At 39.1% G+C, this 238,286-nt stretch overlaps 1 protein-coding gene, 1 long non-coding RNA gene and 17 other non-coding genes across 22 annotated transcripts; 12 read left to right on the top strand and 7 right to left on the bottom strand.

Annotated features, from left to right (window-relative positions):
- Positions 1-50,001: 50,001 nt before the first annotated feature.
- Positions 50,002-50,073, top strand: trnad-guc (transfer RNA aspartic acid (anticodon GUC)). Its single transcript has one exon. It is a non-coding gene; the product is annotated as a tRNA-Asp (tRNA).
- Positions 50,074-50,177: 104 nt separating this feature from the next.
- On the top strand, positions 50,178-50,249 carry trnaw-cca (transfer RNA tryptophan (anticodon CCA)). Its single transcript has one exon. It is a non-coding gene; the product is annotated as a tRNA-Trp (tRNA).
- A 280-nt stretch (positions 50,250-50,529) lies between these two features.
- On the bottom strand, positions 50,530-50,603 carry trnak-uuu (transfer RNA lysine (anticodon UUU)). Its single transcript has one exon. It is a non-coding gene; the product is annotated as a tRNA-Asn (tRNA).
- Positions 50,604-51,221: 618 nt separating this feature from the next.
- On the bottom strand, positions 51,222-64,687 carry LOC127530154 (uncharacterized). The gene is made up of 3 exons (XR_007936667.1): positions 64,609-64,687; positions 63,261-63,351; positions 51,222-51,390 (listed from the first exon to the last, which is right to left on the bottom strand). It is a non-coding gene; the product is annotated as an uncharacterized LOC127530154 (long non-coding RNA).
- On the top strand, positions 51,304-51,375 carry trnad-guc (transfer RNA aspartic acid (anticodon GUC)). Its single transcript has one exon. It is a non-coding gene; the product is annotated as a tRNA-Asp (tRNA).
- trnaw-cca (transfer RNA tryptophan (anticodon CCA)) lies at positions 51,467-51,538 on the top strand. Its single transcript has one exon. It is a non-coding gene; the product is annotated as a tRNA-Trp (tRNA).
- Positions 52,738-52,809, top strand: trnaw-cca (transfer RNA tryptophan (anticodon CCA)). Its single transcript has one exon. It is a non-coding gene; the product is annotated as a tRNA-Trp (tRNA).
- On the bottom strand, positions 53,129-53,202 carry trnak-uuu (transfer RNA lysine (anticodon UUU)). Its single transcript has one exon. It is a non-coding gene; the product is annotated as a tRNA-Asn (tRNA).
- trnad-guc (transfer RNA aspartic acid (anticodon GUC)) lies at positions 53,852-53,923 on the top strand. Its single transcript has one exon. It is a non-coding gene; the product is annotated as a tRNA-Asp (tRNA).
- On the top strand, positions 54,027-54,098 carry trnaw-cca (transfer RNA tryptophan (anticodon CCA)). Its single transcript has one exon. It is a non-coding gene; the product is annotated as a tRNA-Trp (tRNA).
- On the bottom strand, positions 54,427-54,500 carry trnan-guu (transfer RNA asparagine (anticodon GUU)). The gene has a single exon. It is a non-coding gene; the product is annotated as a tRNA-Asn (tRNA).
- On the top strand, positions 62,074-62,145 carry trnaw-cca (transfer RNA tryptophan (anticodon CCA)). The gene has a single exon. It is a non-coding gene; the product is annotated as a tRNA-Trp (tRNA).
- trnan-guu (transfer RNA asparagine (anticodon GUU)) lies at positions 62,463-62,536 on the bottom strand. Its single transcript has one exon. It is a non-coding gene; the product is annotated as a tRNA-Asn (tRNA).
- On the top strand, positions 63,349-63,420 carry trnaw-cca (transfer RNA tryptophan (anticodon CCA)). Its single transcript has one exon. It is a non-coding gene; the product is annotated as a tRNA-Trp (tRNA).
- trnan-guu (transfer RNA asparagine (anticodon GUU)) lies at positions 63,747-63,820 on the bottom strand. Its single transcript has one exon. It is a non-coding gene; the product is annotated as a tRNA-Asn (tRNA).
- Positions 64,443-64,514, top strand: trnad-guc (transfer RNA aspartic acid (anticodon GUC)). The gene has a single exon. It is a non-coding gene; the product is annotated as a tRNA-Asp (tRNA).
- On the top strand, positions 64,606-64,677 carry trnaw-cca (transfer RNA tryptophan (anticodon CCA)). The gene has a single exon. It is a non-coding gene; the product is annotated as a tRNA-Trp (tRNA).
- Positions 64,688-64,990: 303 nt separating the features above from the next.
- Positions 64,991-65,064, bottom strand: trnan-guu (transfer RNA asparagine (anticodon GUU)). The gene has a single exon. It is a non-coding gene; the product is annotated as a tRNA-Asn (tRNA).
- A 21,818-nt stretch (positions 65,065-86,882) lies between these two features.
- On the top strand, positions 86,883-236,586 carry LOC114664469 (myosin-10). Of its 4 annotated transcripts, XM_051936285.1 has the most exons (42): positions 97,744-97,879; positions 115,921-116,271; positions 121,805-121,961; positions 167,930-167,957; positions 170,711-170,813; positions 172,956-173,048; positions 173,489-173,552; positions 180,027-180,125; positions 180,823-180,966; positions 181,928-182,023; positions 183,897-184,015; positions 184,425-184,577; positions 185,819-185,992; positions 186,081-186,254; positions 189,069-189,183; positions 190,240-190,302; positions 200,290-200,483; positions 205,217-205,338; positions 207,208-207,277; positions 207,927-208,087; positions 208,730-208,838; positions 209,201-209,332; positions 209,751-209,957; positions 210,541-210,678; positions 213,368-213,491; positions 213,720-213,891; positions 214,283-214,495; positions 216,606-216,750; positions 217,052-217,258; positions 217,930-218,034; positions 218,877-219,029; positions 223,009-223,257; positions 223,395-223,607; positions 223,721-223,933; positions 224,938-225,099; positions 225,235-225,363; positions 226,328-226,416; positions 226,622-226,745; positions 231,193-231,401; positions 233,645-233,753; positions 234,016-234,188; positions 235,194-236,586. In XM_051936285.1, exons 2-42 carry the CDS (start codon positions 115,927-115,929, stop codon positions 235,330-235,332), a joined length of 5,988 nt encoding a protein of 1,995 aa, XP_051792245.1. In that variant the 5' UTR covers positions 97,744-97,879; positions 115,921-115,926; the 3' UTR covers positions 235,333-236,586. The 4 variants fall into 4 exon arrangements, with proteins under 4 accessions (XP_028674410.1, XP_051792245.1, XP_028674409.1 ...); XM_028818577.2 differs by lacking the exons at positions 97,744-97,879; positions 190,240-190,302 and adding an exon at positions 86,883-86,931; XM_028818576.2 differs by lacking the exon at positions 190,240-190,302.
- The last annotated feature ends 1,700 nt before the right edge of the window (positions 236,587-238,286 follow it).

Here is a 238,286-nt window from a genome sequence, read left to right as displayed (position 1 = left end):
GTACTAAATTAGCATTGTTTAGATGTCACAACCTCCCTGAGTATTTTTGCTGACCGCAGTGTACTCATATTCTGATGTCTCATTCCAGCAGGATAACATGCCATGTCACAAAGCTCAAATCATCTCAAAGAGGTTTATTGGACATAACAATGAGTTCACTGGACTCAAATGGCCTCCACAGTCAGCAGATCTCAATCCAATAGAGCACCTTTGGGATGTGGTGGAATAGAAGATCCATCATGGATGTGCAGCTGATAAATCTTCAGCAATCTCATATGATGCTATCATGTCAGTTATGGCAGACTGGCAGGGCCCCTAACCAGCCAGAATGCCCCGACCATGGAAGGACCAGGGGATAGAGTATTTCCAAGACCATTTCACCCCTGGACCGGCAGAGGGCAGCCCCTTGGTTTCCAACAGGGTCACGGATCATGAGCATGGAAGCTCAGCCCCGTGGCCACCGATGGGGGCACCTGGATGCTTGCAGGGCCCTATTTGGAAGTACTGCCGGAAGAAGCTCGATGGGCACCTGGACTCTTTCCTGGTGGCCTATAAAAGGAGCCAGTCACCACCACTCAATGGCCTGAGTTGGGAGGAAGTGGACGAAGCTCTTGAGAAGAAGTTGAGGCAGAAGGACTGGCTGCAAAAGGAACTGTGTTGTGCTCTGTGAGCCTTGTGTGCTGTGAAGGCAACTGTAAATAAAAGCGTGTGTTGTGTGGCAAACTTATGCCTGCCTGTCTGTGTCTGGTTAGGGCGGCTGCACGTGCCCCTGGTGGTCCACAAAATCCCCGAGGCCCTTGCTGAATCTATGCCATGAAGAATTACATTAGTTCTGAAAGCAAAAGGGGGTCCATCCCAGTACTAGCAAGGTATACCTAAAAAAGTGGCCAGTGTAAATAGATGTTTGTGTTACACGTAATAACATTTTTTATTTTTGAATAAAATTCACCATTTTTGACTCAGTTTTCTGGAGGTAAACATAATGCTAAGGATATCTAACTGTGTGTGACTACCTGCTTTAAGACTGAAAACTAGAAATGTGTCAGTAGTACTGTATGTCTCAATTACCAAAAACATTTAGTTCTTCTTGTGCTATGAAGTAAATAACATCCAGTCCCTCTTTTTCATCCCTAACCAGGTCTCCCGAAGATTTAAGGTATGAACACAGGCTGCTGTTCAACCAGATAACCCTGGTTCAAATTATCTATAGGTAATAAATTAATTAAAACTAAACTGGCACTTTATTTATAGGTTGAGGTTACTGGATTGCACACAGCATACTCTTTCCTGATTGGCTGTGTGATTGTGCCTTGCAAAAAATATGGCCAATCGGCTTGTGTGCTTTTCTTCTTACACCCAGTGCTGCTGGGATAATCATTGGCTCTCTGTGACCCAAAATGTAGGATGAAAATGTACACTTTATGCCATTAATGTCTGTTCAGTTCTTGTCACTTGATTGCATGCGCTCCTTCACTAGCTATCAATAGATGGCAGGACCACACATACATGTCATACCCATGGCAGGCTTTGTGAAATGATGCTGTACTTTAGTAAAACAACGGTGGTAAAGTGGTAGTGCTGCTTCCTCACAAAGCACAAACTGTGCTCCATCTCTTAGGTTCCCTCCAGTGCAGAATTTTCACGTTTTCCCTGTGTCCATGTAACCGAATGCAATCCACCTTTCTCTGTGTTGTGTAAATGATCATCACATAGGCATGTAGGGTTAAAACACAAGCTTTTATTTTCCTCTTCAAGAAACGTTTTTCAAAACAAAAGGAAAAAATGGACAGGGCGTCACATAAACGTCTTCTCCCCTATGCCCTACAGCATCCACCGCGCTTCTGTCCTTTTTATTTATACAAACACATTGCATATAAAACTATTTACAAAAAAAAAAATTACTCAAATTATCCAAAGAGAACTATTTACAATACACATAGCTTTATACAAACAAAAATCCTAATTTTATAATTACATATTCTTAACAAAAAAAAAAGAAAAATATATAGAGCATACCTTTTCAAAACAAAAGGAAAAAAATGGACAGGGCTTCACATAAACATCCTCTCCCCTATGCCTATTAAATAATAAATTAAATCAATTACAAATTCATCCATCCATCAACCCGTTGAATCTGAACACAGGGTCCTGCTGGAGCCAATCCCAGCCAATACAGGGCACAAGGCAGGGAACCAATCCCGGGCAGGGTGCCAACCCACCGCAGGACACACACAAATACACCCACACACCAAGCACACACACACAGAATCTCTTTTAAGTTTCATGCGTCATCAAAGATCAACCTTTGAGAAGAAAAATTTTTCTATCTATGGGAGGGCAACAGCAAATAAAGAGAAAGTTAAAGCAGGACAAATACATTGGAAAGAAGAGGGTGGAGCTATAAATGAAGGAATGACCAAGGAAACTTAGAGTGCAAATTATATACAAGAATAGTCAGATGGATTGGGAGAGCATGGGGGGTCATGAGGTCGCTGGAAAGGGGTGTGTGGCGCTCATGATATCTCTGTAAAAGGATGACGGTCCAAGTCTTTAGAGTCCTGGTGCTTCCTGTCTTGCTGTATGGTTGTGAGACATGGACACTATCCAGTGATCTGAGATGAAGACTGGACTCCTGTGTCTCTTTGGAGAATCCTTGGGTACCGCTGGTTTGACTTTGTGTTGCTCACGGAGTCCCAAATGAGTCACATTACCTGCATTGTGAAGGAGTGTCAGTTATGGCACTACGGCCATGTGGCACGATTCCACGAGGGTGATCAGCCCCACAGGATCCTCATTGTTGAGGACCGAAGCAGCTGGACCAAGTCAAAGAGACACCCATGTAACACGTAGCTGCGGCAAAGATATTGTCATTTCCGGAGGGTGGGACTGGACTGTATGTCTGCCTGGAGTGTTTCCAACCAGGATGCCGAGCTGTTTCGTGGTGTGGTGTGTATGGCACCACGCTGTACCAGTGCATGCTCCCTAACCTGACTTAACCTAACCTGTTTTACATTCTGGGACAGTTGTTTTTCTTTTTTTTTTTTGCTTATTGTGCCCCATTTTGAAAGACTCCCAGTTGCTACTAGGGTACCATGGGTAAGCCAACTGTTTCAGCATTTATGCATGGAAGTTTTAATTTATGTTTTGTGGTTGTGCAAGATATGACAAACAATTTCAAGAAATGTTGGTGTGCCCGCCAGGTCACCCCATTTAATTGATAACATCATTTTTAAACAGAAAAGGCAAACGATGGCCCAAATAATAAGCATAACTCAAACATGACCTTACCTGAGATGGGCTGACAAACTCTTCAGGACTGTTTTTTGTCTTTTATAAGTAATCATGGAGAATATTTACAAGGAAAATAAACACTGGGATATTTTGGATTAGACTAATGATCGTGTCTATGGGATGTCGGGTTAATCAACACCACTAGAGATAACCTCTGTGAGCAAAGCAAAATCATGCAATCTGTGCATAGGCCAGGGGTGTCCAACTCCGGGGCCAGGAGGGTCTGCAGGTTATCATTCTCACCCTTTTCCTAATCAGTGACCAGTTTTCACTGCTAATTAACTCCTTTTCCCTTCATTTTAATAGCCCTGTTGTTAAGGATTCAGTCCTCTGAATTGATTCGTTTCTTCATTAAATGGCAGCCAAACAGAAATGAGACGTGAAACGAGTCAACAGATGACCAGCTGAATTGGAACGTGAAACTCGAGCTAATTCCACTCCAACCAGTTTCTTAAAGAGAAGCCGATTCTTGCTGTTATTTAAACCCGTTACTGAATATCAGGACTTGTTGTTGCTCTCATTCTGTCACAGCAAACTGTTGATTTTCTGTTTTTTCTAAGACCATCGTCAAGATGTTTTGGTGACCTGAGAAAACCAACATGACTAAGACCTCCATCTTTCTAAATTGTGAGGGAGCATTGCCCATGTGGCGCGATTCCCCGAGGGTCATCAGGCTCACAGGATCCTTATTGTTGAGGACCCGTGCGGCTAGACCAGGCCAAGGGGACACCCACATAACACCTGGCTGTGGCAGATGGATGGTCATTTCCAGAGGGTGGGACTGGACCACGTGTCTGCCTGGTGGGCTGCCAACCAGGATCCCAAGATGTTTTGTCGTGAGGTGGGTGCAGCAACATGCTGTGGCAGTGCATGCTCCCCAACCTGACCTAACCTGTTGCGAGACATGGACGCTATCCAGTGACCTGAGACAAAGACTGGACTCCATCATGTGTGTCTCTTCAGAGAATCCTTGGGTACTGCTGGTTTGATTTTGTGTTGCTCACGGAGTCCCGAATGAGGCACATTACCTGCATTGTGAGGGAGCGTCAGTCACTGCACTACGACCAGGGTGATCCAACTCACAGGATCCTCATTGTTGGACACCCGAGTGGCTGGACCAGGCCAAGGGGTTGCCCACGTAACACCTGGCTGCGGCAGATAGAAGGTCATTTCCGGAGCGTGGGACTGGACTGCGTGTTTGCCTTGGGGGTTGCCAACCAGGATCCTGAGCTGTTTTGTCGTGTGCTGCGCTGTACCAGTGCATGCTCCCTAACTTGACTTGACTTGATAGTCTGACCAGTAATGATGAGCGAAACCATCAGCTTTCTAGTGTTACTCCATAACCATGATGGGTGTGGACAGAACCTGACTTATGTGGCTCTCTGGTGAGCTACTTGTGTGGTCAATGACTTTAAATGATTTAGTGTTTGTGTTTCTGTCTAAAGAAATCACGGAACTTCCATATCACTCTTGTTTTGTTCAGCTGGCATGCCCCCCTTGTTTTTCTCTTCTTTAATTTATTTTTTTATAATTCAAAAGATATCTTTTTAAAGTGTACTGAAAGAAAAGTGAGGCCAAAATGCATTTGCTATCAGCAAACCACCTACAGCTCATGAACTATGGAGAAATTTAAAATTCATTCACAGACTGAATGATATGAGATTGATGCAATTTCTGTACACCCTTGACACTCAAATTGAAGAGCCAGGCTTTGCATACTCAGTGTTGACTTGAAATGAAGTGCCTGTCTGGCTTAGGGGTGTCCTGCAGGATTGATATTCCATACATTCTACACTCTTATTTCTTTGCATTATAGTAGAAAATTAAATTAGTTACTTGTTAGTTACCAGGCAGCAGGGACCGGCAGTGCTTAGCGCCATTCTCTTACAACAGCATAGACCTCTACTCGTAACTCATCATCTCACTGCCTATGCCAGGAGTGTCCAGCTCCATTCCTGGTGGGCCGCAGTGGCTGCAGGGTTTCATTCTAACCATCTTCTTAATTGGTGAGCCGATTTTGCTGCTGATTAACTTGTTTGGTCACAGTTTTAATTGAATCAGACCCCTTAGCTGTTTCTTTTTCCTTAACGAGCAGCCCAACAATAATGAGACACAAAACAAGCCGCCACATAACCAGCTAACCTGAAATAAAGAAAGGTGAAGGTCTCAGCCATGTTGGTCTCCTCAGGTCACCAAAACATCTTGACGATGGTCTTAGAAAAAACAGAAAATCAACAGTTTGCTGTGACAGAATGAGAGCAACAACAAGTCCTGATATTCAGTAACGGGTTTAAATAACAGCAAGAATTGGCTTCTCATTAAGAAACTGGTTGGAGTGGAATTAGCTTGAGTTTCACGTTCCAATTCAGCTGGTCATCTGTTGACTTGTTTCACGTCTCATTTCTGTTTGGCTGCCATTTAATGAAGAAACGAATCAATTCAGAGGACTGAATCCTTAACAACAGGGTTATTAAAATGAAGGGAAAAGGTGTTAATTAGCAGTGAAAACTGGTCACTGATTAGGAAAAGGGTGAGAATGATAACCTGCAGACCCTCCTGGCCCCGAGTTGGACACCCCTGGCCTATGCGCAGATTGCATGATCTTGCTTTGCTCACAGAGGTTATCTCTAGTGGTGTTGATTAACCCGACATCCCATAGACATGATCATTAGTCTAATCCAAAATATCCCAGTGTTTATGTTCCTTGTAAATATTCTCCATGAATACTTATAAAAGACAAAAAACAGTCCTGAAGAGTTTGTCAGCCCATCTCAGGTCAGGTCATGTTTGAGTTATGCTTTTTATTTGCGCCATCGTTTGCCTTTTCTGTTTAAAAATTATGTTATCAATTAAATGGGTTGACCTGGCGGGCACACCAACATTTCTTGAAATCGTTTGTTATATCTCGCACAACCACAAAATTTATATTAAAACTTCCATGCATAAATGCTGAAACAGTTGGCTTACCCATGGTACCCTAGTAGCAACTGGGAGTCTTTCAAAATGGGGTGAAACAAGTAAAAAAAAAAAAAAAAAAAAAAAAAAGGAAACAATTGTCCCAGAATGTAAAACAGGTTAGGTCAGGTCAGGTTAGGGAGCTTGCACTGGTACAGCATGGTGCCATACACACCACACCACGAAACAGCTCGGCATCCTGGTTGGAAACACTCCAGGCAGACATATGGTCCAGTCCCACCCTCCGGAAATGACAATATCTCTGCCGCACCTACGTATTACATGGGTGTCTCTTTGACTTGGTCCAGCCGCTTGGGTCCTCAACAATGAGGATTCTGTGAGCCTGATCACCCTCGTGGAATCGTGCCACATGGCCGTAGTGCTGTAACTGACACTCCTTCACAATGCAGGTAATGTGACTCATTTGGGACTCCGTGAGCAACACAAAGTCAAACCAGTGGTACCCAAGGATTCTCCAAAGAGACACAGGAGTCCAGTCTTCATCTCAGATCGTCCATGTCTCACAACCATACAGCAAGAGAGGAAGCACCAGGACTCTAAAGACTTGGAGCTTCATCCTTTTGCATAGATATCGGGAGTGTCACACACCCCTTTCCAGCGACCTCATGACACCCAACCCCCCCACACTCTCCCAATCCGTTTACTGAATTCATAGGAAGACTCACCAGAGACATGAATGTCACTGCCGAGGTAAGTGAACCTCTCAACGAGATCGACACTCTCTCCGCAGACAGACACACTACTGATGGCTGTGCCCAAGTCATTAAAGGCCTTTGGGGCCACTCACTCGCATATCCCACACACACTCACTTCAAGTTCAAGTTCAAAGTTTATTGTCATGTGCACAGTAAGGAAACACGTTTCCCTGTACAATTAAATTCTTTCTTTGATGTCCACACCAAATGACAAAACCAACGTATAAAGATAAACATAAATAATAAGTAGCAGATAGATAATAAGTAACAGAGGTAGCATAAAGAATAACAACAGAATAGAAGTATAAAGTGTGTGCAGGTAGGTGTGTGATGGTCAAGTCAAATACAGTTGTGTGAGGTCGATACAATGAGGTGAACAATGGTTATAAACTGCAGTCAGTTATTTAGGAGTCTAATGGCTTTGGGAAAGAAAGAGTTCTTTAGCCTGGAAGAGGTAGAAGTGTGAACAGTTCGTGTTGGGGGTGGGTGGGGTCCCTGAGGATCGAGGCAGTTCTCCTGTGCACTCTACAGAGAGGGCTGTGGGGTCCTGGTGATCTTCTCAGCAGTCTTTACCACTCTCTGCAGGCATTTGTGGTCCATAGCAGTAGTGTTGCCGTACCACACGGTGATGCAGCTGGTCAAGATGCTCTCAACAATGCAGCTGTAAAAGTTGCCGAGGATCTTAGTCGACATGCCAAACTTCCTCAGCCTCCTCAGAAAGTACAGCCGCTGTTGAGCCCTCTTGACCAGCTGTGTGGTGTTAAGTGTCCAAGTGAGGTCCTCACTGATGTAGACTCCCAGGTATTTAATGCTGCTCACCCTCTCCACTTCAAGCCCTCGGATGAACAGTGGCCAGTGAGGTCTCCTCTCCTTCCTCATGTCCACTATCATCTCCTTCATCTTGTCTGTGTTGAGGGTGAGGTTATTGTCCTCACACCATGACGCAAGACTGTCCACCTCCCTCCTGTAGGCCGCTTCATCCCCACCAGTGATGCGTCCAATCACTGCGGTGTCATCTGTGAACTTTAGGATGATACTATCTTTGTGGGAGGCGACACAGTCCTGGGTGAACAGGGTGTAGAAAAATCTGAGCTCGTTAATCTACCTTTGGATGCACATACATGGAGTTTAGGAGGTAATCTAAGAAAACAAATCAAAAGAAAATCAGACCGACAAGGGGATAGCTGTGAACCCAACTGTCCAGAGCTATGAGACAGCAGCTCTCGCCTGAGCGTGAAAATATCACACAGGATGTAAACATAATGGAAACAAACGAAACCATTGTCAGCCCCGACGCCATAAGCCCTCCCCCACGGATTGCAGAAGTGACAAGACATTGCCAGTGGTCTCATCACTAGTGCATCCTAGCAACAGAGAGAGTTGGGAGCTGTCTGTTAAATTTTGCCATGAACTCCTTAATTGCATGACGCATTCTGTCTTATTCTGCCTGCCCAAGCGAGACCAAACACACCAAGTCTGATCCCGAGGAATAAAAAGCTCAGGGGGACAAGGGGAGGTGGTGTGTTAAGAAAAAAAAAGAAAAAAACAAAAGCACTGGCTTTGGGTGGCTTACTCTCAGTCTGAGAGGCCCACAACAGCTTATATTAGACATCCCAGATTTGCTTTATAATGCACTGCAAATTTCTATTCCGCAAATATGAAGCGGTAGGGATGAGCCATTAGTTATTCTCTTTAAATATGTAAAACATGTGGAATAATGGCTATGGATAATGACCAAAGCACCAAAATGAATAAGGTGCACAATGCATGGGAACAATTTTCAAATATGGAAGAGTATCTGTTCATTTTGAAGATGGTAGATAAGGAAGTGCAAAAAGCCTCTTTTGACAGTTGTTATTTGGTAAATTTAAACTATTAATAAAGGTAAATGGTTAGAATACAACTATGCGGCTACATGTCCTTTGGAATTTTGGAGGAAAACCTACAAACAAGAATGGAAAAACTGGGCAACAACTGAATTCTGAATCTTTTAGATAGCAGTGCTTACTACGACACTACCATACGACCCATAATTATTATTATTAGTATTAAACTAAGCATTAACAACAATATTTATTTATATTGCCTCGCAGTTAGGAGACCTGAGGACTTGGGTTCGCTTCCCTGGTCCTCCCTGCATGGAGTTTGCATGTTCTCCCCGTGTCTGCGTGGGTTTCCTCTGGGTGCTCCGGTTTCCTCCCTCAGTCCAAAGACATGCAGGTTAGGTGCATTGGCGATTCTAAATATTGTCCCTAGTGTGTGCTTGGTGTGCGGATGTGTGTGTGTGTGCCCTGTGGTGGGCTGGCGTCCTGCCCAGGGTTTGTTTCCTGCCTTGCGCCCTGTGTTGGCTGGGATTGGCTCCAGCAGACCCCCGTGACCCTGTAGTTAGGATATAGCGGGTTGGATAATGGATGGATGGATTTATTTATATAGCACATTTTTATACAAGTGATGTAACTCAAAGTGCATAACAGGATGAAGAAAAAGAAAAAAAAGAGAAAATATAAAAATAAAATTAGGTAATACCTAGTGTTTTGTCTTGGTAGAGTAATATATATTGCTCTACTTTCCTCTATTGTATTATTAATATGTATCCTTAGAATGCCTAATCTCACAGACTTACCACTGTTTATAAGGTACTATTGTATATAACTTATCCCCACCTTCCCTTCTATATCTATAACCTCAGGCAATTAGATGTAGTAAAAAGACAAGCAGAAGTTAAGTTACACATAAAATAATGTATTACTGATAATATTCATAAATAATAACAAAATGCAAAGTACATTTGAATATTGGCAACCATACAACCTGATTAAATGGTGATATGTAGTTCAGGCGGCGCACAGACTTGTAGTTACTTAAATGTCTCTAGTTAAGGCATCATTGGTGCTCAGCTTTCAGCCACATGTCTGTTCAAAATGGCTGCTAAACTGTGCTCTTCATTGTGTTGTCTTCATCATCACAGGTTAGCAAGAGAGAGACACTTCATCATATGTTGGTTGGTAAGAGAGAGAGTGTGAGGTTAATCAAGTAAATATATAGATTTTCTGTACAACCCCTACAGCCAATAGGGCGTCGTAGTACTTAAAGGCCTCTGAGACAAGCCAATTCCAAACAGCCATACCTCAGACCAATGGGGGAAATAGAACATCTTAATACCTGCCACAACCAAGACCATATGTGTTTATGGCTTTCTTGCGAGGGGTTGAAAGACTGTAGCAGAGAAACACTTGCCAGACTGGTTTAAAGCACACACCCCAAATCCTGTCATAAAATTCAAAGAAACTCAGTGGTAAAAGGGGGGATAAATACTAAATTACCTTGCTTTGCCTAAATTACAAATAAAGACATACAAAATATTTATCAAGTTATGTGCAAAATCTCACATCACAACACCTAGGCATTCTACCTAACATAAATTATATTAATTAGTCCTCATGGTATTCGGGTTTCACATGGAAGAACTTGATGATGATGGTCATGTGGACTTCTGGCCTTCAATCCATCAATGTAGAGACATCACAGTGATTTGATCAGGTGGTGGTGGCGCAGATCACCAACACAGAAAAATGGAAAAAGAACAGCAGAGAAAGTAGAGGTGAGTACGGATGATAAAAACGATAACTCAGTGCATATACAGAATATCAGGGTTACAGTAAAATGGAGCTATGAGAAAGCCATGTTAAAGAAACGGGTGTTCAGTAGTTTTTTTAAAGTTCTCCACAGTATTAGCCTGGCGAATTCCTATTGGTCAGCTATTCCCGATTTTAGGTGCATAACAGCAGAAGGCCGCCTCACCACTTCTTTTAAGTTTAGCTCTTGGCATTATAAGCTGACCCTCATTTGAAGATCTAAGGTTATGATTTGGAGTGTAAGGTGAGAGGCCTTCTGAAATATAGAATGGAGCGAGATGATTGAAGGCTTTGTAAACCATAAGCAGGATTTTAAAGTCAATTCTAAATGGCACAGTGACATCAAGACTGGTGTGATGTGCTCAGATTTTCTAAGCATTAGTTCCTGTATGGCTCATTTGGAGTCATTTCTTATTTCTTTATGATTCTATTGCCAAAGTCACATCATTTGTAAATGAACATTGTGAATTGTGTTTAACAAGTAATGGCCTGGTGCCATGTCCAGTATTGCTTCCTGCCTTGCTCCAGCCCCCTGAAAGGCCAGTAATGGATTCTGTGGGTTTGAGGTTGCATGTACTGTATATAATATACCTGGGAGGGTTGACTCCCTTTTCAGTGTGATTTATTCCATCTGCTTCTGCCTCATTTTTTTGATGTCTTCATTTACAGGGCCATGAGTTTGGGCGAGGCAGCTATTTTGATGTAAAAGGGTCTAATAGGAATCCTATCCTCACTGAAGGATCTTCCATGTAGGCCTGAGTAACCCAGACCTGTGACTATTGTCCTATTAAATCAGACTTACCAGGATTACCAGCAGTCTGCATCTTCACTTGTGGCCACCATCAGGATGAACTTGGGTTGAGTTTATCTATCGTTAGCATACTTCCTCCCATCTCTTATCTCTAGACCCTAGACTGTTTATTAGAAAGAGTTCAACTTTAATCAAATTTATTCTTTGATCCACTCAATATAAGTATAAATCCCGGGGAATGTCTACTAATGCACCATTCAGAGTTTTCTTACCAGACGTATCATGGTGTGGTTTGGTAACCTGATTGGCAAGCTTTTTCAAGAGATGGCAGTAATCCACCAAAAATCATTGGGGGCTGATCTTCCAGAGATCTACACCATCTCTTCCATCCACTGCTTGAGGACCGCTGATGCTAGCCATCCAACACATTGTCTGTTTTCACTCCTGCCCTCTGGCAAACAATACCAGAATATTACCACACTCAAGGCATAAGGTCGCTAAACTTTTGGTAATCTGAATTTACCTGCCCCATTTTGTTCCAGTTTGCTACATCATGTCTATTTCTCCTGCATGTTACTTTTGTATTGCCATATTCACTTTATTTGATATATAAATGTCTACATGTGGAAATGTGTGTGTCTGTCTGTCCGGCCCAGAAGTGTGAGGATACAGCATGAAGCTCAAAGAGCCAGCAAGGTGGCCCCAAGTTAATGAATCAGAAGAAGAAAGAAGTGAGAGGCTACAGCATGAAGCTGAAAGAAAGCAACTCCATCGCCAAAGTGAAACTGTTGACAAAAGATAAACTCGTTTAGCTGCTGATAGACAAGGGGGGCGAGCACATCTGTAAAACGAAACCTCCGACTGTGCATTTCAATTTTCTTTCTGACGATTTCAATGGTTTCTAGGAGCCAGGCTTTTTACAACAAGGGCTTACACAGTAACCACGGAGCACACTGCCTTTTTTTTTTCTATGTATTGTGCCTACATGTCCACACGGTAATACCCGAACTATTCTGAAACGCCGTTTGCACTGTTTTGTGTTTTTTGTATCTCACACCCTCATACATCTTTATCGTAAGAGCATCCCTTATCTACGATGGAGCGTTCGATCAGAAGAAAATATGAAGCTGGTTTTAAATTAAAAGTCATTGAAGTAGCGAAGGAAATTGGTAACTGCACTGCTGCAACAAAATTCGATGCGTCTGAGAAACTGATATGAGATTTGAGGAGGCAAAAAAAAATGTGTCACATTTTTGAACGGGCGCATAAGTCTGATTTTATGATCGATTTTTCAGGTTTCAAGACCCGATTTATATGTGAATATATACGGTAATTCGATTTTTAAAACTTTTTAGATTCCTGTTGCTTTTGATGTTTTATTTCTAGTACAAATTTTGATCCTACATAATAATAATTCATAATAATTAGACATATATAAATGAAAGCAGTCCACTCTATTCACACTGAAGCACAGCCACTAGATGGCGCATGCATGCACTTTTAAATTTTTTCGGCACTTGCATGTACCTCACTTCTCACTATGAAAGACCTCTGTGTATGTGTGCATGGAGCAGTCTGCTTTGCTCACACTCAACCACTGCCACTAGATGGCGCTTGCATGCATGCACCTCACTCCGAATGACGTGTGTGCAGCAAACGTCACTGCACCGCACAGCAACGACGTTGTTCTAATGACACAGATGACGAGACACAACCTCGAAACGAAGCAAGCATTGTCACTTCAAGTGGAACACCTCAGCAATGGTGATCATGGCTGGACGTTTTCACTAAAACCATTGTCTATCTGGAGGTATTTTCATGAGACAAAGATGAATGGGATTAATTTGCCAGGGAATTGGCTTAGATATGACATTGCCAGTTTGTTCTTATGAAAGCCAGTGGGGCAGCAAGCACAGGTGGGTCCACGTCCTCCACCCTGGGTCATTCTTAAGAGTTAGCTGATGCCTCTCCAAGTTCACCAATACAGTAAAACTGCTAGGGAGTCTTCGGATTGTTTTTGACCCAATGACCACATGCTGCTGTTAATAATATAATTGAGATTCACGGTGGCACAGTAGATCGCTTTGGTTGGACACATACAATACATAATTGACATCCATCAATCTAGTATCCAACCTGCTATATCCTAACTACAGGGTTCACGGGGGTCTGCTGGAGCCAATCCCAGCCAACACAGGGTGCAAGGCAGGAAACAAACCCTGGGCAGGGCACCAGCCCACTGCAGGGCTCACACACCCAGCACACACTATTGGCAATTTAGAATCGCTAATGCACCTAACCTGCATGTCTTTGGACTGTGGGAGAAAACCGGAGCACCCGGAGGAGAACCACGCAGACACCAAGAGAACATGTGTCTCCTAACTACGAGACAGCAGCGCTACCACCGCACCATCGTGCCACCTGTAATTGACACAAATATTAGAAAAATGAATTCAATTTTTTATCTAATTTATTTCTGAGATACAATTAATAAATGCATATTTTCCTAATAATTTTTAATAACTAATGAGCTTAACAGTACATTGCTTAGTGCTGCTGCCTAAAAGCTTCAGACACCTAGGTTGCTTTTCCTCATCTTATCACTGTCAGTGTGGAGTCTGCATGTTCTCTTTGAGTCTGATGTGGCTTCACGCCAGTTTTCCACCCACATTCCAAAAACAAGACATGGCAAATGTGTGTGCCATCCAGTCCAGTTGCCATATAATTAGGCTACCAGTATGCACAAAATGGTGGACGGTTTATGTAATACTGTAATGTTCTAACGTTCTAATGGGTTTACCCTGGGTGTAAATCTCAGTCTAGTCACTTTACCTGTAAAATTTACATGGTGCTCGAAGACTAAAGACTAGCCGACACGTGTGGTTCCTGCATGAAAGGCAGACATTTCAGGAGAAACGCGGCTGAGTCACTCCATCTCTGCTGCTTGCTCAAAGGTGCCACACTATCAGTGCCTGGCTTCTCATTTGGAAAAAAAAAAAAAGCGCTTAATAGGATTTCCTTCGACTTCAAAAGCTGCCTTTTCAAAGCTAAATTAATGCCAATGTCATCTGTGAGAGCTGCAGGAGTTATTTCTGAGTCTTTTTAAAAAAGAAATAACTCATTAGCTTTAATTATGTCTGAACCAGTTTGGAATGCTGCATCCATAACAAGAAGGATTACAAGCATGAAGAATCATATTATTAATGAAACGTGGTGGTACAGAAATGAAAAAGTCAGGGTGGGGAGCCGAGGGGCTCTTGTGAAAACGAATACATGTGGGAACAGAAACACAGAAGCCATCATTCAGTGTGTCTACTGATTCAGTTTTGGTGAGTGAAGCGGGTGCAAGGCAGGAAGCAGCCATAAACTGAGATACAACATATGACAGAGCACACTCCGGATCACTCACATTGAGCCAGATAAGGCACACTGGCATTTTTTTGGGGGGGAATGTTGGGGGAAGTGGTGGGAAATTCACGCAAGCCATGTGACCTGTTTAGGATTTGAACTGAGGGGTATGGAGTTGCGAGGCACCACTGCACCACTCCTATACAAGGCAGCCATTCAAAGTTATACAGAAAAAATAATATAGTAGTCACCCTCTATCTGAGACCTAGCGCAGATTAGGTAGCGAACCCTATAAATCAGGGGTGGCCAACTCTGATCCTGGTGGGCTGCAGTGGCTGCTAGTTTTTATTCCAACCCAGTTGCCTAATTAGAAGCCGATCCTCACCGATGACAGATCTTATTCATTGTCATGGCTTGTTAGAGTTTTAACTCTATCATGTCAGTTCATTGTTAAATCATAGATTTTTTTTCCTTTCTAATGATCCATGTATCATCCAAGTAATGTGAAGCCTAAAACAGAGGAGTCATTTTCAGTTCTTCACTTTCTCTTGTTTCCTTCTGAGTACAGTCGACCCTTGATATACGACCGGCCTGACATGCGAACAACTTGCTTTACGGCCAAAATTTTTGTTTTGATTTACGACCAACATCTTGCGTTACGACCCAAATGCGGTCACGTGTATCCGCTTGTGCGATTGTAAACAAACAGCCAAGAGCGTTTGTAAGCGTCAGTCGGGGCCCAGATACATGTGTTTGTGCACGTAATTTCGGTCAGTGCAGTGATTTATATAATTAATTTCGATAATTGCTAAAGAAGGAAGCGAAGGTAACGAAGGTAAAGAAAGCAATCACAACCGAAACGAAGAAGGAAATTGTGTGGAAATATGAGAGTGGCGTTCGTGTGACCGATCTCGCTAATATATACAGCATGTCGAAATCCACCATCTCGACAATTTTACAAAGAAAAGATTTATATAAGGAAACTACTTCCAAACAATGACCACCTTCCATTTCATTCTCCTCCTCCTTCCTTCCTGCAAGCCAAGGATGTCAACTTAAATGGTGAGTACAGTATGAAATTGTTGTTTCTGGTAGGCTGGGCACTTTTTATAACTTTTTGGTTAGTACATTAGAAAAAGTATTGGTGTTTTTGGTAAATTATGCACATTATACAATTCTTTTCTATTACAAAAAGTTAAGTAAGTGTTGCTGTGGGCGGTTCGGAACACATTAAGGGCATTTCCATTATTTCTTATGGGAAAAATAGTCTTGACTTACAACCAACTTGAGTTACAACCAGCCCTCGCGAACGAATTGAGTTCGTAAGTCAAAGGTCCACTGTACTTAATTAAACCAAATAGTGAATGATGAAAATACATGGGTGGAAATGGAGACAAGCTAGATGAGTCCTTCGTCATCTGCGTCTTATTGCTAACAATTAATACAGCTGTATAAGACTAAAATAAGCAATTAAGGGTTTACGTTGCATCCAGGAGTCTTGTGAACCTGACACCACAGAGGAATGAGCCTAGCAAATGAGGACACACATGCAGCAACAAGGGGTAGGTGCATAAAGGTGCCAAAGTGCCTTCATTAAAATCCAGCAAAACAGCATTCAAAACCAAGTGCAGTGCTCAATCCATAATAAATCAATAATCCATAAAAACAAGTGATGGTGGAGGTTTAAAAGAGTTCCAATAAATACACTTCATTAAAAATGTCCAGAGACAGTCCATAAATACTGCCCTTTTAAGCCTGGCGCCACCTCCCCTTATTTTGTTTGCATCTCGCAGAAGGAGGAGATGCCCACCGATGGGTGCAGTCAACCTTCATATCCTGGCTCAGGTCCCCATTGCCCAGCCTTTGTCAATCCTGGGGTGACACACTGAGCCGCATACGTCCCCCGCCGCCTAATCCTTCAGTGTCTATGGAAGACTCTGCATGTTGGGCCGCTCAGTAGGAGCGCCCTTTCTTCAACTTCAGGCTCCCGCATCCCTGAAGCCCACTCCAGACCACCTGCCTCTCGCTCCCAGCAGCATGGATGCTCTCACGCTCACTCTCTGCGTCTGTCTCTCTCTTCTCCATTTAACCTCCATCTCTCCTTCTACTGTCTCTTACTGTCAAGACTATTTTACCTCCTTTTTTCCTTTCTTCTGTTTTTCTCCCCCTTTTTCGTGCCGGTCATACCTTATATGCCTCTGTCTCTCTGTCCCGGTAGCTCAACCAGGCCGGGACCCACAGAGACTAGAAGGATGAGAGAAGGCAGCTACTGTGGGACACTGTCTCCCCCAAAATGCTAGATAGCAGCTTCCCTGGACTGTAGCGATGCCCCGGATTCCCACAGGGCATCATGGGACATGGAGTTTGCTATCACAGCCCTGCTGGGTACCGTGGGTGCCGCCAGAGGATGCTGAGGGAAGTATTAAAAGTCACGAGTACGGAAGCCTCAAAGTACTTCCGGGCTGATCAAAAACTTGAATTCTCCATCTGACCCAGAAGTGCTGGCAGGTCACATGGACAGAAGAGCAGAAGCATTTCCGGGTCAGACACTATATAAAGGGCTGCTGTGAACCCAGCAAGGGAGCCTGAGTCGGGAGGAGGTGGACAATGCCTGCTGGGAAGTGCAGAGAAGGAGGAGAAAAGAGAGAGAAGATTTGAGTTTTGTTCTTTGTGTGGTATTTACCTGTTTATAGTGGCTGTGGTGCTAGGAGGGCACTGTCAGAAGGAGAAAAGTTAATTAAATTACTTCTTGGTGCTTTTACCTTGTGTCCCGTGTGTCTGCCTTTTGGGTTAAAGGGGCAACAGTGACCTCTAGCATCCACACTCTCCTTTGCTTATTCCTCAGCCATATTCTCATGAAGCAATTGAGTTGGAACAAAAGCCCGAAGCCACTGCGGCCATCCAAGGCTGAAGTGAAATGAAATGTTCAGTAGTCAGTTCTGTGGATCGAAAAAGTTTCTAGGTGTAGGAGAACACAAAATCCAATATCAGCCTGAACGTCAAAATGTAAAGAAGGCAAGCACAAAGTATGAGAGACTCAAAGGACACCATAATGGAGATAAGGCTAAACCCAAGAAGGCTCTATAAACACATGTCCCCCTTTCCCTAGATGATCATTGAAAAACACTCAGGTTGAAATGGAAAGTATAATCAAAGGAACAAGTTTCTGGGGAAAAAATGCTTTATGAAAAATGTAGCTGTTGGTGAGGCATAAGACCATCTAGGTCTTAGGTAAAGACAGGTTCAAGACTCCAACCATGCTTAGAGACCCTCTTACTGGACATCTGGAGAGCTTATTCAATGAGCAGTACTTCTCATCCTGGCCATGTACTGTTTGGCCAAAGAAGAAACCTGATGTCCTGTTATGTGAAATTAGAGTGTTAAATGTATTAATTAATCAATACAATCATAAAAAACATTACCAAATTGCACTGACATTACCTACACAGAAACAAAAGAAAATTAAAATATCACAAAAGTAACTTGCAGAGATTAATTGGAAAAAAAAAAGATGTTTCAGGCTTTACCCGCTTCTTAAATGCAGTCCTGTTGTGAAAGCAGCAGTCAAAGGTTAAATGGAGATGAAAAATAAAATTGCTTCTTTGAGCTGAAACTTCACACTTCTTGACTCTGAACTGAATACCTCTTGGGAAAATAAAACACTTCCTAATTACTGAATTCCCCAGTCTGCGTAGCTGCAGATATACTCCACAAGACATGAGCCGCATATATTAGGCGATACAGTTCAGAGCAACAGATTTCTGAAACGAGAATGTGACATGATATCTGTGAGAAAGTCAGGGACCCTATGAGGCGTTATTAAAACATCAGGCATACAACATGTGTGTGTTGGATTAGCTGGTGACTCCAAATTGGCCTGGTGGGTACGAGTGTGGAGATCTCTGTGACTGTGCACTGTGCTGGGCTGGTGGACTGTCCAGGGTTGTAGACAACTTGTCCGCAGAACTGCAAGGATTGGCATCAGTTCATTATGACCCTGACCTGGATAAGCTTGTTAAATGAATTGAAAAAAATAATGCATAATGATGAATTATGTAGTGCCTTGCATAATCTATCTATCTATCTATCTATCTATCTATCTATCTATCTATCTATCTATCTATCTATCTATCTATCTATCTATCTATCTATTATATAGTGCCTTTAATATCTATCTATCTATCTATCTATCTATCTATCTATCTATCTATCTATCTATCTATCTATCTATTATATAGTGCCTTTAATATCTATCTATCTATCTATCTATCTATCTATCTATCTATCTATCTATCTATCTATCTATCTATCTATGTATTATATAGTGCCTTTCATATCTATCTATCTATCTATCTATCTATCTATCTATCTATCTATTATATAGTGCCTTTCATATATCTATCTATCTATCTATCTATCTATCTATCTATCTATCTATCTATCTATCTATCTATCTATCTATCTATGTATTATATAGTGCCTTTCATATCTATCTATCTATCTATCTATCTATCTATCTATCTATCTATCTATCTATCTATCTATCTATCTATCTATGTATTATATAGTGCCTTTCATATCTATCTATCTATCTATCTATCTATCTATCTATCTATCTATCTATCTATCTATCTATCTGTCTTTCTTTGCTATTCCGGTTACATTTTTTTGCTATTCCCTTTCAATTATGATTTTGATTCATGTTCTGTTTTTTTCTGGATCTGACCTTGACTCATTTCCCGGTCTTGTGTATTCACTCTTTTTGCGCTGCTCAAAACCACCAACAGTACAGTTACCTTCTTTGATTTGCAATTTTGGTTTAACGTCCCAGACTTGTTTATTAGAACATTGTCTTCCCGGTATTGACCTTTTGCCCCTTAATAAAACCATGATCCATCTCCATTGTTATTTAAATACTGCTGCTGCCCAGTGGAGTCAGTGCACTGAGTCACTGCATCAAACTCCTGAAGAAGGGCCTTTAGAGTAGCAGAGATGATGGCAGAGTAAATGCAGTGAACAGGTTTATCAGAGTATTAAGCAAACATGTATGGTACAGTAAGTGTCAGTAAGTGTAAGTATTATAATAATAATAATAATAATCCTTAAACTGGAATAGAATAGGAGACACAAACCTAAGCAAATAAAAATAAACAATCAACACAACAACATCTCCAGGCTTTTCACTGCTAGGATTCTAGCAGCTGCATTCTGCACTAGTTGCAAACAATTTATTTCTTTTTTGGGTAGTCCTGAGAGGAGTGCGTTACAGTAATCTAGCCGACTGAAAACAAACGCGTGAACTAATTTCTCAGCATCTTTCAATGATATAAGAGGTCTAACTTTTGCTATGTTTCTTAAGTGAAAAATGCTGTCCTAGTGATCTGATTAATATGCAATTTAAAATTCAGATTACAGTCAACAGTTACCCCTAAGGTTTTTACCTCCGTCTTGACTTTTAGTCTTAATGCATCCAGTTTATTTCTAATAGCCTCATTGTATCCATTATTGCCAATCACTAAGATTTCAGTTTTCTCTTAATTTAGCTTGAGAAAGTTACTATTCATCCATTCTGAAATACAAGTCAGACATTGTGTTAGTCAATCAAGAGAAGCATTGTCCGGTTGAGTTCTCCTCCCTGTAATTCTATATTGGAGTAAGAGGTACAAAAAAAATGAGTGGAAGAATATTTTTAATTATATATACCATACATGGGGCTGCCTTGCAGTTAGGAGACCCGGGTTCACGTCCCGGGTCCTCCCTGCGTGGAGTTTGCATGTTCTCCCCGTGTCTGCGTGGGTTTCTTCTGGGTACTCCGGTTTTCTCCCACAGTCCAAAGACATGCAGGTTAGGTGCATTGGTGATTCTAAATTGGCCCTAGTGTGTGTGTGTGGGTGTGTGTGTGTGTGTGTGCCCTGCGGTGGGCTGGCGCCCTGCCCGGGGATTATTTCCTGCCTTGCACACTGTGTTGGCTGGGATTGGCTCCAGCAGACCCCCGTGACCCTGTAGTTAGTATATAGCGAGTTGGATAATGGATGGATGGATGGATATACCATGCATATGCAGTTCATGTTTTATTATAGCCCAATGTATATTTCTAGGTGTAATTTGATCAGGTATAATAAAAGAGTGTTAATGACCCTTCAGGGACTGGTGGCATCTCAACAGGCCGGCCAAACATCTTTGAATGTGTCAAAAGATACCAAACTCTCACAATATGTTTCTTTTTTTTTCAAACAAAATATCATATTGTTTCTATTGCTTGAAATTGTTTTAATTGGATTGCTGACAAAAATGAGATGACAAAGCAAGTCTTCTTTTGTTCCAAATGGGTCAAAAGTTCACCCAAATTAAGCAATGCCTTCAAGAAGACACTGCACCCAGCTCCGGCATTTGCTTGGATGTTTGTCTAGATGTTCTTACTCTCTTTCCAACTTGTCTGGCTGCATTTTATTGATATTGTTAAATAATGTGTTACTAAAGCAGTGTTCTGGTATTTGTCACTAAAACAATCCAGCTTTAAACCATTGTAGCTATATTGACATTATTCTGATGTCACTTAGCTTAATCCACCTCAGCCTGCTTCACTCACATTGACTTTATTTAAACGATGCTCAGTTGGTACTAAGGAGCCCAAAGCATGTCAAGAAAATATCCCCCATGCCATTATATCACCACCACCATCATCCTGAACCGTTGATACAAGGCAGGATGAATCCATGATTTCATGTTGTTGATGCCAAATTCTGACCATACCATCGATCAAAAGAAATCGAGACTCATCAGACCAGGCAACATTTTTCCAGCCTTCTCTATTGTCCAGTTGTGGTGAGCCTGTGCAAATTGTAGCTTCAGTTTCCTGTTCTCAGCTAACCCGGTATGGTCTCCTGCTGCTGTAGCCCACCTGCTTTAAGGTTTGACATGTTTTGTCTGTTCAGAGATGCTCTTCTGAATACGTCGGTTGTAACGAGTGCTTATTTGAGTCACTGTTGCCTTTCTGTCAGCTAGAACCACTCTGGCCATTCTCCTCTAGAATCAACAAGGCAATTTTCATCCAGAGAACTACCACTCACTGGATACTTTCCCTTTTTTGGACCATTCCCTGTAAACCTCAGATATGGTTGTATGTGAAATTCGCAGCAGATCGGCAGTTTCTGAAATACTCAGACCAGCCCGTCTGGAGTCAACAACCATGCCAAGTTTAAAGACACTTCAGTCACCTTTCCTCCCCATTCTGATGCTCAGTTTGAACTTCAGCAGGTCGTCTTGATAATGTCAACAGTCAAAATGCATTGAGTTGCTGCCAAGGGATTGGCCAATTAGATATTTGTGTTAACAAGCAGTTAAACAGGTGTACCTAATAAAGCGGCCAGTGAGTGTGCATTCCACACATTCTTATATACCCAAGCCACCCATTCCAAGTCCCCGAGATTGTAAATCGTTACACCCTCTAAATGACTTACAGCCCTCACCAAGAAAAAACGTTCTTAAAAAGGTTGGCTTATCATCTAAATCCTTATCATATCCCTAAACCAGTTTCACACCCTTAACCTTTACATGTGCTCTTAATCTTCACACAATTAAAGTTCTATTCAACCTTAAGCATTTGTCTACACCCATAAGCTCTTCAAGCTCCCTAAGTCATCAAACATATCTAACTCCCATTTGCAGAGCTAGACTCATCCATATTTTACCAAATTTGCTTATTTGATTTAAGTGCCATGGGACAAAGGCAATCACATAAGAGTGCAGGATTGAAGGCAGGAGGCAGCCCTGGATGAGGAGGCAGTACGTGGCAGAGCACTCTCATGTGGACACCCACCTTCAACGATATTGGGTGCAAGGCAATATCATTGAGCGAGCATACACCCGGGGGTCAGTTTTCAAGTAGATATGCATGCTGTCAGGTAAATTAGATCATTCTGACAAATTTAATAAGAGTGATGTGATGCCCCATTCAAGCAACCTATGGCATCATCCCTTGTCAGCATCTAGTAGTTCGTCGACCAAGGATGAACCAGTAGCAAGTGCATAAAAGTTCTTCTTCTTCTTCTTCTTCTTCTTCTTCTTCTTCTTCTTCTTCTTCTTCTTCTTCTTCTTCTTCTTCTTCTTCTTCTTCTTCTTCTTCCCCCCACATCTATTTGGTGTCAATTTGCCTGATCAGCCATCTCCAAACTGCTCGGTCTTGCACCTCTTCGCCAGTCAAGTCCTTTTCCTTCAGATCTTCCATCCACATATTTTGTCTCTTCTCATCACAGGGCCATACCACTTCAACCTACTTTCCTACATTTTTTTAGATTTCTCTCTCACTTTTATGGTACCTTTGATTGTCTCATTTCTTATTTCTGTCCTTTTCTGTAACTCCACACATTCATCTCAACATTCTCAGCTGTTCATTATATTAGAATGCTGTTCATTAACTTCATCTTAGCTTTCAACACCATTGTCCCACAGCAACTGATAGGCAGGCTATACCTGCTTGACTTCAGCACCTCTCTGTGTAACTGGGTCCTGGACATTGTAACTGGAAGACCTGGAAGAATCTGGATCGGAAACAGCATCTCCCACACTATCATAGGCGTCCCCCAGGGTTGTGTGCTCAGCCCACTCCTGTTCAGTCTGCTCAGCCACAACTTTACTGCAAAGTGCAACTCAAACAGCATTATCAAGTTGACCGATGACACCACAGTGGTGGACCTTATCAAGAACGATGATGAAACAGCATACGGGATGGAGATGGAGCAGCTTGCATATTGGTGCAAGGTCAACAACCTGTCACTAAATGTGGGCAAAACAAAAGAGATGATTGTTGACTTCAGAAAGTCCAGAACCCCATACCCTCACATTGAGGGCTCCGCTGTGCACACAGTCAGAAGTACCAAATTCCCTTCTTGACCAGCTGTATCACTGTGTGGTGTGGGAATTGTAATGTGTCCCACCACAAGTCCATCCAGGTATTTGTGAGTACTGTGGAGAAAATTATTGGGTCCTGTCTGCCTTCCATCCAGAACATTTTCCAAAAACGTTGTATTCACAAGGCCTCCAACATTGTGGATTTCCCATCTCTGCCACAATACTGTTTGCTCTTGTTTTGTCTTGGTAGAGTAAAATATTACTCTACTTTCCCCTTTTGTATTATTAATATGTAGTCTTTGTCAGAATGCCTCAAATCTCATAGACTTACCACTGATTATAAGGTATTGTACCATATAACTTCTCCCCACATTTCCTTCAATATCTATAACTTCAGGTAATTAGGTGTAGTAAAAGACAAGCAGAAGTTAAGTTACAATTTAAACAATGTATTATTGATAATATTCATAAATAATAACAATATGCAAAGTACTTTTGAATATTGGCAACCATACAACCTGATAAATGGTGATGTGTAGTTTCAGGTGGGACACAGACTTGTTAGTTACTTAAAATGTCTCTAGTTAAGGCATCATTTTGTGGTCAGCTTTCTTCAGGACAGGCCGCATGCCTGTCTCAATTTGGCTGCTGAGCTGTGCTCTTCATTGTGTCGTCCTTTACAGTTCATGGTGTGAGATGGTCTTTCATCATTTGGTATGAGAGAGAGCTGGGTAAAGCAAGCAAATTTATAGGTTTTCTATCCAACCCCTAGAGCCAATAGGGCATCATGGTACTTAAAGGCGTCTGATACAAGCCAGTTCCAAACAGCCATTCTTCAGACCAATGGGGGAACTAAAAACATCTTCACACCTGTCACCCCCCAAAACCATTTGTTGAGCTAAAGTTTGCCAGTTAGGCAGCCTGGCTTTCCTCTGGAGGTTGATTGAGAATCCTGTAGAGAAACACTAACCAAACTTGATTGAGGCACTTTCCCCAACCCTATTGTAAAATTACAAAAAGACTCCGTCCTAAAGGGGGGGGAGGGGTTCTTAAACCATCAAACCATTGCTGTTATTATCTATAATGTAACATTAATATTATATTGCTTTGTCTAAGTTACAAATAAAGACATACAAAATATTTATCAAGTTGTATGCAAAATTTCACATCACAACAGCTCTCCTGCTGTCTGGCAGAAGGATTCACAGTATCTGGGCAAGCTCTTCGAGACTACACAATAGGCTGCAGACAACTGAACAGCCTTCTTCCTCCAAACTCAAACTAGAATTAAATCATTACATGGCCTCTATTACTGCTGTTGTCATCCCATAAAACTACATATCGTCTGTGACTGTTTAAACATCATGCGATACACAAGCTGCATAGTTGCTCTCAGGAACTGCTGCCACTGACCTTTCTTCTTCTGTTTCTTTATGTCCAACATACTTGAATGTTTACAGATCTTCTTTCTATATATATTGTATATTTGCACTGTTACATTATTTTTCATTGAAAAAATTTCTTCTTTTCTTCTTCTTTCGGCTGCTCCCGTTAGGGGTTGCCACAGCAGATCATCGTCTTCCATATCTTCCTGTCCTCATCATTTTGCTCTGTCACACCCATCACCTGCATATCTTCTCTCACCACATCCATAAACCTTCTCGTAGGCCTTCCTCTTTTCCTCTTACCTGGCAGCTCCATCCTTAGTACCCTCCTCCCAATATACCCAGCATCTCTCCTCTGCACATGTCCACACCAATGCAATCTCGCCTCTCTGACTTTGTCTCTCAACCATCCAACTTGAGCTGACCCTCTAATGTCCTCATTTCTAATCCTGTCCATCCTCGTCACACCCAGTGCAAAACGTAGCATCTTTAACTCTGCCACCTCCAGCTCTGTCTCCTACTTATAATTTAACTAGCAAAATACCCGCGCTTCGCAGCGGAGAAGTAGTGTGTTAAAGAGGTTATGAAAAAGAAAAGGAAACATTTTAAAAATAACGTAACATGATTGTCAATGTAATTGTGTTGTCATTGTTATGAGTGTTGCTGTCATAAATATATATACACACACACACACACACACACACACACACATAAACATATATATACATATATACATATATATACATATCTACATATACACATATCTACATATACATACGTATATACATATAAACATATATATATATACATATACACATCCACATATATATACATTTATATATATACACATATCAACATATATATACACATACATATACACATATACATACACACACACATATACATATATACATATACACATACATACATACACATACATATATATATACACACATACATACATACATACACACATATATATATATATATAAATATACAGGGTACACACACAGATCTACATATATATTTACATATCTACATATATATATACATATCTACATATATATACACATATATATACATATCTACATATATATATATATATATATATATATATATATATATATATATATATATATATATATATATATATATATATATATATATATATATATATATATATATATATAGACATACATACATACATACATACATACATACAAACATTCACATATATATATATATATATATATATATATATATATACCAGCTGAAATACCCAGCGTTGCCTGGGAGGAAAATAAAGTGTTTTTTTTAATTGTTTGAGAAAAATAGAATTAGAAAAAACACAAGTTTAAAAATAATAATAAATATGAGTCGGTTGTTGAAACCCAAAAAAGCAATCATAATATCAGACCCCAACTTATATGCCCGTTCAAAAATGCAACACTTAAATTTTTTGCCTCCTCTAATCTTGCATCAATTTCTCAGATGCATTGGATTGTGTGGCAGCAGCGCAGTTACCAATTTCCTTTGCCACTTCAAAGACATTTAATTTAAAATCAGCTTCATATTTTCTTCTGATCAAACGCTCCATTGTAGATAAGGGATGGTCTTACGATAAAAGTGTATGAGGGTGTGAGATACAAAAAACAGAAAACAGTGCAAATGTTGCTTCGGAATAGTTTGGGTATTAGCGTGTGGTCACGTAGGCATAATAGAGAAAGAGAGAGAGAGGTTCGGAGTACGCGCTGATACAGCGCATTGCCTCACCTACAAAAAAAGGCAGTGTGTTCTGTGGTTACTCTCTCAGGTGGGCATTAGTATATCATAATCTGTTAGATCAATAGCGAGAGTTTTCCGCTTTCGACTTGGACAACAGACAGTATAAAATACCATAAATTATACAGTAAAATCCAGTCCTGACGGTATATACGGTAATAAAAACAAAAACACAACTTTAAAAATAAAAATAAATTAACAAACAATGAAGACTAACTAATGTGTTTGTCTTGCGGTCTTGTATGTATGAAACAGGACAATAGATGTTGGCACTGTATCTGATCGTGTTCAGTTCTTACGGGAAAGCGTTCCCCAGGTGGGGAGAAAAGCACATGCCCGTGATATCTGTGGCAATCAGCAGCTACCCTCTAAAACACACGTAGCTCTGATCTCTCTCTCAATAACGTTAAACGTTACTCCTTAACAATCTGTAGATGATAATGTCTGTTGAACACACAGGTATCGCTAGCTCAGTGGAGGCAAGGTGCACTGCAACACGTGGCGAGACGTGGAGTAACTGTAACAGAGGCTGGCGAGTGAATGAGGAAGGCCCCGCCCCCATGCTCTGAGCCCACAGCCACTCTGTTGAACTATGCCGCAAGTGAACTATGGTACTTAGTGTGAATATTTGAGACTTACTTTTCTGTTCAGGTACCCATTTCATTTATGTAATCCGCGGATTCTCCGCTATTTTTTGTTCGTTTATTACGATTATAGTTATTTATTGATTCCCTTCTTTAGCTGACTGCCTGCTCATATAAGGTGCTCCGCTTTTTTTTTTTTTGAACAGGTTTGATTCATCCAAGTGATCACTCGGGCTCCGTTCATTCACTTCACGTGAGCCACTCTCTCGCTTCTTATTCTTTCGCTGCCTCCTCAATTGTGTAATGAATGTTTTCTTCAGCGCTCTTTCACGCTCTTCCTTGTTTTCTATGTACTGCCTTCACAGTCAGTTCACGTGATTACGTGGGAGGCGTGATGACGCGACACGCAACTCCGTCTCCTACAGCCATCTTTCTGCCTTCCATTACAGTATATGGACAAAAAAGAGGTTCCAGTTATGACCATTACGCTTGGAATTTCGAAATGAAACCTGCCTAACTTTTGTAAGTAAGCTGTAAGGAATGAGCCTGCCAAATTTCAGCCTTCTACCTACACGGGAAGTTGGAGAATTAGTGATGAGTGAGTGAGTGAGTGAGTGAGTGAGTGAGTGAGTGAGTGAGTGAGTGAGTGAGTGAGTGAGTGAGTGAGTGAGTGAGTGAGTGAGTGAGTGAGTCAGTCAGTCAGTCAGTCAGTCAGTCAGTCAGTCAGTCAGTCAGTCAGTCAGTCAGTGAGGGCTTTGCCTTTTATTAGTATAGATTGCTTAATTGCACATATTTACTGATTTAGTTTTACATATAACCCCCTTGCACATAGCCCTCCCTAAAGTATCTATTGTCATCCAAGGTAAGTGATACAATTCTTGGACAAGAGAGGGCGCTGGTGCTAATCATGTCCACTTCCATTCACCCCACAGTGCCAAGAAGATGTCCAGTGCGGGCGGGTGACTCCACCCCTTCCGGGCTACAGCCTATAAATCATGCTTTGAAACCTGGCCAAATAATCCGAGATTTACATCTTTGGGAAAAAGAAAACCTAGCTAGACACGGAAGTGCATACTCCACACTGACATGGCAGTGCCAGGAATTGAACCTGTATCTCTGGAACTATAGGGCAGCAGGGTCTAGCTACAATACTGACTTCCACCTCATGTCTCAAAGTAAGACTGAGAACAAGGAAGAAAGCACAGATTAAGGAGCTAGAAAGCGACTGCAAGACAAAGCGTGAGGGCAGCACATGCCGCCTACACACTTCCAACCATTTCTCCCTGCAGTGTCCCTCAACACAGATTAGCACAATGGTCTTTTAATTCAGACCACTAAGCAGTTTAATCGTCAGCTCGCAGTGTAAAGCTTCTTTATGTGAGCCATAAAATAAAATAAGACAAGACTGTCTCGACAAGGCCACTCATTCACCCGACGCAAGCAGACAGCCAGGAGTCTGTTTCTGCTCTTTTTATTTGAGTTTCCAGGATCTGGGATTTTATACAGGTTAAGGGAGATGAGCCCCAGAGCTATTGAATGAACAGTCTGAAACCTGGAGGCTTGAGTGGAAACTTCCTTTTGACAAACTGATCAGCTACATTTAGTTACGTTAAGTAAATGGTAACCAGGAACAGGGGTGCCAATATACATGTCAGGGTAACCGGGATAGAACTGAAATAATGGACCCACCTCAGGCTCAGCCTCATAATGCATTAGTGGCTTAGCAACATGTTTACTAACACAGCATTATCAATGTGTATTTTATTACATTATTAACCAAAAGCAAAACATTATCAACACTGTGAATGCTAGGCGGCACTGTTGCTCCTTTAAACCCAACAGACAGACATTCAGGACACCAGGTAAAAGCACCAAGAAGATTTTTAATTTCTGTCTTCTTCTCCAGCAGTGCTCCCCTGAGCACCATGGCCACAATAAACAGGCAAGTAATCAATCACAATAATAATCACAATATTCTCTAGCTATTTGTTTCTCCTTCACCTCTTCCTGACTCTGGCTCGCCTGCTGGGTCTTCAGCAGTCCTTTAAATAGACCTAAACCCGGAAGTGCTTCTGTTCTTCCTTCCATGTGACCCGCCAGCACTTCCTGGTCAGACGGAGAATTGAAGTCTTTAATCATCCCGGAAGTACTTCGGGACTTCCGTCCTCGTGACTCACTAGTGATCCCGGGCTATGAGGGAAGCACGACTCCCCAGGTCCTCCTGCAGTGTCTCCTGGAGGCACCAACGGTACCCAGCAGGGCTGTGCAGCCGAACTCCAAATCCCATAGTGCCCTGCGGGAATCCGGAGCACCACTATGCTGCAGGGAAGTCCCCATGTAGCTTCTTGAGGGAGGCAGTGTCTAAACGTTGTTGCCTTCTCCTATCCTTTCCTTCTCGGGGCGTCCTGTCTGGGTTGAGCTGCCAACTGTCCTTTATTATGTAACATCCATCCATCCATCCATCCATTTTCCAACCCGCTGAATCCGAACACAGGGTCATGGGGGTCTGCTGGAGCCAATCCCAGCCAACACAGGGCACAAGGCAGGAACCAATCCCGGGCAGGGTGCCAACAAACTGCAGGACACACACAAACACACCCACACACCAAGCACACACTAGGGCCAATTTAGAATCGCCAATCCACCTAACCTTTGTCTTTGGACTGTGGGAGGAAACCGGAGCACCCTGAAGAAACCCACGCAGACACGGGGAGAACATGCAAACTCCATGCAGGGAGGACCCAGGAAGCGAACCCGGGTCTCCTAACTGCGAGGCAGCAGCGCTACCCACTGCGCCACTGCACCACCATGCAGCCCTATTATGTAACATTTCAACCCAAATGTAAAACCTATCCAGTATGTCATTTTTTGTATTTCATGCCAAATTCAAAAATATTATTTGCTTGAGCTTTGTAACACTGTAAACCAAATCAGGTACAAAATCTAGTAAAAAAACAGATCCTACCTACTACACTAATTTTTATAGGATCCACCTCTGAGCTTTTGTATCTGTCATTAAGTCATTAATGGCATCCGGCAAACTCATTGACATGCCAGCTCCCATTGGATGGACAAGATCTCTAGGCTGTTCCACCTTCCCTGTAACATCGTCATGTACAAGTATCGTGAACCCATCATAGCTTTGACTCTATGCTTGCCGCAACTTGTCCACTCATTTCAAACATTTTAAAAGTTAGGTGTCTTTATTTGGAACTGTTCCTTAAATGGTTACGGCAACTCCAAGTAAGTACTCAGTAAAACTGCTGTGTCTGGAGTGTGCCTTACCACAAGGGGATGATCGTAAACACCTGGCTTTTGCATTAAAGAACAAACAAAGAACCTTTATAAATGGAAGATCCATCCATCCATCCATTATCCAATCCGCTATATCCTAACTACAGGGTCACGGGGGTCTGCTGGAGCCAATCCCAGCCAACACAGGGCACAAGGCAGAAAACAAACCCCGGGCAGGGCGCAAGGCACACACACACTCACACCCACACACCAAGCACACTAGGGACAATTTAGGATCGCCAGTGCACCTAACCTGCATGTCTTTGGACTGTGGGAGGAAACCGGAGTACCCGGAGGAAACCCACGCAGACACGAGGAGAACATGCAGACTCCACGCAGGGAGGACCTGGGAAGCAAACCCAGGTCTCCTAACTGCGAGGGAGCAGCGCTATCACTGCGCCACCATGCCGCAAAATGGAAGATGTATTTATCAAAATCGAAAAAATATAATACAAATTCTCAAAAGACCAAAAAGGGGTTCCCTAAAGGGTAGTCCCAAGCAAACAAACAGAATTCAAAAGTGCACATGAAAGACCAGTAAATTAACAAGATCCAATACTCAATTGGTGGGTCTCACTGTTGAATGGAAATAAATCATCAGAAGGAGGAGCCAACAGGTGACCCTGCAGTAATATCCATATTACTAAGCGAGAATGGTAAACCGGAAGGCACGGACCCAGGTACACGGCGATGGACGCAGGAGACACAGTGCGCAGGCGCCTACAGACGCGCGTCTCATCCACCGTGAACGAAGGAGTCACGGCTCAAAAACGAAAGAGCTCAACTAACGCCACACAGAAAAGAGGATTCTGCACTGCACCCCAGAGTCAAACGGAAGACACTATGGGGTCCGCAAAGGTCCACAAAGATAGTACGAAAGGCGCCGGCACCTACAACACGCTTCTGAACTAAACGTCCACACTACACAGCATGGTCCGGGTAATAAGAATAAACGAACTCTCCGTATTAAACGTACGGCATCCTCACATGTCCAAACCATATAGCATATGTGAATCACATTACAGTGATGCATTATTAACAGTACAACCACAGAAAATGCTCCGTATTAACAGGAAGTGCAATTATCCATATTACTAACGGTAGACAACGGATAACTAATGGAGTCACGGTCACAGCTCCAAAACGATCCAGCTCAACTAACAGAGCTACAAAAATGATTAATGAACATTCATTAGGATTAATGAATATCATTTGTTGTCATTGTCATTCACTTAACTTCCCTGACGAAACAATTGGCACTACAACTAATGAGTTTACACGTTGTTGTCAAAAGGGTCAGTTTAGACTGTCTCCTTTAGATGACTTTCCTGAATATCTACAGAAGCTTCTAACTAACAATGTACCTGAAAGTAAAGACTTTATGGACTGCATTGGATCCTACAATAGTTCATTTGCTTTTGCATCTACCGGGGTAAATATCAGGCCACCAGCTGGCAATGGCCCATACTGCTTTCGCATATGTGGACAAATATTACATCAGATTGGAATAGTGCACCCTGAACCATATCACGAACGCAACTATGCACAAATCTACGTGTTAGATCCAGATGTCGCAATCTTTCAACGAATGACCCTTCCTGAAAACAAGCAATGCACAGAGCTGATAATGAGAAACGTCGCTGAAGTCATAAACAGTCACCCATTAGCTAAGTCTACAAAAGTACTTACAGGATCACATTCTAACAATACTGTTTTGATTCCTACAGTTGACCTTCGAAGTTCTGATCTGGAATTACCTTTTACACTTAAACGACGCCAATTTCCCATTAAACCTGCATTTGCCATGACAATCAACAAATCCCAAGGACAAACCATGGACAGAGTTGGCATATACCTCTCTGAGCCTGTACTTGGACATGGACAACTTTATGTAGCCTTCTCAAGAGTTTGGCGTTCATCTGACATTAAAGTTAAAGTTGTAGATACTCCATACCAAGGAAAACTCATTCAAGGACAACACACCATCTTTATTACAAATGTTGTGTATAAAGAAATATTCCAATAAATCTTTCTAATGTGCCATGCTATGGGCTCTTTACTTCCTTTGTTCGTCATCTACACCTTTACACTCCAATATATCTCATACATACATCAATGTATTTCGGGTTACCCAACACCAGGGGTTGGCGAGCAAAGCGAGCAGGGGGCGAAGCCCCCTAGTTTTAATATAAATGATCAGGGAAAGTTGAACAGAAAGCCGAGATCGGAACCAAAAGTCAATCCTATCTTTCCAACACACTGAAAAGAAAAGCAAAAGATCAAAAACTGGGAAGTCAAAACCAAAGGCTTAGAAAGATTCCGAATGCGAGGTTTATCTGCAAAACATGAATGCTCAAACCCTGCCGACCTCTGTGAACACGCCCCCAGCATCATAGCAACGAGATCCTCAAAATGGCACTGCCTGAACGAAACAAAATTGAAGACCCGCCTCCCCTCCTCATTCATTGGTCAAGAATCCTCTCTTCAATTGAAAAAGCACAGTATTATGGAAATGTGCCCCTCCTGTTTATGTTGTATGCTGAGTTTTTGGAAAGTATTAATAGTATAAAAACATTTAGGATGTTCTGAGCATACAAATGCATAATGGACAGGTGGATTATGCAGCAGAAGTTGCGTGAGAATTTTTTGTCCATTGTTTCATGGGCATTCTTCACATTGTTTGCCATTGTCCAGCGTTGGCCACTATTGAGTCCTATTCTATCAGAACCTTTGTTAAGTGTTTGTTTCAAAAACATGTGATTCAAATTTTATTTTCAGACACCACTACAAACTTCTTGGGGTAAGTAACAAATAAAAAATAACATTTTTGCGTGGAGTATTCCTTTACGTATACCCCTAAAGGCATGTTCAAATTCCCTTGTATTTTAAGAAACAAAGCCCCCCTAAACATTTGCTGTTTTATTTTCCCCACTCTATTCCTCCATGACGACCCTTCTTGCCTTTGTCGGAAATGAGTCAACTGTAAGCAGTCTGCACCCACCTGAGATTTATTGCTGAACTTTTAGGACATTTGCTTTTAATAAAATAGTTCAACATAAAGAGAAGCAAATGTTTATCAAGAATCACTAAGGGATTTGTCAGCTATATTAGTGAAAGCAGAGCCGTGGTAAATTAATTTGTGCTCCGGCTAGGTGCTCTTTTTTGGTAGCACACTCAATATAAGTTGCCTGAGACAGATTATCAATTAGCAAAAGGCTTGCTTCCAAAATGTTAGCCGCATGAATAGTTCCTCTATGGTGGGCCACCAGAGACCATTATTTCTGAGCTTTTATTTTCTCTTCCTCAAGTATCTCAAATGATCATATTATACTTGCATGGCTGTGCTCATCCATCAACATTCCTGATGATGTCTGACAGTGGGGAGACAGACAGAGAAAGCTATAACTGAAAACGTGGCCACAATAAACTGAAGCCACTAACCTACCAAGATGGTGAGGCCCAAGTATGGCCAGAAAACTGGAAGTTCTACAAGTTTACATAACAGTTCTCATCTTATATTGAGCCAGCAGCTGCAATTTATTTACAAATGCTGTCCTAGTTCTCAATTCCAAATGAGGTCTTGTCTCCAAAATCTAGCGTCAGCCACCTTTAAGGTCTAGAAACAAATAAAAACAAAAATTCAGCCTTACCCCAATTCAAGAAGCAGGCTTTTCTGCCTGCACAGGTCCAACAAAAATGGGATACGAAAGGGAACTACTAACAGCCCTTAAGTGAAACACCAAACTCCTTTTCTTTATTCTCTAAAGAAATTAGAACATTAGAACAATCTCGACGAGAACAGGCCCAACAAAGCTCACCAGTCCTATCCACCTAATCTCTATATTATAAAAAAAAATTATCTTGAAGGCTTGGAAGGAGACGATACGTGATTTTCTCAGAGACACTTTAATGTCCCGCGAGACAAGGCAGTGAGACAAAAGGACAGCTGCTGCACAGGCTTTTAAATGATCGACGCGCACCGCGACAAGCAGAACACGCAGCTCGGCAGCAGCAGCAGCAGCAAGCCAGCAGTTGATCGGTCCAAATCTCCTTAGCGTACGTCCATCCCCCCCTTCACATTGCGAGTGGTAGAGACGCGAAGTGGCTGCCGCGCAGTGCGGCCTGGGGGGAGGGGTGGGCGAACGAAGTGAGCAGGGGGCACAGCCCCCTAGTTCTTCTAAAAAAATATCAAGTTGAGTTTTGAAAGTCGCTAAATTCCTCCTGTCTACCACGCTATGTGGTAGCTTATCCCAAGTGTCTGTGGTTCTCTGTGTGAAGAAAAACTTGCTAATGTTTGTGCGAAATTTACCCTTAATAAGTTTCCAACTGTGTCCCCGTGTTCTTTATGAACTCATTTTAAAGTCACCGTCTCGATCCACTGGACTCATTCCCTTCATCATTTTAAACACTTCACTCAGGTCTCCTCTTAACCTTCTCTTGCTTAAATTAAACTCTCACCTCACAAATTCAGACCTAACACCACAAGGCCGTATAATCAAATCCTAGCATTCAGTTAAGATGCAGTACACGTGAATAACAAAGCTTTAAAATTCGATAAAACAGTAAGGGAGAGAAACTTCAAACTACAGCAGCAAAACAATTGAAGATGCCATGGCTTCAGTGGCATAGCTAGGGGTGGGCGGAGTGGGCAGTCCACCCAGGGTGGCACATTTTTGGGGGCGGCATTGTTGGCCACAAGGCTCAGTACAATTCATGTGTAAGTACCAGGGTTCGGAAAAACATCACTCATCAATGAAAAAAGTCAAATTCTCTGATTTTTATCCACAAACGCTTCAAAAATAATTTTCAGACTGTCCTTCTGTGATGGCGTCAGACACAGCAGTTGAAATTTATGAGGCAATAACAAAAATAAACTTAAACATTACACCAATTCAGGGAAGATAAACAACTAGTTTACGATTTATAATTTCATTTCGTTATCAATTCCGAAAGAGTTCTTGCACCTATCTATCACTTGTACACTACACTGGTTCTGGTTTTCGGAGAGTAATTATATTAAACTAATAATTACAACACGGCTTGTCAGTGCGTTTATTCTATATTCTTGTCTAGTTGATGCTTATAATTAATTATAGGTGAAAAATTGTTGCTGTTTCTCTATATATGAATAAATCTATGCAAAATGTATCTTAATTTTTATCTATACGTCATTTTAATGTTCTTTTTAAATAGGTTAACATATTCAGATATGTTGGTGGGCGGCAAAGTGAAGCACCGCCCCGTCCCAAGCGGCACGAACTCTAGCTATGCCACTGCCTGGCATCCCGACTGGGAAAGACAGTAAACCATTACCCGGCCATAATGGAAGAAGCTGCAACCCAGGAACGTAACTTGTTATTGGAGGACCCCGGAAGATGTAAATAATGATTGTGTAGGCAAAAGGGCTAGCAGTGTAAAATGGAAGTCCAGACCACGAAGGGTCATCTTTTGACTTTGGGCTTTTGACACTTCTTTACTGCTGAGTTGGTAGAGCTGAGTGAAGAGCGTTTAAGTTTGTTAATGTCAGTATGGATAGCTGACTTCCAATTTCTATTCATTTTTCTGTAGGAGTAATCACCGTTTCTGGATGTTCATTTTTCACTATTGTCTTTGGGCATCATTTTTCACTTTTTTGTTTTTCGTTATTTTTCTGTCCGCCCTTCATAAACAAGAACTGTCTGTGGAAGAAGAAAAAGCAGGCTTTTTGCTTATTTTTGTTGAATTTGTTTCTCATCACTTTTTTTGCTTTGGAATCACTGAGATTATAGTATATAACACCTGCACTGACTTTTCTTGTTTCTGTTAATGTTTTTTACTTTGAAACGTGTATATAATTGCAAGGCATTATGGTAAGTAGTTATTGGCACATCTGGAATAAACCAACAGTCCCCATTGTCTGTTCTCCCATCCCCGAGTCATCTGGCTATGGTTCCAGGTGCCAACTGCTTGGGGCATCACACGGTTTTGTGAAAGTTTAAGCGAATTGAAAATTGGCTCACTTATCACCATCTAGGAATCTTCCTTAAGGCCCTCATTGCCAATGCTTTGGCTATTCTGATCTTGAAAGAGCATTGTTCACACCAGAAGACTAGAAATTCCTGTGGCTGCCTTCCATTGCAGCCTCGGTGCTGCCTTAATATAATAACTTGCTGAACTGGTTGTCTGTGATGATTCCATCACCTAAACTATTTACATCTGCTCTTGGGTGTTGTCCAAGCAAAGCAAACACGGCGTATCACTCCAGTGTGCATTTTGGCCGTCCTGTAAAGAACAAAAAAATTCTTTGCAAAAAACAGTGAGCCTAACAGACAGGTGACTTAGTGGTTAAGGTGGCACAAGCTTGGTCTGCGTAACTGGTTCTCTGGTGCCACTCTACAAACGTCACTTCACATGAGAATTACGAAGGACAACAGACAACAACATAAAGGAAGCGCTGTTGTGAGAAAACAACATGAAGCAGGCCACCCAGCACGATTTTGGGCAGAGATACTGGGAATTTTAACAGGGAGAAGAACGACGACTTGCATCATTTTTCATTGAACAGGACTTTCTGTCTTCTCTGTGATTTATTGCTGTTGTTGTACTGAATATTGACTGTAAAGTATTGAAGTCCGCCGCAAAAGAAACAGTTCTGAAAATAAATTGATCTAAGCTGATGAAAAAGCAACTGCCATGCTGGCACCCTAAGAGTTCTATCACGAATGGCACTACCTAGGATCAGCGAACAAAATGAAATGCACTTAAACTGTGCCTTAGCTGATAGATAGATAGATAGATAGATAGATAGATAGATAGATAGATAGATAGATAGATAGATAGATAGATAGATAGATAGATAGATAGATAGATAGATAGATAGATAGATAGATAGATAGATAGATAGATAGATAGATAGATAGATAGATAGATAGATAGATAGATAGATTATGCAAGGCCCTACATAATTCATCATTATGCATTATTTTTTCAATTCATTTAACCAGCTCATCCAGGTCATGTTCACAATGAACTGATGCCAATCCCAGCAGCACTGCGGACAAGTCGGCTATAACCCTGGACAGGCCAACAGCCCAGTACAGTGCACAGACAGTCACAGAGATGCCCACACTCACACACACCACGCCAGTTTGGAGTCACAAGCTAACCCAACACACACATGTTGTACGCCTTTATTATGGAAGGACCAGGAGAAAGCAATATCTTCCCCAGAACACATTCTCTGGATTGCATCGGGGCCACAGGCTTGAAGCTTGGATGCTCAGCCCTGTTGGGGCCTGTGGCCGCCTCCAGGGGGCACCAGGACGGTACCGGAAGCCTGGAATGCAGCACTTCTGCCACTTCTACTGCCAGAAGTTAATTAGAGAGCACCTGGAGAACTTCCTGGTGTGGTATAAAAGAGGCCACCTCACTCCATTTGAGGAGCCACATTTGGGTGGAAGGTGAACAAAGCTTGCGAGGAGAGGAGGAGTGGAGGAGTGGAGGTTGCAATGGAGAGAGAAAGACAAAGAGAAAAGATAAAGAGGGTGAAGGACTGAGCAGTGATTGCTGGGGATTGTGTACTGTGTGCTGTAAAAAAAGGAAAAGGAAGAAAATAAAAGTGTGTTTTTTTTTGGACTTGTGTGGTCTATCTGTCTTTGCTCGGGTTCGGGGTGCGGTATGGCCCTGGTTTATTCCACAATAGATAGTTAGATGTTTGGGACAAGGACACATTTTTCCTTCATTTATCTCTCTGCTGCACGGTTTAAAATTGCAGTAAAGAGACCAGGATTTGCATCCCACATCTTCCCTTCATTGAGTCTGCCTGGGTGGGTTTAATCCCACTGTCCAAAGACTTGTAACCTTCTCAGGAAGTACAGATGCTTTTGGGGGTTTTCTTAACCAACTGGGTAGTATTGTGATATCATTTAAATACCAAGGAACTTAAAAGTGTTATCTCTCCCTACTTCTGCTTCACCAATGTGCAGTACTCCATTCTGTTTTCCCCCCTCATATGTAGGTCTCCTCAGTCTTACTGAAAGGTACTGAGGTTGACCTGACACCATGCCACCATATCCACTACCTCCCTCCTGCAGGCAGACCCATTCCCTTCCCGTAATAAGACTGTAATCTCATGAGGGACTTTGATGATTTGCCCCTGAAGCTAGGCAGGAACTGGACTGCATATCCTTAGGGTGTCACATTGCTGATTCGCCATCTGACAATTACAGCTTAAGTGCTGTAATTGAATATAAATGGATGCTCTCATTCTGTACTTGTAGAGCTTAAGGGTTGCTGCCTACTGTTGATAGGATTTCCTGCACAAAAATCTTGTTTTACTTTTTAAAACAAAACATGGAGGCATCTCATCCTCAAATAGAGATGGTTTATAACGAGCAAGCTGAACATTTCCATTCTGGACATAATTCCGTTATTTACAATCACCTTGTTTGTCAGCACACACTTTTCTGTCATTGTTGTTCTTGTATTCTTTATCATGGAGTATGTGTAGCGTGTCAAAGAGGCATAGGTGCTCAATGGCTCTATAGTCAGGCTTACCTTATTTTGTTCTTTGTCACGTAAATACCTCCTGTGTTTGGCTTGACCCTCAGGAGATGTCTCCACTGGAGTTCCTTTTTGCACCATCATGGTGTGTAGTATTGTATTTTGCAATGAAAACAATCAGTTCAGTGTGAGAACAGGACCACAGGTGGATTTGTGCAGTCATTTGTCTGTCTTTGCCGTGTTTGCATTTTGTTTCCAGTTCTTGTGAGTGGCCTCTTCAATGTACTTCGCACCCAGCAGATGGCACTGTTGTTGTTCTTCTTCCCTTGAGCGGTGTCAGCAGTGTGCTTCACTCTCAGCACATGGTGCTGCTGTACTACTTCTTCCTGTGAGCAGCCTCAGCAATTTGCTTTAAACTTAGCAGATGGCGCTGCCGTTCTTCTTTCAGTGAGCAGCCTCACCAATGTGCTTTGCACTCAGCAGATGGCGCTGCTGTTCTTCTTTCAGTGACCAACCTCATGAATGTACTTTACAGTCAGCAGATGTCGCTGCTGATCCCCTTCTTTCTGTAACTGTCATCATCAGTGTACTTCACTCTCAGCATATGGCACTGCTGTTCTTCTTCTTCCTGTGAGCGGCCTTATCAATGTGCTTCACACTCAGCAGATGCCAGTGGTATTTTGTTATTTTTTTTTTTTTGTGAGCAGCCTCATCAATGTGTTTTACACTCAACAGATGGCGCTGCTATTCTTCTTCTTTCTATATGCAGCCTCATCAATGTGCCTCACACTCAGCAGATGCCAATGGTATTCATGTTATTTATTTATTTTTTTTTTTGTGAGCGGCCTCAGCAATGTGCTTTACGCTCAACAGATGGCGCTGCTTTTCTTCTTCTTTCTGTAAGCAGCCTCATCAATGTGCTTCACATTCAGCAGATGCCGCTGCTGCTTTCCTTCTTTCTGTAAATGGCCTCAGCAATGTGATTCACACTCAGCAGATGGCCTTGCTATTCTTTTCCTTTCTTCTTTGCCACCCTCTCGAGCAGACATGAGCTCTTTACAGGCTGCCGCTATTCACTTCATCATATCACGTCGTAAACTTTTGTGTAAGACTAAGATCAAGGTTCTGGCCCCAGTGGCTTGCGAGTAATTATGTGACAGACAGACACAAAACCTTTGAATGTTTTAGATATAGATTTACATAGTGTGCTTTGAAAAACCATGGCACAAGTGATTTCAGTATTGGGAAGAAGCATCTTAGGTTGATCTCTCAGTCAGTTATCTGATTGCAGCTTCTTGTAACCACCTGTAGGAGGAAGGAGCAGAACTTTTGTGGAAAGAGCAGAGTTTTTCTTGAAGTGACTTAAAATGTAACTTGAAGACTTTTATCAAGGACCCTTCATTGCTTTTCTATGATAAAACAGCCTTTTGTGTTATAAGCAAAATGTACATGGTTTACTGTATATTTGTTTTTGTATTCAGATAGATATTGCCAGAATCTTTATATAATAATAATAATCATAATAATAATAATAATAATAATAATAATAATACATTTTATTTATATAGCACCTTTCCCATGCTCAAGGCACTTCACAGAGTTTAAGAAAGAACGGCAGGATATATAGTATATAGCATTGTACTAAACCAGATAAATAAATAAAGAAGAGTAAGATATATGAAATGTTAAGGGTTGTGTCTGTCTGACATGAACCACTGGGGCTAGAACCTTGATCCAAACCTTATGATGCAATATAATCAGTGCTGATGAAGCAAAAAATTTGGGTAGCGGCAAACTCTAAGAAGTTATTGGGGTTTGTGTTCTCCTTAAGACAAACTGCTCTAGAGGGTGAAATAGCAGAAAGAAAAAGAACAGCAGAGACATCTGCTGGACATGAGGCACAATGCTGTGGCCTTTATAACAAGAAGGAGAACAGCAGCTCCATCTGCTGATCAAGTAGGGGGAACTGAATGTTTGAACGACAAAGAGAGACAAATGCCTTCACAAACTGACCTGTGCTCCTGTCCTCTAACCAAAGTGATTCTTATGATCTCCAGATACAGTACTACATACTGTGATGGCATGACAGGAGGTACTTCAGTGACGAAAAACAATGAGAGGTAAGCCTGAATACAAAGCCATTGAGCAGCTGGCTAATACTATGACTCCTTGACATGCACAACACAATAGAGAATGGAATGACAGAGAAATGTATGCCGACACTCAAAGGTCAGGTCAGGTCAGGTTGGGGAGCATGCACTGGTACAGCACATTGTCTCACCCACCACACAATGAAACAGCATAGGATCCCTGTTGGCAACCCCCCAGGCAGACATGCGGTACAGTCCCACCCTCCGAAAATGACCCTGTCTCTGCCGCAGACTGGTCCAGCTACTCGGGACCTCAACAATGAGGATCACCCTGGCTATACTGCCGTAACTGACACTCCCTCACAATGCAGGGATGTGCCTCATTGAGCAACACAAAGTCAAACCAGCGGTACCCAAGGATTCTCCGAAGAGACACAGTACCGAAGGAGTCCAATCTTCGTCTCAGGGCACTGGATAGCGTCCATGTCTGCCAACCATATAGCAAGACAGTAAGCACCAGGACTCTAAAGACTTGGACCTTCGTCCATTTAGCAGAGATATTGGGAGCACCACACACCTCTTTCCAGTGACCTTATGACCCCACCATGCTCTCCCAATCCGTCTACTGACTTCATAAGAAGAGTCACCAGAGACATGAATATTACTGCCGAGGTAAGTAAACCTCTCGACGCGGTCAACACTCTCTCTGCAGACAGACACACTGCTGATGGCCATGCCCAAGAGGTTATTAAAGGCACGGATGTTGGTTTTTATCAGGACACTCAGACTCCGCGCTCAGTCTCTCGAAAGCCCCAATCAGAGCCTACATTGACTGGCAAAGTCAAGATCAGTGAATCTTTCTTCTCCAACAGATTCCCCAGAGCCACTAGACCCCACAAGCCTGCCCAACACCCAGCCCAAGCAAGCATTGAACAAGGGGATTGTTAAATACTTACAACTTCGGCCCATATGAAAACAATGATTTTACATCCTTACGTCAATGTTTGATTTAGGTGCGCTATTTCCGAAAGTTGGATTTACAATATGCTCATTGTTGAGTGTTATTTTTTTCATGGAAATGTTCCACTTGTTCTTATAAATGAAACAGAGAACAAGGATAAAGTTTTGGGCACCCTCAGGCAAACCAATAAACAACAATGAATGTGTTGTGAGAGAAACAACTTTACAGACATGCGTCTATCATTAGACTGGAGAAAGATGGCAGTGGTGCTGGGTATGAAGTCTTTGAGGATGAAGAGGCAGGTCCAGGAACCCCAGAGTCGGAAATGATGTCACGTGCCGGCGGTGACATTTGGTTTCTGTATCAGTAGAGAGAAAGATAGGAGAAGCATTACAAGATAGCACCCACCCTTGGCCCGGGGTGAAATTACAAGTTGACATGTCCTCCTAGGGATGCGTGTGTGACATTGTATATCAGGGGTCCTCAATCACAGTCCTGGCGGGCCGCGGTGGCTACAGGTTTTCATTCCAGCCAGTTTCCTAATTAGAACCCAGAACTTGCTAATAATGAAACTTGGTATTTAACTCTGTACCTCGTTACGGCTTGCATTCTGTAAATCAGAGGTCCTCAATTATAGGCCTGGTGGTTCGCAGTGGCTGCAGGTTTTCACTTCAAGCAATTTCTTAATAAGAACCCATTTATTTACTACTAAAGCAATACAACTTTTGGGCTTAATTTTAGTTATCTTGCCTGTTACAATTCAGAAGCCTTGATTGCCTATTTTTGATTTTAGCAGCTGCATTTAACTTTTACTTATTGCCTGTTTTCTTAACCAGACACTCGTTAATAATGAAACGGTGATAATCAATAAGCCAGCAGCTCTCCAGCTAACATGCTTCCTTTTAAACCTGTGCATCTGCACCATGAAGTATCTGAGTTAAAAAATGTTTAGAAATAAATGAGAGGGGAATTGGAAGGACCATGAATTTTAAATCGCATATTAATCAGATCACTAGGACAGCATTTTTTCACCTAAGAAACATAGCAAAAGTTAGACCTCTTATATCATCGAAAGATGCAGAGTAATTAGTTCATGCGTTTGTTTTCAGTCGGCTAGATTACTGTAACGCACTCCTCTCAGGACTACCCAAAAAAGACATCAATCGTTTGCAATTAGTGCAGAATGCAGATGCTAGAATCCTTACCAGGAAAAGAAAATCCGAACACATTTCTCCAGTTTTGATGTCACTACACTGGTTACCTGTGTCATTCAGAATTGACTTTAAAATTCTGCTTATGGTTTATAAAGCCTTAAATAATCTCGCCCCGGCTTATATATCGGAATGTCTGACACCTTATATTCCAAATCGTAACCTCAGATCCTCAACTGAGTGTCTCCTTAGAATTCCAAGAGCAAAACTTAAAAGAAGTGGTGAGGCAGGCGGCCTTCTGCTGTTATGCACCTAAAATCTGGAATAGCCTGCCAGTAGGAATTCGCCAGGCTAATACAGTGGAGCACATTAAAAAACTACTGAAAACACATTACTTTAACATGGCCTTCTCATAACTTCACTGTAATTTAATCCTGATACTCTGTATATCCAATTCATTATAATAACTATTCATTCAAAATCTGTACTAACCCCTACTCTCTCTTCTGTTTCCTTTTCCGGTGTCCTGTTGGTGGTGGCGTGCGCCACCACCATCTACCCAAAGCACCATGATGTTCCAACAATGATGGATGGATTAAAAGCCAGAAGTCTGTACGACCATCAGCATCAAGTGACTCCGTGAAAAACCCGAACTACAAAGAGGACTGTTTCATTTATGTTAGGTAGAATGCCAAGAGGGGACTGGGTGGTCTCGTGGCCTGGAACCTCTGCAGATTTTATTTTTTTCTCCACCCTGGCCATCTGACCTTACTCCTTTCTATGTTAACTAATGTTGTCTTATTTTACTTTCTTATTTTGTCTGTTATTTTTCTTTTCTTCATTATGTAAAGCACTTTGAGCTACTTTTTGTATGAAAATGTGCTATATAAATAAATGTTGTTGTTGTTGTTAAGTTTAAATCTGTTCTGCTTAATAAAACACATTGACAATGTTCTCAGAGAAGGATAATTATAATTTGTTATTTTGTAATCATAATTATAGTTATAGATAGATAGATAGATAGATAGATAGATAGATAGATAGATAGATAGATAGATAGATAGATAGATAGATAGATAGATAGATAGATAGATAGATAGATACTCACCCTCACTTATTCTGTTTCTCTTCTCGGTACTCAAATGTGGCACTTGGTGCCACTGCCCACCTGCCAAGTTGTTGCCTGCCTAAGGTAAAGTCATCCCTGATGGAGGATCACAGGAATTGTCAGATAGAGAGGTCTTTTCATCGGATTGGCTGGCCCAGTGCTGACTCAGTTGTGGAATGGCCAATAGGGGGAGGCAGCTTGATGGCTGAGGTCTCCAAGTCTCTGAACAAATCTAAATCCTATGATGTGATATCATCTACTGCTGAAATTCTGCTCTGTACTTGTAAGATTTCTATTGCACTTGTAACAAGAAGAGACTCAAGACATTGCAAAGGTTTTGGGGCAGCCACCTGTATAATCTGTATCCTGGCTGCAAAAAGTAAAAGTGCAAGCAAGTAGTAGTTACAAGCCAGAGTCCAAAACAGAACTACCCACCAGGGGAAGGGAGTGAGGTTTTATAGGAGGTCTGGGAGAAGTGATGTCATTCTCGGGGCTGGAAGTCGAGGCAGTGGCTCCTGGTGGGATTTCCCGGGAAAGGTCTGCAGGGAACTTAGAAAGAGCGTTAGTGCACCCCGACACCCCCTGGGCGGATGTGTTACCATTATTCTCCAAGCCCTTCAGCTGCATTCACACGTGTGTGACAACTATTATATTGTATTGATGATTACTTGTGTTCTGTTCTATGTATTGTATTGTATTTGCCCCCTTTTTTTGACACCCACTGCATGCCCAACTTACCTGGAAAGGGGTCTCTCTTTGAACTGCCTTTCCCAAGGTTTCTTCCATTTTTTTATTACCTACAAGGGATTTTTGGGAGTTTTTCCTTGTCTTCTTAGAGAGTCAAGGCTGGGGGGCTGTCAAAAGGCAAGGCCTGTTAAAGCCCATTGCAGCACTTCTTGTGTGATTTTGGGCTATACAAAAATAAATTGTATTGTATTGTATTGTACAGTGCAATTAAAATTTAACTTGGTGGCGCAGTGGGTAGCGCTGCTGCCTCGCAGTTGGGAGACCTGGGGACCCGGGTTCGCTTCCCGGGTCCTCCCTGCGTGGAGTTTGCATGTTCTCCCCGTGTCTGCGTGGGTTTCCTCCAGGCGCTCCGGTTTCCTCCCACAGTCCAAAGACATGCTGGTTAGGTGGATTGGTGATTCTAAATTGGCCCTGGTGTGTGGGTGTGTTTGTGTGTGTCCTGCGGTGGGTTGGCACCCTGCCTGGGATTGGTTCCTGCCTTGTGCCCTGTGTTGGCTGGGATTGGCTCCAGCAGACCCCCGTGACCCTGTGTTCGGATTCAGTGGGTTGGAAAATGGATGGATGGATGGATGAATAAAAGCCCTGACAAGCCAAATAGTGAAATACCAAGTTTCATCATCAGCTAGGACTGTCTTTCTAATTATCTAGTTGGAAGGAAAACCTTCAGCCACTGCGGCCCTCTGGGACCGTGACTAAGGACCACCACACTATATGAACCAACTTTACACTCGTGTGTTTCCTAGAATTTTTGATGATTATTTTAATTGCATTGTAAGTCTGGAGTTTTAGGAATGCTGCTGTGTAAGGCACGGCTGTGCACTGATAAAAGATAAAAACTGGTTTAAATCAAATGCTGCGGCCATAAAACACAGTTGATGATTGTTAGGGTTTAATTTGTGCTCAGCTCCAGTTCCTTTAATTTTGAGACGTCTGTGCTCTGGGACCTCCACACATGCTCAGAGACCCCCACCTACTCTTCAGAAAAGGTTGCCCACCTAAAGCTCAGCATGTTCAGGCCTGGCCAGTACTTGAGTGGGTGATCAACCAGGAAAAGCTTGGGTTACTGCTGGAAGAGGTATCGGTGAGGCCAGCAGGGGGGGCTTACCCAGTGGTGTGAATGTCGATCCCAGTGCAGTGATGGGGACACTGTGCTGTAAAAATGGCGCCAGCCTTTGAATGAGTTGCAAAATTGAGGTCCTGACTCTTTGTGGTCATAAAAAATCCCGGTGCATTCTTTGTAAAGAGTAGGGTGCATCTTGATGTCCAAGATAAACTGCCCACCATCACCTGGTCATTCAGACCCCCTAATCATCCCCTGTCTCTTTCTCTCTCTCACACACACACATTCACCACCTAATAGCTAATGTGTGGGGAGCATGGATGCTGCACATTAGTGGTGGTTAAAGTGGCTCAACACTCACAATGTCAAGTGCTTTGAGTAATAAATAATTATTATTACTATGACAAAATGCATTCTTTGTGGACGTGGAGAAAGCATATGACAGGGTGCCTCGAGTGGAGTTGTGGTATTGTATGAGGAAGTCGGGAGTGGCAGAGAAGTACGTAAGAGTTGTACAGGATATGTACGAGGGAAGTGTGACAGTGCTGAGGTCTGCGGTAGGAGTGACGGATACATTCAACATGGAGATGGGATTACATCAGGGATCGGCTCTGAGCCCTTTCTTATTTGCAATGGTGATGGACAGGTTGACAGACGAGATTAGACAGGAGTCCCCGTGGACTATGATGTTTGCTGATGACATTATGATCTGGTAGCGATAATAGGGAGCAAGTTGAGGAGACCCTGGAGAGGTGGAGATCTGCTCTAGAGAGGAGAGGAATGAAGGTCAGTAGGAACAAGACAGAATACATGTGTGTAAATGAGAGGGAGGTCAATGGAATGGTGAGGATGAGGGGAGTAGAGTTGGTGAAGGTGGATGAGTTTAAATACTTGGGATCAACAGTACAGAGTAATGGGGATTGTGGAAGAGAAGTGATAAAGAGAGTGCAGGCAGGGTGGAATAGGTGGAGAAGAGTGTCAGGAGTGATTTGTGACAGACGGGTATCAGCAAGAGTGAAAGGGAAGGTCTACAGGATGGTAGTGAGACCAGCTATGTTATATGGGTTGAAGATGGTGGCACTGACCAGAAAGCAGGAGACAGAGCTGGAGGTGGCAGAGTTAAAGATGCTAAGATTTGCATTGGTTTGTGACGAGGATGGACAGGATTAGAAATGAGGACATTAGAGGGTCAGCTCAAGTTGGACGATTGAGAGACAAAGTCAGAGAGGCGAGATTGTGTTGGTTTGGACATGTGCAGAGGAAAGATGTTGGGTATATTGAGAGAAGGATGCTAAGGATAGAGCTGCCAGGCAAGAGGAAGAGAGGAAGGCCTAAGAGGAGGTTTATGGATGTGGTGAGGGAATACATGCAGGTGATGGGTGTAGCAGAATAAGATGTAGATGGAAGAAGACGATCCGCTGTGGCAACCCATAACAGGAGCAGCGGAAAGAAGAAGAAGAAGAAATAAATTGTTGTAAAATGGAAGTAATTCCTTTAAATGCATTAATACAATTGCTTTAGAACACCGTTATTATCTTTGACTAGCAGATGGAAACCATAAAGCAAGACTCCCATTTGCTTGCCCACCCAGACTGTTTTTCCATTTCTGTGTTTTTTCCCCTCACATTCACTCCCAGAGCCGGTCCACTGATGGACCAGTACAAAAGAGGTTCAAGGTGGCCAGTAATTACTGAGCAGCGAGCTCAACAAAAGCAGCAGAGGAGATGACATTTTGCAAATGCTTTTCTGTACAGGCATCGCAGCGCAGCCACTTGTACTCTCCTTCGTGACGCAGATCCATTGACAACAGGTAGAGCAGCAGAAATGTCTCGTCCTCGGGGAGGCAGTGAGTCATCCACCGCTTGCGTCATTCATTTACCGACAGAGGCAGAAGGCCAGCTGCTTCACAGATAAACAGCTTAACCCTTCTGATAGATGCAGCCCACCCTCCCCCAGTGGCCTGTCTGCATACCTGTCTTCATAAATGATGGATGGTGGAGAAAAAACAAAAAAAAAAAAATCAAACACACGTGCGTGATGGAGCCTTTAATTTTGAATTTTAACCCTTGATTTGCTAAAAACACATTTGAAATGGTTTATATTTCGATTCAGTTACTTTAGGAACAAATAGACTCCAAATAACTAAATGAACAAAGTATGGCCTGTAATTGATAATTAAATTTGCAATATTTAACACATGGCAAAGAACAAAATATAAATGATTCCATCAAAGTCATGTCAAAGACAAACAAAGAAAGGAGCCACAAAAAGCTTTGGGGCAGACCCCAGTATATTGTTCCTAGCTGTAAAATGGAAATAACTGAGGTGTACAGGTTAGAGTCCAAAACAGAGCTGACTCAATAGCACAAAGATGGCGGCTTTAAAGGAGAGCAGAGAAAGTGACGTCAGTGGGGCCGGAACCGGAAGTACAATCAACCGGCCCAGGCAGGATTTCCCGTAACTGGTGTGCAGAGAGGTGACAGAAAGAGTTAGTACACTCTGCCATCCTTTTGTCTGGCATGGAATTACTCACATTCGGGCCCTTTAGCTACCATCCATGCGCACGTGTGTGATGCTCACTAATTCCAGAACATGTTCATAGAGGCAGAAGCTTATTGGTCCTGATTGGGATGACAGGCCATCCAAAGGATACAGCCCTCTACAAAGAAGGGGCAAACAGTGGCCTCTGCACTGTTGAAAGATGAGTGAAGAAAATAAAAAAGTTGGATAAGAATGGGGAAAAAAACAGGTGGGGACAAGGCTAGGGTTTAAAGCATTAACAATTCCATTACTATGAGGGTAAATCAAAAGGAAAAGGCGATTTGAAAATTACGAAGTTACCGCTGCAGATAGAAGCTGACACAATACAACATGGTCGCAATGGCTTATGGGTAATGCAAACACGCACACACTAGTTGGAGCCAAGGTCAATTGAACATGGACGCTCTGCTACGGGGTCGCACCAACGTGCAATAGTGAGATTTCTTATTCTTTTTTTTTTTATTTCAGTTTTTTTGACTTTATTGTAATCGCACAACAATCCATACAGATAGATACATTTTTACAAAAATAATATTGAAAACAAATCAACCCACACCCCGTAGTGAGATTTCTATGAGCAGATGGAGCACTTGAAGGACCGACCGCTCTGCATGTTAGGCAGGCAAGAGCACCTGAGGAGGACGGCGGCCGAGAGGGCGCCAGCAGCCCTAACTCGTCTTGACTCCGGGAAGGGCAGGGAACAAAAGTGAAGTCGTCCACCGAGGCCAAAATCAGTAAATCGAGTTCTGCAAAGGTTGGGTTCAAACATGCGGCCAAGTGTGCAAGTAGTGTAGTAAAAAGAAGTTGAAAAAAAAACGACATAAATAAAATACAATTGGTAATACTAATAATACAACTGTCAATACCTCTCCCACTAGTGCGTCTGAATCCAGAACAAAAGGCTGCGTATTCAAATCACGTCGAGGTCAGAGTCCCAGCAGCTGTCCCTCTCCAGACCCCCCGGAGTGAGGAGCAGGGTTAAGCTGTCCTTTCTTAACCTAGCTCCCGTTAAAACCCTAAAGAACGTGGAGCAAAGCCCGAGATGTGACTGAAAAAATCGAAATAAATAAAATACAATTGCTAATACTAATAATACAACTGTCAACACTACTCCCACTACTACTGGTAATAATCAAAATAATAAAAACAGAGAAATAAAGAGAATTAAATTAACTGGTAAAAAAAAGCAACGCCCCGCAATGAAAAATAAAGGCGATGCTCCGTTTTTTTTTTACGTCTGGACGTTGATAGACGCTTCCTACTTCATCTGTTCCTCGTTAGTATAGTGGTGAGTATCCCCGCCTGTCACGCGGGAGACCGGGGTTCGATTCCCCGACGGGGAGGCTGGTCTTTTGAACCTGACCGCCCGTTTAGCTGCTCGTCTACCAATATAGAGGGCGCAGCACAGCCCTCTTCCATGACACTTTCAGCGTCAATTCCGACGGTCGACCTCGTGGCGCAACGGTAGCGCGTCTGACTCCAGATCAGAAGGCTGTGTGTTCAAATCACGTCGAGGTCAGAATCCCAGCAGCCGCCCCTCCCGTAGTGAGGAACAGTGTTAAGCTGTCTTTTCTTACCCTAGCTCCCTTAAGAACGTGGAGCAATGCCCGAGCCGTGACTGTTGGCCACGATGTACCTTTAACTTTTAAACGGGCCGAATGAGGTGCACTTGCACATTGGCAGCTGGCGAGGCAGAAAGCTCGGTGGCTCGCCTTCACTGCTGGGAGGGACGTTTCTTTGCAACCCTTAACCCGGGCAGCCCGTTGCTGGCTTGGGATTTTGTCAAAATGCACCACGCGCGTCCCTGGGTGGGCTCGAACCACCAACCTTTCGGTTAACAGCCGAACGCGCTCACCGATTGCGCCACAGAGACTCTAAGTACCGGCTGGCCAAGGGGACGTTTGAGTAAGCCCAGCTGATGTCTCAAGCGAAGTGACTGCTGCCCGCAGGCTGGAAGGCCGTCCCTGGAGGGAATGTGGAATGATGTCTCAGAGCACAGTCATAAAGGAAGGATGGCACGGACAGGTTAATGGCAGGAAGCGAGTGACCGATTCGTATTGGACTTCCTGTGCCCGAGCTCCAGCACTTGACGGACCGACCGCTCTGCATGTTAGGCAGGCAAGAGCGCCTGAGGAGGACGGCGGCCAAGAGGGCGTCAGCAGCCCTAACTCGTCTTGACGCCAGGCAGGGCGGGGGAGAAAAGTGAAGTCGTCCACCAAGGCCAGATCAGTAAATCGAGTTCTGCAGAAAAGTGAAGTCGTCCACTGAGGCCAGATCAGTAAATCGAGTTCTGCAAAGGTTGAGTTCAAACATGCGGCCAAGTGTGCAAGTAGTGCAGTAAAAAGAAGTTGAAAAAAAATCGAAATAAATAAAATACAATTGCTGAAACTAATAATCCAACTGTCAATACTACTCCCACTACTACTGGTAATAATCAAAATAATAAAAATAGAAAAATAAAGAGAAATAAATTAACTGGTAAAAAAAAAGCAACGCCCCACAATGAAAGGTACAGGCGATGCGCCGTTTTTTGTTACGTCTGGACGTTGATAGACGCTCCCCAGCTCATCTGCTCCTCGTTAGTATAGTGGTGAGTATCCCCGCCTGTCACGCGGGAGACCGGGGTTCGATTCCCCGACGGGGAGGCTGGTCTTTTGCACCTGGCTGCTCGTCTCCATTATAGACGGCGCAGCACAACCCTCATCCATGACACTGTCAGCATACAGTCTGACAGTCGACCTCGTGGCGCAACGGTAGCGCGTCTGACTCCAGATCAGAAGGCTGCGTGTTCAAATCACGTCGAGGTCAGAGTCCCAGCAACTGCCCCTCCCGCAGCGAGGAACAGCGTTTAGCTGTCCTTTCTTATCCTAGCCCCCGTTAAAACCCTAAAGAACGTGGAGCAAAGCCCGAGCCGTGACTGTTGGCCACGATGTATCTTTAGCTTTAAAACGGGCTGAATGAGGTGCACTTGCACATTGGCAGCTGGCGAGGCAGAAAGCTCGGTGCCTCGTGTTGTTTAGCGCCGCTGTTATTCGCGTCTTTGGCTCGCCTTCACTGCTGGAAGGGCCGTTTCTTTGCAACCCGTTACTGTCTTGGGATTTTGTCAAAACGCACCACACGCGTCCCTGAGTGGGCTCGAACCACAAACCTTTCGGTTAAAAGCTGAACGCGCTCACCGATTGCGTCACAGAGCCTCGTTATACCGACTGGCCAAGGGGACTTTGGAGTAAGCCTAGGTGATGTCTCGAGCGAAGTGACTGCTGCCCGAAGGCTGAATGGCCGTCCCTGGAGGGAATGTGGAATGATGTCTCAGAGCACAGTCATAAAGGAAGGATGGCACGGACAAGTTAATGGCAGGAAGCGGGTGACCGACTCGTATTGGACTTCCTGTGCCCGAGCTCCAGCACTTGACGGACCGACCGCTCTGCATGTTAGGCAGGCAAGAGCGCCTGAGGAGGACGGCGGCCGAGAGGGCGCCAGCAGGCCTAACTCGTCTTGAAGCCAGGCATGGCGGTGGAGAAAAGTGAAGTCGTCCACCGAGGCCAGATCAGTAAATCGAGTTCTGCAAAGGTTGGATTCAGACATGCGGCCAAGTGTGCAAGTAGTGCAGTAAAAAGAAGTTGAAAAAAAATCGAAATAAATAAAATACAATTGCTGATACTAATAATCCAACTGTCAATACTACTCCCACTACTACTGGTAATAATCAAAATAATAAAAATAGAAAAATAAAGAGAAATAAATTAACAGGTAAAAAAAAAGCAACGCCCCGCAATGAAAGGTACAGGCGATGCGCCGTTTTTTGTCACGTCTGGACCTTGATAGACGCTGCCTAGCTCATCTGCTCCCCGTTAGTATAGTGGTGAGTATCCCACCTGTCACGCGGGAGACCTGGGTTAGATTCCCCGACGGGAAGGTTGGTCTTTTGCACCTGGCTGCTCGTCTCCATTATAGAATGCGCAGCACAGCCCTCTTCCATGACACTGTCAGCATGCAGTCTGACAGTCGACCTCGTGGCGCAACGGTAGCGCGTCTGACTCCAGATCAGAAGGCTGCGTGTTCAAATCACGTCGAGGTCAGAGTCCCAGCAGCTGTCCCTTCCGCAGTGAGGAGCAGCGTTAAGCTGTCATTTCTTATCCTAGCCCCCTTTAAAACCCTAAAGAACGTGGAGTAATGAGCGAGCCGTGACTGTTGGCCACGACGTACCTGTAGCTTTAAAACGAAGCGAATGAGGTGTACTTGCACATTGGCAGCTGGCGAGGCAGAAAGCTCGGTGCTTCGTGTTGTTTAGCGTCGCTGTCGTTGGCTCGCCTTCACTGCTGGGAGGGCCGTTTCTTTGCAACCCGTAACCCGGGCAGCCCGTTGCTGGCTTGGGATTTTGTCAAAATGCACCACGCGCGTCCCTGGGTGGGCTCGAACCACCAACCTTTCGGTTAACAGCCGAACGCGCTCACCGATTGCGCCACAGAGACTCGAAATACTAGTTGGCCAAGGGGACGTTTTAGTAAGCGCAGCTGATGTCTCGAGCGAAGTGACTGCTCCTCGAAGGCAGGATGGCCGTCCCTGGAGGGAATGTGGAATGATGTCTCAGAGCACAGTCATTAAGGAAGGATGGCACGGACAGGTTAATGGCAGGAAGCGAGTGACCGATTCGTATTGGACTTCCTGTGCCCGAGCTCCAGCACTTGACGGACCGTCCGCTCTACATGTGAGGCAGGCAAGAGCGCCTGAGGAGGACAGCGGCCGAGAGGGCGCCAGCAGGCCTAACTCGTCTTGACTCCGGGTAGGGCAGGGGAGAAAAAGTGAAGTCGTCCACTGAGGCCAGATCAGTAAATCAAGTTCTTCAAAGGTTGGATTCAGACATGCGGCCAAGTGTGCAAGTAGTGCAGTAAAAAGAAGTTGAAAAAAAATCGAAATAAATAAAATACAATTGGTAATACTAATAATACAACTGCCAATACTACTCCCACAACTACTCGTAATAATCAAAATAATAAAAACAGAAAAATAAAGAGAAATAAGTGAACTGGTAAAAAAGCAACGCCCCGCAATGAAAGGTAAAGGCGATGCTCCGTTTTTTGTCACGTCTGGACGTTGATAGACGCTGCCTAGCTCATCTGTTCCTCGTTAGTATAGTGGTGAGTATCCCCGCCTGTCACGCGGGAGACCGGGGTTCGATTCCCCGACGGGGAGGCTGGTCTTTTGCACCTGACCGTCCGTTTAGCTGTTCGTCTTCCATATAGAAGGCGCAGCACAGCCCTCTTCCATGACACTGTCATCATCCAGGCCGACGGTTGACCTCGTGGCGCAACGGTAGCGCGTCTGACTCCAGATCAGAAGGCTGCGTGTTCAAATCACGTCGAGGTCAGAGTCCCAGCAGCTGCCCCTCCCGCAGTGAGGAGCAGCGTTATGTTGTCCTTTCTTATCCTAGCCCCCGTTAAAACCCTAAAGAACGTGGAGCAAATCCCGAGCAGTGACTGTTGGCCACGATGTACCTTTAGCTTTTAAACGGGCTGAATGAGGTGCACTTGCACATTGGCAGCTGGCGAGTCAGAAAGCTGGGTGCTTCGTGTTGTTCAGCGTCGCTGTCGTTCGCGTCTTTGGCTCGCCTTCACTGCTGGGAGGGCCGTTTCTTTGCAACCCTTAACCCGGGCAGCCCGTTGCTGGCTTGGGATTTTGTCAAAATGCACTACGCGCGTCCCTGGGTGGGCTCGAACCACCAACCTTTCGGTTAACAGCCGAACGCGCTCACCGATTGCGCCACAGAGACTCGTGATACCGGCTGGCCAAGGGGACGAGCAAAGTCACTGCTGCCCGAAAGCAGGATGGCCGTCCCTAGAGGCAATGTGTAATAATGTCTCAGAGCACAGTCATAAAGGAAAGATGGCACGGACAGGTTAATGGCAGGAAGCGAGTGACCGATTCGTATTGGGTGTTCTGTGCCCGAGCTCCAGCACTTGACGGACCGACCGCTCTGCATGTTAGGCAGGCAAGAGCGCCTGAGGAGGACGGCGGCCGAGAGTTCGCCAGCAGCCCTAACTCGTCTTGACGCCAGGCTGGGCGGGGGAGAGAAGTGAAGTCGTCCACTGAGGCCAGATCAGTAAATCGACTTCTGCAAAGGTTGGATTCAAACATGCGGCCAAGTGTGCAAGTAGTGCAGTAAAAAGAAGTTAAAAAAAATACAATTGCTAATACTAATAATACAACTGGCAATTCTACTCCCACTACTACTGGTAATAATCAAAATAATAAAAACTCGTTCGTGTAGTGGTGAGTATCCCCGCCTGTCACGCGGGAGACCAGCTTTCGACCCATCGTATAACTCTTTGATAAGGAACCGGCCAATCACTGATCACTTTGAATACTTTGTGCAAGTGAGGTGTTTCTTTATTGAATATTTTAGACCCATTTATTTCCCTTGTCTTTCTTTTTTATTCTTTTGATCACTTTTGCTGGCCTACCAGGCCCTTTGATGTTGTTTTCCCCTATCAATGCCACCCACTTCTGACCATTCATATAACTTTAAAAAGTAGTCAGCCAATCTGAGATCACTTTGAATAACTTGTTAAAATGAGGTGCTGCCTTTTTTTGAATATTTAATATCAATTTCTTTCCCTTGTCTTTGTTTTTTTTAAACTCTTTTGCACCATAGAACTTCCAGGCGTTGTTTCTCCAAATAAAATGTTTGCCCGAAATATAAAAAGCAATTCAATAAACCACCACCAGATGGCAGGAACACATAAAGTAAGTGCCTCTTAATTAAATAAGAATAGCAAGTCTTTTTTCAATTACTCATGAGCACATTTGTATAAGTTTTATTAATTTTAATCTTTTTACTACAGTTGAAATTACAAACAATTTGGAGCCTGAATTGCATAATGTTAACATGGGTATCAAAACTATTCACCCTTTTGAGCATTTTTACATTTGATTGTTTTGCAACTTTGGATTTAATTTGGCTTTTTTGATTTTGATCAACAGAAAAAGTCTCATTAACATCAAAGTGAAAATAGATCTTTGCAAAGAGGCCTGTACCTATTAAAATATAAAACACAAAATAATTGATCACATAAATATTCAGTTGCGGTGGGTTGCCACCCTGCCCAGGAATGGTTCCCTGCCTTGTGCCCTGTGTTGGCTGGGATTGGCTCCAGCAGACCCCCGTGACCCTGTGTTCGGATTCAGCGGGTTGGAAAACAGATGGATGGATAAATATTCAGCTAGTATTGTATAGCATATATTAGTATAACCTGTAAGAAGAATTTTTCACAGCACACTGTGCCTGCACTCAGTGAATTGTGTAATAATAATAAAATAAAATTGTATTGTATTTTAAAATTGTTTGAGTCCAGCTTTAGATTCTCACCACTACAAACTCTTCAGCACCATCAGGGCCGGATTTAAATGAAAAGAGGCCCTAAGCTATTCCACTTATGAGGCCCCTTCACCTTCCATTTTTAAGTTTGTAAATTACATGAGAGATAATAAAATATGTAATACGCGTTGATCTTAACCAATACATTTTTATGTTTGTTTATTAGTCATATGCGTAGAATTTCTCCTTATTTTCGGTTCAGTGTTTCAGTGTTCACTGTTTTTAGAATAGTGTAATTTTAATTTTGCTAACAATTTGAATGTAGGCCCCTCTTGATCTTGAGGCCCTAGGCTGAAGCCTAGTTAGCCTATAGGAAAATCCGGCCCTGAGCACCATAATACTTGCAATCAAATTTTGCCCATTAATGTAATAAAATATGGCTAGAGAAGATACCTCAGAATGCAGTGCAGAAAAGTGTTTGGGCCTGGTTGTGCCAGTTAGGAATACAATTACAAACAGAACTTGCACAAATATTGAAAAAGGAAATGAAAATCAAAAACTACCAGTGCCACCCTAAATGTATTTGATCGGTACCACCTGTGTTTGGCTTGTTACAGTGAAATCTTTAAAGGTAATTTTATTTTTATATTTTTAGATATATTTTTATGTATGTGTATATTCATATAAGGTGGATTCAGAATTTATTTATATCCTTTCACTTTTTCACATTTTACTATGTTGCACTCTTGTTTCAAAAACATTTAAGCAATTTTTTTCCCCACATCTAACAATATTCAATACCCCAAAATGACGAAGTGCAAACAGGATTTTATAAATATTTGCAAATTTATTAGAAAAAAACAACGGAAACATTTAGACCCACTCATCAGTACTTACTTGTAGTTGAAGCCCCCTTGGCAGCGATTCCAGCTAGAGGTCCTGTTGGGTTTGACGCGACAAGCTTTGCACATCTGGATTTGGGAATATTCTTCCATTTTTCTCTGGAGATCCTCTTAATCTTTGTGGACAGCCATTTTCACGTCATTCTAGAGATGTCTGATTGGATTCAAGTCTGGGATCCGGATGGGCCACTCAAGTGCACTCCCGAGTTGCGATTCCTGTGTTGTCTTTTCTGTCCTGTTGAAATGTGAACCTTCAGCCCAATCTGATGTCCAGAGTGATGTGGAGCGGGTTTTCATTATGGATATCTCTGTCCTCTGCTCTGTGCGGTCTCTCATTCCTCAACCAAACAGCATGATGCTTCCACCACCATTCTTCGCCGTTGGAATACCATTAGCAAACCTTTATGCACCCTCTTAGGGTGCATAATTCACTTAGGGTGAATTATAGAATAATGTGTGCATCAGCCTACCATTAACCTCCTTAGCATTAACTAATTAAGTGTAAAAATGGTTAGGCCCAAGTACTTCTCGGGTTAAGTTGTTATGAGCCAATGAAGTGTTAAGCTCAATAAACTCTCATCACATTATGCAGTGGCCATCTAGTGCAGGGGTGTGCAAAGCCATTCCTGGAGGGCCGCAGTGGCCGCGGGTTTTTATTCCAACCCAGTTGTTTAATTAGAAAACAATCCTTGCCAATAATTACATTTCATGGCTTTTTAGTGCTTTAACTCTGCTATGTCAAGTCATTCTCAAATCCTAGATTTTTTTTTCCATTCTAAAGATATCCAAATATTTTGAAGTGTAAAACGGATGGGTAATTCTCAATCCTTGACTTTTTTGTCTTCTCTTTCCTTCCAAGTATTTAATTAAACCAAATAGTGCATGATAAATACACACAGGTGTAAAGGGTAACAAGCAAAATGGATAACTGCTGGTTTCTTTTGTCATTTGCATCTTATTGCTAATAAGGAGCAATTAAAAACCAAGAATGCAGCTGTTTAAGACTTAAATAAGCAATAAGGGTTCAAAATCTTAACGAGGGAGATAACTAAAATGAAGCAGAAGTGTTTCTAGAGCAATTAGTGCTTCTTATTAAGCAATTGGGTTGGAACAAAAGCCTGCAGCCACTGCGGCCCTCCAGGAATGACTTTGCACATCCCTGATCTAGTGGATTGGTGAAAAAAGAAATCCTGAATATTTCTATGCATTTTGTCATTCTATGGTAGATCATCAACATTCATGAGTTGAATGGAACTTTCAATCAAAACACACTGTAGCTGCTGAAATATATAAGGTGTCATCAGGCACGGGTAAGACGCGTGTCAAAAGAATTCTCAGAGTCCAGGAGTTCATTTTAAAGGTATTTAGTGAAAGATAAAAGCAAATAGTCCACACAAGAATAAAAGAAAAAATAGTTACACACGTAGAATAAAAGACAAAAAAAAAGAAAAAAGGTATCTTCTTTAAACTTAGCCTTTCTTGAAAGACTTTAGTTATTTCTATACTTAAAGATTCTTAATTTCTTTTTCTGTACGCCTTGGCGTACGGTGCGGTACTTAAGTAAATAAGTTTTCTTTACTTGCTATTTCTCACATTCAAAGAGCCCGTAGGCCGGTTGGCACAGTGCAAGTGCTCAGGCACGGTGACGTGTGATCACGGTTAAAAACCGTATGCCTCTGCACCTTATACAAGGCAAGGCTATCACTAGCTGACTGACTAATAATGTTTACTCCAAGCTGTTAGAAATGGTAAGAATATACCACTTCGAATCTATTTACGGGGGTTATAGGAACTTCCCAATATTTATGCACAGTCATCTAAGAAATATTCATGAAACTTATAGAACAAGGAAAATGGCTCTTACACACACAATGACGTGTAAATAAAAAAAATGTAAAGGTAGTTTTAGAACAAACTGAAACTGAACCATTATTTGAATCAAGCATTAGTGATACGTTGACACAGATAGTGAAATGGATGCTTACAGCACTGTACAACCAGAGTTGGTCTCGTACTTTGCAGTAGATGGACGTCTGAAGGAGAACTCCGTTAGCAGTGGCTTTAATGTCTCTTTTATTTTTTTTATTATCCCGAGGTATCCTGTATTTACCAACTCAAGGAGGTTCTATTACAGTATATGCAAGCATATATAAACATGAGCGGTAAGAAAGGGGCTCAGAAAGAAACAGAAAAGAAACCCAGAGATACACCCAAGCCTAGACAGGCATCAAGTCCAAATTCAACATCAAAGTATGGACTTACAGAGACTGACCTGGAACAGACGGGCAAAAACATGGCTCTCCTGGTCCGCTGCATCGTCTCCAGTTGAGAGCGAAAGTGGGAGCGAATATGCAAGTGATGCAAGTCACGATAGCTCGTTGATTCCAGAAGATCACTTGAAACTGGAAATGTCCTTGCTGTCCGCATTATCATCTACTCCTCGTGAGCCGGGAGCATCGGCTGTAAAGGGGCTTGCCGCTTCACCTGCGGAGCCCAATGGCCGAAACAATCTGTCCAAACTGAAGGTAATGATCGCTGAGCTCAAGAAAGATGTAAAGAAAGAAAGAAATGGTTTGCTCAAGACAAACAAGAAGACAAACGAGAAGCTGTGGCTGGAACTGCAGGAGCTGTGGCAGGATAATAAAGACATAGAGAAACGCGTACATAAATTGCTTTGAGGCAGCCTTTAAAGGTATGCTGGAAAAAATTGAGGAACACATTCAAGAAAATGCAGCAAAGTTTGAGGAAAAGCTGAGAGCACTTGGTGATCAGTTGAAAGACGTTAAGCAAACGTTCATGACTCAAATTGAAACAGCCAAACATCTGGCATCCACCACCAACGGGAAAGCAACGTCTGCAAATTTAGAATGCAAAAAACTCGGAGACAGACTTGCTGCTCTGGAAGACAGATGTAGTAGGAATAATATTAAATCGAAGGTCTACCTGAGAATCGTGAAAATCCAAACCCAGTGAAACTCGTAGCTGAACTATTCTCAAAAATAATTGGAGAGGACTTTAAATCAGACACTGAGATAGAAGCAGCTTACCGCATACGGGGATCCAATACCTCTAAACCTAGAACTTTTGTCGTGCGTTTCAAAAAATCACAATCTAAATTTAATGTAATGTTGCTTCTCAGACAGAAACAAGAGATATTTGAAAATAACCATATTTGTATTTTCCCTGGTTTCTCACCCTCAACAGCTGCTAAACATGCTGCTTTTTACACTATTAAACAGTACTTATGGAATGCTGTGGCAGGATAATAAAGACTTAGAGAAACGCATTGTGGAAAGCATACTCCCGGACACAGACAGACAGACACCAGAATGTCCAAAACACACTTCTTTTATTTTCTTTGAGCACCACAATGCCTTCCTCCAACTTTCTTTCTTCTTCTTCTCTTTCTCTCCGCCTCTCCCCTCCTCACAAGCTTTGTCTCCTTCCTCCCAACTCTGGCCCAGCTTCTGGAGGGATGCGGTCCCTTATATACTGACCCGGATGAGCTCCAAGTGCTCCCCTTGATGACACTTCCTGGTGTGGCGGAAGAGTCAAGAGAGTCCCCGGAAGCACTCCGGGTGCCCCTGGGAATTCTTCCGGCAGCACTTCCTGGTGTGGTGGAAGGGCTGCCATCTGGGACTTCACGACTGTCTGGGCGCCCCCTGGTGGTGGCCACATCCTCCGGTAGGGATGAATGTCCCAGCTCCGGTCCAGTGGCCCATAAGCAGACCCGGGCGGCTGCCCCCTCATGGCCCAGGGGAAGTATTGTCCATCACGGGGACCATCCAGGCGTCCCGGCTGGGTAGGGTCCCCATCCATCTGGGACAGCGTTCATAAATTGCTTTGAGGCAGCCTTTAAAGGTATGCTGGAAAAAATTGAGGAACACATTCAAGAAAATGCAGCAAAGTTTGAGGAAAAACTGAGAGTACTTGGTGATCAGTTGAAAGACGTTAAGCAAACGTTCATGACTCAAATTGAAACAGCCAAACATCTGGCATCCACCACCAACGGGAAAGCAACGTCTGCAAATTTAGAATGCAAAAAACTCGGAGACAGACTTGCTGCTCTGGAAGACAGATGTAGTAGGAATAATATTAAATCGAAGGTCTACCTGAGAATCGTGAAAATCCAAACCCAGTGAAACTCGTAGCTGAACTATTCTCAGAAATAATTGGAGAGGACTTTAAATCAGACACTGAGATTGAAGCAGCTTACCGCATACGGGGATCCAATACCTCTAAACCTAGAACTTTTGTCGTGCGTTTCAAAAAATCACAATCTAAATTTAATGTAATGTTGCTTCTCAGACAGAAACAAGAGATTATATTTGAAAATAACCATATTTGTATTTTCCCTGGTTTCTCACCCTCAACAGCTGCTAAACATGCTGCTTTTTACAGAATTAAACAGTGCTTATGGAATGCTCAGATCAGATACAGCTTCTTGTATCCTGCCAAACTGAAGTGGATATTCAAGATAAGCATTGCATCTTTACCACTATGGAGGAAGCAGGAAAAAAGTTAAGAAAGCTGATCCTGACACTTTTTTGAAATATGATCGTGAGTCACACCCTGTCATGGCATGGCAAAGAAGATATCACCGGCTGCCTGATCTGCTTGCAATGATACTGGGGCTGTAATTATACATCCTTTTCCCTTCTTGGCCACTTTCTATTTATGTTTTAATTACAATTATACGCTGTGGTGGATGGCCGGCTAAAGATTCCGGCCCTCACCCCCAGGCCGCCAGGTGCAGCTCTCCCGACAGCATGGACGTTCCCCGAATTCCAGCAGGGCCTCATGGACTTTGTAGTTTGTATGCAAAGCCCTGGTGGATACCATGGGGGCCACCAGGAGTCGCTGTAGGGAGGCTGTCGGACTGTTATGTGCCCTATAAGGTACAGGCGATGTGCCGTTTTTTGTCACGTCTGGACGTTGATAGACGCTCCCTAGCTCATCTGCTCCTCGTTAGTATAGTGGGGAGTATCCGCGCCTGTCACGCGGTAGACCGCGGTTCGATTCCCCGATGGGGAGGTTGGTCTTTTGCACCTGGCCGCCCGTTTAGCTGCTCGTTTTCCATATAGAATGCGCAGCACAGCCTTCTTCCATGACACTGTCATCGAGTCGACCTCGTGGCGCAACGGTAGCGCGTCTGACTCCAGATCAGAAGGCTGCGTGTTCAAATCACGTCGAGGTCAGAGTCCCAGCAGCTGCCCTCCCTTCGCGGTGAGGATCTGCGTTAAGCTGTCCTTTCTTATCCCAGCCCCTGTTAAAACCCTAAAGAACGTGGAGCAAAGCCCGAGCCGTGACTGTGTGCAACGATGTACCTTTAGCTTTTAAACGGGCCGAATGAAGTGCACTTGCACATTGGCAGCTGGCGAGGCACAAAGCTCGGTGGCTCGTGTTGTTTAGCGCAGCTGTCGTTCGCCTTCACTGCTGGGATGGCCGTTTCTTTGCAACCCTTAACCCGGGCAGCCCGTTGCTGGCTTGGGATTTTGTCAAAATGCACCACTCGCGTCCCTGGGTGGGCTCGAACCACCAACCTTTCAGTTAACAGCCGAACGCGCTCACCGATTGCGCCACAGAGACTCGAAATGCCGGCTGGCCAAGGGGACGTTTGAGTAAGCCCAGCTGATGTCTCAAGCGAAGTCACTGCTACCCGAAGGCAGGATGGCCGTCCCTAGAGGGAATGTGGAATGATGTCTCAGAGCACAGTCATAAAGGAAGGATAGCACGGACAAGTTAATGGCAGGAAGCTAGTGACCTATTCGTATTTGGCGTCCTGTGCCCGAGCTCCAGCACTTGACGGACCCACCGCTCTGCATGTTAGGCAGGCAAAAGCGGCCGAGAGGACACCAGCAGCCCTAACTCGTCTTGACGCCAGGCTGGGCGGGGGAGAAAAGTGAAGTCGTCCACAGAGGCCAGATCAGTAAATCGAGTTCTGCAAAGGTTTGATTCAAACATGCGGCCAAGTGTGCAAGTAGTGTAGTAAAAAGAAGTTAAAAAAAAATCGAAATAAATAAAATACAATTGCTAATACTAATAATACAACGGTCAATACTACTCCCATTACTGCTGGTAATAATCAAAATAATAAAAACAGAAAAATAAAGAGAAATAAATTAACTGGTAAAAAAAAAAAGCAACGCCCCACAATGAAAGGTAAAGGCGATGCTCCGTTTTTTGTCACGTCTGGACTTTGATAGACGCTCCCTAGCTCATCTGCTCCTCGTTAGTATAGTGGTGCGTATCCCCGCCTGTCACGCCGGAGATCGGGGTTTGATTCCCCTACGGGGAGGCTGGTCTTTTGCACCTGACCGCCCGTTTAACTGCTCGTCTTCCATATAGAAGGCGCAGCACAGCCCTCTTCCATGACACTGTCAGCCGCTAAGCCGACGGTTGACCTCGTGGCGCAACGGTAGCGCGTCTGACTCCAGATCAGAAGGCTGCGTGTTCGAATCACGTCGAGGTCAGAGTCCTAGCAGCTGCCCTTCGCGATAAGGTCCTGCGTTAAGCTGTCCTTTCTTATTCTAGCCCCCGTTAAAACCCTAAAGAACGTGGAGTAAAGCCCGAGCCGTGACTGTGTGCAACGATGTACCTTTAGCTTTTAAACGGGCCGAATGAGGTGCACTTGCACATTGGCAGCTGGCGAGGCACAAAGCTCGGTGGCTCGTGTTGTTTAGCGCCGCTGTTGTTCGCGTCTTTGGCTCGCCTTCACTGCTGGGAGGGCCGTTTCTTTGAAACCCTTAACCCGGGCAGCCCGTTACTGTCTTGGGATTTTGTCAAAATGCACCACACGCGTCCCTGAGTGGGCTCGAACCACCAACCTTTCGGTTAACAGCCGAACGCGCTCACCGATTGCGCCACAGAGACTCGAAATGCCGGCTGGCCAAGGGGACGTTTGAGTAAGCCCAGCTGATGTCTCGAGCGAAGTCACTGCTGCCCGAAGGCAGGATGGCCGTCCCTAGAGGGAATGTGGAATGATGTCTCAGAGCACAGTCATAAAGGAAGGATGGCACGGACAAGTTAATGGCAGGAAGCTAGTGACCTATTCGTATTTGGCGTCCTGTGCCCGAGCTCCAGTACTTGACGGACCCACCGCTCTGCATGTTAGGCAGGCAAAAGTGGCCGAGAGGACACCAGCAGCCCTAACTCGTCTTGACGCCAGGCTGGGCGGGGGAGAAAAAGTGAAGTCGTCCACCGAGGCCAGATCAGTAAATCGAGTTCTGCAAAGGTTGGATTCAAACATGCGGCCAAGTGTGCAAGTAGTGCAGTAAAAAAAAGTTGAAATAAATAAAATACAATTGCTAATACTAATAATACAACGGTCAATACTACTCCCATTACTGCTGATAATAATCAAAATAATAAAAACAGAACAATAAAGAGAACTAAATTAACTGGTGAAAAAGCAACGCCCCCCAATGAAAGGTAAAGTCGATGCTCCGTTTTTTGTCACGTCTGGACGTTGATAGACGCTGCCCAGCTCATCTACTCCTCGTTAGTATAGTGGTGAGTATCCCCGCCTGTCACGCGGGAGACCGGGGTTCGATTCCCCGACGGGGAGGCTGGTCTTTTGCACCTGGCTGCTCATTTCCATTATAGAAGGCGCAGCACAGCCCTCTTCCATGATACTGTCAGCATGCAGTCTGACAGTCGACCTCGTGGCGCAACGGTAGCGCGTCTGACTCCAGATCAGAAGGCTGCGTGTTCAAATCACGTCGAGGTCAGAGTCCTAGCAGCTACCCTGAGGAGCAGCGTTAAGCTGTCCTTTCTTATCACAGCCCCCTTTAAAACCCTAAAGAACGTGGAGTAATGCCCGAGCCGTTGGCCACGACGTACCTTTAGCTTTAAAACGAACCGAATGAGGTGCATTTTCACATTGGCAGCTGTCGATGCAGAAAGCTCGGTGGCGCGTGTTGTTTAGCGCCCCTGTCGTTCGCGTCTTTGGCTCGCCTTCACTGCTGGGAGGGCCGTTTCTTTGCAACCCTTAACCCGGGCAGCCCGTTGCTGGCTTGGGATTTTGTCAAAATGCACCACACGCGTCCCTGGGTGGGCTCGAACCACAAACCTTTCGGTTAACAGCCGAACGCGCTCACCGATTGCGCCACAGAGACTCGAAGTACCGGCTGGCCAAGGGGACGTTTGAGTAAGCCCAGCTGATGTCTCGAGCGAAGTGACTGCTGCCCGAAGGTAGGATGGCCGTCCCTGGAGGCAATGTGGAAAGATGTCTCAAAGCACATTCATTAAGGAAGGACGACACGGACAGGTTAATGGCAGGAAGCGAATGACCGATTCGTATTGGGTGTTCTGTGCCCGAGCTCCAGCACTTGACGGACCGACCGCGCTGCATGTTAGGCAGGCAAGAGCGCCTGAGGAGGACGGCGGCCGAGAGGGCGCCAGCAGCCCTAACTCGTCTTGACGCCAGGCAGGGCGGGGGAGAAAAAGTGAAGTCGTCCACCGAGGCCGGATCAGTAAATCGAGTTCTGCAAAGGTTGGATTCAAACATGCGGCCAAGTGTGCAAGTAGTCCAGTAAAAGATGTTGAAAAAAATACAATTGCTAATACTAATAATACAACTGGCAATTCTACTCCCACTACTACTGGTAATAATCAAAATAATAAAAACCCGTTCGTGTAGTGGTGAGTATCCCCGCCTGTCACGCGGGAGACCAGCTTTCGACCCATCGTGTAACTCTTTGATAAGGAATCACTGATCACTTTGAATACTTTGTGCAAGTGAGGTGTTTCTTTATTGAATATTTAAGACCCATTTATTTCCCTTGTCTTTCTTTTTTATTGTTTTGATCACTTTTGCTTGCCTTCCAGGCCCTTTGATGTTGTTTTCCCATATCAGTGCCACCCACTTCTGACCATTCATATAACTTTAAAAAGTAGCCAGCCAATCTGAGATCACTTTGAATATCTTGTTAAAATGAGGTGCTGCCTTTTTTTGAATATTTAATATCAATTTCTTTCCTTTGTCTTTGTTTTTTTAAAACTCTTTTGCCCCTTAGAACTTCCAGGCGTTGCTTCTCCAAATAAAATGTTTGCTCGAAATATAACAAGCAATTCAATAAATCACCACTAGATGGCAGGAACACATAAAGTAGGTGCCTCTTAATTAAATAAGAATAGCAAGTCTTTTTTTCAATTACTCATGAGCACATTTGTATAAGTTTTATTAATTTTAATCTTTTTACTACAGTTGAAATTACAAACAATTTGGAGCCTGAATTGCATAATGTTAACATGGGTATCAAAAGTATTCACCCTTTTGAGCATTTTTACAATTGATTGTTTTGCAACTTTGGATTTAATTTGGCTTTTTTGATTTTGATCAACAGAAAAAGTCTCATTAACATCAAAGTGAAAATAGATCTTTGCAAAGAGGCCTATACCTATTAAAATATAAAACACAAAATAATTGATCACATAAATATTCAGCTAGTATTATATAGCATAGTATAACCTGTAACAAGAATTTTTCACAGCACACTGTGCCTGCACTCAGTGAATTGTGTAATAATAATAAAATAAAATTGTATTGTATTTTAAAATTGTTTGAGTCCAGCTTTAGATTCTCACCACGACAAACTCTTCAGCACCATAATATTTGCAATCAAATTTTGCCCATCAGTGTAATAAAATATGGCTAGAGAAGATACCTCAGAATGCAGTGCAGAAAAGTGTTTGGGCCTGGTTGTGCCAGTTAGGAATACAATTACAAACAGAACTTGCACAAATATTGAAAAAGGAAATGAAAATCAAAAACTACCAGTGCCACCCTAAATGTGTTTGATCGGTACCACCTGTGTTTGGCTTGTTACAGTGAAATCTTTAAAGGAAATTTTATTTTTATATTTTTAGATATATTTTTATGTATGTGTATATTCATATAAGGTGGATTCAGAATTTATTTATATCCTTTCACTTTTTCACATTTTACTATGTTGCACTCTTGTTTTAAAAACATTTAAACAATTTTTTTTCCCCACATCTATCAATATTCAATACCCCAAAATTACGAAGTGCAAACAGGATTTTATAAATATTTGCAAATGTATTAGAAAGAAACAACAGAAACATTTAGACCCACTCATCAGTACTTACTTGTAGTTGAAGCCCCTTTGGCAGCGATTCCAGCTAGAGGTCCTATTGGGTTTGACGCGACAAACCTTTATTTTTTTACAATGTAACACTGCTTTCTTGAAGCACATATGCTACTTATGACCAGGGACTCATTTAGGGTCATACAGTGGAGACAGCAGTGGGAACTTGACCTGAAACGTTGTGGTTGACAGCCCAGCTCTTTAACCACCAGGCCACAATGACGCATTTTCAGGAAATGAATTTAGATGCCAAGGAATGGCTTAAAATGGCTTATTTAAGAAGAAAAATAACAATGTGTTAGATGCCAAATGTCTGCTGCCAAAGCTTCACATATTAAGAAAGTCTTGCACATGCACTGTATAGAGTCAAACAGAGGGATTTACCGTATATTAAATATACAACAAATAGCACAGTTAAAAGGTTACTGACCAGATGACTTGTGTAGGTACAGTGCATAGCGTGCTGCTGAGGTCTTATACTATGAAAAGCAGGCCACTTATCACAGACGTATTCTAATCTGGAAATGCTACTACAGTGTTGGTTTAAAATAAGCTTGTTATGTTAAACCTGAGGAACAAATATTGTAGGTACCGTATATACTCGCGTTTAAGTTCTCCCACAGATAAGTAGTGAGAAAGTGAGAGTAGTGAGTAGTGAGAAAAGCACTATATAAATGCAAAGAATTATTATTATTATTATTATTATAAGTCGGGACTTGATTTTACCATATAATTTCCGGTATAATGTCGGTCGTATAAGTTGAATGTGGAAAACTCACGCTATTGGTCCAAGAGATTATGATATGCTAACACCCACCTGAGAGAGTAACCATGGAGGACACTGCCTATTTTTCTTAATGTATTGTGCCTACGTGACCACACGGTAATACCCGAAATATTCCGAAGCGACGTTTGCACTGTTCTGTGTTTTTTGTTAGTATATTGTTGATAACTTGCATTTATTGGGGTACAAAGCAAGGAATGTAAAGGAGTACCGCAGGATTTTATTTCTATTGCGGACAAAACCTGTGTCTGTTCATCTGTTCATCATTGTGTCCATGTCCAGGTTTTAATAGCTTGTATATTTGCTGCCCAGTAATAAAATTTAAATAAAATAAAATTGAAAGTTAGGTAGAACCATGCCACCTTCTGCCTTAGGTCTTTGTATGGTCGCTCTTTGGATACATGGATGTTTTGAATTCCAAATAAATAAGGTTATGGTTGAATCTAATTTCTTAAAAAACGATTTATTGATGTATATTGGAATGTTTTGAAATAAAAAGAGAAGCTTAGGAAGGATATTCATCTTAACAATATTAATTCTTCCATCTTAATTTTTTTTTTGTATCTCACACCCTCATACACCTTTATCGTAAGAGCATCCCTAATCTGCGATGGAGTGTTCGATCAGAAGAAAATATGAAGCTGGTTTTAAATTAAAAGTCATTGAAGTGGCAAAAGAAGTTGGTAACTGCGCTGCTGCAACAAAATTCGATGCGTCTGAGAAACTGATATGAGATTGGAGGACGCAAGAAGATGTAAAAAAAAAATGAACCGTCATATTTTTGAACGGGCGTATAAGTCAGGGTCTGATTTTATGATTGATTTTTCGGGTTTCAAGACCCAACTTATACGCAAGTATATATGCGGTAATTATGAAAGGCAGTACAAAGGCTTATAAAGATGAAGTGAGAAAACCTTGTGACCAGTGTGCTTCACTTCATAGTGGCCGCCATAATGTTTGTGACCATTGTTTTCCTTGATTTCTCCCCTCTGCTTCACAGTTGCAAATTTCAAATGAAATAATTCAGACATTGTGATTAAAGTGCACATCGCAGACTTTCATTTAAGAGCATTTCCATACATTTCAGTCACACAACACTTATTCTACACAGTCTCCCCCACACCCCCCTAACTCCCCAAAACCCCCCATTTCATGGCGTCATAATATTTGTGACAATCGGCATGTGATTCCTCAGGTCAGTAATTGCAAAGGGACTTGTAGGCCAAGGAAGACTTCCACTGCTGATGACAGAAGAATCCTCACTATGGTAAAGACAAAGCCACAAACACATGTCTGACAGACCCAGTCTTCAGGGGCTCGATGTGTGTTTGTGTGTGTCAGAGATGACTATCTGGAGAAAACTACATGAACAGAAACACAGAGGCCACAATGCAAGACGCAGACCACTAGTTAGCCATGAAAACAGGATGGCCAAATCACAGTTTGTGAAAAAAAGGAGCTCATAGAGCTTGCAGAATTCTGGAAAAGGTCTTGTAGACAGACGAGAAAAAGAGTGCATCAGAGTGATGTCTAAAGCAAAGTGTGGAGACGAAAGGAACTGCCCAAGATCCAAAACAGACTACTTCATGGTAGTGAACATGGTAGTGGGGGTGTTATAGCTTGGACATGTATGGCTGCCACAGTGACTGGCACACTTCTCTTCACTGATGATGGAACTTCTGATGGCAGCTGCACAATGAATTCTGAGGTATGTAGAAACATCCGATCTGCTGAAGGTCCAGTAAATGCCTCCAAGCTCATTGGACGGCACTTCATCCTACAACAAAATGATTATCCAAAAATACTGCTAAGGCAACACAGGAGTTTTTCAAAGCTAAAAAATGAAAAATTCTTGAATGACCAAGCCACTCACACAGTTTAAATCCAATTCAGCAGGTCCTCCATTTAAAGAGACGAGCCCCCCAAAACAAGCAAGAACTAAAGATGGCAGCATTGGATTTTGGTCTCGTCCGTTGCGAGGGATGGACGTCTGAAGCAGAGCTCCATTAGCAGCGGTGTTATTTTTTCTATTATTTCTTATTATCCTGAGGTATCCTGTATTTACCCAACCCAAGGAGGTTCTATTACAGTATATGCAAGCATATATAAACATGAGCGGTAAGAAAGGGGCTCAGAAAGAAACAGAAAAGAAACCTAAAGTTACATCCAAGCCTAGACAGGCAAGTTTAAGTTCAAGTTACAGCCTTTTGGAAACTGACCTGGAACAGACAGGCGAAAGCCCAGACTTCTCAGGACCACGGTCCACTGCATCGTCTCCAGTTGAGAGCAAAAATGGGAGCGAATGTGCAAGTGATGCAGGTCATGATAGCTCGTCGATTCCAGAAGATCACTTGAAACTGGAAAAGGCCTTGCAGTCCGCGCTTTCATCTACTCCTCACAAGCCGGGAGAATCGGCTGTAATAGGGCTCGCCGCTTCACCTATGGTGCACGAAAGCAGAAATGATATGTCCAAACTGAAGGTAATGATCGTTGAGCTCAAACAAGATCAAGATCAAGAAAGAAATAAATGGTATGCTCAAGACAAGTGAGAAGACAAGCCAGAAGCTGCAGCGGGAGCTGCAGGGGCTGCAGCAGGATAATAAACACTCGGAGAAACGCATATATAATTGCTTTGAGATGGCCTTTAAAGGTATGCTGGAAAAAATTGAGGAAAATGCGCCTAAACTGAGAGCACTTGCCGATTAGCTAGAAGACATTAAGCAGACATTCATGACTTGAATTGAAACAGCCGAACATTTAGCATCCACAAGTAAACATAAAGCTCTTTATTAACAAAATTTTGCCATCTGTATGAAAAAAATTAAGCAAGACTTGCCTAGATGGTCAACCCTTCATTTCACTTTAGCTGGAAGAATTAACATTGTTAAGATGAATATCCTCCCTATGCTTCTCTTCTTATTTCAAAACATTCCAATATACATCAATAAATCATTTTTTTAGAAATTAGATTCAACCATAGCTACACTTGTTTGCAATTCAAAACATCCACGTATCCAAAGAGCGACCCTACAAAAGCCAAAGGCAGAAGGTGGCATGGCTCTACCTAACTTTCAATTTAATTACTGGGCAGCAAACATTCAAACTATAAAAACCTGGACATGGACACAAATAGATGAACATATACAGGCTTGGTCCGCAATAGAAATAAAATCCTGCAGTACTTCTTTACATTCCTTGCTTTGTGCCCCAATAAATGGAAGTTATTGCCAATATACTAACAACCCATTTGTGCTTCACTCACTCAGAATATGAAACCAATGTTGGAAGCATTTTAAGATAGAGAATCTTTTATTGGTGGCACCTCTGCACAAAAACCACCTTTTTCAACCCTCGCAAACATATGCAGTTTTTAATGTCTGGAAAACATTTACTGAGGTTGTGCCTCAGTAATTTGAATAACTGTGGTAAAAGTAAGACATTGTTTAGCTAGTAAGTGGCATATAAGTAAAACGTTGCGCTTTTATGTGTGTCACAATATTTGTTAGAGCTTGTGATCATAATCCTTATGTAGCGAATCTTATGACTGGCAATTGGCACCACTCAAGACTTGGTCTGGCCAGGATCTCTATATGTATGTGTGTGTAGTTGTGTCCAATGTGTTATATTGTGGCGCGACTGGCAATTGGCACCACTCAGGAGTTTGTCTGGATAGGATCACTATGTGTATGTGTGTATGTATATTTGAATGTGTGTGTGTGTGTGAGAGTAGATGTCCCCAATCAACGTTCCTGGTAAGTCTCACAAATTTCCTGATAATACACATAGCAACAGACTTAGCCTTCTCTGTTCAAATTTTTTTTTGCTTGAAATGAAATCAACTTGAACTCTCCACTTTCCACATTCACCGAAGAAGTGCAATAATTTGATTTATGTGTCCTGAGGGTGTAAAAGCCGCAGATATTCATAAAAGGCTGGCAGCACACTATGATGCCATTCATTTGTGGTCATAAATGGATACAAGTATTCAAAAATAGCAAACTGAGTATCGCTGACAAGAAACAATCGTTCTGTTTATCACCAACTAAACATGAGAATGCTGAGCAAGTCCACATGCTAACTCTTGTCAGCTGGACTGTACCTCAGGGAAGTGACAAACCACTTGTGGATTAGTCATAGTTCTCCTAGTATTGGGACTGTGCATGTGTTTGGCTTGTCAGTAGACTATTAGCCTGTTGTCTCAATCCAAAAACTGGTTTAATACTGGACTGAGTAACTTAAACAAATGCAAAAGAATTGTGCTGTGATATACTTCTGAGTTTAGTTTTAACTAATATATGTATTGATTTTAAGAAATAAGTCGTTTATTTTTTCTTTACAGCTGGAAAAATAAGTACTGTCCATTGTAAATGATTACATCCAACACATATTACACTGGACAACAAATATTTTGCTTTCTGAGCACTTTGTAGTGTTTCTTATGGATTTTTGCCTGCTGATCACAAAACTCATCTTTAAATTTTTCCCATCATGCAACACTTTATTGTAATCACCTGTTTTTGTGATTACCTCTCATATTCTAAGTATACATTGTGACAATAGATGGCGCTATACCAGCACTTAACCCAACACAGACAGATGCAGGAGGCACACTAATAAAACACAAAAGTTTTATTTTTGTTTCTTCACTTGTGGGCAACGTCTTCCCCGTTCCCACAAGTACACAACACAGTCCATCCATCCATCCATTTTCCAACCCGCTGAATCCGAACACAGGGTCACGGGGGTCTGCTGGAGCCAATCCCAGCCAACACAGGGCACAAGGCAGGAAACAATCCTGGGCAGGGTGCCAACCCACCGCAGGACACACAAAAACACACCCACACACCAACCACACACTAGGGCCAATTTAGAATCGCCAATCCACCTAACCTGCATGTCTGTGGAATGTGGGAGGAAACCGGAGCACCCGGAGGAAACCCACGCAGACACGGGGAGAACATGCAAACTCCACGCAGGGAGGACCCGGGAATCGAACCCAGGTCCCCAGATCTCCACAACACAGTCCCAAAGTACAAAACACCTCTAAACAATACTTTTCCTTTCTTTCTCCTCCACTCCTCCTCGGCAAGCTTCGTCCACGTTCCACCCGACGCTGGCTCCTGGAGTAGTCTCTGCTGGCCCCTTATATAAGTCACCCTGAAGTGCTCCAGGTGCTCGTTGTCCCACATACGGCTGCACACGGGCTCAGGAACAGCTACTTCACCCCGTGGGGGCACCCCGGGATCCCAACAGGGCTGTAGATAATTCCATCTCCCATGAAGCCCTGCGGGGGTTCAAGGCACCACTTCAACCCATGGTGGCTTCCATCTAGCGTCCCGGGAGAGGAACTGTGTTGCCCACGCTTGACCCCCCTGGTCCTCTCGGTGAAGAGACAACAACAATATTTGTGGCACTGTTACCAGGAATGCAGCTCAGATACACCAAGTCCCGTTTTTTCATTTGCGAATGGGACAGCCGTGTTATCATTACAGTAAAAAGAACTGGCCAGCCTGTACACATTTGGTTCCAAAAAAGAAAAGTATAGCGTACAAACAACTTCTGGTCTCAACATAGTTATTTTTTTTGCCTTCTCTTCATATAAAACTTGGACTGATTAAAAATTTTGTGAAAAGGAAAGTGAAGGATTTCTATATTTGCAACAGATGTTTCCACGAATACCTGATGCCAAGATTAAAGATGGCGCTATTGCTAATCCACAAATCAGACACAAAATAAAAGTGAAGTGGTTTACACATATGCCGGTGGTGCCTGAGGAAATCACATGGAAGGCATTCAAGGATGTCATTGAGAATTTTCTTGATAACTATGGAATACCAGACAATGCAAAGCTGGTTGACAACATGCTTCAAGTATACAAAAGAAGAGCAAAAGTTGCTAAAGATTCATATTCTACATAAACATTTCTTCGATACAAATCTTGGTGCACTCAGTGAGGAACATGACAAATGTTTCACTGGGATATTACAATGAGAAAAGTGCAGAATCAGGGCAATTCTGGACGACTATTGTTAGGCAACAAAAATCAGCAGCAAAACATTTTTAGCTCAATTGAACTAATGTAATATGTTAGATTCATTAAGCGGTTAAAAACGTTACATTTAGCACAAGTTAATTGTATTTTTTTCCAAATTCTTATGTGATGCAGTCAATCTGGAATGATATTTGAGTATAGCTATTAACTGTTGTGGCGGGCGGCCGGGTCCCATGCCCAGCTGGGACGCCCCTTCCACATATGTTCCGGGGGGAGCAGCCATGGGCGTCTCACTACCTCCCCCGGGACGCTTGGTGGCAGCCTCCCTGACTGATGATGGTGCCTCAGTTTCCCGCAGGGTTTCATGGGAGATGGAGTTCTCCACAACCCTGTGGGGATCTGGGGTGGCCGCCAGGGGGTGCTGCATGGATCCTGGAGCCTGTGTGGACACCTCTACAGCCCCGCCCGGAAGTGCAATTAGCAACGTGTGATCAATCACCTGGAGCACTTCCGGGTGGGCTACCGCTCAGGGGCCAGAATCAGGAGAAAGAGGACGAGGTTGCCTGGGAGGAGTGGTGGTACCAGAGGAAGGATTGGTTTGGTTGTCTGTAGTTATTGAAGTGCTTTGGGACTGTGTTGGGCCTGTGGGACACGGGGAAGACATGCCCCATGGCTGAAGAGAAAATAAAAACTCTTAGTGATTTTACATGGGCCTCTTACTCAGTCTGTGCCAGGTCGGGTGCTATATAGCGCCTTATTGCACTGTCTACCATAGTCACCAAATTTTTTTCAGGAAGCAAAACATGCTTTGTCAGGCATTATTAATGCACCATAACCAGAAAATTAATCATTTTTGCATTTGGATCATTTTATGTTGCTCCCCTATGAAGGAGAAATGGTTAACAAATCTCACACTTAAGTAGTGTTCCCTCAGCAGTTGCTCCATCCTTAAAACTGAGAGGGCATCCCTCTGCGGCATGTCTCTTACAAGAATGATTTTTAATGATTGCATTCATTTTTTATGTGTGAATTTCAACTACGTTATGGCATTATTTTTATCCTTTTAACACACAAGGTAATGCATGAATTATATTAGCTCTTAACTAGTTACAGTGTACCAAGGATTAGCTTAATCTGTCACATTGGAATCTACTCTAATGTTTCATAGACTATTCCCAAATTTTAAGGCTAGGAAGAGTTTGTAATTTAACCTTTTTTTTTTTTTACAAACGTTTGCTACTTATAATAATAATAATACATTTATATCATGCTTTTCTCACTACTCAAAGCATTTTTCATAGTGAGTTGGGAGCCATTTCAGCGATCATCAATGTGTAGCATCCACCAGGATGATAAGGCGGCAGCCATTTTGGCACCAGTTGGCTCACCATACATGAGCTGTTAAGTGGTGAGAGAGGCAACCATTTAGAGACAGGGAGCGATTAGGGTGCCCAGAATTACTAGGCCGTGCTGAGAAATTTAGCCAGGACAAAGGATGCCCAGGAATCTTTTTATGACCACAGAGAGTCAGGACTTTGGTTTTATGCAGGGGTGGGCAAAGTCATTCCTGGAGGGCCGCAATGGCTGCAGGTTTTTGTTCCAACCCAATTGCTTAATAAGAAGCACTTATTGCTCAAGTAACACTTCTCCTTCATTTTAATTGTCTCAATTGTTAAGATTTTGAATCCTTATTGCTTATTTTAGCCTTAAACAGCTGTATTTTGGTTTTTAATTGCTCCTTATTAGCAATAAGATACAAATAACAAAAGAAACCAGCATTTCTCCTTTTAGTTTGTTTCCATTTACACCTGTGTGTATTTATCATGCACTATTTGGTTTTATTAAATACTTGGAAGGAAAGTGAAGAGAAAAAAGTGAAGGACTGAGAATTAGTCATTTGTTTTAGACTTCAAATCATTTAAGTGATATCCTTAGAAAGGGAAAAAAAAAATCTAGGATATAAGAATGACCTGACATGGCAGATTTAAAGCACTAACAAGCCATGAAATTAAATTATTGGCAAGGATTGTTTTCTAAATAGGCAACTGGGTTGCAACAAAAACCTTTACCCACTGTAGCCCTGACTGACTTTGCCCATCCCTGGTCTCATCTGAAGGACAACACCATTTTTACAGCATTGTGTCCCCATCACTTCACTGTGGCATTGGGAGCCACACACAGACCACAGGGTAAGCGCCCCCTGCTGGCCTCTACCAACACCTCTTCCAGCAGAAACCCAAGGTTTCCTAGATGTTCTCCCATCCAAGAACTGGCTGGGCCTAAACACGCTTAGCTTCAGGTGGATGACCTTGTACTGAAGTGCATATGGTATTGGCTGCATGATGTTATAGAGGTCTAAAAAGCTTAGCTAAGATTTACACTGCCTTTAATGGTGATTTATTAATTTTTTCAGAGGGGATTCAAGGAATGCACCCAGCCTTGGCCCAACTCACACTCAATCCCTCATGGAGACAAAAGCAAATTGAATTAAAACAGTAAATTTAACAATGAATAAAACTTAATCTAATTACACAAACTAAAATGATCCCACCCCAGTTTCCTTTACAGTGATATACAATAAACACGAATTCAACAACTAGCAAAACCACGCATGATGAACTCTATAAAAAATGGCAACTGATGTAATGAAATGATGGAGATAGATAGCCCAGAGATCAGCTCGCTATATGTGAAAGCAAAGAATAGTCCTACTGGTATTTCCTGATGATGACGTGGGATAGGATCAGAAGTGTTTCTTTCTTCGCAGGTCAACAACAAATCCTAAGACAGTCCTCATGCAGCTTGAAGACACCAGACAGTCCATACACCAAAACAGGAGATGATCCAGGACAAAACAAGAATCCACAGGAAGACAAACAGACAGGTAACTCCAGACACGAAACAACAAAAGACCCCCCTCTTCTCTGTATAACTGACCTCCTTTTAAATCTTGCGGCAGCCTTCTTGTCCCCAGCAGCCCCTACATCCTCATCAGAAGAGCCACTGCAGGGAATGCTGGGAGTTGAAGTCTTCACTCCCCTGTAGCACCGCTACAATGTATTGGCTGTTAAGAGAGAAACTGAAATATTTGGTACTTTGTAAACATTTAGTGTTAAGAGAGAAACTGAAATATTTGGTACTTTGTAAACATTTAGTGGTTCAAATCAAATCAAATCAAATTTGATTTAATTCTTAGAATAAAATTCAAAACCCAGAGAAGTCATTGAGAGTATGCTCCTTGCTTTCAGCAAAGATCAACCTTGCCCAGGATTATCTTCCCCTAGTCTCATGGGGCCAGACATGATTCTCAAAGAAGAACACACATCAAAGGACAACCTGTTTAAAAGTGTGTAGTGGACAGCGATGAAATCCTGCGCTGAAAAACATAAACACACAGGACGCCTTCCTGAAAGAAGCCACCTCCAATTCCTACAGTCCGTGAAGTTTGAACTACCAGGTTTTCAATGAAAGAAACTGAACAAAAGATTTGATATGGAGAGAAACTAAAAAAGTAAAATTGCTGTTATCAGTTCAGGAGTTCAGTAGCACAAGGTAAGTAATGTTTAAAGCTTTAATTTGTACGTTGTAATGAGCACTGTGACAGAGGAGAAAGACACGCACACAGACCACTGCAGCTACTTGGCTTCACGTTTGAGAAGTACTTTTGTCTGCTATGATATCTTTTGTCATTTTGAGTATTGCGCCACTATATGAGATACCAACATTAAACTGAGTTTAGATAAGCATTGTGGTCTATGGATATATAACGTGTTAAAATGTTGCGGCTATATTTTGCCATGACATGTTTGCAATTCTAATTAGACAGTAATGTTAACTTCCTTCAGTTATTCATTCAGATGTGCCATCAGAAGGTGGATGCTGTGCACCCTCATCCAAGGCCTCCACTGGTGTTGTTAGGCAGAAGTGTTGATTCAGATGTGTTGGGCACTGAAATCTGCAAATCCTGTGGCTCTTCATTATCAGCTCTTTTGATGGCAGCCCTTTTGATGGAGTGTGACACACCTTTTACTTCAAATGCATATTTTGCAATTCATGTTTTCATGAATATCGCTGCCAATTCTTTCAACCTTACATCGACTCCTACACTATCATTGAAACACACACGGCACCTGTGACAACATATCATTCACGTTTACTGCTTGTCCATTGATGTCTTTGAATGCCAAAGTATAATGTGATGTCATAGAAAGGTTTTTCCCTTGCAATAGGTTATGTGTATATTTAAAACGTACATTGTGCTCTCTGCAAACATGACACATTTATGTCTAATAGTTTTTTTTAGGAGATTTTTCATCTGTTCCTCATAATCAGAAGCTTGCTCTCCATCAGATCAGGTTAACAAGAGCACCACTGCTCTCTGCAGTTCAAAATCTCCACCCCTACTTTGAGTGCTTCCTTCATAAGACATTGGATTGTGGCACTTAGTGAGTTGTCTAATTGTTCCCACCCAAACAAAATTTACTCTTGGTTGTTTCCAGGCATATACAGTATATTATACATATGGCTTGAGCAAGACTATCCTCTCCTGACTTGTTTATTGAACTTCTGTCTGTCCACTTATGTAATGAAACTCACACATACTCTTAGCATTAGACTGGTGAAAATGCTGAGTCCTCTAATCCATCCCTCCTTGCTAAGAGGGGGAGTCAAGCTAAAGTTAGAAAATGGGATTTATTAGAAAATGGAACAAACCTTCACAAAACCGATCATGTCATTTCACAATGGAGTCTCCACCCTTCTCAATGCACTTGCACCACCTGCCTGGAAGTGCCAGGATTCCAGAAGAATAAAAGGTTTTGTCTTGTCCTCACCACCACTCGTGTACCATTTTCTTCACGTTGGTATCTGTCTTGAATTGACGACTACCCAGATGTTTTTAGCAGTCCAAAAAGGTAGAAATCACACAGTGCCAAATCTGGAAGTGGTAATACCTCAAAGTTAAGTTTCTCCAGATAGGCCTTGGTGTTCTTAGCAGTGTGTTATTGTCTTGCAGGAAAAGGACTCCTTGAGACAGCAGTCCCCACCATTTGGATCGAATAGCAGGCTTCACATTGGTCTCCAGCAAGTCACAGTAACTTGCACTAGTGAGTGTAGTACCCCTCGGCATGTAGTGTTCAACAATAACTCGGGGGCACAAGTGGTGGAGAGGACAAGACAAAACCTTCTATTCTGCTGGAATCCATGCACATCCAGGCAGGTGGCGCAAGTGGATTGAGAAGGATGGAAACCACACTGAGAAATGACATGATCAGTTTTGTTAAGGTTTGTTCCATTTTCTAATAAATCCCACTTTCTAAGTTTAGCTAGACTCTCCCTCTTAGTTATCTGAGGGTCACTTTTGTGAGGCCTGTTTTCTCTTCTCAAACTCATTGCACCATGTATTGGCTGTTAAAAGAGAAATTGAAATGTGTGGTGCTTTCTAAACGTCTAGTAGTTCAAATCAAACCAAATTTTATTTGTCACATACAAATTATACATGCAGTACAATATGTAGTGGAATGCTTAGATGCTCAACTCCAATGACTGTTCTTTAAAGAATTTATAAAGAGTAACAATAATTCATGACTTTATCCATCCATCCATTTTCCAACCCGCTGAATCCGAACACAGGGTCACGGGGGTCTGCTGGAGCAAATCCCAGCCAACACAGGGCACAAGACAGAAACCAATCCTGGGCAGGGTGCCAACCCACCGCAGGACACACACACCCACACACCAAGCACACACTAGGGCCAATTTAGAATCGCCAATCCATCTAACCTGCATGTCTTTGGACTGTGGGAGGAAATCGGAGTGCCCGGAGGAAACCCACGCAGACACGGGGAGAACATGCAAACTGCACGCAGGGAGGACCCTCATGACTTTATAAATATCAAAAATCTAAATGGAATGTCAAATATGTGATTACTAATAGCTAAATAAATAAGTTCATTAACTTAAATAATAAGAGTTAACGATTGGGTGTCACGTATTTCTCGACACTTATTCAAGATGCGGATGAACTGTAGACAGACGTTCCTCCTCAGTCTCTCAGAACTGGACTTTAGGCAGCAGTAGGTTTTACCTGACTGTTGGAATGGCTGGTGTCACTGATGATATTTTTTGCCCTGGTCTGACATTACTTGGTGTAAATGTCCTTGAAGTTAGGGAGTGCACACCCTGATGCATTTAGCTGACCGCCTCACTCTCTGTAGAACTTTGCGGTCCTTTATCACGCTGTTCACAAACCAGGCAATAATACTTCATGTCAGAATGCTTTCAGTATGTGTAGAAGTTATTTAGTAATTGGGAAGTTCAGCGTTTAGTTTGTGCGTGCTCCTGTTGTTAACAGTTTGTCGTGTGTGTTTGGTGTCGTTGTATTTTGTGCTTTTTTTATCATTAACAGTAAAGAATCCGAATGGGTTTTGAAAACCTATAGATTACCTGGAAAGGAGCACCTGACTCGGAGAGCCAATAAAATCGAAAACGGGGCGGGGCTAACCGTACCTAAAAGAGTGAAGGTGCAATAGTAAACAAGAGAAGAGAAGAAAAGAGAAGAGAAGCAAGGAACAGCTCCAGAGAGAGAGAGAGAGAGAGAGAGAGAGAGAGAGAGAGAGAGAGAGAGAGAATGAATGTGTGTGTGTGTGTGTTGCGGGTATTATGGGGAAAACTACGCTGCCTACAGGAAGAGTCAGGTAAATCCGGGTTCATTCATGGAAGGCAACATAGAGAATCCTTTTACCCTTTTTATGCAGAACGTGGGAGAGCGCGTGACATGCTTGTGTGAAGAAGCGGTGTGAGATAGAGGTTTCCCAGTATTGAGGTATGGCTCGGCCCAATCCTCGCAGTGACAGAAATTAAAAAAAGAATTATTACACCGTTGGACATTTAAAGGAACTTTTTCTCGCTGCTGGTGAATCCTTTATAATTGTTATTTGTGTTTTTGTGTTTTATTAGTGGCGTCTTTTGTATTGTAATCCGTTCATGCGATGGGCGCGCTGCAGTGCGGTATTTGTATAAATAGCTGGTTTATTTGTTTATAGGCTAATAACAATTTTAATTCAGTCATACATTTTACTTCTGTTGGTGTGCGCTGTACCTTTTGTGTGGCTAGTAGGGCAGTGTTGGTTACTCGCACTTTTTTTTTCTATTTTATGTCTTTTTTGCTGCCAGTCGAGAAGTCGGTAATGCAGGTTCTATTCATTCCGTCCCGGATCGTGAAAAGGGTCTCGAGCAGCGAGCGGTACACTCTGAAGATGCTGCACTCCATTTTTTTCCATCTGAGAAGATCTTTTCTATTTCCTGAAGCAAAACTCCAAATCATAAACAGTTATATACTTGTATTAGTTGAAGCCAAAGACGCCTTGTAAGAAGTAATTACAGTAGTTTGTTTTCTTAATTACTCTCATATTGCAGGTAAAATAGATAGATATGAATGCGTCTATGTTAGAGATATACGCTATTAATATTTAATAAACATGTTCGGCATAATATTTAATAGACAGAGAGAGCCTTGTGAAGCCCTGCCTCTGTCTAATGCTATCCTTTAATGTTTATACATGCAGATTGCATAAAGTGTATAAGATATTTATTTATTTCAATGTTTCTCTTGCATGATATGTTTGACTTTGGCATTTTTGCGAGTTTTATTATATATTATTGTCTATTTTAACTCTTACATTTGTTCATATTATAGGGGACGCACCAGTTCCTCAAACACCGACACAACAGACACAGGCACAAGTCCAGCAACACACAAGGCTTTATTTGTGATGTGGGAAATGCTTTCCCTTCGTTTCCCACCACCAATGCACAGTACAGAGCACAATATAATAAGGCACACAGCAGCTTGCCTTCTTTTCTTTCCCTTTTTCTCTTCCTGTCTCTCCTTCCGCCTCCACTCCTCTTCCAGCAAGCTTTGTCCTCCACCTCCTGATTCTGGAATGAAGGCAGGTGGCTCCTTTTAAGTGATCCCAGGAAGAAGTACTGGTGTCCCGAAAGCTTGACCTGGGAGCATTTATGGATAAGGCTTGAGCCCCAGTGAGTAGGTCTCCCCAGTCCACATGGTACCCACAGCACCCAACAGGGCTGAGTTGCAGGACTCCAATTCCTGTGAAGCCCTGTGGCCAACCGTGGCACTGCCACAACCCAGGGGAACTGCCATCTACTGCTCCAGTGGGGATAATGCCCTGCACATGTTCTCTCTCCTGGTCCTTACACCACAGAGGCATCCTGGCCGGGCAAGGGCCACAATATGCACACTATAAAAACAATCCTGGTACTTTAATGGTACTTTATGGTTTTTACTAGGTTGTGTGGTTCCTCTTAGAACCATTGCTTGACCAAGCACCATTTCATTCTGGGAAGGGTTCTTTGCATATGAAGTTTTGTGGTTTGAAAACATCCTAATATGTAGACCAGAGAAATTTGTAATGTTTGATAAGTTCCCTAACAGGACACTAAAACCTAAGGACACGAAAACCTGAATTTAACCTGTGTTGTTATATGCAGCAACAGTCCTTTAAAACTCATAAGCCATTGGTATTTCACAGATCTGTTACCATCTATTCATGGTCATTTACTGTAAGGAACCTTTCATGGATCTAAAGCAGGGGTCCTCAATGACAGTCCTGGAGGGCTGCAGTGCCTGCAGGTTTTTGTTCTAACCCAGTTACTTAATTAGAAAGCAATTCTTGCCAATACTTTAATTTCATGGCTTTTTAGTGCTTTAACTCTGCTATGTCAGCTCATTCTTATATCCTGGACTTTCTTCCCCTTTCTAAGGATATCATCCAAATGATTTGAAGGCTAAAATGGAGGAGTAATTCTCTGTCCTTTACTTTTTTTCTCTTCACTTTCCTTCCAAGTACTTAATTAAACCCAATAGTGCATGAAAAATACACACAGGTGTAAATGGTAACAAGCTAAATAGAGAAATGCTGGTCTCTTTTGTCATTTGCATGTTATTGCTAATTAGGAGCAATTAAAAACCGAGAATACAGCTGTTTAAGACTAAAATAAGTAATAAAGGTTCAAAATCTTAATGAGCCAGTCAAGTAAAGTGAAGCAGAAATGTTACTTGAGCACTAAATACTTCTTATTAAGCAATTGAGTTGGAGCAAAAACATGCAGCCACTGTGGCCCTCCAGGACCGTGATTGAGGACCCCTGATCTAAAGAAATAATAGGCTCTTTCTCTAACCTTCATGTAGAAGGGTCTTTTGAGAACCAAAAATGGTTCCCCTATAGCATCACTCTGAAGAACCACTCTGGTACCTTTTATTGTTAAGGTGTACAGTATTCAGGAATTGTACACTCTTAAAAACAATGGTTCCTTAATCATATTTTATGATTCTTTATTGGATTGTGTGGTTCCTCTTAGAACCATTGCTTACAAAAGCACCCGCTCTTAAAAATAAAGGGGCCTGAATGGTTCGTCAGGGTGATGCCATAAAGGAACCATTTTTGGTTCCCAAAAGACCCATCCACTTGATGGTTCCAGAAAGAATCTTTCTTTATTTAGATCTCAGACAGGCTCCATTCAGTAAATAACCATGAATAGATGGTAATAGATCAGTGAAATATCAATTGCTGATGATTTCAAAAGGACTCTTACTGCATATGTACAGTAATACTGTTTAAATCTAGATTTTCTTAATCTGTTAGTGTCCTGCTACATATCCTACCACACATTAAAGTGTGTTTTTTTTCTCTCTCTTTCTCTGCATTTTAGGAAGGTTTTCAAAGCACAAAGTGCCAACTTTACATTCAAAGAACCCATCCCAGAATGAAATGATGCTTTTTCAAGCAAAGGTTCAACAAGGAAACACACAAGCCAATAAAGAACCATAAAATGCCATTAAAGAGCTAGGACTTTTAAGAGTGACATTCCATTCTGGGAAGGGTTCTCTGTAAATGAAGTTGGTTCTTTGTGCATTTAAAAACATCCTAATATGTAGAAAAAAAAACCCCTGAAATGTTTTAATGTATGGAAGGCTACCTGGCAGGACACTATCAGATTAAGAAAACCAGGACTTTGCCTTTATGTGTGCATCAAGAGTTCTTTTACAATCATGACTTTTTGATATCTCTTACTATCTGTTCATGAATGTTTACTGTATGGTGCCTATTACAGATCTAAATTAGGAGAAGGCTCTTTCTGGAACCATCATGTAGGTAGGTCTTTTGGGAAATAAAAATGGTTTCTCTGTGGCACCACTCTGTGAAGCCGCTCCGGTACCTTTTATTTTTAAGAGTGTAAAGTATATTATTTACCATAGCAAACCATCTTCTAAGCATACTAAATTCTGAATAGGGCTGTGGGGGCCCACAAGAAAAGGGCACAAGGCAGAAACATTCCCTGGACACGGCACTGTCCATTGTAAGGTGAGTATATTATTTAAAATGTATATTTTGATCAAATTTGATTTCAAAATTAATTGAAATTAAGGTGAAAGGTTAACATATTTTTTCAGCATAGTCCACTCCAGTGAGGCAATGGTACATTGATGCACTGTCTTCTTTTGTCTATACAGTAATCCCTCCTCCATTGCGGGGGTTGCGTTCCAGAGCCACCCGCGAAATAAAGAAAATCCGCGAAGTAGAAACCATATGTTTATATGGTTATTTTTATATTGTCATGCTTGGGTCACAGATTTGCGCAGAAACACAGGAGGTTGTAGAGAGATGGGAACGTTATTCAAACACTGCAAACAAACATTTGTCTCTTCTTCAAAAGTTTAAACTGTGCTCCATGACAAGACAGAGATGACAGTTCCGTCTCACAATTAAAAGAATGCAAACATATTTTCCTTTTCAAAGGAGTGCGCGTCAGGAGCAGAGGCTGTCAGAAAGACAGAGGAAAGCAAACAAATCAATAGGGCTGTTTGGCTTTTACGTATGCGAAGCACCGGGGCACAAAGCTGTTGAAGGCGGCAGCTCACACCCCCTCCGTCAGGAGCAGGGAGAGAGAGAGAGACAGAGTTTGTTTTTCAATCAAAAATCAATACGTGCCCTTCGAGCTTTTAAGTATGCGAAGCACCGTGCAGCATGTCGTTTCAGGAAGCAGCTGCACAAAAGATAGCAACGTGAAGATAATCTTTCGAACAGCCCCCCTGCTCAATCCCCCTACGTCAGGATCAGAGAAAGTCAGCGCAAGAGAGACAGAAAAGTAAGCCGGGTAGCTTCTCAGCCATCTGCCAATAGCGTCCCTTGTATGAAATCAACTGGGCAAACCAACTGAGGAAGCATGTACCAGAAATTAAAAGACCCATTGTCCACAGAAATCCGCGAACCAGCAAAAAATCTGCGATATATATTTAAATATGCTTACATATAAAATCCGCGATGGAGTGAAGCCGCGAAAGGCGAAGCGCGATATAGCGAGGGATTACTGTATAGTACTTTTATAGTGTTCACAACTATTGACATTAAATACATTTATTCAATTTTCTGTTTTTTTTTTTTTTTTTTTTTTAAATTTGTTAGTGAGATGACTTCTCCTATCTAATATGCAAACCGATGGGAGAAGAGTTGTCATTATTGTCTGATCCCAGAGTCTCAAATAACATCCCCACCTTATCCGTTTATTGCTAATCTGCCCAGTGAGGGGAGGTTAACCCACAAGCTTATGTCCGTCAGATATGTTTAAGCAAAGAGCTAGATGGGTTTGTTTTTTTTCAGGATTTTGTGTCATTCATTTTGTTATCCACTTACTGTATTTATTGACTTGAAGACAACAAGGTTTTAATATTTGCTATATATTCATTTATTATATTTTATTATATAATGTATTATAACATATTATTTATCTTATCTATATTTATATCTCTGCGGTGGGTTGGCACCCTGCCCGGGGTTGGTTCCTGCCTTGTGCCCTGTGTTGGCTGAGATTGGCTCTGGCGGACCCCCGTGACCCTGTGTTCGGATTCAGCAGGTTGGAAAATGGATGGATGGATAGTTATATCTACTGTATATCTATATATAATTTAAAATTACATGTCCCTGATTTAATTACTGGCTGACTGATAAGCAATGCTTGGCTATCTGCAGACAGCTTAAGGAAAAATGTTTTTCACTAATGGACCAATCCGTTTGTCCTGAGGCCCAGAAGAATCCAACCTTGCCCAAAAGTTAAATTAATCATGAAAAGGATAAAATCACAAAGATATGTTGTATTTAATAGTCAGAAGTGATTATTTTAGTGCAGGCCTACAATGGCTGCAGGTAGCTCAGATGACAGAATGTCAGATGCAGTTCAGTGGCATTGTGGTTTAAATCACACTTTTTAAATCTTCTGTTCTACTTTGTTCTTTATTCCATCTTGGTTCACTTAGATTGGAGTTTAAATATTATCAATACATTTCCTGAGCACCTCATTAATATCCTACAAACATCTCTGCTCCTATTTGTACTATCATGAGAACTGCTAACCCATTTCTCAAGAAAAATAAATGCATGCTTTAATTACTACTAATATAGAGAGATTTTTTTCTTTATAGATAGGTTAGGAGTGGCAGAGGTTTGCGCTACTGCCTCCGAGATCCTGAGACGTACAGTATGTTCTTATCCTGACCTCGTCAATGTCATCGGTGTGGAGTTTTTCAAATTTTCTTCATTTCTCCATGGGTTTCCTATGGATACTTTGACTTCATTGCACTTAGGGCCATGTTGGGGAAATAAGTGTGAGTGGGTGTGCCAAATAGTGAACAGGCATTCTAAATGGGACTGTTTTTTTGCCTTGAGTTTGATGCCCCCAGGATATGATTTGGCTCCCCCAGTCTTGTAGTGAATTGAAAGATGAGTAAAAAAAAAAAATAATAATAAACTCATTTTTATTGCATGCCATGTTTTATTGTTCTGTTTGTTAAATCTGAGGTATTATTTTCTTCATACTTTTATGTTCTGTTAATTTCACTCATCTTTTGTTATTTCTGTTTTGATGCCTTAAATGTGCCTCTATTCCCTGTGCTTTGTGGGTGGAGCTGATGGAGGCGGGGCCACCTTGATGTCACGACTGCTGGTTCCTCCTTCTGGCTATTCATTTTCAGTCAGAAGTGGGACCCAGCAGTCAAGTATGAAGTTGCTTGCAGTTGTTTGTAAGTATGGCTTTTCATGTAAATTTGATTGTGTTTTGGGACTTGCTTGCTTGGGATTGCTTTTCTGACAACTGCTTTTTTGCTCCTTTTGAGCATTCTTGTGATATTTTTCTATTTTGATAATAAATCTTTCATGAATAAACATTCTTTGGTTGCCCTCTTTCTGGTAAGCTTGGGGTTTATGGTTATCCTACTCTCTGCAGGGCTTTTTGATGTGTTTTTGAAATATTTCATTATATTTTGAACTTTAATGTCGGCTTCCTATTTTTGCACCTGTTAGGGTGGAAAGAAACCGTTTGTAGTTGGAGTAAGCTGGATGGAGGTTGGGCCTCTTCTGGGTAGTCTTGGTGAAACTCCTGGCCTGCCTGTTGTGGAGTATTTTGGAGGCCGCAAACCCATTTTCAACATGTTTGCGACTTCGAATTACAGCAGGGTTGTTCAAAGTACTGATTGTGTCCAATTATATGAAGAGTGCCATGAAAAATCAATTACACCCTCGTGATCTCGGGTTATCCTCTTTTTACTTGGATTGCATTGCATTGGTTGAACATAAGAACAAATAAATATAAGAACGTTGACAAATGAGAGATTATTTAGTACATGTTGGGTTAGGGGCGGCACGGTGGCACAGTGGGTAGCGCTGCTGCCTCGCAGTTGGGAGATCTGGGGACCTGGGTTCGATTCCCGGGTCCTCCCTGCGTGGAGTTTGCATGTTCTCCCCGTGTCTGCGTGGGTTTCCTCCGGGCGCTCCGGTTTCCTCCCACGATCCAAAAACATGCAGGTTAGGTGGATTGGCGATTCTAAATTGGCCCTAGTGTGTGCTTGGTGTGTGGGTGTGTTTGTGTGTGTCCTGCGGTGGGTTGGCACCCTGCCCGGGATTGGTTCCCTGCCTTGTGCCCTGTGTTGGCTGGGATTGGCTCCAGCAGACCCCCGTGACCCTGTTTGGATTCAGCGGGTTGGAAAATGGATGGATGGATGGATGTTGGGTTAGTTAATAGTTAAAGTGCCCCACCTTTTTAAAAATATTTTCAAGGTTTCACTCCATCTATATGACTTGGTAGTTTGCTTTAGGTTAGCCTGGCTGTTTTGTGTGGAGAAGTGCTCTCTAGCTCTGGTTTCTGCCTTAAAAGCTCTTTCCCTTAACTGTCACTGCTGTCCTCGAATATGTGATTTACTTTTTAAATGAAAGAATTCTACTGAATTAACTTTATTAATGCCCTTTGAGAGTGCATTTTGAAAATAAACCATACAATACAGCTGCTTTGGTACTCCCACACCTGGAGGACTTTCTCAGAGTGAAACCGTGAGTTAGTGCTAGGGGAGTAAATCTGCAACTGTGAGGCTTATAGTTAGCCCTTAAAGACCCTTAGCCATTTGGCCAGGCTGCCTGGTCTGCAGTAGTTTCTCATCACTCTATTTTCTGGGCTGCTGTCATGAATCACAAATGCCCCCGAACAGCAGGGTATTCTTAATAAAGACTTCATCATGCCATGAGCTCAGACTGACGCTACCTGACACTCTCTTCTGAATTATGGCACACATTTTTCCTATGGTAAAAGTATCTGCCACTCTTAGGCACTTATGACTGCTGCAAACAAACCCCGCTTCAGATGCGCTGCTTCATTCTCCAGTGATATAATCTGCTGCCTTTGTTTGTGAGTCACACTACAAAATTAGAAATTGCTCACCGTCTAAATGAAGAATTGCAGGGTGACTGCTCTTTTAGGTTATGTGCAAATTCTATCATTCTTTTGTTGTTTTTTTCAGGATTTGAATATCTCCAGTAGTTTAATTTGAATTGCTAGAGACTTCTACCTGCCACCAGAGAGCCCCCTATTTGTTAAATTGACTGAAAATGGAAGAATAGTAGTTAGCTGTAAGGGGAGGTTCAAAGTGAATCTCTGCCACTTGGTATCTTTCACACCTAAGCATTTGGCCACTCAGTGACTGGTCCACAGTCCCCTTTGGGTCACTAACACAAGCTCATATTTATTTGGATAATTTCAAAATTCCAGTGAGGTTTACACTGGACTCACTGATGATAATATCTGGAGGTCAGCAAATGTTTTCTGCTGCCCACCAGCCGATCCTTTTTCTATGTGGGGGCCCTCTAGCACAGCTCAAAAACACTTGGCTTACTCATCTCACAGAGCCTGCCAGTAAGTCTTTCTTGGCAGCGGCCTCATCTGTCATGAAATACTGTTTTCACAATGGTGTAAGCGTCTCTAGGGCCCACCTCTCTGATCATGCTACCATTAAAGCTCGCTCAGATTACAAATACGTTCTTTTTTCCCTATCCCACTCAGCCCACCCTGAGGTGTTAAAAGGCTACATATGTTTAATAAATCTGGAATCACAAGTCCATAACATGTCAAGTGGTTCTACTGCACCAGTTCACTAAGACTCTAAAAGAAAATCAGTTGGAACTGCCTCACAAAATGGAGTACCAGAACTTCTCTCTGCACTACTCTTAAGAAGGTTGGCATATTCATCTTGCTGGGCAGTCTGTCTACTACCCAAACCGGTCTTTGGATTATCAGTAAGACATAATGGGTTATATTTGTTCATTATAGCTTTACAGTGCACCTTGTAATTTGGCTCATTGTGAACATTGTTTTTTTTTTTTATTCATGTCCTTAATCCATTTTGAGTGTTCATTTCAATCATTTGTCTAACTTCTCAAAAGAGAACAATCCACGTGAAATAAGAGTCAAAAAGATTCTTAAAATCTATAAAAATATATATGTATATACCTTGATATAGACAAGGAATTAATGAATAAAAGCGGTAAAACAAAGCTTCACACAGAGAGAGCGCGACAAACCCACCTGCCCCACTGGATCTACACTGCAAAATCACAAGTGTTAAAGTTAACACTTAAGGAATATATGTGGTGATGTTGCCATAATCTGCATACAATTTCAATGACAACTTTCAGACTAATAGTTAATTTAACACTGGCAGTTTTGCCGTGTAGTTAACCATTTATTATTTTTCTGCCTGATTATTTGCTTACACACTAGAAAACGCCACCATGTAACACTGCCTTTCACCTCTACTTCTTCTAGACTGGCACTTAATTTTTTTTAGTTGCCCTGCCATTCAATCGACTACTTTTTTTTGTCCAGCTCAAATCCAGATGAAACATGGCTTTATTAAGAAGTGAACTTTAAATTATCTTTGATGTTAAGAAACAGATTTTCCTAACATTTTTTTTTTCAGTAGCCACTTGTTATGTCTGGGACTCTGCTGCTACTACATTAAAAAAAGATCATTTACAATAATGGAATGCAAAACCTAGAGAAGTTAGGCCTGATTGCTTTATAGAGTAACTAGCCAAAGTATCCGGTGTTGTTCCATGTATATTTGTGTAATGGGCTAAGGTAAGAAAGAAAATAATATTAATGTTGACCCTTTTGTCGTTGCTGGATGAAATTTTAGTGTCCCATCTATCATCTACGCTGCCTCTGTATCAATTTCTCTGCTCTAATGAGTCAAGATTTTGTCATTTTTTATGCATGATTGGATTCCATAACTGCAATAACTCATTCCTGGGTTGGAGCCATGAACATTACTTCTTTGTATTGCCTGGTTTAATGTGGTTTCACGCATAGATGCTTAGTCACACATTGATAAATTGAATGACTTGTTGACTAATTGTCTAGTTTACATACCTTATCAATGATTCAAAGCTACTAGATTATGTGTTGTTCCCTCTACTGAATCCTAGTTCATGATAACAGAGTTTATGGATTTTGAAAAGTTTTATGTTGGCTTAGCTGTAATATTCATGCAAAATTTCATGAACATCCAGGGCCAGATTTACACATTTCTACGCCCTAGGCCAAAGCGCACAATTCTTCTACCCAAAAAAAAAAAGTTGATTTATAATTTTTAATTTACTATGTAATAGTTTATTTTTGAAACATATAAGTACTTGATACACTCTTTATAATCTTTGAACCACATATTTTTAATTCAAAACTACACTACTACACTACTTATGAAATTGCATAACATTAGATAGATAGATAGATACTTTATTAATCCCAATGGGAAATTCACATATTCACATTAACACCTACAGAAAAACTTTCCATCGAATTTCTTCAAGTTGTCTTAAATACCTACAAGAATTTCTTCCTTTGCGCTTTTGTCCATGTAAAGACTTCAATTGTGTCATTGAAATCGAGTGCGGCTTTCAGGCTTACAGCCCTGAGTAAACTAAACAGTATATAAAAGTAGTAACGATATATTTTACGTACCTACTATCAGAAGATATGTAGAAGTCAAGCGTTATAAGCATAATGAATCACTATTGTAATGCCAAATCTGGAATTTTCCTTTAACACGTGCTTTACTCTGAGTGTGTGTGAGAGAGAAATAGCAAATTGTTTTTGCCTGTGACTGAGCAAGACAGCGCAAGCTGTAGAGATGGGCAACATAAATGTAACGCTCAATTTATTTAATGTATATGGATGTAAATTTAAAAAACAGCATTTTATATGGCCTTTTCAAAATAATACTGAAAAATTTGTAAATATTTGGTTGTTATTTCTTCTGTATATACGCCCCTCTGACTGCTGTGCCCTAGGCCATGATCTAGGTTGGCCTTATGGGAAATCCGACCTTGTGAACATCCATTGAGCTGTTTTGGAGTAATGCATGGTTGTTGTGGTGTTAGCGTTTCCCTTATGACTCCCCAGTGAAATTCTTGAAACTCAACGAAATCTGTGATTTAAATTGCATGAACAATAATATAAATATAAGATTTTATGAAAATAGTCATAGCTGTTTTTGAGTGACGCACAATTTTTGTGTTGGTCACCCATCACACAATGCCCATCCCACCCATCATCATTTCCATGAAGTCACTGATACAGAATGTAGCCTTCACTGTAAGTAGGAGGAGGTTGGGAGCATCTGCCGATAGCGTGTTGCTGCACCCACCACTTGACGAACCACCTGGATTGGGACCCGAGTGCAGCGAGTGACACCTCAGTACCACACTGGAACAGTGTGAGTTTTTTTTTTTTTTTTACAGTGGCTGGAGTGCCAATCCTGCCACTACCCAAATTTTCCCTATAAGCTGGAGGACCTGTTTGCAGATTGACGTCATACCCAGGACGGAGCAATTGCAGGTGAAGGGCATTGCTCAAAGGCCCAGTGTCACTTCTGGCATCTGCTGGTGCAGATTCCTAGCCTCAGAGCCACCACTCTATCTGTAAGTAGGGCCAAACCTAAACAATTACATCCCTGTTTCTCAGTTCTATTTTTGAAATGTGATATAGCCTGGATCTTAATTTGGTTCACCTTTATTATAAATGCAAAATTTAATTAAGATTGACTTGGAATAATGCAGTGTTTGGGTTGACCCTCAGTAAAACCTGACTCCCCAGGGAACTTTTTGAAATGCCATTTAGGCTGTGTTTTAAGTTGGACAGACAGCAACCTACATGCAAAATTGTGTGAAAATTGGTTCACCCTTTTTAGTGTGATTGGTGAACCAACAAACAGATAAACAAATAGACAAGATGAAATCTGAGAGTTGAAATTAAATCTTTAGTAAGTTGAACAGATAAGTCTAAGGCAAAAAAGTCAAAAGACATAGACTGGTAGTATAGCTAGTCTATTATAATACCCACTCTAACACCGGTTGAAATCTAAGTAATCAACCAAGATCTTAAATTTTTTGCTTCATACATGGATTGTCCATTTGGTCTGCTATAACAACACACACCCTATCCCTTGCCTTGGTGGCGGCCTTTTCTTCCTCGGTCAGAGCCTCCCATTTTTGTTATTTCCACTCTGTGTTGCTCATCAAATTGACCACTCTTACAGTCAAAATATTTTGCTGGGAAAATGAGGCAGTGGTCTGTACTGCATTGGCCAGTTGCATTGGGACTTTGGCTTCCCAATATGCACAATAATTTATTTTTGGTTTCAGTCATCCATTACCCAACATGCAAAGTTATCAGTCATTATTAGCATTAAAGCTATAAATCTCGTTCATGTGGACCTAGCAGTGCAAGAAAGTTGCTACCACAATATCGTTGCCAGCATACAATGTCGGAAAAAACGAATAGGCCGAAAAGACCGATTTTTCTTATCTCTAAACCCTGGTTTGGTATTTTTATTAACATTTTTATTTTTTGTATATAACTTCTATGTATTTTGCATATTTTTAATTTTTTTTTTTTTATGCGAACCCTAGCAACCAGCGGCACGGACACACACACACACAGACACTTGTTCTTATATTAAGATGGTTTGTTGTTACATTCACAGAGTCCAGTAAAGTTCTTACTTGCACGTGCTAAACAAAATGCAACATGTTGTCACTCTCAAGCACCAAGAGAAGTAAGTATAACTGCCTTAACCTCGAGAGTTCTGTTTTCCTTGCATAAAAAAAAAATCTCAACACACATTTGTCATAAACTAGCACCAGCAAATAAGGGATATAATGAGGATACAGGAGGCAAAGAAAGTAAATTTACAGCAGTTGTTTGGAATACACCATTTTGCAACAGTGCCTGATATTAGTTCTTATCAAGGTATTCATGCCTCTTTATACTTTTCAGATTGAGAGAGAACAGAATCCACTGATCATTAATATAATATGTGGTAAACTTTGGACTTTTGGAAATAAACATGTCTTTTAGAGATCTTTTCTTGGAAAAATTTGTGTTGGTGTTGGAGAGGACAACGGGGGGCACTTACCTTCTTAGTCTGTGTGTGGATCCCAATTCCCATATGCAGTAACAATGATGCCATACAGTATAAATTAGTGCCATCTTTCAGGTGACATAATGAGGTCAAGACTCAATGTGGTCATAAAAGATCACTGGGCATCCTTTGTAAAGAGTTAGGCATATCTATCACGACGTCTTGCCCACCATGGCCTGGACATTCTGCTCCCCTAATAATTCCCTGTCCCTAACTGACTGACTGACTGTCTGTCTCTCACCCCTTCACCACCTAATAGCCAATGTGTGGTGAGGTACTGTCATAAAATGGCTCATCATCTAGGTGGGTGCTGCACATTGGTGGTAGTTGAAGTGGCTCCCCATTTTCTATGCAAAGTGCTTCAAGTATTGAGAAAAGTGCTATATAACTGTAAAGAATTATTATTAATTATTCAAAGTGAAACTACTTTGAAAATAATAAACATAAAAATGTTAAATACATTCTTCAAGTTAAATAGTCAGCCTTTTAAAAGCATACCCACTGCATTTTTAACACACAACGTGAGTTCAGTAGAATTAGAATATTTCACTGTGCATAACATGGATTGCTTTTTAAAACTTGCGTGTACCTGAATTTGGAGAAAATTACTTTGTTTTCCTTTTTTGCTACATTGCTGGCAAAGTAATCATTAAACACCAAAGATGATTTATGAAGCGTCAATACAGTGCCTAAATTATGAAAAATTCCTTTAATACAATAACTAGGTTTGCATTTAAAATCGCACAAGAGCACAATGAAAAATAAACATAATATAACATAATATCTGGGAGTACAGCTAGATGATAAATTAGACTGGACTGCCAATACTGATGCGCTGTGCAAGAAAGGACAGAGCCGACTATACTTCCTTAGAAGGCTGGCGTCCTTCAACATCTGCAATAAGATGCTGCAGATGTTCTATCAGACAGTTGTGGCGAGCGCCCTCTTCTACGCAGTGGTGTGCTGTGGAGGCAGCATTAAGAGGAAAGACGCCTCACGTCTGGACAAACTGGTGAGGAAGGCAGGCTCTATTGTTGGCATGGAGCTGGACAGTTTGACATCTGTGGCAGAGCGAAGGGCGCTCAGCAGGCTCCTATCAATTATGGAGAATCCACTGCATCCACTAAATAATGTCATCTCCAGACAGAAGAGCAGCTTCAGTGACAGACTGCTGTCACTGTCCTGCTCCACTGACAGATTGAGGAGATCGTTCCTCCCCCAAACTATGCGACTCTTTAATTCCACCAGGGGGGGTAAACGTTAATATTTAACATTATACATAGTTATTGTCTGTTTTTCACCTGCATTATTATCATTCTTTAATTTAATATTATTTATTGTATCAGTATGCTGCTGCTGGAGAATGTGAATTTCCCATTGGGATTAATAAAGTATCTATCTATCAAAAAAAATGAAACTCAGATGACACAATGATTGTAAAAATGGGAAGGAGTACTGCTTCATGCAGTAGAGCTAAAAATCAAGTCCTGGGTTGGCTGCTTCCTGTATTCTCTACACAGCTGATAGACACGATCTTAATGCTGTTCATTGATTAGAATAAGTCGGTCTGGGTGGGTGTATCTGTGTTAAGTGCGGCCTGCAATAAACTGGAATACCATCTTTTGCTGGCTCCTACATGGAACCTGACTTCTGGGAAAAACAACATGTCCTTATAATTCTGACTTGGTAAAAGCTGATGTTAAAAGTGACTGGATGGATGGGCAATAATAACTAAAAATTAACAAAAGGAATGATCTCAACTAAAGGCAAAAAAAGCGAGTATTGTTATCTATATAGGGGTTTGATAGGTCAACAGCAGATTTGCCAGAACAAGTGGCATGTATTGTCAAAGCAAATGTAACACTGTTAGGCTAATTGATTAACTGCCAGTGAAGAAGGGTGTCCATCTTATTAAAAAAAAAAAAAAATGTGACACTATTGTAATGTATAGAAATGAAGCAAGAGGAGAATTTGACCTAAATGAGAGATTATTATAATAACAGTATGATCAATGGGAAACTACCCTAATACAATTAACATCTTATAATACTAATTATAATCTTCCTATTCTTAACCTGATTACCTTAATCATTTTGTATTTCACTTAAAGCCTCTTACAAGGCTTATGAGACAAAGAAACATAACAATGTGGGATACAAGACATTTCAAATAAGCAGCAAAATAATTGATTAGTTAGGTCATACTCTTCTATACCAAGATAGATAGATAATGAAAGGCACTATACCAGATAGATTTTTGATATAAAAACTTCTTATTTGTACAGTACAAAATGCAAAAACATTCACATTTCAAGACCTTTGTCAATCCCATCATTGAAAACAAATAATACTTATGCAATATAATTAAAATTTCCATTTTCAAATAATCTATAATCCTGTATTCTCTTTTCAAAAACTCTTCCCCCAAATATTGGACGAAAATTCTTTTTTAGATACTTTCATGCCTTTTTTTAAAGGCAAATTTCCCATCAAAATCCCTATTTCCCATTCCCCATTATCCACAAGCCCTTCCGTCTCTCCTTAGCAGCTGCAAATCCCCACTTCTGCACATCACTTTACTTCCAAAGTTTTTCCAAACACTTTTGCAATTATATTTGATTAATGTTAACTTTTGAATCCAATTTCTGTTACTTTTTAAGTCTGTTCTCTTTAGCTGGGGAGGAGTGGTGGATCTGAGGCTAGGGATCTGGCTGACAATCAGAAAGTTGCCGATTTGCATCCCGTAAATGGCAGAAGCGAGTCTACTTAATTGAGCCCTTGAGCAGGCCCTTAATCTGCAATTGCTCCATTCTGGGTATGACGTTAACCTGCATCCAGACCTGCAAGCTGGTCCACCCCTCTTTAGCTGTGGTAGAGTTGCAGTATCCTAAAATATGACCTAAATACAGTGGAAATACAGCAGGATATTAGGATCTGACAAAATGTCATAGTGAAGATGCTAACCACAGTCTGTTAAGTGCACATTTCTGAGATTATACTTCTTACTATTTGCCACAACTGCTGATTTGCTAAAGGAATCTTGAGAAACCCATGTTCCAAGGTCGGGTCTCATACTTCAGATAAAAAGTTTTTTATTGGCACACTGTTGACTAATGGCTTCAGCTCAAGTATGCAACTTTTCAGAAGAGGCATTTTTAAAAAACAGCCACAATGCGTAGACCTGATCTGTGGTGCCAGTGAAGAGATATTCCAGTCAGAGAAAGAATTTAGAGCAGCTGGTTATCTGAGAAAAGGCATGTTGCACCACCTCTTTCCATGGGAAAACAGGGCCTCAAATGCCTCTAGACTCCAATGTGGATCACTTGTCATCTTCAAAAAGACTGCGGGTTTCTTTTTAAAGCTTCTTTGGAATTTAATGACCATCAAGTTTTAAGGGGACGTTAAGCGAACACTTAGTTTTTGGTTTGCTGTCCAAGGTTTCTCTGTCAACGAATGAATCTCTTTAAAGCGATACCGTGCAACAATGTGCCGCTCAGCACTGCATGGGGTAGTTTTGCTACAAAACGTGACTTTCTGCTCGTATCGGTGTCTCGGCCGATCGGTCATCTCACTACTCTATCGAAAAGTAATGAATATTCACAATTAATGCAGTTTATTATCGACATACCGCTAGAGGTCGCTGCAGCGCCACATTTTACTAAGCAGGGAATGATGTCATTGTGAGGGATAACGGGAGAAAATCTGATGAGTCGGACAATAAAAGAAACAGGCCGGCTTGGTAATAATCTTGCAGTTTGCACCTTTTGCACCGATGATGTGTACGGGTATTAATATTAAGCGGGTGAGTTTTTTTTAAGCACATGTTGGGCGCAAGATCAAACTCATACCAGCCAAGTGGCTATGAGTGATGGACAGGCCACTGACCACTGGGATAGTCAGCAAAACAAAAAAATCCGGCAGGTGGCACAGCAGATCCCGGCTACAGTTGGGAGAGTGGGACGGTCCACTCTAGCTTGGTTATCGAATGGGTGATCCGGAATTCCTGATTGGCATTACAGGTATCCAGTAATTGGTCAAGTAAGGCGGGACTTATTTGAGACTAGCGGCATGTTCGGTTGAAGAGGAGACGGAGGGATCGGGAGGGGGGATGTCTGCAAAAGCGAAGCTGAGAGTCTGAGTCTGGCTGTACGGGGCAGTGCGGAGGACTCGTGGCGCTACTTGGATTTAGCGATTTGTTTTGTATTTCTTTAAGCCTGCACGAGGTAAGCAAATCGCATTTGCGTTTTTTGTTGAAAGTGCAGAATGTTTAAATATATGTGCTTATGTAAACATGTTTTTTTTTTTTATCTCGCAGAGTGCGAAAAATAATTATGATCGCATTAATGTGGTGTCCTCTTAACTGGGAGCGACCTTCGTTTCTCTAATAAAATGTGCAAGTTGAATGAATGAACGTGTTACTTTTTCATAGGGGCTTTTGCTGCAACCATTTTCACCTTGGCACGTTGAAACATTGATGGGCTGTTTGGCATACTGTAATAATTAACGTCAACTTTGGAGTAGTCTGTGCGAGCTGATAGCAGTTCCATGAGGTACAAAAAAAGGGGGGGTAGGGGGGCAGAGTGTGTTAGCAGCTCCAGAGCAATACATGTAAATTTCTTTGAGCCGCATTCTTGAATGAAAGGAGTGAGGTCGCCAGGAGCAGCGGTGCGTACGCAGTCATTATTCGTCCTCGGATTCATTGGGAGAGGTTGGAACGTCTCATAATGTTTTCCCGTTATGTGACCAGGGCGGGAGGAGAGAGCGCGCGCGGAGCTGAGCGCCTGATTCTCGCTTCTCTGAGCGCGCGCCAGGCCACGCGCAGTTGGCCCCCACTGCAGGTGCGAGCCGCAAGCCAAATGGAGAAGCGTCTCGTTTGGCGTCCACTGTGGTATTGTCACGTATACTGTATGACAAACTGGACCCGGCAACGCATGGAAGGTGAGTAAAAATTAGTATTTAGGAGAAAAAAAAAACCGGACCAAAGGAGTGATGTACTTGGTTCAAAACGTGGCCTCGGCATTATTGGGTTTAAACTCGCTCGGCGGTTGAAAGAAGCTATCGCGCTTCATGATATGAAGTTGTTTATACAGTGCCCTGTAACGTTGTGCAACGCTAGAAACGGGGATCTTGGCGAAATGTCTGTAATTAGAAGTCCAACCATTCCTCGCACGTGCTCTGTGGTAAACGAGTCCTGTTGCACAGCTGTCCAAGAAAGGTTAAGGATGATGCCTTGTCGGCATTCCAAGGTCACGACAGGCGTGCTGGAGAATGACATTAGGCAGGTATGAATGGAAGGGTAGTACAGTGGGTGACCGGATCCTTTTGATTGCACAACCGGACTGCCTCTGACATGTAGTGGGGTGAATGGTTTAGGTCTCGCCCTTTGACATTTGCCTGGACGGAGCTATTGTTTGTATTGTCTCCGTGTGCAAATCTCTGCTTGTATTTATGAAGCGTCTCAGAATTACTTCTAGGATTGCACTGAAAGTTCGGCTAGGATAAAGAAAAAAAATCTGCCCTGCCTCGGAGTAGGACACTTGTGCCCTCCTACTCCTAGTAGGGTTTGTTTGTGAATGAATGACGTCACAATTTTAGGGCACCCCGAGTTACAGATTGGCGCTTATGGTGACGATTTGTAGTTTTCTGATATGCTAAGGCTTCACCAACAAGATCATGATCATCTACCTTAGTAAAAGGACAAGTGTCTGTGTGTGTGTGTATCTGTGTGTCCATCTGGTTGCTAGGACTTGCAAGGAAAATTTGAAAAATTAGGCAAAACATGTAGAAGGGTTAAAAAAAAAATAAAAAATGACTATAAAAATACACAATGAGTCATAAAATAAGAAAATTGGACCTACCAGCCTATTCTGTAGCAGCCTTCTTGCACCTGCTTGGACCATGTGAACAAGGTTTATAGCTGTAATGGTAATGACTTTACGTGCGCCACCACCATCTACCCAAAGCACCATGATGTTCCAACAATGATGGATGGATTAAAAGCCAGAAATCTGTATGACCATCAGCATCAAGTGACTCCGTGAAAAACCCGAACTACAAAGAGGACTATTTCATTTATGTTAGGTAGAATGCCCAAAGGGGACTGGGCGGTCTCGTGGCCTGGAACCCCTACAGATTTTATTTTTTTCTCCAGCCTTCTGGAGTTTTTTTTTGTTTTTTCTGTCCACCCTGGCCATCGGACCTTACTCCTTTCTATGTTAATTAATGTTGTCTTATTTTAATTTCTTATTTTGTCTTTTATTTTTCTTCTCTCCATTATGTAAAGCACTTTGAGCTACTTTTTGTATGAAAATGTGCTATAGAAATAAATGTTGTTGTTGTTGTTGACTGATAATTTCGTAAGGTAGGTAATGGATGAGTGAAAATAACGATAAATTAATACACCCATTGGGATACCTAAGCCTTGACACGACTACGCTAGAGTCGCTAAACCAGGCCAGTGCTGTAGCGACAATCGTTGCACTTTTCAAGCAAACCACTTTGAATGTAAGAATGGTCAGTTAGATGAGTGGGGGGTTTTGGCAGCAGTGTGGGGAAAGGATTGGATGTGAATTATAATACCAGAGCAAATGGACAACCCGTATATCAAATAAAAACATGAGGCGATGACATTGTGCTAAGCTGCACATAATTATTGGCTACTTCACAACAAGAATACAAGTAATACAGTAACGAACAAAGAGATTTAAAGTCAGACACACACGGATTGAGAGTTAAGAATAATAGCAGGCATGTTTCTTTTAACAGTGAATCATTTACAGCCGTACTTTCAGAAGAATCACCTTTCTGCTGTTGTGGCTAAGGGAAACACCTCGTAAAGTAATGGTTACCTTGAAACTAGCCACAGCGCTGGTTTTGAAGTGGTGTTCACTGTTCCTGATTGTCTTCCAGATTCATGTTCCATTGCTCTTTTCTTGATTTTTTTTCCCCCACCCCTGTCATCTGCAAGGCTTTATTTATGCCAATGCCCTAGGAGTTTACGCCTGTCTTCTTGAACCTTTTTCGGCTTGTAAAGAGTAGCGAATGTTCCAAGGATTCGTGAAATGCAGAGCTCAGTGTATCTGTGTGACATTTTGCTGTCAATCACCCATCCAGCCCCAGTTATCTTCAAGGTAAAATGCCTGCCACTAAAATACAGTTTGCATCCATGACCGCCACCTATGTGTTGATACTGTGATTTCACTTGCGATTCATATTTGCATGCTCATCCACTCCTGGGGCAATGATCTTTATGTGCATGCAGATTTGCGTGAATACAGCCTGCTTTAATATTACCTCACATGCAGTTGTGGGAAAATGTATACATCTCTGTAATATAATGTGTTATAAAGGTATTGAAAGTTTTGGTGTAAAATTTGAGAAATGATTAATTGTGTCATAATATTGCTATTACATTGCTAGACCTGTGGGCAAAAATGTAACGGTACCAACGCATTTCGAGTGATGGCGTGTGGCTTCTCTGTGTAGATGGATTGATCAGGTAACATATAAGATTTGTTATAAATATTATTCCATCTCCGTCAGTTCAAAATCTTTTTATGAGTTCATTATTGTCCAGCATTTCCAAAACTTTCAGCTTCTCTCAGGATGTGTGTGTAGACTTCTGGCTGCTTGTAACAAATCGGAACAGTTTACAAGCCCTGCTAAATCGTTGTGATGTTACGAGTAGTTTTTTAAATTAGAGAAATTGATAACATGTTTTTACTCCTGCTTCTAAGAATAGGATGCGTTTGCTTCACTCTGAGACTTTCGAGCAGGTTTTCCTTTTCTGAGATGCTTGACAAATTGGGGTATTGGTATTCGTTTGCCTCTAAAGAAAAGCAGTATTTAGTGCTAAAGATGACCCAATGACCATTCCAGCATACTGAGCCCGAAACTTGTCCAGATGGGACTAATGGTTTATGTATGCAGTAAATGGTGCCCTACATCCAAAAATCTACAGTCAGTGCTCCAGAATTGGCACACATTGATTTATGTAAAGTGACATATCGCTGTAGATTGAGCGTCCATGGCCATCCATCGCACCAAGAATGGAAGGATGGGGGAAGGCAGCTACTTTGGGACACTGCCTTCCCCCAAGACGCTAGATGGTGAATTCCCTGCAGCATAGTGGTGCCCCGGATTCCTGCAGGGCACCATGGGATCTGGAGTTCGGCTTCACAGCCCTGCTGGGTACCGTGGGTGCTGCCAGGAGATGCTGGAGGGGCACCTGAGAGTTTTTACTGTCTGCATAGCCCGGAAGTACAGTACTCCAATGTCACGGGGACAGAAGCCCCAAAGTACTTCTGGGCTGAAGAAAAAGCAAGTTCTCCATCTGACCCGGAAGTGCTGGCGAGTCACATGGATGGGAGGACAGAAGCACTTCCAGGTCAAGTACTATTTGAAGGACTGCTGTGAACCCAGCAAGTGAGCCGGAGGCAGGAGGTGTAGGACGGCGCTTGCTGGGAGGTGTGGAGGAGAGAATTGGAATCCTTATTGAGAATTGTGTTTGCTGAATTGGCTGGGGTGCATGAAGGCACTATTTAGAGAAGAATCGGAATTAATATACTTCTCTTTGTTTTTACCCTGTGTCCTGTGCATCTGTCTGTTGGGGTTAAAGGGGTAACAGTGACCCCTAGCGTTTACAGCAGTGAATATTTTTGGTAGAGACACTGTTGCACAATCTGTTGGTTCCTTGCCTTGATTCTGGCGAGTTTGAAAGTAATAGGCTGCTGGGACTCTTTCAGTCAGGTTTCAGAGCAGAGCACAGCTGTGAAACTGCTCTTCTTTACGTAACTGATGACTTGTTTATGGTAAACCAGTGTATTAATTCTGTTAGACCGTAGTGTCGTACTTCATATTGTGAAGCGTGATGACATTCTACTGTCCAGAATGAAGAACATACTGGGTATCTCTGGCACTTCCCTCCAGTGGTTTACGTCCTATCTGACTGATTGTGAAAAACTAAACAACTCTTGTCTACAGCAGGGCCATCTCTGCACTAATTACAAAAGGGGCTTCTCAAGGCTCTGGTCCTTCGCCCTCTGCTGTTCTCTATCTATATCAGGGGTGTCAAACTCTGGTCCTGGAGGGCCGCAATGGCTGCAGGTCTTTTAATTAGTGACCTGTTTTTGTTACTAATTAGCTTCTTTTGCCTTAGTTTTAATTAACTTGACTCAGACCCCGTAGTTCCTTCTATTTCCTGAATTAGCAGCCAAACAATAATGAGACACAAAATGAGCAAACAGGTGATCAGCTAACCACATTATCTGAACATAAAGAAAGATGAGGGTCTCAGTAAGGTTGATCTCTCAGGTCAATAATCAGAAACAGAAAATCAACAGTTTGGGAAATATCTGCTATAGCAGAAAGAGAGCAGCAGCAAGCCGAGGAATTAAGTAACAGGTTTAATTAACAGCAAGAATTGGCTTCTCATTAAGAAACTGGTTGGAGTGAAATTGGTTGGAGTTTGAAACCCCTGTTTAGCTGGTCATCTGTTGGCTCGTTTCACGTCACATTTCTGTTTGGCTGCCATTTAATGAAGAAAAGAATCAATTGAGAGGACTGAATCCTTAAAAACAGGGCTATTAAAATGAAGGGAAAAGGAGTTAATTAGCAGTGAAAAGTGGTCACTGATTAGGAAAAGGGCCTGGAGTTCGACACCTGTGATCTATATGCTTCACCTTGGCCATATTGTTCGTAGCTTTGGACATGGGTGTCATTTTTTTAATGCAGATTACACTCCTATCTATTTCAGTGTTACAAGTTAGTTTTATCAGAGTTTTCTTAGCTCACAACTTGCCTTGGTAAAATAAAATCTGAATGGAAAAGAACTCTTTAAAATTAAATTGCCACATAACCAAAGTCATGCTATTTGGCACTAAATCACAGCCTACGAAAATTATCTGTTTTTCAACCACTTTTGGTAATGATGTCATTGGATCTTCTTCTCCTGCTAAGAATGCTGGTGTCATTTTAGATTCCTTCTTTTCTTATTCTACCCACATAAATCACATTAAGAAGCTTCCTTACTTCCACCTCTGTAACATATCCCAGGTTTACCCATTCCTGTCGTTTTCTAATGCTGAGAAACTTGTCCAGGCTTTTATTACATCCTACATCAACTACTGGAAGTCCCTACTGGCTGGTGCTCCTTCTAGTCTTTTTATCACAGCTTTAAAACTTACTTGTTCAGGGACACATTTAACTTAGCCTAACATACTGACCCTTCTTTCGGTTTACTCTCTCTGTCCAGGTGCTCAGAATGATGTGTGTAGGTATCATTTCTTCTGGATTTTTATTTGTTGTGTTTTGTATATATTTTTTATTCTGGTGTATTGATTCTTGTTCTAAATTGATGCTTTGTGCTTCCTGTATTTATTTTAATTCAGCATTTTATTTTGTGCTCTGTAGTTCATTTTAAATTTCTATGAAGCACTTTGAGTATGCCAAAGGTGCTATATAAATAAAATGTATTATCCTGCAACCATCAATTCTGCATTGCCCAAATGTATTCTCCATAGAGCTCATATGTGTTGCCTTAAATTTAGCTGAGCACCTGGCTTCACAAACTCCAGTGCTCTTATGTTTGCATAATTGACAAATATGTCAGTTACTGTAAGTGTTTTTGCTGTACTAGTTGTAGTGCTAGTGGAAACATTCTGAGTTCACCATCATTTGACATTGTCCAGTTATTTCCTTTTTTATGGAGAGCCTAATACACTTGAAAGTAGGTTACGCAGATGGAAATGCAAGGCAAATTATTTACATACCTCGCCATTGTGATCTCTGGTGTATGTATGCATATGAATAAATTAACAGTAGACCAGGAGTCCATTACAGTCCTGGAGGTCTGCAGTGACTGCAGGTTTTCGCTTAAATGTGATCAAACTAAAACACTGGTTAAAGTTCTAATAAAGTAATATTTTTGGTGTTATTTTAGTGAACTTGTTTATTGTGATTCAGAAACCTTAATTGACTATTTTAGTTTTAAACAGCTTCATTTATAGTAGGTTGTAATTGTTGCTTGTTTTCTTATATAGCCTCAGTTAATAATGAGGTGCACATGACAAATGAACCACTAACTCTGCAGCTAATGTGCTTCCATTTAAACGTATTATCTTTGTTAATAAAATGTTTTGAAATAAAAGAGTGAGAGAAGGGAAGTACCATAAAACATGGGTAAATTGATCAGAAAATAAAATATCTACAATACCAAGTTTCATTACCTGTTAGGCCTGGCTTCAAACTGGTTGGAATGAAAACCTGCAGCCACTGTGAACCTCCAGGAACTTATCTGAGTAACGCTTGGGTAGGCTAAGTTGTTCTTTATCTGAGCAATCTGACATAACATTTAATGCTCCAGTTGTCTCATTAAAACAAAATAAAGTAATACTGCCTTACAAATATACTGTAGCTGTGAAACATGCCGTTGGATTATTCCAAGTATTTAATAACAAACACATACATTTTGCTACCACAGGTATTATGTGTCGTTCTGTGTTGGGTGTTTTATTGAGAAACACCGGGTCTCTGCTAGTTCAGTTCCTGTGTCTGACATGCTTGGTCAATCATCATTCCGCGCTCTTGACTTTGCCTAATTTTGCATAGTTGGTTGATAGGTTCACAGGGATGAACGAACTCCACTTAATTTGCTTTGCCTTGAGTTTGGTGAAAATGCACAAAGTTTTGGGAATTTTTGTGAGTCTGGCGAAATGCACTGAATTCCAATGGGGAAAGGGGAAATGAGCTGGTTTTGAGTGGATTGTAATGGTGCAATGGACTTTTAAATGTTCCCAAGGGTTAGAGAAGTGTCTGACAACTATGCTGGTCCAATTATTGTGGCCAGAAATGTGACTTGGGCTATGAGGCAACAGTGCTAACTACTGTTCCACTGTATCTCCTTGAGATAAAATTAAACTCTAGTCCAGAATACTTAAAATCCTGCTTCTTTCTTTGCTGCTTCCGATCTCCTTTCACTGTGACTAACACCCACAGAGACTGTAATGTAAGGGATCAGCATTATACAGGGTGAGTCAAAATTATGTTAACACTAATGGTACTGCTATGAATATACTTATTATATACAATTTTTTGGACAATTTATGTGCCACATATGGTGTTCAACATGATGATGAACAGGTTGAGACATCCCCATAAATCATCTTCCGCATATGAAGTATGTTTTGTGAATAAATTGTTTCCGCCATTCAAATTTTAACATAATTTTGACTTGGGGTAGCTGTCACTGTCACTACCTGATCAGTGCTACATAACAAGGAGCTTAATAGGCTTAATTAAGAAGTGAAGATGAAATGTAAAATGAATCTATGCAGGACAACAATTTTCATAATCTCATTATGGTTTGCTAATGAACCTCTCAAATGAAAATACTGTGATGTGTATTTGCATGCACAGTTAAGATCAGGCCATACTGTAAAGTGTTATGTATTTTTTTTTTTTTTTAATGCATCTGGCGTGCAAATCTCGCTGGAGTACCGATGAAGTAGTGACAGCATGCATGTTTGTATAAGCCATAAACTTCCCGTATGTGCAAAGTGTATCGTGCAGCGCCATAAAGTGTGAGGTAGAGTGCACATACCGTATGCATGTATTAATGTACTGTGCATTTGTGATGCAAATTAGGCAGGTAGCGCACATCGGGTAGTGACATCCCTATCCAACATTGACTTCTTACAGCTCTGTGATGTCACGTTAGCATCATGTGGCACGGGAGTGTTAAAAAAAAAAAAAATTGCCTAAGCCGGCTGAAAAATTTGGCAAACGAGGTCACCAGTGAACCCTGCAAATTCGCTGCGTAAAAACAATTTGGAAAATTTTAGTGATCAACCTTATTGGTTAACTATTTGCTAAATATTTGCCTGAGGTAATGGATAATGTGGAGTAGTGTCTGAATGCCTCAGACTTTAAACCCCTAGTTTCCTGGTTTAGTTCTTACCTGCACTTTATTTTGTGACCCAGAACAAGTCACTTAACCTGTCTATTCTTCAGCTATAAAATTTTCTGTTTCTGTTGTATGGTATTCTGACAGTGTAAGTTACCTCATTGTAAAATAATCGTAATATTATTGTTAGTGCTATTCAAACAGTCCTCTTCAGTGATGGTCTTTTGAAGACTGATGATTATTTTACCTCATGAATTGATGCTGGCACTTAACTAACTGTGACATTCTGTCCAGGTCTCAATGCACCACTTTACTCTAAATGTTTAATTTGTAAAGCTTCTTACTACTGCATACTATATGATTACCAGAACTATGGATCTCCTTTCCCGAGTTCACTTGAGGAAGTTCAAGAATTCTGCATTTTGTTTTCTTTATTGTGTTGAATTTTGCTATGTTGCCAATTGAAGCTGCCAACCTTTGGTGTCAACGAATGTTTATAGCATGAGCTGAGCCAAGAAAAATAAACTTGCATCTGGTAAATTTTAAAATAAAAGAAGCAGACACTGCTATTGAGTTCCCCAAAATCTGTTAGAAATAAGAGGTTGTTAACCTTGGTGAGTTACTAAAATAAAAAGGCATATAGAAAAAAAAGGTTTAAAATGGTGCAAAAATATAGTAATGGCCACAGAAATAGTAATTTAGCCTAAACAACCAATCTCAAGTTAGAATTTTATTGATTTTGTCTGTAAGATAGAATGTTTTTGATTTTTGCAAATCATGGATTCACTTATTGATTTTTTTTTTTTTTTTTTTTAAATATACTGGTCAATTATGTTGACTCCGCAGCAAAGAGAGAAAGACGGAAATCAATTTTGGATGTCAGTCATTTGCAGGTGTCTTGGGCACTATGCCAATGTACAGGAGTGTCTCTAAGTCTGTTACAGCCAGAACAGACTTAAATATCACTCTGATTATTACAGTGATCTGGCTTTCTTTTCCTGCTAGAGTAAGATTGTGCATTTTGAAAACATTTGACTATAATGGCAAAATATCTCCTAAAGTACAAAACTAGAAGCGCTTAATACCTAGTAGGCAAGGTGTAGTGTTCCGTGCATATTTACTACAAAATACTATGATGGCACCAACAGTATTTTTTCATAAGAATGGAAACAAAATCTTTGGTGCATAATATTGAAATTCAGAAAAATAAGTTACCAGTTTTTCAATGTCCAGCAGCCTTAATAAATTAGATTAGATTTAATGCTCTGAGGGCATTGCTATCAGTTTAATGATCTATCATTATTGACAAATGTGCTCCACACTTTGTTTTATAATTTACTACTTTTTAATACGTCTATGTTTGGAATCAAACTAAAACTGGACCTGTTCACTTTTAGGCTGACCTGAAGATTGAATACTGACATTCTACCTTTGTGACTGTGTGTAGACCAAAGAACAAGTACACATTTAGAAAAGGTTCAGAGTTCATTTAAAACTGTAACTCAATAGTTTCTGCCGTCATTTATTCTTTGAGGGTTGTGTTTGAATTAAGATGATGTCAATAACATACTTGAAGATGACGTACATAAATTCCCCAAAAAAAAAAAAAAAAAACCTGCAAGCCTCCCGTGAAAGAATCTTTTCATTTTTTTTCTTGCAGCACAGAATGCCTCCTTTTTTCTATTCTTTTTTTTTTTTTTTGTACCATTGGGGGAGGTGTAGGAAACTGTTGGTCTTTGCTTGTAGCAAAAGATCTGGTCTTCTATAGTTTTAAGGACATGGATGTGTATTGCAATGGGGCTAAACTTTGAGGTGTTTCAGTTTTAGATAGTCAAAATCTTGTACAATATTTTTTTTATTATTTTTGTCAGTCTGCTTGGTCGGTATATAAGTATGAATGGGTCGATTGATATAATTTGGTGTTTTTTCTTTAAACAAAAGCAGTTCCTGAGAACCTTTTTTGTTTATTGCAGTTTCCTTTTTTTAAAAGAATGAAATATGAAATGTCCACTTCTTAGAAAAAGTTTCATATAAAGGAAGTAAATCAAATAGCTGGCAAATTTCACTTGGTGCATTTGTGAGATTTGGTATCTTGACATTTTAGGTTGTAATGTATGCTGAAGTTTAGCTATCTATATGACTGTAACCATTTTTTTTTTTTTTTTTTGAAAAAATAAAACATAGTTGAAAGTTATCTTAATACATAATTCGCCTGCCTCCTCACTCACTCACTCACGTCCGTCCGAAGCCGAATGCGCAGTCGCCTTTTGCGCAGCTGCCCGAAAAAACCTTAAGAGACCAACATCCAACCCCAACATCGCGGTAGGCGGCGGATTTACGGCCGCAAAAATTCAAAGAGAAAGGCGACTTCAATTAAAGCCCTAGAGGCCTGAAAGACGATTTTGACTACAGCTCGAGGCCTAATTATGCATTCTGATTCAATTACGCATTCATTCAATATACCTATGTCAGGTTTGTGGTGCTTATACTTATTACTATTCCATATTGTACTGGAACATTCATCATTCAATATTATACTATAGGCCTGGAAAATTCATCAACTAACAGTACACACCTGTACAGCAATGAGTAAAGTGGACTACAGTCATTACAAAACAACTTGTTCTTTACTTATCATTTGTTCTTCATACACTGCTGACAGCTGACACAAACTCGTGCCTGTTTCATCTTACGTTGTCAAACGGGCTCTTTGTCTAGTTAGGAATAAAATTATGGACTATTTGTTTGAATCATTTTTTAAAAGTTTTTTTTTTTGTGTCTGAGCATTGGAAGAAATGATTAAATCACCAGTGCAAAGACCTGATGATACCCCAAACCTTGATCATATCACCATCCTTCATGCTGGGGTAAGTTATATTAGTGGTAAGACATGTTGGAGCTTTCGCTTAAGTGGTAGTTTTTGTTGTTGCCAACACGACAAATTTCAATAGTCATTAGTTTAGAGAAGATTTTTTTTTTCCAGAAACCTGTAGTATTATACATATTTTTTTTTTTCTTCTTCAGATCAAAGATTTCTTATACCTGGTCACTTAAGAATACCAGTTTTGATTGATTTTGTATCATGGATATCGACTACAAAAAGAGAGCACTGGAGATTACTGAAAGTAATCTTCAGATTCTTTTGGTTTTTTGTTTTTGCTCTTTTTGATAATTTTCAAGGGCAGATTCTTTAGTTCTCCATTTGTATCCTGATTGTTTTGCATACTGAATTCCAAAACATTTTTATATGGTTTTAAAACTGGCTGTAGATTAATGAGTAATCCTTGTATAAGGTGATAAGCTGTGATATAATTCATATCAAAAGATGGACATCACTGTGACATATTTTTTTTGTCTTGTTTCTAATTGCACTTGCTTCATTCTTCTTGGCAGACTTTGGGGTGGCAGAGGTTGAAGTGTGTGCTTGGTGAAACAAGCGTGATTAGAATTGGTCTTGGGCATGAACAAGTCTGATGTGCTCGCGACTCAGCATTGGCCATCTGTGACCCAAAAGTTGCTAAGAAACACTGGTTTATGTGTATCTGTGGTGCATGTGTCTAGTTCTAGGAAGCCCTTCCCAGGGCTGTTTCTTGCCCTGAGCCCAGCTCTGCCAGCAAAGGCATTGTCCTCATCTCCGTAATCCAGCACTGGTAGAAGCTGGTATGAAAATGCATGTATGTACTTGGTTTATTTCAGAAGTGAAATGCAAGAAAAAAGTAATTGTGACAAAAAAAAAACAAAAAAAAATACACTAAACCTTTGTGGAACAACTGCAATAGAAGGCAAGAGAAGGTGGATGAATTGCAGCACAAAAACTACAAATTTATTGTACTTAATGTAAGGTTTCACCATGTCTAGTGGCAAACAGTAATTGTTTTAAGGGCTGGCATGAAAATTAAATTTGAATGTAAAGGTTTGAATAAGTACGTAATTTTGAGTTCATAGTTGCATATTCTTTACTTGCTGCTTTAGAGTGATTATATTTTGTGTATATATAAATGCAATACTTGTTTTAACACTAGAATCCCTGAAGCCTATGAAAAAACTCGTAATCCCGGGCCACCTTAAATTCCCTCGAACCTCCTCATTAGCGTCTTCTGTTTTGCAAATGTATCGGTCAGCACTGTTATCTGCTATCCTATTCCCCCCCTCCATCTCTACTTTAGTCGTACACAAAATTCTCCCAGTTCAAGTCTGTTTATCTGGGTGTGAGGTGCCTTGAATTGTATAGGGTAAACAATATATTGTTATTTTGAACACCTACATTTCATGTGTGTTCCGTGTCTATATCGACCTTTGTAAATGTTGGATGACAGGAAATGAGAGGCAGTAAATGCTGAACACATAACTAGAACAAACGTTTTTCACATTCGACGTGAAGTATATAATGTGTGAATACTGAAGTCCAAATATCAAATAAACACTTTCACAAAAGACACAGAGATAACAAAACAAGTGTGCTTTTCTTCTAGAACTTAACCAAAGTAAAATAAATTGGGATAGAGTACGACACACACATACACATATATGTCTGCTTGGCTGGTGCAGAGGTAATAACTATTGTCTCCAAGTCGAGAGGTTGCGGTTCAATGATAGTTGACAGAATTGGCCACAAAAGAAAATTGATTCCATGTTGGTGCATCATAAATTGTCTTGGCTATGTACTGTAAAATCCAGTTCTTGTAGAGAAATCTGTAAAGCACCGATCTTACATTTTTTTTTTTATTTATTTAGTTGATATTGGTGTAAACTATGGTTTTTGTTCATCTACATACTTTTAAAATTTTTACTGCTGTACTCTCTACTCTTCAGCCATTTGCAGCTCCTTTATTACATAAGCACAGTAAGAGCCATTTATTTTTGGGTATGCAATTTAGGCTCAATTATGTTAAAAACTCCTTGGGGCATAACTGGTTAGGCAAGTAAATGAATATTAATACACATATGAACATACAAAATTGAATACAAAAATAATGTGATGTTCATATGCTTACATATTATTCATATTTAAGCTAACATTTTGTATAAATAAATGTAAGTTCAGTGTGGTGAAACATATCTATAAAACAGAATTATTAAAATATGAATGTTGTACTCCTTTTTTTTTTTTTTTCGCTAATCTCATTTTCTGACTGGCTCATTGTGCCAAAAAGCCAGAATATGAATGCACAAGTGAACTAAACTTAAAATCTGTCTTCCCACGAAACTTGACTTGATTTTTAGCAGTCCGGGGTATAGGGGATTGAGTCATAAAATTCTGCATTAAATTAATTTGGGTCTTTAAGATTAATGTATCAAATAGGAAGAAAAAAGTTCAGACTGTGCCATCACTTCAGCCAATAAGAGTGAAGACAGCAGGATGTGCCAGAAGTTTTTTTTGGATCAGGGACAAGTATGTGTTACCAAAGGCAGCTAAAAAATACTCAAATCTTGAAAAAGCTCTCAAAATCACAATTTTAAGTCCATTAAAATAAAAAGTAAAATCAGTCATATGGCAATAATTTCAATATCTGTCAAAGTGAAGAAATTAGATGCTGCTAATTTGCTGTGATACGTTTTAGCATGTAGTAGATTTTAATTAAGTTACTGCAAAAGAACTAACTAAGCAGATATTTACAATGAACACAAGAATGAAAGGGGGATTAAACATATAATAAAGTACATCTATGCTTTTATTTGTTATCATACTTTACCATATGACATTAGTTTCTGACAAAGCATATTACTGAGTTTATGCAGCACTTTATGGACATTTTAGGTGCATGTATCCATGCTAAATCCTTTGAGTCTTGCACAACCCACCTTAATACTTAATGGAGTGCTTCAAACAAGACTGAAGTGTTTAAATGGATGGTAAAAAGCTTTACAAACTAAAATGGAATTGGATTAAAAGAATCTGTCTCATGTACTGTAGCCCTCTAGACTTAAAAATAAATAATTAAATAAACCACGTTATTTTTGATATAGAGGAGTTTTTAAAATATTCAATAATCTGTCATTATTGTGTAACTGCCCAGCCCTACTGTGAACCCCCTTGGTATAGCATCCATGAATCTAATTCTGTATGTTTAACACAGTGTTACTAAACCACCGAGCTGCTGGTGTTTATATTGGTGGGTTTCCAATGGGAAACATTTGCTCTGATGATTGTTCTCAGTTCACCAATGGGGACCTCGTTTTCCCTGCTCTACAATTCTGCTTAATTTGCCAGGTCATGAAGGAAGGAAAAAGTTGGATGTAACACTAGAAACGCTGAAAACATGAAAAACATTGCCTTAACATAAAGCAGAACTAAGATCTTTCTATATAATATCCTTGGTCAGATAACTAAGCCTCAGGCTATTATCATGTCTGGAGAAACTCTGGAAGTTGTTGATCACTTTCCATACCTTTCAGCCAACCGTCTTGAGAGGCAATTAAGAGGAAGCTTGACACTACATCAAGTGTGCCATCACATCCTTCAAGAAACTCTGTTATCAGGATTTTAAGAACCCTAACCTCAAGTAGGAAACCAAGCTAATGGTGTATGAGGCATTTTTGTGTCACTGTTTTTATAATATGATGCCAAAATCTGGGTTACTTAATGTTGCCACCTGAAAACATTTGAGAGATTTTTGTCAGCACAGCCTCTATATGATTATCCTTATCATTTGGGCACAACACCAATTTTAGCAATGCTACCCTGAGGCAAATATTATTAATACTATGTCTGAATTGCTGACTTGTGTCTATAGTAAGAAGTCTACACTTTGCTCAACAATAGTCATAGAGATGCGTGTGACTAGAGGAGGGAGTTCAAACATTTTTAAAGCCTAATATACAGAAGATCATGATCAACATCACCAGCTGGGTGATTGTAGCCACAGACTGTCTCTCTTTGGCAGTTTGATTCGGTATTGCTTCATTTTCAGTTTGACTGACTCAGTGATGAAAACTACAAAACTTTGCAATAGAAGGAGTTGGAAACCCAGGCAGATTTGTAAAAGCTGCTTTCAAATGAAACCTCCCACTCTCATCATCCCAAGATCTTTGGCATTGTTGTGGAGAGTAGGGATGCTCCAATCGGATGTTTTTAGGACTGATACTGTTCACCAGTTTCATGTTACTGAACTGGCCAATTCCAATAAGATTTAGATTTTTTTTTTTAATTTATCCCTTTTAAAAAGCTTTTTACACTAGACATCTAGAAGCCTTATGTGTTATATTAAACTGTTAACTTTGTTAGTTTTATAAGTAAACTATATGCACTCCAGGTGTTACATGTTAGTTTTTTTTATGAACAAAATGAAATTCTTCAGGTTTTTTTGTCTAGAGACTATAAAAATATTTAAATAAAATTCCCTTAAAATACATACTGTTCAACTTTATATGTACAAAAAATTTATCCATAATACATATGGCATAAAAGAAAATAAAATTATTCTCTTTATTACTTCTTCTTCTTTCGGCTGCTTCTTCTTTCGGCTACTTCCATTAGGGGTCGCCACAGCGGATCATCTTCTTCCATATCCTTCTGTCCTCTGCATCTTGTTCTATTACACCCATCACCTGCATGTTCTCTTAATTACATTCTGTCATATTATTTAATTTTTATTGTAACGCTTAATTTAAAGAACAAAAAGTAGTTTTTACCATTTGTCTAACACACTGTATATTCTCACACATTGATTCAATTAATTGATATTGGCTATATAAGCACTTCTTAAATGTAAATATACATGCACTTCCAGGTTTTATTCATTTGTAGTCGCTAATTGCACTTTTTTTGCTGTTAAAATATACATTTACTGTATTTTTACACATGATTTTTTTTTATTTGGCTGATACACTAAAAAAATAGACATTCCTAGTTCTTGAGGTGTAATTATAAATATGGATACCATTTTAATTATCCAGTACTTGTTTGTTATAATTTTTGTTTGTAAAGCGTGTACTTTGTGACACATATCAAATAAATAATATACACAGTACAAACCTTAAAATCTGCAAATTTACCAAATGCTTATGAGCATATTAGCCTTGTATCTTCTTGATAAACATGAGTATCAAGTTTACAGGAAAAATAGCCAGATTTTGCTGTTAAGCTAACAAGCTTATTGTTTACTAAAAAGCAATTTCAAATTCTTCTTTATCATTTCTTTCTTTAATTGAAAATGTGAGCCACTGTACTTATCACAAATTCGCTCACTGTCCAAATTAAGTCAAGCACTGTCTGTTTTACTTAAAGGGCAAAATAAAAAGGTCCGACTTCTTTAAAGTAGGTTTTTTTGCAGTTTGTCTAATTGCACAGAATAACTTCTCCAATTTGTTTTTCTCAGTTTATTATTCCACTTTCTTTAATGTAAAGGCTAACATTGTAATCTTTTCTCTGGTAAAGTCTGCCTTGATGCAGTGTAATATCCCATGTAAAGGAGCATTGCAACTAAATTACCGTACAGCTTAGAAAAGCAGGTGTATTTAAAAAAAAAAAAAAGATTTGTAGGCTTTTGTATTGAAAATTGACTGATTTAGGTTGGTGGCCAATTAATTGGAGCATCACTAATTTAGAGTGATTACTGAGAGAAATAGATTTTGTGATCACTTTATTTGCAAATTATAAAATTAGTCTTTTGGGGATAGTGTTTGCTAAATATAAAAATAGAATTTAATGAATTGTTCATATGATATTGTAAGTCTTGAATATAACTTTCAGGTAAAATGTATGTAAATGGTGTTCACAATGATTTAGACTATGTAAACAATTGGTTGGTATGGTCTGCAATTCATTGCTTGATTTGAATCCTTCTGAACTGTAGTTTTGTGTAGTATTAGTCTCTGTTTAAACACATTTTTCCAGGTAGCTTATTGTGAGTCAGGGACTCATGTAGCATATAAGCATAACAAACTAAGGGATGTAACATTTTAGTCATTCTTGCACTGGTGCAGTTTTCTGACAGGAGTTGTTAATTTTTGCCCGGTTGGTATTGTATAATAAAATGTGTGAGTGTTAATTTTACAGGCTTCTTAAATTAAATATTTTTGACCATTCTCATTCAAATGAATTAATAAACTTCCTTGAATTTTAGAAGTGTAATATGATTTGCTGTAGTGAATATACACATTTAAATATATGTGTAAATCTCATGTTCATGTGCAAAAAATGTTGAACAGAATACAACAGGAAGGCACAATTCATGATCAGTCATTACCTGGCTAATAATATGTGGATATCTATTTTTTTGGCAATGGAAGTTGTTGCCTCTTGTTTTCAGTTTAATTTTGACAACAGGGAGATTCATACTTGTTTGTTTTTTTCTTTTCATAACTCAGGTACTTTCCCTTATAGTTGAGCTAAGCTTTTTTGTTTTTCTTCTCTACTTTTAGACTAAAATGGCACAGAGAAGTGGACAGGAAGACCCAGAGCGGTATTTATTTGTTGATCGAGCTGTTGTATACAATCCAGCAACCCAGGCTGACTGGACAGCTAAGAAACTGGTTTGGATTCCTTCTGAGAGGCATGGCTTTGAGGCTGCCAGTATCCGTGAGGAGCGTGGAGATGAAGTCTTGGTGGAGCTTGCAGAGAATGGTAAAAAGGCAATGGTTAATAAAGATGATGTCCAGAAAATGAACCCACCAAAATTCTCCAAGGTGGAGGATATGGCTGAACTAACCTGCCTCAATGAGGCTTCAGTGCTGCACAATCTGAAGGATCGCTACTACTCAGGCTTGATTTATGTAAGTGTTTTTCTTTCTTTTGTTCTGTTTTTTTTTTTCTCCTCTCTGCATTTATTCCTCATAATTCATTTTTGCCTTTAGACAGATAGATAGATACTTTATTAATCCCAAGGGTAAATTCACAATGTTTTAAGACCACGTCTGTTGTTTACAAAGTAAACGGGAAAAGAAGACTTAAAATGTATATTTTTAATTTTTCAGGTAGATGTATTTGTGTGGAAAGAGAACATCACTTTTCATGATTTTCAGATATCCACACATTGAAATATAAACATCTGGGAAAAATTGCACTAGAATCTGGTCATAAGTTTCTCATGAAGTAAAAAAAAAAAAAATCTTGATTAATTTCTTACATCTGTAGAATTTCTATTCTTTGATAAGATTAAAAAAAAGTTGTTGTCGCTGCCTGTCTGTTTCCCTTTCCTGCTCTCACAAAGGAAATTGATACTTTTTCTGGCTGAATAAATTGATAGAACTGAGATTTATCAGAACATTTCTACATTTCATAAAAAAAATGAGCTTGTTTCGTTTGCAAGACATTGTGTTTTACATTTACTTTGTTTTTGCAGTTTAAATTGTATTTCAAACGGAATCATTTCCAAATTTTCTTTTATATTGCTTCTTGATACGTTTTCACTTTTCTCATTTCTGCGTGTATGCTTAGACAAGGGATAACATTTGTTTAGTTGATTCAGCTCTGTTAGGAATTCTAAATGTTTTGGATATAATAGAGGGAGAATATAGTTCTACATTGTGTACACCTTTACAAATCCATTGCGGCTTAGCTACTATCCAGATTGTTAAGCTTATGTATTAGTACTGAAATTATTGTCCCAAAATATTCACATTTTTAGTAACTGTGGCCTAAGCTTTTTCTGTGAATCCAGCTAACCAAGGTTTTTTGTTTTCTTCGTTTCCATCAACTACCCTTTATCTCAGTTAATAAGGTAAATAGACTGTATGGTTTATGTTAATTGCTGAGGTTAGGTTATTCCTGTTTTACTGAGTTTTTTGTCATAATTTGGATTTATGTGTAACAGTTTAGTATAATTTAATCAAGTGCTGGTGTGTTATAGTTCTAAATACTGTATATTTAGGTGCCTAAAATAAAGCTTTTGGTTCCACCATGACTGTGAAATTCTGCAGAAAGACAGATTCATAAAGACATGGAGGAAGTCTCCTGCAGCGAAGAGGAACTCTGTTCAAGCCCTGTCTACAACCCTATTTAACACCTTTAGAATGAATTGGATCTTCGATAGGGAACCCGGTCGTCTTGTTCAACATCCGTACCTGATCTCACAAACTGTATTTTGGCTGAATATTGCAGAAATTCTTCCAAAGTCTTCTGGAAATTCCTCCCTCTCCAAGTTGTTAAAAGAAAGTAAAGCCTTTGAATCTGGAAATGCAAAGAAAAACTAACATAAAGGCTTTTGCTCTGTGGGATGTAGTCTCTGGCTGACTTGCATCCATTTGAAAAAATTACTCTAGAAATTTAACTACCTAGCCAAACCTACTCAAGCAAATTGAGTGTCCATTTCACCAGGCAGGGGAGTGACGTTCTTAGATGTTTGCAGCTTTAGGGTTGGTGAAGGGTACATGGGTAGCAATTGGCTGGCTTCAAATGAATAAACTAGTTTTTTTTTTTTTTTTTATCAGAATGAGTGGGATTTTTACTGTAATTGGGTTGTAAATTGCCTGTCAAATCTAGGAAACCAGTGCTTGACCCTCATTTGTTTTTTATCCATTGAGTTGAATGATATGACTGTGGTGCATTCTACATGTTCTATAACAGTGCTCCCTAACCTTTTTGACACCAAGGACTGCTTTTATAGAAACAAATTTTTCCAGGGACCAGTTGGGGGGAGGATTCGGGGTGGGATTGTAGGGCAGTTTTATACACAATATACATTGCATTTCTATTATTATTAAGTTGTAATATCGTAATAGAAATTATACAACTTACCATAATGCAGAATCAGTGGGAGCCCTGAGCTTGTTTTCAGGCATCCAGACGATCCAATCTGGAGACGATGGAAGACGGTGACATGCGAAGTGTGTTGCTTATGTTTAGTCTACTCCGTAATCTCGTTTTGGTTGCTGTCACTGCAGTAAATGCTGCTTCACAAAGATAGGATGTTGGAAATGGAAGCAGACTTTTCAGTGCTTTTGTGGCAACCTCAGAATATTCTGCCTTGACTTTAATCCAAAACGTTGTCTCAAACATACTTTTAAGGACACCATCATTTGCAACCACAAGCATTTGATCTTCTTCAAGCACAGACAAAGTTGATTCACCTGGCTTAATCACAAATGAGTCATGGATCCATTCCTTCACATATGGGGGTCTTTTGTGGTTGGAAAATAATGCTCAAACTCTATCTTCTCCTGTCTACAAGTTATGCTGATGAGAATTATTCTCAGCATTTCCTTGCGATAATGCACTTTCAGGGTGCGAATGATGCCCAAACCCAATGGCTGAAGGACTGCTGTGCAATTGGGTGGGAAGAATTCAACGTGCACATTATCTAAATGTGGAAGCATGTTGTGGGCAGCACAGTTATCAATCAGAAACCGAATCATCCTTTTCTTCTTCTTTATATTGTGTTTCTGAACTCTTTTGGGATTCCCCCCCCACCCACCAGGAACGTCAAGCTGATGTCCATGCCGAACTGTAATTGCCGCATCTGTGTAAGATTGTTTGCCCATTGCCGGGCAGGGCAACAGCAGTCTCGCAGCGCTGCAGTGAAATGCCACAGAAGTGAAACCTAAAAGATTGTAGTCACGCTATAAGTCCCTGTCTTACACCCCAAAACACAAGGCTGAGTCTCAGTACTTTAGCAAAACCAGCTTTATTCAACTTGAAACAGGAACAGCACAGTTATTTATTGTAGCGTGATCTGCCTGTTTCCTATAAACAGACACAGCAGTCAGACAGGGTTGTGACGATGTTAATGGCCAAGTAATCCTGTTCCCTGCATTTACAATGTTCCTTGTATCACCCATCAAGATCTTTTCTATTTGCTTCGGTGAAGAGCTGCAGCAGACCTGTGAGCCTGCTGTTGCCCCAGCAATGGATAAACAGTCTTCCACAGATGCGGTGATCACATTTCGGCACGCTCTTCGGCGTGTTGTCCAGTTGGGGAGGTCCCAAGAGAATTTAGAAACCTCACATTTTCTTGAATGAGTGCCGCATTAATAGGAATGTTTCTTGAATGAGCATCACTGAACCATATAAAAATTGCTTTTTCGGCATCTTCAAATGCAGCAGTTCGCATACATTTGCAACCTGAGATTTTTCTTCTTTTTTTGCTTGGTCTTTCAAGAAAGTTGACCGTGTTGAAGGCGAAATTCCGAATTCACTGGCAACATCTTTTTTTCTTTTTGCCGCAATCGAGAGCTGCGAAAATGTAAAGTGTTTTTTTTTTTTTTTTAATATGAACTGTTATCGTTTTTTTCGTTTCTGCCATTTTTATAGGAGGGTGACAATGAGCTAAATTCCAATAGATGTTTTTCAAATGTTGACAAGCAATAAGCAAAAGGTATCGCTGAAAACCACCGAAAACAAAAACAGCAAAAAAAAAACAGTACGAAGAAAATTCGAAGAAAGACATTTTTTTTACAATGTTTCTGTGTGGGGATCATCGTGTAAATGTGCACAACTGAGCTGCGACCACAGAACTAACTGCTCTGTGGATGATTCATTCAAGCATTTCAAGGTCACTTCGTTGTAATGAAATTATTTGCTGAATGTACTTTTTAGTAACGAGATTTCGATAGAATCGTGTCATATGTGGAAACTGTAAAAATACTTCGTTGTAATGAAAATTTTGGTGTAACGGAATTTTACCTGTAGTATGTGCTTGTGTTTCTCCTCAGCTCGGTCTGTCTCCTTTCTCTGCACCGCTGCAAAGCCCTGCCCGCCTAGCGTTCTGAAAAGTGTTCTCAGTGAAGGGGGCAGCCATTTTGCTGTAGCCCTTCACTGAGCGAGCCTCAGTTGCCGGCAGTACTCTTGCGGCCCGGCTATTAGATGCCACGGCCCGCTAGTGGGCCGCGGACTGGGGCTTGGTGACCCCAGTTCTATAACATTTCAATATTATTACTGAACTGCTGAGATAATTATTATTTTCTATTAATCTTTGCTGTAAAATTACTTCTATTTCTCTAAATCCTACACTTAACTCACAATACTTGATAAGCTTAGAAGCACTAGATGCTACAGAATACTAAAAAGTATGTCACTCTGCCACAATGATGTTTGCATTCCTTTTACAAATAGCAGATTTTAAACTTTTCCACAGGTTTTCAGATGGTTTGTGACCAGGACTCATTGCTGACCAGTGAAACATAGTCCATTTTGTACTTTTTAGCCATTCTTGAGTGCTTTTGGATATTTGCTTTGAGGCACCACCTAACTAGGGGACTTATGATTTTCAACCCATACCTAGTTTTCTGATACCGAGTAGCACATTCTCCTCTTAAATGTCCTGGTAATTCTCTGATTTCATGATTCCTTTTTTATGTTCAAGACCTCCAATGCAAAAGTCAGCAAAGCATTCCCACAACATTGTGAAACCTTCACCTTATTTAAGTACAAGTAGGGTGTACTGTTCTCTTTGTAGGTTATAAACAAATTGCTGGTTTGCACTGCCAAAGAGCTCTACTTTGGTTTCATCATTCCACATAACATGAAGGGTTTTAGTTTCTCTAGTTGAACTTAGGCAGAGGTCATCCATGCGAGTTTATTTTTCAACAGTGGCGATCCTCCTTGGCCTTCAGTAAAGGTTTTTTTTTTTTATGATTTAGAATGTGAGGTATTGCACATGTTGAAAATATCACCCAGGTTGCCGTTAAGCTGTTTGGATGTTTTATGTGGTGAATTTTCAACATTTTGCACCAACCATAAGAAAAAAATATTTTTTCGGTCTCCCTCATCCCAAGAGATTTTTGACCATACTTTGAGCAGCAAACTTACCAATAACATAGTGAAATATGGAAGCAGGAGTGCCAAGCTTTCTGGAGATGAACTTGTACTGGTTTGCATTTTTTTTTGGAGATTATAGTTTATCTGACTCTTGACTTTAACATTGACAATTGGTGACTTTCTTTCTCTGTTGCCTTTTTTCTTTTTTTGTTTTGTTTTGTTTAGAGCATTAGTTAATTTGTGACATGTGAGTACTACCAATTTTCTGCAGGTGAATCTAATTTCATTGCCACGAGAATGTGTAGTTCTTTCATTGAAATTGATTTGAATTGTTTAAAAGGGTTTCAATAATTGTCTTGTCGTCTTTTTAGTTTTTATGCAGTTTCCATGCTTTTCCTTTTTTAATTGTTACTGTTTGATTCTGTGAGGCTGTATATCAAACAAATTAGTATATATAGGCCTAGATCTGTTTTACTGTTCACTTTTTTTCAGGAAATACTTTACATGATATAGTTAAAATGTAAGGGTGCCACAACTATGGTATGTGTATATGTGTGTTATGAATGTATGTAAATGTGCAAAACTTTATTTTCTTTTTTTTTTTTTTTTAAGACATATTCTGGGCTTTTCTGTGTAGTGATCAATCCCTACAAAAACCTTCCTATTTATTCTGAGAATATAATTGAGATGTACAGAGGGAAGAAGCGCCATGAGATGCCACCTCATATCTATGCCATCTCCGAGTCGGCTTACAGGTGTATGCTTCAAGGTAAGTTCCTTACTGTTCTAAGGACATAAATCTCTGGTTTAACTGTCATCATTATTGATAGTACCTTAATAATATGGATTTTATATGAGAACTGTTCATTTTGATTTAGAACATGCAATGTGTTGGTTGGTAGACAAATCTAAGTCTAGGCAGAGCAGCACTGTTTTAATTAGTGTCCCATTTTCCAGTACACTGTAAACCTGAGAAAATAATTACTTAGGCAGATCTTATTTTGTGACTTAATGCTAATTCCAGAAATAGCTATGTATCTACAATGCACAGCTTGTCATGGCCATGAGAAAGAGTTGAACCCTCTTTTGAAAATAAATAGCTCCTCTTCATGGTGTGTTGGTAAGCAAGGACTACTAAAATGTGGTATACTTTTTTTACATTCAGTGAAGCATTGATCCTTTAAGGACACTAGTGCAATACCGAAAGGAAGGTCATGGGAATACATTAGTAGGTCAGAGTAACTCATGTGTATCAATGGGAAGAAATAGGAGGATCTGTCTTGAGATAGTCATTAGAGCTACATTTTCATTGGAGAAATAATCCTTTTAATTGCAGAAAAGATCAGGGATACAAGAACACATAGGACCACTATTAGGCGTTAGGGCGGTGTCCCTGTAAATGTAGAAGGGCTTCCATTTTTACCCGGAATTGGAATTACTCATGGGAGGTAATCCATGGGTAGTAGGGGGTAGAAGGAACCGACTGAGAAAGTTGTTGGGTGTGAGAGGGAGAGTGTTTCTGTGACACTTGGGGGGTGGAGAAGTTGGTCCTATTTACTATAAGAAATCTTTAAATCCATTCTCATTGGTTGTATGTCTTTGCAAATGAGAACAATTGAGGGTTTAGAGTGATTCCCTACCTCCTGACAAAATGTTAATAAATATATTTCAAAATAAAAGAACTCTATTAGCAAATATACTATAGACCAATTTAGAATGTCAGAATACTTTAAAAACTTAATCTCTGTCTGTCAGTTTATTGGGCATTTTCTAGGTTCACATTTGGCTGGAACCAACTCTGCTCCTATACTCCTGGTGTTGGGTATGAGGGTCTGCGTGATAAAGAACTTAAGAACTGAATGGGCCTTTGTGGGGTTGGGAGTGTGTGTTTTTTTGGGTTTTTTTTTTGAAAAAAAAAAGAGTTTTTGTAAAAGTCACATTTTTTTTCTCTATGGGAACAAAGTGTTTATTTGCTGTATCTCTCTCTCCCACTACTTCACTCTCTACCTAAAAAATAGCATTGGCAATGTTTTACATTTGGCTTGAAATGCTAAAAAATACACATTGATAAAGTTAGAGTTAGTCACTGATTTATTAAATGGTCATTTGTGATGTGGTAGTGGTTGAGACACAGCCCTTTAGGACAGCTCTGTCCCAGACCTCGAGGTGTATAATGGTGCTTCTGCTTCTGCTACAGTGAGAACAGTGATGCTGATTACAATGTCATTACATTGGACGTTTTATCTTAGAGTATCTTTATTAACAAACTTCTTTCTGCCCACTTTGCACCTTCTAAAAGGGGAAAAAAATGAAACATTCAGGCAGGAATGATGTAAAATACAGAAAATGAATAAATGAATGATTTAATTTAAACTTTTCACAAAGGAACATTTTAATGCATCGTCATGTGGAAAATATGCAGCATGTCATCTTTTAAAAAGATACACTGCACTCCTCCACGGTAATGTAAATGAGAAGGGTAAATAGAATTGATTTTACAAGTGAGGTATGAATTGCATGATTTAAAAATGTGTCGAAAAGGACACAGGTGAACACTGGAGTGTGAACAAGGCTTTAAGGAGCAGTATTCCTTGTTTTCTGTCCAAAACACCCTTTAAAACCCTAAACTCATGAGTGTCATGTTTTATAGTTGTGAAATTCCCTGCAAAGTGAATTTTAGTGTCTGCTTTGCGAAACTGTTTGCTTATAGAAACTTGCCTGTTTATCTCTAGTGGTCAGTGTGTAAACTATGTAACACATGAAACGACATACAAGGGGTGTCTGATAGAGAGTGAGCCAACCTGGGAAGGAAGTGGTGCAGCACAATGCTGTTTTAGAACTTTTCACTTTTGAAGGTGAATGCACTTCTCTCACTGATGTTACAACCTCCAGATGCTCTCTGAAAAAAATACAACTTGCAAGTCATACCACTCTACTAACTCATCAATGACCGCATCATCTGTGCCAAAACTGAGAGCACGCAGGTGTTACTTTATCTCAGGAAACAGTACAATACAATACAGTTTATTTTTGTATAGCCCAAAATCACACAAGGAGTGCTGCAATGGGCTTTAACAGACACTGCCTTTTAACAGCCACCCAGCCTTGACTTTCTAAGAAAACAAGGAAAAATTCCCCAAAAAAAAATGGAAGAAACCTTGGGAAAGGCAGTTCAAAGAGAGACCCCTTTCCAGGTAGGCTGGGCGTGCAGTGGATGTCAAAGAAAGGGGGTAAATACAATACAATATGCATAACAGAACACAAGTAATCCTCAATACACTATAATAGTACAATAGAAATAATACAAGTATAGAACAGAATTCAACAGTAGCTATTATATAATATGATTTGGATTTGTTCAGAGTCCTGGAGATCTTGGCCATCAAGCTGCCTCCCCCTATTGGCCATTCAACAGCTGAGTCCGTGCTGGGCCAGCCAATCCGATACTCCATCAGAGATGACTTTACCGTAGGCAGGCAAAACAACTTGGCAGTAGGGCAGGGAGTACTGAGAAGAGAAATGGAATAGGTGAAGGTTAGTAACAAATTATAACTATCGTATTGCTTATGTTTTAGTGCTAAGGACTATCAACAGAGATGGAGTATGTACACTTAATTGGCAACTTTAGTTAGGATATGCTAAACTGAAGTAGTTTTTAGCCGGATTTGAAAGCGGAGTCCAAAGGGAAATCTCTTATAGTAGCAGGCAGACTATTCCACAGTTTACAGTGCATCCGGAAAGTATTCACAGCACATCACTTTTTCCACATTTTATGTTACAGCCTTATTCCAAAATGGATTAAATTAATTTTTTTCCTCAGAATTCTACACACAACACCCCATAATGACAACGTGAAAAAAGTTTACTTGAGGTTTTCGCAAATTTATTAAAAATAAAAAAACTGAGAAATCCCATGTACATAAGTATTCACAGCCTTTGCTCAATACTTTGTCGATGCACCTTTGGCAGCAATTCCAGCCTCAAGTCTTTTTGAATATGATGCCACAAGCTTGGCACACCTATCCTTGGCCAGTTTCGCCCATTCCTCTTTGCAGCACCTCTCAAGCTCCATCAGGTTGGATGGGAAGCGTCGGTGCACAGACATTTTAAGATCTCTCCAGAGATGTTCAATCGGATTCAAGTCTGGGCTCTGGCTGGGCCACTCAAGGACATTCACAGAGTTGTCCTGAAGCCACTCCTTTGATATCTTGGCTGTGTGCTTAGGGTCGTTGTCCTGCTGAAAGATGAACCGTCGCCCCAGTCTGAGGTCAAGAGCGCTCTGGAGCAGGTTTTCATCCAGGATGTCTCTGTACATCGCTGCAGTCATCTTTCCCTTTATTCTGACTAGTCTCCCAGTCCCTGCCGCTGAAAAACATCCCCACAGCATGATGCTGCCACCACCATGCATCACTGTAGGGATGGTATTGGCCTGGTGATGAGCGGTGCCTGGTTTCCTCCAAACGTGACGCCTGGCATTCACACCAAAGAGTTCAACCTTTGTCTCATCAGACCAGAGAATTTTCTTTCTCAAAAAAAATTAATTTAATCCATTTTGGAATAAGGCTGTAACATAACAAAATATGGAGAAAGTGATGCGCTGTGAATACTTTCCGGATGCACTGTAAGTGACCTGTAACTAAACATTCAACCTCCCACTGTTATTTTATTAATCCTTGGAATCATAAGCAGACCAGCATCTTGAGATCTTAATTTATGTTCTAGTTTGTAAGTCTTGATAAGTTCAGATAAGTAAGTCGGACCTCGGCCATTTAAGGCTTTATATGTTAAATGAAGGATTTTTGAAATCTGCCCTAAACTTAACCAGGAGCCAGTGTAAGGATTTAAGAACAGGAGTTATGTGTTTGTATTTACTTGTTCTTGTAATAATTCTTATAGCAGCATTTTGAATTAACTGGAAGCTGTATAAAGAACAGTTTGAACATCCAGTGAACACCAAATTGCAGTAGTCAATCCTCCTAGAAATAAATACATGAATGAATTTCTCAGAATCCTGCTTATTTAGAAAACGCCTTAATTTCCCAACAATTTTAAGATGGAAGAAACATGATTTAGACAACTTTGTAATGTGCGCTTTAAATGACATGCTGGAGGCAAAGATAACTCTTAGATTGTGGGCTGATTCAGTAAAATTAATGGTGATACCAATTGAGTTAAATGATAGAATATTGTTGTGATCATCATCATTCCCTCCAATAATTTAACATGTGTTTTTATCGGTGTAATTCACTAACACAACTAATTAAAAACAACATCGGAGAAACTTCATTTTGTCTAAAAGAAAAGTATAACTGGGAGTCATCTGCGTATGAGTGAAAATTAACGTTATGTTTTCTAATGATAGATTCCAGTGGAAGCATGTAAACGGTAAAGGTCACAGTACTGAGCCTTGCAGGACACCATGTCTCAGTTCAGTGTATAATGATGGAGTGCTGTCAGCACATTGTTGTACATACTTTAATCGATTTGTATAAATAACTAAACCAGGCAAGGACAGTGCCTGTAAGCCCAACATGGTTTTCTAGCCTGCGCAGTAAAATGGAATGGTCAATGGTATCAAATGCTATGCTTAAGTATAACAACATAATTACAGTGGAGTTTCCTTTATCAGAGGGTATCAGAATGTCGTTTATAACACAAAATTTTGATTTGTAAGGTGTGACTGAAGCTGTTTGATGACTACTTTTTCAAGTATTTTAGAGAGAGGGTAAATTTGAAAGAGGTCTATAGTTATTAAGTGTGTGTGGGTCTAGGTCTGACTTTTTAAGTAATGGATTGATGACTGACACTTTTAGTGCATCAGGTACTATGCCATGCAATAATGAACAATTAATAATGTTAAGAATAGGCGCTGCAAGAACATCCATTGCGAGTTTTCCTAGTTTTGTTGGCACCGGATCTAGGGAGCAAGTAGTAGGTTTCATTTTAGAAATTAAAGTCAAGACTTCCTGCTCTGTCACAAGATTAAAATTTCTAAAGTGTTGAATGCAATGTGACACAGGGACTGCAAAGCTAGTATGCAGTTTGCACTCTGATGCTGAGATCTAGGATCTTATATTTTTAATTTTCCCATTAAAGAAGTTCATAAAGTCTGTACTGCTAATGTCTGTTGGTATTTTGCACTGTAGCTCTGAATTCCCATTTGTTAAATTAGCCACTGTTCTAAAGAGTATCGAGGATTATTATTGCTATCTATTATTTTAGAATAGTAGTCTGAGTGAGCTTTTAAAAGAGCTTTTTTATATTTTTTAACAATCTCTGTCCATGCAGTTTGAAAAACCTGCAGCTTGGTTGTTCTCCATCTGAGTAAAGAGGAAAGAGTAAAATCAGCCATATATGTCAAATAAGGAGGGTGAGGCAACAGTTCAAAGTTGCATTCTTAAAATGTTCCTACTGTCATATGCATTCTGTGTGGTGGAGCATTGTCGTGATGAAAGAGTCTGTAAGATGGGCACCAACTCAGGATGGTTCGCAGAACATATTCACACATATTTGTGTGACCACTGCATCAGCATTGACATTTAGGATATTACCATTATTCATCTTTTAAAACCTCGGTAGTACAAAATTCTCCCTCTGTGTGAGGTGTAAGTAGTAAACTGATTGGCCAATATGAAAATTAAGGCTGAAATATATTGTAATACAGTTTGTACCACTGTGTTCTCTATTCTTTCATAATTGCTTTTTATGATGCAATTAAGGAGGCAAACTCTACTGATAACAGGAATTTTGCAAAGAACTTACACAAGGATTTTGAGTGTAATCTATATGACCAGAAATACAGTATTTACCATCTTTTTATGACTTTATGAAAGTGGGGTTGCCAAATGACCTGGTGTCGGTGATGATGCATGAATTCAGTAAGTGTCACCCATTCGGAGTCTTTGTGAGCATGAATAAGACTTGAATCAATATTATGTTATTGTTACATATTTAGTTACTTTAAAATATGAAAAGTGACACCAAAATAACAACAAAATAAATGATGGACTGTACTGAGGAAGTCACACCCCCAAACCTTTAGCAGATACTATACGACGTGTGCCTTGTTCATATTTTTTCAGTTGTTGTTCTCAGTAAATCTTGCCTTATTCTTTACTTCAGTTTTTCCAACTGGTCTATACCAGTATGCCTTATCTGTTCATTTTTCAACATAGACAAGTACTTTATTAGCTCTTTGATGTATGTTGTATATGCTATGCATAGTGGAGGTGTTTGTTTCATATTATTTATGTTTTAGAGTGTTTTTTTCCCTTTCTATGCTTTATTGTAACTAAGAAACTGCACACTCTCAATTTCTTTGTTTTGTCATGGAATCACACCATGATCTGTCCCAATCTGGATGTTTCCACTGTAGTTGTGGCCAGCCATGAAAATCTGGACTATAAAGACCCTTAGAAGCTCCTTGAACTCCTACACTCATGCACACAGGGACTGCCTAGAAGCATTGTAAGCATTGTGCTTCCTGGTAACATCAGCTGCGGTCTCTCACTCAGCCTCCACCTTTTTTGGAGCACAGACACTACAGTCTTTGTGTTCTTTTAAATTAACATTACTTAGACTATTCAAAGAAACAAAGAGGTTCCATTTTTATATTTAATGGGGTCTTTTTATTATTCTGTTTTGTAAAGATTTTTTTTTATTTATTGTACGAGTGACTGATAGATAGAACTTTGTTTGTTCCTAGTGGGAAGTTTGGCTTTTTACAGAAGCACTTTAAAAAAAAAAAAATAGGTAAATAAGTAAGTAAATAAATATATACACACAGACACTTTGATCTGAACACACACCAGAATGGCTATAAAGCAAGAAAATTCAAAGGAAAGAAAAGTTCTGTCTTGGCAGTCACTATCACAGTAAGGAATTATGCAGATGTATTACTATTGGTATAAAGGAGCCCCTGCAGCATTTCTTGAAACACTTTTGCTGAATAATTCATTGGCTTTGAAAGTGTGTCAAAGAGTTTGCACAGCATTGTTGTGGCACTCAGTTTTGTTCTTTCCTTTGCTACCACCTCCAGGGGGTTCTGCGTGCATCCTGTAACTGAGCTTACCCTTATAATTAGCTTGTTGATTTGGTGGACCTCTCTTGAAGTGATTTAACCAGCCCAGCACACCACAGCGTAAAACTGTTTTTAGCCTCACAGAATCCAAAAAATCTATTGATAGCCTGTAGTAGGAATTGATGAGTAGGATGGTTTTGCTCTTTCTTGTTTTTTAATTGGTTTGCACTGGAGTCAGTCTTTAGTTCTTGAATTAGAATGTGCTAACACTGTGATATTCCAGAATTGAGACAGACACCCAATGTTTTATAATTTAATCCTACAATTTTTGCATTCAATATGTATGTCTACTTAATTAATCCACATTATTTTTCCTTTTAGGGTTCATCATTATTATCTAAGGGATAAAGCGTCATGAATAACATTTCATGTTTTATTTGTTATTAACCGGAATATAGCACGTTAGTTTTTATATTCTTCTCCATACATTGTTTAATTATAGCACTTTTACAGAATCATAATAAAAATTGTTAGGTTATTGGTATAGCATTTTCAACTTTTAAGATTTTTTGAAAGTTACAGAATAATCCTATATTGGTGTTAGGCAGTTTATATAAAAAAAAAAAAAAAGAAAAAAAAAAAGATGCTCCTTTATCATGAATATGCATGGAGCTAGAGGAGAATAGTGTATATTTATTAAAATTGGACAGATTAAAAGTTTATTTGAATGTTTGTTTTTTATTTTTTCATATCCTCCACATTTTCACCATGACAAGGTAGTGATTAACAAGAATCAAGTTCATTCATATTGTATCCAGATATGTATTTTGCAATTTCAGAGTGTACTTCTGTCTGGTTGGAAGATGATCCAGTGGGCTTTGAGCCAATCCCAAGAGATTATTTTCCCCTTTCTGGTTTATTATACTTAAAAAGTGATTATGACTGCACAGTTTTTGTTGTTCCATATTTTTGTTAACCAGGCAGCAAACTACAAACAGTTCTGTATAAATGGAATGTCTGTTTAACTGAATTGTAATCATAAATTCTAATTCCTTTTGCAGATCTATCCTGTAGCCAAAAGCCTATACTTAGTTCAGCTTGTAAGAAAAAAAGAAAACTAATTAGGGGTTACAGTGCACTAGGCAGTCCCACCATTGAAAAGAGAAAGCTGTTTTTGTATCTTGCAGAAACAAAACCTCAAAAGGCTTATGCTAATAAAGTTGTGGTGCCTAAAACCCCAGTAATTTGACACAGGCAAGCAAACTCCAGGGTCAGATTAAATAGGCATAAACAACTTGGTTTTTGGTGCAGTGAGTAGTAGGAATGCACTGCCCATGTCCTATAATACCCCTGATTAAGTGTGAGCCTTGCATCATACTTTCCATTTGCTGAAGTCTACAGAGATGAAAAGTTGCTTATGGGGGTGTCAGGCCTCAATTAGACTGGTGTGGGGTGAGAAGATTTTCGGTTATTGAAAAGTTGAACTCCTGCTGAGACTTGTTTCTGATAACTGCACTTTTCTGAATTCCCTGTCTTTACTTTTGTATTTGTAGGTTGTGTTGACAAATGGAAAACCAAAGGAGTACCCCAATCATGTTTGCTGTGTTTTCCAATGACTTTAAATCATATAAATGCATTGTTATCTGAATATTTTAAAAAGCTTCAAATTTGTGCAAATTTGATATTTTGAGGTTTGCTCCTAAGAAAATAATCTTGGATACTGCATTGTCTAGTGGTACTGGTCTACTTTTAATTCTGAAAGTAGGGCTTCAAAAATTATTTTAGAATTTTTTTTTTCTTTTTCTGTATTTTACCAGGGTTCCCTTATTTCCCTAAAACATGGTAAACTTTGAAATTAAATGATTTTCCTAGTCATGGAAAAGCTCTGAAAATTGAGAAAAATGTCAAACTTCCTGGAAAATGCACAAAATCATTGATTGTCAAAAATAATCCTTCTTGTTTCTGTAAGCATTTTGTTTGACACAACAAAAAATATTGGAAGATTGTATGGCCAAATCAAAAACCAGTGGTGCAACAAAGAGTAAGGTCTGCCCATATTTTACATGACTGGGTCCAAGACATGCCCACTTAAAGCAATGAGGTAGTATAATTGTATTACTAAGTAGCTGCTTTATTTCAGTTATGGCTTATTTGATACAATGATTAGAAAAGGTTTTTCCAACTTCTCTTTGAGAATTTTTCTTTTATTGTTGTTGATGTATTATTGCAAAAGAAATGTGTATTCCATTCTTTTTTCATCAGTAATATATAGCTGTTTTAATAGAGTTTGTAACATTGTGGTAAGTTGTTGACCTGTATCATTGAATATTTTCTGAGAAATACTTAACGGATTTAGATCAGGTTTTTTTCTATAATTTTCTTGAACATTCTAGTTGATTTTGCGACATCTCTCATCACTCTAAGTATCGTAGTTCGCTTGCAGTACCGATTTTATTTGTGTGAATCTGAGAGAGAAGGAGGGGGGCGGGGCCTTCCTCACTTACGCGCCAGCCTCTGGGCATATCTTACATCCGCTTAGCTAGTGAACGAGAGAACTACTTAACGGATTTAGATTGGATTTGGATAGGCTGCGGTCCGAGGGGAGGGGGAAGCGTGACGTCTGGAGTGGGGAGTCAGTTCATTCGTTTATCTTGCGATTATGACTGCAAAAAAAGTTAATTTCATTAGCTTACAAAAATAAAAACAAAGCAAAAAATGCTAATTTGAATAATGAATAATTTTACTTTGGTCATTTTATAGGTAAAGATCTGATTAATTTTTATTGTCTGCTTGTGCTCTAGCAACACTTGTACAATATGTATATAAAGTGCTACTGACTCATTCTTGGAGGCATTTAATTAATGTTGTGTGGCAGAGGTGTGTCATTGTAGGCTGTTGCAAAATGTAATGTAACATTGGTACACAATGAACAGCAACTGGCACAGCACATTTAACAGTTTCTATTATTAAACTATTTGTTTAATAAAACACTTAAGAGAAAAATGTGATAGACTGAAATTTATCAGTTTTAGGCTTCACATCATTTGGATGATATCCATGGAAATTAAAATATATATGTTATAAGAACCTAACATTGCAGACTAACAAGCCATAAAATTAAATAAGGTCTGAGATTGGCAAGGATTGTTTTCTAATTAAGTTATTGGGTTGGAACAAAAACCTGCAGCCACTGTGGCCGTTAAGGACAGACATTATCTACCCCTGTTTTAACTGTTGATACCATTGGTATAACAAATGCAATACATTTCATTATATTCATGGCAGAATTCATTCTGTTGCCTTCCACTGGAATGAAAAATGTATGCACTTTAGTAGTACTTACAGTTGTGATGGACGGCCGGTGTTTCAGTCTGGCCGGGACGCCCCTAAACAAAAAGGAGGAGGAAGAGCAGGCTTTTCAGGGCACTGCATCCCCCGGGAACCTAGGTGGCAGCTCCCCTGGACGGCAACGGTTCCCTGGATTCCCTCAAAGCATCCTGGGATGTGGAGTCCGTTTCCTCAGCACTGTTGGGTGCCGTGGGTGCCGCCAGGGTGAGCTCACAAGAAACCTGGGGACTCCTCCTATTACGACAACCTGGAAGTACTTTGGAGTCACGAGGACGGAAGCACGTAGTACTTCCGGGCTACTTGAAGGATGATGTGGCGTTTGACCCGGAGAAGGAATACTTCCAGGTCATGGACTATTTAAAGGACTGGTCAAAACCCAGCAAGGAGAGCCGGAGTTGGGAGGTTGGGTGACTAAGCTGCTGGGAGTGGAGGATTGTTATTGTTTATTGATATCTTTGTATTGATTATTGAAGAATTGTGGAGTGTGTGGTGCTTTGTGCACTGTATTGAAAGAAAATTATTATTAAATTCTTCTTGGTGCTTTTATAAGTGAGTCTTGGACGTCTGTCTGGTGGGTTTAGCTGGGCAACAGTGCCTCTAGTGCCCACACAGTATATTACAAAATGAGGTCCAAATTAATTTTTAACGTGTTAAAATTTTTAATTTCTAACTTTGTGTTGCATTATCCCCGACAAATTTTAGTTAGGAGTGTAGTTAGAGTTAAGAGGAGACATTTTCGAACATTAATTTACTTGTGTTAAATATTTTGACATCAAAGAATAAAAAGATTATGAAAAAGACACTAAATTGTCTTGACTTAATGTGACTACTTAAGGTAGACCGTTACAGAAGGGAATCAAATTCATTAATTTAACTGATAAATATTAATTCTTCATTTTGTTTACAGTATTGGCCTTCATATGCAATTTCTATATGCTAATGTAGAAAAAAGTGCATAAGGTACAATAGTAATTAGAAAACATTAAGTGTATGAATGTGTTTAACAGTATTTATACATGTAAAATATCCTAGAAATGACCTGGAAATTTATTTTGTAAAAATGGTGGAGACTGTGTTTACATTTTGAACATTCTGAACTTGAGGAGGAGTTTATGTTTTGCATCTCATTTAGAAGTATTGGCTAAATATTTTCTAGTGTCCATTGTTCCTTGATGGTTACTTGATATTTTGTAGTCAAAATAATAAAGCAGGACAACAATACGACAATTTTTTTTACCCTGCATATTAATGGCCAGTTTTTCTATTACAGTTCCTACATATTGGAAGATAGTTAGTTAGTTATCATTGTACATCTATAAGAATTTTAATTAGTTAATAAGTTAACCATACACACACTCCAGCTAAATGATAATTTGGAAATGCAGCTGGGTTTGTTCTCTGCTTTCTCCAGTGATGTGATTTGTGATGTAATTGATAGGTTGTGTTCTTTGCATGCTTTTGAACGCCAAAGACTATTCTTGTGATTGACACAACTTTCTTTCAGTCCTGGCATAGGTAAAATTCCACAGCATGAATGATTCATGTTTCTTGGCACTGGGTGGTAGTTTCCATGAGAAGAATATTTCCATAAGTACACCAAAATATACCAAGAGCCTCATTTATAAAATGATCATATGTTTTATTCCATAACTATTTTGAAATTTGTCCATAAATATTAATCATATTGTACATCTAGCCCCAAATGACTTCTGAATTAACTTTCACACATTAGTCTGGAATGGATTATGAAAAGATTAATACAGTACTCTATAATGCATCATGTTACACCACAGCATGTATTCCTACTACAAGGTCATCATTTCACAAGTGGAAATGCCCAGTCTAATTTTCACAATAATCAAGACTAAACATTTCAGATGTTCTTAATTTCTGTCCGTCAGAATGCTTATACAAATAAATTAAAATTAAATATTTTATAAAGATGCGTCTTACTCAAGTCTATGAACTCCATTTTGAATAAATTGCTGCTTTTTATGGCTAATCACAACTATCATTTGTCTACATATATTTTATATAGAACATTTATCTTTGCTATAGTTATATGGGGCTTAATAGTTGTAATGCAACATCAAAGTCACTTTGGCATTCCTTGTATGATTTGAAATTACATTGAATTCTCTTGCTAATTAAAGCTAGGCTCTAGATGCACACAATAAAATAAGTGCCTCACCATTGTTTGCCATCTTGGCTATTGTTCTTTAGTTAAGCAGTCTTTGAACACAAACTTTTCCAGTGATGAGTTTTTGGGTGAGAATCACCTATTCATCTCTATAGACCTGTTCTTCCTCTAGATGAAGGGACTTTTTTGGGTACTGCGCTAGTAAAAAGACAGTAAAAGATTTAAGAAACCTCAGAGATGAACAAGGAGAGATCATAGAAAATGAGAATGAAATAGCAAAAGAAATAAATACATATTTCATACCAGTATTTTTAAAAGATGAAACAAATAGAATTTCCCATGCAGAAATAAAAAAAATGTAGGTTTTAAATTAAGAGCCCATCTAGTGCTACAGTCTTCACCTCACAAGCTTGTCTGTCAGTCCCTCCTCTCTTTCACTTTCTTGTACCTGTCTGTGCTGTCAGTCTTCTCAAACTAGCTAATGGGTTATGAGATGGGAGCTGAGGAAAACTTATTATATTTTTGTTCCACAGAAGCGAAAGCTCTCTTGGGATACGTCATTGGTGGTGTTTCACATACTGACGCAATAAAATGTCCAAGTAAATAGCGGCAGGGATATCATTCAGCACAAAATTCACAGTTTTATGTACTTTTCTAATTTTAACTATACAATCTTGTGGTGACCCATAATTTAAGAAAAACTGTTGTAGTGTGTTGAAAGGGGCTGGAGAGCATTTCTCACCCACCGAGTCTACGGCGTATCGGAGAGAGAAAGAACAAAGAACAGAGTACAAAATCTTTCAAAACTACTGTTTACTTTGGGTACCAACTTGCTGGTACCAAACCATTTTACGTTGCAAACCTATTTGGTACTTTTGAAAGAGTGACTTAGTTTTTCTGATTACGATCATAGCACGTCTTAAAAGATTATGTCTTGGTTCTCTTTATATATATATATATATATATATATATATATATATATATATATATATATATATATATATATATATATAAATAATATAATAAACTTTTCTTTTGATCCAGTTAAGTTAGCAAGCCACTCAGATTCACCAGAAAGTATATGATGGTATCTTTGGCTGCCATTTTAGGTTATTTGTCAAATAGTAGTGAAATAAGACTGAGCTGATTAAGTGACTCTGATGGTTGACCATTAATTAGGTTGAAAAGATGACAATATACAATTACTTGCGAAAGTACTCAGACCCTCGAGCAACTCTCTGCTTTTACTGAAGAACACATCCTACACTTGTATTTCTAAGCTTTTTTGAGCATTGGTGCTTTAAAATAAAGGTCACAACTTTTAATATTTTAAATACTCAATACCATTATTTTATCGAGTCATTTATGTCTGTAGGGATTAAATATGCCCTAAATTTGCACCTGTTTAGCATTAATGTTTGGCTGCTTCTTCCATTCAGATATGGTCGTCCAGGTTTTTCAGAGCAATTAGGTGACACTTGAGCCCAGCACTTTGGAAATAGTAATACAGATTCTTAGTTGGACTGAAATCTGTATTGCCTTAAAAGTTATTGTTGGTCTCTCATTATGTATTCTCAGAAGCCACCTTCTAGTTTGCACGGGATTTTCAGAATTGGCTTTTTCTAGACAGTGTCTAGTTGGTTTGATGTAGTCTCCACTTCCTGAAAATTGAATCAGTGGTTCCCACTAGGACATCTAAAGTTTTGGATATTGTTCTGTACGATTGTCTTAATGTATATGTTTGTATGATTTTATTTAAAATTAGTTTCACAGTAAAAATAATCTCTTAACAGTGTTGTTTTTATCCAGGAAATGCACTGGTTATTTTAATGATTCACTTGTGAAAGCCAAATGCAAGACAACTGTGTTTTCGTTAGGCAGTTGTTTTCATCTGTGTAAATTTAGAGCTTTTTTTAATAATATAGAACTATCTCTTTAAAAGTAAGACTCATTTATGAGTTTTAGTGCGTTGAAATAAAAATCACAGAGTAAAATGTCACCAAAATTAGTGAATTGGTAAAGGGTACTCTACGTTCTATATAAATCATTTTTATGATGGTCTGTTCCTCATTTGATTTGCATAATCTTTATACTTGCCATACTATTTCTGTAATGGCTATGTGTCAATGTGTGAGGGCTTGGTTCTGAAATATTCCTTTGTAAATGTTTGCATTATTTGCTGATCTCTATATCATGAGGTTATTAGCTTCCTAAAAATGTTGTTTTTATAAGTATTGCAGGGATTGGCATGAATCTACTCTGATATCTACCTCAACTTTTGTTTGATACTACTGTACTTGGAGGCAGGTATAACATTACATATGTATGTAAGCTACTGCTGGAAAACCAATGCAGCTTCACAATATGCTTACTTTCCTTTTCAGGCAGAAAGTGTGAATTGATGAAGTGGGTAAAAGTAATTTATCCTGACTTGTCAAGAAATGCTGTCTTGCATGCAATTTTCACTTTTACAGTATTTTCCTTGGTTTGCATCAGATCAGTCGAGTGTTAATTGCAGTATACTGCAATTATAACCGATAGCTATCCAGGAGCCTTTGCTGTGAAGCACGATGCAGCTGCCTTTCATTTGTGTTGCCAGATATTTTCCATAGTTTATCGGCTTGGCCTCCTCTGCAAGATGCAACAGCCTAATTTTAACATTTCTGAAAACAACAGTCATGCATTGAAAATGTTTAAGCAAAGCCATGTGTGCATCCTGTGGGCCTCTGCTCAAGATTCGGAGAGCAGCTGGAAGTGAGATTTTTCTGTTATGTCCTTTTTATATTTTGCTTTTGGGAATTTGTATTCAATTTTTTTTGTCTCTAAGTTGAAAGCAATGCAAAAAACATGAAGTAATACTTGTTACTACTTACTATTAAAAACCTGTGTGTGTGTTTTTTTTTTTTTTTGTTTTTTTTTAGTAACTAATTTCCTTTAATTTTTTTGTTGAGCTGTGGGTAGTTTACATTTCCAGCACTGGAGCAGAGTCCAGTAAGTAGTAATTTGTTGCTTCTACAAAGTGGACTTTTAATTAGATTGATTTTTTAAAAATAATTTTGATCCATGCTACAGAATATGTTGAATGAGCCAAAATATTAATTTGAGCTTAATAAAGTCGGTACCAAGGGAACTGATAGACAGTAACTCTTTTGCAAATTCACTTGCAAGTGTTTTTTTTTTTACAAGCATTACTTTAAAAAGCACAACTTTATTTTGTGTGTAATCTGCAAGAAATAGGAGTTGTTTGTTTAGTTTAATGGTTATTAAAATTATTTTGTGGAACCTTTTTGGGCATGTACAATTTTTAAATGATTTTTAATGTGAACACAGTAGAGCAAAAAATACTTTTTTATAATACTTTATTGGTCATGTACAGTTTCCATTCTGTCTGTAAGAGTCATACTTTTGCCATTCTTTATTCAACAGTAATTCACCCCAGTAGTTGTTATATGAAAGTCATTTTCTGCCTGAGATTTGTAATCACATTGAAGAGCACTTTGATCTCCATAACCCTTAGACGTCTACTTAACTTCTGGCCCAAATGCTTTGTGGATTGTGTGTGTTCTATCACCTCCATGGGTTTTTTGTAGATAGTGTCATGTTTTTTTTCTCCACTAACTGATTTTACTTATCTTGTTTTTGCATGCTTTGTAAACAAGAACACTGTTGAGAGGAAACAGTTTTCAATTGGTTCTAGCCTCCACCAGAAATTTAATGAACAATAAAAATTGTCATGATTGGGTGCAGCCTTGTTCACCTGTTTATTCCAAACCCTAATCTGCATTGCAAATAGTGTAATTTTGCCAACAGATTAGAGCTGAGCAACACATCCAGGGTGGCATGCTTACAGTCTGAGGGTAGTAACCGTAATTTCATAATAATAAAGTGTGCATGTTGTTTATAAGTATAATGAAGTAACCTGTCTTACATCATAAAAATGACTGGTGATTGAATACTAACAATATGAACAGTTTCTTCATTGAATTGCTGACTTGCAAACTAAGAAAAGACATATGCCTTGTAAAAATTTAACCTTGATATGAATATGTGTAGACTAAGTTTGTTTTAAATAAATATTAATTTGTGTTGATGAGCATGTAGGAAAAATGCCATCTTATAAAGTGTTATCTAATTCAGTGTTGCACATCGTTAGAGCTAGGAGGCTGCAATATCAGTATTTCACATTTTTTCTTAGACAGTGGTAGTGTGCATTTATGTATCTGTAGGTACAGTATTATCTGTGTGACTGAATCAAATGCCTTTTCAAAGTCTATGAATCCTGGATATAAGGCAAGTTCATATTCATTACTTATTTCCATATCTTCATTGAGTACTTGCATCTGGTCCATAGTACTAAACCCACTGTGAAGAACAGCTTGTTTCTTAAATTAAGTAAAATCTAGTTTTGTTTTCCTATACAGTTTAAATTAACTTACTTTTTTATACAATACTGATGATAAATGAATAGGCCAATAGTTTTGGACATTTTCTTTATTTCCTTTTTATGAAAGAATATAATCACTTCAGTGTTTCAACTGAATGATATTTGCTTCTGATATTTGCTTTCTTTTAGATCCTTCGATCATTAATCATCTCTGCCGTAATTCCATCTTTTCCTGGAGATTTACTTTTCTCTATATTTTTAATTGTTTTACCAGTTCTTTCTTTCTTTCTTTCTTTCTTTCTTTCTTTCTTTCTTTCTTTCTAGAATATTATAACAATCAATAGAAATCTTTAAATACTTTCACAATTTGAGTTGTTTTTGTTATTATTCCATTAGGCTTCTTAATTGTCAGAGTCTGGCTTCTTCCCACAATAAGTGTCATGATCTGAGTTGTATCTTAATTTCTTTGTACTTATAATATTTTGATATGCTTCCACTACATAAATAATTTTATGGAGCTTTTTGTTTAAATATTATTATAATCTATGGTGCCCCTAAAGATTATAAAATGTAAATCTGTTTTATACTTCAATTCCCCTTAATGCACAATGTAAATTGAACACATATATTGATAGTTTTTAGAAGTAATACTGGCTGTTCATTTACATTTTGTTCAATGTTTTTTATTAATATTGTTTTTGTTGTTAAGCTCTGTATATCTCCATGTGTATCCTGAGGAAAGGATGTTCCGCAGAAATGGTGTCGGATTTACCGTATAATCACTGTACTGTGAAATTTGAATAATGTAATTTACATAGATACAGAAATATTATCTATTGTTAGGACATTTTGGAATATTTTCCATCTCTAAGCTATCATCATAGATTATTTTACTGTTCCTTTAGATATTGTAATTTTTCCAATAACACATTATTTTTAATTTTTTGGCTCTATTTTGTTTCAAATTCTTTTGTTTTTAGATAGTTAGTTGTTATGCTTTTATGATGTTTTTTTTCCTTTTTAAAATCAATTTTGTTGCTATTATCCAAAAGCAATACTCCCATTATTATATATGTACGTTTTTTTGTTTGTTTCTAGACTACATTACTTAAACCCCTAATGTTTTTATTAATCTTTTCTGTATGCTAATAGATACAGTATGTTTAAATCCCTTGTATCTCGTCTTGGTTATTTAAAATCTGTTGAGAGATGTTGAAAGTTGCATGTAAACATAGAGAGCAGCCATTAATTTGTAGGATGGCCAGAATAACATGCCAGCATAAGAAATAAGTAGATATAGAGACAACTTTGGAATGACATTTTTGCCAGTGAATTTCTGTCTTCTTTTTTTTTCTGCTGCCTTTTTTTTTTTTTTTTTTACAGTTTATTCTTCACTCTGAAATGAAGGTTTTCTGGCTTGAATTAACTTTTAACACTTCATGCATAACGACACAGGTTTTATACTTTGTGCTTACACTGAAAGTGAAAAGGCATCATTTCCCCCCAACTACTGGCAGTGAATGAAAATGATCAAGTAACATAGTTATTTGATTGTTTCCAGCCAGCCTCTTATAGTCAAAATATTATTTTATTTTAGAAATATGCAGTGTGGCTTTGAAAATATGTGAACCCTTATTCTGCTTCTTCAAATGTTACATTTTTTTAACTTTGAAATCCTTGTCTGAGGAAAGGCATTTTTTAACTTAATATCTGAAATTCTACTTCTTGTGTGTAGGTTTTTTTTAACCCCATCTTCCACCTTTTCCACTCTACCTTTTTTTTGTATATCCTCCCTTAAATGTGTTTTCTGTGGATTTCTTTTCATTTTATTTGATAGGAGAGTTTATTAAATCTTAAGTTTCTGAATATTGGTTACAAAAGTGACAGTTTCACTCTTTAACTGCTCATAGCATGTATTTTTGTCCTGATTTAGTTTCTACTTAAGGGAGGGCAAAAAATATCCTCTTAGGTATATGTTCAGTAAAGGGAATGTCAGCCGTCTCTCTGATCTGTCAGAGAGCCCTGAGTATTCTGCAAAAGTTAGTGTGTGTATGGGTGTTTTTTTTTTTTGTTTTTTTTTTTTAATTCTGCAGAGAGTTTGAGCTTATAGTCATTTTATAACCTCCAGTTATGGTATTATTAGATTTATTTTGCTTAATACCAAGATAGGTGACAATAAGGCACCAATCAAAAGGACTTTGAATCCATCTTGTCAAAACAGTTGTGTGTCTAGAGGACCCTGTTTGAGAAGCTCCTTAATGCCATACCTGACATTTCACCAGGCCTAGTTTGTTTGTAGACAGGAATAAGTCCATTGCAGAAAAAAATATTAATTGCTTTTGTCTGCACACAATATTATTAGTCAATTATTACAGCTGAGTAATGATGTAACCTGAGATTCAGGTTATCTTTGTTGTGAAAAATATCTGAATGCTTTCCTTAATATAAGAGCCATTCAGTGTCATTCATATATTAGTTAGAGCAAAGTTGCATTCTCAGTATATTTATCTGATCGTAGTGTATGTGAGTCAGTATTCTTTAATGCAGTGTTCCAATTTTGCAGGATTCAATACTTAGTCCATGAAAACCAAGACAGTGCTCATTGAAAAGAGCAGATCTTAAACTTTCTTGAAATACAGTACATTTTATTAATTTGAGTTCCCTTCATTTGGAGATTTTGTTTAATCCCTTCCATGACATGGTTACTGTATTTGCTTCTGTGTTGACCACTTCATAGATAAATGTATGCTTTGTACAGACAGTAAAAGACTCTTTATGTCCGTTTTGGTCAAAAACAATAGGTTATGCTCCTTCCATTCTTTCCGCAGTGCCAGAACAGATTATATGACTATAGGTAAATGCAGATTGTGTTCACAGTAGCATCATCCTATTCCTCTGAAGAAAAATGTCACAAGACAAATTCTGCAAGATAGGTTCAGCAGGCAGATCAGCAGCATTTAATTTATAGTTTGGACTCCTGGTTGTAACAATTTGCTGCCGTTACATTCACCGCACTAGACAGTGTGCTTTTATTTATTTTTTTACATCGTTTGAAACACATAAAGAAAAGAAACAAAGACGATCATTCCTTTCATAGGTGACTTTGTATTTGTGGATCGGGAAACTTTTGAGTGACCTGAGATAATGACTGGACTCCTTACTGGAGAATCCTTGCATATTGCTTGTTTGACTTCATGTTGAGCGAGCTGTTGCTCACAGAGTCCTAAATGAGGTAAATTACATGCATCGTGAGGGAGCATCAGTTACGGCATGACAGCCTTGTGCCGCGATTCCCCGAGGTGATCTGGCTCGCAGGATCTTCATTGCTGAGGACCCAAGCAACTGGACCAGGCCAAGAAGATGCCCTTGTAACACCTGGCTGTGGCAGATAGATGGTCATTTCTGGAGGGTGGGACTGGGCCGTGTGTCTGCTTGGGGTTTGTCAAATGGGATCCGAAGCTGACCTAACCTGACCCGAAACATTTGAAGATTATTACTTATAAGTTTGGGTCCTTTTTTTACATGATAATATTTTAAAGAAAAAAAAAAAAAACTTCCCAAGGTGAAATTAGTTATTCTTTGCATGCTTTTCTAAAGTGGAATTGTGTACTTCAATGAAAACCTGTGCCAAAAATAGTTTATAATTTTGTTTTACAATTAAATTTAAGTTTATAATTAAAATATTGAAAATTCACAAGTTACACTGAAAACACCTCGTCAATAATTCACAAATGAGTTCTCTGTTAACGTTATACTATAAATGAGAACTGTTGAAATAATTCAGCATTGTGTCTTCACATACTTGTATTGATTCTGAACTGTCATACTTACATAGGCCTGTCATGATAATAAACATATATTAAATAAAAATAATTGTAGTTAATAATTTTAATTCTCTTTTTTGCCACTATAACCTAACTTGTACAATTCCAGTGATATTATAATAAAGCAAATGAATAATAGGCTATTTATTGACATAGAATGCCAGAACATAGATAGAGAAATACTTTGGATCATAGATCAATATGGTGATGATTGCAAGCTATACTTTGCTGTATTTTTAATGTGCTGAAGCTCCCGTGACTATGTGGATAACAGTTTATGAATTATTGTCCTGTGTGTGAATCCATAGAGCTCCTAAATCTTGTCTTCTTGACTACTCAACTGCATGCAGTACTTTGGCTTTTACATACATCTCTTGTCATCCAACTTTGGGTGGTCTTCATGCAGGCTGCTCCTCCTGTTAACCTCCTGCACCCATGAATGCCACACAATCAGAATTTCAGAACGTTCCAGAATCTGAGGTCTGCACTGAAAATTTCAGTAATGCTCCATGGCTGGTGAAAACTGCAAAACACTAGTCTCATTACTACTGAAAGATGAAATAATTTGGTAACATTTTTGCAGTCAGATACAATTATTTTGGCTGATTGTGATTATTTTGACAGGTCTATTCTTACCAGGTTCAAATAAAAAAGACCATTTTCTGTACATAGCTAAGAACCAATAATTGTAACAATAAATAATACAAAGAACCTCTTTTTACAGCAAAGCAAACACATTTTACACGAAATCCCATTCACATAAGGCTTGCCCACAAAAAGGCATGCCATTTTTTTTTTTAACCACATTTTCTAACTTGTTGTAATAAGTAGGTCAGAACACTGTTTGCTTTGTATTTGTTGTTTACTTTATATAATACAGATGTTTATACAAATTAAGTTTTATACGTTTTTGGGTATTGTATAACACTAACAGACAAAAAATACTATTTAGGCCATAAATTCAACACCAAAATTCTAGATTATCAATATAAGTATTGCACAAGGCGGTGCCCAAAACCTGGAATTGTCTATGTAGACAGGAGCATTTTGTCATGCTTGAGATCAAGTCTTGAACTCATTATTTTACTATAGTACATGATAATCTGCAAGTAAGAGCTGTAAGTAATGATTTAAAAAAAAAAAATGGACTCTGGGATTAAATCTTTTGACACTTCAAAAAATTAATTTTATTACTGTTGCTGTTTTGGACTTGTAATTTTGGTTTATCTATACTGTATTTGGAGTTAGTATAGCTTGTCAGACTTAAGTGTGCAATTGATAGGAATAAAGTAAATAGACTTGCATCATTACCTATTTAATGGTAGATTTATTTAATGGTGTTTATTACATAATCATCTAGATATACCTAGATGTTAGTTAAAATTCTGCGGGCTAAATGAAAATAGCAAGGAGGGGAACATATGTTATTTACACAGTAGATTACTTAATAAGCTTTTATACATTATTTAAGTTGTTGCACTAATATTAAGCAAACAAAAGGTTTTTAATATTGTCTAGTTCTCAGCATTGATAAAATGTCTATGTTACTAATCACTGGAGGAAAGTGTTTTTCTTTTGTTGTAGTTTGCCTGCAGTAGAAAGTTGATTATCCAAACATTCAACACCACATCTGCCTTGCACACTGTCTGCCTGCACATTCCCACCTCTGGTTTCCCCTCGCACCGCTCATTTTGTGTTAGCAGTAACACGATCTGCGTTTACTTTCCTAAATGCCTTAAAATGATCCCAACTAGGATCCTTTCAGAAGCTTACTGGTTGCCCCACACCAAAGTCAGTTGATTTTAGGAGACAAAAAGCATCCCCAGAATGAATGCAGACACAGGCTGTGTATCGGCACCCCACTTTCTATAAATTTCCCTATGATTTTGCACATGGGGGGGTATGGGGGCTGCAAGCAAGATGAAAAATATATATGTAGTAATGGTTAGAAACTGAGTGAGTGAGAATTTGAATGTTTGGTATTTTCAAAATAAATAAAGGAGCACTCAGTTTACGGGGAGTGGGGGGTGTTTGCAGGTGTGCACTGATCGTGCATTCACATGTAGATATGTGTGTGGTTCGATCAGCCTACTAAGCACTCTGGGGGCTGTAATCAGCACTAGCACGCCTGCATCCCTAAATAGTATAAAAAGGAGTCTGAACAAGAAAAAGATCCAAAGAGAAGCATGGAGGTTAAACACAATGAATAAAAGTGAATGGAGTAATGGGGAAACACAGGATCCTGAAAGAAACAATGCCATAGGGTGGAGACAGGCAATAGGGTTTAGCCCTAAAAATAGTGTGTGGACAATGCTTAATGGGCAGGGTCGCTCCTGCTATGCAATCAGGGAGTTGGAGCAACCCACTGCTTCGAATGGGTTCTCGCCCTGAGGCCATGCATTGGTGGCAAACAGGAGATGAAGTCGAACTCGTGCGGTCCCTTCAGGTGCAGAGAGAAAGTGGTGAGGAACACATGTCAGGCTTGGGGAAACCTAGCAGTGACCAAGCAAGGTGGCTGGGGTACAAACCCTTGGGATATCTGACTGCAACTGTTGGCAAATTTCACACATAAGTATGTGAGTTATTGGTTTAGACTATTTCAAAGTCAGTGATTTTGAATATGCGTTTATGCTTGATTTTTGATTCTTTACTAGGGATCTAGCCCTCTATGGACCTCTATCAGAGGGTGAAAAATGACACATTTCTATTACAGTAGCATATTTAGATTTTAAATATTTCTTCTATTTAGCACAACTATTCTTGTTTACTGTGTACTTGAATGAAGTAAATCATTACATTTCTTATCAACACTCTGAATTAGGTTGGTTACATGAGTTGAGAGAAAAATTGAATCTGAGTGTGTGGAAGCACACTGCAAAATGACACAACCACCCAAATCACATGTATAGCAGATGCAAATGAGTCCACACAAACTAGATGGCACAGATGCTAGGTTTCCGGCTTAGTCAAACAAGTCTGAACCACTATAAGAGCATATTGCGGATGCTGATAACAGTAAGTCGATTATCACCCACCATTCATTTTCTAAACTTTTTTGTCATGAACTTCAAGTTCATGATCACTGGGGTAACTTTGCAACTGTAATGTTAATTTACATAGCTAGGTCAATTTGCCCAAGAAATTAATTGTTGGTACTTAAGCACATAAGTTGTTCACTTCTAAAATAGTTGGAGCTGATTTTCTACAGCTTTATACCATCTACTCTACCAGATTTCTAAGGAGAGCTGAATCCATCATCTCTGATAACAGACATACAACTCATCCCCTGTTTTTGCTTCTCCCTTCTGAGAAGCACTAACTACCAAAGCCTCTTCACACTCTTCAGGAACGTCTTTTCCCCAGGCCATAATGTCACTGAACTCCCAGTAACCTCGTCCTACCTGCCTTGTATTGAACCCACCTGCTGGTTTCTGTGCAATTGTACTCCGTGTTACTTTTCTTTTTTTTTTTTTTTTTAACTCCTATCTTAATTTACTGTATTTATTAATGCTGTTCTTTATTCATTTATTTTCTGCTATTCTTATTCATTTACTACATTTATACATTACTGCAACTGTTGCATAAGAATTGCACTTAGCAGTGTAGGTGAAAGTAAAGACTTAACAATCTCAACTCTTTGCTAGATGAGTTTAGTCGGCTTTACAAAGTATATCTGAAATAAACAGAATTTAATTAACAATAGCCAGAATCAATAATAGCTACCAGTTTTATCTGCTAAAATCATGTACCTGCTAAGTTGTCTCCTAAGTTAGTTCTTTACACTTGAATTGTAAAATTGATGTGAAAACATCTTTCTGTGTTCACTGAAAATGGCCAAAAATTTCAACATATGCTTTCTTGTCAGCTCTAGCAGACCACTAACACATTCTCAATTTGATTGTGGAGGAAACGTTAAAGCCCTGACGGTCTTTGCATATTGTTTTTAGTTTTAAAAATAGAAATGACACATTAAATGAAGCACTGTCTAAATCACAGCAGAATCTGACAATATATTATTTTTAACAGTCATATGAACAACTTAAATGACCAATTATCAGAAATTGTATAGAATACTGTACATATTATCAGTTCTGTGTATTCATTTTGTATTTTGTTGAGCATTACAGTGGCTAGATAACTTTTTCTCACCGAGACTGTTTCTTCAAAGCAGGTGTATAGTAGACTAAGACATATAGGGATGGTTCGTTGTTTGCTTTCCTCTCTTTGAAGCTAAAGAAATACATAAAAATGCAGCATTAGTGAGATACTTAATTTTAGAGAGAGAGACTGTGAGGAGTGGTGCAGATAAATAAGTGTTCCTCTACTGTATGTGTGGAAGTTGTTTGTCAGTAATAAGTTTGTTTTATACAGTAAAACATTTAAACAAGCCAAATAACCAACCATTACTTCAACTGAAAAGTATTAGGATGCTATTGTTTTCAGCTTACATGTTCTACTTTTGCTTATCTGTCATGTTCTAAAACTTCTTATCATTGCAGCAAGTTATAGTTTTTCACGATAGGCAAATTTGAGCATACTGTATTAGATGTAATAGAGCACATTCACTCAATGGCCACATAACAAGGTATTTAAATTGCCTTCTGGTAGCAGAAATCCCTTTTTTGTGTGTGTGTGTTCCGGCTCAGCATATCTTTGTTTTTAATGTGACCTTTTTTGTTTTGAGAGTGCAAATAGGCTTCTGTCAAATAAAACAAAGCTACTCCTATATTGACATTATGTTGATGAGAAGGGAAGCCATTTGTTTGCAGCAAAGAACAGTTAAAAATTTTAGAATACAATAGCAGTAAGGCAGGCACATCAGTTCTAAGGTGCCACTCATACACTGCTGGTCAATACACTTTTAGTTCATTATAATTTAAATCCCAATTGCATTTTTGCCTTAAAGCTTTATTAAATGTTCTACTCTTTGAAGACTGTGACACTTTCATTGCACAAATGAATCCCTGCATTTTCTTTAACCTCTGTAAAAACTATTTTCTTTGAAAAGGGTCTGCTTAAAGAAAATTGTCAGTGTTACAATGACTCCCATCAGTCTTGTCATTGAATTTCAGTAAACTAAATGAGTGCAGACAAATGTAATGTATTCTCAGAAAAACTTGTAAATATTGACCTCTAGTGGACTTTAACAATATAGCAAATAAAATATATTGTATTCATGCATGGAAAAAGTCTATAATGGGGTTCCTCAGTTACATCCTGGAGGGCTGCAGTTTTTTGTTGTAACCAGTTTCCTAATTAGCATATAGTCCTTGCTGATAATATAATATGGAATTCAATAGCATGGATTGTTGGTGTTTTCTTTCTTCCAGGACAAATCTTGATCCTTTTCTGAGAACACCATTCATATGTATTACAGACTGGAACAGATTTGTACTTATCAATCCTTCGCTTTTTTTCTCTAATTTATTTGTAAACATTTTAATAACACAGATACATCATGTTGCTTATACACTTTTCAATTGAAATAAATTCCCATAAAAATTTTTTGGATGTAACTTCACTCTGTAACACATTACACATTTATTTTAAAAAAAAATAAATAAATTGAGATGTACATAAATGTTTAGTTATTCATAGACATTGTGAATACAGCTACAGTTTGTGGTGTTTTTTTAGCTGGCTTGACTATGTATATTATAAAAATATAAATTGTAATGGATAAGAATGGAAGAATATTTCAGGAGACAGCAACTCGAATTTCTTTGGATTTACCCTAGCCATCTCCTAATCTATTACACTTTTGCACTGTCAGTATGTTAAATAATTGTATAAATTAGACTCTTCTATAATTAATTTTATGGCTACTGACATTGGTAGAGCTTTAAACATCATTCTGAAGGAACAATGCCTGCGCATCAAGGATTTTTTCCCCCCATGGTTTATTGCCATCATCATATTTGAACGTGTATTTATTTTGGCTGACTGTTTCAGTGAAACATCTATATATTGTGTCTTTGCAGAGCTGTTTTCAATATTTGATTGATTAGAGTTTGACAGTTTATTTTCACATATTAAATGTAAAAACTGAGAAGAGCAGGGCTGATAATTCTTGTGTAAATCAATTGGCTCATTTCTAAATTGTTGACGTTTGACGGTGTTTTCCTTTTTGGAAAGCAAACCCACTACATATCTTAGTGAGTGTAATGTGCAACATTAAACCATCAATAATACATTACATACAGTAGTTATGTGCATTTAAGAAATCCCAGTTGATTTTGTAAAGTAATGCAATAAAAAAGTTTCTCTGCAACTTTGTCCAGAATCTGGACATTGACCTTTAGCAGATAAATTCATCTGTAGGATAGCCATTGTAATTGTTTTTCTTTTTTATCATGGGAAAATGGGAATATCACCTGATATAGTATTGCAGGTTGGAGTGTTTCCTCAATAACCTCAGTCATCACAAATAAAATGAATAGACCTAGTTTATCAAAAAATGTTAACTCTTTCAGATAACAATCTAGGCTGACAGATTTCCATCCTAATATTTGAGCAATGTGTTCCCTGCCTAATCTATACTGTTGATTACTATCTATCCCTTTCCTTTTGGACCTGTGAGAATGCTTAGTCTCATGATCCCAAGTGTCTATTAAATATCTTTGACCAACCTCTGCAATAAAAACATTCTAAAGAAGCATTTTAAAGTATAAGCCTGTGGTCCAGATGTTTCACATTGTCTATCTTGTGGTAACAGTAAATTTTGTATAGAATTTTCTTCTTATTCACAAGTTGAAATGGTAGTTGAAAGAGCTGGTCTCTTGTTTTTTTTTTTTTTTTGGAGAATTTTAGCATATTGCTAATGCTTTTTAGCCAAATGGTTGTTTTATCCTGAAAGTCAAGAGCAGCTTTTTGTTCAAACCAGAAGCTTGTGTTTGCTTTGGCATCATAAGTAGAGGAATTTGCATTGTAGCTGAAAACCCCTTTTTATGTAGTCATATCACTAAAATTCCTCACATTTCCTTGTTTTTTTTTTCAGTGTTATAAGAAAGTGCCTTCGTTCAACTCCTCTTTTCTGTATTTTTTTGTTATTCTGGTAGAGAAAAGCCAAACAACAGCATGCAACCAAGATCTACACCCCATCCCCAAAATAAAGAATTATTAAAAACTATCAGGAGAAATTTTCCAAATCTTTATTCTAAGACCTGCTTAAATGTTGAAAATTCAATAAAAATCATTCAGTACAGAGCTATTTTTAAACCCTAAAATATAGGTGCTTTAAAAGTAGAAAATTAGTTATCAGTCCCAATGACACTTTGTGAATTATCTTAAATTCCTAAGAGGCACGGTTAATTTTCAGCTGTAGATGGCTCATATTTTATTAGGCCACTACCAAAGTACATTTATATTGTTACACCGATAAGAGGCTGTGTTAAACTCAAAAAGTCCCAAAGTTTGGAATATTCTCATCGCATTCGTAATTTCTGCATACTGTGCCTTTTTGTAGGGCCTTGTGAATGAAGTGCTATCACTCAGTGTTTGCATCTTGCATAGTCATACATTCTCAAGCATTTTAAAAATTGTTCAGGGGCTGGAGCCTATCCTTACAGTACTGGGGTTACTATAGGAGGCAAAACAATAGGTAATGCCAGGCTTATCTCACTAACTATAAGTAATTTATAATAACAGAAATGAATAATGAAGAGTAAATTGCAATGAAAGTATGCACTCAAGCTTGTTTTAATGCTGATGGTCAATAAGTTCAGCTGAAAGAAGCTCGTAAAGAAACAGAATAATTTAAGGTAAGCGCTGTGTGGAATAGTTTTCTCTGTAGAGTAGTTGACTTCATTCCTTTTGCGTGTTGGTAGGATTCCAGCTTCTTTCAGGAGTTCACTACTATTTTGTAAGACATTTATCTCAAAAACATATCATCCAGTTGGCTACGTATACATGCTTAAAAAGATTTTTAATCTGCACTAACATGTCTACAGTCTACTTTTGTTAAAAAAAGAAAAAAAAAATCTGGTGTGAGTTAAAAGCAGCCCTCACTTTACATATTAAAAGTTAATGCTTTTAGCTTAAATGCTTCGGTCCCATTTTGGCTTATAAGATATGTTCCCAGACGTTTCTACCTTGATTTTTTTTTTTTATGAAAATGTTATTATGCAGTTACAGTTTATACAAACTTTATATGAATTAAAAAAATAATATAAAAGAGAAAATCTTTTTGCAAAAGATTGGTCACTGTTTCAGAGGTAAAGTCTCAGAACTTTTTAAGTCATTAGTCTGGTCTGGCTTATCTCATTAGGTGTTAGTCTTATCAAGAATTGTAATTAGGAATTTTTGGATGATAATTGCAGCGCCTAGTACATTCTTTGACAAACATTGTGCAATATTCAACAACCATGGACTTTTTTTTTTTTTTTGCAACTGACTTAGGGTCTGAAAATTGAACTTATTAATGCCTGCAAAGCAAGGAAAGGACTGTAAAAAGAATTTCCACAATCTGTAACATCATTAACAGTACACTCCATGTAATTCAAATGCTCATAAGAATGATGGTTTATTTAACAATTTCTTAGTTAAAATGTGTTTGGGACCTTGTAAGCATATGACTGGATGACATTTCATATGGATTAAGCATATAAGTAATGTGAGATTTATTTCATGTACCTTTTGACATTCTTTACAGTTCACATGCATTGGTCATTATGGGGCCCCTAATATTTCAGGAAATATATCTCCATTCTGCATGAAAACATCAGATTAAAAGTTCTCCTTAGAGTATTCCTTAAGTAAATGGCAGTTAAGAGGAACCTTGGAGGTCAGGAAAAGATCTGGAAGACCAAGAAAACTGACTACTAATGTACAAGTTGTTTTGTGCAGGATGGCAAAGCAAAGCCCCCATATGATGGCAAGAGACTTGGAGGCAGGTTTAGCTGTAAAAAGTGATGGTGCACTGGTCTTCTATGCAGTGTTACTGCATTGCCTACATGGAAATGCCATCAGAAGTAAACCTTACTTTGTAATCTCATTACAACATCTGAAGTATGCAAAACAATATCTGCATAAGACATGGCATTTTAGAACGAAGTGCTGTCCACTTGGTTTAGAAACATAAAATTAAAATCAAACTTGTTGACCACAATAAATTTGTTTGGACAAAAATAAAGCAGCATTTTAAGAAAAGAATACCTTGCCAACTGTTTTGTCCTTAGGTGAATCTATTATGCTTTAGGCTTGTATGGCAGCTGGTTGTACAGCAGACTTTCTGGGAGTACAGGGAAGAATGGATTCAACTAAATATCAACAAATCCTTGAGGAAACTGAAGCTAAAAAAGTGGCTTCTACAACAAGACAATGATCCAAAACACACTTCGAATTCAACTATAGGGTACCTCACGGATCACAAAGTAAAGGTTTTGGAATGGCACTTGAATTCCCCAGACTTGAGCATTATTGTAAGTTTGTGGGTAGATCTTAAAAGTACTTTGCACATAAGATAAGACATCTCAAGAATATCTATCTGCTTGAAGCAATCTACTAGGAAGAATTGGAGACAAAATTCCAAGTTGTATTTATTCATTTTATTTATGTATTTTTTTTTTTTTTTTTACTTCTGATGTCAGAAAAATATGTAATTTGTCTGTCAAACCTTTTGAAAGTAACTAATATATATATATTGTGGACGATAGAGGGAACTGTTGCCCCGTGAAACCCAACAGACAGATGCTCCGGACACAAGTTTAAAAGCACTAAGCAGATATTTAATTTTTTCTTCAATATAGTGCCTTCAAAGCACCACATCCATCAAACACACCACAAATCAATACAATAAATTTCCTCCTCTCCTCCCAGCAGCTCTGTCACATTCCCTCCCAACTCCGGCTCGCTTGCTGGGTCTCCACCAGTCCTTTATATAGTCCTTCACCTGGAAGTGCTTCTCCTCTTCTGTTCACGTGACTTGTCAGTACTTCCGGGTCAGATGGAGAATTACATTTTTCTTCAACCCGGAAGTACTTCTGTTCTTCTGTCCCTGTGACTTGGGAGTACTTCTGGGCTATATGGAAAACGAAAATCCCTGCGTCTCCCTGCAGCGTCACACACCGGCACCCACGGTACCCAGCAGGGTTGTGAAGCCAAACTCCATCTCCCATGATGCCCAGCGGGAATACGGGGCACCTCTAAGCTGCAGGGAAGTCGCCATCTAGTGTCCTGGGTGTGTCGGCCAGGTTGATCTGCCGGCCGTCCATCACAATATATAAGTTGAATTAACAGACAAAGTAGGTCTTCCACTGGAGACTGGTGTCTGAAGGTCAAAAGACTGCATTTGAATTGGCATTTGACTTGTTTTTGGTCCGATTGCATATTGGAGATTTATCAGATTTCCTTTAAAAGTTTTATTCATAAAAGGTGACATTCCTGGATCCTTGATAGATTCAAGTTAAAGTTTGTCTCTAAACTCTTTCCCACTGCACAATGATGTTTGTTTGAAATAATATAAAACAGTATTTTGGTGCTGTAATTACATTTACAGTGCATACTCTTTTGAAAAACCTTTTTTTAGTTGCTGCAGTTTTAAACTATCAAAATCATCCAAGGTTAACCATGGCCTTATTTCAACTTTATGACGTTTGCTGTCATGTTGGCAGAATTTCAGTCAAAAGTCCTCATGTGGCATTGTGTTTTTTTGTACTAAAGATGTCCTTCATTTCACACTGAAGCTTAAGCTGTGTGTTGATTTCTTTGTATTGATTCTATGTCAGGTTTGCATTTGGGTTTTTGTACATCTTCATACCAGTTACAAGAAAGAAAAATGATTTTTTTTTTTTTGTTTTTTCAAACTGGATTCCTGACTTACAGCATGGCAACATTTGTTTTATTTTGGAAAATTAGTCTCTTTGGCTTGGCTTAATATCTGCACAACTATTTCATAAGTCTGCTGCTGTTTAAATTGTTGCGTAATAAAGAATTCGAAATAATGAAGATAAGATGAGCAGGTGCAATGTTAATCACTGAATTACATTCTCTTTCATTAATCAAGAGAAAGTTAACAAGAGAGTTTTCCTTGATTTTTAGATCTAAATGCACATACCACGGCTGTCTGAGAGCATGTTCTTCATGTGTGCCCCTGCCCAAATTTTATTGGATCCTACCTACCTACTCTGTTGTAACATGTAGCTATTCACCTTCATCCTTGAGATATACTGGTTAATTGGTGTTTTAAAAATGTTATGAATCTACTATCTTTTAAGCAGTTTGGCCTTTTAAGGAGTTCAAACCTTAAAGAAATGTATCCTTTATGTAGCATGGATGAAAAGTAAATGATGAGACACAATGACATTTCAGGACACTGAATTAATAATAGGCAAGTTTCAATGTCATGCTTTTTACTGTGCACTTTGGAGAAACTGTGCTTTTATGCTTCTAATTTACATACACATTTGGCTACTATTGTGCTTGCCCTCTTGTACTTTATTACCAACTTTAAACATTAAAACTGTTTGTGCAGAAAATGGTTATTGTGTCTTTGACTGTATGGCCAAGTAAATGGTAGGATTTCTTCAAACGTTTGGTCCTGTGTATCTGTTCAGTAGCTTGCTGTAGTTCCAAAAATCTCATTCCATTGCTCTGAAAGTGTTGTCATATGCATTTTATTTCTTTCTAGACCTCTTTCACTTGCTGACACATGCTTGCCTTCTTTCTTTATTTCACATTTCATTGCTGAAATGACCTAATTTTTTGCAGTTCTATTTCTCATTCTGCTTCAGTCTCCTCTCATTCCAGTCTTCCTGTTCAGGGGATAATGAGGCCTAATTTTCAGAAGACACATACACTGAAAGAAATTGGAGAGCGGTGATGTCCAAATGTGTTGGACACATGCTAACATTTTAAGAGTCACTTTGCTGGGTATGTAGTGAAGCTGGCTTTATTTGATTGACATTGTAACAATCTCATGTGGTTCCCATCATAATACTGTCTTTTTGGCAATATACAGTGCATCCGGAAAGTATTCACAACGCATCACTTTTTCCACATTTTGTTATGTTACAGCCTTATTCCAAAATGAATTAAATTCATTTTTTTCCTCAGAATTCTACACACAACACCCCATAATGACAACGTGAAAAAAGTTTACTTGAGATTTTTGCAAATTTATTAAAAATATAAAAACTGAGAAATCCCATGTACATAAGTATTCACAGCCTTTGCTCAATATATTTTGTCGATGCACCTTTGGCAGCAATTACAGCCTCAAGTCCTTTTGAATATGATGCCACAAGCTTGGCACACCTATCCTTTGCCAGTTTCACCCATTCCTCTTTGCCGCACCTCTCAAGCTCCATCAGGTTGGATGGGAAGCGTCGGTGCACAGCCATTTTAAGATCTCTCCAGAGATGTTCAATCGGATTCAAGTCTGGGCTCTGGCTGGGCGACTCAAGGACATTCACAGAGTTGTCCTGAAGGCACTCCTTTGATATCTTGGCTGTGTGCTTAGGGTCGTTGTCCTGCTGAAAGATGAACCGTCGCCCCAGTCTGAGGTCAAGAGCGCTCTAGAGCAGGTTTTCATCCAGGATGTCTCTGTACATTGCTACAGTCATCTTTCCCTTTATTCTGACTAGTCTCAAAGTCCCTGCCGCTGAAAAACATCCCCACAGCATGATGCTGCCACGACCATGCTTCACTGTAGGGATGGTATTGGCCTGGTGATGAGCGGTGCCTGGTTTCCTCCAAACGTGACGCCTGGCATTCACACCAAAGAGTTCAGTCTTTGTCTCATTAGACCAGAGAATTTTCTTTCTCATGGTCTGAGAGTCCTTCAGGTGCCTTTTGGCAAACTCCAGGTGGGCTGCCATATGCTTTTTACTAAGGAGTGGCTTCCGTCTGGCCACTCTACCATACAGGCCTGATTGCTGCAAAGATGGTTGTCCTTCTGGAAGGTTCTTCTCTCTCCACAGAGGACCTCTGGAGCTCTGACAGAGTGACCATTGGGTTCTTGGTCACCTCCCTGACTAAGGCCCTTCTACCCCGATCGTTCAGTTTAGATGGCCGGCCAGCTCTAGGAAGAGTCCAGGTGGTTTCGAACTTCTTCCACTTACAGATGATGGAGGCCACTGTGCTCATTGGGACCTTCAAAGCAGCAGAAATTTTTCTGTAACCTTCCCCAGATTTGTGCCTCGAGACAATCCTGTCTCAGAGGTCTACAGACAATTCCTTTGACTTCATGCTTGGTTTGTGCTCTGACATGAACTGTCAACTGTGGGACCTTATATAGACAGGTGTGTGCCTTTCCAAATCATGTCCAATCAACTGAATTTACCACAGGTGGACTCCAATGAAGCTGCAGAAACATCTCAAGGATTATCAGGGGAAGCAGGATATACCTGAGCTCAATTTGGAGCTTCATGGCAAAGGCTGTGAATACTTATGTACATGTACTTTCTCAATTTTTTTATTTTTAATAAATTTGCAAAAACCTCAAACTTTTTTCACGTTGTCATTATGGGGTGTTGTGTGTAGAATTCTGAGGAAAAAAATGAATTTAATCCATTTTGGAATAAGGCTGTAACATAAGAAAATGTGTAAAAAGTGATGCACTGTGAATACTTTCCGGATGCACTATATTAACAACACTTTGTCCTGCTGTTTAAAATAACAGGTATGTGTAGTCAAAAAAAAACAAAAAAAACTATTGAATGCAAATCCTAAAAAAAAGGAATACACATTTTTCCTAGTAATTTTTAATGTCATAGCATCTGAGGATTTTGGCCAAGCCTGTCAGTATAGCCAGCCAAAACATATTAACTATTTGGAATCCTCTGAAGAATACAGTTCTACAGCATACCTTTTATGAGGCATTATTTGATTATACTTTTTGTTATGATAGTCAAGTAAGGGATTATGTTGTTCAGAGATTATTTTTTTTGTTGTTAGTAATTTATTGTAAGATGGTTGAAATTGCTCTGTGAATATCTATGTGTGTTTGCTACAATCATTTTTCAATATAATCTGACAACTACAGCATCCTTGTGCCAGTGAGGAAAAAAACATGTAATACAAATCTAAATCCTGTAGTTTTTAGCTATTTCTTCATTTCTTTAGTAACCTTAGAAACCTGTAGTAACACTCATAAAACATTTAACACAGAGGGATAAAAATGCGAGGATAACCAGATGTGGATTATGGGACAGCTTGGAAATGGCTTCCTTTGTTTTTAATTTTTTAATTTTTATTTTGTACTGTTGGAAAATTTTAGCAACGTTGCTGATGCCAAACTCTAATGCTTCTTTAATTTAAGTGTTTGAATACACATATCTTACTTAACAGATTGACCGTGTGGCATAACATCTAATTAAGTCATCCATTCTGCAAAATCAGTACCTGTGGTTTTTACCCACTGAAAAAGGATAACATTAAACTAGTTCAAGGCAAAAAAACTTTCACCCTCATAACGGAACAGCAAATCTGAAAGCAACTCTTTCTATGTCGTTTTGTGAACACTCTGAGGAACAAATAACATTGTTCACATTTACCTTGAGTAATCTTCACACTTTCTGGTCATGATTTATCAGTTCTTACAGAGTGACAGTCGCTGCTGTTTGCCAACTAGAGTAAAGCACTTTGGTTATCTCAGCCTTTCTCAGAACATGCATTTCTGAAGCCCAGTGGTTGTATTTTCATCAACAACATTATGGTCTTAAACATTGTTTTAACTACCTATAAATATTTGTTACTGATAACTTTCCTGACACACTAAGCAGCAGCCTATTGTTAAAAACACCAAACAATGCTATTCTCACTGCTAGCTGTTAGCAAGCAGCAGACATTTCCTGTTATTTTAACTGAAGTATAAAAAGCATTACAGATTGTTCACCTTGACTGCCCACAACAATCTTAAACTTAAAGATACGCTTTTTACTGAAATACCTGTCAAGCATAGGATGATATTAAAGAGCTGGTGCATTAGCTATGTATAACGCTTATGAGCCAGTTTGTTGGGCTTAGTTTTTATGAGGCACCCTTTTCACTTGAAACCTTTGAAGTATTTTGTGTAATTCTCTTAACCGCGTGATCCAGTGACAGTTTGATTATTATTTTTTTCTAAACCTTACCAGCCTTTTCTGCATTATTACTTATCACAATGCAAGTTTAAATGGCTGGGAATATACACATCTGTTTCAAATACCCTGTAAAATATATGGTTCAGATTTGTTTCTTTTATATAGATTTTGTTCAACAACTTTTATTTATATAGCAATTTTTCATATCTATACTAATAAAGTATCTATCTATCTATCTATCTATCTATCTATCTATCTATCTATCTATCTATCTATCTATCTATCTATCTATCTAATAAAAGGCAAAGCCCTCACTCACTCACTCACTCACTCATCACTAATTCTCCAACTTCCCATGTAGGTGGAAGGCTGAAATTTGGCAGGCTCATTCCTTACAGCTTACTTACAAAAGTTAGGCAGGTTTCATTTCATAATTCAAAGCGTAACGGTCATAACTGGAACCTCTTTTTTGTCCATATACTGTAATGGAGGAGGCGGAGTCACGTATTGCATCATCACGCCTCCTACGTAATCACGTGAACTGAAAACAAGGAAGAGCCCCAAAGAGCGCTGAAGAAAACATTCATTACACAATTGAGAAGGCACAAGAGAGCGGCTCACGTGAACTGACTGAATGCATCACGAGTGATCACTTCGATACTGCAGAAACAAAGCACGGTGTAAAACGTAAGTTTAAATTAAGTTTATAGAAATGCTACCGCTGCCATTTGCAATACCATATTCGCGAGATACAAGTTTAATGAGAAACGCTCCTGCTGCCGTTTGCAATACCATATTTGCGAGATACAAGTTCAATGAGAAGACACGAGGTATAAACGAGACTTTGGATGACTTTGTAACAGATTAAAAATTGCTGTAGCGAGAAACTTTTAAGTGCCGGGTCTTAGCTAACAGCACGTAGAACGCAGCACGTCAGAAACAAAGCACCGTGTAAACCTAAAGTTTAAGTTCATAGACCTACAAAAGGTTGCCATTGATTTGAGGCAAGATTGCTTTTCTCCTGTACAACTATACGTTGCATTCTCAAGAGTGTGCTTGCACGGCTTGGTTATATTACAACCGGAGTGCTAAACTGACAACGTGGTATACAAACAGAACTATAACAATCGTAATAAACAAACAAAAAAACAGCGGACAACCCATGGATTAAATAAAAAGGCTGCTTCCGTTGGCGAAGCAACGAAAAAGGAAGACTTTATATGGCGTTCGTTTATAAAACAGCGGAGAGGCTGTGTGAAGGCAGCTTCACAAAAAAACAGATCCTTAACAAATTATTTGTATATTTTCACTCAATTTAAAAAGGTTTTCTGTTCTTAATAAAAATTTAAAAGCAGTACTTCGCGGGGATTTAGATATATAGATATATATAGATATAGATATATATATATATATATATATAGATATAGATATAGATATATATATATATATATATATAGATATAGATATATATATATATATATATATATATATATATATATAGATATAGATATATATATATAGATATATATATATATATAGATAGATATACAGTGATCCCTCGCTATATCGCGCTTCGCCTTTTGCGGCTTCACTCCATCGCGGATTTTATATGTAAGCATATTTAAATATATATCGCAGATTTTTTGCTGGTTCGCGGATTTCTGTGGACAATGGGTCTTTTAATTTCTGGTACATGCTTCCTCAGTTGGTTTGCCCAGTTGATTTCATACAAGGGACGCTATTGGCAGATGGCTGAGAAGCTAGATTGCTTACTTTTCACTATCTCTCTCTTGCGCAGACTTTCTCTGATCCTGACGTATGGGGATTGAGCAGGGGGGCTGTTCGCACACCTAGACGATACGGACGCTCGTCTAAAAATGCTGAAAGATTATCTTCACGTTGGTATCTTTTGTGCAGCTGCTTCCTGAAACGACATGCTGCACAGTGCTTCGCATACTGAAAAGCTCGAAGGGCACGTATTGATTTTTGACTGAAAAACAAACTCTGTCTCTCTCTCTCTCCCTGCTCCTGATGGAGGGGGTGTGAGCGGCCGCCTTCAACAGCTTTGTGCCGCGGTGCTTTGCATACTTAAAAGCAAACAGCCCTATTGATTTGTTTGCTAGAGATTGTTTTCTCTATCTATGTGACATTCTGTGCTCCTGACACGCACTCCTTTAAAGAGGAAGATATGTTTGCATTCTTTTAATTGTGAGACAGAACTGTCATCTCTGTCTTGTCATGGAGCACAGTTTAAACTTTTGAAAAAGAGACAAATGTTTGTTTGCAGTGTTTGAATAACGTTCCTGTCTCTCTACAACCTCCTGTGTTTCTGCGCAAATCTGTGACCCAAGCATGACAATCTAAAAATAACCATATAAACATATGGTTTCTACTTCGCGGATTTTCTTATTTCGCGGGTGGCTCTGGAACGCAACCCCCGCGATGGAGGAGGGATTACTGTACCCTCATTATATCCATTTTTGCCAATCACTAAAATTTCTGTTTTCTTCTCATTTAGTTTGAGAAAATTACTACTCACCCATTCAGAAACACAAATAAGACATTCAAAGGAAAATATGTTTAATGTTTGTGAATAAATACTTTGAAAACTGAATTGGGGATGTTTCACATGGTTAATGCTCTTGTGGCTTCATAAATCTTTGTAACTTTCATATGTAGTCTTGTGTTATATTTCTACACTTTAAAATTAAATTTTATTTCTTGTTTGATTCCTTTCTTAATACTTTAATTTTAATGAATGTTCAGATAATGTTTGGCAGAGCACTACATAAGGAAGCCGCAGCTAAGCCGTGAAAAGCAAGTGCTTTTAAGTTAATTTTTTAAGATGATAATTTCCTGAAAATAACATTTTTGTGTTTTCTTTGATAGATATATTAGACTTTTGTGCATAGTGCACCTCAGACTTATTACATGGATAAATACATGCAGGGTGCTGTTTCCATATATAATACGGAGTTTTGAAATTGTTATCCATAAATGCAAGACAGATTACAAAATAGGCAGACATAAACGAAAATTAGAACTTCTATTAATATATTTGGCCTACTAGTTTCTCGCCTGGAATTCTAGGAATGAAAGAGTCTCCAGGACTAATCTGTCTGAGAATAAATAACTTGTAAAATAATTTCTAAAACCAGCAGGGAGGCTGGGCCAGTGCAAATAGAGTGACTAACACCTTAGGATTTAGTGATCATAACTGTGGGTCTTAAATTGTATCCATAGGCCAAAAGTTTACTCTTAATGACATTTAACACTTCATGAATTTTTTGCATTATGAGCAACAAAGATATTATAGTCACTTTTACCTCCATGGAATGACTTGCATTAAATTAAATCTCCCTTACATCATTTACTTTGGATAAGAGAGAGAGCTTAAATTTACCTTTGTAGGTTTAAGGTATGTGATATGTTAAAAAAAAATAAAAATAAAAATCAAACGATAAAGATTAGTTTTGCTAGCAGTTGTTTTTTTACAATTGCTGATGATGATTCCATGTCCAGATATGCAGGTACTGAACAACTAATTATTTTGGCATGGTGAAATCTTGTACCATTTTTTCTTGTGAATCGAATATTACATTATTTAAGGAAAACATTTTCTTTTCATTTTCTGCTTGAAACTCTTCAGATTATTCACATTTTTGTGAAGCATCCACTTGTTATCGGTGTTTGGGATGTCTGGCGGTGTCCCAGATTACATGCTGTTGACAATGTGCTCCTTGTTGCAGGAACAGAAGAAATTCCTGACATGTTTCTTCTGCTTAATCAGCACAATGAACTTTCCATCATTAAAACAAACAGGGCCAACTATTATATAGTGTTCTGAGAGATGGGGAAATGATAGAGAGAACTTGTCTTGGTTTTGTTTTTTGTATTTAAACTAGCTGAAGTGAAGTAAATTCATCTAAGAAGTTTCTGCCCTCTTGATTCCAAAAGCACTTCTGCTTTAATGATTGGCGTACTGTATATTAAAATATGAAGCATGTGTTTATCCAATGTATTCTGCAGGTGGCCTCGTTATGTATATTTACCTATAATCTAAATCAGTGTTTCCCAAACTCGGTCCTGGTGAACCCCTGTGGCTGAAGGTTCCAACCAGCTTCTGTTTTTAATTGAACTCCTGGGCTAAATAAGTGAACTGATATTTCCCAAGTTCTGTGTCTAGGGAACAATATAGAAATTAGAAAACTAAGTTTGCTAAAAAAAAAAAAAAATGTACCAAGCAGTTATATATCCATCCATCCATTTTCCAGCCCGCTGAATCCGAACAAAGGGTCACGGGGGTCTGCTGGAGCCAATCCCAGCCAACACAGGGCACAAGGCAGGAACCAATCCTGGGCAGGGTGCCAACCCACCGCAGGACACACACAAACACCAAGCACACACTAGGGCCAATTGAGAATCGCCAATCCACCTAACCAGCATGTCTTTGGACTGTGGGAGGAAACCGGAGCGCCCGGAGGAAACCCACGCAGACACGGGGAGAACATGCAAACTCCACACAGGGAGGACCCGGGAAGTGAACCCAGGTCCCCAGGTGTCCCAACTGCGAGGCAGCAGCGCTACCCACTGCGCCACCGTGCCGCCCAGCAGTTATATATGAATAATGTATTTTTTTTCATTTTAACAGTAATTTCATCTTGATTTTCATTCTACTTTTCTAGGTCTAATTGTTTAATTAATCCATTATTTAATCATTAGTGGGTCGGTTGCTAAAGTACTTGCAGCCTTTGATTATTTAGTGTTGTTTGCCTGCGTGTCTGCTCTGCTCATTTTAAATTGTCATTATTAAGATACAACAAAGGGGGAAAAACTGCACAGAGAAAGGGCAAAGTATAATGAAATCAACAAAAGAGAGTTAAGCATTTAAATCTATAGCAAAAGCAGAAATATTTCTAAATGTCTTATAAATGTAAAAATCATGCTGCTATGCTTTTCTGAATGTTGAATAAAAGAAAAAAAAAAACAGCTAATTAAATGAGATCAGTGCTATCAGGTGTTGTCACTGATTAGGAATCCGGTTGGAACAAAAACCTGCAGCCACAGGGGTTCACCAGGACCGAGTTTGGGAAACACTGATCTAAATGAAGACCTTTATTACTACTTAAGGGGATTCATTGCAAGGTTAAAAAGTGTTACTTTAGAGCTCATTGTTACATTTTGAAGTGCATGTGCCCACTTGACATCAGCACCATTTATGGGCTCTAGTTCTGCATGTTTTGGTTTGGACAGAATTTAACATGGAATAATAGGCAAAAAGACTATTGAGGCATTTAACTCATGTTTTTCTGTGGTCTACATGTTTTACTTTTTCATTTGTAATACACAGTAAGTGAAGAAAGAACATGATTGCAGTAGAAAATGTTGTTGTTGTAAACCAAGGTGAAAATGTTGTAAAGAATGGTTATGTCTGTGATAGTATATGCATATTTTTGTGGTGCCTATTGCCAAAAAAAAGAAATGGTCACATACTAAAACTAACCAAACCAACCTTTATTTTACTATTTGTTTTTTTTTTCCAGTGTTTTAAAAAGCTAGACTGTTTGCTTCATATGTTTATTGATTGTTTTACCATATACATATGAATACATTTTACATAATTATGCATAATTACATATACATACTTACTTTTTGCTGCCTTAGTAATTTACAATTCATAGGTAAATAATTAGTTTTAATTTATAGTTTTAGTGATTGGCACTACTGCATCACAGATCTAGCATCCTGAATTTGAATTCTCCACCTGTTCATCATTACCAAAGAAGAAAGAATACTTTCGATAATGTGATTATGTTCAGCAATACCCCACATCCTTTATGATTATCTTCTACTCTTTTTTTTTTTTTTTTTACTTCCGTTATATTGTGGTGACGTGTGTCTAGCTATTGGAGGTAGTCATACCAATCTTACTGGTGGGTTCATCCAAATTGGCCTCATTTCAGAGAGCTTTTTGCCACCAGGCTCTCTCTCTCTCATATACTTATTTTTTCCAGGAAGTTTATTGACATAGTCCATTTTTTGTTGAAATATCTTGAGCAGATCATGCTGTAAACAGTTGAAAATTCAAAAGTTGATCTTGGAAAGCATTGGTGAAATTGCAAATCGTGGATTTTCCTCTTTTTCACCTATGATAGCTGCTGATGATGGCACACTGTTTGCCAATACAAGTTGTTGTAACGCCAGCGGACTACATACTTGGGGTTAGAACTCCCTGTTGCTAGCTGATTGCTACAAGTCAAGCTCAGTGCGTGCAGAAACCTGTGCATGCTTCTCTATGTTCACCATGCCTTAAGTCGTAACAGGTAAGGTAAATGATCTTAGAAACTATACTAACTAAAGTATAAAACACAAGCAAGAAAAACAGTTATCTTTTTATATAAATGAAGTAGCCTGTTGCGTGTAACCAGTTGTGCACAGAGCAATTAAATATTAAGTTAGTACTATTTAGCTTACACAAAAACAAGCTCATAGCTGCATTATCTGCAGATTATAATGATTCACTTTTTCTTTGTTATTATAATTCACTAGCCAGACGTCCAGGTGACAGAGACAGTCCTGATTTCAGACTCTGTGCAAATGACTGAAGAACATCAGAAAGTCGTGATTGTAACAGGCTGCCAATCTAATAAAACATTGCTCTACCAAAATATCCTCAAAGTATATTTAGAACTGTGTATGCAAAACTCCAAGACGAACCCCCACTAAAACTCTGACATAGCAACTTGAATTTTGCACGTTTTGCACAATACCTCAGTCTGATCGATTTGATGTGCGATTGATGTCTCTGTGGTCAAATCAAAAGTACTGCCAAATGACAGAGAAGGATTTATTTTTTTGTTGTACCAAGTAACAAACTTCCCCCTCCTCTTTTGTGCTCATATTGCCAGAATGAATGACAGATTAGCTCATTATGTTATCTCCAAAGTCCACACTACACTAGGCTACTAAAATAAATAGCAGTAGGACTGATTGAGAAGGCTTCTGATTTGTCAGTCATACTGTAGGCTACATGCGTCCATAGTTCATGTTCAGTAGGCTGGAATCAAAACCTCCTACAAATACGCACAGGGACAATGTATACTAGTGGTAGAAAATCATAGCCTTTTGTTGTTTAATAATTGCATGGCTTCAAATTATGATTTCAATTTTAATTTGATTAATCGTACAGCTCTAATTGAAAGGATGATTAACAGTAGACTTTCAATTAGTAAGGGGATACGTACTAACAGCTATGAAAACTACTGTTACGTCATATAGTGTAAAACATCAAGAAGTTTTAAAGAGATGGAGATTAATATTTCAGAAGTAAACTTTATATAAATTAAGATTCAGTAGGTGAATTTTGAACAGGGAATTGTTTTCATATTAGCCTTTTTGCAGATTACATACAGTATGACAATTTCAAAGTAAACAGTTCTGTTGGTCCTAATTTTTGCTTCATTACATGTTTTAAAAACAAGATCATATAAAACATAAACTGTTGATTGCACTCATTACTCCATCTGTTAATTCTAGTGGTAAAACCTTGTGTATTTTTTTGTACACTTTATAGTCATTTATATGCAAATTTACTTTACATGATTAAAACTTTAAGATTATGCTGTACTTAGTTTTCTCATTTACTCATTTTGTTTTTACATCAAAAGCTATATTTTCTAGATAAAAAGATGAATAATTATTTGCACCTGATACGAGTTGTATTTGGTTAATAAAGGGGGAAGTGTGAATATACAATGTTACTGTTGTATCTGTAGGTCATATTGTAACTTTCTAGGGAATGTAAATGAAATCTTTTCTTGGAAACATATGTTTGGCAAGCTGTAAATTCCACGCTTGTACAGCCCCAAAGTGATGACAGGCAGCATAATGTTTCCCATGGGATAATGCCTGACCTAGAGTTCTTTTCTTTATCATTGTCTTGCTGATGTTATTTGGAAATTACTAAATGGTTACAGATTTCTAAAAATATTCTTTATTTTTTTAAATAATGTATTTTTCCCTTTTGTTATAGCAATACTAAACTACATGGAGTCCTACATGGCCACCTTGAAGTACCACTGTGAAAATTTGATTAATCTTTTGTTGAGTTCTGTGGTTTGCTTTTTATAGTTAAATTAAATGGGAAGTCATTTGTTGCCTGAATATTATTTCTTAATACAGTCCATTTTTCACAAACCTGTGCTATAGATTACATTCTTACTGGAAACATAACTTCCTGGAGTGACATCTACAATGTAAACCTTGTGTAAAGCACCGCAGAGGCTGGTAAAGGTGGCACAGAACATTACTGGCACCCAGCTTGCTTCTGTTCAAGACCTATACCACTCTCACTGCCTTAGAAAGGCAAACAGAGCTGCTTGTCTTACTCCTCCCTTTTGATTAATGGTACAAGACTATTGGCACATGCACCAGTAGATTCAGAGACATTTCAATCTACAAGTCATAAGTTTGCTAAACAGTGAACAGTAAGAATTGTAATAGAGAGTTTGTGTGTGTGTGTGTGGGTGTTTGTATGTATTAATAAGACTCTTGTTAATCAACATATTTTAACAGTATCAATAGATACTGCATTATGCTTTTCAGATTACATTAAGTGGCGACTCTAAATTGTACTGGTGTGTGTTAATGTGCCTATGATGTACATTTATTCTGTTTAGGGTTAGTTTCTGCCCTCCTCTGAGGCTGTCAGAGTAATCTTTTTACTTTGCATGTTTGTGGTCATGCGTAAAACCTCACTTGTTAGCATGGAAATTCCTATACTACAGCAGGTAGAGTAATGTTTGGACAAATTTAGTGAAGTATAATAATATTTTAAAGAGAACCTCTATACACAAACAGAAAAAAAAATCTTTTGCTAGTATGAAAAGTGGAGAAAATCTGTTCCTGCAGCTGTTATTCTGCTTACAGGAGTATTCAAACAAGTCTGTCAGTCTGAAATAGATCTGCTGCAATGACATTTCTATGCAATATCTGAAATTAAGGTTAAAAAAAAGATCTGTTCATGTCCTGATTACGCCGTGATCATCTGAAATGTTAGGCCCTCGAAAAAAAACTTTAGAGATGCTTAAAGCTTGAAAAGGCTAAAAAATAATTTCTAAAGCCCTTGGTGTTTGTCAGTCCCCACTAGGACAGATTTTTTTTAAAAATGGAGGAAATTCAGTACCATTATTACTCTGTCTTAGAGCGAACTTCCTGCAAAGATCATAGCAAAAGCATAGGATGTAGTGTTGCAGGATGTGAAAAAGAACCATAGGTTAACAATAAAGTTAGTGGCCTGTTTTGACAAGAAGTATAATAATTTTTGTGCATTATTACTTTAAGCAGTTTGTGTTTGTTTGTTATTGTGACTTAGCAAAGAAGTGTGATCTTCAACTATGTCCAGTTTAATGCTGTAGTCCATGTAGTTCCAAAGGGTCACTAACTTTTTCTTGCAACTTTACATAGACATTGTGAATTTCCCATTGGGATTAATAAAGTTCTATCTATCTATCTATCTATCTATCTATCTATCTATCTATCTATCTATCTATCTATCTATCTATCTATCTATCTATCTATCTATCTATCTATCTATCTATCTATCTATCTATCTATCTATCTATCTATCTATCTATCTATCTATCTATCTATCTATCTATCTATCTATCTATCTATCTATCTATCTATCTATCTATCTATCTATCTATCTATCTATCTATCTATCTATCTATCTATCTATCTATCTATCTATCTATCTATCTATCTATCGCTCTCATATTAGTTTCCCTTGGTCTAGAATGTAGTCTTTTTTAGAGCTTCATTATGAAGTAACTGAAAGGTTTTTAATAAACATCGATTGTTTAATTTTTAGGACTCGTGGCATGCCTCTCAAACTTTATATCTGTATTTATGCAGTACGTGTTGCATTGGAATTGATTGATATTTAATTCATTTTCCACATTTTGTTGCTGACAATTTTTTTTTCTCTTTTTTCTTCCCAGATCGTGAGGACCAATCAATTCTTTGCACGTAAGTTTAGGAAGCTGTTGTAAAAACAATTTCCTTTCTCCTATTATATAATCAAACATATTGTATTTGATACCAGTACTAACATTATCAAAAAAGTGTGTAATTGCTTTTGGTTTAATTGAAATGATTTATGTAGTATTAATTGATACCTGTCTTGCACAGTTTTGGAATACTGTATGAAAGAAAACCAGAGTATCATCAGCTTCCCCAAACCCTTCCAAATTATTGTAGTACACTGTTAAATTTGTGCATTCCACTAATGTCCATGCAACTAACTGTTGGTAGAACTGTTAATGAACAAAGATAGCAGTAGAAAAAAATTAATATTTTCCAAAAAGAAACAACAAATTAAATTTAACTCAACCGTTCTCATCACTGGGTTATGTAATATGACAAATCACTTCTTCCTTAGCCATGAAAACACAAGTCATCTTTCAAGCACATTGATATGGGCAATGAGATTCATCTCACTATCTTTCTGCCTCAGTGGTTTTTAGGTAAATGGTCTACTGTGTCTACTCTGGAATCTTTGATTGAGTGTTAGTTTGAGGCTCCTCATTTTTCTTTCTATTTGCTTACTTTACTCCTCATTCTTGTTTGATCTTGCCTTTATTTTTAAATATAGTTTCTGGTATTTTTACCTCCATGCTCCCCTATAGTAGCCAGAAGTGGAATCATTCAAGTAAGAGAGAAATAAGATAAACTACCCTAAGTAAATATGGGTAAAGCATAAATATATTCTATTTGCTGTCATTGCTTTGCTGCCTTCCCTAAAGCTGGGTCATGGGAGGAACAATGTAGGCCTATAAACACTTCACACTCTAAGTCTTATTTTTACATTCATTCTCCTACTTCACTTAATAATTAATACCACTTTTATGTAAAATTTTGCAGATAACTTTTCAGATGCTTTGAAATTGTGGTGCACTCTAATCTGGATCAACTCACTAATGTTATATTACACTTGCTTTCATTTTTAGCTGTAACATTTAACCTCTATGGACTAAGCTGCAATTGTGTCTTTGCATAGGTTTATAAATGAGGATGAGACCATAAATATTTGTTGGCTGGTGTTTCTTCTTTTAATCTCTCCATCTAGTTGTCTGCACGGAGTAACACATTAATAGTCGTAGTCATCAATAGTCACTCTTGGGCTGCAGTGTTAATAGATAACTGAGAATCTTTTAGAGTTTTGTCCCACTCCTCATGGTAGACACTTTGAAGGAGTGAATGAGATGATCGGTTTTTTTTGTTTGTTTGTTTTGCTTGTTTTTACAGTATCCTTGGACATCACCCCTGGTCTTTGTTAATTTGGGGCTCACAGAATTATCCAGGAGTTGATGAGAATCATCCTCCTCCTGAAGGTGTCCTCTTACAGTGCTGATTTAGTAATACATAAGAAAGTTGGGATGATGTTCTAAGTCACCACTGTTTGTTTTTTGCTTTGCTTTCATAAAATTTGCTGGACCTTTTCTTATATAGGGATGCCTGAAGTTCCTCAATCTGTACATGAATAAGATTTGTTTTGTGTAGATCCTATTGAATCCATAGGAACAGCAGGTTGTTGGATTGAACTTTAGTCATTTTGCACATACTTGAATTCAGATTTAACAATAAACATTCTTCCAGGGCAACACGCAATTTTCCTAATTCAAGAAGAATGATGGCTCATCAGGAACTATGTTTCCATTGCCTATTGCAAACAGCACTGGGTTTGATCATTTGAATGCCGAGGAGAGAGTATTGTGGTTATGTGGAATTCAAACACAGCCCTTTCTGGGTAGCAACACCATTTCTTCAGTAGTCAAATAGATGTGCTTAATTTTGTATGTTTTTTTTTCTCTTTCTCTGAATTTCTATATCATCCTAGCACCAAGTCCAGTGTTGATGGCATCATGGTTGTACTATGGTACATTAATTCCATGGTCCTGTTTCATACAGTGTTATGCTTCTTTAGGTTGTGTAGTGGGGCAGAAATGCTGGCAAGGTGATTTTGGGCAATGTATCCTTTGGGAACTTTTACTTCAAAGGATGTTTCAATAGTAAAGAATTTAAATATTCTTGTCTGCTTGTAACATTGATTAACTTATTGAAACTGGAATTTTTGCACTTTGTCAAAACCAACATCTCTGGTTGTGATCAAAGCAACCATTAACTACTCCATCCTATGTGATTTCAAAATGTAATTTTGACCAGGCTTTTTAGTTTACCCAGGTATTTTAACATTAACCAAATTGTCTCAACAAATATTTTGTGTTACACAAGGTCTAACAATACAGAATCATTGCAAAATATGATTGAGATGATATTGCTGTGGTAATAATTAGACAATGTCAAAATTTTACTATGTCTCCATCATGACCCGTTGTATCTACTTAAGTAATGTTGTTGTTAGCAAGACTAGCAGATTTGTTGTTAGTATTTTTTTTCTTTATATGGTAGGTACTGCACTTCCAGTGTTTTTTTCAATATTTTAACAGAAGAAAAAGCATGACTGACTCACTTATCAAGCACTGAAACCCTTCTTTTTTGATTATTTGGTATTTTTTTCATACAAGTTAACAGTTTAGTAAAGACATTAAATACAGAAAGCTACCAGTAGGATGCCTGATTTTTACTACATTTCCATTTTTGTTAACAATACTTAAGATGTTCTAGTCAGCTAATTTTTAGATTAAAATGCCAATGTTGTATTATGGTTGATAATAATAATTTGCTTCCATCTTCTCTTCTCTCCTATGCTCTTAATTTAGAGGTGAATCTGGTGCTGGAAAGACAGAAAATACAAAGAAAGTCATTCAGTACCTTGCTCATGTAGCTTCCTCCCATAAAGGGAGGAAAGACCACAACATTCCAGTAAGTTTTTTCAAATCTACTCTATTTGTGATAATGTGTGCAACTGTATTTGAATATTTTGCTCATCTTCTAGCAGAAATACAGTACATGGTTATGTGTCAGTAATTCTTATTGTGCTTTGTATTCTGTAAAAATGTTCTTCAGTTTTTGACCCATGCTGTATCTGAAACATGATATTGTGCTTTTTTAAGTGTATGTTTTATTAATATGTACATACAGTAGGTATTTTACATAAACTGTACTTGTATAACTTTAAGATGCACCTTAACAGTTTTGTGTCTGTTAGACAGTAGAGGATCATATGTAGAATTATTAAAATAAATGTGTGGCATCACATATATTCATGTTATTATAAATATTTAAATAAAATCTAATATTAATTTATAAGTAGACCTAAAAATACTATTCTGGATGTAAATTTTGATCATGTTGCATTATCAATAGTTGAATCCCTTTGAATAGTAACTCTTGAAAAGAAGCACTCTTTTTATATTAAAATAATTTAAACCAAAATTTCCCAGGAAAGGTTTTATTTTATGCATTACGTATGTAACAATTTATTTTAACAGTCATCACTGATAAGTTTTTTATGTGTTTTTCTTTGGAAAAGAAACATACAGACATACTGGGGAGTCGGTTGTGTTAAATGTGAGGCTTGCTTACTTTTCAGTAGATATTTTAGAATTTTGGAAATTTTGAAATGATGTAAGGTCAGACTTGCTAAATAGATCACCCAAAGTACTGATGCCAAGCCTCCTTCTGGCAGACAGAGTACTAGGACGGTCACCTATCAATATAATTAATAAGTATGAGTACGACTAGAACTGAGGCATAGGGCCTAACTGCTTTTCAGATTTTTGCCAGATTTGGAAATTATACAGTATATTGGTTCCTAAGTGAGGTTTGCAAGTCTTAAAATAGTACAAAAAAAACATCATTTAATGTTTTAATCAGGGAAATTGCAGAATTGGTAGGAATCCAAGCTAGAGATACTGAAGAGCTTACTGAGCTTAATACTGAATACAATAGGAAAGCAAAACATATACAATTACATACATAAATGTGAGACATCTGTGACTCACCAGTAACATTTAGAATGGACTGTGTCATCTTGCTTCTGTTGCCAGTACAAACAAACCTGGAGAGTAGAGACAGACATTATGACTACTCCAAGAAAGGGTTAGGAGAACCATTCAAACATTAAAGAAAAGTTTTGATCTTGACAATGGCTAGGCATAAATGAACAGGCAATGGAATTTTTGACCATAATAGGATTGAAGTGTTGATTTCTGTAAAGGCATAATAGAGGTTTGATGTGGCTGCCTTCTTTATAGAGATGTGCATGTCCACGCCCAGGAATCTGATTCAGTTGGTAATATGAATGGTACTTCAGAAAGTGGCACACTGTGCAGTTTGGTTGAATGGCAATATCAGGGATTTCAACCAGTTACTTTTATAACCTGACATTTTTGAAGGATTTTAAAGAAGTCTCAAAAATTTCAGAGCTCCATAGAAGTGTTTCCTGAAAAAGGAATAAGTCCTCAGCATAGAAAAACATGGGTAATGTTTTGTACTGTGTAGTAAAATAGAGATGAGTGGTTTTGATCCATGAATAGCCTCAGCCAATGACTATAATTATGATAATTAGAAGGGAAGGGCAATCTTGCCTGGATTTCTTTTTAATGGAAAGGTCCAAGAGATGCCCCCAGGTTCTACACGAAAGCCGTACAAGTTTAAACCCAGCCAGAGGAATGTTTAATTCAGCAAATCATCCGGTGCATTTTTTGTGGCCATAACATTGCATTATTTAAGCCAATTGGTAATTGTGTTCATTGTTGGCCACAGAACTTGGTTGTTGGAATTAACACATTGAATCATTTATAACATAAGAGGTTGGAGCCTCTGATACATGTCAGATGCTATAGCAAATTAAATGAAAGCATGCACAAGACAACAGGTTGATTACTTTGACACAATGCAGTAATATAAATTGAACTCATTCATGAGGCTTGAAACAGTTTCTAGTTTTGATTGGGAGATTTGGTTATTACCATGGTTTATAATTAACTTATTGTATTTTCTGAGAAAGTGTGTGGTTTTGATTAATGGTTTATTTGTCGGGAACATGTCTTACTTTATTAGGGGGAACTTGAGCGCCAGCTGCTACAAGCCAACCCCATCTTGGAGTCATTTGGCAATGCCAAGACAGTGAAAAATGACAACTCATCACGTTTTGTAAGTGTTTTCTCCTCTTCAGTTTTTAATTAGATTGTACAAGATACCTTTGATTTACACATTTTATTTGTTTTGCTGTGGAAGAGAGTTATATCCTACTTCTGTTTTTTAGTGATTAACTAATCTGGAATGGGAACAAATTTGTTGTTTTTTGTGTAGAAACATCAAAATATCTAGAATGAACTAATGACTTGTATAGCCCTGTAAAAAGATGAGATTGTTGAACAAGCTAATGAGAGACAGTGAATGAATATAATGTGAAAGGTAATAAATTAAATAGCCTGTAAGGTGGTTGGGGAAGACGAAAAGCAGTGCATATTACTGCATTCAAAGGCAGGCTGATAGAATAAAGGAAACTGTTTTTTATATTTTTAAAATATAAACAAATAATTTATGTAATACCTATTTATGAGGTTTTTTTTTTTCTTTTTGTTTTTTAGGGCAAGTTCATCCGTATAAATTTTGATGTGACTGGTTACATTGTTGGGGCCAACATTGAGACTTGTATCCAGCATGATTGATAGATAGATAGATAGATAGATAGATAGATAGATAGATAGATAGATAGATAGATAGATAGATAGATAGATAGATAGATAGATAGATAGATGTTATACTGTATGATTTTTATTATCAGGAAGGTTGATTGTTTGTATTGTAAAAACTACATATATAATTAAACATTATTGGGTATTATGGTCATGTGAAAAAGTAAGTACACCCCATGGAAATTGTTGACTTTTTCAACATATTTGAAAAGGTAAACATTAGTTCACAGTGAAAACGGTGTCTACAGATAAAGGTGACATACATGAAGAAATTACACATCATATTGACATGATGTAATCACTCTCATAATCTAAATTTATAAAAATGCAGATTTGTCGCATGGAGAAAGTAAGTACACCCCTATATTTATCACCACTTCAAATCCATAAAATTAAAATTGGGTATTCCAGATTAGGTGCCAAAGATTAGAACCTCTTCCAGGTGTATTCAGGTTGAGCCTGTCTTATTTAAATCAAAGATCTTTAGAGTGTCATGTTTTCTTTGCTATTGATATGTGTGGTGTCATCATGCCAAGATCTAAAGACCTCTCTAAGACCTTCAGAAAGAAAAGGTTGCTGATGACTATGAGTGTGGCAATGAATTAAAAAAAAAAAAAATCACCAACTTATTTTAAATCAATCATTCCACTATAAGGAAAATAATTTGCAGGAGGCAAAGACTTCAGACAACTGCTAATTTGGCCAGGACTGCCTGTCCCAGCAAATTCAGCCCAAAAGCTGACCGTTTGATACTAAAAAAAATCTCCAAGTGCCCCAAAATTTCATTGCAGGATCTGCAGGTAATTTGTCATAGTGCATGCATCTACAGTCAGAAAAAGACTGCACAAATTTGACCTGTATGAGGTGTACCAGGAAAAAGTTCCAGTCTGGTTTTCGCCCTCTTCATAGTACAGAAACGGCACTTGTTAAAATTACCAGTGACCTCCTTATGGCTGCTGACTCTGGTCTAATCACTATTTTCATCTTCCTTGATCTGAGTGCGGCCTTTAATACTATTTGTCATACCACTCTCCTTAACAGATTATCTTTGATTGGCATTACTCACACTCCACTTGATTGGTTTAGATCCTACCTCTCAGGCCGCACTCAGTTCATGCAGCTTAAAACCTTCACATCCCAACCCACCGCTGTTACTTCTGGTGCGCCCCAGGGCTCTGTCCTGTGGCCTCTTCTTATTACTATTTACCTTCTTCCCCTTGGCAAAATTTTTCGCAAATATAACATTAATTTTCACTGTTATGCTGATGACACCCAGCTCTACCTTGCTGGTAAACCCACCTCCTCTTTTCAACCACCCTCGCTTATTGACTGCATTTCTGAAATTAAATCCTGGTTTTCTTCGAATTTTCTTAAATTAAACAGTGACAAAACTGAGGTTCTCCTCATTGGTTCAAAATCATCATTATCCAAAACCAATAATCTTTCTCTTATTATTGATAACTCTGTTGTTTCCCCATCATCTCAGGTCAAGAGTCTGGGTGTCATCCTCGACAGTACTCTATCTTTCCAATGTCACATTAATAACATCACCCGGTCTGCTTACTTCCACCTACGTAATATTAATCGCATTCGCCCCTCCCTCACTCCTCATGCCACTGCCATTCTTGTTCATAGTCTTGTCACTTCTCGGCTGGACTACTGCAATTCACTTATCTTTGGTCTCCCTAATAAATCTCTTCATAAGCTTCAGTTAGTCCAGAATTCTGCAGCACGTATCATCACTCGAACTCCATCTATTCACCATATTACTCCGGTCTTGCAGCAGCTTCATTGGCTCCCGATCAAGTTTCGTACAGATTTTAAGATTCTGCTATTAACATTTAAGGCCATGCATAACCTCGCCCCTCCATATCTGTCTGACCTTCTTCATGTTGCCATTCCATCCCGTAACCTTAGATCCTCTTCCTCCACCCATCTGACCATCCGTCCCGCCCGTCTAACCACCATGGGGAGCAGAGCTTTCAGCCGTTCTGCTCCCAAGCTCTGGAATTCATTACCTGCGGAGCTCTGAAATATCAAATCATATTCATCCTTCAAATGTAAACTTAAAACACATCTGTTTAAAATGGCTTTTTCTTTTTCCTTCTGATTATAGTGGTTTTGTTTGGTTTTAATTTTTAGATTTTCTGATGTTTTAAGTTGTTTATAATTGTGTCTTTTTATTTATTGTTTGTTCGGTGTCCTTGAGTTCTCAGAAAGGCGCCTTGTATAAATAAAATGTATTATTATTATTATTAAAAAGCCTTTGCTGTCCTAAAAGAACATTAAAACGAGACTACAGTTTGCCGTTGAACATATAGGCAAAGACCAGGCCCTCTGAAACAATGCTGTGGACAGGTGAATCAAAGATACTGTTGTTTGAACACAGTAACAGTAGATGTTTGGTGTATTTCAGGAAAAGATCCATACACCAATTGTGAAGCACGGTGGTGGAAATATTATGGTTTAGAGCTGCTTTGCTGCCTCAGGACCTATGCAGCTTGCTCACACTGAGTCATCTCTGATTTCTGCATCATATCATATAATGTTTGAGAAGAACATAAGGCTGTCAGTCCGAAAGTTGAAGTTAAACTAGATATGGACCTTTCAACACAGTAGTGATTCAAACCACACTAGCAAATCCAGCAAGGATTGGTTCAAAAAGAAGATTTGCCGCGTTATGGACTGGTCTAGTCAAAACTCAGATTTTGATCACATTGAAATATTGTGGGTGATTTGAGCAGTACGTGCAGGAAAACCCACAAACTTCTTGCAACTGAAGGAATTTTGCATGGTGGAGTGGTCAAGAATTTCACAGAGTCAATGTTAGGCACTAGTGGGCAGTTGTGCAAAATGCTTACAAGAAGTCATATCTTCTAAAGAAGACAATGCCAGCTTCTGAGGCCAAAGGTGTACTTGCTTTTTCCCCAGTAGACCATTACATCTATTGATATTTTTTGTTGAAAAAATTATTGAAATCTTCCTTGTGTTTTTATTCAAGTATATCACCGTTATTAGTTGGCACCATTTATATGAAGATCCAATGTTTTCCTGTTCAAATTTGCAGTGTTTCTTTTGGGTTGTACTTACTTTTTCACCTAACTGTATGTCTATGAAAACTGCAGTTTCTGCTGAAGCTTAATCCTGCTCAGTTTGTAGGTTGGTTTGTATGATTATGAATGAGGTTGTGAGTGGAGAAGATGGGGAGTTAATAAGGTTTTCTTCTCCTTAATAGATGTAGTTGGCGGGGCGGGGGTAGTTGGTCACTGGTGGCCTCTGGGGGGTACTTAGTGTCCCCTTTAGAGTTACCTAAGGCTGATGGGGAGTACAGCAACAGTATTGGAATACATTGCAGGAAGTCATTTTGGATTGGTGGATGGCTGTGTGTTTGAGTATGCGTATTTCTGCATTAAAGAGGCATGCCCTGAAAAAACAAGTTGGAGGCTATTTTCATTTGATATCTAAACTAATCAAATATGCAATCTTTCAGTGGGAAGATACTATTCAAGAGTTCAGACTAATTAAAGGAATTGTTACAGTAAGCCCTCACCATTTTAACATTCAAGATTAAATTATTTAGGACAGCCTTGTTCAATAGTATTCTAATTAACTTTGTCACTTATAATCAGAGTAACGGTGTTGGTTGACAGATTCTAGGGGCATGTCATGCTATAATGGGCTGTGGGGGGTTAATGAAAGCCTCCAGAAACAAAGCTTATCTATCCATGCAGAAAATGTTATAAAACCATTTTAGTCTCATTCTCTGCCAATCACCAATTAGAGGCATATTGTCCAAATACTGAAACCTTGGGCTGCAGTTAGTCTTTCTAGAAGTAGTCAACCAGCCAAACCCTTCACGAAATAGTTAACTTAGAACAACTTGTAAATATGTGGAGGCCTTGTCTCCTTGGCTAAGGTCAGTGCTTATGATAGGGATGTGAATGAAAAACAGTTTAAATGTTTAGACAATTTGCTCCAAATCACAATACATGTTACAGCGACAACATGATTACAATATAGAATCAACATGCAGTTTTACAAGGAATCTCTACTTAAATTTGCATAATTGAAACAATTTGAGTATTAGAACAGAGCAACCGCTGACAGACCGAGGTAAAATAGGTTGTGGAAACCTTCCTCACCAGTCCTGTTCATTTTGCTCACTCTAGGGATGTGCACAATGAGAACTTACAAATACAGTGTTTCAACATTGGTACCTTTTGTAACACAGGCACTGAAACAACAGTAAGATTATAGTCAAGCAGCAATCAAAGAAAATAAGGAAAATAGAGAAAGCATCCTTTAGTGCTATTGAGATATTGGAGTATGTAGCATGGGCATAAGTGTCCAGAAGCCCATGAGTGTTTGTTTTAGTACTTTGATTTTCTTTTATTTAGTCATTGGAATATACAGTACATCATCATATTCTAGTGACTTGATGTAAATTGCAGTCAAAACCTCCGCATACTTTTCCTGGTCTTGATGTCATTGCTGTTTTCAATACGTTTTAGTGGCATACATGGGTGTCCCTCCATTTTACAATATGGGATCTCAAAACTTAAATCCACACACACCTCTGAGTGAACATTGGTCAACAACTAGGCACTGGCAATTGGTTTATTTTAAAAACAGAAACGAGTAGTATGCAGCTTTCATTTTTAAACTAGCTTATAGTTTAGTTTCTATTTTGTACAAAATATATTTTTTTTGTCAGTCATTTTTGTTAAACAAGCCATTTTGTTTCACCAGTGTGTTTAATTTTGACAAATAGTTCCTCTTACTTAAAGGTCCCCCTGCTTTTTCACTTTTACATTTTATGAATTTGTGGTGTTTTTTGTGTTCTCATTAAATAAGTAAATATTGTATTTGGGGGACTATGTAAACCCCTGTGAATTAACATTGGATGATAATATTTCTAAACATAAAATGCAGAATAACTAAAGTTACATTCCTGTCATGCTGGCAGACATGACAAATGCACAGTTCTGAGCAGAATTTACAAAAACATTATGAAAAAAAAATCTGACAATTTTGAGGTGTTATTATTTGAAATTAAGTTACAAATTCTGTGTAAACATGGACATTGTAGTTCCAGTAAGAACAGTACGCTGCTATGCTAACAACAAGCCATGGATTACAAGTGACATCAAGGGCCTTTTGAACCAGAAGAAAAGGGCTTTTAAAGGCGGTGATCAGCATGAGCTCAAGCGTGTGCAGAAGGAACTCCGAGTCCAGCTCAGGGCAGCGAAGGAGCAGTACAGGAGAAAGCTGGAGCAGAAGTTGCAGAACAAGTTGCATGAAGGAAGTGTGGGATAGGATGAAGATCATCACTGGCTGCAGCTCGAAGCAGGGTGCCACCATCGAGAGAGATGTGGAGAGAGCAAACTAGATGAACAACTTTTTTAACAGGTTTGACCACCCTAACCCACTCTCACCTCAGAGTACTGCACCCTCCAATTATCCTTCTGCTGATACCAGCATAGGAGAGAGTGTACCCCAACCCACAATTACAGCAGCGCAGTTGAGCAGAGAGCTGAGGAGACTTTGTGCCAGCAAAGCAGTGGGTCCAGATGGAGTATCGCCACGACTGCTGAAGGCCTGTGCGTTGGAGCTGGGGAGTCCTCTACAGCGCATCTTCAACCTGAGCCTGGAACAGGGGAGAGTCCTGAGGCTTTGGAAAATATCTTGCATCACCCCCATCCCAAAGAGATCACGTCCTAGTGAGTGCGACACATACACAGGCACACAAAAGAGAGAGAGAGACACACACACACACAGGCAGCGCGAGAGAGAGACAGACGCACACACACAGGCAGCGCGAGAGAGAGAGCTGGACGCATAATGTAGGAAGGCAGTTAAACAATGCACTGGGCTTGATTTTGTTTTCACTTTTGTTTACAGCGATCGGTTCGTAGCGTGCATTGTTGCAATGTTACTTTTCTTGGTTGTTAATTAAATTACGGATTTTTTCACATGTTAATTTTTTTCCCTGTGCTTAAAACTCATTAAAACTAAAAGTGTTTTTAGCCAGCGGTTGGTAGCGCTATAGCGCGAACTATTGCAGTGTTAGTTTTCTCTGTTGTTCAAGGTTTTCTCAGTGTTATTCAGTGTTTTTACATTTAGTTTACTATTACACTGTGCATTCTATGGTTTAATTAACTATTTTTGTGCTTAAAAACAAAAAAAATATATATATTTACATACAGTTTGTATAGTCTGGAATGGATTAATTGTATTTATATACAATCCTATGGGGGAAATTTCTTCGGTTCACGACCAAATCGGTTTACGACCAGAGTTTTGGAACAAATTATGGTCGTGAACTGAGGTTCCACTGTATTTACATGTGTTGTATGTCATTTTGAAATGATGCATGGAAAGGAATTTTAAACGTTAGATTCAGTCCTTGACTTGCCCTAACTACTGACAGATCTGCTAGAGAAATCACGTGCTATTCGTCAAGCTAAGGATGAAAGAACCTTTCACATTTTCTACCAATTACTGGCTGGGGCTGGAGAACATCTCAAATGTAAGTAGCAAATTGAATTTTAATTTCTGTCTGTCTGCACATCTTTGGTAAAGTATTTTTTATTCCTCTTAGCAGAGGTGTGTTGTCATTTCAGCATCTGAAGAAATCATCAAAAAAATAAAAAAGGGTTACCTCATATTTTGGTGACACGAGACACATTATCAATTTGCACTTGGTTGAGGTGTCCAGTTGCTGATGAGGATGTACTTTGTAGATTAGTCGTCTTCATGACTGATTGGTAGGAAGATTAATTTTGGAGAAAACTAAAATAAAGAGTAATGCATCTTAAGTGTAGTATAGCTCATACCTCTAAATGTTTCCAGTCACTGTTGGATGTTACTTCAGAAATAAAGCTTGTATTGTGTATGTACAAAAATATTAAACGTGTAGTGAGTTTTGTGTCATTAATTTTCTCAGCTGCTAGGTATGGAAGAACCTGACAAGAACTCATCGTATATACTGTTTAGTTTCGTATCATCAAGTAATCTTATGTATCTAAAGTAAAATAATTTTTGATATCAGTAGAAAAAATGTATATTGAGTATATAAGTTTTACCAGATTAGTGTGTGTTTTCCAGCCTCAAACAAGATTTTTTATATACACTAGTACTGTGTAATATGAAAGCCAAGTGATAAATTATGTACTTACTTCTCATAAAGTTATGTTTTTTTTTATCCTTCCTTTTCTTCTTTACAGCCGACCTACTACTTGAAGGATTTAATAATTACCGTTTTCTATCCAATGGTAATATCTCAATCCCAGGACAGCAAGACAAGGATAATTTTCAAGAAACGATGGAAGCAATGCACATTATGAGCTTCACGCACGAAGAGATCTTAGGTCAGTTTTGATGTGCTGAGGTTGTGGGTATTTGTTTATGCTGACCACATTTTTTTTTTTTCCTTCCTCAGTGTTCTGACAGCTTGTATAGCTTAATTCATTGCTTTGCTGTTTTAACCTAAAGCTCCTGAAAAGTGTTTTTTTTTTCTTCCAGCCCCATCCATTTTATTGGAGATTTTTTTAAATTATTTAAAAAATGTAACAGTTGAAAAGACCTAGAATCTTTACATTGATTTTAATTTCTAGTATATGTGTAAGTATTTGACAAAGGGGTATAAAATTGTTTCTTCTTCTTTTATCTATGAAATTGCACTTCCTTGTTGTTACTCCATACTGCAAACACAAATTTTACTTTGACCTGTTTGGTTACTTTACCTAATCCATGTGAGGAGTAAAATAAAAAGTCACCTATCAAGTGATCTTTTGCTGGTGGATGAATTCTATAATTCTATATATCCTTCTACTGACCAAGTGGGTGCATGCTTTGTTTAAGATGTATTATCTTCTGAATGACTAGGTGCACTGCAAGATGAGGGATTATTTACAGAGTCATAATTAAAATGCTGCAAAATATCATCATAGAATTTATGAATATAAATGTATGAGTTGAATTCTAAGGTGAACAGAGATTCAGGAACTACTCACAGAGCACACAGACACCATGTAGTAGCATCAGATGGTCTATTAGACCCAATCAAATTCCACATTCCTATATGAGGCTATGGTTTGAAAAATTAGTAAAAATATCCTTTCAAAGTTCAGTTCTGTGTAGGTGTTTTTTAAATGGGTTGTGGATGTCTTATCCCTTCTTTCATTGCATGAGCATATATCTTTGACAAACTATGGTTTTGCTCACTGTCACTAAAGTTTTTACTGATCTCAAATGGTTCTTAGAATGAAAAGCAAACTGTTGTTGAATGAACGGCTAAAAAAACTATGTGTTATGTTTTGTTAATTATAGCAATGTTAAGGGTGGTGTCGTCAGTTCTTCAGTTTGGAAATATTGTCTTCAAGAAGGAGAGAAACACGGACCAAGCTTCTATGCCAGAGAACACAGGTAATGGCACCTATGTATCAGTGGAGCTAGACATTAATATTTGCCTTAGATGTGAAACCGTATGCTTGATAATCTACTTCACTTAACTGTGTGGACTGTGATGCACCATCCAGTGAGAGTAGCTATATTGTAACTGCAGATTTAATACATAACCCTGTGTTCTGGAGCTTATCAAGCAAGAATGGGTTTATTGGGTTTCATAAGTGGATCGCACATGTCATTTTAGTCTGCCTTGTGACAAATAATGATTGACAGATATTTGATTATAGTGGGAAAGTGACTTAGGAGGTAGAGTATGTCAAAGCAATACTGTGTTCATGAATGAACTGAGCATTAGATAGGACACATTCACACGTCCTCACAGGTGGCGCAGTGGTAGTGCTTCTGCTTTGCAGTAAGGAGACTGTGGAAGATTGTGGGTTCGCTTCCCAGTTCCTCCCTGTGTGGATAGCGCTTTGAGTACTGAGAAAAGCGCTATATAAATGTAATGAATTATTATTATTATTATTACATATGGTGCCAGTTTAGAATCATCAAGACCCACAAGGCAAAAAAATAATAAAAGTACAAAATATCATGTCATATTGTCCTGTTTTGTCCCCGTTTAGTTATAGGCATTCACCATAAAAAGTTGCAAGCATTGAGAATTTTCGTAGTTTACTTAACCTGCTCATATAAGATCTTCAAAACTCAAGTACATACAAACCATTCAGTTTCTTATAAAATCAACACAAAATCAGTGCTAAATTATTCCCCAATGTGTACTTATTTGTGACAAATTATTTCTGTTTTGATATACTTATTTTCACAACAGGCAATGTGGTATGCAGTGGGTTATTCATTTATAAGACTTAACTAAAGGCTTTGTTTCCCTACACTTATTTTACTCATACTTGAAATTTTAGTCAGGCCATCATCTTCATGAGAAGGAAGATTTTAATATTGGTTCTGTACTTAATTGTAAACCAGTAAAGTGATCTATGAGCTAGAGTTATACTTCATAAGTTCTATGGTCCTCATTGACATGTTTTCATTTTATTGTAGAGAAGTATGTGAACAGTTGGAATAACCTAACCATAAAGCATTGCCAGATTAATTTCTGCTTAAGAAAACTGAAACATATTTTAAAAACCTTAAAGACAACTGTATTATTTATCCACTCTTTTTTAAATCATTAAAGCATTTTAATTAATAATGTACTTGAAAAATGATCATCTAGTTTAAATGAGAGATGCATCTGGCTATCCTGAGGTAAAGTATGTACTATCCATCTATGTACATACAAGAGGAAATATTGTCTTTTCAGAATGTCAAGAAATGTTATAACAAACAGCAACTCCCAAAACACAGAGAATTATAAAAAATGGAGAAAAAAACTTCTGGTTACTAATAAGAGAACAATAACAGTGAGGCATTATACTGTAAAGGTATATTGTCCTAAGTATGATGGAGCTCCAGTAATGTTTCTTGACACAGTTCTTCAGTTGTCGCTGTCTTTAAAGTTTAGGTAATGGCACAAGATGAAGTCTATGAATTTAAAACCCAGAGTTTAATTGTCTCAGTGGATAATTCTTCTTTTTTATATTTAATAATATCTTTTCTTCCAGTTTTCCGTGAGTTATGCTTATTCATGTTATTTTTGGGATTATGTCTCTACCTTAGAGTTTAAGTGCATGGAGTATGCTGCTACTGATTTATTACTAAATTTGGAGCTGGTGGATTATTTTGATCATTTGTATTCTGTTTATCTTTAAAGCAGGCTAATGATTAAGGTCTTTTAAGATTACCTTAAAATGAATGTGACATTTTTTATAAGAACATTACTCCGATATTTTGAATTATTACTAATAGTTTAATTTTTAAACCTATGTAGCTGCACAAAAGCTTTGTCATTTACTTGGGATGAATGTGATGGAATTCACACGTGCTATCCTGTCTCCACGCATTAAGGTCGGCAGAGACTATGTCCAAAAGGCTCAAACTAAAGAACAGGTATGGATTCTATATCCTGTATGTGTGTGTGTAAATGTATATGTATATGTGCTTCTGGCATCATTAATGTGAGTCAACAGCACAGCATGTTTGCATAACTTAAACGTGCATTATGGTAGCAATTATTAACGAGCAAAACTAGCAGAGCTAAAAACACTTTTCTAATTATCAAGAAAATACCAAAGCGTTATTGGACAAAGTACATTGTCAGTAACCAAGTAACAACGCATCATAAAGAAAAATTAAAAATCTTTCCTAAGGTCCATTTTTTTAAAAAATATTACAAGAAAAGGCCTTTTTCTTTCCAGGTAAAAAGAATTTTTAGCATTACAGTGCATGATTTTTCTAAAAGCAATTATTCAAAATGCTACTCCACCTGTTTTATAATTTTTTATTTTTTTTTTTTAAGGCTGACTTTGCTGTAGAAGCCTTAGCAAAAGCCACATATGAGCGACTCTTCCGTTGGCTTGTACACCGTATCAATAAGGCATTGGACCGGACCAAGAGGCAGGGAGCGTCCTTTATTGGAATTCTAGATATTGCAGGCTTTGAGATCTTTGAGGTAACTATCCTGCCATTACATCTGCCTAACCTATTTGCTCTTAGAAGTAGTGGTAGTGGGTGTGCTTGAGCATCTTTTAATAAGCAAGCTAATCAGTTTTTATCATTGATGCGTTTCAGAATTGTTGGTCATTTTTTATGTTATTTATAAAGACAAAGTAAGCATATAACTGACAGTTTACTTTCATAATAAAATATTTCAGTTTCTCTGTATTAGAACTCTGATAAAGCATTTCTTTTATCATTGTGTAACATTTTTTTTATTTCTTGAATCCTCCAAAGCTTAATGCAACAAATATTTACGGAAGAATATAAATGAAATACCAAGATGTTCTTTCGAAAAACCATATTCAAAAATCATAAGCTGCAGTTTGCTAGTCCATTCCAACCTGCTTTTTCATTTTAGGACCATTGGATTCTGGTTCTTGAATCTATAATAGTAACTAACAGGTTAACCAAAATAAAACTATTAAATTTTCGTGTAACTATATATGTTACATCAGTACTAACTGATTATGGCTACTTTTGAAAAAGTTATCTTAGAATTTAGGAAGCTGACATTTGAAATTGTGTTTTTTCCTATTCTGGCCAGTGAGGGTAAGCTGAAAGTTGAGTATATTGTTTGAGAATTTTTGGAAGAATATATCCTGAGCTGTGTGAAATTTTGTAAACTTGTTTACTGCACCACTTTTTGCTTGATGAATTTATATTTTCTTACCCCGTTGTTCTGGTGAGAGTCACAATGGCAACATGTCAAGGTTGATAAGCCATGCTACCTTTTCTGTAGTAACAGTCTCAAAGAACTGCTGGCTAATTCCCAGCCCATCTGAACCATGCAGCCCTTCCAACATGCCCCAAGTGTGTCTGCCTTTGTTCATTTCATAGTGTGCCATGCCTGGTATACCTTATGAGGAATGCATCCTGAACAGGGCTTACTATCGCCTTATTACGTTTTTGATTTTACATTTTAATCTGTCCAAAGGAGCACAATATTACCATTGGACAGATATCATACCTAATTATAAATGAATGCATTTGCATCAGTTGGATTTTTGGTAAATGACACTGCTGATGGTGAGTGGATAGATTGCACCACTGTTTATGGACTGAAGATCATACTGCTGACTGTAGATTCTTCTACATTCTAAACTGTTCATAAAGTATTATTTTTTTGAAGCCTTATTTGATGTTATCCAAAGTTCTTTGGGTTGATTATTACAATTCTCATTCTCGCTACCACAGTTAAACTCATTTGAGCAACTTTGCATCAACTATACCAACGAGAAACTTCAGCAGCTCTTCAACCACACCATGTTCATCCTGGAGCAGGAGGAGTACCAACGTGAAGGAATAGAGTGGAATTTCATAGACTTCGGACTGGATCTGCAGCCATGCATTGACCTTATTGAAAGGCCGGTCAGTTCATTGCTCCTTGTTTATCTATATAACCACCATAAGCAGTTAGCTTATTACTAACCATGCTTCTCTTCTTGTATTTTTTTAGGCAAACCCTCCAGGTGTATTGGCTTTATTAGATGAGGAATGTTGGTTTCCTAAAGCTACCGATAAGACCTTTGTGGAAAAATTGGCGCAAGAACAAGGGACACATCCAAAATTCCAAAAGCCCAGGCAATTAAAAGACAAAGCAGACTTTTGTATTATCCATTATGCAGGAAAAGTAAGTGATTACATTTTATTAAATTTCAAATAGCCTACCATATGGAGATTTCAGGTTTAATGCTGACAAAGTGAAATACAATTTAAAATATGAAACTGTCTATGCAGCGCTGTTTGAAAATAATGTTGAACAACATGAGATTCTTGGGGATTTAAATGAGGGTGAGGGATGGAAGACGGATATCCAGCAAGATTCATGTTATATTTCTTTATCAAAGTCTTAAAGAAACTGACAGAGCACAAAAACCTATCAGCCAAACACTATCCAGAAGTCTTCATCATGAGGTTCTTAAGGTTTCAGGCTAGACCAGATGTGCTTTAGTACACCAGGGAGAAATATAAACTCTTACGTAAAGTGAAGTAAAAGATCCTGTAGTAGTTGTTGTGGTGGTCTTGTGCATCCTGATAAACGAAGAGTGACAATTGCAAGTTAGAAATGCCTATTTTCTAAATCTGAGAAAGCAAATAAAAAGTTGAAGTAGCAAGTCCTGGATTTTGTTTTCTGTGGTAGAGGGACAGATGCAGCTGTTGTTCCTAAAGGGGTTTGTAAGAACTTGCCTGGCAAAAAAAAAAGTTCAAGTTCAACATGGCTGCAACTAAAATGTTCTCTTGGTGTTACAATCATGCACATAAATGAAGTAAATATAATTAACAACACAATATGTAATACATGACAGCATCACAACTGTGTACAGTAATCCCTCCTCCATCGCGGGGGTTGCGTTCCAGAGCCACCCGCGAAATAAGAAAATCCGCGAAGTAGAAACCATATGTTTATATGGTTATTTTTATATTGTCATGCTTGGGGCACAGATTTGCGCAGAAACACAGGAGGTTGTAGAGAGACAGGAACGTTATTCAAACACTGCAAACAAACATTTGTCTCTTTTTCAAAAGTTTAAACTGTGCTCCATGACAAGACAGAGATGACAGTTCAGTCTCACAATTAAAAGAATGCAAACATATCCATCCATCCATTTTCCAACCCGCTGAATCCGAACACAGGGTCACGGGGGTCTGCTGGAGCCAAACCCAGCCAACACAGGGCACAAGGCAGGGAACCAATCCTGGGCAGGGTGCCTACCCACCGCAGTGCAAACATATCTTCCTCTTCAAAGGAGCAAACAAATCAATAGGACTGTTTGGCTTTTAAGTATGCGAAGCACCGCGGCACAAAGCTGTTGAAGGCGGCAGCTCACACCCCGTCCGTCAGGAGCAGAGAGAGAGAGAGATAGAGAGAGACAGATAAAAAAATCAATACGTGCCCTTCGAGCTTTTAAGTATGCGAAGCACCGTGCAGCATGTCTTTTCAGGAAGCTGCACAAAAGATAGCAATGTGAAGATAATCTTTCAGCATTTTTAGACAAGCGTCCGTATAGTCTAGGTGTGCGAACAGCCCCCCTGCTCAATCCCCCTACGTCAGGATCAGAGAAAGTCAGCGCAAGAGACAGAGAAAAGTAAGCTGGGTAGCTTCTCAGCCATCTGCCAATAGCGTCCCTTGTATGACATCAACTGGGCAAACCAACTGAGGAAGCATGTACAAGAAATTAAAAGACCCATTGTCCGCAGAAACCCGCGAAGCAGCGAAAAATCCGCGATATATATTTAAATATGCGTACATATAAAATCCGCGATGGAGTGAAGCCGCGAAAGGCGAAGCGTGATATAGTGAGGGATTACTGTATATGCAGAAGTAGTGAATAATATGTTGCAGAAAACAAAAATATATAAATTAGGTGATGAAAACTTGCAGTCCCACCCAATAATATATGAAGTAAGGCTTAATAAAATAAAATAAACGTAAATTCATGGTAATGTTAATAATGGAAAGTGTAGCCTTTGATTATATTTCTGTTCATTGGTGTAGAGAGAGAAAAGTAGAAATAACAGAACTTTACTTACTAGCAGAAGAAATAATAATGAATTTTTATTTTATATACACACTGTGTATGTATATACACGAATTTTTGATTTGATATTCTCTGTTAATCCCAGAGGGGCAATTTTCTTTTTGTATGACCTTTGGGGTCACAGTGCAGGGTCATCAATTGCACAGTGCCCCTGTATAAGTGTGTGTGTGTGTATGTATATGTGTGTATGTATATGTATATAAATGCCTACATATAAAAATTTTAATTTATCAATATTAAAACTATATACGTACCAACAACACCTGAAGGATGATCTAGACTTCCTTGCTTCCTCAGCGTGGTGAGCCATTTTTGACTTCAATATTTACCACTACTCTAGCTATTTCTTTTATTTCAAAGCATGTCTAGCTTGTTTAATTTATTGCTGTCTTCTATTTAAGGTTCATTCCTTTCTGTGTAAGCAATGTTGACAGTGTAAAAATTATATTTAAAAACGTATCCTTCAAATGTAAATCATTGTAATCCTTGTTTATAGTATTTTCAAATAAATTAAATTAGCGTAAACCACCGAGAATTAATTTAAACAAGACATTTACATTACTTTTAACTTGAGGTAATGTTTAACACTTAGTTTGTACCAGTATATAACTTTCTGGGTCTTTGAGTATTTTTAAGATGGTTATAGATAAAATAAAGGTCAGACATGTGTGGATCAGTTTGTTTTGTTTCAGATGTGTGAAACTCCACACTCACTACTAATAAGCTGTATTGTAAGAAGGAATTTTCTTCATTAGCATACTGATGAATTGAAAAGTCCACTTCCCAGCAGCCATTGCTTCAGAATATTTTTTTAATGTTGTGTGTAACAAACCCTAACTGGTTGGTCAGAATGACTGATTTTTACGTTCCTGTTCACTAATATATCTTTTTCCCTTCTTAATAAGGTTGATTACAAAGCAGATGAATGGTTGATGAAGAACATGGATCCGCTGAATGACAATGTAGCTACTCTGCTCCATCAGTCTTCTGACAAGTTTGTTGCTGAACTGTGGAAAGATGGTAGGTTTTGTGAGAACGGTAATGTCTTTTTTTTTTTTTAAACCATAAAATTACATGGATGTATGTTCAAGTGAAAACAATACTGTCTGTGGATTATTTTTACTTGTATATCATGTTGTTAAAGAATTAATTTTGCCAATATCTTTTAAATCTCTCAGTATGTTTATTTGATGTTACATCATCAGTATACATGCCATACAGCATATTACAGAGCAACAATTATCACCATAAATTCTCAAACATACAAACTGAGTATTAGGCAGCAAGAACATCTGTAAAACATTAAACTCCGAAAGAAGTCGTGGGGGAGCTTGTAGGTAGAGGGTTGTACAGAACTGATGTGGCCTGGACGTTCACAAGGCACCTGCTCAATTCTGCACTGCTCTTCCACGTGATCTATGTCACCCAGCTTCCGCAAAGCTTATATTACAGTATAATATACAGGTACTACAGAAGTGGAGTACAGATTCACAAGCCTTTATCTGCAATCCCAAATTTTGATAATCAGAAATTTTTGCTATAATTTTCTGGACACCAGACGTGTCTCAACTTCAGTATTGCTAGATGGTGTACAAGTAAGTGCTTGTTTTGAATCATTGAAAAAGGAATACAGTACTGTATAACAAAACTGAACACTTTTTAGGTCATGATGTTATCTTTCTATATCCAATCCCAGTAGTTTTAGAACTACTTCAGTTCAGCTATTTTAAAACATGAAGAGTTGATAGTGACCTCAAATTGCTGATCTCCTGGGGCTGCCTCTCAGCTAAGTATAGTATATTTTCATGCATACTTTAAAATATACCACATTAAGACAGTTACTAAGGATACACCATAATATAGGTTACACCATAATTAAGATTCAACAATCCTATCCCAGTTTAATGCTGATTTCTGTGACAGATGTTTCGTTGTTGCAGATGAATCTCTATGAAAAGCAGATGATGTGCATGATAAAAGCAATTTTACTAACCTGAGTATATCTTGTATGTGTTTTGCTTTTGTTTTCTCTCTCTTTTCTCTCCCTCTCTCTCTCCCCATGTCCCTCTGCTGTAGAGATTGAGACTATTCAAAAGGCCTTTTTCTATGACAATATGTCTAGTCTCCATGACCCTCCAGGTGATTTTATATACAGCACTGTAAGGTTACCGCTTACAGTTGTACTATGACCTGTTGGAAATACTCATTGCTTCACAGCTTGCATGACTTTTAAAGCATTGGCAAACAAAAAAGGCAGTTTCATCTATAAGGTCTTTTAGTTGTAATATCCATTTACTGGTCTTTCTTATGTTTTTCTGCTATTGTGATGCTCTTCAACATGCACGTGACTTGCTTATCATAATTTATTTCAGAAATACCAGAATTGAAGTAAACAGATAAAATTACCTCATTTTGTAGTTTTAAATTCAGCTTCACTAGTGCAGCAGATGAATTGTGGCCTGGAAAGGGGAATCTGTTTAAATAGGTGGATATGCTTTTTTTTTGTTTTAAATTAAAGCCAAAAAACTTGTGACAGGTGTGTTGTGTCATAGGAAAATTGGGTCATTAAACTTGAGAGACTGACAGAAATTATTTTATTTGAGCCACAATCTATTGGTTAAGAGAATTGTGATATTTCTGTCATTGGATGGGGATTTAAATGTTTCAAGCTGAATTTAATTTATTAAGCTGTTTTTTTTCAATTTCACAAACCACTAAAAGACAAAAGAAGAAATTTAGCAATTTATATATCTGCCTTGGCAAACATAATATGATGACAAAGTAACAGTCTATTAAACAATAATTTCATTGCTTCTGTCATGTTTGGAGAACAGTCAATAAACTTTGTCAAATTGCCCTTTGGTGGTTCTGCCCCGACTCTCCCAGGAGCAGAGCTCTATCAAAGATTGAGGAATTCTATATAGTACAGCCCTCTTTGTAGGCATAGTCAAGAACTATTTTAAGAAGAAGTGGGGTGTTTCTTAAGGCTGGAATGTTCAATACTGATAATATTTAATTTCCCCGTGTCACTTTATTTAACAAATTACATGTAGCTCCTTTCCGTAGTGCAAGACACTGTTAGCTGAGCTGATGTAGTAGGACAACTAGAGCTGACAGATGAGCATATGCTGCACCATTTAGTCACTCCAGATGAATGACAAGGTGGCAAATGGTTTGATAATTGGTAGCATTTAGGTAGGAGTAGCTAAAATTTTATAAAATACCTTACATTTGCATGCACAGTTGCTCTTCTCAGAAATATTAATTTTTTGAAAAGTATACTGCAAGTTTAATAGCGACATTTTGTGTCTTATGTCCAAAATGACAAATACAGATCCATCAGTCGCCGCTTTTCTTTTTACCATTCTTCATTATGGTGAATACACACAATATTTACACTTGACTATGAATTCAGAAGACGCGTGTAGCATGTCCTGGGGATTATCAATAGATGGGCTTGTGAAGTCTGAACTTTTATTACAAATGTAAGACGTCCAATGACACCACTTTTCTGTCTGCCATTCCGCTTTGTCAACCACTTTGCTTTTCCAAAAGTGCAGCAGATACTTTAGCATATAGATAAATACTATTAATAAATAATTATGTGATTACCATTCTAGTTATTCTCATATGGATTATTGAAATCTTTCATTCAAAGATAATGTGGCTTGAAAGAAAGATATATTTTAGTTTAAATATTGGCTAAATTAAAAATAATTGATTCAATCACATTGTACATTTTAGCATTTAAGTTTAATAAAGAGTTGTTTAACAAAGGAAAAGTGGTACCAAATTTTAAATCGACTCCTAAAATTCCAGTTATTTCTGATAATTGCCTATGGACAGTGTTGAGGATAGTTACTTTTAAAATTAACATTGTTATTTATTATAAAATGTAATGCCTTACAAACAGCGTGCAACTTTTTCATGAACAACAGCACATTTCACTGGCCAGCATTTGTTATTAAATCCTAAGCCCATATGAACCTCCATGAAGCTCACCAGAATTGCAGCCAAATTTGATCACTTTCTTGTATTTAATACAAAAATATGTTTAATCCTTTATGTGCAGCAAAGTAAATATCAATTGTACTTTGCATCCTCAACACATGCCCCCAAATTTTCATGGTATGGAAGCTGGCAGCGATGCCAACTGATCACACTATTTTCAATGTATCTATAGAAAAAACTAAACTGACAGTTTATTAACAGGTTTCTGTTACTAGACTGCACACAGTACACTCTTTTTTTTCTGCTCGGCTATATGGTTGAGCCCTCCAAAAGACTGGCGAATGTTCACCATATTTGTGTCATGCCCCACACCTTTTGAAGCTAAATAATTACTGGCTCCCTGAAACACTGACCTGGGCAGATTAATTTTACACCTTACCATACACAGGATTTAACGTACACTTAGAACTTTTGTTCATTTCTTTTCATTTGATTGCACATTACACATTTGCTTAACCTCTTTCTCACTAGTTGGCACCAGCTGGCCAGAGCACACATGTGCACAATGTTCCTGAATAAATGCAATACTTCTATGAAATAACACAGTATTTTTTTACTTTTCTGACTACATAAACACATTACTTCTAACACATTACTCCCAATACTGCCTATGGACATTTACAGTGTGTTTGCTACCTTATTATAATTGCTGCCTACATGCCGAGTTCCAGCGGTGAAGATTTAAAATGTAATAGTAATTTCAAGAAAACAAATTGCTCCAAAATACCGGTTGCAAATCAGTTAATTAAGTCCTAAAGCATTTATACTTATAGTAGGAACTTTTTATATTTCTCTCTATTATAATAAAAAAAATCCTGGGATGAGACCTGACTTTCTCAGAGCGATACTTTCACGTCACACGAGACGAGACTTTGTGCCAAGAGATTTAACCACTCCCGGGGCCGGAAATAAAAGACAAAGAGTAGACGACAAAGTAAAATGTTGTAAAGAATTCAAAAACCTTGGCGCGATACACATGCAAAGGGGGTTAGAGATGATGGAAGTACGAAAATTTGAAAGTCTCAAAAAAAAAGATAGTAAAGATTGCATTAGCGCAAACAAACGGAAATTATTACTCAGTGAAATAACAGAACAGCGAAAAGAGATTGAATATATATTGTTTGGATTTAAACTTTAAGTCGGACACTTGTAAATCGTCTACTTCGTGTTGCCATCAGGGTAAAGTAGTGTTTCTTCCTAATGAAGAGGCGTATCCATGAGAATTAAAAGATTTGTTGTTGGGTGAAAGTGAAATCCACATACGCGAGTGGCAGAGATATGAAGTGGCTGGCACGTAGTGCGGGGGGGGGGGGGGGGGGGGGTTTGGTTGGTGAGCGAAGCGAGCATGGAGTGAAGTCCCCTAGTAGCTTATTAATTTTATTTTGTCATTTTTTGATTTGTATAGTCTGTTTTCAATCTGTACCACAATACTATTTATAGGCTACGGCTCAACATTGAACACCATTACTGTGTCAGTGCTGATTACAAAACCCTTGAACATGAAGCTAAGTGCCATTTTCTGTAGAAGGATATTTGGTCCAGTGGTTTTCAGCATTTTGAGATTGTCAGTATACATTCTTCCATGCTCCTACTGCTGACAGGTGGAGTGGTGGCTCGGAGGATAGCGATCTGCACTGGCAATCAGAAGGTTGCTGGTTTGAATCCCGTAAATGCCAAAAGCGACTCTGCTCTGTTGGGCCCTTGAGCAAGGCCCTTAACCTGCAATTGCTAAGCGCTTTGAGTAGTGAGAAAAGCGCTATATAAATGCAAAGAATTATTATTATTATTACTCCGTACATGCCACAGAAGAATATACATAGTCCCCATACTGTATTCCTTGTCCAATCGTGACAGTGTCGCCAAAAACATCTCTAATTGTATCAAGTTTTTTTGAATAACCCCCATCTCAGGCCTGATCAACAGCAATGAAAAAACAGTTTATAAGGAATACATTTTTCTTCTAGCATAGTATACTCCTGAAAATAATGTCTACTCTAATGTCTACAAAATCAAGGAGGTGGTCATTTACTTCAGGAGGTTTTTGCTATGGCACCATGCATCTCTTGGGGCATGATGCATGATATCACAACATCCATTTATTTAAGGGGAAACTGCAAGTTATTTGGCATCCACACTTTGTTCTTCAAAAGAGAAAAAAATTGTGGGCCCAAGAAAAGTAGCTTCTTGAATAATTTCAGTTGTCTTTGGATTTTCTTTTGACTTTTCCCACTTCTAGTCTTTCTCGTTGCTACATTCCCCTTTGTTTTGGATTTCTCTGTAAATGTAGTGTTTCCTGACTCGGCCTTTCTTACTGCTGGTTTGGATTGTTCCTGCAAAGCTTTTTGTCCCTTAAAAAATCCATACTTGGATCTTTTGCATAAGCACAACATAAGAATGTTTTCATCGATATGACGTTCAGGTGTTATGACCCATAAATGTTTTGTTCCTACTCAGTCAGTCCCTTAATTACTCTACGCATTATTCATTTTATACCAGTCACACTTTGTTAATTACATAAGACATGATATTTGGCTATATAAAGAAGGCTCGGCAAACTGCTTGCTTCCTCCTATGCCCGAGTGAAGCCTGGATGTTTCCATCTGTTCCAATCAACTTGTGTAGATGCACAGTGGAGTCTGTCCTCCCTGGTTGTAATAACATCCTGGTATGGCACGTGTTCAGTTTACAACCCCAAAGCGTTCCAGAGTGTGGTGAAGTTTGCTTAAATTATTACTGACAGACAGCTACTGTTTGTTCAGTAACAACACATCTTGTCTTAGAAAGACTAACAGTATTTATTAAATACCTCAACCACTCTGCACTGTATGTTTTCTTAATCCTCATTCGTTTTGACAGATGGTACAGGACCAATAGCATTAAAATGACTAGTTTCAGGATTTAAAGTAAGTACTGTTGTCTATATAGTACTCATTGTCTAGAGCTGTTATAGTATTGTTGTCACTAGTCTATGGGAGACATGCAAATATGAATTTCATTGTACCATGTACATATAACAACAAATCATAAGTTCCAACTTGAACTAATTTCATTCGGTAAAATGCTTTGGCATAATTATATCCTTCATCTATTTTTTTTATTTATTTTGTCTGTTTAAAGTGTCGTAGAGAGTCTTTTCTGGCTTGATTCCATCTCTCCATGGATTACTGGTATTTTGATTCAGATAATATATATGCCACACCATGTACCTTTCATATTTTCTTTCTTTTTATAAAATGTATAATAATGAGCCAAATCATGTTGGGCTAGCTCATTTTGCTCTTAGGTCACAGTACTGTCTAATTTATTTAAAAGAGTGTTGACATATTGAGGATCCCGGTGTAAATTAAATCTATCCCAGTATCATGGTGCAAATGCAGAAGCCAGTTTGCCATAGAGCCCACACATGCCCACACCTACGCTGAAACAGCCAGAATAGAATGAAGAATTAACCTAGCACACATTTGGTTGGGAATGTAGGAGGAAAACGTGTGCAGATATAGGGAGAAATCCCTCACGTACATAATTAAGAAACAGAACTTAAAGTCTGGATGCTGAATCATCAAAACAGGGACACCAGCCATTTTGGGTTCCTCTTTATTGGAAGTCAGTTTTTAACATTTTTGATGCTAACATTATGCTAGAATAGGAAAATTACCTTTGCTTGAAGTGTGGGTACATTATATTACCCATTGTCTATTTGTATAAATAAATTTACTTTTAATAACTTCTAAGCATAGTGCCCTTCTCCCCCGACAAATACACAAACAACTTTCCTGTCCTAGTAATTTTCTGTATATGTTAAATGACCCCAAGATATTTTTTCTTAGATTGTTTTAGCAGGTCAAGTGATGTTCTTTTGCTTTGCCATCTTATTTTCAGTTAATAACAATCTGATCAGAAAACTGCTTCATTACTTTTAGTATCATGCATAACATTCCAAAGCACCCCCAGCTGATCTTCAAGGCTTAGCTGGGCAAAGTTCATGTGCTGTTTATGTGGTAATGATTGTTTTCTTGGGATTATCAGAGAGTCTGTCATGATTTAAGTATTTTTTTTTTGCATTTAAATCTTAAGTTCACAATGTAAATGAATGTATTTTAGTTCTTGTAAACTGAATCTTTAAAATGTCCTTTCTTAAATTGTTAAAGTTAAAACGTAATTGGGAAAGAGAATAAAGGAATAAACAACATTGAACATTCGTTGTGTGATTGTTAGGCTTGATTTTTTTTATTTCCCATTAGAAAGGAAATACAATTGTTTACTTTAAAATATTGTCAGTTAAAACGAAAAGTGAAACCCAAAACATTGTCAGTCAGTCAGTCATTTTCCAACCCGCTATATCCTAACATAGGGTCACAGGGGTCTGCTGGAGCCAAACCCAGCCAACACAGGGTGCGAGGCAGGAAAAAACCTTGGGCAGGGCGCCTACCCACCGCAGGGCACACACACCAAGCACACACTAGGGACATTATAGGACCGCCAATGCACCTAACCTGCACGTCTTTGGACTATGGGAAACCGGAGCACCCGGAGGAAACCCATGCAGACACGGGGAGAACATGCAAACTCCATGCAAGGAGGTCCCGGGAAGCGAACCCAAGTCTCCTTACTGTGAGGCAGCAGCGCTACCAATGCGCCACCGTGCCGCCCTAAAACCCAAAACAATTAAAAAATAAGAAACTACCTTGATTTTTGTCAACAAGTCTCTTTAAGACTTTGAAAATAACAAATCATTAAAATACATTCTAAGAGGAGACACGGTATAATAAAATATAAGTTGTGTTTTTCAGTATAAGAGAGATGCAAAATTGAAGCATTTGTGGTAGGTTTGTTTTATCAGACCAAACTAGAGAAATGTGTTCCAGAAAGTTGTTGGTTCACATGCTTTACTTGGGCATGGCTTTCAGTTATTGGTTTTCTTTAACTACCAGATAAATATGCAGTGCTATTTAATGCGGTTCAGAAAACAGAGCAACCCTCTTGCTAATTCATTATAGATTTTGTGCTGTCCATGTGTGTAGATTCTAAAAACTTATTTTCTGTTACCTTAAAAAAAATATATAATATACAGTAATCCCTCGCTATATCGCGCTTCACCTTTCGCGGCTTCACTCCATCGCGGATTTTATATGTAAGCATATTTAAATATATATCGCGGATTTTTTGCTGTTTCGCGGATTTCTGCGGACAATGCGTCTTTTAATTTCTGGTACATGCTTCCTCAGTTGGTTTGCCCAGTTGATTTCATACAAGGGACGCTATTGGCAGATGGCTGAGAAGCTACGCTACTTACTTTTCTCTCTCTCTCTCTTGCGCTGACTTTCTCTGATCCTGATGTAGGGGGATTGAGCAGGGGGGCTGTTCGCACACCTAGACGATACGGACGCTCGTCTAAAAATGCTGACAGATTATCTTCACGCTGCTACCTTCTGTGCAGCTGCTTCCTGAAGCGACGTGCTGCACGGTGCTTCGCATACTTAAAAGCTCGAAGGGCACGTATTGATTTTTGCTTGTTTGTTTTTCTCTGTCTCTCTCTCTCTCTCTCTCCCTGCTCCTGACGGAGGGGGTGTGAGCTGCCGCCTTCAACAGCTTTGTGCCGCGGTGCTTCGCATACTTAAAAGCCAAACAGCCCTATTGATTTGTTTGCTTTTCACTATCTCTCTGACATTATCTGCTCCTGACTCGCACTCCTTTGAAGAGGAAGATATGTTTGTATTCTTTTAATTGTGAGACAGAACTGTCATCTCTGTCTTGTCATGGAGCACAGTTTAAACTTTTGAAAAAGAGACAAATGTTTGTTTGCAGTGTTTGAATAACGTTCCTGTCTCTCTACAACCTCCTGTGTTTCTGCGCAAATCTGTGACCCAAGCATGACAATATAAAAATAACCATATAAACATATGGTTTCTACTTCGCGGATGTTCTTATTTCGCGGGTGGCTCTGGAACGCAACCCCCGCGATGGAGGAGGGATTACTGTATATCTGTTTAACTTGTTAACTATACTTCATGTCTGGATGACCTTACACAAGTTTTATCAAAATATAATAAAATTGGAATACATCTAATGTCAAAAACAAGCTGAAGTGTGTTTTTCTGCATTCATTTTCCCAGTTGTTTTTTTTTTTTTTTTTGGATTATCCTTTGCGGTCAATGTATTTTTTTCAGTTAGTACATTAAATAAATGTTTTATCCTTTTAATGTACAGTATATTTTTCCTTACCAATTCTGACACAAAATAAAGACAAAACTGAAATTATTTTTTCTTATAAATGTGACATGAAATAACTGTTGTCTAACGGAGTTGAGGTAATCAAAGAAAGTAATCAATTACAAATTACTAATTACTAATAACCTCTGTAAATTTATAGCAGGACTGCTTTACACATTACTTCCAGGAAAAAAGCATTCAGATATTCATTACTTTACTTTTACATTATTCTCATGTAACCCATGTAATTGGAATGTTTAAGGAAGACACTTGTATGTCTTTTCAGTATTTTGATAAGAATGAAATAACCAATAAGTGTTAACATGTATTCATCAATTCAACAAGTAAACTATCTAACTTGCATTAACACTGAACAATTTAAAACATGAGCCAGTAAGTAGAAGTAAGAATCATTAATAATAAAAAAGATCTGTCTTCACAGTTAAAAGTAAAACTGAATTAATCATTCAAACACTTGCAAACATAGAGTTGTTAAATAGTAAAATTATTACTAGTGTAGCAGCCACCAGATGAGAGCACTTATTGATTGGATGGGGCTGGCTACCTGTAACACAGTCAATATGCCAGGGTGTCTGTTCCTCTCTTTTATCACTTTACACTATCAAAAAAGCATTTGGTGATCAAATAAGAAATCATTTATATTTTGTATTTAATTATATTAAATCTTTATATATAATACGCTAGCATGGCTATTCGTTTGTCTGTCCAGGATTTTACATCACCTGTAGCTCGCAAACCGTTTGACCTATTGACCTGAAATTTGTTACACATATACTACGTGACGTGTACTATCCGCTTTCAGGGTGATGATTGACCTCCAAGGTTTATTCCTCTTTTTATTTTAATTTTATTTTATTGTAGAATCAATTCTTGGTATTGGCCAGCAGGGTGGTCATGCGGTGCATGTGTACGGGCACCGTTCTCATCCCTACCACCTTCACCGTCACTTCCCCTACCTCTTCATATCTTAAATCATTCTTGAGGCAGATTGAAGACTTAAGTGCCAGCTTAAGTGAAAAATTAAGGAAAACGTACTAAGTAATTGCAACACTTAATCAGTTTTAACATGAAAAGATGCTGACGAAAGAAGAGAAGAAGCGATGCTAAACGTAAAGAGAAAGAGTATGAAAACTAGGAATGCTCAAGTTAAGTGTGTTCACTGCATATTATTGTTCAGTGTGCCGTTACTGGTTCACTAATAAATAAGGAGAAGACAAAGGTAACTTAAGTGTACACAGACTTTTGCATTTTCATGTGAGCGTTAGAGAGATGTGCCAGACAAATCACAGTTGGAACCTCTTGAGAGAATGCAGAAATATGATTGGATGCAAAAAATTGTTTAAGGGGTTACAATGAGACTTCTAAATTCATGGCAAGTCATTTTCTCCTGAGACTGCACGAGCTGTAGGGTCTCAATGGGCTATTGCCAGTATAAGGAAATCTATAAAAAAAATTAGAAAGTATGGGATGCTACATATAAATGTTGTTTTTTTTTTAATTTTTTTTTTGTTTTAAGCCAGCAAGTACAGATTATTTTCTGAATCTTGAAAAGGGCATTTTATTGATTTCATGCTACATTCATTGGCTTTAGAATTGTGGATAAAAAATATATATTTTTAAAGTGTCACATCAGTGCATGTTTTGGGAAGTAGAATTCCTGTATTTCCAAATGTGAGCTGGTGCTGATTGATGCTTATGCATTCATTTAATTTTGAGCTTAATTTTGCTGGTACTGCTTTAAGTTTAGTTTCTGTGTTGTCTGCAGTATTCTAGGTAAAGTTCTCCATTTTCATTGGGTCAGAGCTTCCTATATTGTTATGTAACCTCTTGTAATGAACATTACTAATTTAAATTTTGGGTTTCTTTGATTTCTTATGCTGTCAGTGGATCGCATTGTTGGTTTGGACCAGGTGGCAGGAATGAACGAGACTGCTTTCGGGTCTGCTTACAAAACTAAGAAGGGCATGTTTCGAACAGTTGGGCAGCTATACAAAGAGTCTCTGACCAAACTGATGGCAACACTACGAAATACAAACCCCAACTTTGTGCGGTGCATCATTCCCAACCATGAGAAGAGGGTGAGTTATGCTTTTTGGAAATAAGGCTAAAGTTGGATAACCAGTAACCTTAACAAGGTGTTTCTCATCTGAATAATATATAAATGGACAGTAAAGTAAGTATGAACATTTGTAATGGTGCTGTTGATTTGGAAAATAATTTAAATATGTATTTTTGTTTAGTATGTGCAGGTTTTTGGTATGTTTAGAAAATGCACAGTCGTGCGAAGTTTTGTGAACTATTTGGAACTATGTGTATTCAAGCATTATTGTATAATAAAATATATAATTTGATCATCATCTGTGTCCTAATAAAATATAGATTGGTAGATGGATATTACTTTATTAGTTTCCATGGGGAAATTCACTTACTACAGCAACAAAACAGAACGTAAAGTGCAAAATAGTAACCCTGATGTGTATGCCAATATACACATCCAACATACTGTAGTATACATGAAATATAAATTATGTGTACTCTGCATATGTGTGTTAATGCATTCATTGATTGATGTATCTCATCCCTAAAGAAATATTGTTCATATTCCAGTGTTTGTGATTCGGGTGGCTATGGTAAAGATAATAAAAGATGACTGGAGGCATTGTACAGCATTAAGGCAGTATGTGAATAAGCGTCCCAACAGCAGCTTAGTACATTGTGGTGGAATAAACTGGTGTCTATACATACTCTGTGGTGTGGTTGTCCACCTTTAGCCTTAATGGCCTCTAATTTTGCTAACATTATCTTTTCTGCCTCCTGTGTGTCATTGGCTAGTCCTGTAACACAGCTGGCTTTCCTAATTGGCCTTGCATCCTGTGAGTTGGTATTAATCCTTTAGCAGACAACAGCGTATAGTAGTACACTAGTCACTGTGGTGTAATAGTATTGAATCCGCCAACTGTAAAGAACTTTTGCAGCATAAACTTGAGTTTAAGTTAACATTTCTCGTGTAGAGTGAGAACAGGAAAGGAACACAGGATTATTTCTTGTGTTGGTCCTGTGTTGTTGACTATCAACTGTGGCCCACAATCCTAGAGCCTCACAAACAGTCTTTAATATGATCCAGGACACTGTGGATGTATGTACTTGCATTGCCTTTAGCTTATTCCTCAAGTGGAGAAGTCAGATATTGTTGGAAACACTGGACAAATAAAGAAAAAAATAATAATCCTGACCTTGGAACCAGTTTTGTCATGGAGATGTAAACTATGGGAAGTATGTAAATAATAACATCAGATACCGCTATATTTGCCTTCTGGCCATACTGCTGGAGGTTCAACTGGTCTATAATAAGGGGAGGTAGCTGTTTCAGGACCAGTCTCTCAAAGGTCTCCATAATATGTTGGTAAAGCTACTGGACTGAATTCACCATGTATGCCTACTCACTCAGTTTTTAAGAAGTGAGATAAGCTGTGCTGTATCACAATCTTCTACTTCAGAGAAATGGTAAGTAGGGGCTGAAGAAGCCCTCAGAACACATACTGGCACATACTTTTGGTACCCTTGGCCATCAGGACCAAAGCCTTTGTAGAAAGCTTCTCCTTGATTGTCTGAGACAAAGTGTTTAAAATAGAGTTGAGATTCACAGCTCAAGGATGGAGTCCTGATGGAGGTAATATACAAGGAGATGAGGAAAGTTGTTCTCTATCACATTTAACATATTTTCCATATTATATTATTATTATAGCTTACATTTCATCTTGTTGTAGCCATGTTTTCCCTTTGCAGAGTTGCTTTTTCAGCACTTCCTGGACCCATTTGATCTCCTCCTTATCTCTAGACCTGAAAGCAATTTTCTTCCATTTCAGTAGGTCTTCGTGATTTATGGTTTATTATTCGGGAAAGTGTGCCATCATGGTGGAATTGTATTACCCACACAGGAGTGAAATGTAGTCGTGAAGCACAGAGACTTAGTTGCTCAGTGTCCTCATTATGTGCCTCACAAAGCATATCTCAACTTGTCTTATCCAGTTCTTCTCATAAAGTGTTTTTAGCCTCCTTTGACAGCTTCCTCACAATCGTTTTTTGTACCTTTTATTACTTTTTTTTTTTAACACAGATCAGTCAAGGTCACATTCAGTACAACATCTTATACATTTGTGTTTCAGATCTAAATGCACATACTTCAACCGTCAATCTTTTCAACAAAAGAGATCAGAGGGTCAGATATGTTTAAGGAAGCAATAACAGCCAAGTTGTATATAATCAGGTTCAGGATCTTATTTTTTCTTCTTGTGTTCTCTTCAGAAGTTTACAGCTTGGACAGGGTAGAGGATAATAAGACAAATAATTAAACATACAATGCACAACATGTTTGCACATTTAATGTGTTTATTAAACATATTGATCAAACTTCACTGCTTTTATTTGAAAATGTATATAAAATCCAGGTTATTAACTAGTGTCACTTTTTAAAGCACATTTATCTCAAATATTTATATAACATATAACCTATTTATCAGTCTGTTCCACAAAGCAAACCAAGAGATTTTTGTACAATTCCTATATACTAAACTGCTGCACTAAACAATCTCCGGTCATGGCAGTGTACCTTTATTTGGATTATGGTTATTCTAAAATGCATAATCTCTTCTGAGGAAGTCATTCTTCTGCAAAAATATTTGTATTTAGAATCTTTGTCGTGCTGCATGACCTACATTCTCTTTGGATTTGTTTTGGTTCATGAACGGACATCTTCAACAGGTCTGACATTATTGTAAGATTCCCTGGGCCTGTTATTTTCAGAAGTGTGTGACAGAGCCCCAATATTTTTTTTCTTTATTTTATTAACCTGACGGAGTCCCACCCTCTTTCTTCAATTGGTGCCAACGCCATGGGAACCCATCAACTGGTGTGCAACCCTATGGGAGAATCCTGTACTTTTCTTCTGCAGCTAAACCTCTAAGGGGTAAAAAAATACAGTCGACCCTTGATATACGACCGGCTTGACATGCGAACAACTTGATTTACGACCAAAATTTTTATTTTGATTTACGACCAACATCTTGCGTTACGACCTGAATGCGGTCACGTGTATCCTTGCGCGATTGTAAACAAACAGAAACATTCCTATTAATGCGGCACTCATTCAATAAAATGTCAGGTTTGTAAACTCTCTTGGGACCTCCCCCAACTAGAAGACATGCCAAAGTCCAAACTCCGTATGGAAGACTGTTTATCTGTTGCTGGGGCAAAAGCCGGCTTAAAGCTGTGCTGAGTCTCTCAGCCAAAGCAAACAGAAAAGATATCGATGGGTGATATGCATGTGATATCCCTGCCCGGCAATGGACAAGCAAGCTTCCACAGTCGCGGCAATCGCGCTTCAGGACGCACTTCAGCATGTTGTTCCCATTGAGTGGGGGGGTCTCAGAAGAGTTCAGAAACAGTTCCTTGTATCATCGCAAGGAAATGCTGAGAAAAATTCTCGTCAGAATAACTTGTAGGCAGGAGGAGATTAAAATTAACGCAAAAGAAGCTATAGAAATGATTGCAAATGCCTGAGCGCAAGTTAAAGAAAGCCTTTAAAAAACCTTCAGTTTCATTATCATCCTCCTCCCTTCCTGCAGCCCAAAGATGTCAAATTAAATGGTGAGTACAGTATGAAATTGTTGTTTCTGGTAGGCTAGGCACTTTTTATTACTTTTTGGTTAGTACATTAGAAAAATTATTGGTGTTATGGTAAATTATGCACATTATACAACCCTTTTTTTATTATGAAAAGATTAAGTGTTGCAGTGGGAGGTTCGGAACGCATTATTGGTATTTCCATTATTTCTTATGGGAAAAATAGTCTTGACTTACAACCAACTTGAGTTACAACCAGCCCTCGCGAACGAATTGAGTTCGTAAGTCAAGGGTCCACTGTATATATATATTTTCCTCGTGCTTGTCATTAGATGTCAACGCTCCTGATCTTCAAACTATCTTCTTTAGATCTTTTACAATACACGCTCACTGTTTACTTGGAAGGAAAGCTGTTCTATGCCCCCTGGCTGCACCCAGCCCTCAATGCCATTATTCGTTGACTACTATGAGCTACAGTTCAGATAAGTTGTTTATTGAAATGCAGTGATCCATTTTAACAAATATAATGCACCTCATTTATGCCAAATATTTCAACTTTCATCTGATCTTTTCATAAAACAATCTTCCAGGACACTAATAGATCATCAAAATGGTTGTGGCAAAAGTCAAACTAGAAGCAGTCTTGTTTTCGTCTGTATTCTGCCAATGCACATTAGATTTTTCCCCCACAATTTCCTGAACACTGACATTAGCTAATGCAACTATCCCAATTTATCCTAAGCTAAGAAAATTTCTGACTGATTGTAGTACTGGACACCTTGCTCAAAAGACGTTTTGGTTTTGTTGGACAGCCACGTCTGGGAAGATTTTAAATGCTTTTGAATTTTCTCCTGGCTGTGTATGTATAGATGTCAAAATACCTAAGAGAATATTATTTAAGCCTTTGTAGCCTCATATGTTTCAACAGTGTTTCTGTTAGGTTCTCAGAAATTTATACAAACCTGTATTGTGTATTTACAGAAACGGAGAAAGGTTGAGGTAATAAAATATAATGACCTACAGGTGTTTACACGTTTTAAAACAAAGATTTTGAGTATTTTAGCAGTGGCCAAAAAAGATGTAAAAAAGTATGTGTTTGTCTCACATGGAAAATTATAACCGGTTTTTCTCAATACCTTGTATTCATGTAATAAACACATACACTGACCTAAAACTTTGTCATTTGCAGGCTGGAAAACTTGACCCCCATCTTGTGTTGGACCAGCTTCGCTGTAATGGGGTCTTAGAAGGAATCCGAATCTGCCGGCAAGGATTTCCTAATCGAATTGTATTCCAGGAGTTCAGGCAGAGGTACATATGTTAAGTAAAACCAAAATAAATAATAATGATAAAAGAAATTGTTACTTAGCTTTTGTTTGATACTTTTGTTAATTTTTCAGTAATTGTAAAATCTTAAAGGGAATCTTCCAATATTAGGTGAAATTTATAAAACCTGTTTCTTGATCTCTGGCAACACTTTTAATAATTTTTATTTGAAGTTTTAAGTCTTTCCTTCCTAAACTTTTTGCCACTTAAATATTTTTAGAAAAGTATATGCAGAAGTCTGTGGTGGGCTGGCACCCTGCCCGGGGTTTGTTTCCTGCCTTGTGCCCTGTGTTGGCTGGGATTGGCTCGAGCACACCCCCGTGACCCTGTAGTTAGGATATAGCGGGCTGGATAATGGATGGATGGATATATGCACAAGTTAGAATGGGTAATTGCTGACAGGAGTTCATTGTGTTAAGGTAGTGAAGAATGTCTTTAGTTTTCATAGTTTATATTATTATCTCTGCCTTTACCCTGATTATATAACAGAGAGATATATCCTGGAGAGGTGTCTTATCAAAGTAAATGTATATAATGATACAGGTAATTCAGAATCACCAGTTAATCTAATGTATATATACAGTATTGTAAAAATGCCTGACAATAGTAAGTGAGGATGTCAGCATAGGTATGCTCTGCATTAGGCTGGTGCTGCATCCAATTTTGTATTGGTTCCTTCTTCGCACCCATGGATGCCAAAAAAGGTATGTTCACCATGCACACATCAGTTGTATTGGTGCAGGAACGGAAAGTTAGATGATTATGCTGGAATAATCTAATAGCTCTTTAAACCATAAACTATTAACCATTGTAAAATCAAACCAATTGTAAGAAACTAATTAGTAACACTGAATTAAATAAATAATGTAATGCCTAGATTTACTAAAGATTTTAAACTGGTATTTGAACCAAAAGATCTTCAAAAAAATTCAAATATATATTCTAGGTTTATAGCTCCAGTATATATTTTTTTGTAATTCATCCTTCCTGATGCAGTAAAATTACCAGTTTTATATTTGTCACAGCATTTGAACTGGCAAGTTTTGTTAGCCAAAATTTTGCTATATGGCTTATTGCATAAGAGTTAATGTACTGTAGTGCTGATCTCCCAGTCTGTAAAGTTTCATTCAAGCTCTTTTGCTTTGTTGGCATTATTATTATTATTATTAATGAATTATTATTATTATTGGCACTGTTCCCAGTGCTTGGAAGTGCACTATTTTGAGCTGGGCTCCTACTGATTATCTCCATATATTTAAGTGAGCACTGTGCTTATTTCAGCATGTGTTAGTTGAGACCTTTGCTAGTTTCTTGTTTTGAATTTTCTTCATTTTGTGTTTTAACTGTATGCATCAGGCTCATGGAAAATTAATTTTAAATTTTGTGTTTTGTTTTGCCATTAAAATGTGCTATTTTACTTACGTGAGCGCCAGCTCATACTTTAACATTTATTTACCTTACCCATCTTTTATCCTTCCTGCTCATCTGTAGCATTGTAGTCAATAGATTCTAGCTGATTCTGATTATCATATTCTTGTTATAAAGCATCTTGGCTCTAAGAATGGGCACTGTTCTGTACATGTGACAGTTTTGACCTTATGAGCCTATGCCTCCTTACTGTTTGACAGTATTGTTAATATTTATGCTTATCTCCTTGTATGGCAAGCAATACGAACAGCATAATAGAGAGAATGTACTGTTCAGTCCAGTCCTGCCCCCAGAGGTGACAAATATGACAGCTTTTACAATATTTATGTGTATTGTTGAAGAATAAACACTATATATGTATGTGTGTGCATATGTGTATGTACATATGTATAATTTTTTGTTCTCTCCTTTTTTCTGTTCTTGAAGATATGAGATCCTTACTCCAAATGCTATTCCTAAAGGGTTTATGGATGGCAAGCAGGCATGCGAAAGAATGGTAACAGTTTTTCTTTAAATCCATAGGTTCTAGACTTGAGCATCTTCATCAGTGCTGACCAGATTAACATCAATTAAACTGATTTACCAGTTTAGCTGGTTGAGCTTCATATTCCTGTGTTTCACTTAATCAATAAAGTCTGATGAACTATATTAACAGTAGAAACCTAAAAAACACACACAACCAAAACAACAGGGATAACTAAACTGAAGATCAAGTAATTAAGATTTATGCAGAGCGGCTCAGCCGTTGCTCACTTTGCAGCCGGAGATCAAACAGACTGTACTAGGATACAGATCATACAAACACTTTGTCAACTTTGTTGAGCATTAAAACAAATGTCCACACTACGTTCCATGAAAGTACACCTCTTCTTTTTGCAGTGTCCACCCTTGTGAAGTGCACATTTTTGAACAATTGCATATTAATTAAAATAATGACTAAATGCATAGATAAATGATATTCTCTTTGAAACTAAACCTAATGTTGTGTTCTTGTAACATTAATTCAGTTAGTATTTTAAGTCTTAGGGTGTGAAGGTTTTCCTTATAGGTTCTTGATCTTTTGCAGGGTCCATTGGCTTTAAGTTGATGTTTGTTAATTGTATTAGAAGTGTTGCATCATTGTCCTTATTGCCTTTATTTCAAAGATCCGTGCTCTGGAACTGGACCCCAACTTGTATCGAATTGGTCAGAGCAAGATATTTTTCCGTGCAGGGGTCTTGGCCCATTTAGAAGAAGAGCGTGACCTCAAGATCACCGATATTATAATCTACTTCCAGGCTGTCTGCAGAGGTTACTTGGCCAGGAAGTAAGTGTATGGCTTGTATCTGTAAAGGGGGAGATAATCTTAATGCTGTCTGTCCTTATTCTGAATTACATGTCCTTTTGTTCTTTATGTTTATTTTAAACCACAATTTTTAAAAGACGCTTGGTTGGAGTTCACAGGACTTTGCAGACAAACGTTTTCTTCTGTGTGTATGTGTGTATATGTCTGTAAAATGTAAAACATATATACACTCACACCATGCTGCTCAGTTAAAATGTGAATCCTGAAAAAGGGGAGATAAAGCAGTTCTGTGGTTAGAATTGCTGGATAAGACACTTTTTCAACTCTGTCTTCTTTAACGTCATTAAGGATACTTGGATTTTTAGAACTTGACATCATGAGAGCAAACATTTTAAAATTTGCTTTTGATTCACAAATTCAGAATTTTTTTGGGGTTTTGCTAATAAATAAATAACAAAAACATTTCTGGACTAAATGAAATAAAGTATTAGTTATTCCAGGAATATTAGCTGTGTAAGTGCCTTGTATTTCTGAAATTCACAGTAGGTAATAATGAGTAATATTGCCATATTACTATGGACTTAATTAGAGAATATGTACTTCCACTTACTCCGTTTCATTTATTTATGCTTTGCTTTTGCCACTACCCAATTCTTTGAACAGGGCTTTTGCTAAGAAGCAGCAACAGTTGAGTGCTTTAAAGGTGCTACAGAGAAACTGCGCAGCCTACCTGAAACTACGTCACTGGCAATGGTGGCGTCTCTTCACCAAGGTGTGGTGGTGTTGTTTTTTTTTTTTTTTGTTGTTCTCTTCACGAGCCTTCATTTAAAGCATTTATTGAACATTTTTAGGTTACTTATTTATAATATCTCACAGAATTCTTGCAAATCTTTTTGTAAGATGAATTTGTTGATCCAATTGAGTTTTGTTTCTGATCTTTCTTCAATATATTTTAATGTTTATTTATCCTCACTGTGTTCATTTATTAATTGATGTTGTGTCATCTTTGTCTCTCAAGAATTCAAACTGATATTTTTCAGTCTAGCAAGAATAAATGTATTCTTTATAAATAAATGTATTCTGGGGCAGTACATTCAGATTTCATTTGACGAAATATCTGGATTCCACTTGCAGGTTAAGCCATTATTGCAAGTCACACGTCAGGAAGAAGAAATGCAGGCCAAAGATGAAGAACTGTTAAAAGTAAAGGAAAAGCATGGCAAGGTGGAAAGAGAGTTGGTTGAAATGGAAAGGAAAAATCAGCAGGTCAGTTTATTCGTTGTTGCAAACATAAATGGACAAGATAGTTTGCTATCCAATTCATTTTTTTATGAAAACATATAAAGAAAACTGGGGATGAAGAATTGTTTCATGAAAAAATTGATCATGCAGAAACTGTTTTACTATCAGGTGTAAAATGTATTTAAAATCATAAGAGTAAGTTATCCTCACAGGTGGCACAGTGGTAGTGCTGCTGCTTTGCAGTAAGGAGATTGTGGGTTCGCTTCCCAGGTCCTCCCTGTGTGGAGAGCACTTTGAGTAGTGAGAAAAGCGCTATATAAATGTAAAGAATTAAGTTCTTCACTGCTTTGTATTATTCTTTTATAATTAGTAATAAAAAAGTGGCGTCAAACTGTTCTGATATAAGATCGTGTCATTTAAGCTTCTCTTGTGACTTCTATAGATAATTGAAGAAAAAAACATCCTGGCTGAGCAGTTGCAGGCTGAGACGGAGCTTTTTGCTGAAGCAGAAGAGATGCGGGCACGACTCGCTGCCAAAAAACAAGAGCTAGAGGAGATCCTTCATGATCTTGAGTCACGTGTAGAGGAGGAAGAGGAGCGCAACCAGAGTCTGCAAAGTGAAAAGAAGAAAATGCAGGCACACGTACAGGTAAAGGCTTCATGTTATGCACCAAGAGATTCTTTTTGTAACACACAACTTTACTAGGTATTTAGAACATAACTTGCTCTGCTTCAGTGTATTGTCTCCTCTGTTTGAGCATGAATGAAAAGTTAAGTACCAAAATAAGCGGAGTTTAGAATTTTTTTCTTCTTCTTCATCTTCTCACAAGCCATGTTGTGTATATGAAGTGTTAAAATATCTCAATTTATTATCGGTTAAAAATTTTCATGCACAGTGAAGTAGGTGATGAATAATACAATGTGAATAAAGTGCTAAAATTAAAAAAACATAGATGGTTGTTGTCCTGTATTAATGGGCTATAAGCTGAGAGGCTTAATATTATATGTTTGATTTCCTTCTTTTTGCCATATACCTCATCCTAATTTAAAAGAGATTTTATTTTTATGAAGAACTCATATTATTTTAAAGATCACTCTGTGTATTAATATAGTAAGGATTTCCTGTAAGTATCTGTTCTGGGATTTTTTTAACATATTCTATAATGTATAAAATGAGCTGTGCTAGAAAGGGATTTTTTTTAACATATTCTGTAATGTACAAAATGTTTCAGGACCTAGAAGAACAACTGGATGAGGAGGAAGCTGCTAGGCAAAAGTTGCAGCTAGAAAAAGTGACCGCAGAGGCTAAAATCAAGAAGATGGAAGAGGACATATTTCTTTTAGAGGACCAAAATTCCAAGTTCATAAAGGTATAGGATTGTTGTGCAGTTAACTCTGAAATTTAAGTTGCTAGACATAATGCACCACAGAGTTTTGCCTGACAATTGTACAGTAGATCCACCACTGCTAGGTTTCCAAACTCCCCCAGTTCACAGGCATTAGAGAACGTTGCTATGATCCTTAGTGAGCCAATTTATATTAATTTCAGTTAATATAATTGCAATTAAAGTTCTGTTTGAATAGACTTCATTGCAGTATACTCAACAGAGAAGAGCTACTGTAAGTGTTCACGGAGTTTCAGGGAGGATATACAGTATAGGGATTGATCAATTCTAGCTTATCTATTGTCATTGCTCTCAGTTTTGGGAGGTGAACATTTCCTTTCTCAGGTTTGTATAGTGCTGTTATTTGGATATTGAAGGGTTGTTCTAGTTTTACCAAGTTCAGCTAAAAAGATGTCAGTCAAAAACACTAAGCTGATAATTCCTTCTGGATTTTAACTCCCCTTGCAGTGAAGAAATGTGCATATTTCTTAGAGATGGCCCAGAAGGTATTTATATACTCTATCTTAAGACAGCCATCTTACTTTATTGTAAATGTGTCACCATTCACAGAAATAGTGACTCAAAGACTGTGTAAAGTAATTTAAAAATGGAATAAGAATCTGAAAATCTAACAACATCACATTAAAGTTCGATAAATTCTGAAAAGAATGATACCACACATATATGTGTAGGTTTTAAAATAAACCCGTTTTAAAGTGTGACAAAAATGTGGCATAAAAAGTCATGTACAGTGGAACCTCGGATTGTGAGCATAATTCATTCCGGTAACGTGCTCGTAGTCCAAAGCACGCGTATATCAAAGTGAATTTCCCCATAAGAAATAATGGAAACTCAGATGATTTGTTCCACAACCCAAAACTATTCATATAAAAATGATTAATACAAAATATAAAGTAAAAATACATAAAACAAATTAACTTGCACTTTACCTTTGAAAAGAATTATGGCTGGTGTGAGTGAGTTTCTAAACTCTTGTGGGATTCCACCCAACGGGATGACACGCTGAAGAGCGTCCCAAAGCAGTCGCAGTCTCCCAGCGCTGTAGCAGTTCTCCGTAAAAGCGAATCCGAAAAGATCGCGGACATGCTATAAGCGCCTGCCGTCGATGGGTGATACAAGGAACATTATAAATTTGCAGGGCCCTGCCTGACTGCTGTGTCTGTGTATAAATAACAGCACTGTTGCTGTTTCAAGCTGAATAAAGCTGGTGTTGCTAAAGTACTGAGACTCAGCTTCGCGTTTTAGGGTGCAAGACGGGGACTCGCACGTCATAGCACACATACACACACAAGCACGCGCGAGCACACATACACACACACACGCGCGCACACAGTCACAATGCTAATGCTGTAGTAAACACTATACACTCGTACAGATGTTGACTATATGAGTGAGGCACGCCGACTCAGACGGAGAATAGGAGACGATTGCCCACAATCCCGCAGCAAGAGAGAAGAGCCATCAGCTCAGTTGTGATCACATGACGCTCAGCAGACAAACTACTCGTACTGCAAGACCTCGCTCATTTATCAAGTGAAAATTTATTAAAAATTTTTGCTCGTCTTGCAAAACACTTGTAAACCAAGTTACTCGCAAACCGAGGTTCCACTGTAAAATCGTTGTACTTTTAGGCTTAGGATTTTATATATATATATATATATATATATATATACTTTATTTTATATATTACAGATCACATATTTATTTTAATTTAAATTGCATGGCCCCAAATCAATTTTAACACATCTTTTTAATTTTTTTAAGTTATTGTTTGTACTTTATTTATTAATACAGTGTAGTAGGCAGACTAATGGCTCTAGTTATCTCTTCATGTGGGGTAGGCATCAAAGGTCTGAGTTGACACTTAAAAACTAAGCTGACATTTGCAACAAACAGAGAAGTGACCTAAAAGTTTAGCAATCTAAAAATCTTGATTTTATTCATCCTAATATTCAACCATATGGCACAGCAAATGTCTTATTGGATTTATGAAGCCTTGGTTTACACTTACAGGCAAGTAATTTAGCAGTAGTCCTTTGGGAATTACAACACCTGACCAATACTTGGGATCACAGGAAATAATTTTATACCCTTTAAAAGCAAAAATAAAAAAAAAGAAGTTCCAGACAGCTCTTTACTTTGTTGATTTCCTAGCTTAGCGTTTAATAAGGCTGATGAGATACTCCCGGACCTAATTAGAGACAAGATCATTTAGGTTTGCAGATTGGATTCCCAAGATACATAAATGTATGTATCCTATTCCATTTTCTGAATTTTTTGAGTTGTGCCATGCAAACCACTTCAAGAATACTGAGAGGCTAATCATAAATATTGCTGACCCCTATCCTAGCTTAAGAACACTGTAGAGCAAATAGCTAATATTTAAAATGAATGAATGAATGAAAAAATGCAACATTTTCAGTCGACCAAAAGAAGACAGCTTGCCACAATTTCAGCAGCCCCGTTTAAACCCTGACTCATTACTTAGATCTGCCTTGTTCAACTACTGCATTTCAATAAGAAAAAATGTCTTTCTTTCAAAAATACCCAACTATTAATCAGGCAAGCACCTGTTTTGTTTTTTGTCTTCTTTCAACTTACGAGTCTTAAGCATTTCACCTGCTTTCTTTAAATTGGACATTATTTAATACAGGAGAAGAAATTACTCGAAGACCGAGTCTCTGAGATAACTTCCCAGCTAGCTGAGGAGGAGGAGAAAGCCAAGAATCTAAGCAAATTAAAGAATAAGCAGGAGATGATGATCGTTGATCTTGAAGGTAATGCCTTCTTTCTATTGAAAGAGTATATAACATACAGAATGTCATTTCTTTGTTGTCCTTGTTTATAATATTTTTGATTTTGTAATTGCATGTGTCTGAAAACAAATAAAATAGTGTGTCTACATTTAGCTTATTGTAACATTCACTTGTATTCCCTCGTTTTATAAGAGGGAAGCATTGCAGAGTAAGTAGCTAAAAATGTTTTGCAATTTCTTTTTCTGACAGAGAGGTTGAAGAAAGAAGAGAAGAGCCGTCAGGAACTGGAAAAGGCAAAGAGAAAGTTGGAAGGCGAGACAACAGACCTTCAGGACCAAATTGCAGAACTACAAGCACAAATTGAAGAGCTCAAAGCTCAACTTGCCAAAAAAGAGGAGGAGCTGCAGGCTGCATTAGCACGGTAGGCTCTTTGAAATATGGCGCATTAACAATGGTCTGTTTTTGAATCAAGGAAATCTATATGCTTGAAATAGTACAGTATGTACAGTAGTTCTTAGGGCACCGGGTTCATGGTGTTAGGGAAATGTATTTTTGGTACTTCTAACTAATGAGAGAAAACAACCATTTATGTGTTTTCGGTCCTAGAGCAATTGGACCAAAGGTAACAAATCAGAAGGGCAATATTGAGGAGTACAAACACTCTCTTTTTGCAGACGTTTATAGAGTCGGCCGAGTTTAACTTGCCACTAAATCAACTTGATAAAATCAATAGTCTTCTCTTGTTTATAAAAAACTCTTACATTTTTATGTGAGGTCCCAAAAATTGCATTCTGCTGTGTATTTGTTTGCAGAGGAGATGATGAGGCAGTACAGAAGAATAACACTCTGAAGCAGGTTAGAGAACTGCAAGCTCAAATTGCAGAATTGCAAGAGGACCTTGAGTCTGAGAAAGCAGCACGTAATAAGGCAGAAAAACTCAAGAGAGACTTAAGTGAAGAGCTGGAGGCATTGAAAACCGAACTGGAAGATACACTGGACACCACTGCTGCCCAGCAGGAACTCAGGTAAGTGCTTTGTGCCATGGTGCCACAAATGTAATATATTAAATAGAAGTGGAGATTAGGTGTAATTTATAAGGGCGTTTTTTCCATTTCAATCCACTTTAAATTCTTAATTTTAGGTAGTAGTAACAGTTTGTTTTGCATATACAGTGGAACCTCGGTTTGCGAGTAACTTCGTTTACGAGTGTTTTGCAAGATGAGCAAAAATTTTTAATACATTTTGACTTGATAAACGAGTGAGGTCTTGCAGTACAATTAGTACAGTGGAACCTCAGTTCACGACCATAATTTGTTCCAAAACTCTGGTTGTAAACCGAGTTGGTCGTGAACCGAAGCAATTTCTCCCATAGGATTGTATGTAAATACAATTAATCCGTTCCAGACCGTACAAACTGTATGTATATATAATTTTTTTTTTTTTCAGTTTTTAAGCACAAATATAGTTAATTATACCACAGAATGCACAGCGTAATGGTAAACTAAATGTAAAAACATTGAATAACACTGAGAAAACCTTGAACAACAGAGAAAACTAACACTGCAATAGTTCGCGCTATAGCGCTAGGAACCGCTCGCTAAAAACACTTTTTTTTAATGAGTTTTAAGCACAGGGGAAAAATTAACATTTGAAAAATCCGTAATTTAATAAACCACCAAGAAAAGTAACATTGCAACAATGCAGGCTACGAACCGATCACTGTAAATAGAACTGAAAACAAAAACAAGCCTTCTCTACCTTATGCGTCCCTTGCTCGCAAGCTCTCTCTCTCTCGCTCACTCTCTCTCCCGTGCCTGTGTGTGTGCGTGCGTCTCTCTTTTGCGAGCCTGGAGCGCCTGTGTGTGTGTCTCTCTAGAGCGCTCCTGTGTGTGTGCGCACCTCTCTGGGGCGTGCGGCTCTCTCTGTCTCGTGCTGTCTGTGTGTGTGCCTCTGTCTCTCGCACTGCCTCTGTGTGTGTGTGTGTGTGTCGCGCTGTCTCACTCTCTCTCTTGCTCGCTGCACAGGAAATGCACAGGGAGAGACTGAACATGTACAAACCGAAAGGGAACCTGGCTTGTTCGTAAACAGAGTGTGTGGTCGTGAACCGAGGCAAAAGTTTGGTGAACTTTTTGGTCGTAAACCGAGTTGTATGTGTACCAAGACGTTCGTGAACCGAGGTTCCACTGTATGTATACGCTTTGTCTGCTGATCATCATGTGATCACAACTGAGTTGATGGTTCTTCTCTCTCTCTCTCTCGCTGCAGGATTGTGGGCAATCGTCTCCTATTCTCCGTCTGAGTCGCCATGCCTCACTCATATAGTCAACAACTGTACGAGCGTATACTGTTTACTACAGCATTAGCATTGTGACTGTGTGCGCGCGTGTGTGTTTATGTGTGTGTGCTTGCACGCATGTGCTGTGACGTGCGAGTCCCCGTCTTACACCCTGAAACACGAAGCTGAATCTCAGTATTTTAGCAACACCAGCTTTATTCAGCTTGAAACAGCAACAGCGCGGTTATTTATTGTAGCGGGATCTGCTGCTTTCCTATACACAGACACAGCAGTCAGACAGGGCCCTGCGCATTTATAATGTTCCTTGTTCCTTGTATCACCCATCGATGGCAGGCGCTTATAGCATGTTCCGCGATCTTTTCAGATTCGCTTTTACTGTGAACTGCTACAGTGCTGGGAGACTGTGATTGCTTTGGGACGCTCTTCCGCGTGTTGTCCCGTTGAGTGCAATCCCACAAGAATTTCGAAACTCACTCACACCAGCCATGATTCTTTTCAAAGGTAAAGTGCAGGTTAATTTGTTTTATGTATTTTTACTTTATAGTTTGTATTAATCATTTTTATATGAATAGTTTTGGGTTGTGGAACAAATCATCTGAGTTTCCATTATTTCTTACGGGGAAATTCACTTTTATATACTAGTGCTTTGGACTATAAGCACGTTTCCAGAATGAATTATGCTCGCAATCCGAGGTTCCACTGTATATCTGTTCTGTTGCAGTGCATTATCACAAAACAGCTAATGTGTACTTATTTTATCAGGTATTTTGTTCATAGGAGCAGTGCCTGTGGATTTTATATTCACTCTAAACACATTTTGACTCGTGTTTGCCATTTAGGACCAAACGGGAACAGGAGGTAGCAGAACTGAAGAAGACTATTGAAGATGAGACAAAGAACCACGAAGCTCAGATCCAGGAAATAAGACAGAGACACGGCACCGCACTGGAGGAGCTGTCAGAGCAGCTGGAGCAGGCTAAAAGAGTTGGTGTTGATTTGTGGACTGATTGTATGACGCAGAGCTATAACTATAATTTACAGTTGATAATAAATGCAGAACAGTATCTTCTGCTGTTACTTAACATACATGTAAATACTAATATGTCAAAAGAGGAAGATACTAAAAAAACAGCATTTACAGTTTTATCTTATGGAAGATTCTGTACAGGTGGATGCTTAACAATTCTTTTATTTCTTTGCCTGTATCTTCTCGTTTTGTTTTTTCTTTTTGTTTTCTGTCATTTTTAGTTTTGCCCATAACTGTACTTCTTTCTGTCCTTTGCAGTTCAAATCCAACCTAGAAAAGAATAAACAAACCCTGGAGAGTGATAACAAGGAACTGGCCAGTGAAGTGAAGCAACTGCAGCAAGCCAAATCTGATTCTGAGCACAAAAGGAAGAAACTGGAAAGCCAGATGCAAGAGGCATTAGCCAAAGGAGCAGAAAGTGAGAGGATGAGGACTGAGACTGCAGAGAAATCTCACAAACTACAGGTACCTGCAGATGGTCTAGATCAGGGGTGGACAATGTCGGTCCTGAAGAGCTGCAGTGGCTGCAGGTTTTTGCTCCAACCCAGTTTCTTAATGAGAAGTCAATTACTGCTGATGACGCAGCTTACTGCTTAAGTGACATTTTGATGCTTCATTTTAGTGGTCTCACTTGCTAAGGTTCCCCACCCTTAATTGTTCATTTCAATCTTAAACAGCTGCATTGAATGTTTTAATGGCTCCTTATTAGCAATAAGATGCAAATGACAAAGCAGTCAGCAGTTCACCATCTAGCTTGTTTCCATTTACATCTCTTGTGTCTTCATCATGCACTGTTTGATTTATTAAAACACTTGATAGAAAATGTGACAGACTGAAAATGATCTGTTTTAGGCTTCAAATCATTTTGATGATATCCTTGGAAAGGGAAAAAAAACTCTACGATATAAGAACCTTACATTGCAGACTAACAAGCCATAAAATTAAATAAGGTCTTAGATTGGAAAGGATTGATTTATAATTAAGCAATTGGGTTGGAATGAAAACCTGTAGCCACTGTGGCTCTCCAGGTCTGACATTGCTCACCCCTGATCTAGATTGGTTACACCGGTAAGCTAAACTATTATGCCATTTCTTCAGATCCAACGCCATGTCTCAATGTCTGCTACTTTTTCCAGGCTGAACTGGACAATATCACTGCTCTGTTGGAGGAGGCTGAGAAGAAGGGTATCAAAGCAGCTAAAGATGCTACAAGCTTGGAGTCCCAGCTGCAGGATACACAGGTACACATGTGAATGTGAATCGTAACGCATCTAAAATGCATTTTAAGTTATCAAATATTTTACTTTAGTAGTGTAAAGGAAATGTTCATTTTCTATATACCAACATTATATACAGTGTCCCACTCGGGAGTACAGCTTTAAAAATGCGAATTACTCGCGAACGCGTGAACGTAAAGGCGAGCTGTAAGAACTGAACATACCTGTATTTAGTGGAAAACGAGTCCACATTACAAAAGGTGCTGAAAATGTCCTCCCCCAACGTCCGCGCACAAGGAAATGCGACGCTCCATATTTGAGAATGTCCTCTGCAACATGTCACTGTCGATGGAAACAATTTCACGCTCGATGTTTGCTTTCAGTTATTCGATGGTCCTGGGTTTGCTTGCATAAACCTTGCCCTTTAAATATCCCCATAGAAAAAAATCTGGGGGAGTTAAATCGGGCGATCGAGGTGGCCACAAATCTTTCGAGATCACCCTGTCTCCAAAAAACGATCGGATCTCTTCCATACTGGCATGAGAGGTATGGCATGTTGCCCCGTAGCGGCGCCCACTATAGTGCCCGCCTCTTTATGACACAGGATCAATTCTTCATTAAATAAGGAATATTTTGAACCTTGTTGCATGATGATACATGCACGCGTTGCAGAGTAATTCGCATTTTTAAAGTTGTACTCCCGAGTGGGACACCCTATACATGCATACAAATATGCAGTATCTAATAGGAAATTTAAATTAATAACACATCTTAGTGTTTGGATTGAACATTCTGCTGTCTTCTTCACCTCTTCATAGTGTAAAGTGTCATATTATAATAGCTCATACTTAGATTGGTTCACACAGGAGCTTCTTCAGGAGGAGACCCGTCAGAAGCTTAACCTGACCAGCCGTATTCGGCAGCTTGAAGAAGAGAAAAATAACCTGCAAGAGCAGCAGGAGGAAGAGGAGGAAGCACGCAAGAACCTTGAGAAGCAGGTTGCAACACTTCAGGCCCAGGTGTGGAGAAAAAAAAAATATAGTATCTCAAAATATTACACAACAGAAGTTGGTTATTATCGAACAATGTCAGACTAACATTATGTATTAGACAAAGGTAGTTAGCCTGCTCCCCATCTTAGACAGTGTGCTGCATCTCATTACTTGATAGAATGAATACATATTCTCATTCTAGTCCTTCATTATGTTACTTTTTTTGAACTATAAATTATATCATGTATACAAAGAAATTTTTTTGCTTCTGCACCTTTTTAGATTCCAAGTTATTTCTCTGCTCCAAATAATACAATGAGAAACTGAGAGGAGAAGAGAACAGTACATTTTGGAGTTTTAGTAAAGAGTAACGACATAAACAGGTTGCCATATTTTGTAAAATCACTAGGTTGATACTCATTATTTGTTTTTTTTCCTCTTTCAGATAGTATAGTACATTCATAAATCATTGGAAAAACTTGAGTATGAAAGATTAGGCACTGACGTGAGCATCTTTGCAGTAAAGGTTAAAATAACCAAAGATGGCTTCCAGTTGCAATGAAAAATACAGTAGCTGTTTAGTAGAGTCTACCGTATGTTAAGGAAAAAAACAAAACGTATGACAAAGTGAGTTCAGAGTCTGGAGGCACCTTTACATATCCTTGGTGTATCCTTTGTAGATTTTTTTTAGGAAGTTTAAACTTGGAGAGATGAGCATCTTCAATTATTTTAATAATATTTATCCATGTCTACCATAATCATAAGAAGTGCATTTTTGTAGTAGTGGTTTAATTACCTGGATACCTTTATTAATTAGTCTTAACAAGTCAGCTATGTCATACTAATAGACAGACACAATATACCTAAACATACTGGTATAAATACTTCTTCTTGTCAATAATAAATACATCATTTAAACATTCTCAATCTAAAATGGAGAAGTATTTAAACCTCTAGGCTAATGTCATAGTTCCGGCGCCGTCAAGAGTGGCAGCCTTTTCAGCAGCTCCGTATGTGTATGTGTATGTGTAGTTTTCTCTTGTCTGTTTTTACCTGCATTTCTATCTATGTTTAATTTAATATTTTTTTGAATCAGAAAGGTGCTGCTGAGTATGTAAATTTCCCCTTGGGATTAATAAAGTTATCTATCTATCTATCTATCTATCTATCTATCTATCTATCTATCTATCTATCTATCTATCTATCTATCTGTCTGTCTGTCTGTCTGTCTGTCTGTCTGTCTGTCTGTCTGTCTGTCTGTCTGTCTGTCTGTCTGTCTGTCTGTCTGTCTGTCTGTCTGTCTGTCTGTCTGTCTGTCTGTCTGTCTATCGTCTTTGCTAAAAGAAAATTGGAGTCAGGCCTTGCAATCAATGAGATGATGTGGATCGGAGGTGCCCTGCTTTGTAAATAGACAATCTTCTTCTCAAGAAGGATCTGTTGATGGTTCATGTGAATCAGGTCCACAATCAAAACACACTGGAATCCCTAGGAAAAAAGTGTATAGATGCATAAGGTTGGAAAACCTGAAAAAACATTTCTAAAGACCTGGTTGTTCTTTAATCCATAGTATAGCAAGCTGTCTACAAATGGAGGATATTAAGTCCTGTTGCTACTCTCCTAAGTAGTACCCATCCTACAAACTTCATGGTAAAAATGCAAAGCATAAGAATATAAAATACCACCCTATGGTTACCAACAGAGGACGTGCAGAAATCACTTGAATTTGCCAGTCTTTATCCATATGGAATTAAACACTACTTTCCAAAAGAATGACTGCTGCCTGCTCCAAGTATGCACAAGAATAATGGATGTTCCACTGTGCTTCTGGAGCCTTTTATGTGAATCAATTAGATAAAAGTTTACCTGTTTGACAGAAAAATGCAACAGTGTGTTTGGAGGAAATACCCACCGTACTGTACACCAATACCGATACCTCATTTGAGCCATGAAATATAGTGGAGGAAACCTCATCGTTTGGTGCTGTTTTGATGCTCCAGGGCCTGGACAGCTTGCTAACATGAGATGGACAATTAATTCACAATTGTATCAAGAAATTTTACTGAAGGATATAGAAGTCATTCAGTGAGTTAGGTGACGCAACAAGACAGTGACTCAAAACACAGGAGTAAATCAACAGAATAGCTTAAACAGAGAAAATTCATGTTTAATTAAGATACTGTGCCATGACCTGAAGAGAGCTGTTCACGCAAGGAATTCCAGAAATATTATTGAACTGAATCAGGTTTGTAAGGAAGAATGTTGTAAAAATGCTGTCTTAATTCTTGTGCAAGTCTGATCAGCAGCTACAGCAAACATTTGCTTGTAGATATTGCTGCCAAAAGAGGTTTGTCCAGGTTATAAATACAAGGAATCACATACTTTGTTTAAGCGTGGACTGTGAATGTTTAAAAATTATGTTCAGTATTGACAAGATGTACACTTGTTTGTTCATTATTAGTTTAAGGATTGTGACACCGCTGAAATTAACATCACATTTGTTTGTGGAATTAGTGCAGAAATATAGGTAATTCCTAAAGATTCACAAGATTATTACAATCACTTTGTGGATATGTGGTTGAGCAGGGATGCTATTTTCAAAGATAACCATTTTGAATGTATTGTATATGCTAAAGCTTGTGAAACCCGGAGTCCAGGAATTGGCATATGTTTTTCACAATGATCGATGGAAGAGCCCTTTGCTGATGTCACCCATTATTTTGTCCTAGAAAGGAAAATGATTCGTCTCTGAAGACGAATTTGGATGACTGTGCTAGCAGCACCACACTGTTCTGTCTGCGGTGAGGTGTCAAGAGTCATCACACTAAAACTTAGGAGTGCGGGGTAATGCCATGCTAACAGCTAAAGGTCTGTCTTGTAACGGTGAATGTTAACACAGAACAGACTCGTACATGTGTTGCTCTATAGATTGACCCCACTCAAAGCCCAACAAATGTTAAAACATTTAGGCATAATCGATATAGATAGATAGATACTTTATTAATCCCAAGGGGAAATTCACATACTCCAACAGCAGCATATTGATAAAAAACATTATTAAATTAAAGAGTGATATAAATGCAGGTGTAACACTTTATATAATGTTAACGTCTACCCCCTGAGTGGAACTGAAGAGTCGCATAGTGTGGGGAGGAACGATCTCCTCAGTCTGTCAGTGGAGCAGGATGGTGACAGCAGTCTGTCGCTGAAGCTGCTCCTCTGTCTGGAGATGATCCTGTTCAGTGGATTCTCCATGATTGACAGGAGTATGCTCAGCACCTGTTGCTCTGCCACGGATGTCGAACTGTCCAGCTCCATGCCTACAATACAGCCTGCCTTCCACACCAGTTTGTCCAGGCGTGAGGCGTCCCTCTTCTTTATGCTGCCTCCCCAGATCACCACCGCATAGAAGAGAGCGCTCGCCACAACCGTCTGATAGAACATGTGAAACGGTGTACAATTTTCATTACTTAGCAATGCAACAATTAAAGTTCCCCACATATAAAAATGTAGTTTCCCTCAGGATTTGACTATTTCTAAAGGTATTATGCTGAACCTAGTCATTTATAAAGGTACCCATAAATGCAACATATGCTAGATTTGGCTGAGTATGGATGATGTCTTCATAATGTTGCAATTTATTAGTTTTCTAGTGTATGTCACCCTGACACATTAGACATGCAGAATTTGTACTATATGTCTATATTTAGGGCTAATATATTACATTTAGATTTCCCAGTGAAGTGTGGCTCCTTTTTTATGTTCTTTTTATTTATTAAATTTATCAAAACCAAATAATTTATTAAAACCAAGTAACACTCATACAAATTTAACAAAACTAAACTCAATTCAATCCCCATCCAATATCATAGTTCTGTTCTGTTAAACGGTTGGATGATGGTGGACTAAATTAAAGTTTATCACAGGTTTTTTTTTTTTTTTCCCATTATTTTATATCTACATGGTTTAACATGCATAATTAATTTCAAGTTTTACACTTGCCTGCCAGCTAATTGAAACAAAAAAGAAAGTAGAAGATGATATTGGAGTGATGGAAGGTCTAGAAGAGATAAAAAAGAAGCTACAGAAGGATGTGGAGAGTGTCACTCAGAGGTTAGAGGAGAAGGCAATGGCTTTTGACAAAATGGAGAAGACCAAGAACCGACTGCAACAGGAACTCGATGACCTCATGGTAGATCTGGACCACCAGAGGCAAATTGTTTCTAACCTTGAGAAAAAGCAGAAGAAATTCGATCAGGTAATGCATGATTTTTTCTTTTTGTCTTCTAGCTTTTTGATCTGTCCCCAACCTAACCTTCTGTAACTGAACAACTTCTTTTTGTTCTTTGTCACACTTAATCTCTTCAAGTAAAGTTCACTGTTTTGTGTTTTCAGATGCTTGCAGAAGAGAAAAATATTTCTGCTCGCTGTGCCGAGGAGAGAGACAAAGCTGAAGCTGAGGCTCGGGAGAAAGAGACAAAGGCTCTTTCACTGGCACGGGCACTAGATGAAGCATTGGAGGCCAAAGAGGAATTTGAGAGGCTTAATAAGCAGCTCCGCTCCGAGATGGAAGATCTTATGAGCTCCAAAGATGATGTTGGAAAGAATGTAAGCTCGCCCCAAAATGTTTTCGTCATCTTTGTGCTGTTTATTTGTTTCGCCTCCTTTACATATCCAGGAATCAAGATATCTGTCTCTAAGGATGTGTTTTTTTCACACAGGTCCATGAGCTGGAGAAGTCTAAGCGCACACTTGAACAGCAAGTCGAGGAGATGCGAACTCAGCTCGAAGAACTTGAGGACGAACTTCAAGCCACTGAAGATGCAAAGCTTCGTCTAGAGGTCAACATGCAGGCCATGAAGGCCCAGTTTGATCGGGACCTCCAAACCCGTGATGAGCAGAATGAAGAGAAAAAGAGAGCACTGGTTAAGCAGGCAAGGGCTTTTATTTGCATCAAGGTTTTTTTAAATGTTTTTATTTTAGTGCTACTAGTTTTGATTTGTATTTCTGATTTCTGTTTTCAAATTTAACTGAAGGAATGGGGTGTGTACAAATAGATTTTTTTTGCCAGCTTTGTGAAAAGGCTTCCATTTCATAAGAAGCTGTGGGAAGCAATTCAAGTAACACTTCTCCTGCCACCTATTTCAGCGTGACTTTGTTTTTGACATGTCAGAATCTGGAAAGTATGAGTGCAGGGATCATCACTTGGGAATTGTAGATGGCTGTATATTATGGGGAAAAAAACAGTGTCTGATATGAATAAGAATGGCAACATACACTGGATTCTGATAGATCAACCAAAAAGCACCGCAGACAGCCATAGCTAACTGGATCCTCACAATGCTTGCAGAAGAAAGTGATCCTTAACTTTAATTCACAGAAACACCAAATGTTTTCAAGGAGTAAAATATAAAAATAAATTAGCATATTTTTTTAGAAGGTGAATATACATGCTCTGCAACTCACATACTACATACTCATTTTGAAAGTTTGTGTAAATAGACATATTGCTCATGTATGTTGTCTACATGTTACTGTTACTGTAGTGCCCATGTGAAGTGCCCTCTAAAGCCAATTTCACACCAGAACTGCTAGCAATTTGTTCCTAGTGCCAACAGTGCTTAGTGAATATCCCTTCAAACTACAAAGCACTATCCCATGGAAATTACAGCAGAACTCTCCATTCAAACTTGCACCAATACCTAAACATACATTCCATTCTAAGAAAGGGTTTGTTCTCTGACATACTTTTAAAGTAAAATACCTAAATATTGGTGTCTATAAATAATATTTCCTTGAGCCTTGGTTTTCATCTGAAATTGTAAGATTCCACATGTTCATTCTGGCTAAAGAGAAAGATGTAGGATTCATAAATTCCATGAGTTTCAGACTCACTTATGATGACTTACTGATGTAGTAAATGGTACGTTGAATACAGGTGCGAGAAATGGAGTCTGAATTGGAGGATGAGCGTAAGCAGAGGGCATTAGCCATGGCTACAAAAAAGAAATTGGAAATGGACCTCAAAGATATGGAAGGTCAGATTGAAGCTGCCAACAAAGCACGGGATGAAGCTGTGAAGCAGCTGCGAAAACTACAGGTAAGTTCTTTAAAATCCAATTTTTTTCAATTCCACAGCGACTTTCTACTTAAAGGATCAGAATTCTAAAGTGAAAGTGTGTTTCATATAATCCTTTGATAATAACGTTAAAACACTTATATTTACCTGATATAGGCCCAGGTTAAAGACTATCAGCGAGAGCTAGAAGACGCCCGTGCCTCAAGAGAGGACATCTTTGCTCAGTCTAAAGAGAATGAGAAGAAGCTTAAGAGCCTAGAGGCAGAGATCCTGCAGCTACAAGAGGTTAGCTTTCTAAACTTTGATTTGTATTTTTGTCTTTTTTTTTTTTTTAATTGTTCTTTAAAACACTATATACAATTACATTTACTTATCTTTTACACCACTGTAGCAGTAATAACAGGGTACTTTTATCATTTAGTTTTAGTCAAGAATTCCTCACAAAAGAAACAAAAAAAGAAATGACATTGATTTCCTGCTGGGACCTGTGCTGGTTTCTTCTTCCAGTGTTTAGAATTTAAAATTGACACTATGCTGGATAAATGAGAGTAATAAATTAGATTAATTTACATACGATAGATGTTATACTGACGTAAAATAGATTTAAAATTACAGCTTATAGATATTATCGGCGCATGTAGAGAGCTGTTGTCAACTGGAAAACCAGGGTTTGTTTAGAGAAGTCTCTGGCACAGGCTGCAAATAGCTGTCTTGTTCCAGTTAAATACTGAGTGTTGTTCATTATGTTAAGCAAAGAACATTCGCTCCACAAATAGCATAGGTTCAGTGCACTGTGGAAAGGTAGTTCTGCTAACAGTTCTGCCTTTTTATGTTGTTTGTGTTTTTTTTTCAGATTTTAGTCTGTTTCTATTACAAGAACTGAGCAATTTGCTGGGGAATATACCCTGAAAGCCTAATAATTCTTTGCATTTATATGGCGCTTTTCTCACTACTCAAAGCGCTCAGCAATTGCAGGTTAAGGGTCTTGCTCAAGGGCCCAACAGAGCAGAGTCCCTATTGGCATTTTACGGGATTCGAACCGGCAACCTTCTGATTGCCAGTGCAGATCCTTAGCCTCACAGCCTAGTAAATGAAGTGTTTTCATTGGCTATCAGCAATAGCAGTGAACGAGCTCTCCGTGTCAATTAGCATCTTTAAGTCCAAGCTTGAGCCTAGAAGATGTGTAATAAGGCAATTGTTTGTTTTACTAAATTTTTCACACCTTTTCACAATATTCATTGTATATTAGGATCTGGCTGCCTCTGAGAGAGCCCGGCGCCATGCAGAACAAGAGCGAGATGAATTGGCTGATGAGATTTCCAACAGTGCATCTGGAAAGTAAGACTCTTCTGCAGGTCTCCACCTGTGGTGCTTGTTTAGTATTGCTGAATGAAGCTCAGCAGAGTGGGCATTAATTCATAATGTGGGGAGTGCTAGTTGAAATTCCTTTTCTCTTTTCTGCTGTTGTCATCACAGAAACAAAAGGGGGTTTGACTTAAATAAGGCTTTTGAAACGCGTTATCACACTCTCATTAATTTTTAGGTCTGCTTTACTTGATGAAAAAAGACGCCTTGAGGCTCGAATTGCCCAACTTGAGGAAGAGCTTGAGGAGGAGCAAAGCAACATGGAGCTCCTGAATGACCGCTTCCGTAAGACCACCATGCAGGTCAGTCCCTTTCCCATGGATTTGGGTATCTGAGGAACTTTAAAAGCTAGAGGTTTTTGAAGGATAGTGAAAATTGGGAAGAGTGATTAAATAATTTTGCTGTTCTATATAGAATGTCAAAGTAGAGCCAAATATCTCTGTAAACAATTAACAGGGCACTGTGAAGTAGAGTGTCTTTTTAAATCACGATCAGTAATCTTGTGGGACAGAAGTTAAAAATATCATTATTAAAAGTAGTAATTCTTTTCAAAACATTTCATTAGATTTTTTTCCTTCATATTTAGGGCTGTCAGCATTTAAATATAATTCAGATAATTAAAAAAGAAACTCTGCAAAGACAAAAACTGGCAATTGAATGTAAACAGACAGTCTTGTTTTCCTTGCACCAATAAACATGCTGTCCAATTTTGTGGTATTTTACAAAGTTTTATACAATGACCACCTGCTCCTGCCCTCAACACTACTTGGTACCGTTCATTGTAAAGTATTTTATAAAATGCTATTTGTAATGTATTTTTTGTGTTTTACCTTATACGACTTACATAACAAATGCAGTATATAAAGGTATTATTTGTTAACTAACTGATAAATAGAACTCGTTTTACAGATATTTTTTGGAACTTGCTAAAATAAAATATATATTCACGGCATTCGTAGTCTGAATCACAATCTGATTGTATGGGTGGTTACCTACCATATATATATATATATATATATATATATATATATATTTATATATATACATAAAAAATATACAGGCAGTCCCCGGGTTACATACGAGATAGCGACTGTAGGTTTGTAATTAAGTTGAATTTGTATGTAAGCCGGAACAGGTACATTATTTTAATAAATGCTATTATTGACCGACTGTAACCAAGTGCTCTGCCAATGAATGATGGAGTTTCATCTCTCTCTGACCTTTTTATTATTTCTACTTTATTTTCCATGGTGATGGTTTTTCTCTTCTTTACTGTATCACGAGCACCTGCATCAGATTTGTGTTTCAGAGACATTCTTGAAGGGTGAATACAAAAGGTTAAGATGAGCTCTTCTGCACAGCACTGTCCACGCTATCACAGCAGGATGGCACCTGTCGTCAACACGTCTGATGTACTGACAAGAGGCAACTTCCTGCTATGTGCGTAACAGTACAAGCAGGCTTGCTATTGAGAATGAATGGGGTGGCGAGGGGGGGGGGTTCATCACCAGCCCACCTCACAGTCACCTCCACTACAGTATGCTGCCTGCAGCGTCCGCCCACCGAGAATGAACATGGTGCGGCCAAAGGCGGATAGTGAATCACCCCCATTCAATAGGTATCCATCCGATGCACACTACAATGCTACCCCCCGCCGCACCGTTCAGCCACAACTAGGTCACCACTTGCAGCACAGGGCAGCCGTGTGTGGTGGGCGGGCAGTGAAAGCGCTTGCCGTTGGGAGCCGCCTGAGGAACACTACACTGCTCGGGCAGCGAAATCGCCCCCCTCCATCTAGCCACCACTTGCAGCGTCCCCAGGCCGAAGATGACGGAGCGGCAGTTACTGAGGCGCATGTGTCACAGCTGCGGCCCGTTCGTAAGTCGTAGTTCGGATGTCCATAACCTGGGGACAACCTACCTGTATGTATGTATGTATGTATATATATATATATCTATATATATATATTTATATATATATATCCTCTCTATATCTCTCTCTATATATATATATATTTAGATATATACAGTAATCCCTCCTCCATCGCGGGGGTTGCGTTCCAGAGCCACCCGCGAAATAAGAAAATCCGCGAAGTAGAAACCATATGTTTATATGGTTATTTTTATATTGTCATGCTTGGGTCACAGATTTGCGCAGAAACACAGGAGGTTGTAGAGAGACAGGAATGTTATTCAAACACTGCAAACAAACATTTGTCTCTTTTTCAAAAGTTTAAACTGTGCTCCATGACAAGACAGAGATGACAGCTCTGTCTCACAATTAAAAGAATGCAAACATATCTTCCTCTTCAAAGGAGTGCGCGTCAGGAGCACAGGCTGTCAGAAACAGAGAGCAAATCAAACAAATCAATAGGGCTGTTTGGCTTTTAAGTATGCGAAGCACCGCGGCACAAAGCTGTTGAAGGCGGCAGCTCACACCCCCTCCGTCAGGAGCAGACAAAGAGAGAGAGAGAGATAAACAAAACAGTGAAAAATCAATAAGTGCCCTTTGAGCTTTTAAGTATGCGAAGCACCGTGCAGCATGTCGCTTCAGGAAGCAGCTGCACACAGAAGGTACCAACGTGAAGATAATCTTTCAGCATTTTTAGACGAGCGTCCGTATCGTCTAGGTGTGCGAACAGCCCCCCTGCTCACACCCCCTACGTCAGGATCAGAGAAAGTCAGCGCAAGAGACACAGAGAAAAGTAAGTTGGGTAGCTTCTCAGCCATCTGCCAATAGCGTCCCTTGTATGAAATCAACTGGGCAAGCGAACTGAGGAAGCATGTACCAGAAATTAAAAGACCCATTGTCCTCAGAAATCCGCGAACCAGCAAAAAATCTGCGATATATATTTAAATATGCTTACATATAAAATCCGCGATAGTGTGAAGCCGCGAAAGGCGAAGCACGATATAGCGAGGGATCACTGTATATCTATATCTATATATCTAAATATATATATATATATATATATATATATATATTTAGATATATATATATATAGATAGATATAGATATATATAAATATCTTCTTTATAATATTTTACCGTGGCTGTCCGTTAGCCTACCTGAGATTTTAAATCACCTGTAATTCACAAACCGTTACACATATACTGGTACACATATACTACGTGACCTCTAATGTCCACTTCTGGGGTGATGATTTTTATTCCTTTTTATTTTCATTTTATTTTATTGTAGAATAAACCTTCGGCAGCAGCCAGCAGGGTGGCTGTGTGGCGCATGCGTAAGGGCGCCATTCTCATCCCTATCAGTTTTGCCATCCCTTCCTCTACCTCTTCATATCTTAAATCATTCTTGAGGCAGATTGAAGACTTAAGTGAAAAATTAAGAAAAACGTACTAAGTAATTGCAACTTAAAAACTGACTTAATCAGTTTTATTGTGAAAAGATGCCGACGACCAAAGAGAAGAAGCGGGCCGCTAGGGTGAAGAAAAGAAGAGCTGCCCAGGAAGCAGCAAGCGCATCAACCTCTGAGCAAACAAATGCTAAACGTACAGAGAAAGAGGATGAAAACTATAAGTCAAGTGTATTCACTGCATGTTATCGCACAGTCTGCTGTTGCTGATATCTTACATATAAACATCTTCTCATGGATGTGTGTCTGTCCAGCCCGGAAGTGAGAGGTGGAGTCTGGGTAAAGGCTCCGCCTCTGAGGAAACAGAAAACTCGCTTAGCCGCTAATAACACAAGCGCGGCCATCACGTCAGCAAATGAAAGAAGAAAGACAAAGTCGCTTAGCCGCTAACATCGGCATAATGGTATCCCTTTTACTTTTCTTCCCACCACTAATACACAAGTGAAGTGAGCACATTGGCAAAATGAATCCTCCTAGGAGAGAGATGCCCAGAGAAGTTCCTTTCAATTATCTGACATCTCTACATTTCAATATTGAAATCATTAGAAAAAAAAAAAGTTTCTAGGACCCCGGGGCTTTTTACAGACACAGCCAGTATATACTTATAGGCATACTTGTACATCATTTGTTTTATTTGCAAAACATGTAAAGACTCAGCATCTGTTATATTCTGTATAACGTTAGAACGTATCAGTTTGGTTTGCAGTTTTCGCATTAATCATTTAAGCTAAAGTGCACAAGTCATAAGGATTGCATGCTTTATAGATGCATGGTGAGCAAAAGTATTAAAAATGTAAAAGAAAAACAGTACACACAGCACAAACATACAGCACCTACATTTTTTTTATTTGTGTTTTAATATATGGTTATTTTTAGAAATATTTTAACTTTATTTTCTCCCAAGGTTTGTCTCGGGTCTAAACATGAGTTGGGTGAGTTAGACGCATTCAGTCTCACTGCTGGCTGGATACTGTAGCTCCACGGTGTGAGACTGACGTAGATTTCCTCAGCTGTTAGTACTCATGAAATGAAGAGATACGCTTGGTTTAATTTCTCATGTAATCCAGGTGTGGTTCTTTAATATCTCAAAAGATGAAAACATCATGCATTCAACTAAATTGCCAACAAAACTATTGTAGATTTGTAATTTGTATTTTACATTTATTCTTATAATGTTCCATAAATATTTCCTTTGAATGTTGTGGACTGCTCCTATTCAAATGTTAATTTTGGCTGCACCTAAATTATTTTACAAGTAAAAGCCAGTGGCATGTTAGTTTGGTGGAAGTGATGGAAGAGGGCTTCTGCACAATTACATTTTTTTTCTTCTTGCTTTCTAAAGTGATGTTATTTCTGATTTTCATCACAAGGTCGACACGCTAAACACCGAACTGGCTGGTGAGCGCAGTGCTGCACAAAAGAGTGAAAATGCACGGCAGCAGCTAGAGAGGCAAAACAAAGAGCTGAAATCCAAGCTTCAGGAGCTGGAGGGCTCTGTAAAATCCAAGTTCAAGGCCACAATTGCAACCCTGGAGGCCAAGATTGCCCAGCTGGAGGAACAAATGGAGCAGGAAGCCAAGTAGGTGAATCCATCATCTCCAAAAAAACACAATTCAGCTGCCTGAGCATTTCTGCAGTTTTTTTATCAGTCACAATAATTAGTCATTAGCAGAGGTCAGGTCAGGGCAGTTTGAGGAGCATTGCTGCACCCACCACACGACAAAACAGCTTGGGATCCTGGTTGGCAACCCCCTCAGGCAGACATGCAGTCCAGTCCCACCCTCCGGAAATGACCCTCTATCTGACACAGCCAGGTATTACATGGTTGTCCCCTTGGCCTGGTCCTCAACAATGAGGATCCTGCGAGCCTGGTCACCCTCAGGGAATCGCACCACATGACCGTAGTGCCGTAACTGACGCTCCCTCACAATGCAGGTAATATGACTCATCCAGGACTCCATGAGCAACACAAAGTCAAACCAGCGGTACCCAAGGATTCTCCGGAGAGACACAGAACTGCTGCGGTGGGTTGGCACCCTGCCCGGGATTGGTTCCCTGCCTTGTGCCCTGTGTTGGCTGGGATTGGCTCCGGCAGACCCCCGTGACCCTGTGTTCGGATTCAACGGGTTGGAAAATGGATGGATGGATGGATGGACACAGAACTGAAGGAGTCCAGTCTTCATCTCAGGTCACTGGATAGCATCCATGTCTCGCAACCATATAGAAAGACAGTAAGCACCAGGACTCTAGAGACTTGGACCTTCATTCTTTAGCAGAGACATCAGGAGCGCCACACACCCCTTCCCAGCGATCTCATGACCACCGCCCCCCCCCCAATGCTCTCCCAATCCATCTACTGACTTCATAGGAAGAGTCTCCAGAGACATGAATGTCACTGCCGAGGTAAGTAAACGTCTCAACGATGTCGACACTCTCTCCACAGACAGACACACTGCTGATGGCCGTGCCCAAGAGCTCATTAAAGGCCTGATCTTTGGTTTTTATCAGGACACTCGGACTCCTCACTCCTCAGAGCCTCCATTGACTCACCTTGGCAAAAAATCCTTCCACTCTTTTTTTCAAATAGTCCTTCAATATCTGACACAAAAACTATGATACTGAAGTAAAAAAAATATATACTTTGATAAAATGTCTGTTCATCTCAGATGATTTTTCCTGAATGTTATTTCTATGGTAGATATATGCTAGATTTCTTTTGTTTATTTTTGAAGTACACAACATAGACACAATTCTTTGTAAGGCTGGAAAAATGAAATACATGTTTTTTTAAAGTTTGACATCGACTTTGGTACAATAGTAGCTGAAAGCTGTACATATACATATTGACATATTGATTTTTTTCTAGATGATTTGAAATTTATTAACATTACTAACCATCCCCTCGGCTCTGCCCACGTATTAGTGAAACAGGCCAGTGAGGAGGCCCCGCCCAGCTCTCTACTCCTGACGTCACTCGGCCCACAGCCAGATTAGCGCAAAAATATCGCTCCCGCAAGTGAACTGTGATTCTTAGCGCAATGAGAGAAGTCACAAAATCAACCGGAATGTTCAAGCAAATTATAGGAAAAAAAAAAGATCTAAATACGTTAAGTAGTTCTCTCATTCGCTGACTAAGCAGAGTTAAGGTTACGCCCCGAGGCAGACGCGTGGGTGAGGAAGGCCCCGCAGCCTGATGAGTTTCTCTTGGATTTGTGCTAATAAATCGGCACCGCAAGCAAACTATAATACTTGGCGCGATGAGAAAGTCGCAAAATCAGCGTAATATACAAGCAAATTATACAAAAAAAAAAAACGATCTAAATCCGTCAAGTAGTTCTTTCGTTAAAAACGGACAGACATACAAACGGGTGTAAAAAAACTACTAAGAAATTTCGCACTTGGACCACGAAATTTTTAAAGCCGTTTCTTAACGAGCACCTATGGGCCAAGGGTAACCTACATTCCAAATTTCAAGCCTCAAGTCCTCATGGTTCGGGAGATTTTGTGATGAGTGAGTCAGTGGTATTTGGTTTCTATATATACTGTATATGTGTGTGTGTATATATGTAATATATATATATATATATATAGATATATCTATGTATATAATATACACACACAGATTATGTAGCCCTGGAGTATTTCATATCAGAACCATGCATCTCCTCTGAGTCGTTTAGAGGTACAGTGCAGCTACTAATGAATTTCTCACTACAGACCTGCAAAGAAGTGACTTACATTGCAACAAGGGGAGAGAGAGAAGTGTGGTCTGGATACTTGGGGCAGATTAGCTTCCATCTCATCTTTTTCATTTCCATACAGGGAGAGAGCTGCTGCCAACAAGCTGGTCCGCCGTACAGAGAAGAAGCTCAAAGAAGTTTTCATGCAGGTTGAAGATGAGCGCCGACATGCAGACCAATATAAAGAGCAGGTAATAATGGGCCGAGACTTCGCCATGGTTGGAATCCATGCTTACTGTTTAGCTGGTGCTAAAATCAAAATTCCTGTATAAGGCAGATGTCAGACTTTGAGAAAATGTTGGTCTGATTGTGAATAACGTGTGCCTCGAAGTCTTTTAAAAGGTAAAAGCCGCCATAGGACTACAGCTACCTGTGACAGATGTGCAGATAACCAAGGGCAGGTAGTGGTGTTGCTTGACAGTTTCATATGAACAATGGTATCTTATTTATTAGATGGAGAAGGCAAACTCTCGAATGAAGCAGCTAAAGCGCCAGCTGGAGGAGGCAGAAGAGGAGGTGACGAGGGCAAATGCTTCTCGTCGCAAGCTGCAAAGAGAGCTTGATGACACCACAGAGGCCAGTGAGGTCCTGAGTCGTGAGGTCAACACGTTAAAAAACAGACTAAGGTAGAGAGGTTTTGTTCCATTGTTTTTGGGGTACCATAGAGTCATAAATATGAGTCCTGAACGGTGATGGTCTGAGGCAATTAAGAAGGAAGCAAACTTTATTTAGTAATGATAGTAGAGGTTAACTTTCAGATAAGTGCAAACACTGGGATGTGTTTTATTTATATATAACGTCAACAAAAACTAAATGATATGGAGTTTCCTATAGAGTAATGTAGATTTGGAGGGGTGGCTGCTTAGAGCAGGGGTCCCCAACTCCGGTCCTGGAGGACCACCGTGGCTGCGGGTTTTCATTCTGACCCCTTTTCTTAATCAGTGACCTGTTTTTGCTGCTAATGAACTTCTTTTGAATTCATTTTGATTGACCTGCTCTTGAAGACTCAGACCCCTGAATTGTTTCCTTTTCCTTAATTAGCAGCCAAACAATATTGAGAATACAAAATGAGCCAAAACAACTGGTGTCCATCATACAATACCTGAAAATAAAGAAAGGTGAAGGTCTCAGGAATGTCGGTGTGCTCAGGTCCACAGAGCTCTTAGGACATTTCCGAAATTGTTGATTTTCTCTTTTCTGCTAATGCACCAGGAGAGCAGCAACAAGGCACAGAATTAAAGAACGAGTTTAATTAACGACAAGAACGGGCGCCTCATTGAGCAACTGGTTGGAGTTTGAGGCCCTCACTTAGTTGGTCTTCTGTTGGCTCCCTTACGTCACATTTCATTTCTGTTTAAGGAAAGAAATGGAGCAATTCAGGGGAACGATGAGAACAAATCTTAAAAAAGCAATTCGATTAAAATTGAAAGTTAATTAGCAGCACAAACAGGGCACACATTTAAAAAAGAGGTTTAGAAGGAAAACCTGCACAGCCACGGTGGTCCACCAGGACTGGAGTTGGTGACCCCTGGCTTAGAGGATAAGGCCGGGTGGTGGTGCTGGGGAATTGAAGGCGTTATAGAGGAGAGCGGCTGACCAGCCTCTGAACTGACGTGTTCCCTTCTTGCCAGGCGTGGTGGACTCCTGTCCTTTTCGACTAGCCGTTCTGGGAGACGACAGCTGCAGATTGAAGGGGATCTGTCTGATGACGACACAGACAGCAAAGTCAGCGATCTCAATGAGACCCAGAAGAGCACCCAGGCAGAATAAGAGCCATTACTACTCCACCCCGTGTCCTGCCAGGTGCAACTTGCAAAGCATAGCAGGAGGACAGCCGCCTGCTCCATCCAGCACATTTACCTGACTGCCTTACTTTGTTTGCATTGGCAAGCGGCAAGACTACGGACGGCATTGAAGTAACCCGTCTTCATAGTGTAGCCTTGGCATCCTGTACTCTGCTTCAAGATTTGTGTCCTAGTGCCGTTTAAAATGATATGTAAAATAGGTAAAAACCAATCCATGTGTCACATATGCGCAGCGAGAAGCCATTATTTAGAGCAGGAACATCGACTGTTGACAACTTTAATGTGTACAGGGTTACTGTGCAGTGTTTGAGTAGACCGTAAAATGAAGCACCCGACCCAAACAGCTCGGGTATTAATAAAAAAAAAGCATTTGTGTTCCACACCCCAGCAGATAAAAAAAAATAAATCTAGTAGTGGATGTCATGCAGTCATCTTCTAGGACTTAAAGCGCCATTTAAAGGAATGAATTCGGTGAAACGTGTACCATTGAAACACAGAAGCAAGAAAAAGGTAACAATGTCGCACCTTTGTGTAGTCGAGCCGTAGCTTTCCAGCGAGATCTGAACTTCCGCTCGTGGCTGTTCCTCCAGTCCTCCTCTCAATTTTTGCTTTTCTAAAAGAGCCAAGCTTAGCATTTCAGAGCCCAGTGTGTTCAGTTGGGTATTTTCTATGGAAGCAGAAATAATCAACCGAAATAAAATGTACAGACAGACAAGGTATGGAGATTATTTTCATATATATATTTTTTTTTTTTAAACTTTATTTTCATTCCTTTTTCTGCAGAACAGAACAAAACTCCTTCTCACGTTCAGAGCCTACTTTTAAAAGTGCCTTAGATGCTGCTAAGAGAGCATTCTAGTGAATATCTTCATGTATCTATCCTGGCATGTACGCTTAATATTATGAAGGCAGAGGTGCTCTCCGCTCGTCTGTCGCATGCAGTTTGAGCACCGCTGTCCGCCGTGACTTACGTGAAATCAGTGTTATTAATTCTGCCTCACTACGCCTTCCACTTTGGGGGGGGGGGAAAGGGCAGAAACCCGTTTTGTCATTTTTGGTTCAAAGCTTTAACCTTCCTCATGTAGTTACTTCACTGAACTGGCAACTGAAAACCAGACCTGCAACTATGAAGATATCCAGTTATTTCTTATCAATCTGTATTTCTAGGTAACAATTGATTATTTTGTAAAGAGACAATAAAACATTCATAGAACCTAAACACTGCTTGTGTTGGCGATTCTTTTGTGGGATGACTGATGGAAATGGCCGTGCATCATCTGGAATGACTAACATTAGTTACATTTCTAGAACAGTGTGCTCTACACATAGACAGGGCACACAGGATGGGATGGCAGCCATTATGCTCACCCGAGGTGAGCTACTGGATGAGGTAGTGAATTGGAGAACGAGGATGATGAAGGGTATGAGACCAGCACAAGAAGCCCAAGGATCTGGGCAGGGGGGTCAGCGCCCCCTGCTGGCCTCACCAACTCCTCTTCCAGCTTTTCCTAGCTGGTCTCCCATCCAAGCCCTGGCCGGGCCCACACATGCTTAGCTTCGGGTGGGTGACCTCTTCTGAGGTGCATGTGCTATGGCCGCTTGCCGCAGGGGGAGCAGCCTAAAGCATCACAAATCCATTTAGCCCTTTCGTCACCCAAAGTCGGTGCTCTTTAAGGTTAAGGCAGAAAAGTTTGAAATGAAATTTGCCAATTGGGATGCAGCAGGGTGGTCTTGGAATAAGGACACTGGGGTTCATGGCCTGGGTCCAGACAGATGGCACCCAGGCCATGAACCCCAGTGTCCTTATTCCAAGACCACCCTGCTGCACCCCAATTAGCAAATTTCATTTCAAACCTTTCAGATGGGTGCCATCTGTCTGGACCCATGCCATGAACCCCAGTGTCCTTATTCCAAGACCACCCTGCTGTATCAAAATTGGCAAATTTCATTTCAAACTTTTCCGCCTTAACCTTAAAGAGCACCGACTTTGGGTGACGAAAGGGCTAAATGGATTTGTGATGCTTTAGGCTGCTACGCCTGGGGCCAGCGGCCATAGCACATGCACCTCAGAAGAGGTCACCCACCTGAAGCTAAGCATGTGTGGGCCCGGCCAGGGCTTGGATGGGAGACCAGCTAGGAAAAGCTGGAAGAGGAGTTGGTGAGGCCAGCAGGGGGTGCTGACCCTCTGCCCAGATCCTTGGGCTTCTTGTGCGCTGGTCTCGCACCCTTCATCATCCTCGTTCTCCAATTCACTACCCAATCTCTCTCTCTGCCCGCAAACTCCATTGGTGTCAGTAAGTCCACCTAGTAATACACTGGCACAGGCTCCAGCTGCCCTGGATAAAGCAGGTCTAGTAGAGGGCAGTCCTCCAGTTCTGGGTGGTTGGGTGGGCAACTTCAACGCTCTGTTCATCCTTCTTATTTGCTCCAACTGCATACTTTGTTTCACCATTAGGTGGCAGCCAAACCAAAAGAGTTCAGATTGGCCTTCATGACCCCAGCCAGGTTTCAGTCTTATGTGTAGTACTAGGGTGTTGTACCGTGTTAGCCATTATGAAGGTAGAGAAAAGCCAAGCACGATGACAGCTTTTACTGGCTAACTAAAAAGATTACAATATGCAAGCTTTCGAGGCAACTCAGGCCTCTTCTTCACACAGGATGTAATACAGAGACTGGAGTTCGCTGTGTTTATATATACATACTCTAGGACAAGAAACAACATTGGCAAATCTTTAAATGAGAAATTTTAAATGTAAAAAATTAATAGATTCATTCAGGCTAGGGTTAATTTAACAAGAGAGAAAAGAACAATGTATTGTCAAGATCTCTGGATAAGATAACTGTCCAACAAAGTCTTTTGAAGTTTGTAAGGAGTTTTTCAAAACAATGTGGATCTCTAGACTGTTGTCTGTCATTCTG

This window comes from Erpetoichthys calabaricus, chromosome 14, assembly GCF_900747795.2.
Source record: "Erpetoichthys calabaricus chromosome 14, fErpCal1.3, whole genome shotgun sequence".
Lineage (NCBI taxonomy): Eukaryota > Metazoa > Chordata > Cladistia > Polypteriformes > Polypteridae > Erpetoichthys > Erpetoichthys calabaricus.
This window is presented reverse-complemented; position numbering and strand designations above follow the sequence as displayed.

Bases quoted from the DNA above. Each gene is read 5' to 3' on its own strand.
- LOC114664469 (XM_051936285.1), top strand. From the start codon at position 115,927: ATGGCACAGAGAAGTGGACAGGAAGACCCAGAGCGGTATTTATTTGTT. The intron at 209,333-209,750 runs GTCAGTTTATTC...TGACTTCTATAG, and splicing joins TGGAAAGGAAAAATCAGCAG to ATAATTGAAGAAAAAAACAT. The intron at 233,754-234,015 runs GTAATAATGGGC...CTTATTTATTAG, and splicing joins CAGACCAATATAAAGAGCAG to ATGGAGAAGGCAAACTCTCG.